The sequence below is a fragment of the Haliotis rubra genome, unplaced genomic scaffold (genome assembly GCF_003918875.1).
Source record: "Haliotis rubra isolate DU_JTF1 unplaced genomic scaffold, ASM391887v1 Scf841, whole genome shotgun sequence".
NCBI classification, from domain to species: Eukaryota; Metazoa; Mollusca; class Gastropoda; order Lepetellida; family Haliotidae; genus Haliotis; species Haliotis rubra.
Window position 1 is genome coordinate 156,975 of NW_025767570.1, and position 288,358 is coordinate 445,332.

Genomic DNA, 288,358 nt, shown 5'->3' on the forward strand with positions numbered 1-288,358 from the left:
GTGCTGCCCCATCGGTAACATCCTCTATTCACAAGTTGGTGTAAAGGGAAAACATGTGCTGCCCCATCCGTAACATCCTCTATTCACACGTTGGTGTAAAGGGAACACATGTGCTGCCCTATCGGTAACATCCTCTATTCACACGTTGATGTGAAGGGAAGGCATGTGCTGCCCCATCGGTAACACCCTCTATTTACACGTTGGCGAAAAGGAAAACGTGTGCTGCCCATATTCACGTTGTTGTGAAAGGAAGGCATGTGCTGCCGATTTGGTGGTGCCCCATCGGTAACACCCTCTATTTACATGTTGGCGAAAAGTGAAAACATGTGCTGCCCTATCGGTAACACCATCTATTTAGACAATGGTGGAAAGGGAAAGCATGTGTTGCCCTATCTGTAACACTCTCTATTCACACGTTTGTGTGAAGGGAAAGCATGTGCTGCCCTATCGGTAACACCCTCTATTCACACGTTGGTGAAAAGGGGAGGCATGTGCTGTCCCATCGGTAATATCTCTATTTAAACTTTGGTAAAAAGGAAAAGTATGTTCTGCCCCATCGGTAACACCCTCTATTTACTCGTTGGTGAAAAGGGAAAGTATGTGCTGCCCCATCGGTAATATCCTCTATGTACACGTTGGTAAAATGGGAAGCATGTGCTGCGCTATCGGTAACACCCTCTATTCACACGTTGGTGAAAAGTGAAGGCATCTGCTGTCCCATCGGTAACACTCTCAATTTACCCGTTGGTGAAAAGGGAAAACATGTGCTGCCCTATCGGTAACACCCTCTATTCACACGTTGGTGAAAAGGGAAAGCATGTGCTGCCCTATCTGTAACACCCTCTATTCACACGTTGGTGAAAAGGGAAAGTATGTGCTGCCCTATCTGTAACATCGTCTATTCACACATTGGTAAAAAGTGAAAGCATGTGCTGCCCTATCGGTAACACCCTCTATTCACACGTTGGTGAAAAGGGAAAGTATGTGCTGCCCTATCTGTAACATCGTCTATTCACACATTGGTAAAAAGTGAAAGCATGTGCTGCCCTATCGGTAACACCCTCTATTCACACGTTGGTGAAAAGGGAAGGAATGTGCTGTCCCATCGGTAATATCCTCTATTTAAAAGACGACTAACGGGATCGGGTGGTCAGGCTCGCTGACTTGGTTGACACATGTCATCGGTTCCCCATTGCGCAGATCGATGCTCATGCTGTTGATTACTGGATTGTCTGGTCCAGACTCGATTATTTACAGACCGACGCCATATAGCTGGAATATTGCTGAGTGCGGCGTAAAACTCAACTCACTCACTCACTCACTATTTAAACGTTGGTGAAAAGGGAAAGTATGTGCTGCCCTATCGGTAACACCCTCTATTCACACGTTGGTGTAAAGGGAAGGCATGTGCTGCCCCATCGGTAACATCCTCTATTCACACGTTGGTGTAAAGGGAAGGCATGTGCTGCCCTATCGGTAACACCCTCTATTTACACGTTGGTGTAAAGGGAAGGCATGTGCTGCCCTATCGGTAACACCCTCTATTCACACGTTGGAGTAAATGGAAGGCATGTGCTCCTCCATCGGTAACACCCTCTATTTACACATTGCTGAAAAGGAAAGGCATGTGCTGCCCTATCGGTTACACCCTCTATTTACACGTTCGTGTAAAGGGAAGGCATGTGCTGCCCCATCGGTAACACCCTCTATTTACACGTTGGCGAAAAGGGAAAGCATGTGCTGCCCTATCGGTAACACCCTCTATTTACACGTTGGTGAAAAGGGAAGGCATGTGCTGCCCTATCGGTAACACCCTCTATTCACACGTTGGTGAAAAGGGAAAGCATGTGCTGCCCTATCGGTAACATCCTCTATTTACACGTTGGTGGTGAAAGGGAAGGCATGTGCTGCCCTATCGGTAACACCTCTCTATTTACACGTTGGTGAAAAAGGAAGGCGTGTGCTGCCCTATCGGTAACACCCTCTATTCACACGTTGGTGTGAAGGGAATGTGCTGCATGTGCTGCCCGTATCGAAAAGGTAACACCCTCTATTTACACGTTGGTGAAAGGAAAGCATCTGCTGCATGTAACTGCCCCATCGGTAACACCCTCTATTTACACGTTGGCGAAAAGGGAAAACATGTGCTGCCCTATCTGTAACACTCTCTATTTACTCGTTGGTGAAAAGGGAAAGTATGTGCTGCCCAATCGGTAATATCCTCTATGTACACGTTGGTAAAAAGGGAAAGCATTTGCTGCCCTATCTGTAACACACTCTATTTACTCGGTTGGTGAAAAGGGAAAGTATGTGTTGCCCCATCGGTAATATCCTCTATGTACACGTTGGTGAAAAGTGAAGGAATCTGCTGCTCCATCGGTAACACTCTCTATTTACACGTTGGTGAAAAGGGAAAGTATGTGCTGCCCCATCGGTAACACGCTCTATTTAAACGTTGGTGAAAAGGGAAAGTATGTCCCGTCGGTAATATCCTCTATTTACACGTTGGTGAAGAGGGAAAGCATGTGCTGCCCTATCTGTAACACTCTCTATTTACACGTTGGTAAACAGGGAAAGCATGTGCTGCCCTATCGGTAACACCCTCTATTCACACGTTGGTGTAAAGGGAAGGCATGTGCTGCCCCATCGGTTACATCCTCTATTCACACGTTGGTGTGAAGGGAAGGCATGTGCTGCCCCATCGGTAACACCCTCTATTTACACATTGGTGAAAAGGGAATGCATGTGCTGCCCTATCGGTAACACCCTCTATTCACACGTTGGTGTAAAGGGAAGGCATCTGCTGCCCTATCGGTAACATCCTCTACTCACACGTTGATGTAAAGGGAAGGCATGTGCTGCCCTATCGGTAACACCCTCTATTTACACGTTGGTAAAAGGGAAAGCATGTGCTGCCCCATCGGTAACACCCTCTATTTACACGTTGCTGAAAAGGAAAGGCATGTGCTGCCCTATCGGTAACATCCTCTATTCACACGTTGGTGAAAAGGGAAGGCATGTGCTGCCCCATCGGTAACACCCTCTATTTACACGTTGGCGAAAAGGGAAAACATGTGCTGCCCTATCGGTAACACCCTCTATTTACACGTTGGTGAAAAGGGAAAGCATGTGCTGCCCTATCGGTAACATCCTCTATTTACACGTTGGTGAAAAGGGAAAGCATGTGCTGCCCTATCGGTAACACCTCTATTTACACGTTGGTGAAAAGGAAAGCATGTGCTGCCCTATCGGTAACATCCTCTATTTACACGTTGGTGAAAAGTGAAAGCATGTGCTGCCCTATCGGTAACATCCTCTATTTACACGTTGGTGAAAAGGGAAAGCATGTGCTGCCCTATCGGTAACACCCTCTATTTACACGTTGGTGAAAAGGGAAAGCATGTGCTGCCCTATCGGTAACATCCTCTATTTACACGTTGGTGAAAAGGGAAAGCATGTGCTGCCCTATCGGTAACACCCTCTATTTACACGTTGGTGAAAAGGAAAGCATGTGCTGGAAAGCATGTGCTGGCCCTATCGGTAACATCCTGCCCTATCGGTAACATCCTCTATTCACACGTTGGTGAAAAGGGAAAGCATGTGCTGCCCTATCGGTAACATCCTCTATTCACACGTTGGTGAAAAGGGAAAGCATGTGCTGCCCTATCGGTAACATCCTCTATTCACACGTTGGTGAAAAGGGAAAGCATGTGCTCTATTTATTTTAAATATAATTTTTTATATTATATGAAATGCTATGATATATAAAAATTATGCTGACGGAAATGGGGGTAGGGGCATTGTTTTGTACATGATATGCAGGGGAATCACCTACTTTGTGCATAAATTTCAGGGGGGGTCGTTCACGTTGTAGTTGCCCTTCTCCATTATCACTTCCGTGGCTATAAAATATGAACGGTCACGGCCCTGATTTGCCTCACAATGCCAACCATTTATCTCGTATTTGTCTTAATGGGCTTTTGAGAGAAACACACAATTCCATTGAAACATCACCTTCATTCGTAGCAGCGAACGTATTTGACCAAGGCATCTATGTTTAATGATGTTGGTGTCAATGTATACTTGCCAGGTATTTGATAAGATCATGACATAAGTGGTAAAGAGATGCAGCTGTAGTGATATGCAAGCTTCGCTGACAGAAATAGCTACAACAATGTCAATACATTCCTCCATGTGAGATAAATGAATCATAACTCAAGCTGAGTAAGGCCAGCACATTGATGACATGAGTTTGATAGCAATGTTGGAAATCGACTGAGCAGCAACAGGCCTTGATAAGGTTATATGTACACACCGTAGTCTGGAAATATTTAATTTTGACGGTGTACCACGACCGTGTATACAAATCCGTAGAATTAGTGAGTGAGTGAGTTAGTATAGTTTTACGCCACTTTTAGCAATATTCCAGCAATATCACAGCTGGGGACACCTGAAATGCGCTTCACACATTGTACCAATGTGGGAAATCGAACACTGACACACGACGTGACGAGCGAACGCATTAACCACTAAGCTACCGCACCGCTCCTGTGAAAGTAGTTAATATATAAAATAGTATTCAAGTATATTCACTATTATCCCATCTGCTTTGCCTGTTGAATGGGGGGGTGCGGTGGGGTGGGGAGGGGGGACTACAGGTTCATATCAGTCCCTGGTTTGTCTTGCCACGAGTAGGTTATAACGCTGGAGTAAAGTGGCGTCCATCATCAACTTTAAACGATGCTGAATTTGATCATACTGTTCATTGCAACCTTCACCAGCCACATTAAACTGTGTCCCAATCTCATGAAACCTTGTTTGTTTGTTGTAATCGGACCAGAAAATCCAATGACTGATACCAACCTGACCATCTGATCCCGTTCATCGCCTCTTACAACAAACATCGTAATGGTTATACCAAAGGTTATTCGAGTTCAAGAAACTTATGATTCTGTTCTGTGGATGCAAGGGAAAACAACGTGTTACAACTTTTATGTTGATTTGAAGTGATTGAGTAAGTTTTGATTTAACGCCTCTGTTTCCAGTTTTTCAGTTATCTCACGACAGAATATAAGAGGAAAATGATATTAACAGCACGTCTTCCCGCTTTGGTAAACACTACTAGACATGCAAGTATGTTTGTGTTTTATTAGAAATAGCACGGTTGCCTTCAAGTTGTATTCTGCCTTGCGTGGGGCTCCAGACGTATCGATCGTGTATGTAAATTGATGATTTAGATATTTAATTAACTGATTCACCTGACATAGTATTCAATATTTCTACATCCAGACAACTGTTTATATAGTCTCCTAGATGCTTCCCCAAGAAGATGGCTCTAGCACTTTTGCTTTCCATAGCCCTACTGGCGATGGCGGGCTACACCGGTGCCCAGTGCTTCATGGATAAAGGTCCGTTGATGAAGACGACTAATACTGGAATACTGATGTGCGAACAGTTATGTATTTCTACTGTAGGCTGTGAAAGCTTCACATACAACGTGGGCTACCTTGCCTGTGTGCTGTACGACCGACCGTCATTCCTCCTCGAAAAGAAGAAGAGGATGAAGATGTCTGGCCACACCACACTCCATGATGTAAAGGAACATTACTCTCTTGTACAACGGACCTATTGTACTAACTGTGATGGGTGAGTTCAGTCTTACGCCGCACTCAGCAATATTCAAGCTATATGGCGGCGGTCTGTAAATAATCGACTCGGGATCAGATAATCCAGTGACCAACAACATGAGCATCAATCTACGCAATTGGAAACCGATGACATGTGTCAACCAAGTCAGCGAGCCTGACCACCCGATCCCGTTAGTCGCCTCTTACGACAAGCATGGGTTACTGAAGATTACTTCTAACCCGGATCTTCACGGGCCGTACTAACTGTAGCGTAATCGGGGGTAATGGTAGCTGGTCACGATCACTGCAACGAACGTATCCAGACAGAAGGGGGGATGGGGAGGCAGAGAGGCAGGGGGGCAGGAGGTCTTCTGTCCCAGTCCCTTCACAACAATCCCAATTAACGCAAGTAGTATTTGATAATATACAGTATTCATTTTGTGGCATCTCTCGACAAGTAATCACTGGAACTATGACACTGTTAACGTCAAGTTCATACAATACAATCTAACCTGAAAAAAGCTGAGCTAAGAGTTGAATTTTGAGGAGAGACTCGAACACGTCTCTAGATTTAGGACCTAACCTTAGGAGGCAAAGCAGTCGTCAGAAGCTGGTTAAGAGGATCGGCGTGTACGTTCTTGAGAATACACACTCCCTTTTCGAAGCCTCCTAATAGTGTTAAACCCATTTATCCACAACTTTTTAAATATATATATATTATAATTTGGGTTATAATGAAAATAATTGAGTGTTGTTTTTAATGTATTTATATGTTTTTCTAGAAATTGCGAAATATGTTTCTGCAACCTAAATGGGCGTTTGTTTTTCGGGTACATTTTTCTAACAAAAGGGACATTTTCCTCGTCAATTCATATCAATTCCCTCTATTAAGATTTATACATTTTTATGAATTTAAGGTTAGTCAGTTCGTGGTAGATTTTATCAATTCATTTAAGCATTAAAAATCAACCTGTCACGTAGTCAACAGTTCACCATCATCCTCACCACTGTCACAGTCAGACTCTACGCCATTAAAATGTGGAGTGATAAATATAGAAGCATCACCACAATTGTCTTCCTCAATGATTCGCTTGAGAATCATGTCTAAATTATTCTTCACAATTGAAGTATTGTTCAAGTAAATTACACAAAAGAGCTTGTTGATATGGAAAATGTAGACATTTAAAGTGGATATTTTTAAAATTTTAACACTGATTTTGCTGCACGTCTCAAACCCGCCGCCATTTTGCTTTTGCAAACATGGCCACAGCTCCTGACACCGACTCAGGTGGAACAACTCCCAAACAACTACTCCATCCTTGCATACTACTAGCTCTCTAGCAGCTCAGCAATAAATGTCACCAGTATCTGTCAGGATAATACTGTATTTGTACGTGCATGGGGTTAATGGGTTTGTATAGTGCCACCCAACTGAGTCATTTCACTCATCCGTTTCAGTTACATTTATTCAGATGCCTTGTGCTCGGCTCTTAGAGGAGCCAAATCCAGTTACTGTACAAAGAAACTCTCTGACAATGTGAAAAATCCTTCCTTCTATCACAAATTCATGGGATCTCTACTTGGCGTAAAGAAGAATGATACCCCATTACCACCGTCCACTAATGCTCGTCTCGCCAAAGACCCGGGACAATGTGTGAAGCCTTAAGAAAGACAATTTGGATATCAATACTTTGCTGTTGTTACCCGCCGTCATATTGCTGGAATATTGCTGGAATATTGCTATAAGCGGCGTGAAACCATACTCACTCACCCATTTTAAACGTCATATTTAACACCAGTTACATTTATTCAGATGCCTTGTCCGACGAGAGGATGCGGAAGGTCTGACAGATGTCTCAGGACAAAACAGAGAGGTCCAGCATGCGTACCTTGTAGGTATTGCTTGGGAGTGCTACATTTCTCAACCACTATCTCTTGCTTGTACATGGTGATATTGACAATAACAGTCCGGTGAATAACGTAATAGCATCCTCGATAATCTCCAGGGTATACGTTACGATCACTCTCCACTATACTCTGGATACATCCAGGGCTTAGCCCGATGATTTTATTACCTCCCTTGGCTGGCTTTGCATTCGCACAGTGGCAAATCAACTAAGCCAAACAAAGATAGCGGTCACAGTCGCGAAGGTTTGTTCGCAGTGCCGCTCAGATTTTTGAGGAAATAATACAGACAAATTGACAGATCTGAAACTTTAAAAAAATATATAAAGAACTCCTTCTACCACTTTCAGAGTACCTCTGCTTCATTTGTGTTGCCAAGTTTAAACGGTTAAATAATTTAAGAAGCGAAAGTGAGTTGTGATTGGCTTGCTAATATGCTGGAAAATTTACAGAGATTGGGTGCAAAATAATGATGTCATTTGATTGACAACTGGTAATGGTTTTAAGGTCACGTTATGTTAGGACGATAAACCGATAGAATTTTGAAGGGTTTAAACCGATTCACGTCATGTCACTTATCCACGCACTGATTCACGTAATGTCACTTATCCGCGCACTGATTCACGTCATGTCACTTATCCACACACTGATTCACGTCATGTCACTTATCCACACACCAATTCACGCCATGTCACTCATTCACACATTTACTCACACAGTGCCTCTTTTCCAAACACTCGTTAACGTAACACCCAATGACCCATAAACTGATTCCCCTGACGCCTGCATTATCTAAAGAAGGAAGGATTTTATCGATCTCATTCTCATTCAACATACCCATGAGGATGCGGCAGATGTCTCCGTCCGGGCCGTAGCCCACGTTACACCTAGAGACTCCGTCGTTACAGTGGGAGTTAGGGAGGGACACACAGTCCACCTTCAGCTCACAGTCTGACCCTACCTTGGCCAACGCTGAATTTTAAGAAAACCACATTCTGAAACATAATGCTTCTGACACACTGTTCATTTCGATCAGTTTTGAAACTCAATCTAATAATAACTTTGTATACAAAACAATGATCTCGAAAACCTCCCACAAGACCAATGGAAAGAGGGCCAGGGTATATCCGAGAGCTTTCCGAGAACAGCATGAATACCTGTCGTTGTTTTTGGCAAGGGACACAAGCATAAATTTCAAGGAAGCTTCATTCAAATACTTAATCACGTCACTCATATATATTAGACATCAATATAAAGATTGGTTTGGTGTAACCAACTAACCACGTTCAGGTTAAACTCTATGATAATATATACGATTAAACAATCCAAAATGCACATGCATGAGAGTATCAAGCGTTTTTTTTTTTTATCTATCGATGTACAACATCCATACGACAAGCCTTATTGAAGTTATTGTTGATGTTTACATCAACCCTTTCATCAGTCTCATTTATTTCCCTTTCCTAAATAAGTTTCTTTCTTCTGACCACACAATAAAATATATTAAGCAAGTAGCATAATACTTGTTCTTCTGTTCTAGGGAAAAGGTTTCCACTGTTTATTGTTTAAACGGATGTGCCTAATAACTATATTATTTACTTTTAATCAATACCACTGCGAACATCCGGGTAAGAATTGATCTTCATTAACCCATGCTTGCCGTAAAAGGCGACTTACGGGATCGGTTGGTCATGCTCACTGACTTGGTTTACACATGTCATTTTATCCCAGTTGCGTAGATCGATACTCATGCTGTTTATCACTTGTTTGTCTGGTACGACCCGATTATTTACAGACCGCCGCCATATAGCTGGAATATTGCTGAGTGCAGCGTTAAACAACAAGCCACTGGTCCTGTAGAAACAGCATGGATTTTAGGGACATGTGATCACAGAATATGTTAGTTCCTCGTTTTTGCAACCACTGTTTATTTTCAAGCATATGTAATCGAGAGATTTTGTCACCTGCAACAGTTTGTACTCCAGAGATATGTCTACCTGTCAAACAGAACCAATACGATGGAGACAACCAGAACAGTTTGCGAAGAATACGCATGATAAGTACGTTTGGCGCTGTACCCTTGTTGATACTATACATAGTGGTAGTATTGTCCATGTAGACGACTATGTGCCGACCACTCCACGCAGATGTCCACTGCTCCGCCGCCACGCCCACTGCCGCTAGTTCTTTACATTTATGTGTGCTTCGCTAACTTCGCTCATATCCGCACTCCACGCAGTATAGAACCAACCGGCCTGAAATACGCCTCCGCCTACTTCGCACGCATCAGTGGTAAACTCATCATAAGATACTGGCTCACCCCAACTGCAAAGGTAGTACCATTAAACTACTACAGAAATCCGCCCACAACTGAATGTCTGCTCTGGCCTCTTTGTTTAAGGTCACGTAGTGTTGTTTATTTCTAACGGTAGTGCTTAAGTTGATCAGACGCCTGATGAACGTGCGACCGCCACGTGCTGCACGTGCAGCCCAGTTCAGCTTGCCTATCAGGCTCAGCAATTGACGCTGTGTTGTCTTCCGCTTACTGACAATGTTATGTAAACACTGATGCAATTCGGTTAGTTTCTCGTGAGACAGAGTTAGGGTACCCGTTATACTGTTGACCTGGATTCCTAGAAAAACCCTTACTTGTGTGGGAGGGACATACCTTTCGCAGTTAATTGTGAAGCCAAGGAGCTCAATGAGCTGTCTTAAACACTGTGCGGCTGTCTCCCACTCTGCCTCGGTTGCCGCTATCACTAAGAAGTCATCCAGATACACAATCGCCACGCTTGATCCCAGTTTCCTCGAACTTAGTCTTTGGAAGATTTCCGGACTTTTTGAAGCACCAAAATATAATCTTGTGTGTACCACATATGTTGCCTCGTTGTCATTTTGGAACTGCCACATTTAACCAAGAGCGTCATAACAGTCTGGATGTACAGGAACGCTACGATAAGCATGTTTGAGATCGATCTAAGCCATATACCCGTCTCTGGGTAGGAGCGAAACAGCTTTATCTATACTATGATAGGTCACATGATTCGTACACACGCAGTCGTTAACGCTCCCGCCCGCGGGCCTGCTGCAGTCGTGGATCACTCTGATGTCATTAGAGTCTGACTTGGGAACAGCACCGAGGCCACTGACGATTGTAGGCTTGTCTGCACACACTAGATAGTGAACAGTGTCGATCTCCTGCTGTACTTACTGTTGTACCTTTAGCACATTGTCGACATGGAGGGCAGATTTCACAAACGACATCAACAAGGTCTACATCCTCGTCTACTATACTAATGCCATTTCGAATACCACTTAGAATGAATTCTTCGTCAGGGTCACCCTCTAGCTCTTGTCCCAGACGTGGGCTGTGTTAGTTAGAGGGTTGGGCAGTAATTGCTACCGTCGGGTGAACTTGTTTGGTTGAGCAACAGCAGGGATGTTGTGAGTGAAGTCTGGGTGGGGACCCTGACACCGTATACACACATGAGTGAATTTACACTTGATGAATCGACACCCTGATTGATTCTGATAATTGAGCCAAATTTCTCTACCCTCGGCCGAGACTGGTTTTCTGTGGGTTTCACGCGATCGCCTATTCAAGTCTTTCTTTTCTAGATAGTAAAACATTGTGTGATAGTCTATATCCGACCACCATTTTGAAGACTCTGCCTGACTTCTTCTGTGCATGTGATCAAATAGCATAACTGAGGGGGTTGTGTGTTGCTGGAGGTAGTCGACGATGTAGGATGTGTAGGTCAGGTAGTCCAGAATATCAGACTGGCTCATGTTCTTCTCTTTAATCAGCTGCATTAGGATTCTAGAGTTTGCAGATACCCACTTCGCTACAGATACTTCGTATGGCTTTTGTCTAAACCCAGCAGAACGAATTGATAATTTCCTTCCAGAGTCTGGTAAATCTAGAAAATCCCCATTATCCTCCACTACACATTTTGGTTTTGTTAAAAGTCGTTAATATAGAGTGGTTTGCCATTGTCACCTGTCCGTTGTTCCCGGGCCGGGACTTTGTGTTCTGGGTTGGTTTGCAGGATGTCCGTCATAGTAGACGAGTCAATAGCGTCGAGGAGAGTGTTTACCTCTGTGTTGTTAGCCAGCTCACAGGGGGGTGACTGTCGTCCCGCTCTGGAGGTAGGGTGTTGAATTGGGTATCATCAGTGTCGCTATCGCCTTCTCCAGCAGCTTACGTTGAGCGCGCCTGATGTTAAGGTTTTCTGTGTCACTTTTATTTAACTCAGCCAATTCTTCAGGGTCAGAAAACTCTTCTTTAATCAGTTTATTAATGGAACCTTCATTAAATCCCTTATCTCTTAGCCATATGTCGAGTTCTTCGCTCTCTCTCTCGCTCACTCGCCATGCTGCTCATGCTCGTGCTATGCACTGACTGGGGGTCTCACGGGCCGTCTTGAGCGTGTATCTCTCCGCGCCCCAGGTCACACCACAGGCCACAGGTCACAGTCCATTAAAACAAAATAATCCCCACTTTGGCTGTTATATTTTACAGAAAATGAATGAAAGTGTGTTTGTAAGTATAATGGCACACAATTCAACTCATTTTCACTTTAATTCGGCCAATTTAGAGCAACATTACAATATCTCGCCCATGGGCCAAATATTTACTGTTGCTCAAGATCCATGTTTTTTTCATGTTTTGGAGTTTGTAAATGAATGAAAGTAAGTTCATTAGAATCATGACAGAAACTTTAAATGCTCTCGACTTAATTCGACTAATGTAGAGCGTTATTCACAAGTCTCGTCCATGTTACCTTGCATAATGCTGTTGCCAGGCTCTTCAGATAACAATATATTGCTGAGTGCGTCGTAACACTCAAATCACTCACTCAGATAATAAGATTAATGAGGTCACGCGAATGTTGATTTCAATCTTTTAAAATATGTGAAAATGTGTGAAATGTACAAAAAATATCCAACGTTAAAATAGGTGTATTTGTTACAAATTTTAGCAAAATGTCTGCTGCGGTCACAACCCCAACGAGGGAGAAAGAAATGAGATAGGTGCGATGCGCAAGGCTTCCTCCCTCGTGGGATTGCATCCAACTGTGTGCTCTCGACAAGAGCTTCCTCATTCTAAATAACCTTACTCGAACGTTTCGAGAGTTGCAAGGAAATCATAGAGGCCAGACGGGATACGAACTCACAAATTGCACAGTTGCGTGGCTGCACGACAGCAAGCTGACACCAGCAGCTAGCGAACTAAGCCGGCTATTATTCACCATGTGCAGTTCGCTGTGGAGCAGGCTGGCTGTTGACTACGTTATGTAATGTTAGTTTTGGACCGATTCCTAAATGTTTATGATCCATTGCTCCTGCATTAGTATCAATATGGTTAGAATGATGGTGTGTCGTGTCGTCTCTCTCTCTCTATCGACAGTGGTACAGCTTGGATCAATAAGTAGGTCTCAATCGCAATCTACTATCATCGTCCTCTGTGGTTTAATGGTAAAAGAGCTGGGCCTACATTCGTGAGGTCCAGCGTTCGAATCACGCTATCAGCAGAGACTTTTGCGACCTAGATGCCCTACTCAGACTGTATAGTCACCACAGCTCTGATGTTAAAATTAAAAGGGGGGTGTTTGTGAGAGACGAATTTAGGCTTTGAAATTGATGGCTGATAACATGAGAAAATACAACTCTGACATATTGTTGTATTAACTTTGTGTCTATAGCCACATAGCATACCACAACCTAATAACACACACACACAAAAATAATCATGAGAATTATCATACATTGGGCGATCAAAAAGGGACATTGTCGCGAGGTTTGGTGGCGCATTTTCTTCTGTCTCCCTCGTATTCTCCCGGCTGGTACATGTACCTAGCGCTGTTTTATTGCGACGTGCCGCTGTCCATGACGATTCGACAGATTTCATTTTGATGGCTTAGATGGGTCTCTTGCCAACGAGTCGTTGTTGATGGCAGCCACCACTCGAGGCAAACGTACGACCCATTCTTTGTTTCTGTTTCCGGGATCAATTAAATCCTGTGAGAACTGGTGAGAAAACAGGCGTTCGGCTAAGGTGTGATTGAATTTCTCGACTATGGCTTGGCTGCTGTGTGCTCCCATGAACTCGCGTCCACGATCGATTTGTAATACGGCAGGCCATTTGGTGGCGCATTTTCTTCTGTCTCCCTTGTATTCTCCCGGCTGGTACATGTACCTAGCGCTGTTTTATTGCGACGTGCCGCTGTCCATGACGATTCGACAGATTTCATTTTGATGGCTTAGATGGGTCTCTTGCCAACGAGTCGTTGTTGATGGCAGCCACCACTCGAGGCAAACGTACGACCCATTCTTTGTTTCTGTTTCCGGGATCGATTAAATCCTGTGAGAACTGGTGAGAAAACAGGCGTTCGGCTAAGGTGTGATTGAATTTCTCGACTATGGCTTGGCTGCTGTGTGCTCTGGCCATGCCTCGGCTCACCTGGACTTTGTGCTTGGCCAGCAGCTGCGACACGGCTCCCATGAACTCGCGTCCACGATCGATTTGTAATACGGCAGGCCATGTCAAGCGACTGCATTTGTATATGCGTTCTAAGGCTTTGGCGACTTCGTTCGAATCTTTCGTTGTCAACGGTTCGGCTTTCCTGTAGCGACTGGCGACGTCGACGATTGTCAGGGCGTACCTGTAGGTTTTGCACCTCACCCTGTCGTGAGGTAGAAACAGGATGTCGGCTTGGTGGACGCGATTCGGCGTTGAAATGTGAAATTTTCTTCTTGGGATGTACCGAGGCGCCGACAGGTAGACTTGCCAGATGGCTTGTTTTTTTAGCCAGGCTTTGGCTTTCTCTTCCGAGACTCTAGCGGCTTTGGCCAGTTTCAGGGGTGGCGTCCGCGCCTTTCCAGTACCCGCATGGGCTGTAATAAATTTTCTCCATGTATGTATTGTGTGCGTTTTACTATTAAATATGCGCGTGTCCATACGTTTAAGTGGTGACTCCGTCGATGGCGATCCATCGTTTCATGTCCATGGGAGACAGCGAAGTCTTGTTGATTGTCAGTCCGTATATCCTGTGTCCATCGTTTCTCAGCATGTTCATTTGGTGCTTGAACGTTTTATTCTTGAAGAGAGCTTCCTTGAATCTGGCATGCTTGATGTGGTTTTTCAACACGTGTTTTTTCACGCCTTTCGCCTTTCTGATTTCGTCGTCGTGTGCTTTCTTGATAGAGTACATCTTGGGTCTCAAGCCGACGTACTCGATCGGAGTGCCAGTGCATTCGTCCTACATCTTGCCGAGCACTTTTTTGTTGGTGGTGTCGTGCATAGGGTGATCTTTAGGGTAGTTGCTGGTGTCATACAGGTGCGTGTTTTTCTTCATGTCCTCGTACACGTCCTCTGTGCGAATTTCCATCAGCAAGGAATCCGTGTCAGTGTACAGCACTTCACACTGGTAGCCGTTCTGCTCTTTTAACTCGTTGTAGTTTAAGTCGTACATCAAGTGTTTGGATAAGTCGAGGATGCTCATCCCCATGTAAACAGGCCAGTTGAATTTCATGTGGTTTTTGTTCAGGTGCAGCGCTGCCAAGTCGTCATCGAATATTTTGCTTCGGTTGAACATCAGGCTGGCTATCAGTTTCCTGAGTTTTTCTTCCTCGGTGGATCTGACTAATTTCACGTTCACGCGTTTTCTCAAATTCTCCATCGCCTTGCCAAACACCAAGTTGTTCATGAGTTTGTACAAGTCTTTCTCGAAATCGCTGGAGGCCAGCTTTCTTAAGTCCGTGTTCATTCTGATGTAGGGCTCAATCCAGGGACTTTGATCGTACTGGAGCGCCCTGTGTATTTTCGTGAGTTTCATTCCCAGCGACAATGCAGCTGCAGGTTGCGATAGTGAACGACGTAATTTGTCTTGTTCATCAAGTTCGGCACGAGTTTTTCAATGTTAGCTGGCTTGTTGTTTCCCAGCAAGTTTTGTTGATATTCGGACATCCAGTCCGGGTTCACCGTCAATCGTTCAGGAGCTAGGGGATAGCTGTTGTGCAATTAGTGTAATTCTCGAGGGTAATCCATGTAACCTTTGTTCGAATCTGGTGCGATGCAATTCACGTCGATATCGGTTGGGTAGACCCATTCGAATCCCCCGGTGGGGAGATACTGACTCATGGCCTAGGCATACAGGTTCTTGGTGTCGAGATAGAGGATGTGTTTGGTCGGTTTGCTCGAGTCGTCACCTTTCATGTACTTGTTGTTGGCTTTGGCGTACCGTTTGGATGTCATGGAAATCCCGCCTCGCAGACCTGTTTCCACTAACAGGTGGATGATGTAATCCGTCAGTAGTTTCAGTTCCATGCCAGTCTTTTTCAACAAGGCGTCCCAAGAGAGACTGGGCGATGAGAAATACCACGCGGGGTCCAGGCCATACTGTTTCGAGCATGTTTTTCTGAATATCTCAAACAGGTCAGCCAGCAGCAGCACGTCTGTTTTCAAGTACAGGTCGTGATAATCACACAAATTCGTGCAGCCCAGTTTGTCACACACGTTGAGGGCATGATCGTCATTATCCTGTGAGATAGCTGTTAGTCTGTTGAGTTGCTGTAAAAGCAGTATATGGAGCCATTAGCGTCTCGTCGAACTTGAACCAGTCGTCCATGTATTCGTAGGGGTAGACGCCCTTCCTCAGCAGCAGAGGTCGAGTATCGTCGTCGTTGTTTCGATGGGTGATGTCGAAGTCGTTCGGGTCGTTGGCGTTCACTAGACCATCTAAGGAGAACGAGGGTTTGTGTTCCTCCAGCAGTTCGACGAGCTCGGCTTTCCTCATGCGCGAATAACCTCTGAACCCACGCTCCTTCGCTCGGAGCTTGAGTTGTTTCACACGATCCCATAAGTATAGGATATCTCAGCACGATGCTGCACATATGCCAATGACGAAATCTCAAGGTCCAAGCATTCTAAAATGTGCAAACATAGCGATCTCCGACTTTGGGGACACGCGCGGATTCAATGAACCCGCAGTCGATGGCAAACTCTATGGCTTACAACTGAAAAACAACATTAACAAGCACGCCAAACTACCCCCCTCTACTGCCGCTGGTGGTGGTGGCAAGAACAACGGCCTAGGCGATTTCATCGATACCGAAGGAGAGGTCAACAACACGCAGTACGACCTGATCCGCAACAACGAGGGCGAATGGATGATAACCCCAGCCTTCCCCCGGTAGGCTGTTCCACCAAAACGACGTTGAGACCACGGTTGTCTCCAGAAACACGCAGTACACTCTCATCTTCAACGACGACAAGAAATGGGTATAAGTGCCATCCCAAATCACACTCGGTTTGTGTTTACTAACGTCCTAAGGGGATACGTTGTGCGGCTATAAGAGACGCTAGAGGAGACCTCAGTCGAATTGTTCTCCACACTGTAAACTTAGTTTTTGGAGAGTATAAGCGAGATTTCTTTTGTATTTTTCCTTAGATGTCAAGATGTTCTGTGCACAGCATACAACTAAAATTATTGTCTTAAATCATCTAATGTTAAAAACCTAGTCCAAAATTCCCGAGTGTCACGTTTTCAGTTTTGTTCACTTTATTAGAACAGATGTTCAACCTGCACCTTGACAATCGATTGCTTTATATGTGCCATGATGAAATTCAGACAGTGAAAATGACGTGCAAAATTTTGACAACTTATTATGATCTTTTGAATAATAATCCATAGAATATACATCTGCAAACTAGTTTACCTGTTTTTAAGATTTGCAAAGTATGTATGAAATGATCATTCTGCCAAGGTGAGACTTCACGAATTATTTTAAGTTCAACCAAAATTCAATAATATCAGTACAGTTTAGATAAACATGCAAACTACTGCTGCTGTAAAGTTTTACAGAAGTTGTACATATCTCCGTTCACTCAGTTCAATCGTTTTAATTGTATCCACATGAAGACACTACGACACAAAGAGTTATACTAAAACTGACAACCTTGGTAAAACATTTGTTTTGAAGAAATGTTGTTGGAGTAATATTGGAATTCCATTTGTTCACCTACGAAGGGAAGAATGTCAGAAGATGCAACTGCACCATAGAAGCTTCTATATTCCTTACCATGTCTAATAGTATTAGAAGAAATTCGAAAGGTACATCGGTAAGGGTTATAGTGTATTTGATGCAATATTTAAAACAGGAAGTTATACAGCGAAGTAGATTGTGGTCGTCTGAAAAGGTGCCTCTAATATTGTAGGTACTTTTTGACGTTTGCAGAGTCACCATACCAGTCTCAATAAAAGCATGTATATCCTTTACCATAGAACATCCCCGAGGGTTAATAAAAGTTGTTTTATATTCTTTAAAGTGATGATTAAGCCAGAGAGGCTGGAACAGCATGTCTCATTGATCTTATTTTTACTGATTATTACAAGTGTTCGATATCATGATTTCCAAAGCTTTTTTATACAAATTCACATGAAGCAATTTCATAATGATACCCCACCGTTGATAGAGTGGACGTCCTGCAAGCCTCAATACAGTGTCACATAAACCTTCAGGCACTACGGGTTACGTGAGACATTGATAATTGAACAACTCCTGCCAAACTCAACATATTGACAATCTCTATGTTCAGATTAGGGAAATTCAAATATTAACAAAGCAAAGAGAACTTTGAACCGGATAAACACTGTGATGTCTATATAATATTTTGCTCAAAAACAGTACACTTTGATTATCCTAAAACATTCGAGGAATTTCAATTACTTACGTTTATTGGTTTGATAGAGCTGATACCAAAGGGCGTTCGCTGAATCCCTCAAACTGTTCCCGTAGAGCCACGCAAACTGGCCCAGGAGAACCGAAGTGGAAACTGACGCAATACTTGTCCTTCAGAAACTCGGACATACATTGAAGTTTGGTCAGACTGTTAACAATCCACATTTCCGACTGTGAAATTTTCTCGTCATTATAAGCATCAACTTTCTTTGCCGAAAAAGCATGATATGCTTCAGATACAGCAAGAGTTGGTAAAACCAGAAAGAGAAAAGTTCCTCTCATCATCGGTTGTTGTCTCAGCAGTTTCAACGGAAAGATCAAATTGAATTGAATCCTTCACTAAGCACCCTTAACACACACAGGCATTATCGATTATTGTTCCTGGAAACATTACTGTCGTCATCTCGACGACTTTCCTTCATAAAGATTCAGCTTTATAAATAAGAAAAAAGACGAAGCAAATAGTTCATGCTTGTGGGAATCCACAGAAAAACCATACATCATCCATAAGGGGTATTTCCAAATAACGGCATTTGGTGTCATTTACAGTTCTTTGGGTCTGTTATTTTAGGTTTAAGGAAATTAATTAACATGCGCCCTTTGGTATGTGTATAAGCATTGCCTCAAAGTTTATGTCCGCAGTCATGTGGGTATGTCTGAAAGGACACGTAGTACAGAGATAATTGCCACCCGTGTATTCAGTCTGCCGTGATCTGTAGGAACCGACACGTCTATCTTCTGTGAGGTATATAACTTCTTTGATGGTTAATGAGCATTGACGTACTTTGGCCAAACAATTACCTTTATTGTGTATGCATATTTTCCGGCTACCTTATTGGTCTAGAGGGCGGTCACGTGACCGTCGACAGAAAAGCATATTGACTCCAACCCAGGTCTGACCAAAGTCATATTGACCTGGGTTACTAAAAATACATCTTGAGAGACCCGGACGAGGACTTCGTAACTTCCTCTGATTCAACCAGTCAGATTGCCTTGCTTTACGGTATACCCGTTATGCTTCATTCTTTAACACCGAGATGACAGGTAGTAAACAAACTCGTTTTGTGGAACTTTCAGTAACTGAAGAAAATATAACTTTTGAAAATGTTGATGCAAAGCGTTTCCAGTGAGGACATATAAATCCAAAAATCATTACATTCTTGTAATCAAAATGCTTTTAGATGCACAACGTGCTTTCACAATGTAGATACTACATAATATGACAATTATAATGAGTATCAACATTGCCCATTGATTAGACATTTACGCTACTGTGTAGATTCAGTGCAGCTGCAGATGTATAAATCTATAAGGCCTAGGCCTACTGAATTATATCTACTTCAGGTATAATCCATGTTACAAACACGTGTTCCTTGATATAATGCTTCACTTTGGGAGGAGAGGGAGGGAGAACCTGGCAGCACTGAGGGTGACGGACCTAGCGGTTACCACGTACGCTGACGGAGACATGTTTGTTTACATGTGCACAGATGAACAGACTAAGAACCAGCAAGATGACGGAGACTGCGCTAGAGGGAGGATGTATGAGAAGAAAGGTATGCAATTTATTGAAAACAGCATTTTGAATATAAGCCAATATGGTTACATTGAAAGGATACATAACGCAGTTGCCACATAACGCTTGCAAGGCAACCGGAACTACATATCAAGGGACGTCACTCTCATTCAATTTCCTTCGACTGTGGTTTTTAGTCTAAGATAATACTTGTTCAAAGGTTCAAATCCACAACATGTTACATGTTTACGTATATTTATTCAACCAATTTACTAATTCTTTTAAAGATTATACAAGATGACTAGCCCGTTCTTATGTGTAGTACATAAGACTTCTGAACGAAAGCTACCCAAAGTTGTTCCAACAACCGAACTCGAGGGTGGAACATAACCAGCATTATTACCCCATTCCCCTTGGTCACAACCATCTCGGTTCAATGATGCCAAATCTGAGCATCAAGGCAGGGCTCTCCATGAAGAATACCAATCACTCACTGAGAGCGACAACAGTTCACGTCTTGGACGCAGCTCAGGTCCCTTCCCGTCATATTATGACAGTCACCGGACATAAGCCTGAATCTAGCCTAAAAACATATACTGGCTACACTGATGGGAAAGCCAAGAAGAAAGTTTCAGCATCCATAGCTGAGAAAACCTGTGATGCTGTCCCGCCTGTTGACGATATCAATAACTTTCTGAATGATGTCGACTTTGACAGACTTTTGCAAACAATTGATGTTCATGAAACTACTTACCCTGCACGTAGGCCTAATGTGCAGGTGCAGAGCAGCATGGTAAATAACTGCTTGATCCGAATGCCCGGACCTGTAATGCACGGCTGCAATGTTACCATTAACTACAATTTCTCATTGATTCTCAGATAAAGGTAGCAATTACCGTGTTCCACTTTCATAAAAATAATTGTGAATGATCAGCAAAATATTGGTTAATTATGACACCAACATACCTCTAGTTTGATTAATCGTTATTGGTGCACCCAAAAGAGCTTTGGTTAAAATTCCACATGTAGTTGAATATGACCTATCAATTCCCGTTATCGTCAGATACGTTATACAGGTTATCAAAACGTCTTGTCATATATTGATGTCGATCCTATGCTGAAACCAGCTTGTTAGATCAAATCCTTCAATACGCCGTGTTCATATTGACTGGTTATCAATGAAGAAAAGGAATATTTATGTTCTTGATTCAAATTTTATTTCAGCAAACAAAAATATCAAATGAACACTTTTCAGATCGAAGATGTATCAAATGTTTTCTCTCACATAAACACAATTTGAACCTATTAAAAGTAACTTGAAATGAATCCTAAGACATTTGCCATTCAACGCACAGTGTCTCAAAACGATTCCAACTTTATGCTTTTGCATTGCGTATCTAAATATAATCCACGTATCTGATGCCAATCCTTAACGTATCTGATTAACATAAAATAACTATTGAACACAAACGATTTAGTATAAAAACCCATATACTTCATATAATTTAGCAAAAAGCAGGCGAATTCAGTTGGCACAGTATATATTGATTCTTTAAATTTTGATTCTGATTCTTAAACTGTGATTTTTATTGCGGATGAGTTGAAATGCTCAATGTAGACTGTTTTACCAAATGAAACTGATCCGACAACCAAGTCAAATGTATTGTAACTTAGTGTAGAGGTTTGCCCTTTCTATAACACTATCTTTCTTAAATCAACTCTTCCAACGTATGTTGCAGTAAATGTCAAAATACATTTTACGTATCTGATGCTTATCAATAACATTTCAAATGATAAGGTGAGTGAGTGAGTTTAGTTTTACGCCGCACTCAGCAATATTCCAGCTATATGGCGGCGGTCTGTAAATAATCGAGTCTGGACCAGACAATCCAGTGATCAACAGCATGAGCATCGATCTGCGCAATTGGGAACCGATGACATGTGTCAACCAAGTCAGTGAAACTGACCACCCGATCCCGTTAGTCGCCTCTTACGACAAGATAGTCGCCTTTTTTATGGCAAGCCAAATGATAAGGCAAAACTCAACATCAAGTCAGTAAAACATGAACTTCTTAGTTGTCAAAGCAGGATAGGATGTGTTCCATGTCTGTAGCTGACACTGTGAACTGACGTTTTGTTTTCCCGACAGCAACCGGGTCATCAATTCAACATAGAATATCACTGAAACTGACCCACAGCTCATCAAGTCGCTGTGGCCATTTGAAGGTCGAGGTCACCCCTTTCCCATGTGTTTTCTCCATGAAGGATATCTTGGCATCAAGATCTGACTCATCTACTTCCATTACTTTTCCAATGAACCAGTTCTCATCATATCCAGCAGCCACAAATCGTCTTTCTTCTGGTACAAATGAAGCTTTTGGTAGAGAGACAGGTTGACCATTTTCGACAGCAGTTTGGTATACTACATCAGCAGTCAATTTTGGAGAAAGGTGTTTGCCAGTAAGGCACCCTTGGTAGTAGCATGATGTATGCCGTGTATGGAGAACGTCATCAATAGGGAAGACAGCATGCAGCTTCATCGTGCCTGGGATAGCCTTTGCTGAAGACGTTGCTATTTCAGCTGATGTTGTCTCCATATCAGCTGCTGAATGGAATCTGTAATTGATAGACTTCTGACTGGCCTTTGCCAATTTGAAGAAGTCGTGAGCGTCCTGGATGGTGACCTGTCCTTGTTTCACTGCATTTGCAGCCTGTCTCTTGGCTGATCCACCCAGACCATCACATGGCCCCTTGCCATGGCCACTCTCGAAGTAGTTCCAGCATGCTGTGACGTCATAAAGTGAATGGTGTTTGAGAACAGCATCAAAGATATACCTGTTCCGGTATTGAGACGAAGGGCTATCCGTCCAATAATGGATGCATTTCGTGTCAGGAATCACTTCCTTTATTTCCGGAACAAGTTTCTTCAGGATGGTGAGGACAGCCGTTGAATTGTGCTGAATGACATTAGAGATGTAACAAAGTTCTTGTGGCTTAGAACGTTCTCAACCTCTTCCTTGTAATAGACAACGGCAGGATGTAATTGTGACGTTTGTCGAATTCCAGTAGGCGCTCTGTATTTCATCCAGAGAAAGTTCTCTCCGAAGTCCATTTGGACAATGACATGATCTTTGGGAAGAGTGTTCTTTAGCTCAATCAGTGCTGAATATTGTGCTTTCACACGTGATACATGCCAGAAGAATTCTTGAGTTCCTGCTTCATAATTGTGATGAATTCGTTCTTTTCTTTGTTTATCTTTAACACCTTCATCCTTTTTTGCCGTCTATTTCCTCTCTTCCCCATTGCTCAAACTCGATCTCTTCATCTGTGATGTCAGCCAGCTGAGCAGCCATGTCTTCCTCTGACAGAGTGTTGGAGAGAGACTCTGGGGAGGAAGGCACGTGTTGACCAAGGGAGCGCAGACACTTTAGCTTCATTGCCATATTCTGGTGTTTACTACATACGCACGTGTTTCTGGATATAAAGGAAGTCAGCAAGATGTATCTAGGCCTAATTTTACAGAACGCTGAGAAAGATGTATTATTTTCGGGATACTCAGGTTTAAACTTCTCAAATATGTTTGCCAAATAATCATTGAGAATTCTTGTTTGACGTGTTTCACCATCATGCTTCTTGTGATCATTTTTGCCAGGCATGCATACACTGACATCATCTCTCTCTAGACAAGATACAACTTGCCTTTTCAGTTGCTCTCTCAAGACTGTGAGTCGGGCTCTACCTTTCAACTGTATCACTTTAGATCCAGATTTGTTCAGGTATTTCTTCGAAAACCTGTAGCTTTATTCATCTTTGATACCATTCTGTACTTTTTCACAGCTTTTCCGCAGATAACTGTAGACAGAACGTTCATAGTATTCTGTTTAAGATTAGATTGACGTGACGATTTTATTTCTTTCAGAAATGCATTAGCCATTGTGAGTTTCCTAATAACCTTCTGTGGTATTTGGCTTGGACTGAACGGTGAACACACTTGCTTTTCTCAATGCATTTGATCTTCTGACACCAGCGCTTCTCTGTTTGTTTGTTCTATTCATTAATATTGCAAGTCTCTGAATCACATATCTATCTTAGAATTACCATGACTGCCGGCAACGGGTTAACGTATCTGATGCAATTTAAACGTGACATAGGTGTTAAAATGTTGATGTATGACTTTACTTAACTTAAAGTGCGACTAATAATTGATATTATTGAATTCGTGTAAAATAATGGTTAAATAAGTTCTACAATCGCCTACACCATTGAAAATGTATGCGTCTTGGAAATTGTTTAACGTATCTGACGGTAGTTTTAGGGACAAGGAATTTTGTGAAATTTGTTTTAAATGAATGCAAATATTGGACTTAAGGCAATTTAATAGCGACTGGAAACTACTTATTTACATAACATTAGCTTACAATCTCACTTAAGCATTGAAGCAAATCAATGATGAAATGTGAAGTTATGAGAACAGTTAAAGGGACAGCGACAAAGGTCACTTTTTTGGGGGTATATAAACGCTGATGTATACGAACGTAATGATTAAATACGTCACGTAATAATATTATTTTGTTTGGCTGATGTCCACGGTAGTAAAGAAGTCGTTAAATAGTGCGTTGGGTTCATGCTTTTGCGACAAAATGTGCGGGACACTTGTAAAGTGGAATTGTGACCTTTATCTGAGAATCATTGTTCTACCAACACTCAATCTATATTCGTTTATTACATAAATAATTACATACTAATTGACAACCAACGTTACATCACAGCAAAAAACGCGGACGTCGTCAGCTCCACAGTGGCTGCACATGAAGTCAGGGCAATGTACATGACAGCCTTCATTGTTCCCATCTCTGGTTCAGATGCTGTTTGATGTTGTTAGCTTTTGTGACACTTCACGTTTTTCAAAAACAAATATCAATCGATAAAATGTTCTACTAGCACACTTCTGTTTCCTGATTGGCTGATATGTGCATGGTCGTGGCTGGCATTTACCAGTTGTACAGACCTTTGTCAGTGATTTCCAATCATATTCTACGTATTGTGTAAATGATTAGGTTATCACCTAGGAAAGTTAGTAGCGGTTTAAAATCCCATTTCTACATATCCTCATGCAGGTGTAAAAGCAGCCAATACCACCCCCTTGCTGCTTAGTGAAGTTCTAGCCAGCTATATGGTACACAATAACTTTATAGGAGAAAAGCCAGTGACTAATATCCCGATTCGTAACGCCGCCATGGAACATGTTGTCGTCAGAAAGGAAACAAAAGATCCAGAGACTCCAGCACGATATGGTGATGAGTAGTTATGGAATGACTGACTAGCGTATTGCAGGTTTATGAAGAACAGCAGAACAGAAACAGTGAGAATTCGTGGTTACTAATCATCTACTCAAATGCCAACAGCAGAGACCTGATGTAATTGCTTGTGACAATATAGCAACAAACCATAGATTCACCCAATACCAATATATGTCCAATACAATAAATATTCTAAATAAAAAAACCATTTGAGTGTGTTTCTTACAGAGTCACGTGTATGTTTCTATTCTCCATTCTCCATAGATTTTTTAACAAACTTCAACCAAGGGTAAATCTCCATAGGAAATTGAGGCAGGAATCATCACTTGCTGTTTGCACGTGCTCTCTTTGATTGACTAGAACCACATTTATCGCCAAATATAACCGATATAGCAGGCTGCTGTCTCGCGCTTACGTTGCTTGCACTCGAAACATAATATATGTATATTTTTAAATTGCTTAGTGATGTGACTCGTCCAGCAGTAAGAGAGTGGTCATCAGTCTAAAATGGAATATATTAGCACTGCAATTAAACTTTCACGATGTGATTCCAAGAAATTGTGTTTCAATTATGATATTATTGGTTTAGTAGAATATTGAAATATCTGTAAAACAAATAATGAAGTGAATGCAGTTTTAGTCTGCTTCTATTTTTAGAATTATATTAGTTTAACCAACTGCCGTGATTATAACGAGAGAACAGCTGCTATTGTTTTGATCAGAGAGACACTCTCATGACGAAGGTTTACATAAACTTTATCTTTCACCTTATTTTCATTCTAGCCTGGTATTTTACAGTGTTTTGTATACGTACACCTGAAACGTCGTCAGCAGTTATGGATAGGTGTAACATAAAAGGGCACATCGAATTTCTAGATAAAGTATTATTAGAATAACGGAAGATAAGAATTTGCTTGGGGAATTTCTTTATGCGAGGGTTAATGAGTACATTTAGAAGTTTTTGCCAGGTTGGTAATTTCAAAGAATTTTGGTCTTAAATTTGGTATTTTAGATCTGATAGATCTTCAATGAGGGCTTTGGTAGGTAGTAAGAAAGGGGCACTGACTTGAATATTCAGGATAAAGTTTTCAGCAGTGAATTCGTCGAGATTTGTCAAATAATTTAACAAAATAACTCCAACGGTTTTTCAATGACTGCTGGGTACCTCCTGGCCTGAAAGACAATCTCCATCTCCATGTGCTTAAAGCCAACCTCGTAAACATTTCTGATTAAACTATCACATCTATACGAACGGAAATTGGGGATACCATCCACATAACATTGACATTTGAGGCATCTAGTCCATGGATGAAAGTTTCAAATATTGCACAGGGCTGAGGCGTTCAGTATTTGTATATCTGCCAGTTTCTAAAGCAGTTCAAAAGATCATCTAAATCTAGAAAGAGTTGTCTTTAAGCAGATTGGAAAATGAATACACATATACTTTCATAACAAATATGTGTGCAGTTTGTACACAGAACACCTTTGGGAGAGCAGGGCTTTGTTGCTGTACCGATTGGCTGTCAAATTCCCCTGAACCACCACTAAATCAGATCTTTGTGTGCAATATCGCACCCCACTCCATGACAGAGCAGTCAGGGGCCTAACGTCCATTCTTCCGACGGTAAACACATTGTCTTGCATCTCGCCGGTGAAGAATAAATCGTGATTCATCACTGAATCAGAATCGACTCCAGTTTCTAAGGTTGGCAGGACGATGAGGTAAGTAGGAAACCCGGATGTAGCGGTCCTGGGCTTGGGTGGTAACTCTTGGACCGCCGCTTCTCGGTCGATCTTTGGCGGAATTTGTCTGCAGGAAACGATCAAAGAGGAGAGATATGGTGCTCGGGTGAACGTTGAAATGTTGAGCAGCTGCAGAGTGCGACTCCCCAGCTTCAAGGCAGCCCATGAAGATGTTTGGATTGGCGGCACTCAGTCGTGGCATGAGAGACAAAAACGAATGAAAAGATTAATCACAACGTTTGCTTTTTTATAGTGATCGATACAGCATGCTTTCCCCCTTACTTGCACGTGCATTTCCCTTTGCACATCTTCTTGGTGACGTTTTGGAGAATATTTCTTCAAACACTTCTAAAACAAGGCAAGAAGTTATAATAGTTGTATAAAAGTTATAAAATATATAGTTTGGGCGCTGAAGCTGTTCACAACAACACATAGGTGACGTTTTGGAAATAAATAGTATATCTGTATTGTTTTTGCCGCTGCAACATGAGTCCAATATTTTAAAAATCACCTATGCGTTCCTTTTTTTGAAGAGTGTTCTTACTGAACATGTATCTGATTCCCTTTGACCTGGGCTTTAACGATTTGTTTAGAATTGTTAATTTTTATGTTCAAGGTTCATTGTAAATGGAATATTTTCTGAATTTATTTTTTGGCTACATTCTCAAAACAGTATTTTTCACAAACAGGACGAACTTAACAATTGCTTTATTTCACACAAAAATATAATTATGGTTTCCGGTATTTCATCCAAGAAATATGTTTGGAAACAAGCAATACATGTGTGAAAGAAATGTAAAACATACGTTTAAACATTTTCCAATAATATCCTTTACAATATTTAATTGTTGGATAATAAACAAGAAAGAAACAGTACAAGCAAAAAACTCAGGCTTACATATATTGAACATATTGTTGTGCATACGTTTTGAACGAGTAGCTGATTCCCCTGCATCTCGGCTTTAATTAATAACTGTCATTGTCTTTCGCTCTGTGTAAGGTTCACTCAACAGAACACAGCCCAATCATTTAATATTCTTAGGAATTATGTTTCGGCTACCGACTCAAAACAGTAACAGTTCTCAAACAGGAGGAGCTGAACAATTGCATTTCATACAAAAACAAAAACAAAATATACTCATTTCAATGTTTCATACAAACAACACTTTTGTAATAAAGCAATAGATTTGTAAAACAAATTGTTAAAAACAAGTTACAACTTTTCTAAATGTTCCCCGTTTGAATATTACATTGTCAGTTCAGAATGAACTTTAGTTCAGTCACCAAAGGCACTCCCGCTGGAAGAAGTCATATGTTGGGTAGTTGGTAAGTTGTGCAGATGCGGGCGCTTTGAGCCAAGTGACTGAATTCAGGTAGCAGATTCCCAAATCAAAGTGAAAGTCCGCCGACTCACACCTGGTGTCGTTGATGCACAACTCAGGGCAGGATTCGTAAGTTGACGCTCCTTGGAAGTGTAAGTCGTAAAACCGGATGGCCAAGGACGTGTACAAGGTGAAGTTGGTGCTGAAGTTGGAACATTCTGAAAATAATTGAAACCACGATAAAGACGTGTTGCGTGACTTAATGTACGCGTGACACCCTTCTCACGCGTGTAACACTTTGGTGAAACAAGGCTGTGTACATACTTTCGATGTGTATATGAAAAAAAAATGTGCATGGTGTACTTACATGAGTGAGTGAGTGACTTTAGTTTTACGCCGCACTCGGCAATATTCTAGCTATATGACGGCGGTCTGTAAATATTCGAGTCTGGACCAGACAGTCCAGTGATCACGGACGCTGACGGAGAAACGGATGGACAGACTTCTTTTAAGAACCATCAAGATGACGGAGACTGCGCTAGAGGGAGGGTGTTTTAGAATGTATTGAAAAGAGTATTTTGAATGTAAGCCAATATGACTACATTGAAAGGATACATACCAAAGTTACCACATAACGCTGGCAAGGCAACCGGAACTACAAATATCAAGAGACGTCACTCTCATTCAATTTCCTTCGACTGTGGTTTTTAGTCTAAGATAAGAGCTTGTTCAAAGGTTCAAATCAACAACATGTTACATGTTTACGTATATTTATTCAACCAATTTACTAATTCTTTTAAAGATAATACAAGATGCCCAGTCCGTCCGTGAAGTACATAAGACTTCTGAACGAAAACTATCCAAAGTAGTTCCAACAACCGAACTCGAAGATGGAAAATAACCAGCATTATTATCCCATTCCCCTTGGCCACAACTGTCTTCGTTCAATGATGCCAAATCTGAGCATCAACACAGGGTTCTCCATGAAGAATACCAATCACTCACTGAGAGCGACAACAGTTTACGTCTTGGACGCAGCTCAGGTCCCTTCCAGTCATATTATGACAGCCACCGGACATAAGTCTGAATCTAGCCTAAAAACATATACTGGCTACACAGATGAGAAAGCCAAGAAGGAAAGTTTCAGCATCCATAGCTGAGAAAACCTGTGATGCTGTCCCGCCTGGTGACGATATCAAGACTTTCTGAATGATGTTGACTTTGACAGACTTTTTGCAAACAATTGATGTTCATGAAACTACTGACTCTGCACGTAGGCTTAATGTGCAGATGCAGTGCAGCATGGTAAATAACTGCTTGACCCGAATGCCCGGACCTGTAATGCACGCATGCAATGTGCATTGTGTACTTACATGAGTGAGTGAGTGACTTTAGTTTTACGCTGCAATATTCCAGCAATATGACGGCGGTCTGTAAATAATCGAGTGTGGACAAGACAGTCCAGTGATCAACAGCATGAGCATCGATCTACGCAATTGGGAACCGATGACATGTGTCAACAAAGTCATCGAGCCTAACCACCAGATCCCGTTAGTCGCCTCTTATGACAAGCACGGGTTACTGAAAATCAATATTCTAACCAGGATCTTCACGGGTACCACTGGAAAAAAAGTCCATGTTTACAAGCTTGGAAATGTCTTGGAAAGATGATGTTTCAAAAACATTTCCAATTTTGGAAAGATGATGTTTCCAAGACATTTCCAATTTTGGAAAGATGATGTTTCCAAGACATTTCCAATTTTGGAAATATCCACAAGGGGAGATAACTGGTGGGTGATGGTAAATTATTGTTATTTGCACGCCCCGGGGCCTAATCCCTTGTTGATTGATGAGTGAATCAAGGCAGTTAATAGTCACCAATTAACAAGGCCTACTGCCTTGTTAATTAAAAAGTTTTTATGCCTCTTAAAGAAGCCTCTGGAAGTGAGTTAAATCTTCGATGGGCATTAAGAAGTGGAATGCATTACTGTGACCTGATTTTCACCTGATGAAGGAGCAAGCATATGCTCCGAAACTTCGTGTTATTCACAATAAAGAAGTTGACATCCATAAATCTTGCTTTTCTTATTAAAAAGGTAAGTTATTAAAATCTGCTGACCTGTAGGCTTGTTAATCATTTCGCGATGTGATTATCACTCTAACACGCCTGAGAGATTCGTCAACAGTGTGGTATGCACAGGCGTTGAAACTAGTGTTGTATTACATTGGGTTGGTTGCATATTGTTTTGTGTTATGCTGTCAGTTTGTATGTATCTGTGAATGAGGAACCTCACATATTATGACATTGAAAACAGACTAAGCTTAACATTATTCCATGGTCAATATCGGAATGTTAGTGATGTGGTAGTATACGAAAGTTTGTTTCACATTTCTGATAATACCTTCTTTTATGCAGATAAAATTATAAAAAAAGTGAACGAATAATGCAATGCTTCTCTCATAGTAAGGGAAGATAATTTATATACTGATTCTGACCAAATTAAATATTTCTTTATCGTCCGAACAGAATTCACAAATTACGGATGTTTTGTGTGGGTGTGTGTGCATGCACGCGTGTATAACATCTAACTTGATAGGTATTAAGATCAGGTCGTTTATAACCATAATGACTATATTGGTTGGAACACTTGAGGAACAAAAATAATTTCACTCTTCAAAAGGAACTGGAACAGTAACATTTCTCATGTTTTCATATGAGCTTCAAAACATTGAATGAAATAAATGCTGTATGATGAAATGGATCAGAGAACATTATCATGGCATAAATGACGTGTGAATGACACATGTAATGGTCAAAAATATATAATCACTATGTTAGACACGTAAAACTGGTACCGATAGATGTATATCTAATACGTAAAAATTCAGTAGTAAATTTTCTTAGTACCTGAAATATAAAACACGAATTTGGGATGAGATGTTTTAATCTGAGATCAATCTGTTAGGTAGCAGTTTACTAAAGTAGAACTTCAAAAGTTTGATCATTCGCAAAGTGAAGCAGATCTCACTTATACTGCAGTATGGGGATACACAACGAAACATACCACTTACGTGATAACAACTCCCTGTTTATTGCATAGAGCTACAACGTTCAGGATAAACAAGCTGATTGAATGTTGATTGATTCCATCACTTGGACAATGGAGTGGATTTCGACTTGTTGATCTTACTCTCCTGTTGGCCCCAACGACGTGCTACTTGCTGAATTACCTGTTGTTAATTTGCTGCTTGTCACTATGCATATATACTTCTATTCACCTGGTTGTAGTAACTTTTATCTTGATAACGGCGTGAGAATATACATGGAAACTCCCCTCTATCGACCTTTGGTCCAAACGGTTGAATTAAGAGAAATGTTGATGCCCGTCTGTTAGCAAATTAACATTGGATTATAGAGACAATGATAGGCCTACGTGTTGATAGAAGAGGATATTCCGGATTATGCGAATGAGAGCACACCTAATGAGAAAACGAGCCAAAAATATGTATAAAGATAATGTTTTATTTCAGTCTCATTTCACTCATACATTGAAATATAAAACACATAAAAAACATAGAAGGCGTAAGCCACGAGTGGTAACGGGAGACTATATGGACATATTTTATTTCATCATGTTACTACATGCTAAATTTTACAGGAATTATTAATAGTTATACTACATCATATTAAGAAATGTTTCAAAATATTACAAAATTGTAAATATACATACACATTTATAAGTACATTATAAATATATTAAAGATGAGAAAGAAGAGACGCTGAATCAGCAAACTGTCTAACAGTTAAAATTCCATTTTGAAACTGGTGTCTCAGTTCTTGAAGACGACGTTCCAGGTATCGGTATTTCTTCTTTGTGGGTTGTCTTTGGCCTTCGGCATATTGCACCAACGAGGTGTAGGAATGAACTTCTGTTCAAGTTGAGCATTAGCCATTTCGAAGTCGAATGTACACTTTCATGCTTCTTCCTATTATATATCCCCATGTAAGTAGAGGGGAACTGACCCAGAGCGATTAATGTTTCTCGCCAACAGTCTAATTTCCAAACCAAAGTGCAAGCTTGTCGGTATCTGCTCCCTCGACCGTGACGGACACAGGGACTGGGCTTATGGCCACCTTGACAACATTTCTTCAACCCAAACAGCGGGACATTAGGAAGGGTGGATGGTCATCAGATGCTGTTATTTGAGAATACCCCCGGCAGTTCCTGTCTGATTGCAATAAAGTATACCAGCAGTGTATGCTTTTCGGATTTTTTAATGCGTAGATGGCATAGTGACTGATCCAATTTGATCTTATTTCTGTGTTTTTTTACCTCGATATTTAATCATGACACGTAAACATATGATGTCTATTACATATTATATTTATGACAAATGAAAATTTACTTAGGTATCTGCAATTTTAACTTCAGTACACATCAAATGCTTATATGTATTTCTTATGCAACAATGAAGTTCCGTTCGTATCCTCCAAACAGTGTCGGCCCATTAACATTGCATGCAATTCAGCGATTACTACCCCCTTTGCTGTAACCAGTATTTGGTGGTATAAACCTACACATGTTATATGTCATAATTGACTTGATGGTCAGTTAAACACTGAACATTTAAAATGTGTTCACCACCGCAATTTCGACTAGTCAAGTCGATAATCCTTTCGTTAATCCCTTAAACAATCATTACTAAAACAACACCAAACATCAAAGACTACCGCCAGTCGCCTGAACGCCCCCATGAAACACTCATGCCGCCCCCATGCCACTATTAGCCCATGCAGAACAATCATTTACCATCACCCACCAGTTGTCTCCCCTTGCGGATATTTCCAAAATTGGAAATCTCATCTTTCCAAAATTGGAAATGTCTTGGAAACATCATCTTTCCAAGAAATTTCAAAGCTTGTAACTGGTATGATGGTAAAACCACTCAGATTATCCGACAGAGGTTCCCATTTCGCATTTCTTGTGTAAATACTCAGCATTATGAATTAAGGTCTGATGTGCCAAATGTATTACATTTTATGTAATAGGCTCATAGAAGTGCAGCAAGACGAATTATCAGCTGAGATACAAAACAAACATTGATCAAAGGATTAACCGATAACACGCTGGTTGATTAATTACTTTTATCTTGCACAGCGGATTTGTCAAAAGGTAGTGTTTATGTATGTAGATTTACTAATCTATACTGATTACACCCTGTCGTAAAGTACCTGTGTAAAAACAACATCTTCCCTTTAATGTATTAACCGCCAGTAAGTTGATGGTACCAAGTTGATAGGGTAGTTCCTCTTTTGCTAGTCGGGCATGTTGCTTATTTAAAGGTCACATGCAACGTAAAACACAACTTTGCAGATTCTGATACCTTTCGGTATGGACTTACCGAAACAAATCATCAAAAATGCAAATTCAACTTATAAAGTTGAAAAATAACGCGATGAAAAATCCCGCGCGAAATCGGAGTTCAAACGATTCAATAATTTTCCCCCGGCGCTTTGGGGAAAAGTGGTACCAAGAGTTGGACTGTGAAATAGGTTAGCGCAGCTTGAAAGCGGGTTGTCCGGTGAATACTCGGTGAAGGCTTTGGTGTGAGCTATATTTCTAATGTGTTGTTGATATTTCACAGGTGCGAGCATTTTATAAGTTATGACAGTAGATTACCGATATAACTGTTTATATAATTTCATTTGTCTATTTCACCACACGTTCTTCTTACCGAGTCACTTTCTCAGTTTGATACTTAAAAGCAATGTGATTATTTAGCAAAAATGTCTAACTGTGATATAGATATGTCGTTGTCACAGACAGAACTCAATGTCTGTTTTATTGACACCTATGTGTCTGCCTGCCTGTCTGCTAATGACAATGTTCAATACACAACTTCGATCACTGACCACATGCAAATTGAACTTAACACCAATCAGGCTACACACCATAAGCAAAAAAGCATCGATTTATAGCCCGCGCTCGGTCTCTGTCACATTATGTAATTACACAGACAGGCAGGTGATACTTGTACACATGACATGTTATGATGTCTGTTGATTGCAAAATGTTATACACAAGAAAGGAGCATTTTTTTACAAAACCTAACATCTATATATATATATATATACACACGAGACGTGAGGCATCTGCAAATGAACCAGCCATTACACTTGAGTGCACACCCGACCGCTCTGACTGGGTTCGGTATCCCGGCTGTTTCGTTTCTTGGGAAATAAACCCAAGTACAAAATATTGCACTTTTGATTTGCGATTGTACGCTTATAATTTTGTTTATATCTTTTTTCATAATCAGCAATGTATATTATATGTCATGAATAAGTGATAATTGTGTTTTAATTATGTTTGATTTTTTGGTTGCATATGACCTTTAAGGCGCAAGAGGATCACCAGACCATGTTAATTAGCAAGACAATGGTACGGGTGGGTGGGGATTGTGGGGGAGGAGATGACCAAGAAAAACACAAGTGGATTGATTGCTCATTATTGGCCAATTAAATTACCTTTTTAAAGAAAGTTTCGCGAAGTTCGCTCTCAAACCTGGGATAACTAGCTGCACCAATTAAGGGTAGTTATGTACTAGTAAATGCAATCACCCGAGAGAAGTACAGAACAAGTAACATTCTTGAACACTAATATCACAATCAACTGAGGGAAAAGGATGCGAGAAGCAGCATTATCCGTTAAGATGTATGAATGCAATATTTAAAAAAGGTTACGTCATGAGCAGGATGGGAGAAGTAACTTTACCAATTACTTGCAAAGTATGTATGCCCACATATACATCACATTTCCTTATCATATTTCATCATGGCTGAGAAAGGTACAAAGTTAGATGGTAGGAGACCAGGTGGAGAATTGTTGCTGGATGGATAGAGGTATCTGAGACGAACTGCCAACAGGAATGGTACCATTATATGGAGATGACAGTGCCTGAAAACAGCCTCAGTCACTACAACAGCAGATGGGACTGTTGTCAGAAGAGGGGACAAACAGCATACACATCCAGACCAAAGCTCTATTGGTTCCTATATCCTTACCAGTAATGTAAAAAAACGGGCACGAGAAGAGCTGACAAGGGTACCAAAGTTCATTGTCAAAATTGGGATAACTGGCTAGATAAATTACAGAAGTGAGAAATTTCACTGTCAAATTTGAGGCTGTCAAAATCGGGACTAAACCTATGTGGATATTGATGGATACATTACTCGAACAAGGTAATAACCTGACATTGTTGCAGACTTTAGTCTGTTATAATTCTAATATTTGCATTTTGTTTTTATTCATTTGTGGTAGCATTCAACAGAATAATTTGTTTTCGCCGTGTAGCGTAATGCGACAGACAACATACACTAGGTCATACCTAGGGCGTGAGGGAAATATCATTCTTGTTGGCATTCTATAATATGTCTAGATATTACAGTCATGTTATAAATACGCTATAAGTATAAGTAGATCGTATGCTTTTTATTAAGTTTCTAAATGCATACAATATGGCAATAAAATAATTAGGATTTTAAGACAAAATACCAAGACATACATTGACTTCCTTATTTTTCAGTCATGATGTTTTACCACTGGCAGATGATTAAACTTCAAACTGTTTTCATTTGTTATAATAAAAATGAAGATGGAAATAATATCGAGTAAAAAAGATTTCATTTTGTTGATCAATCTATACCTATACGATCAATTGCGTATGCGGGTGGCGCAGCAAAGGTCACGAACCCATTGAAAATACTGGGATATCATCCGGGTGCTCAGGGGAGAAAAACAATAACAAAAGCAACAACCAGTGCGCGGAAATTGCTCTGGATCAGTGCCTTGTTAAATGTGTTCATCATATGATTGTTTTAATCATGTTTTTACACGGTCGGCTTCCGTGTGCGATGTGTTCACTTCCATCAACCACCAGCTTATAATAACACGTCACATGAGATTAGCCATGTGCTAAAATAACACACAAACTTCAAAGCCTACCCCTTGTCAACGTCCTGAGCCTTATAAAAATTGAAAGGTCGGCTTCCTGAGTCGACATCTCAAACTATTTTCATGTAAGTGGTAATAATTCCTGAGCATTAGAGAACAGATTGGCTTGTTTGGAATTTAATGCTTTTAATAAACTAGAATCTCATAAACTATTTGTCTCTGGAATCATCTGTGATATGAACTTATGTAGTAATTTCTCTAGAAATTAGTTAACGTTATCTAAAATTAAACATTTAGTCACCTTTTATTGTATATGACCAAATTAATAGTTACACTATAAAGATTTTAAGAAGGGATTTCATTTGGGTTCTTTTTGCCTCAGTCCGCCCGTGTGTGGACAATATAACCAATTATCTATTTTCAAGTTCATGATATTTCGTGAATACACCAACTGCATAACACCGTCTCTGACCACAAACCCAAATGGGTTGTTCTCTATTCGCCTACAGTCTTAAAACAACAGTCTTGACTGTTGATTTCGCAATGATAAACCACCCAAACGGTCCATCCCTTGTGACAGGTGTTAATTAGAGGGTACCATTAAAGAATGTATTCTACTACAATAAACCTATTATTCCCTGGCAAGGGTTCACTTTTATGACATGTAATAAACCCTGTGCAGTTAGTCAGTGGGTCCGGTAAACTTTTATTTAATCAATGATGTAACGTAGGTCTATGTAATTTATGTTTATGCAAACCGTGAAAGGTCAAAACTATTTGCGCTTCTGTGGATAATAAGTAAAACATACACTTAAAACGGTATTTTGGAAAATGCTAGCCATATCAGGGCAAATATGACAGTCAATATCAACTTTTAACACCTAGAACATCAAGGATGAAGACGAGTGAAGTTATACCAGGGACAATCTACAACGTCTTATAGTCTCCCTGGTTATACTAATATATAGAATTGGTTCCTAGTTGATCGCATAGGAGGACGAATGCACTCCTAGGAGGACGAATACACAGTCTATACACTCACGGGGATCCTTGGGAAAAGGAGAAACTGAAAGAAGTAGTGGTAAAATCCTCCCTTAATTTCCAAAAATTTCCAAGCCTTGGAAACATCATGTTTCCAATTTTGGAAATTTTTGGAAATATGATGTTTCCAAATTGGAAATTTTTGGAAATCACCATTTTTTTTCTTGTGTACGTACTTATATGTGTTTAGATTGTGAAAGATACGGCGTTATATGAAACACTACTTTCTTTTCTTCTGTAATTATAGTTTCATCAAAAGAGACCGTCATAAGAACTGCCGGACGTATGAGCACCGAAAATGGTGTAGTTCCTGTCATGAACAATGTAACTAGCAGCAACCAGACTAAAACAATAATCGTCGCCTGAAAACCAGAGTGTTCTAAGTCCACTTTTGACAAACTTAGAGTTAGATTATGCACTAAAACTACCCCGATCATACTATTACTCTAGCAACTTTTTACAGAGCAATCTCGCTTTAACAGTGGTTTTTCAACACAAACTTTGTTCTGTCTGCATGAAAAATCATATGTTGTTAGTTTTCGAGTGTTCTATGATGTAAATTGACCAATGAGCAAGCACAATTTGATCACGTGACATTGAGATTTACCAATTTTGAAGTGATTTTCTTCATGGAAATGGAACCATATAATTCTGTTCTTAATTCTGCTTTATTTAATTAAATATAGTCCGTTTGAAAGTAGAACAGGTTCAAACGACAAACATACAACCCGGTAAAGAACAAATAACAATCAAATATTCATATAATAATAATAAGGCTGAGATTTAGCTGTGTTTCTGACACTTAAAACACTTTGGTTTTGAGAAAAATGACGATTTTCTTTGGTCAAGTGTTCTATCTCCAATCATTTTTCCTGAATATCTTATGTATTTCAATAGATTGATACAATTAGATATTTTCTGATACTGTTTGACGTGTCACATGCATGTGCAAAATTTGAAAGAATTCAATTGAATAGCTCAGAAGATATTGCTGTCCTAAACTTAAAGATGGAATTTCTCGCAAATATTGTTTTGTGACTTAATACACTCTGGTTTTCAGGCGGCGCAGTGTATAGACCAGGTCACAGCTGAGTATTTTTTAAATGTTGGCAAGTATTGCGTATAACCACCACAAACAAAGATGTATGACGTATATTGTGTCACTGTACTTGGTCACCGTGCAGGACTCTGTGTTACGGGAAGTAAAACAGTTTATGGCAAACTTGCGTTTAAATATATATCCGAATTTATTATTTATTACTGCCTAAAAGTTCATTCCCCTTGAACGCACTGGGAACGCGTGTAACACGCATGTGACACGGGTGTGCGAAGCGTTTGAGTCCCGTGTCACATGGGTGCGCAACGGGTGTGCAACGCGTTTGAGCCCGTGTCACAAGCGTGTACCATGTGTGTGTAACACGAGACCAAGTTTCCCTTGAATTTGAGGAAAAGCGTTAGGGTTGCACACTTAGAATTGTATGAATTTTGAATTCGGAAATTTGCCAGAAGTGGTCGGGGATGAACTACTGGATGGTTTAGTTGGTAATGGTTTGATCTATTTTAATGTTTTGTTTTTGTATTTTTAAAGTTTATTTTTGTGTACTGATTTTATATTTCCTAAGTTAGCACTATCTGGTTATATGGGATTATATGCGAACTAGAAGGTCAGTGTTGATAAGAATTACACCAATGGCTTTGAAGTTGTAGTGTTATTTAGTGGCCTTAGAAGTGTTTGTAGTGTTAGGTGTGCTAGTGTCCAGTGAACCGGTCCGTGTTGTTGGTAGTGTATGCAGTGTAGTAGGATACACACGCGTCTACCATGCGCGCTACACAGGATCAAATTTCAATTCAATTTCATGAAAAGGTTGCATACTTAAAATTTTATGAATTTTGAATTCGGAAATTTGCAAGAAGTGGTCGGGAATGAATTACGGGTTTGTTTAGTTTGGTACTTTTGTTTGTTTTTTTTTTTTGCTTTTATATTTTCAGAGTTCCCATTATCTGGTTATATGGGATTATATGCGAAATAGAATGTCAGTGTTGATAAGAATTATACCTAAGGCTTTGAAGGATTGGGTGTTATTTAAAGAACTTAGAAGTGTTTGTAGTGTTAGGTGTGTGTTAGTGTCCAGTGAACTCTGGAGCACCTTTATGTGTTGTTGGTAGTGTATGCAGTGCAGTTGGACGTGCGCGGGCGTTTCTGTTTTGTTGCACTGTGAATTTCTCTGTTTATAATTTATTTTGTATGGACGGTTTGTAATTTGGCCATTGTCCTGTGAATATTTCTAGATTGATGGTATTTTTAAAATGATTTTTAAGGTGTTTTTATTTAATAGATTGTTTAGTTATGATTTTGAATTTTGGCATTTACTTTGCTACTTTGGGATTATTTTTTAGGATAATATTATTTTTCATATTAATTTTAAATAGATAATATTATCTAAAAACGAAATCAAAAGCCTTTACATCGAATAATTATGAAAGAACACAATCACCAAAATTAATGCCCTACCCTCACAGGAGGGGCGAATCATCAGAAACAACAAATTTGAAATATTCATTCATTTTCATTAATATCACATATAGATGGAACACATCCGTATTATTTATCATGATATCACATTGTCATGTCAATTCATGTTAAGGTCACATCGTTCATGTTCACTCTGTCGTTCACTGTTCCCAAACACCAAGTCCTGATAAGGAGGTAATCGGAGAATAGTATGCCCATGGGTTTTCAGAATTTCATCGACATGATATACTGGGCCGCGCGGACGTGATTTCACAAGCGCATGCAATTCAGCCTTCAACATTGAATGTTTAAAAGGTATATCATGCCTTTGTAGCCACGAATTGATTTCATCTTTCCGATTGGCAGTTGTTGGAGCTTTGTCTATTTGTTTGCTATGGTAAGGGGCATTGTCCATTATAACTACTGAGTTTTGGGGCAGATTAGGAATAAGTTTTTCTTGCAACCTCTTAGAGAAATTGTTGAAACTCATTTCGTCATGGTAATCGCCGCTCTTTTGTTTGGCTTTAAATATCAAAGAAGCATTAGGTATGAACCCCTCACATGTACCAGCGTTGACTATAATTAATCTTGGACCTGTCCCCGATGGTACCCGAATACTGCCTACTACTCCCTTATCAGTTTGCCAACATTTTGATACTGTGTGATGGGCGTGTACCCATGTTTCGTCGATGTACACGATTGGACGGTTTTCTTTACGGTACTGGCGAATCATTCTGAGATGAATTAGGACCTGTCTGTCTGAACGAGTTTTCCGCCATTTGAAACCAATTTTTCTTAAACATTTACGTTTGTTTCTTTACTCCCTGTATATCCCAAATCATCAGCAGCTATTTTCATAATGCTTGTCAGTGTTGGCATTGTCTTGGTTACTGTGTAACTGTGTTGAATGTACTGGCGAATTGTGCATTTATCAAAATCATCAAATTCAATTTTCCCTTCGGTACAGGTACATACTTTCCCTGGGCTTGTGAACTTGCTGGTACCCATCGCGGGAACGCATTTACCTTTGTCATTTATTTTGCGCAAGGTACTGACAGATATACCAGTAGCATTGCTGGCTTTTTTGAGTGGACTGTGTGTGCTGTCGGAAATAGTACACATGTACTGAATGACATTGTAGGCAACCTCACGTGTTTGAGAATGAATGACTTGACCCTGTTTGCCCAATTTAAAGTGCGACATGATAACTTTCAAATACCTGCAGAGTTTAATACTCTTTTAACAGTCCACTTTACAACGCGATACTAGTAAACAAATGCTCGAGCAGCAACACGACGCTTCCGAATCATTGCGTAGAAAGTGATTACTGCAAGGATTACAAACATCACGTTCCCGCAGTTTTCACACCTGTCCCCTTCGAGTGGGTAGTAGATCAGTTTACCGCACCCCCCCCTCTCCTTTCACAAACGCGTCTTTCACGCACCTCATTCTAATGTTGGTTGGACAGTAGGTGGGATACTGAGTCTGTGTGCACCAGTGAGGGCATGTTCTCATTTCGTCTACATCCCAATTCCCCTACAGTCTTAAAACAACATTTTATGTTCTGTTGACTGTTGATAACGCAATGGTAAACTAGTGGCACCCCTATGATCTGAAAGTTGACTCTTCTAGTTAAAGTAGTTGAAGGACAAAAAGACATTTTTAAAGAATTTACTTCTGTTATTTGTCTGTTATTTATTTACTCTGTTATTTGTCATTTTCCGATCACAATGATAAATTATTCACGTCATATCACATTAGTGGTAAGGACGTTTACTTGTGCGGATGTTTATTCTCACTTCATCATTAGCCTTTACATTTATCTATGATGCACTTCCAGTGTGTGGGTACTTGTCTCACAACATTCAGTCGATACTTGTGTCCAAAATGTAGTACTTGTCTGCCTCCTCTCTGAGACAAGATGAACTCTGCCCTCTGCAGGTTAGCCATTGTGACTGTCAGTGCTTGGCGAACGCTCCCTTATTTTATATGGTTAAGTTGGTTTAAAGCCAGAGAACTGAGTATTTTATTATAACCGTGTTTGAACTTCTTAGTTGGCTGCACCAATCATCTTTACTCAACTACATATCCTTATAACAACTGAGTATTTTACAGTGAGAAATAAACTACATATCATCATTGCTTTTACAATTTAGCTTGCTGTATATGCTGCAGACGAATTGTTATATGGGCAGACCATAATTAGGTTCTGTTGTTTTTCCAGGTGTGAATTTTAGGCCAAGTAGGCTGTAACCACATAAAGTTAACATTTATTTTTTATTAGTATAGGGAAAGATGTTACATATCCGATACATAAGTACATATATATAACGAGGCGTTACACTGCTACTATGTGAATACAAATATATCCATTTCTCATAGCGATGAAGATCTTATCCACGGATGTGAAAGTAACATCCTCAGAAATGTACAGCATTTGCTTTACAGGCTATATTGAAAAATTAGGGCAGATATAGGATAAGTACTAGAAGTGAAAGTGTGGGAGAAATAGGGAGAGGAAGACAGGAGAGGGGGAAAGAGTAGATGAGAATGGAGGAAAAAAGACAGGGAGGGGGGCGTGTTGGTGGCTACGTGTCTACGCTGTAAGTGTTATAAAGTTAACATAACATGACGCTGACACACACCTCCCCCACCCTTTGTTTTTGCCACGGAATGTATATTGCCAATGAGCTACATCCCACCATCCATGTGTCAACTACTGTACTACCACTCAGTATATTGCAACAGAAAACTGATTGCCATCTTATTGGACTATGTCATACATAGCTACTGTATTTGCTGTGTACATTTCCTAATAATGGAGGTGCTTGGCTGTCTCGGAAATTCATGACAATTTATATAATTTGTAGATGGACAATGCTTTTTAAGAAGATACAAATTGATATAGTATTTGGGTGGACCCCATGCCTTGATTTGGAACCAGACTCTCAATTGATCGCTAGCATTCAAGTATTCAAAGTCCGACAACTGGTAGTCTTAATTATCAAGGGGGTAAGTTTGTCAGTGGGGAATGTGAGTCATTTTGGGGTTGTAGTTGGGAGAGTGGTTGTGTAAAGGGTGTGAGTGTTTGTCTGTGTGTAGATGTTGCGTAAGCTAAGGCGTAAAGGGATGTTTGTTTCGGTTGAGTTTTATGAATGAGGTCTTTTGAACAAAAGTAGTATATACACTGGGGGTACGAGATCACTTTTGCCAAAGGCCTCTGTAAAGCTTTATTTCATAAATAAAGCCTTTATCAGGACCCGATCTCTTCCACTAGAGTATATACCACTTTTGAATCCCCAACCAACTTCCTGGTCACTATGCTCAGTTAAAAATCTTGGGTGGCAACATGGTGCCATCAGGTATGATGGCGCCATGAGGTATGATCAATAATTCCTCTCTGACCAACCCCCTCGGCGGCCCGTCTTTCAAGTAGTACAAGTTCGGATCGTCGGCCTTGGTGTCCACTTTATCTATGCTGTAAGTCTTGACCGACCATGTCGGGTCGGTGGCTCATTTCCGAGTGTCTCCTACATGTTCCCATGTAGAGGTACCTCACGAGGACCCTGTCGGGTATCTGTTTCTCCTTCCCATGTGATGGTGCAGCCGGTTCGGCCGTCACTGATTTGAGCTTGATGGCATTGGCCAGTTTCTTGCCGGTGAGACGAGTGGTTTCGTGGTTGATGGCCGACACCACTTGAGGTAACTGAGCTAACCATTGCGTTGATCGTCTCCCAGGGTTGACCATCTCTATAGCATACTGGTGCCCGAATAAGTGCTTGGCCAAAGTCCGATTGTATCTCTCGAATATGGCTTAGCTGCGATGAGCCCCAGCCATGCTGTGCCTGACTTGGACGCTGTGCTTGGTTAGCAGTTGTAACATGGAACCCATGAACTCCCATCCGGGGTCGACTTGCAGCTCTGTGGGCCATGTCAGCGGACTGCGCTTCTATATATGCTCGAATCCGGGGGCTACTTTGGCCGAATCTTTCGCGGTTAAGGGCCCCGCTTCTTTGTAGCGGCTGGCCACGTCAATGACAGTTAGGGCATACTTGTACCTCCTGTCGTGGGGTAAGAACAGGAGGACGGCCTGGTGGACGCTATTGGGCGTCGGCACACCGAACTTTCTTCTAGGCACATAGCGTGGTGCCGGTAGGTAGATCTGCCACAGGGCTTGTTTTTCCATCCATGCTTTGGCCTCGTCTGGGGATACCCTGGGCATTCTGGCAAGCTTATGTATGGCGCTAGCCCCTTTCCAGTACCCACGTGGGCTGTAGTAAATGGACTCAAGGCATCGTGACATTGTATACATACGTCTATTTTTAGTTCAATTTTTCATGCCCGTATGCGTACATGTTGATTCCGTCGATGGCTATCCAACACTTTGTGTCCATCAGCGACAGGGACGTCTTGTTTATCGTCAGTCCGGCACATTTGTCCTTCATCTTGCTGAGGACAGTTTTGTTGACTTGGCTGTGCATGGGGTGGCCCTTGGGGTAGTCGCTGGTGTCGTACAGGTGCATGTGTTTCTTCATGTCCTCGTACACATCCTCAGTTCGAATCTCCATCAGCAGGGACTCCGTGTCCATGTACAGCACTTCGCACCTGTCGCCATACTCCTTCTTGAGCTCATTGTAGTAAAAGTCGTACACCAGGTGCTTGGAGAGGTCGAGGATGTTCATCCCCACGTAGACGGGCCGGTTGAATTTGATGTGGCTTTTCCTCATGTGCAGGGCCACCAGATCGTTGATGAATATCTTGCACCGGTTGAATTCCGGGCTGGCTATCAGTCTCCTGAGCTTGTCTTCCTCTTTCGACCGGACAGTTCATGGTCACGCATTTCCTCAGGTTCTCAATCGTCTTACCAAACACTGAGTTGTTCATGAGATTGTAGAGGTTCTTCTCGAAGTCACTGGTGGCCATTTTGATGTAGGGCTCCATCCAGGGTCTTTGGTCGAGCTTGAGCACCCTATGAATTTTAGTCAGCCTCATACCCAGCGACAGGTACAGCTGCAGGTTGCGATAGTGAACGATGTACTTGGGTTTTGCCATCAAGTTGGGTACGAGATTTTTCAACGTTGGCTAGCTTATTACCCCCCAGCAAGTTCCGTTGGTAGTCGGACGTCCAGTCCAGGTCCACCATCAAATGTTCTGGAGCCAGGGGGTAGCCATTGTGTGACTTGTGTAATGCTGCTGGATACTCCAAGTCCACTTCGAGTACGTAACACTTCCCTGAATCCGGTGGTATGCTCATGACGTCTATCTCCGGCACCCACTCGAACCCGCCCATAGGTAGATACTGGCTCATGGCCCAGCCGTACAGGTTGTTGGCATCGAGGTAGAGGATATGAGTGGTGGGCTTGCTAGTGTCGTAGCCCTTCACATACTCGTTGTTGGCTTTTGTGTAGCGTTTGGAGGCCATGGAAATCCCGCCTCGCAACCCTTTCTCGATGAACAGGTGCATGTCGTAATCGGTGAGCAATTCCAGCTTAACTCTGGTCTTTTTCAGCAAGGCATCCCGAGAGAGACCGGGGCTGGTGTAGTACCATGCGGGATCGAGTTGATACTGCTTGAAACACGTCTTTCTGAACGTCTCGAACACGTCGGCCAGCAGGAGTACATCTGTTCTCAAGTACAGGTCGTGGTAATCACCCAGGTTCCTGCAGGCCTGTTTCTGTCCCTTCGGAACGACTCATAATCCTCCAAGGGGAAGATCAGGATGCCTTTCATCGCCAGCACGTTCAGGTTGATATTCCACAGCGTGTCGCTCTTGTTCCGTTCTATCGTGCAGTGCCGCAGGACCCGGTCGTACAAGATGGCCACCTTCCCCAAGTACTGGTTTCGAACCTGTCTGGCCAGCTCTGGGCTAGTGACCATGTCAAACTCCAGAGAGATGTTGTCGATGGTGTAACTGGCCCCATCGCCGTTCGGCGTACGCACGACTTTGCTGTAGTCGTTGAACATGAGCTCATATTCCAGCCCGGCCTGGTAAAACCGCGCATGCCCTGTGAGCAACTCGAAGTCGAGCGGCACGCAAAACCTGATCCCGTATGCTTCGGCGATGGCCTTTTCACCCACCGGGTCTTGTCTAGCTGGCCTTGGGTGAAGCCGTACCCAAAGCGCAAACAGGTCGATTTGCTGATGCCTTGGTACAGGTCGTTAACGTGTTCGCCCTTGCTTTTCCAGAGGTCCCCATAGCAGTGAAACACGTTGCTGTCGTCGATGCTCAGCACCTCGTTGCCACTGATCTTTGATGGTGGTCTTCTTGACGATATCACGGCCGACATTCCGGACCAGCTCGCGTTTGTCATTGTCGGAGGTCAACGTGAGGTTAAACTCCAATCGGACTGTGCCGGGTACGATTAAGTCATTCTCGCCCAGGTTAGGGAATCGAACTTGAAGCGTTTGATTCTGGTCCATCTTGCTAGGATTGTTGGTGATGGTCACCGACTGACGCACGGCTCTGACGCCTAGAGGCTCTCTTATTCTCCGGAAAGGGTCTTTCTTCCGTACATTGACATTGTTATATACATAAAATATAAAAGTTTAATATAATTAATATAATGGCCGAAGGTGGTGGTTACGATGATACCAGATGGATGACTTGGGGGCCCACTCGTTCAGGGATGACGAGGACTCCTCGTTCTCACAAGACAACAGACTCCTGAAGCAGACCGTCGACGAATACTACGACGAGTTGAGGCATAAACACGTCAAGCCATGGGGCCGAGACTATTCCAAGATTACCCTCGATGAGAATGTCACGCTGCGATTGAGGGCTACCAGGGGGTCGATCTCATGAACGCGCGCACGAGAAAACTGCTTGCCTTATCGACACTCATGAATCGCCATGGGGGCGACTTTATCAGCGGTAAACTAAACCTCACAGATTATTGGTCTAAGCTTCCAAGGAAGGTCGTCCAAGATCTGCAAGCTACCAGGGCCGAACTCAACGATGAAGGGGACGTGCCCAAACATGTCATTGAAAGACTGTTGGGCACGTACCGTAACAAACCCTTACCTGGGCTCGAATTTATCGTTCGGGAACTGCGAGGTCTGGACAAGGCAATGCAAACCATTCGTAGGTCACTCCTGGACAACACAGCCAAACTGGATGCGATCTATGAACCCATCACCCATGAAAAAAACAAACTCAGCGAGGTAGACGACGAGTCTCTGAAAACCATCATCAAGGAACGATTGCACAACCTGGAAGAGGAAAGATCAGCTCGACTGGGAGCGGCGTCCTCCTTCCCGAGAACACCTTCGATCCCAGATCAGCCGCATGCGGGAAATCATCGATCGAGTCCTGTACGAGGACACCATGTTGGTCGACAGGATCCGAATTTTTTTCCGAGAGCAAGGGATCACCATCGCCAGTGTTCTGACAGCATTGGGCTTCATCATATCAACCCTGGCCGTGTCGCTGACGGGAGGCAGTGGCATACCAACACCCCAAACCCCACCAAGTAGTGGCGACGCCAGAGACTTGGTGAGAAGACACCTGAAATCCCTCGGGGAGGCCCTGGCTAAACTCGCGTGTAAAGCCGCCAAAGCGTTTCCGGGAATCCTGGGTAGCATCGTCTCGTGGCTACTGAGTACGCTGGCTAAAACTGTCATGTGGCTCGGTCAAAACCTGTGGGCAGCCATCGTTGCGGTGGCAGGTCTGGTGTACGTCGCAGCTAAGGAATTTTTAACCAAACGAGGCAGACCCCAACCGCGATGGCCCCGACCACAAGCGCTGTTTTACTATCGAGGTGTTCCTTATTTTCACCCACCTTGTGTGGTGGAAAGGGCTATGGGGGTGCTGGTCGAACCCTGGGCTCCGGGGGTGGTGCCACTATGCTAGTATTCGTTGTAGATGTGATGGTTGAGATGTTGATATCTGGGTTGATACCCAACTTTTGATCGGCGGTGGCGATGACTATTTCGTTGTTGTAGCCCACCACTTTATTGACTCTCAGTTGCATGTCGCTCTGGGCCATGTACAGTCCCACGTCGAACACGTAGTCGACTTTAGACCGGGCGTATTCCAATACGTTTTGGTAGCGTTGGATTGCACTCTGTAGATCAACTGGAGCATTAATGGCATTCTCAACATTTGACACAAACTGTGCCTGCGCGTCGTAAGCAGTCCCGGCGCCCAATGCCGCCCACACGTACGTTCGAATCGAGTCGTTCAAGCGTTCGGTGCTGGCACGAGTAAACCCTTTCGGCATGTCCAGCATGAACATTTTCCAATCGTCCACGGAGTCTTTGGGCTACTCCACTTTCTGAACGGTGAAACCAACACCACCTTTAAAGTTCATACGATCATCTCGCCATTCATTACTCGACAAAGCAAAGTCCTGGTGTAGTAAATCTCGTTTCAGTAAATCATCACTTACTTCTAGTTCGAATTCGTTGCAAACGTGTTCGTAGGCCTGTCGGTCATACGGGTTGTACTGCGTCCATGCTTTGTCCTGTGGGAGCAAAGAGCTGATCTCTTTAAGGATACGCCTGGCCTGATAGTACCCGTGGAATGTGAACACAGACCGACCCAGCGAGCCCCACCGAGTGTCACTCAATGTCAAGCCGTAAATGAAGTCTTCGAACCCGTGGGAGTCGAACTCAAAATTAACGACTCGAACGGCACGGTCGTGTTAATAAACAACCGAGTCAGCAGTTGGCAAGAACACTCTGGTTGCCATCGAGCGAAATCCCCCCGACAAACACCGCCACAGGCATAGGATTTCCCGACCTAGTTCCATATCGCGAGCTGTGCATTCATCTTGACCAGCTGAGCACGACACCATTTTCACCGGTATGGCTTTGAGCAGCGTGGAAGGGTGGCCGCCTTTCCACGCTGCTGAGAGCCATACCGGTGAAAATGGAAAAGTACAAAGAAGGCAAAACTGAATCGTTCCCAAGCAGCAAGAAATTACCGCGAGGTACCATGAGTTCGTTATATATTTTAGATATAAAAGATAATCCTGTGAATATACACGAGGTAGCATAACGCTGCACATACGATAGTGACTAGAACAAGGAGCCAGGGCGGCTATGAAGGTTGAAAAATGCGTCAATGTAGGGATTTTGCGACCTCGGGGACACACGGGTTCGCGACCCCAGAGTAGAGGATAGACTATACGCCTTGCACCTTAAAACAGCGTTTACAAACGCGTCGAAGTCCCCTCAGCGGTATTAACCTAGGTGATATAGTTGATACCTCAGGAGCGGCCCTCAACAATCGGTTCGACCTAGTCCGCATCGGTGATAATAGATGGTCAGTATACCCATCGTTCAGCTGCAAACTAGCAAGATGTTGAGAGCCCGACCGTCACCCGAAGCAATCAGTATACCCTCGTCTTCGCTGACGATGACAAGTGGGTTTTGTTACCCTCTCAAGTCGACTGGTTTCTCAACATCACGCTCGGCTCCCCCTACGTATTCACGGAGAACAAAGACAACTACCTAAACAAAGTCTGGAACAACGGAACCCTGCTCATGGCTTACGTCCCGACGCAGAGGCATAGTGTAGTGATCAGCCAACTCTCGAGTAAACCTGGGGTGCAAAACGTTGGGTTGCAGTTGGTGTCTGAATTCGAAGGCGCTGTCAACATCCTGGAGAGTCTACCAGCGAATTCCTCGCTGGTCATCCAAGTCTACCTAGATGAACCATCACAGCACGATGTCGAAGTCATGAAAGGAATCAAACTCCGGTGGGTCAAACGACATCAGTATCATGTTTGCACTGTTTACGTGCGGGTGGGTGTCGACTCCCACACCAGCCTGCAGGGGGTCACTGTGACCGTGGAAGACACGATATCACTCACCAAGACATTCCTACCCGACAACATACACCTCATGGGGTGGAAGTGCACCCCTGAACTATTATCAGAAAGACAATTGGAAACTATTTTATAACATTTTATATAAGCGATGAACAGTCGTCACCCCAACGTCACGCTTAGCAACCTAGGCGAGACGGAGGGATACGATTTGCCCGACAGGGACGGCACCTTGTACGTCAGGCACTTAAAAAGCAACGTATACGTGCGGGTGCCTCAGGCAGACGACTTTAAAGAGCCCAAATGGTTGATCAACATGACCCTCACCGCACCTTATATGATGTTAAACAAAGATAGGTATGTCTCCGAAATTTGGAACAATGGTATCTTGCTCGGGGCTTTCATTTCGGATCCTAGTATAAATGCTCGACTAACACCAAATCACATGGGCAAAATGTTAGTTTCATACTCTGGTTCAGAGTAAAGGTTTGACGTACCCGATTCCCAATTGGATCTTATGACTTTGAAACCAGGCTCCACCATAGAAGTCTATCTCTGGGAATATCCTGATGGTACAGCAGAACTACAACTTTACCCGGGTTGACAATACACTGGGACTCCATATACAGTCACCGACGTTGCCGTTTCATCACACAACCGGACCCCTTAGCGGGTTCTATAGTCCCCTCAGTAAGCCCCTATGGGGTTCGGTGTGGACGCAGAGTTACCTATTAGCCTCTCACATATTTTCCTGTACAATGATCTAAGCCTTATAAGCCGCAAATACACTTTGCAAGAATTAAATATCACACAATTAAAAGATATCTCATAAAATATATTTTATACACAGGATGGGGCTGTACCCAGTCGTAGAAGAAGTAGCGAAGACGCTGGAAACTGTAGACGGGTTTCGTTTGAGGCAGTTATGTGACATAAAGCGCCAACTAGAACAAGATCGCTACACATGGAAAGCATTATGTAAGAAGTACCATAGGGCTTTCAATTTCATGGACGGGGCCAATACCGCCCTTATGGCAACCAGCATGGGATTAGGAGCTGTAGGTGTCAGGTTGTGAACCACCATCGTAGCCGCACCTATAGTGCTAGGCATTGAAATAACAGCAGGGGTGTCAGGGTTGGTGGGGTTGGTGTTTAAGTTTGCATCTCGCAAGTTACATCGTAAAGCGCTGAAACACGACAAGATCAGGGTTCTGTTCGAAGCAAAGTTGAACACGCTAAGTGAGCGTATTTCCACAGCACTCACTGACAGTAAAGTATCTGAGGAGGAGTTTCGTTTGGTCCTCTCTGAACTCACCAAGGACCACAAGATGAAACAAGAGATTCGGTCCAAGTCTCGTAAGAGCACTGTCATTAGCGAAGACAAGAAAAAAAAAGTACGTAGAACAAGGGGTACAACAAGCCTGGCAAGCCTTCATTACGAAAACCAATGAGATCATAGGAGATTCACATTAAATTGTTTCGTCGAGGTCAACATTATATAGGTTATACATAGCCAGTGGCCAGGAAGTGTTGGTTTGCGGTCATAGTTGCCAGGAATGTTGGTTGGGGATTCAAAAGTGGTATATACACTAGTGGAAGAGATCGCGGCCTGATAAAGGTTTTATTTATGAGTGAATGAGTGAGTGAGTTATTATTTAACGTCACATCGGCAATATTTCAGCCATATCGTGATGAGAACATATTTGATTTTGAAGTGGAATATATGTATAGTATAAAACCTGTCGACGAAGGACAGTAAAACAACTAGAATATCACAATTAGAATTAAAACTAGCGTGGAAAGTTTAAGACTAATAGCACTATAGGGACAATACAATATAAAACAGGCTATAGATCGCCAACAACAGAAGGTAGATCATCATACTAGGGACCATGGGGACTTACAGTACCTTTGCTTTGCTACCTGCATGGACCTTAGTTGGATTTACACCATACCTTCAGCCGTTGGCGATTATAAGAAATGTTAGCCAAAATTAAAATAACAAGAATGCTACGTTTAAAAATCCTGGTAAGTTTAAATTGACTTTCAAAGTTTTGGGAGCTTTATTTATGAAATAAAGCTTTACAGAGGCCTTTGGCAAAAGTGATCTCCTACCCCCAGTGTATATACTACAAACAAATGTTTGTAAATGTTGTTGTAATCTTATGCCAGGTGTCTTTTCGGCCAGTAATGGTCCGATGTTTTGGAAATGAGTATCTATATGCCCTCATAATAAACTGTATTATTTTATTAATATTGTTTACGTCTGCTACATGCATGGCTGATGGCAACTTCAAAGCACCGTCCATCATATCGATGGCCAACATTGTATTTTGCTTTGAGTCAACATCCGATCCAGCAAGTCTGAGTCAAGTAATCGCTGCCCAAATAACCGATAAGTTCTACCAAGAGGTTTATTACGGTATCAAAATATATCGTCATGAAAAATTCATTTGCAGAATTGATGTATATCGGGTTATTTTATTTATAGTCCTTTTAAAAATAAAACATACAACTTTGTCGGTGACAACTTCTTATTTATTGCATAAAGCGCCGTTTTGATGTAGATTCTTACATCGTTATCAAGCCAAAAGTGAATACAACCAGATGTAGAGGAGTATGTATACACAGTGTGTTTTGACAACAGCAGATTAACATTAACAACAACATGTAATTGAATAATAACTGGTACATAATTATGAGAGGTCAGTAGGAGACTACGAACAACAAATGAGACTGGGAACGAAGCCAATAAACAAAGGGGATTAAGTGGAATAAACAGCCTTTCAGTTGACACCGAAACACGTCTTGGATGGCGTTCTGGGCTGCAGGGTCAAAGTCAAAACAAATGCAGGGCGAAGATGGATATTCAGCTCTGATGACTTCTCTTTATTAATGCTGAAGAATCTATGGTAGGTGGCCTGTTTCTTGTCTGGAAGAAGTCCATAAGTCAGAGGGAACATCTTGTTGTTGACCAAGGCATGGCTCGTGTAGAGCTGATGGTAAATACTAGGGCTTACACTGAAGGTGCTGTCGCAACAGAAGGTGTTGGCTCTGGAAAGGTGTTGGAGGTTGGAGGTTGTGGTGAAGATGGTCATCTTGTCGTCAGCAACGGACGAGGTCTGAGCGTTGTTGTCGGGAATGTTGATGTCTGATCGCCGTCTGGGATTCTTATCAATATCCATATCCATGCAAATAAGCAAATGCCAATGTTGACCTTTTAATACAACTGAGTATGTTACTTTGTTTAAAGTAGTTATTTGTGATTAAGTAAAGGTTTGATTCAATTCTGTCTTCAAAATCTCGCTTGTATTCTTATCAACATCCATATCCATGCAAATAAGCAAATGCTTTAGATATAAAATTTGTCACTGACGTTGAAGACTGTCTTGGTACAGGGCAGGCATGGGTTTGGTATCAGACTTGATCATATGCTTCAAATTGACAAGGGATTTGTCCACTGTGACCTTGCTATGGTTTGCCGGATAGTTGTGGGTGTTTTGATATGTCGTAATAAGATCATTGGCAGCGTTGATGGTTGCGGGACAGCCTGTCTTGCAACATCTCCAATGCACACTGGTGTTGCGTTTGTTCTGTATTCTAAACTTATAACCTTGATAGACAAGGTTACGACCACCTTGCGTTTTCACAATGAACTCTACATTTACTTGAACATTAGCCATGGTGATAAATGATAGTGACTAAGCATTTTCCTGCGTAATATTTAGCTGTGAACAAGATGAATTTTATTCAGTGATATCAATTTTATTCAGTGAACATGGATAATTGGTGAGTTGATATCAGTTTGACAATCTATCAGCATGGAATCTGTCCCTTGGCCATGAGTTAAGTTTAGCTAAATCATGGGACGACCCTTTCCTTAAACAGCATCACTAATCCTAATCCTCTGCAGGCTGCCTGCACAGTTAGGATAAACTGTGTTAACACAGTCAGAAATTCGACCGATTAGCACAGAACCACTCCAGCATTCGACGGATTCACTGCTGGCTGTTCAAAATTCGACGGACTAGACTGTAATTGCTTGAACTCCTCGTCGGCCGATGTTACGTAATCACCTTGATCTCTTTTCCTGGCCATAAGGCAATTAAGGTCTGTGCAATAATTAAGAAGTTGCCACTCATAAAGTCGCATGCTTTGTTATGCATCTGCCATCAATATCAACCCAACAATATCAATTAATGTATACTATCCTTTAAAATCGAATTCGCGATATTGTAGATATCATTAGGTTAAATGTTTTTATATCACAAAGTGTGAGATGAACATTCACTTTTGTCAGCCAGTACAGTCATAATCATAGCTCGTTATGTGTAAAACTGCTGTATGCGGCGAAAGTTTCTAATCAAATCTTCAGTGAGTGTTTTTTCAGGGGATAGGTCTCGATAAAATGAAGCAATAGAGTAGTATATACAATGATAGTTCAGGATCACGTCCAGCCTAAGCTTCTTTTTATCAGTAAAGCCTTTGTCGGACCCTTCCCCACCCCTCAATAGTATGTGCACTTTTCGTTCGCACCCACACTTCATGGTCACTATGACCCTTCCTGACCACGTGACCCCATTGTTTCGTGAGGTAAAACTCAATATTGGCTTCCTCGGTCACTATTACCGCAGGCCAACACTCCATGATCACTTGACCCTATTGCACCGTGGGGTATGATCAATACCTCTGGCTTCCTCGGTTACTCAGTTATGATATCTGCAAAACAGTTTATCGCGAATCTCCTATGATTTGTTTGGTTTTCGTAAGGAAGGCTTGTCGGGCTTGTTGTAATCCTTGTTCCACAAACTTTTTTTCTCGGCCTCACTGATGCCGGCGGTCTTCCAAGACTTGGTTCGAATTTCTTGTTTCATTTTGTGATATTTTGCGAGTTCAGAGAGGACCAAACGAAACTCATCCTCCGAGATCTTGTTGTCTGTGAGTGCCATGGAGATATGGTCTCTTACCATGTTTAACTTTGCTTCAGCTAGAACTCTGATCTCATCATGCTTCAACGCTTTACGTTGCAGTTTGTGAGACATGTACTTGAGGGTCGAACCCACCAACCCTATCGATCCGGCCACTATTTTGATACACAGAACCTGCATGCGCGGCCACGATGGTGGTCAACAACCCGGCACCCGCCGCGCCTAACCCCATACCGGTTGCTACCAGGGCAGTGTCGACGCCGTCCACGTAATTGACGACCCTGTGATATTTTTTATACAATGCTCTACGCGCATCGCGGTCTTGTTCTAGCTGGCGCTTTATGTCATATAACTGTTTCAACCGAAACCCGTCTACGGTTTCTAGTGTCTTTGCTACTTCTTCCACGACTGGGTACAACCCCATTCTGAGTGTATAATATATATTACAAGATATATTTTAATTGGGTTTCTGTTAAAACTCGATCAACGTATTTCATACTTATAAGGTTTATATTACTGGCCAGGTGAACAGCTAGAATTGGACTATGGGGATTAAAATCTACACGGACCGCCACGAGGCTTACTAAGGGTGTCGATCCTATTTGTATGATAATACAGCAACGTTGGTATTTGTGTATGTCATCCCAACCTATTATAACACCAGATAAAAGTGGTAAATGACCGGGAGTTCCGAGATAGACATCTAAGATGAGTGTGGCATCTTTTATGGGAAGTGTAAAATCCTTTAGAACCCGGGTAAATGTAACTCTAATTGTGAAGACCCACCGTTTGGAGCTAGCATGATGCCCGAGCTACCCAGTATTCGTATAACTTGTACATCGTAATCCAGAATGAAAGACGTGAGAAGTAAACCATTGTTCTTAATTTCAGAGACGTAATCACTTTCTTTAAAGAAGATGTAAGGTGCGGGTCATGTTTATTAACCATTCAGGCTCCTTAAAGTCTGCTAGCGACACCCGCTCGTACATGTTGTCTTTCAAGTGTAGGACGTACAAGGTGTCTTCCTCACCAGGCAGATCGAACCCTCTGTGTCTCTAGATCGTTCAAGTGTGACGTTGGGAAGCATGAAGATCTTGGTGAGTGATGTCTTCCACAGTCAGACTGGTGTGGGAGTCGTCACCCACCCACCCACACGTAAACAGTGCAAACGTGATACTGGTGTTGTTTGGCCCACTGGAGTTTGATTCCTTCACAACTTTGACTTCGGTCTGATGACACCAGGTAGGCGATGACCAGCATGGAATTCGCTGGAAGACTTTCCAGGATGTTGACCACGCTGTCGAGTTCAGACACCACCTGGTTCAACGTTTGCTTCCCGGGTTTACTCGATGGCATGTTGGCTGTCATACTCGAGTAATGGCTCATCACTCCTTCGTCTCTGGAGTCAGGACGTAAGCCATGAGCAGGGTTCCATTGTTCACGACTTTGTTAGGGTAGTTGTCCTTGTTTTCCGTGAACACGTAGGGGGAGCCGAGCGTGATGTTGAGAAACCAGTCGACTCGAGATCGTACCAAAACCCCTTTGGCGTCGTCGGTGAAGACGAGGGTATACTGATTGTCTCGGTCGATGGCCGGCACGTTGTTCTCGACATCTTCTAAGTCGAACAGTTTACCGCCTAGTGATGGGTATTCCGACCATCTATTATCTCCGATGCGGACTAGGTCAAACCGAGTGTTGAGGGCAACTCCTGAGGTATCGACTATATCACCTAGGTTACTACTGCTTGAGGGGACTTCAACGTGTTTGTAAATGCTGTTTTTAAGCTGTTTACCCTCTACTCCGTGGTCGTCGAATCCGCGTGTGTCCCCGAGGTCGGAGATCCCTAAATTGACACATTTTTTCAACCTCATAGCCGTTCCGAGTCCTTGAGCGCTAGGCATTATCGTATGCGCAGCGTTCCCCTGAGGTATCCTATATTCACAGGATTATGTTCTACATGTAAAATTGATATTGCCAACTCCGGGGTGGTACCCCGCGTTAACCTCTTGTACTGCCGCGACGAAAACGACTCTTTCCTGCCGTCGTTGTACTTCTCCGTTTTCTCCGGTACGTCTCTCAGCAGCGTGGAAGGGCCTTGGCTTGAATGTTGTCCGTCGTGCTCAGCTTATCGAGATGAATGCACAGCTCGCAGTACGGGACTAGGTCGGTTAACTTCGTACCCATGACGGTGGTTGTGGGTTTTATCTCATTCGGCGGCAGCCCGAGTATCCTCGCCAATGGTTGAGCGAGCCTCAAGGTGTTTATTCCGTTGTTGGTTAACACCACTGTGCCATTTGAGTCGTTCATCTTGAGTTCGGCTCCCACGGGCTTGAAGACTTCGTCGGTTAGCGAGCACACACTGTAGTAGCCGTCTGTTATGTGGTTGCGGGCGCCACTAATGAAAGGCTTGTTGTTGCTGTCATTGATGTTGGTCCATAGCGGGAGGTAGGTGATATTGCAGAGTTGACCCGACGAGTTGACCCGACGTGTTATCAATCGCGTGCAGCAGCTGAACTGCCTCACCGATCATTATTCCCCCGGGATCATCACATACATATCCAAAAGTATACCAAACCGGTATGTACAAACCGGGAGTGTTTTATTCTAAAAGTGACAACGTAAGTGTCTCCGATTTTATGCAGATGAAGATCGTGGTCGACGTGGCTGGGTTGCATTTCGGTGCCCAGTTCATCCATGTGTTCGAAAATTATAGGTTTTCGGTGACGAACGTCAAGACAGTCCATGCTTGGTTCCGCAACCCTTTCCAGTTCTGGCAGAATCAACTCAACTTTGCCATCTGGTGCGCGATGACTGGGTGTGGCTTGGCGTTGACCAACACTTGGCGTGATGCCCTGAGTAGATCTGTGTTCACGTTTCACGTATACTACCAGGTCAGGCGTATCCTCAAAGAGATCAGCACCCCGCTTCCACAAGACAAAGTGTGGAACGCGGTCAACAACCGGTGTGAACGCCAGGGCTATGAACGAATTTGCAACGAATTCGAAATAGACCCGAAGACTGATTGACTCTACTCCCGGTTTGGTATCCCCATCGTTCACAACAGAAGTTGAAAGAATGGGGTGATAAAACGTATGCGAATGCTTACGTCACGAGGAACGAGTGGAACGATGATCTCATGGCTTTCGATGACAGCAAGGATAACCACGTTTGGAGGTTCGAGCAGGGACCCGCGGGTGACTGGAAAAAATTTATGCTGGACACTTCGAAAGGGTTCACTCGCGCCGGCACCGAACGCTTGAACGACTCGATTCGAACGTACGTGTGGGCGCTGGTGGATGTGCAGGCACAAACGCGTTCCGACATCCTCGGTAAGGGGACTGCTTATGATGTGCAGAAACAGTTCGTGGCCAATGTCGAGGATCCCATCACCAGACCGATCGATCTGTCGAGTGCCATCCAATGCTACCAAGACGTGTTGGAATATGCCCGGTCGAAAGTCGACTACGTGTTCGGAGGGGGATTGTACATGGCTCCTGATGTGCAACTGAGAGTCAATAAAGTGGTGGGCTACAACAACGAAATAGTCATCGCCCCGACCTACCAGAAGTCGGGTACTTACCTTGTCATCAACGTGAGTCACATCCCACCTCCGATGAATGGTGAAACAGGCATAGTCGTACCACCATCCCCGGGAGCCCAGGGTTCGGCTCGCACCCCAACAGCCCCGTCCACCACACAAAGTTGCTGAAAACAAAGAACACCTCGATCATAAAACAGCGCTGGTGGTGGAAGGGGCTGTGGGTGTGTGAGCCGAACCCTGTTGGCTTGGTTCTCATCTGGTTAAAATTTCCTTAGCGGCTACGTACACAAGCCCGGCCACGGAAACGATGAACGCCCACAGGTTTTGGCCGAGCCACGTGACAGTTTTCGAGCGAGAGAGTGCTAAGACGATGCTACCCAGGATGCCAGGCAGGGCGATGGTGATGGTGATCCCTTGCTCTCGGAACAAAATTCGGATCCTGTCGGCCAACGTGGTGTCCTGGTAGAGGACTCAATCGATGGTTTCTGATCTGAAATCTGGGATCGAAGCTGTTCTCGGAAGGAGGACGCCGCTTCCAGTCTGGTCGATCTTTCCTCTTCCAGGTTGCCCAATCATTCCTTGATCCGGTGTCGGCTGAACTAGTCCTCCGCTTTGCCGAGTTTGGTTTTCTCATGGGCGATGTGTTCATCGATCGCGTCCAGTTTGGGCGTGTTGTCCACGAGTGATCCGCAAATGGCTTGCATGGCCTTGTCCAGCCCTCGCAGTTCCCGAACGGTAAATTCGAACCCAGGTAAGGGTTTGTTCTGATACGTGTCAAACAGTTTTTCGATAGCACATTTGGCATGTCCCCTTCATCGTTGAGTTCGGCCCTGGTAGCTTGCAGATCTTGGACGACCTTCGGGGAAGCTTAGACCGATAATCTGTGAGGTTTAGTTCACCGCAGATCAGTTGCTCACGATGTTGACTGGCCAACGTAGCTAAAGCAAGCGGTTTTCTCATGCGCGCTCACGAAATTAACCTCCGGGTTAGCCTTCAATCGCAGCGTGCCATTCTTGTCGATGGTGAACCTGGAATTGTCTCGTCCTAACTGCTCAATGCTGTTTCTATCTGACTTCAATGCGTCGTAGTATTCGTTGACTGTCTGCTTCAGGAGTTTGTTGCCCAAGGTGGACAAGTTTTACTCCTCACCCATGAACGAGTGGGCACTATTATCCCACAAGTCACCCATCTGGATGTCATCGTAGCCACCACCTTTGGCCATTACTTAATTATATAAAAATTATATATTTTGTATATATAACAATGTCATACGGGAGGAAGCTAGACCCTTTCTAGAGATTAAGAGAACGTCTTGGCGTCAGAGCCATACATCAGTCTGTGACCGTCACCAACAATCCCAGCAAGATAGACCAGAACCAAACGCTGCTGGTTCGATTCCCCAACCTGGGTGAGAATGACCTCAACCTACCTGGCATGATTCGACTGGCGTTTAGCCTCACGTTGGCCTCCGACAACGACAAACACGAGCTCATGCGGAACGTAGGTCGTGCCATCATCAACAAAACCGCCATCAAGATCAGCGGCAAAGAGGTGTTGAGCCTCTGGAAAAGCAAGGGTGAACGCGTTAACGACCTGTACCAAGGCATCAGCAAACCGCATGGGGTACGGCTTCACGTCAGACCAGCTCGACAAGGTCCCGGCGGGTGAAAAGGCCATCGCCGAAGTGTATGGGAACCCGTTCTGCATGCTGCTCGACTTCGAGTTTCTCACGGGGCACCCGCCGTTTTACCAGGCCACGCTCGGTGATAGGTTGGAATACGAGCTCACATTCAACGACTACAGCAAAGTTGTGCATACACCGAACGGCGATGAGGCCAGTTACACCATCGACAACATCTCTCTGGAGTTCGACATGGTCACTAGCCCGGAGCTGGCCCGGCAGGTTCGAAACCAGTACTCAGGGAAGACGGCCATCCTGTACGACCGGGTCCTGTGACATCAGACGATGGGATTACGAGCCGTTCCGAAGGGACAGCGAAAAGGTTTTCAACCTCAAGATCACGAAGGTGGAAGAGGCCATCGAGGGCGTTCCCAACCAGCTGTTCAGCCATGGTATGATTGCACACCAGCAGTGGGACGAGATAAAGAAGCTACCGACCCGACACCCACAAGTCGCCAAAGAAATGGATCTATCCTCCATGCAGATCGGGGAATACCTGACCACCAAGTACGCGCTGTGGTTGGACATGCGGTCCATGGACGACGACAGGCTACACGGCAGCGGGCGCCTCATCGACAATGGCAGAGAGTGGATAACCATCCAGATCGCCAAGAAGGCTCAACCTGCAGGCAAGTTGAAATTATATCTGTACACGATTATGGACGTGCAGCTTAATATAGACAATGGAAGATTTGTGCAGGCAATCTGTTGATCTACCACGCGACCCACACTGCGCCATAGTGTGTAGGCACATGGGCTGTGGGAAGACCGTTTTCGTGCTGAATATGCTGGAGGGGTACTACCAGGATGTGTTCGATAACATCGTTATTATGTGCCCTACTCTGCACATAAACAGGACGTATACATTGAGATCTTGGGTGATGACGGACCCTGAAGTACAGAAGAGTCGACCCCGGAACACGCCTGCAGGACTGGCTGAAGGATTATCACAAGAAATTCAAGGGGGAGCCTATGCTGTTGATCCTGGACGACTGCAGCGCTAATCGCGAGATAACAAAAAAGAGAGACATGCTATCATACCTAGCGTTCTCTTGCCGGCACGCAAAGCACAGTGTCTGGGTGTTGATGCAGAAATTCAACTCAGTCCTGAAACACCTAGGGGAACAGACGTGATTGGTAGCCTTATTCCACTGCAAGGACAGGGATTCATTCGAGGATTGCTTGAGAGAGAACGACGTGATTCCTAGCAAACTAGAATGGGAACAGGTGAAGAGGCAGCTAGACGAAACGAAGCATGCTAAGCTCGTTCTGTAAAACCGACCAACCTATGGCTTACCAGGTGCTTAGCAATGCTTGACAATGCTTAGGAATGTTTTATTTTTTGGGTGGCAACATGGTGCCATGAGGTATGATCAGCAACTCCTCCCTGACAAACCCCTCTCGACGGCGTGTCTTTCAAGTAGTACAAGTTCGGCTCGTCGGTCTTGATGTCCACTTTATCTATGCTGTAAGTCTTGACCGACCATGTCGGGTCGGTGGGTCGTTTCCGAGTGTCTCCTTCATGTTTCCCCGGCTGGTAGAGGAACCTCACAAGAGCCCTGTTGGGTACCTGTTTCTCCTTCGATCACAATGGTGCAGCCTGTTCGACCACCACTGATTTCAGTTTGATAGCTTCGACCTGTTTCTTACCGGTGAGATGAGTGGTTTCGTGATTGATAGCTGACACCACTTCAGGTAGCCATGCTACCCATTCCGTCGATCGTTTTTCTTGGTTGACCATCTCTCTCGTATACTGGTGCCCGAATAAGCGCTTGGCCAAAGTCCGATTGAATCTCTCGACTATGGCATGGCTGCGAACACCGTGGTTGGTTAGCAGTTGTGACATGGAACCCATGAACTCCCATCTGGGGTCGACCTGCAGCTCTTTTGGCCATGCCAGCCGACTGCGTTTGTATATGCGCTTGAATCCGCGGGCTACTTGGGCCGAATCTTTCGTGGTTTAGGGCTGCTCGGCTTCTTTGTAGCAGCTAGCAACGTCAACGACGGTTAGGGCATACTTGTACCTCCTATTGTGGGGTAGAAACAGGAGGTCGGCCTGGTGGATGCTATTGGGTGTCGACACACCAAACTTTGTTCTAGGCACATAACGTGGTGCCGGTAGGTAGATCTGCCACAGGGCTTGTTTTTCCAGCCATGCTGGTGATACTCTCGCCATTTTGGCAAGCTTGTGTATGGCGCTAGCCCCTTTCCAGTAGCCACGCGGGCTGTAGTAAATGGTCTCAAGGCATCGTGACATTGTATACATACAACTATTTTTTGTTCAATTTTTCATGTCCGTACACGTACGTGTTGACCCCGTCGATGGCTATCCGACGCTTTGTGTCCATCGGCGACAGGGACGTCTTGTTTATCGTCAGTCCGTATATCCTGTGTCCATCGCTTCTCAGCGTGTTCATCTGATGTCTGAAGGTGCGGGGCCTGAACAGGGCTTCCTTGAACCTGGCTTGTTTGATGTGTTGTTTCATCACGTTTTTCTTGACCCCCTTCGCCTTTTGGATCTCGCAGTTGTCGACTTTCAGGATGGAGTACATCTTGGGCCTCTAGCCTATGTACTGGGCGATCAGCGTGCCGGCACACTCGTCCTTCATCTTACTGAGGACCTTTTTGTTGATTTGGCTGTGCATGGGATGGTCTTTGGGGAAGTCGCTGGTATCGTACAGGTGAATGTGTTTCTTCATGTCCTTGTACATGTCCTCGGTTCGAACCTCCATCAGCAGGGAGTCCGTGTCCATGTACAGCACTTCACACCTGTCGCCGTATTGTTTCTTGAGCTTGTTGTAGTAAAAGTCGTACATCAGGTGCTTGGAGAGGTCGGGGATGCTCACCCCCAGGCCGGTTGAATTTGATGATGCTTTTCCTCATCTGCAGGGCCACCAGATCGTTGGTGAATATCTTGCTCCGGTTGAATTCCAGGCTGGCTATCAGTTTCCTGAGTTTGTCTTCCTCTTTCGACCGGACTAGCTTCACGGTCACGCGTTTTCGCAAATTACCTAACACCGAGCTTGTAGAGGTTCTTCTCGAAGTCAGTGGTGGCCAGCTTTCGTAGGTCCATGTTCATTCTGATGTAGGGCTCCATCCAAGGGCTTTGGTCGACCTTGAGCAACCTATGAATCTTTGTCAGCCTTATACCCAGCGACAGGTAGAGCTGCAGGTTGCGATAGTGGAGGATGTACTTGATCTTGTTAATTAAGTTGGGTATGAGTTTTTCGACGTTGGCCGGTTTATTACCCCCAAGCAAGTTCTGTTGGTAATAGACATCCAGTCTCGATTGACCATGAACCGTTCGGGAGCCAGGGGGTAGCCGTTGTGTGCAACGTGCAATGCTGCTGGATACTCCAGGTCCACATATAATATGTAACCCTACCCTGAGTCCAACGGTATGCTCATGACATCTATCTCAGGCACCCACTCAAACCCGCACATAGGCAGAGATGGACTCATAGCCCAGCCATACATGTTGTCGGCGTTGAGATAGAGGAGATGATTGGTGGGCTTGCTAGGGTTGTAGCCCTTCACGTATCCATTGTTGGTTTTCGTGTAGCGTTTAGAGACCATGGAAATCCCACCTTGTAAGCCTTTATCAATGAACAGGTGGATGTCGTAATCAGTGAGGAGTTCTAGTTTGGCTCCGGTCTTTTTCAGAGAGACAGGGGCTGGTGTAGTGCCATGCGGGGTCGAGTTGATACTGCTTGAAGCACATCCTCCTGAACGTCTCGAACACGTCGGCCAGCAGGAGTACGTCCGTTCTCAAGTACAGGTCGTGGTAATCACCTAGGTTCCTGCAGCCCAGTTTCTCCCACACGTTCTGGGCGTGTTCGTAATCGTCTCGGTTGATGGTCGGTCAGGTTGCTGTAAAATCGGTCGATGGGGGGCAGTCGGGTCTCGGCGAACTTGGCCCAGCTATACATGTACTCGTAGGGGTACACAACCTTCCTCATCAGCAGGTGTTGAGTCTTTGCGTCGGTGTATCGGTTGGTGATGTGGAAGTTATTGTTGGTTTTGACGAAACTGTCAAGACACGACAGCAGAAACTGAACTGAGTCGATGAATCTCAGGCCATTCAGGGTGAAGGAGATGCATTTTTCCATGTTGTTGGGGATGCACGTCAGGTTGCCGTCGACCCTCGCGATGGCCTGCATGATCAAGTGAGAGTTGTACCCTTTCAAGTCGTGGAAGACCACGGGGATGTTGATTGTTTTGGGGTTGATTCTGAGGTTGAGGTTGCACCGAATCACCGTTCGGGGGTGAGTCGCACACATGGCAGTGAGTGCTAATGTCATGAGCTCGCAGGTCAGCTTGGGTCAGGTCGGTCAGTTCCTCGTTGACTTTGTCAGTGATCAGGGGTTTGACGCCGTCGATGTCTATGTTTGGTCTACATTCATCCGCCAGCACCTCAGGTAGTTACCTATAGTGTGTTCAGTCCGCACAAACCGTAGATCGACTACTCTGTTCTGATGCAGCAGTTCACCTAGCTCGGCTCTCTTCCGGTGGGAATAACTCGTCAGCCCCAGCTCTTTCGCTTGGTTTTTGAGTTGCTTCACAGTGGGAGGGATTGCACGTTGAGTAATCTCAACAGTAGGGGTTTCCTCAATCGAGAGTAACCGGCTACACATCGTTCTCTCACAATCTGTCTGAGCTCCAGGAAAGTAGACATTGTTATGCTTAGGTGTACACTCAGGTGTATACAATCTCTAAATGGGTCACTGTTTAGGGAAGGGAGGTAACTCCTCCAGCCTTATCTACCAGGTCAAAAAAATTAATGAGGCGCTCATAAAATCCTTAGTGGAATTTTGCCTTTAGCAGGTGGAGGGCTGGCACCAGTAGATCCACTTCAGCATCGTAATCGGTTATACTTAGGTAGACTGTTTTGATTCTGTACCCAGCCTGGGGTAAGCATTCCAGGTGTTCTTGTATGCTTCGTAATGAGGTGTTGAGGTACTTATCCAGGTCAGGTTGAGTTGTGATTTTTCGCCCACCTGTGATAGGGGAAATATATCTGACGCCCCCCTCTGCCCATGCCATTCTCAGTGTGAACCGAAATTGAAGTGCCCCAGGCCATTCAGTTCCTCTTCGAGTATACCTCTGATAAGAGGTTTGATGCCAGTGATGGGTATGCTTTCAGCTTTGTTCATCCACCAGCTTTTCAGGTAACCTTTCAGGCTTATAGTAGTTCGCATGAACGCAGGCTCTCGAGTGGTACTCATCATTATACCTTGATGTGCAAATTTCTAATTAGACCTCCGGGCTAGGGAAGGGAGGTAACTCCGCTCGTTTGAATCTCTGTAAATATATACAATGTCGACTTTTGAGATCCTCATCGTGTGTAACCTAACCTTCATCTCACTATGTTTCGCGTGTACTGGGTATTACATTATTAAAATTAAAAATCGCTTGATACATTATAGGATGGAGTGCAACGAAGTGCTTGACCAATTGATATCTGAGGGTGAAGATACATCCTCCCGGGTTGATGATAAGCGTGAAAGGCTAGTGGCCCTCGTCGTGGGTGGGAAAGGGAAACAATACTTTGGCGGGGATTATACCCCTGATAAAATCCAGAAACTACCCGTCAATGAGGTTGACAAGCTGTACATACGGCATAGCGTCGTACTTCTTTCCCATTCCCCCGGAACGTCAACTTTACTTGTGGGAGGACCTCGTCAAAGACCCGTTCATAGAACATGCTTTGGGTGCTGTCAGCTGTGTGTTGTACCACAAATACGGTATGTTTTTAGCCCCAGTAACCGCCGGTTATCACGGCAAAGCATTGCCGATTTAATGAGGTAAAAAATAATAGTAATGATATACAAGATGGAAACTGCCCAGCAAGAAATGACTCTGACTCTGACACAGGAGCAGGGGGAAGAAACACCGACACAAGTCACCAAGAAGAAGAATCCTAAAAGAGTCGCTGCCGCTCGAAAAGGTGGTTTAGCTAAGCACCACTACACAATTATACTCTGTGGATCGCTGCAGGCGCAGCTGCTGCTGCCGTGACAACATTATTCATGTTATATAATAAACCACAACCAGCACCAAAACCTAAACCGCAACCACAAGTAGAGGTCAATCCCCATATTATGCTATAATTAAAAATATATTTCTACATCATATACATCATGTCTGAGGGGAAAACGCTCCTTAACGAAGCATACCATGCCACCATGGTCGCCGGCCTAGCCGCAGCATGCGCTCGGTTGACCAAGATGGTCCTCAAACAACCGACTATCAAGCTCGACTTCGACCTGCAGGATATGGGTATTCTCATTATGAACCTGGGTATGACCGAGGAATCCAATATTGATTTTTACCTCACGATACAATGGGGTCATGTGGTCAGGAAGGGTCATAGTGACCATAAAGTGTGGGTGCGAACAAAACGTGCACATAATATTGAGGGGGATGGGAAGGGTCCGACATCAGCTTTACTGATAAAAGGAAGCTTATGCTGGACGTGACCCCAAACTATCATTGTATTTACTACTAAAAGTGACTTGATGGCGTGAAATATATAACGTTTGTCTCAGATTTTTTTATTCGTTCGCGCAGAGAATCTTAACAATTACATACCCAGTCATATTCAGAGGATGTTATGTAAGGGTCAAATTCTGATAATTAAATCAGTTTCTCATGCTGGTTCTGATGGGCTCGTGGGACATTAGCTTTAGGATCGAAGATACGCTTGATATCAGTGTATTTTAAAGTGATTACAATATCATTTACAATCTCACTAAGTTTTTATTATATCTGTTATATTTACATGTTACCATGTAGTGTCTTATGATTATATGCTAATTTTAAGTGTACATCTGTGTTGGACTACTTATTTTACTGTCCTTCACAGACAGGTAAATATATAAGTTTGTTTCTAATTCATGTATATATTTTCAAATTTAGAACTTTCATAGTCACGATATGGCGGAAATCCGGCCGATGTGACTTTCAATTTTAACTCAATCACTCACTGACATGTTACCATGAGTTACGGTGTTTGCTTGTAAGCGTCACACAAAATGACACATTATCAAAACACACTATTATTGTCTTCAAATTATTAATGTAAACTGAAACTGTACATATTGTAAATACCCAAATAATGTTGCATCCATTGATTTGGCATTATATTGACAGTGGCGTTGGCAGTGTATTCAATGGACCAGCGAAATCAACATAACTGTTCCGTTTTAACTTCGACAGTCAATGCTCAATTTCACCATCTCATTGCCGTCTTACACACGACTCCTCGCTCACGTGTAATGGTGTCTACCCCTTACCTGTGCTACAGCAATTATCAAAATCCTCATGTGTCCTACTGCTGTAACCGACTCTCATTAACTAAGTGCTGCTCTTCCCAGTGTCATGGCCATGGAGCTGACAAAAAATGACCGCAGTCATCATAAATAAATTAAGATCCAATAAAACATTACACCTGTAAACCTGATGCATAAACTCACTGGAAGTCATGCAGTTTAACGTGAATTTACACAAACCTTTCAGTGACAAGAACACCATATTAAAACACCACAAAATGTCAAATAAAGAAGGTGGGTTTGATTGATCACGCAGCTCATATTTTCCTACATTAAAGGACTTCATCAGATAATTCAAAATTGATATCTCTGTCACGACCTCCAGTTTTATGTTAAGATGGGTCCTCCTTTGGTCAAAAGTTAGTTCCTTCCGAGTAGTAAAGGGAATGATAGTAAGGGACCAGCCCCCTAAGAATTAAAAAAAATTTGAGCCCTTGGGGAGGACCTGATCCTGTACTATCATTCCCTATACTACTGTTTGATGTGCATGTCAGATAGGTGATACATGATAATGATTCAACAGTGGATGATCTATAAGGGACTTGGGGTTTGCTCGTTTTGGGGTTGATTTTGGTTGGTTTTGGGTTTTTATGTGATGTTTTTGTGGCCATAGGCGAGCGTTCGGATGCAGTCTGGAGTTATCCATCATTTGGTATCGAGTGGTAAGAGCAAGGTTTTGTTGACGGTGATGGAGAAGATGTCGTGGCCTTGACTCTGCAACATGTTCATCTTGTGTTAGGAGATTTGTTTGTCGAAGAGGGCTTGTTTGAAGTGTTCGTGTTTGATGTCTTGCTTGACGACTTGGTTTCCCCCCCCCCCCCTTTGGTTTTTCGTATGTCTTGGTGGTCAGCTTTCCATATGGAGTACATTTTGGGTCTCAAACCGACATACTTGATGATGGGGTGCCCGCGCATTCGTCTTTCATTTTGCCAAGCGCTTTCTTGTTAGTGGTGTGATGGAGAAAGTGATCTGGCAGATAATCGCTGGTGTCGTAGAGGTAGGGGTGACGTTGTATGTCGGCGTACACGTCGTCGGTTCGAACGTCGAGAAGCAGGGAGTCGGTATCAGTGTAGAGCAGCGAGCAGTTGTTCCCGTAGACGGTTTTGATGAGGGTTGTAGTAGAACTCGTACATCAAGTGTTTGGATAGGTCGATGATGCTCATTTCATTGACGATGGGCCTGTCAAGAAGGATGCGCGTTTTGCCGACGTGGACGCCCGCCAGATCGTGGTCGAAGAAGCGCGAGCATTTGTAGGCAGGACTGGCGATGAGTTTGTGGAGTTTTTCCTCTTCGTCAGCCCGCACGATTTTGACGTTTTCACGCTTTCTTTTCTTTTCCATCATTTTGCTGAAGACGGAGTTGTTCATGAGCTTGTAGAAGTTTTTCTAGAAGTTGGATTTGGATTTTTTCCGGAGTTCGATGTTCATGTGGATGTACGGTTCCATCCAGGTTGGGGACGAGTTTGGGGAGATTGGAGGGATAGGCTGAGTCGACGAGTTGGCGTTGGTAGGGCGACAGTCACTGGAAGTCGACGGCGAACCGTTCAGGCACGAGCGGGTAGTCGTTGTCATCGTCGTGGAGGTGGGGTGGGTACTCGAGATTGACTTCTAGGAGGTATCCCTTGCGAGCGTCTTCAGGGATGGCTGACATGGATTCCAAGGTGAAAGCGTTGGGATCGGCCCAGGTGAAGTCTTTGGTGGGTAGATACTGGCTCATGGCCCATCCATACAGATTGTTGGCATTGAGGTAGAGCAGGTAGTTGGATAGCAGGGACGGATTGTGACCTTCGACGTTGGGATTGTTGACTTTCGTGTAGCGTTTGGAGAAAATGGATATGCCCCATGCATGCCTTTCTCGACGAAGAGGTGCATGTCATAGTCGGTGAAGAGGTCAAGTTCGACCTTATAAGAATCTCATTTTCGCTAGGGCTACCCATTTTTTCAGCAACCACAAACCCCATATTCGACCTGATACCAAGACAGCTATGCAAAAAGACTGGCACCACACAGACTTTTTCTATAACCAACAGCAAATAGTCTAGTCTTGCCCCAATTGTATAGTTTTCTAGACAGACCCTCTGACAGCTTGCCTAGTATTTTTACAGATGCACAGTCACGGGCTTGGGGTTGCAAAGGAAGAATGGAGTCGTAGATTTTTCTAGGCCGTTTTCGTATTTCAACCGCTTTTCGTGGAATTCGTGGTACGGAAAGTAGGGCGCACGCCCGAATGAAAAAAACAAAAAACCAAATGCATGGTTCGTATACCCTACTAAAATACTTTCTTCCAAATAGGCTGCATTCCCCACATCAACGTCTCTACTCAATATAGTGGGGATCCCTTGGTTTGGGCGTGGAAACTGGTTTGGGCGTTTCTGTCTTCTTGTTGACAGGTATATGGGCCGGCGTGCTAGACGGTGTGCTGTGCTTCCAGGTCTTGTGGACAATATTCCCAACAAAAACGGCAACTAGCGAAATGTAGACCCATCTTTGGGTCGATTCCACCATCTGTCCCACCTTCTGGATATCGAAATTGGTCTCTTCTTCTTGTTCCTTCTCCATTTCCTCTCGGAGGAGTTTGGAATCTTCCTCGTTGCGTCGTCGTCGATGTCCAGCCTAGACAAGATGTCGACCAACATATTCGTGGTTTTCCTCGCACGAGTCTCGATCGTCCCCAGGCGGTTGTAGAAGTCCTGGATGGTTGGCAATGTACTACCAGGTATAGCTACTTTCGATCTATCTCGAGTCACTTTTTGTGACAATGGTTCGACGACCGGCAATGATACTTCTGGTGATGGTGGTGGTACTTCTTCTTCGACTGGCGGCATGGTTGTGGTTTCCTCGATCGGATCTCGCCATATGTTCGATCCAATACCGAAACGCTTTTTGGTCTCGGCTGCCGACAGCTCACCTCGAAGTGCACGTATTTCTTGGACTTGGTCTTGTGACAGTTCTTTTTTCGGAGGCATGTTGAAATTTTTCCTATATTTTTCATACTTCATATAAGTCTATAAGGAAATCCCAATCCTATCCCAATCCTCTCCCATTTTTTCCTGGGAAGGCTGGTTTTCCTCCATACCACTGCAAACCCAGGAAATCCAGTAGGAAAAAAAACTAGGAAAACACAATCCCAGGAAAATGCTAGTTTTTACGATTCTGGCTAACACGGTTTGCGTCACACGTTGCACACGCGTGTAAGGGGAATGAACTTTTAGGTAGTAGTGGACATATGCTTGTTTTCGCCGATACATAGCGAAAGCAAAACTGATTCAACGTTAAAGTTTAACCCACTCACTCACTCACTCTCATCACTAACTTATAGATGTAACCCTGTTGTATTTATGTGTCCTGTTTCTAAAGTTTTATTTGTAGGAAAAAATTACATTCAACAGAGTCCCTTTGCCCAGGAGTGAGTGAGTGCGTGAGTTTAGTTTTACGCCGCACTCGGCAATATTTCAGCTATTTGGTGGCGGTCTGTAAATAATCGAGTCTGGACCAGACAATCTAGTGATCAACAACATGAGCATCGATCTGCGTAACTGGGAACCGATGTCATGTGTCAACCAAGTCAGTGAGCCTGACCACCCGATCCCGTTAGTCGCCTATTACGACAAGCATAGTCGCCTTTTGTGGCAAGCATGGGTTGCTGAAGACCTATTCTACCCCTGGTCTTTGCCCAAGAGACTTGGTAAGATATTAAAACACAATCTGCTTAAACCACACTGCACATGTTGGCCAGATGATGGTTCCATTAGCCACAGATGCGCCGTTTAATCATAATCCTTTTGATGCATCTGTTCTGGACAGCTACCCAAGGATGTGATATAATACGTCCACTTCTTAAGGTTCAAACATGCATGTTGGAGGCACATGATGATACAACATGATGTTTGTATGGGTACTTTGGGTATACGAGTTAGAGTCGTATTTGCTTCAACGCATAAAAGAGGACAACATGCTTTAACTCATTAAGCCCGAGAGACACTTCACTACTCAACACCTGGAACCCCTCGCTGATTGCCCGGCTCGCTGTTGCGAGCTAATTAGTGCTATTCAGACCTGATTTCCCTGGCAGGTTTCGGGGATGACTGGAAACTGTCTAGTCGTACAAACAAGCTCTGATTGTTTAATTGTGTTGTGTCGTAACGATACAAGTTAAAAGAAAGCAGGTGTGAATACATATCATGTATTGCAACGTTTTATGTAATTTTATTGCAAGTTTCTCTTGTAGACCTTTGGCGGCTTGTACATTTATGTTTTAGCAACATATGTATGTATTCTTTGTATGTAAGAGATGAAACTTACATAAACAAATTCTTTCTCTTATATCAATGTGTGAGGTTTAATTTTACAAAATATCTATGACAATGACAAACTGTAATTTACATACATGCTTTATAATCTTCTACGATATAAGCGTTTTTGCCGATACATTTCTAGTGTAAACTGAATATTTCAAGGAAAGTACTATTACGCTAGACTGTGACTAACAAAGAGCACATTCATAACTTTGTTTCATCTAGATTTAATGCAAAAACATACGTTATCATACGAACATACATATAAAAATTGCATAATACAGATTCCTTGTATAGACATAAAACAAAGAGTCACGTGATAGGGCGTCATCAAATTTCCCCAATAGAACATGCGGTATCTTAATCGCTCAATATAGTGGCTGGTCATTTGTTGTCTATGACCAATCGTATCATGAGGTGATGGGGCCTGGGCGAAATTTCTGAAGACCACTTTTGGTCACTCAACAGCTGGATAGAGATTGATTATTGGCTATACCGTTGACCAGTCGATATGCTGGGTTTCGGCTTTAACAACTCAAGCTATCATGTAACAGTTTGTGTATTGTAAACATACATAATCGTAACGATCTATGAAATATACACATAAGACAAATAGGAGTAGATAGCTCTCAGAGATTGAAAACATATTTTAGTGTTTTTCCATAAGTAAAACAAAGTGATTGAAATCCAACAATTGAGTAGAGATAGTATTTATTTTCATATACATTTTACGCACACAGCCAGTACATGAAACATAATGGTTTGCTGTACATGTAAATATAATCTTCACCTTTATACGAATGAATATCCAAATTAAAGTACACGTATTATAGAATTCAAAAAGTGACACGATACTGAATGATTATAAAGTATAAACTTGCAGTTTAATCCCCCCAAATATTTATTAAGATGGGCGTGTGTTACGACGTAAATTATATTTATACTGAATGTAAACGAGGTTCATAAGATTACAGATGTGCATGCATGCATACACATTACGAAGAGGGGCGTGACTCCATAAAGCAGGTTGTCCAATGATATAACATTGCATCTGTTTATTTTACACTTGTCACGGGACAAACCTTTCAACAAGGGCGTAACTACACATGCATTCTGTTATTTCAAGGTCGAGAGAGGTCTTCAATTATCTCATTACTGTAATATGATTGATTATACGCATGTGTATCGATACCGTAGCTGATATACTATCCAGCTTTTATTGACGATGGATCAATAGAGACTGAGTTCATTCACACACGTGATAATTACACCGGATTTGATAGTTACAGAGATCAATTAGAAATGTTTTACACAATGCTCATGTAAATTGCATAGAAAACTGACAATTCAAATCAACATGAAACTTTTAACAGCTTGAACAAAAATACTTGAAATACCTTTGTATGGTTTACATGTAATCACTTATGATATTACTTCTGTCTATGTCTAAGAAGTGTTTTAATTACCAACTATCTGTGTTTTGTGACAAACGTAGTAAAAGATTTCATTGTTGTAATAATACTGACATGTATTATATTCGATGCAAAGGCGCGACTTATCACTTTATATTCGATTAGGTATTACGTTATACGTTATTTCTATAGCACACATATCCAGGCAACTTGTGCTTGCTCAAGTTAAATTATGTCTAATCTATTCGAGCTTGGATGTATAATTATTTGTACATTATGTTTCATTATATGAAACATGATAACCTAATAATACATAAGAAGTCAATTCAAACTATTCCAATGTGTTTGAATCCTTTGTTTCCTATTTATTAGGAAGTTGAAGAAAATATAATCTATAATCTAAGAAAATATAATCTAACCTCGAAACCATTACATCTAATTCAATCAATGTGCTCAAGAAGTATTTTATTATCCATTCCCAATTAAGAGTACCAGACACTTACCTCTGTAAAAACATCATAATCCCCTTTCTCGCCGACATGTGTTCATTTGCCAAACGCTGTATAAGTCTATGATAGTGATTAGCAATTGCTATCAAAACACTTCAAATACTTCTTCTGATTGACACTAAAGGTAGCATCTCTTGTAAGAAAAGCTAATATTTGCTCAGCCCTACTAAATTGCTTGAAATAATAGGTACATTGCGATTTTTAAAAGTACAACACACATGTGCGTCTCTCGCTGAATAAGAGGTGCTTTCTGTTGACGGATATATGTTGCTCTCGCTGTGAGAAACTGCCAATTACCTGCCCCATCAACACACTCGCTGTGAGGATCTGATTAATTTGCCCGATATATGCGTCTCTCGGCCTTAATGAGTTAACCTCGCTTCATTGTTGAGATGAGGAAACAATGTTTACAACATGTTCAGGATTGAATAGGTCAGAAGTACGAATTTACCTGAAGCTGTTGTGTGATCCACTTTGCAGTGTTTTGTCTCAAGGTAGGGGACTCCATATAATTCTTTATTTTGATACACAACATGTGAAATTTAAATATTTTTACAGCCTTTCATGTACCTTTTTGCGCATGTCCAAAAATTACGAGGCTTGCAAAATTGCGATGCTGGGATACCTTCACGATTAATGCTTCACGGGTAATGCTTCTATGTACAGTTTTATGTTCAAGATCTGCAGGGGTAGGAAGAGGAGAGAGTGGGTGAGGAGAGCCTAACATTCACCCATGTCGCCATTTCCTCACGCATACATTCAACCACGAACAAATTTACACACAAACTCACTCATTCAAGGAGAAGCTATAAACGTACATAACCCAAATTAATTCAACGTACCTGCGAGACTGCGACAGACGTCTCCGTAGATCCCGTAGCCCACGTCACACCTGCAGAACCTGACGTTACAATGGGAGTTAGGGAGAGACGCACAGTCCACGTCCATCTCACAGTCTGACCCTACCTTGGCCAAAGCTGAAATGTAAGAAAAAACATTTTCTCCAGCACATGGATTTGGCGCACAGCTATGAACATTTGATTACGTGTTCAACTCCGCCACAGTAGGCAACATTCCAAATGTCAGTGGCCGGTTAATCAGCGTGTTAAACAAACAAGTTGCAAGTCATCAGGGAAACATAAGACAAAATCATCCAAACTTTTAAAGAAAACACACACAAGTTATCAGACTGACTATTTGTTTAATTTAATGTTAGTGATTATGTAATCAACTCCGACAGAGTAATCAAGATAACAACTATATCACAGCGGCCAGTTAATAGGAGTGTTCGACAAAGAAGTTGCATGTGATTGGGGAAAATAACACAGACTCATCATAATACTATCTCCTTGGGAAATGGTTAAACACTAACTCACTCACTCTCCTTGGGAAATGAATGGTAATTGATGGATAACCTCCGAAAAATACTTTGATATGAGTGAAGATGAGACCAGTGTGGTTTATCAAGATGTAGTGCAGACAAAAGCACAGATGTTTCTAATGCGAAACATTGAAATGAATGTAATACACTGATTTGACCACAAATATGTCAGTTGAATTCAGTTTTCATGACCCGTAGACTTAATATGAAGACAAATTACACTTATTTCCCTGGTACTGCATGTGGGATGGTACGGTCCTATTGAATCTGTATTTCATGAGGCCAAAAAAAAATGAAAACTGGACATAAGATCCAGTACCACCAGCCTTTGGTGTGTTTTCCGGAACCGTTTTCATTCATTTCTCTCTTAGTTCAGCCGCGATGTGTGACACACATCGTTACCCCATGACTGATGTGGCAGGCGAACGTGACCGATCGATATTCGAAGGCAAGTAGTTGTTTTAGCTCACAAGCGCTATGTTATGAGGATTTCCTTATTTCAAACAGTAACACAGTTAAGGCTACGTCGTTACTGAATCTAGTAAATTTCTGAAAATAGATGGAAAGAATGAATGAATGTCTTTATTTCCTCCAGATAGGTCCGAAGATCCTCAAAACATCATGGTTATATAATTATATAATTAACAGAATACTCAACAAACATACACACACACGCACACACACACACACACACACACACATATATATATATATATATACATATACATGTACATACATAGAATATGGGAACATTTCCCCAAATATATACAGGTTATTTACAGTAAGCTATTTGGCTAGATTATTACCACGGGTAATTGAAGATATCTTTTAGTTTATACAAATACTTTGAGAATTCTATAATAGTGAAATGCCTTGTTATTTCATCAATATCATTGTTATTGGCCCCGAGAAAGAATGCAAGCATGTCATGCTCTTCCATCATCTCTATTTTGATATACATGTCAATATCAAGATTATCGATTAGAGTTGAGAAAAATACATCTCTCTCTGAAAGTAGAGATCCACAGTTTAGGATAACATGGTGATAGAAATCGTTAGCGAAGGTATTATATTTCTTACATTCTTTTGATAGTTTGCTTCCGGATCCAATCCTTATTACATATTGCAATTCTACTCTCAGTTCTGGATATAACAATGCCATGCTGTATAACACATGAGGTGAAAGTGCTGTATGGATTTTAGAATATCTGGACAAGTCAGCTCTGCGTGATAGTTTATATTTCCAAACTTCTTCCTCATGGTTACTTATTTCATTTACTACAATCTTTCTCCACTTATGTTTCGCCGGGAATTCTCCTGTGCAGATGTAGTCAAATACATAATGAAGTAAGTTATATTTCTTAGCTGTTGAAAGCAGTATTCCATATAAACTGTCTAAGTTCTTGGTATGAGAATAATAGAGTGAGGTAGATGCACAAAATATTGTTTTACAGATTGGGACACATGATAAGTTACAAATACGCCCAAGCAGTTGTAGTCTGCATTTATCTATATAGCCGGCCATGCTCCAGAGTCCAAGATCAGCAATGGTGGCGTCAGTAGGAGAGCGTTTATCAAAACCTTGCACAATCCTGGCAAAGTAGCGCTGAGTGCTTTCAGTTAGTTCAAGGTCTTTACCATGGAGAGTGGGTAGTAATTCACAGCCATAAAAAAACTCGTTGTTAATATCATTGTTTTTCATATATTAATACTTGAATACTGATGCAAGTCCCTACTGTTTAGACCAACAGAGAGGAGGGAATTAACAGTGCGCCTTGCTTTAGTGCAACTCTCCTCAATATATAGTTTAAAAGAAAGATCACTTTGGAGAAGAACACCCGCGTACTTTACACAGGGGTATGTCATGATCTCCAAGGTGATAAGCATGCATACGCATTAGTTGCTTCTTTTGTTGAAACACCACGATGTTACTTTTTGATGCATTATAGGTTAATCGCCATTTGGAGGCATAATTAACAAATGTGTCTAAAGCTGGTTGTAGACTTTTAGGGCTGTAACTAATAAGTGTAGTATCATCAGCAAGTAGTACGCATGGCAATCTAACGTTATATATACATATTCCAGTGTGTACCTGCCGGATCTCAGTTATGAGGTCATTTATGTACACGAGAAATAACCAAGCTGAGATAACTTGATTATGAGGACTTATTATTTCAAACAGTAACAAAGTTAAGGCTACATCGTTACTGAATCTAGTAACTTTCTGAAAATAGATGGCATTTCATCCACCAGTCATTGCAAGAAGTTACACATCCATAGCTTCAACTTACATCTGACGATACTGTGCGTCAAAGCAATAAAATCAGTGCAATGGTATGCATTATTATGGGAAGGAGCGGACACTTTAGTGCTGAGCATCGCAGTACTGATGCCACAGAAGATTTCTAACATGGTAACGTCTAATAAGAACTTAAGATTCTTCATGGATTACAACTTCTTTATTATATATCATGCGACGTTTCAGAAAGAATCAATACCGAAACGTCACATGATACATAATAAAGAAGTTGTTATCTATAAATAATTTTAATTTCTTATTACTCACCAACTTCTAAAATGCCAATCAAGCAGATGGTAGCATGTAGTTTCTGTGTCGTATGTAGATTACGTATAAGTACCCGAGTGATAACCCCCAACTGCCCCACTCGGTAAGATTCTTTACCTTCATGCTCATCTCAAGAAAAATCAAGTATCTACACAACACAGTGTTATTTACTTTCCTTGAACTGGATACACAAAATATATCAAGGTGATGTCGGCAGAGTCATTTTAAGAACTTGATAAAAAACTGTAAATACGTCGAAATCATAGTTCTAAAACATTTGAGTTATTACATTACTCACTTTTATTGGTTTGAAAGAGCTGATACCCAAGGGCGTTCGTTGCGGCAACGCTGGATCCCTCAAACCGTTCCCGTAGAGCCACGCAAACTGGTCCCGGGGAACTGAAGTGGAAACTGACGCAATATTTTTCCTGAAGACACGCCAACATACATTCTCCCTTGGTCAGGTTGTTTACAGTCCATATTTCAGACTGTGAAATTTTCTTGTCATTATAAGCATCAACTTTCTTAGCATGAAAAGGGAAACATGTTTCAGCTAAAGCAAGAGTTGTTAAAACAAGATGTAGCAATGCTCCTCTCATCTTTGGTTGTTGTCTAAGCAGTTTCAACGAATGATCAAAGTATATTGCTTCCTTAAGTAAGCACCTGTAACAAAAACGTGCATGATGAATTGATATTGGAGAAAGCCAATGTCGTACTGCCGTTGACGTTCTCTTTCAAATCAGTCCTGTTCAATGCACGTGACACTGTCACGTGACTCATGGGTTAATTACTTTTGGCCATTTGCATACTGAAGTGGTATGTCATGGATGATTGTAGCAGGTTACTGTATCACGCTTGGTGATCTCTGTGATTTACTAATCTGGGGGATAGAGAGTGTTGGGTGTCTGTTGGGATACTTCGTATTAAGATAACTGCCTGCGTCTTTTCAATCTGTTTGATGGTTAATGATCTTTGATATACTTGGCAACTAAATATAGTCATGTTATTAGTACTGATGATGATACGTGTTTATTCAGTATAGGGGCCGCCGGCGCATAAAACACATACATATCAGACGGTTTAACAATGGCATGAAGCGCCATTAAAGTGACGGAATGAATGCAGAGGTGTAGTTGCATACAGAGATATGAACACAAGATCAGCATGATGCAAAAGTATTTCGTACGTTTTTTCATAGCTAAAAATACATATTTAGCATGGTTGTTTATAACAATATTATTTTGAGAAGTAAACAGTAGGGCTAGCTTATTTTCAGAAGGATATACATAATACAAGCGTGGTGATGTCATGATATTAGTCTCATGCATGCCATTTGTACGTTATGGTACTGATATTTATATATATACCTATAATCATCATTGTGTGTGAACGTAGTGTAATGGTAGTTTGAACAATATCTATGTTATGTCGCGGTGATTCAAGACTGGAGATATGCCGATGCATTTCCCCAGTTGGAAATCTGAGGAGCAGCTGTAGGCATCCATGATGTCTGCCTCCCTGTGCTTATTGCTGATTTCCCGGATGCCTGCTTCTGTGATGGTGTTACCAGATTCAGTATACATCTTAGCTCTCCATGCCTGCCTCTATGTCCTATTCAAGGTTTCATATAGGATGTCGTCTCAAGGACCAAGTGTTCTGACCTGATTATTCCGGGGTATGTTTTGACACGACAGTAACCTATTAGGTGTCAAATGTTTCATAATAATTATTACACACACAACAACAAAATCAAATGATACAGGAATATGTTTAGATATTCATTGATGGAATTATGTCTTTGAAGGATAAATACTTATCATGGACGTATATTTATATGTAATGTAGAAGCTACCAGACCAGGCCTGTCTCCCAGTGTAAATACTGTAACCAGCACAGAAATGAAACTTATCAGAAACAAGGTAATACAATTAGAACAGCTTTCTAAAATACCACTGCCGGAAAACACTATTCAACAAAATCTGATGCATACCTTACCAACCTGACGATAAGGAGGGAGATTGTAACAGATGTTTAATTCAGCGTCTGCTGGACTGCATGACTTTGTTACTTGGGACTTTAACACATGGGAAACGGCGCAGGAGAGTCTTGAAAAAATGCGTGTGTTTGCACAAAATTCGTAACACGATAGTAAACGAATAATCACTTTTTAAAATAAATCCTACAACTTGATTTCCAAACAATATCACCCCATCATGGACTTTTAAAATTGTACATGTTCTGTTCCAAACTGCATACAAATGCATTATGCTTAGATTAGAGTTTCTCTTCCACTTGTCTGACCTCACTCATCCATGAGGTGTAAAAATCCATCATTCCTCTGACACAAATACACAACACGAAATGCAGAACTACATGTAAAGTAACCGTCCGTTTATTTGTTTGTTACTGTAATCAATACAAGTATGTTCTGTGTCATGTATTGTCCTGTGATACGTGTTAATTGTTCTGTGGAACATATACCAGTATTCGATGGAGATAGAATCCTGTATCTGCTGTCATATCAATTTGCAGATATGGTTAGTTTGCCATATATAAAGCTTGTCTAATCGTTAATTCGAACATAATCGATTTTGTAAAGTATCGTTATTCCAACTCAACGAGGCCGCGAACGTATTAGCGGACTCAGTATTGGTTAGTTCCCATGAAAGATGCCAAATGATTGATATGAAAACAAATTGTTCAAGTTATGGTGAACTTGGTCAATAGGCAGTGACGATTACAAGCTATAGATGAATGTTGAAAGTGTGGTGGTAAATTGGTAACTGAAGATTCCAGCAAAATGTAAAGGTTATGATGTGTCATTGTTTTGGTTGAATTATGCACAAGTTACAAAATTAACATTATGAGATGCCACATGAAGGTAAAATACCGCCTGCACAGTAGAGGCCAATGCTTCAAATCTTCTTCCTGAATGAGGGTGTTGGGGTATCCTAGTTGCTAAGGACTAGCCTAGTGGCTCGTCACCCGAACACACGGGTTCGATATCCCATACAAGTACAATATGTGAAACCCAGCCTTACTGTGATCATAGGGACTGGATGGAATAGACGAACACTAATTGGTCTTTAATAGATCAGTAACGTGATCACACGTCTCTCCCATAGCTAACTGAGTGTATTCAAACTATTTTTTACATGTGAGAGTTTTGTGAGTTTTTGGTAATGTGTTTCTTTTATTTAATTGATATGGTATCAAGCCAAATATATGTAGGAGAAACCTCGACTGTGAGAGGCACAGTTAGTACCTTCAAGGAATTTACTAGCCTGAGAACGATTTTGTTAATCAGAAAATCCAAACAGTTAAGTTCAAGTGATCTTCCTTTAACTTTGTTGTGTCATCTCTTGTAACTAGGGTGGTTTTACTGTCCTTTGTTGACAGGATTTTATATATTATATGTAGGTATTATGAATTAAGAACTAGTTTTAGTCACGATATGGCTGAAATATTGCCGATGTGACTCTAAATCTTAACTCACTCACTCACTCTTGTAACCAGGACCCGCGAAGGTCCGGGTTAGAATGTTGATCTTCAGTAACCCCTGCTTTTCGTAAGAGGCCACTAACGGGATCGGGTGGTCAGGCTCACTGACTTGGTTGACACATGTCATCGGTTCCCAGTTGCGTAGATCGATGCTCATGCTGTTGATCACTGACTTGTCTGGTCAAGACTTGATTATTTAGAGACCGCCCCCATATAGCTGGAATATTGCTGAGTGCGGCGTAAAACTTAACTCACTCACTCACTCTAGCATAGGCTATTTTAGGACTGCAATCAACACTTTCACATTTCAAGAAATTGTGTTCTAATTATGATATTATTGGTTTTGTAAAATCTTGAAATATATGTAAATAACAGGAATGAATGTTTACCACTATTTCCAGAATTATGTTTCCCCAACTGTCGCGATTACGTTGAGAGATGTAGAAATGTTGTTTTGATCAGAGAGACAGTCACACGACACTACACAGGTTTACACTAACTTTAGTGACTTTCTAATATAACATTCCAACTTCATTCAAGCCTGATATTTTAGCGGTCTCTGTTTAAGTTCATCCTGAACCATCGTCTACAGTTAAAGATAAGTGTAACATCAATGGTGATGCTGACGTTCTGTTCAGTGAAGAATTCATAATTCAAGAACAGGCAAGTTAGCTGTCTGCATTGTAACCGATCGGAAAGAATATATTTCAGTGATCCATAACATAGATACTATCACGGAAGAATTGAAGGGACAATGAAATCAATAAACTTAGTGAAAAATTGATAGATTGTAGGTCTCTGTGGTACTCAAATTCAAATTGGCAGATCGCCCCAGGAACCTAAACTCTCTCTTACGTGTTTCGCAAATGAGAATGCAAGTTTAATGGATTATTGTTTGAGTTCTTTTAATATTTATGATTTTTTTTTCTTTTAAAGTATTGATAAGAACATTGTGATCATTTCCATAGGACTTGTCATTTACCATGTGGGCTTGATAACAAATGGGAAATGGATGAAAGGTGTATATAAATTATGCAAAGAGTCCATAGCGCGAATCGTCTGTAAAACGATGTAATCGTCATTTGTAAAATATTGCTTTGTCTGTCCTCTTGAAGCAGTTCTCTCCGCGCAGCTCACTGCCTCGTTTCTATTATTCTGTCAACAGTTAGAAGCTGTTCTACGATGCCACATATGCAATGGTATATTGATTAATGGCATTGCCTTGACTAAAATTGAAGATATACTGGTAAAAATATTACTGCATCTGCAATACCTCGAATCCAAAAGTGGAAATCACCCGAAGCTACCAAACATTGGTTATGGGAGGGTAACACGAGATAGAACATACTGGGCGATCCAGATGAATACATTGCCATCTTCAAGGATAAGCTATTAACGAATAACGATGGCATTGCCAATCCATCTGTATGTCCCTCAGCTTCAACTGAGCAGTGGGGTAGCCTACTGATTAAAGCATTCGATCGTCATACCAAAGACCCGTGTTCGATTCCCAGCATGAGTACAATGTGTGAAGCCCATTTCTGGTGACCCGTTAACATTGCTTGAATATTGCTTAACACCATACTCACCCACTCGCTCGTTCACTCTCTCTGGAGTCATCCACTGCTATATTGCTCGGCGTAAAGCCATACTCATTCACTCACTGAGTTTTGTTTTACCTCTCAAAGTGAACGTCTATTATCACCCATTTCAAACGATGTTCTTCATAACGTCAGTGCTCAGTTATATATTTGATGTTTTAAATAAATTGAATTGCTTGATACGTTATACAATTTTTGAAATGTGTTTTAAATTACTGTGATTTTATAAGCATATGCGTGTACTGAATGAGGTGCCATCCAGGGAATTTAAGTACTGTGTTATTATTATCTCCGAGACAGTGGCACATGAGTATTAATACAGCCTTGTGCTTCGTGAGTTAAAGGTACAGTTAGGCGTCGCTGTGAGGACTTACATATTGGGAGCTAGTGTTGAAAGAAGAGAGAGAGAGGTGATACTTCCATGGCTTTATTCAAGCAAGTGTCTACGATATCATTCAACAATGCATTAATTCATAATATAAAGACGTACAATAATAAACAATGATATCCTAATGCAGTTTGAATGTAAGTCTGGTAATATAGGCAATGTGTGTTATAACAGTATGGACAGTAAATTGATACATGTTCCTGATACAAATAATGCAACATTGGCACGTGTAGCTATGGTACTGGTAAATAATATAATTATTTGCAGACAATTTAATCAATTGCAACAACGTCATATAACAAATACCGAAAAGTGTAGGGTGTGTCGTGAGTATTGCGTTAACTACGCTAAAGATTTATGACTTGTGACAAGATAAACTTTAAATTTTGAAAATACCCGAGTAGAGCATTTACGGTAGACTGCCCGAAGTAGTTGGATGAGAAACATGACATGTAACTCCAATTAAGACGTATGAATTCATACCTGCAAATTTAGCAATTATTTCTACAACTGAATAATATCGGTAATTACTGTGTGTGTGTGTGTGTGCTTGCGCGCGCGTGTGTTATGTATATTTATGTATGTATGCACGTATACATGCATATAAGTGCGTGCGTGCGCCCGAGGGTGCATGTGTGTGTATGTACAATACGTGTGTGTGAGAGCTAAGTAATACTATACAATAGAGACAATACGGTAATTCTAAACTTGAAGTTATACTCGTTTGCAGTGAAAAAGTACCGATGACTTTCACTTTAAACAAAAAAGTAAATCAAATAAGTGAAATTAAGATTGGGAATCCTCATACTTTTACCTTGAACATTTAAATCTCAGAATTTTATTCAACTTCAGATAAAGTTGTTTAACAAACGATTATAGTTTCAAATCGCTATTACTGGTTTGTATTACAAGGAGGCACGCGCAGTAGTTGGAACACCGAAACAAGTGCACGTGCGGTGCGTGATGAGCGTTAACTTAGACTACCGTAGAAACCAACCCTTCTTGTTCTGGGGGTTTCATTTAATGTGCATACCCCTCCGGTAATTGTACGGAACAGGTTGAGAGAGATTGGACTGAGGGCCAGGAGACCCGACGTCGGGACCGTGCTACGTCGTCAACATTGCGCTCAACGTCTCCGTTATCTAAAATTATCCACTTGGTTGTATAGACATTTCCTTCTTCTAAACTGAAGTAAAGGTTCATGTACTAAAGTCAATGTGTGGACGAGTTATACATGTTTGAAAATACAACATTTTCGCAACAGATTTCTTGGATATGCGCTTCTTTTTTTGGATAGTATACAATGATATGGATTGAATATCGTAATCGCGTGATTAAGCCATGCGGCTGTGAATGTCTGTTTCCGAGAAACATGCACGAAGAGTAGACATTATTTACATGACTACGGTAATGAAATGGCATATACGCAATGGTGTGTTATCTTGTGCTTAGTACCCAAGTCACAAATTCGTGGGAATTAAGCAACGTTTACCGCGGAGACTCCATGGATGGGAAGCCGTGTTTGGCAGATTGACTCCTCAGAGTTTCTAGGGTTTTTGCCCTACCCTACAACGAAGCTCACGTGACACATGTGGTCTCTGCTTAGGCAAGTGAGCTTGTTCACAAAATTAAATTGCCCTGTTGAGCCAGCAGTGAAAGGCTTCCTGATGGGATAAGTCATATGACTCTTAACCTGCTAGCGCCTCACAAGCAACTTAGATTATCAGGGGTAATAATGTACATTATATTGTAATCGCTTAGAGCATGCGGTATGGAGTTGAGCGCTATATTAGTGTCTTCATTATACTCTTTTCTGTAACTTATATAACTCCATTTGGAACGGAACATTTTCATTATTTTGATACTTATTCATAATGGTAAAAAATATCTGATACATAAAAATACAGAATGCGTGGCTGTCCTGTGAGGTAAATCTACTTGTACAAGATTTGATCACAGGACTGACCGAGAGTATTGAATAAGTGAGCTACATATAAATTGTGCAGGATCACACACCACCACAAAAATTCAATATTAAGAATACCTTTTGCAAGATATGCGAAGAATTAGATAATATATGCACTGAAATAATATATGACATCAACCTCTGTCTTAATTCCTTGATAATCATTTTTGTTTAAAAAATGGTCAGTATTGCACACAACTACTGGTCACCAAAATGATGATGTAAATCCAACTGAAAATCATGTAGGAAGCAGAAGGTCCCATGATACCCATTATAGCGATGGTTGCTTGTGACGAAGAACCTAGTTTTGATTTATAGCAACTAATCTGACAATAATAGATTTGGTTTAATATTTGCTGACCTTGCCGTTTTACTGCCCTTTGTCGACATGTATTCAATAATAACTCGACTTAAAAAATTAGGGAAATGTACCCACGTTTAGGCCTCTGATACTGTTGACCCCTGGTCACTAACAGAATGTGCATCCGTTGAATATCTTTATGACGTACAAACGTTGATTGGGTTTTTGCAAATACTTATAAGAGCATTACACTTCCAAACCACGTTCAGGTTCTGGCAGTCGGAACAGGAATAAAGGCCAATACTTTGAAGAACACTGGTTGGATGAAGTGGAACATTACTACACAGTTTTGACCAACAGACAAGCAGAAAACAACATTTGTAACAAACACGCTTAAAACAAACTGACAGATAAAACAAACAATTTTTGGATATACTTGTTAGGGTTGTAACTATGCATCGAACTATCGATGAATTGTAATTGTTGAGTCATCGATAGCAATTAATCGATGCAAGAAATGGAAACCTATAGATGCATCGATAGTATGTGTGACTTCCGTTGATAAATGCACAGCAGAAAATACAGGAAGAACAGTGGTCTTAGTTATCTGCCCGGCAGACTTGCAACTCCATTGAGTTTATGTTTTAACTGTTTTTTGTCAGTTTTTCAAAGAGACTGAAACCACTTGTTTTTATTCCATGTAAACTATACATTCATTTGGGAAATGACTTCAAATGAGACAATTCAGGGAGAGAAAAGACTAGTTGGTAGCAATAGACTATCGCTATCGCAATAGTTGTTTCCCCTTCAATAGTCACCCCTAATACTTGCAGTATGTTTGCATCGAAAAGCATACAACGCACTGCGGTTGTAACAAAATAGCGATCGCTTTGAGTTCCTTCCAACGTAATTTATTACATTTTTAATACCTTCAAACGAAGGTGAAAGCGAAAGTGGGAAGGTGATGACAACACGTTACTAAACACACGCGCCTAATCACAACCAGTGGTTTTGTCCATCCTCATACAATACATGGCAAGTGACAGTCAATGGGGTGCATAATGGTTCCCTGAAGACATAACTGAACTGAACCCTTGGAAGATGATGTGTGGCACCTTACTAATGAGTGTGTGTATAGACACAGGCGATAAATAACTGATGACTGACTTCCATGGGAAACTTTTCGTCATTGTCAGGGGACAGACACAGTCTTGATGAAAGGAATCAACTACTGAACCCAGGTACCACATAAAGTCTATCAGCTGATGGAGAATCAAATATTTTTAGTGAATTGATCCTTCAGTGGCTGCTACTTGGCTCATTCATGGGTCATTCATGCTGTCTCATAAATTTACAATCCGATCTGGGTATTGCTCCACTTGTCGCGTCAGGTGGTTTTGATACAACCTTATTTATTGATTTGCGGTATTTACGGATTCAAGGTTAATATATACTCAGTGCCATATTTGACGGGTCATCTAGGTATGTAGGGTTTCAATCACGAACTTATGTTAACACCCCATTTGGACCCGGGAAAAATGTGTCTTCATCTCCCCATTGCTGGTTTAAGTGTTAACCGAATTGTGCAGCCTGTTTGCCGTGGGTTGCGCCACTGTGTCGGCGGAGGAAGGGATTCTGGTGGTTGAGGTCACTGGTTCCAGGAATAGCGTTGCTTTGCCCAGCACACCACATGTGGTAGAATTGGCCCGATTCTATCAATCGTCTGGTCACGCCAATCCCTGTGCATGGTGAGCATTTATGCACATATTTGGAATTTTGAAATGTATTGTTTGGTCATGGTCATTCATTTTGACGATAGCACAAATTATTCATTTGTTAATTTGCCTAAGTCCTATTCCAGAAGGCGGTAGCTCACGGGCCAATCAGGTAGGATCTATCTTTTCAAGATCTTTTCCTGCATGAGTATACCCTCCTCGTACCCCTGGTGTCGTCTGTTGGAGACCCACAGACATGAGACACCATCCTTGTTGACACTCCATGGTGGGTCTGGAGCCAGGAGGATGAATCATGTATATTTCTACCATTGTACCCTCACTAACTAAATGCATTCGTTGTCTTCAGAGGATGAAGGACAAGCAACTTTTAACAATCCTGATAACTGGGCTCGTTTTCTTGTTATGTGTGCCCCTGACGGTGGCTCTCTGAACTTGAATCCATTTGCTATATCAAATGGCATTCAAGGTTTGGCCGGAGGTGTGAAGGAAATTAAAAAGATGAGTTTTAGTTACCTGCTAATCGAGAGCAGGAAAAACATACAGTCACAAAATCTGCTCAAAACAAAATCGTTAGCAAATGTTCCTGTGGAGGCATCCCCTCATAGGACGCTAAATAGCAGCAAGGGCATCGTCCGTGATACTGGACGTTGCCTTTCAGACATGAGCGAAATTGATATCATGACTGAATTGCACTCTCAAGGAGTAACTCAAGTCGAACGCCTTACAGTTGAAAAGAATAACGAGGTCTTCAAACCCAATACATATCTATTTTGTCTACCAGTACACCCACAATCGCTGAAAGCCAGGCCTTGCAACTTGAGCATGGATGCTTTTATCCCCAATCCCTTAAGGTGTTATACTTGCCAGAAGTATGGTCACGGCTCCACGTCTTGCAACAACCCAGCTGCATGTCAGCAATGTGCTGGACCATGCAAAGACAGTACCCATTGTGATAAAACACAACTTCGTGTCAACTGCTCAGTTTGTCATCCCTCTTCATCCAAGGAATGTCCGTCCTGGAAGTTACAATATCCTTTGAATGTTTCGGGACTTACATACGCTCTCAGGAGGACACCAATTTTACAATACTTCAACCCCATTTGAGGGTACAGCCACTAACAATTTTAGTTACTAATCTAACCTACCAATAATATAATAGTTATCTATTTACAAATCATTTAACAAGTCTTGTTCTTTTGAAAATGCATAGTTCGTTATTTGAAATAGTTATCCCTTGTGATGGAATATTCAACACAGTGAAGCAAGAAAATTCAATCAGAGAATCATCAGTGTTGATATCAGTCAAAGCGGATTTCATTGCAAATGCAAAATAGTGATGAAACAACAAGACATCGGGTAAATTAATCAAAATCAACCCCATGGTCTGATTACTGTTTTTCGTGTTTTGTGCATTTCATTGTAGCCAACCAACTGGGTCAGAAATGCAAACAAGTAATATCGCCTGTGAGATATTTTGCGTTTGTGATGGCATGACGTTGACATCATATGTATTTGTAATTCCCAAATCTTAGAATTCCATTCATTTTGTCAATAATTGAATCAACGTATTCATGGGTTGGCAAAGTCGTCTTTCAAAAAAGCAATAAACACTAAACCATTTAAAATATGGTTCATTTACTTTTCAATAAAATATGCTTCTTTGTTTGACATTAGAAAATGTTAGGTGTCGTGGTGTACCGTGAATATAAAAAATAAAGACGTTCTTCTTCAGGAACCTTTGCTGGTGACAAAAAGCTGGTGAGTAGAGCTCCCAGACAATCCTTGTGTCCCAGTCTAAATATAGTATCCAGCACACTGTCATCTACTGAATCTTATCCTGAACAAGGTCATGCAACAAGAACATTTTAAATGAATACCAGCACTGTTTTTACCACATAACAACCGCATAATCTGATGGATACCTTGCCAGTCAGACCAAAAGGAAAGATATATTACAGGTTTTAAGCTGAAAGGGAAGGGAAATGGAATAGAGTGTTACAGTCACTATTTACCTTGTCTAATATGCAATCAAACGGGGATGTCACTTGTAGAACATTTTGCAATGATTTGTCTCTTTTAAACCGTCATCTATAGATCAGTTACGTCACAGTTTGCAATTATTATCGGATTGACAAAAAGTAGCTACACCTTGTACAACTGCACGTTGAGCACAATTATGCAGCACAGTCGTTCTGGTGAAATGGTCTTGTCGTCCTTGGTCGACCAGATCGACATCTGTCAGGTTGTTTGTCTGTCAAGTCTGTCGATATCGTTATTGTTAATTACTCATCGGGAAACGATAAAAGATTGTGCCGCAATGCTCTGTCTTACCAGTGGTAACACCCACGGGAACCTGGGTTAGAAAAAACACGTGCGTCGGCACGTGCTCACGTGGCAGCAGATATATCTCCAAAAATTGTTATAGCTGTACTTTCCCGCTCATGTCTAATGTTCGGAACATATTATCATATGTACTTTGTCGGCAACATATTTTCATATGTACTTTGTCAGCAACATCCTTGATTTGCATGCCATATTGTTGGCTAGTTGCGGATGCATTATCCGAATATATGGCAAATAGTCCACTGAAGACAAGTGAAAGCAGTGATCAATGTCTGAAACCCCGACTTCGTGTTATTTGATGACATACAATGAAGCAGACACAAGACCTGACCTTTGGTCCATTCAGTCCGTTAGCATTATTGGTGACTGGTTACCCAACGTGATGCAGATCTTCCAATGGAGCAACATAAAACAGATTCACCCATGTACAATATATGTCCATATCATCTGTCTTGGACACATTTCAAATAACATATAACAGAGTAGTTATTTTGGAAACCATGCCAGTAACTTACTTTCAGTTTCATTTGACAGGTGAAGACACGGGCTGGAATATATCTTCAGCAACCCATAACGGGATCGGTAGGTCAGGCTCGCAGATGTGATCGCAGATGCTGTTGATCACTGGACTGTCTGGTCCACACTCGATTATTTACAGATTGCCGCCATAGAGTGCGGCGTAAAACTGAACTCACTCACTCAATTTCATGTATGCTAATTGTTTCAATATTTGGTAAGCTTGCATCAAAACTTCTATCCCCTCTGTTCAATGCATTCAGCAAACATTCGGTGTATTCTCTCCCGTTTAATCACCACTACAATGTATATGTACACGGATGTGGTTACAGTGTGTAATTCCTCTGCCTACAAGGCCTGATTGACATGTGGTCAATCAGGGAGAAGGGCTTTGGTCATACACAGAAGCGGACGATTTGTCCTGCTAGTCATGGCGTCACTGAAGGTATCCGCCTCACTGATGACTACGTCAACAATATATAATCCCCGTCCGAATTCCTGGATATATGTAAGTTAGACAGCGAGTCTCCCAATGGAAACACTGACGAATAGGTTTGGTGCACATTGAGTCGCGTGATTATAATCATCACCTACAATAAACATAGCTGCTGTCTACCAACCGTCACGCCTGACTTTTGTCTTCCGTCGACCACCCTGAACAACATTCTGAAACCTCAAGGGCAGTATACTGCTCAGGTTATCAGAAGGTTCAACATTGAGAACCAGCATCTGTATTGTATAATGGAAGACAGTGCTGTACGTTGATTGGAATCTGATTGATACGAAAGAAAAGAAGTATTTGCAACAATGGAAGGAACGAAGAGACCCATTTAATATATTTTCTGACATAAATAATTACATACCAATGGACAACCAACGTGAAAACAACAAAAGACGCAGACGTAGTCCGCTCCACAGTGGTTGCACATGCAGGCAGGGCATGCGCAGTGCACATGAAAGCCTCCATTTGTCTAATCTCTGTTTCAGATGCTGTTTGATGTTGTCAGCATTGTCACGCTTCACCTCTTACAAAAAACAAAAAAAAATCAATCGATTAAATGCTTCAAAAACCGAACATTAAATGTTCTACAAGCAAACTTCTGTTTTCTGATTGGCTAATAATAGAATATGCGTGGCTTGCATTTACTAGTTGTACAGTTGTACGGTACAATGTCATTAAATCGTTCCTACATATTGTGTAAATAATTAGTTCAGCATCCAGGAAAGGTTTTAGTAGTACATAAAAAACCATTTCTACACTCTTCAAAACAAAAAAGAAAGAAAAAAAGAAAGAGGAACACATAGGTGAAAGTGAGAATATTGCTGCGGCAAAAATAATACAAATATACTATTTCTTTCCAAGGCTTCATCTTTTTTTGTGATTGTAAACAGTTTCTGCACCAAAACGCTGCAATTTTAACTTTTCCTCTGGTTTTAGAAGCATTTGAATAAATATTCGCCAAAACGTCACAAAAAAAACATGCAAAACAAAATACTTTAGCGAGTAAGGGGAAACGCATGCGGTATCAATCATTAAAAAAACACGATTGATACCACATGCAAACTTTGTGTTCAATTTTGTAATTCATTTTTGTCGTTCATGCCACGACTGAATGCCGCCAGTCGAAACATCGCCATAGTCCAGCTTGAAGATGGAGAGTCACATCCTGAAGTTGCCCGACATGAAGTTCACCGGGGCACCACTTTTCGCCTCTGGGATAGTTTCTTGCAGGTCCATTCTTCCATGATCGTTCGAGAAGCGACCGTCCAAGCATTGGCGTCCAAGCCCAGGACCGCTACAACCGGGTTTCTCACTTGCCTCATCGTCTTGCCACAGCCGTGGACTGCACAATGCATCCCTGGTTTCAAAGATTTGATTTAGTGGTGGTTCGGGGGAATTTAACAGCAAATCGGTACATCAACAGAATATTTGCACGTCACTTGCTTCCGATTATGGTGAGAGAGTGAGTTAACATTTATCGTCACATCGGCAATATTTCAGCTATATCGTTACGAGAACAATTAATTGCTATACATAGTAATTATTGGGAAATTCTAAAAACCTGTCACGAAGGACAGTAAAATAACTAGATTATCACATATATGAATTAAAACTAGTAATTATATCTAAAACAGTTTAACTATAGATCACAATTCAATATGAACACAGGCTATAGATTGCCACCAACTGAAGGTAGATCACCATTGTTTCCATTCTGCAGGGCAAGAGTACAAATTTCAACCAAAGATCCAGGGGAACTTGGGGCAGGCCTTGGATGGACTAGCAGTACAATTATACTCTTGAAAATTAGGGTAACCTGAACGTTCAATTTTGGTTTGGCGAGTAAGTTAACATGTAACGTCACATCGGCAGTATTTCAGTCATACCGTGACGAGAACAATCTACAGTCCGTTCGATTCCATTTGAGACTGATGAACTGCTCACTAACACAAAATCTAATAATTGCAACAAACCCAAACTTCGCACAGTCACATGAAATCGACAGACCTACCCTGATGATTTGTCTAATAACTATGGACACCCGAAAAAATAAGGTTGTTTAACAAACAATCATTTTTTTTTCACCTTGCGCTATATTTCAGGGGGGGGGGCACTTGCTGGTAGAACAGCCAGGCCACAAAAGGGGGCGTGGCAAGTGGTCTGTCTTAGCCAAAGCTGAACTTTAACAACAAACTGTTCTCAGACACAAGGTCTCTAGCACATGGCTTTGGCACATTGTTATGTACATTTGACAAGCTAGTTTAATTCATGATCGTGATAACGTGTTTAGTTCCGCCACAGATGGCAAGATTCCAAATGTCAGTGGTAGTTAGACAAAGAAGTCGCCTGTCACCAGGGAAACATCATTATCATCCAAACTCTTAAACAAAAGACACAAAATTATCCAAAGACTATGACTTCGGAAAACAAATTGGTAACTGATCGATACCTCCCAAAATACGTTGTTATGACTAAATAATGCATCAGTTTTATTTTATCGATATACATGTATATCTAATATTTATTTTAGGCCAAGGGGGCGGTGGAGTAGTCTAGTGGTTAAGGCGTCGGCTCTTCACGCCGAAGACCCGGGTTCGAATCCCCTCATGGGTACAATGAGTGAAGCCCATTTCTGGTGTCCCCCACCGTGATATTGCTGGAATATTGCTAAAAGCGACGTAAAACCAAACTCACTCAGTCAGTCAGTCAGCATTTCAGTCCAAGAGAACATATGTATCAATTCTTATGCAAAACATTTAAATGAATGATCACTTATATATATATAGTTGTATGTTGTAGTAAGCTTTCATGGCCTTGAAGATAAGGTCAAGGTCACCCAAATCAACTGGTGTCTGCGTAATCCGAAATGTAGGTTGTCACCAAATTTGAAGACATTGGGTACAACAGTCCATGAGATTTCGCGTTAACAAGAGTTTGAAAAGTGGTCAAAGTGTCGTGGTGACCTTGAAGATAAGGTCAAGGTCACCCAAGTCAACTGGTGTCTGCGTAATCTCTCAATGAAGGCTGTCACCAAATTTGAAGACATTGGGTACAACAGACCATGATATTTCGCGTTATCAAGAGTTTCAAAAGAGGTCAAAGTGTCCGGGTGACCTTGAAGATAACGTCAAGGTCACCCAAATCAACTGGTGTCTAGGAAACCCCCCAATGAAGGCTGTCACCAAATTTGAAGACATTGGGTACAACAGTCCATGATATTTTGCGTTATCAAGAGTTTGAAAAGAGGTCAAAGTGTCGTGGTGACCTTGAAAATAAGGCCAAGGTCACTCAAATCAACTGGTGTCTGCGTAATCCCCAAATGTAGACTGTCACCTAAATTGAAGACATTGGGTATAACAGTTATGAGATAATTACTTTAACAAGAGTTACAAAAGTTGTCAAATCGTTGTGGCTACCTTGAAAATAAGGTCAAGGTCACCCAAATCGACTGATGTCTGGGTAATACCTTAATGTAGGCTGCGACAATATTTGAAGACATTGGGTATAACATGTCATGAGATATCGCGTTAACAAGAGTTGCAAAAGTGGTCAAAGTGTTGTGGTGACCTTGAAAATAAGGTTAAGTGTTTCTTCAATACACTTATTCAAACGCTGGATATTATTCATTTATAAATGCGTGGTTGCGTTGAATATTCGTATATCTGCCAGTTTCTCAGACAGCTCAAAAGAACATCTACACCAGGAAAGAATATGGCATTTGTTTTAAATTATCTTTAAGTATTTGGTTAAAAAGACATCACCAACTTCATGGATGAACCATGCATACATGTGTAGCCTATACGAAACTGGAATTGTTTTTGTCTTTGGTGGCCAATAATGTTCACCAACCAAATCATTTTTACCAAACATCGTATGATTGTAACATGACACAAGACAAGGATTATACTGGATGTCTCTTGAATCATGACATCAGTAAAGATAACCGGACTTTTTGTGCCACTAATGTGTTGACCTCTGACTTCCCTGGCCCAGGCGCACAGCGCGGTTTGTTCCATTCGTCACCTATGCGTCACGAACGTTGCATTAATGATCCTTGTAAACGGATGTGGATCAATGATTGTCTATTACAAAGCAAAGACTCATCAGATTTGTTTTATCTTGATTTGTTTATTGAGATGTTTTTAAAGCTCAATTTCAACAACAACAGCGATGACACCATACTTTACCATATATAAGGTGGGTTATACTTCAAAGTGACTGTAAAATAGCATTCTGCGTATTTAAGTGCTGAAAGTGAATATCTACAAAATAATCACACAAATAATCGGTAGCTTAAGTATGAAAAGTATCTGAAGCAATTGCTACTCGGAGGGGGTGGAAAGCCAGGACGGAGAGAGTGGATGTCTACGAAGATGTGAACCCTGTACAAGCGACAGCGCCTACGACAGCCTGGTATAAATACATGGGGAATAAATACAAACAGATGTGAAAGAATCAATAAAATAACTGGACACATTAACAATCTGGAAAGCGACCCTATCAGGCAAAGTGTGTAGGTGTTTGTATCCACACATCCAAAAGGATACTACTGCGCACGTGCAGCATCCAACAGCAGATATTTCGTAAATGCGAAATCTTTCATTTGTTGCGGTTATTAGACGGTGTCATACATGCATTAACTAGAGTCACTGGCTTCTCAGTCTCGAGTCGGAAAAATAAGTAGAGATGCGAAAAGCAGCTACCTTGAAGAACCGGTAATGAACGAGAACACCAATGCAACTGTGGGGATTGATGCCACTTTCTGTGCCATCAGATATTTCACTTTGGCAGGAAAGGCATTGACGACGTAACGCCGCCATGGAACCTGTCATCCAGCACGATATGGTGAAGAGTAATCAGCGAATGACCGACTAGCGCATTGCAAGTTTATGAAGAACAACATTCGGGAATCACAGAATTCCAAAACTCTGATCTCAAGAACAACAGTGTAGGATCAGTAAAAGTAATTCTAATCTGGCTCTGTTAAACGCTGAACAATAATTGTTCTTGCACCGATTGTTTCATCAACACCAAATAAGGTAATGACTTCCACTTCACCACAAAGGTTAGGATCTCATGCGCTCTGGATGTCATCATGGTAGATTATCTCTCAACCTATCTCTAAAAGTAAGTCTAAAATGAGATGAAGTGGGCTGTGTTTTCGTGACATTGGGTCATTGAAAACCAGTTATTGTCATTGCAAAGTCTTCTAAACAAACGGTATTACTTTGATTTCCGTTAGAAGCCTTATTCTCATGATCAGGCTCCGTTAGACTTGGGCGTCTTTAGACCAATAACAATAAAACTGTATACTAAGCAATTTATGTCTACGATGTCAAAGTAAACTGTGGCACCAGGGTTTGGTCCCGGCAAACAATGAACTGAATGTATCAAAGGCCGACTGTTTCGAGCTGGAAAAAAGAGATAAGAGTTAAAACGATGACCAAAGCAAAACAACAATCAAGACAAGAAAAACCTTAGACTTATGTATATTTGACCTATGATTGTAGATACTTTTGGAACATGTATCTGAAGGAGAACCTGGTTCCCCTGGGGCTCGACTGTAATTGATTATTATAATTTGTTCTGTTAAAGGTTCAATGTAAAACACAAAGCCCCATTACTTAATATTCTTAGGAATTATGTTTCGACTACAGACTTTAAAAAGTAATAATTCTTGAACAGGTGGTGCAGAACAATTGCATTTCACACACAAAAATCAAAACAACCTACGACTTCCAATGGTTAAGACAAGTAACACTTTTGTAAAGAAGCGACACATATGTAAAATAAATTGGTAAAGTTACAAATTGACCAAATATTCCCCTTTAGAATATTAAATTGCCCGTTCATAGTTAACTTCAGTTCAGTCACTAAAGGCACTCCCGCTGGAAGAAGTCCAATATTGGGCTGTTGGTATAAAGTGCAGATGGGCCCGATTCGAGCCAAGTGATGGTATTCAGGTAGCAGATTCTCCCAACGAAGTACAAGTCCGCCGACTGACACCTGGTGTCGCTGAGGCACAACTAAGGGCAGGATTCGTAAGTTGCCGCTTCTCGGCTTAGAACGATTCCGATGAAGGTGGAAACATACTGAAAATAATTGAAAATCACGATAAAGACTGTGCTGCGTGACACTGCATCTCGACTACCTCAAAGTATGAAGGACGCCCTTCCTAGGCATGTAACACTTAAATGAAACTTGCGGGTGTGGCGATCCAAAGAGCTACTGCCCAGGACTTTCAAGCACCGTAAATGATTGTCCGCTTGTAAGGCACAATTCCTATCCTAATCAATGTAACTATCATCAGCCAGTGTTTTGAACAAGGTCACTGCTGCTAGTAATGTGTACAACCACCACAAACGAAAGTGACGATGTAAATCCTGCTGGATTATTGTGCAGGACGTCAGGTTTCAAAAAGTACCGCGGTTGCCTTCATTTGGGTGTCGTGTTTTAAACCGTGTGAATGGTTTGGTACTGTCCAAAAGTGTATGACAAATTCGCGTTTAGATTGAATTTATTGTTTGTTTGTGTAGATAAACTTGCTGTCGACGTTAAACGTTTAATCCATTCACTAGCTCGTTCACTAACTCACTTTCTTTGGTAACTTATAACCTGCAAGCCCTCTGTACAGGAGCCATTTTGAAATCTAACTTGTGGGACCTAATCCAATTTGTCAAATTCGCCCAAAATTGATTCTATGGCATTGAAATCGGCGTGATAAGGTGATAATCGGAGAACAGTATGCCCATGGGTTTTCATAATTTTATCGACAAGATATACGGGACGTGATTTCACAAGTGCAAGCAATTCAGCCTTCAACATTGAATGTGTAAAAGGTATATCATGCCTTTATAGCCACGATTTGATTTCATCTTTCCGATTGGCAGTTGTTGGAGCTTTGTCTATTTGTTTGCTATGGTAAAGGTCATTGTCCATTATAACTACTGAGTTTTGGGGCCGATTAGGAATAAGTTTTTGATGAAATTCATTTCGTCAAGGTAATTGCAGCTCTTTTGTTTGGCTCTATATATCAAAGAAGCATTAGGAATGAACCCCTGACATGTACCAGCATGGACTATAATTAATCTTGGACCTGTCCCCGATGGTACCCGAATACCGCCAACTGCTCCCTTATCAGTTTGCCAACATTTTGATACGGTGTGATGGGCGTGTACCCATGTTTCGTCGATGTACACGATTGGACGGTTTTCTTTACGGTATTGTTGAATAATTCTGAGACGCCTCAAACGCCATGCAACAATGTCTTTTCGCTCCATTAGGACATGTCTGTCTGAACGACTTTTCCGCCTTTTGAAACCAATTTTTCTTAAACATTTACGGATTGTTTCTTTACTCCCTGTATATCCCAAATCATCAGTGGCCATTTTCATAATGCTTGTCAGTGTTGGCATAGTCTTGATCACTGTGTAACTATGTTGAATGTACTGGCGAATTGCGCATTTATCAAAATCATCAAATTCAATTTTCCCTTCGGTATGAGTACGCACTTTCCCTGGGCTTGTGAACTTACTGGTACCCATCGCAGGAACGCATTTACCCTCGTCATGTATTTTGCTCAAGGTACTGACAGATATACCAGTAGCATCGCTTGCTTTTTTTAGTGCACTGTGTGCTGTCGGAAATAGTACACATGTACTGAATGACATTGTAGGCAACCTCACGTGTTTGTGAATGAATGACTTGACCCCTTTTACCCAATTTTGAGTGCGACATGATAAGATTCAAATACCTGCAGAGTTTAATACCCTTTTAACAGTCAACTTTACAACACGATACTAGTATACAAATGCTCGAGCAGCAACACGACGCTTCCGAATCATTGAGTACAATTGGGGTTCTGCATCACATGCGGCTTAGCGGCTTATTCATGGGATTTAAGCCTCCCAGCCCCCCTTTAAAAAAGGTGAGGGTGTAGCGCGAGGCATCCTCCGATGAGCAAGTTCAAATTAAAAAAACTAGCAAAAGCCCTCTGTGGCCACAACCCACGGAGGGAGAAATTGGTGTTTTGACCCGCCAAGTCCCTGGTCTGATGGTGTTTGTGGTGCGCTGGTATTTCTCTCGTGGGGTTGTTGTCGACTGCGCTCTCCCCTGAGAGCTCCGTGTTGTTGATTTTTTCGAACGGCAGGCTTAGAGCCTTGGTGACAGAGATGCGCAACTCTGTACCTTGATCGTACCCAAGCAGTCGTTCGACTGAGCCACAGAGGACCTGGTAGCAGAGTGCTCGGTTTAACGGGTCTATCCTGAGATTGCAGCATCCTCTTAAACCGGGCTCCATCTATAGTAGCGCAAAGGATCTCAGAAACTCGTCATTCCACTTCCGCTTCAATACTTCGTGCACATTTGGTGGCTTTTTCACCTCGAATCCATGTCTCATAAATTACAAACATGATGTCCGTAGGTAGTTTGAAGAACGCTGAATACTATACATTAGTCAACGAACACTGAAAGAAAAATTGCAGAGGCCACAATCCATTATTTATCTTGAGCTGGCTTCCATCTATACTAGCTACAGTACTGCAGAACCTCGTGCACGTTTGGTGGCTTTTCACCTCGAATCAAGGTGTAATAAAATACAATCACGATGCTCTTAGGTAGTCTAGATCATGCTGATTATGATGCATGCGCCGATGGACGCTGAAAACATGTTTAGAAGCCACAATCGTCTAATTTAAAATCGGGTTACATAAACTCACAATGCATATGAGCTATATATAGCTTGAATGCACCATTCCCTGACCGAGTGAAATTGCTGGTCTAAATGGTACATGCTGGACTTCAGACCTAGAGTTTTAGCGTTCGAATCCCAGACAGAACATTTTTTATTTTTTTTTTACATCGAAGGGAACGTGCCGGACTTCGGACCTAGGATTTTAGCGTTTGAATCCCAGAGCATTTTTTTAATTTTTGTAGGCAATCGGTGACCGCGGTGGAAATGTGATCGTCGATCTTGTTTAGCTTGGCTTCGACCAGAACCCTGATCTCATCGTGTTTTAAGGCCTTCTGTTGCAGACAACGCGAAATGAACTTCAGGGTTACTCCAACCAACCCTGATACTCCGGCGGCTATTTCCATCCTGAGCACCATGGGTGCGACCACGATGGTGGATAATAAGCCGACGCCTGCTACGCCCAATTCCATGCCAGCTGCCAAGAGAGATGTGTCCACGTCGTCGATGACATTGACGGCTCGATGGTACTTTTGGTGCAATCTGAGTCGCACTTCGCGTTCTCGTTCCAGTTGGTGTTTAATTTCACCTATCTGTCGCAACCGAAACCCATCCACGGTTTCAAGCGTTTGAGCCACGTCGTCCATGGTGGATTACAATCCTATCTCAAGTATATGACGAGTTTAGGAAATTAACTTCAATTGGTCCGCTGTCAATATTCGATGAATGTACTTTAAGCTCATGAGGTGCATGTGCTCGGATAAATGAATGTAGTCGAGTAAAATGAGAGGCTGTAGGAAAACCATGACCCCCCGGGGCTTGTGGTGGGGGCTCTTCCTGGTTGTATATAAATACGACAATGTTTATAATGATGGCGATCATACCAGCGTAGTTTTACCCCATTTAGAATAGATACCTCTGTTGTGGGGTCATCTCTTAGATAAACTTCGATTAATAACTGTAGAACCTTGTATCACTCTGTTCCACGTTTCTGGGATTTGATAATTATGATTTTTTTTTCAATTGCATCAGTTTATGTTCAGGTTCCAGACGGGTGATTGACATATTACCCATTTGATCTGGTAACGTTGATACGTACACCATCTTTTCTTTGAATGGACTAAAACTATCCAGTAGAGCCCCATTATTTTTCAGTTCGATGACATCACCATCCTCATCCAGGACGAGATAAGAGTAGGTCAGGATGATATTGATTATCCTGTTCAATTCGAAGATCACTTGTAGACGTTGGTACGCATTGTTTTGCAAGTGCAGGATGTACAAGGTGTCTTCCGTCCCGGGTTCGTCGAATCCTCTCGTGTCCCCGAGATCGGAGAACGCGATGGTGGTGATTTGATTCGGGGTTGACATGTCGCCCATGGTTATGCTCGTATTATGGAAGAGCCTTCAACTGATTCTCCGACAATTTCTCTTGTGCGTAAACTTTAAGCTGATGAGATGGATTTTTGGATGTAGCAAATTCTTCGTGAGCAGAATTGTATTTTCCAAATTATTCGTGACTCCTTCGAGACTCGCGTAACCATTGACGTTTTTCAGTATGTAAATCGAGGACACGTGATTTTGATGTTTTTGAGGCCAATGGAGGTTTACTCTCGGTATCATTTCAACATCTCGGTTTGGTGATGCCGACCTGAGAAAGACTTCGATATAAAGCGTCGAATTGTGTGGAATCCTTTGTGTGAAATCGTCCGTGTATTCCGATTCAAGCACCAACTGTAAACTCGTACTTCGACTATCTGGTCGACTCGCTAGCAAATGACCCGCTTTATTCGGGATGAGGCTCAAGAGCACACTCCTTCATTGCGAAGGGATGTAAGTCCATTATTGAGGACTTTCGTTAAATAATGATCCTTCAACTCCGCAAACACATAGGGAGAAACGAGGATGATATCGAGAAACCAGATGATATGGGAGGAGATCAATGTCCACTGATTATCATCAGTGAGGACTAACTGGTACAACGTGTTTTTTAAGACACCTCTGGTCGCGACATTGTCTAAATCGCCTATATTGCCATCGAGTGCCGGGACCATCACCCATTGCCGATGAAGATGAGATTGTACTGGGTGTTTTTTCTTGAGCCCTCCGGTGACTACATCGTCTAAATGTCCTAGTTTACCACCGCAGACTTCCGCTAGCCTGTAAGTGTTGTTTCTTAATTCTAACCGTATAGTTTGCCTTCGTCCCCGGGGGCGTCGAAGCCGCGCGTGTCTCCGAGGTTGGAGATCGCTGTGGTAGGGCATTTTCTCCCTGGCATGACTGTTCCGGGACCTAATCTTGAGTCATGCTTGTTTGATGTGCAGCGTGGCGCTGAGATAGCCGATATGCATGGGTTTATGTTTTATATCTAAAACGATAGTATGAATTCCGTGATGTTGCCTTGCGTTAACTTTTTGTACTACAAGGTTGAAAACGATTCTGTTCTGCCGTCATTGCACTTTTTTCTTTTGACGGGCATGGATCTCAGCATCATGGAAGGACGTTCGCCTTGAATGTTGTCCGTCGTTCTTACCCATTCGAGATGAACGTACACCTCATGATAGACCACGAGGCTAGGTAATTTCAAACCCGGGACGTCTCTCAAGATTGTATGTTGCCCGACGGCAACCCGAGCATTCCTGCCAAGGCTTTACCGAGTCGGATGGGGTTTTCCCCATTCGTGAACGTCAGCGTGCCATTCGATTCATTGAGTTTGATATATGATCACATGGGTTTGAAAATTTCATCATTCGACATGCAAACACTGTAATAACCCTCGCACAAATCGTGGCGTTTGCCATCGATGAATAGCCTGGTGTTCAACATGCAAACACTGTAATAACCCTCGCACAAATCGTGGCGTTTGCCATCGATGAATAGCCTGGTGTTCCCTTGACGTTGACTGATGTTCGTCCATCGCGGGTAGTAGGTTAGATCACAGAGCGCGACTTCGAGGTCCCCCGACATGTTATCGATCGTGTGCTGCAGTAAAATGGGTTCGCCGTTCGTGATTCCTGGGAGCCTGACGTACATATTACACATACACGAGATACTACCATATACTTTCAATATGGCTACACCCAAGTACAAGCTGGGAGTGAGTTATCCTAAAAGCGATAAGATAAGCGCTACTGATCTCACACACATGAAGATCGTGGTGGTGCCAAGGAGGGTTCCCACTTTCGAGCTCGATTTATCAATGTCTTTGAAAAGTATAGGCTGACGGTCAGTAACGTCAAGGCAGTCCACGAATGGTTCCACAACCTGATGCAATTCTGGCAGAATCAATTCAATTTTGCTGTGTGGTGTGCAACGACGGGGTGCGGCGTGACCTTGAACGACACGCGTCATGATGCGCTGAGTCGGTCCGAGTGCTATTTCCACTTGTACTACCAGATCAGACGCATCCTCAATGAAATCAGCGTCCCGCTTCTGCAGGACAAGGCGTGGGATGCATTGAAAAATCCGAACAATCGGCGAGCTTACAAACGGATCTGCAACGAATTCGAAATTGATCCAAACACATTGGTACAAACCACGGGTTGGGCATTCCGTACAGTAGAGTGAGATCCATGAAAGAAATCAGAGAAGATTTATTGAATAACGCCATAGTTCACCATCAGTTTGCTCTTCCGAGTCGTGAAATTATATTGCCAGGAGTTAGAGCTGTTCCGGAAATGCAAAGTGGGGCACTGTGAAAGAAAGCAGCGATGAATTACTGAAATGAGGTTTATTACTTCAGGACTTTGCTCTGTCGAGTAATGAATGGCGAGATGATTGTAAGAATTTTAAAGGCGGTGTTGCTTTCACCATTCTAAAGGTGGAGCAGCCTCAATACGCTGAAGATGATTGGAAAGTTTATACGTTGGATACGTCGAAGACGTTTACTCATCACGGTGTTGTCAGACTGAACAATTCGATTTGAACGTACGTGTGGGCCTTGCTGGGCTCGCAAGCGCAGACGCGTTCTGGCATTCACGTTGAAGGAATGGCCTACGACGCGCAGAAACTGTTCGTGGTGAACGTCGAGGACGCTATCGCCAGCCCAGTGGATTTACCCACGGCCATCAAGCGATACCAGGACACGTTGTAATACGGCCGGTCGAAAGTCGACTATGTGTTCGACGTTGGACTGTACATGGCTCCGAGCGACATGCGACTGAGGATCCACAAAGTGGTGAGCTACAACAACGAAATCGTCATCGCCGATCGTCGCCGATCAAACGTTGGGTATCAATCCCGATGTTAACGTCTCCCACATCCCACCGCCCACACAAACAGGTGAACGGGGATTGTCACGGCGCCACCATCACCAGAGCCCAGCGTTCGACCCACACCACCATGCCTATCACCATGCGAGGAGGTAGAACATCAGCAACACATTGATCGTAAGGGATCGCGTTCGGGGGTATGCCTCATTTGGTTAAAAATTCTTTAGCGGTGACGTATACCAGACCAGCCACACCGACGATGACGCCCACACGTTCTGGACGAGCCACGTGTCCGCTTTTGACAACAAGCCCAGCAACCAGGTCACGATGATGCCCAAGATGATGGGCAGGGCCACGGTGGCTATGCCCGCCAATCTCCAAAATGCATCCCTAAGCTATTAAATGTGTTATAATCCAGTCTCTAATGTCGCCGCCTTTTTTGGGTGTTGATGGTGCCGTACCTCAGCCGCCTCCACTGCTACCTATTAGCGCTAAGACCATGGTCGATACAATGAAGCCCAAAGCCGTCAGACCGCTAGCGATGGTGATCCCTTGTTCCCGGAACAACGTTCGCATCTGGTCGGCCAAGTGGTGTCCTCATGGACGATTCAGTCGATGGTTACGCGCACGCGGCTGTTCTGGGATCGAAGCTGATCTCAGAAAGAGGACGCCACTTCCAGTCTGGTTGATCTTTCCTCTTCCAGGTTGCGTATTCGTTTCCGATCCGACGTCGGCTGAACTCGTCCTCCACACGTCCTGTCCACGAACGATCCACAAATGGTTTGCATGGCCTTGTCCAGTCCTTGCAGTTCCCGAAGCATCAAATCCGGGCAAGCTTTCATTCCGGTACGTGGTCCATAGTTTTTTGACGTCGTTTGATGCGTCTTGAGCGCGTTGGGGTACGTCTCTCAAACCATCTCGACCGACTGCACCCTCCAAGGCATCAAGCTCGGCATTCGCCTCTCGTAAAGCCTTGTCGAAGTTCCCGCCTATTTTTGTTGATAGCCGGTTATATTTAATTTGTGACGGATAAAGTCGGCAAAATGGCGACTGGCCAGTGTGGACAAAGTGAGAGGTTTCCCGAACTTGGAAGGATCACGTCAAAGAGGAGCTATATTTTCTTTTTGATCCAGGGTATCGTAATAATCATCGACGGTCGCTTTTAGCAGATCGTCGCCCATGTTGCCCTACGTGATCGTGGTCTCCTCATTGTCGAGCAATTGGGCTCCATCACCACACAAATCGTCCATAGGAATATCGTTGTCACCTTCAGCCATGTTTCTATTGAAGTTATGAAAACATACATTCAATATGAACAATGTTGTCGCAATACGGGCATAAACTAAACCGTTTCTGAAGATTGAGAGAACACCTCGGGGTCAAAGCTGTACGTCAGTCAGTGACGACATCATCGTTCCCGGTGATGGCTTGCCTGTCCTTCCAGATCAGTTTGGAATCCGATGATAAATGCGAAGTCGTGGGGAACCTGTGTCGCGCCAAACAACCATAAAAATCAGTGGAAACAAAATTTTGAGCATCAACGACAGCGACGTGTTCTTCAGCTACACGGACGTCTGGAGAACCACGAGTGAACATCAAAACATGATGTGCCAGGGGATTTGTCCAGCCGAGTGTCTGTCGACTCGGTTGCACATGGAGAATGCTTTCGAGCAAGCCCAACTCGTCCATCACCGAGGCGTTCGGGAACCGATTTTGCATCCCGCTCAACTTCCAGTTGCTGGAATGTCATATGCCATTTTATCAATCCGTGGTGGGTGATAGGCTGGAATACGAAGTCACCTTTAACGATTGCAGCCACGTGATCGTGACGGAGAACTGTGATGAGGGTCACTACACCGTCGATAATATTTTGCTGGAGTTCGACAAGGTAACAAATCCGGAATTGGCTCGACACATTCGCCACCAGTATTCGGGCACGTTAGCCATCCTGTACGATCGTTTGCTGCATCACCGGAATATTGTCGCGAACAAGAGCGACACACTGTGGAACATCAATCTGAATGTACCCGCGTGATCAATGAAGGGCATTTTGATCCTGCCAGTGGAAGAATTTCAGCCTTTTCAAAGGGTCAACGAAAAGTATTGGAACCCCAAGATCACGAAAGTCGAGGTGACCGTCGAGGGCATGCCCAACCAGCTCTTCAGCCAAGACATGCGCGCTTACCATCAGTGGGATGAGATCCAAAAATTACTGGCGATCAAGTGCCCGCCTGAAATCAACGCGACTGTCAGGGACCTGGGCCTCGCCTACGTGACGCTAGGAAAGTACCCGATGATCAAGTACACGCTGTGGTTGGACATGCGATCCACAGACGACGAGCAACCACACAGCAGCGGGCGTCGCATCAATAACGGCAGCCAAGAATGCTCAAACCGACGATAAATTAATTTATTTGTACGTGATCATGGATGCGCTGCTTAATGTACAAAATGGAAGATTCGTGCAAGCCATCTATTGATTTGCCTCACGATTCGCATTGCACCATTGTGTGCGATCATATGGGATGCGGGAAGACCGTTGTCGTCTTGGATCTGATGGAAGGGTGCTATCGGAATGTGTTTGATCATATCGTGATTCTTTGCCCTACGATACGCGTCAATAAATCGTACGCGGAGAGAGCGTGGGTGATGAACAACGCGGAGGTGTATAAAATCGACCCAGGATTACGTTTACAGGACGGTTTGCAACCCTTGCAAAAGTTCGAGGGAGAATCAACGCTGTTTGTCCTAGACGATTGCAGCGCCAGCAAGGAGATCACCAAACAGAGAGACATGTTATCGTGACGGAGAACTGTGATGAGGGTCACTACACCGTCGATAATATTTTGCTGGTGTTCGACAAGGTAACAAATCCGGAATTGGCTCAACACATTCGCCACCAGTATTCGGGCACGTTAGCCATCTTGTACGATCGTTTGCTGCATCACCGGAATATTGTCGCGATCAAGTGCCCGCCTGAAATCAACGCGACTGTCAGGGACCTGGGCCTCGCCTACGTGACGCTAGGAAAGTACCCGATGATCAAGTACACGCTGTGGTTGGACATGCGATCCACAGCAAGGAGATCACCAAACAGAGAGACATGTTATCGTACTTAGCGTTTTCGGGAAGCCACATGAACCACAGCGTTTGGGTCCTCACACAAAAATTCAACTCGATCCTGAAAGACATGAGTGAACAGACGCGATTGGTCGCCCTTTTCACTGCAAGGATAGGGATTCGTTCGAGGAATGTTTGAGAGAAAACGACGTTATTCCCACCAAACCCGGGCGACAACGCGTGAAAACCTTGACTATGTTTGAAATTGCCATGTTGTTTTATTTGACATTCATCTCGTTCTGTTTAGGCTATGCCGTATTTCATCATATTAGATTTAAAACCCGATTGATGTATTATAAGATGGAGTCGGACCACATGCTTGAACAAATGATATCTGAGTAGGAGAAGGAAGGTGAAGATGCGTCCTCCCGGGTCGGTGATAAGCGTGAAAGACTCGTGGCCCTCGTCGTGGGTGGGAAGGGGAAACAACACTTGGGCGAAAACATGACCACCGATAAAATTTATAAAATGTCTGAGGGAGACAGCGATAAACTGTATGCGAGTTAGGAAGCACGAATCGGGGCCGAAATGATGAAAACCATAGGGTCGACGCCAACGCAATATTACACTGTGATCGCTTCACCTCTGCTTCCCATTCCAACGGCACGTCGACCTTATTTGTGTGAAGATCTTGACAAAGATCCGTTTATTGGTCACGCCTTAAACACCCTCAGTTGCGAGTTGTATCACTGATATGGCGTGTTCTTAGCTCCCATCACTGCGGCGATCATTACAATGAAGCACTGCCAATTTAAACACAAATGCCCGATTAATGATATGCAAGATGACGGAGCCGAACATCAAAACGACACCAGTGGCGGAAGAGGAGACTATCCCCCACCAAGTGATTGATACCATCACGAAGAAGCCCAAGAATCCGAAAAAAGTAGCCGTTGATAAATAAGGAGGGTAAGCTAAGCATCGTAAACCGACCCCGCTGTGGATTCTGTACACCATGGTAGCCATTGTTGTGGGTGTCACCACGGCCGTATGGCTCCATCAACAAAAGACGACGCCACCGCCACCGCCACCACCACTGGTGATGATGCCACCACCAGTGAAGCCACTATCAGAGGTAAGCCCACACGTTATGTAATAATCATGTCTAATCCCGACGGAAAAACGTTCATCAACGACGCATATCAAAATTAAATAATGTATGAGGAAAACAGCGATAAACTGTAGATGCGTCCTCCCGGGTTGGCGATAAGCGTGAAAGACTCGTGGCCCTCGTCGTGGGTGGGAAGGGAAAACAACACTTGGAGGAAAACATGACCACCGATAAAATTTATAAAATGTCTGAGGGAGACAGCGATAAACTGTACGCGAGTTAGGAAGCACGAATCGGGGCCGAAATGATGAAAACCATAGGGTCGACGCCAACGCAATGCTACACTGTGATCGCTTCATCTCTGCTTCCCATTCCAACGTCACGTCGACCTTATTTGTGTGAAGATCTTGACAAAGATCCGTTTATCGGCACACCTTAAACACCCTCAGTTGCGAGTTGTATCAATGATACGGTGTGTTCTTAGCTCCCATCACTGCAGCGATCATTACAATGAAGCACTGCCAATTTAAACACAAATGCCCGATTAATGATATGCAAGATGACGGAGCCGAACATCAAAACGACACCAGTGGCGGAAGAGGAGACGATCCCCCACCAAGTGATTGATACCGTCACAAAGAAGCCCAAGAATCCGAAAAAAGTAGCCGTTGATAAATAAGGAGGGTAAGCTAAGCATCGTAAACCGACCCCGCTGTGGATTCTGCACACCGTGGTAGCCGTTGTTGTGGGTGTCACCACGGCCGTATGGCCCCATCAACAAAAGACGATGCCACCGCCACCGCCACTGGTGATGACGCCACAATTAGAAGTAAGCCCACACGTTATGCAATAATCATGTCTAATCCCGATGGAAAAACGTTCATCAGCGAGGCGTATCACGCCGCCATGGTCAGTGGACTGGCAATAGGTTACGTTCGATTGAGCAAAATGATCACCAAACAACCGACACCCAAACTCGACATGAGCATGCTCGTGCTAGACGTGGGACTGTCGATGACCACCAAAGCGATGCTCGTCAAGCAAGGCATCATTCAGGAAAACATATTAAAGTAAGAAAGTATAAAATATATAAATAATGGACACAGTCACGATCATGCTCGGCGGGGCTTTAGTCAACGCCCTGGCCTTCTCCTGCAGCAATTACCTTTTTGCCCGATTACGAACGACCAATGCCGCCGAAGTCGAAGCAGAACGGAAACGTCACGAATTGGCCGTGGAGCAGCTGCAGGCCGCACAAGTTGAGTACGCAAAAAAACGCATTGAAAGAATCAATTTCATCAACGCCCAAGTCCAACGCGAAAACTACACCCTTCGAACATTCAAGGACATCGACGACGCCATGCAACAATACTACCTGCTCACCGGTAAACGGCTCGACCCCGTCGGCGGCGAACACACCCTCTCTCAGTATTACACCCCTTCCAAGTCACAACAAGAAGGAGAGCTGATTTTTGTGACCTTAGGATTAGCCGGCACCGTAATGATTGCCAATTAGACTAAAATGTATCTAAGTGCATTAAGCGAAGATGAAATCTGCTCCGTATTGTTGTCAATACGTGCTTCTGGGAAAAACCGACACTTGCGACAAAAAATACAGGACCGAAGAGTACTGTGGCATACACATTATGTCCACCCGAAAGGGTTTCGAGAACTACATGTGCGAAGTGTGCGTGATTGGTGTGAAATGTCATTATCTCAACGAACGTAACTGACTCCTCAGAATAATACAAATAAAAAAATAAACAAAAAAAATATTTTATGAGGGCTTCAGTTCAAAAGAGAGAAGGCTTATGGAGTTTTCTCCCTTTGAAAACGTCAACCTATTAGACATTTGACTTTGCATGTGGATATAGCAATCAATTAGACATTTGACTTGCATGAGGATATAGCAAACCCATTAGACATTTGACTTTGTATGTGGATATGGCAATCATGATTACCGTCGGCGAACTCAAAGCTCTCTTGGTGGGTTATTCTCGCATGAGGAAACCCCAACTGCTCACCTTGCCTGACATGTAATATGTCAAGCCCCCTACCGTGCGAGACCTCAAACGCCAAGCTAAAGAACGGGGATTCTCGCATGAGGAAAGCCCAACTGCTCACCTTGTTGGAAGACACCGAGCTAGTCGAGTTGAGATTCGTGCCGACAAACCATGTCATGGGTAAGTATCTGAGAGGCTCGAAAATGATCGTCTTGTCTAACATCGACGTCAACAGCGTCAAAACCCTGATCGTCAACAAAGTCGTAGAAGAGTTGAATGATTTAAAACGTATCAAATACCAGTTGACCATCCACATGTCGCTCAACAAACAGCAGACGGATGGCAGTACCGAGTCCATTGAACCTTATTTCAGAGGCAAGCAGGAAGTCGTACTTCAATTCGACCCTTAATACCTCGCTACAAAAAATACAAGAATCGCTGGAACGATGGACGCACAGGAGCTCCGGGTGGGCAGTGTCAACACCATCTATTTGGACGTAGCGAACTATGTACTGTTCAAACGTGGATCGTACCTAGACTTCCCACCTTACTACAGAAATAAAAAAAGCCATTAATAACATTGAAAATAAAGACGATGCTTGTGCAGTATATTCGGTGAGAGCTGGCTTATTTCCAGTAGCTATTAATAGGAAAACACCTTCGAGCTACCCCGAAGACGATAGGTTTAACTGGGATGGCTTAGTGCTCGGGAAAAATAAGCTGGCCAACATTGAAAAACTCGTTCTGAACTTGATGCACAAGACCAAGAACGTAGTGCACTATCGGAATCTGCAACTGTACCTGTCGCTGGAAATAAAGCTGACCAAAATACATCCGGTGCTGCAATTCGATCAAAGTCCCTGGATGGAACCTTACATTTGGTTGAACCCCGATCTGCGAAAACAGGCCACCAGCAACTTCGAGAAAAAAGCTCTACAAACTGATGAACAATTTGGTGTTTGGCAAAACCATGGAAAACTTGAGAAAACGGGTAACGGTCAAACTCGTGCGATCTCACGAGGAAGCAAAACTCAGTAAACTGATCGCCAGTCAGGCATTCAACCAGAGCAAGCTATTCGATAACAACTTGGCAGCATTGCACATGAACAAAAACCACATCAAACTCAACCGACCTATCTACGTGGGGATGAGCATTCTCGACTTATCCAAACATCTCATGTACGATTTCTACTACAACCGACTCAAACCACAGTACGGCGATCGATGCGAGCTGCTGTACACGGACACCGATTCATTGTTGTTGAATGTACGCACTGAGGACATGTACGAGGACATGGCGAAACACAGCCACTTGTATGACACCAGCGATTACCCCCAGACCACGCCCTACATAGCACGACCAATAAAAAATGTCCTCGGCAAGATGAAGGACGAATGCGCGGGAACACCCATCGCCGAATACGTCGGATTGAGACCCAAGATGTATTCCATCCTGAAAGCCGACAACGACGGGATCCGAAAGTCGAAAGGGGTGAAGAAATACGTGGTTAAACAACTCATCAAACACACCCTCTTCAAACAGGCTCTCTTCGATAAGCGCATGCTCAAACACACCATCTACAGCATCACTCTAAACAAGATGTTGCTGTCGCCCATGGATACCAAACGGTGGATTGTGAACGATGGTATCCACACTTATGGCTATCTATACCAACAGTAGACCACGACGCGTTGGGAGTTTCCGAGACCCCCACAAAAAGGAAACTCCACTCGATGTGTCGATGTCTAGACAGACTATTGAATGGATAATAGCGTGTATACATCATGGACAAGGTTTACTACAGCCCCTGGGGTTACTGGAAAGGTGTGGGCGCCATCCCGAAGCTAGCTAGAGCCACTCGTGTCTCCGAGAATACCGCCAAAGCTTGGCTTAAAAAACAAGCCATGTGGCAAGTGTACCTGCCGGCTCCCCGATACATCCTGAGAAGAAAGTTTGACATTTCCGACTCAATCGTACCCATCAAGCCGACCTCCTGTTTCTCTCGCACGACAGGGTGAGAAACAAAACGTACAAGTACGCCCTTACCGTCGTGGACGTTGCCAGTCGCTACAAGGAAGGCGAGCCGTTAACGACAAAAGATTTGAGTCAAGTCGCTAAAGCCTTAGAATGTATCAACAAACGCAGTCGCTTCACCTTGCCGACCCAACTACAAGTCGATCCCGGACGCGAGTTTATGGGAGCCATGTCGCAGCTGTTATCGAAGTATCATGCTCACCATCACCACTTGTTTTAAGTTGCCTGTAGAAATGCTTTTCATTATTTCTAAAAAGTTTATTTTGTTTGATGTATTTGTTTTTCTTTTCCCATTTTTTGGTCCAAATTTATATTATTGCCTTAAGGGGATCGACAATTTGGAGAAATACCTTTTCTTTTGTTGTCTTGTACTGTAATTTTAATTTTCTCCAAATTGACTTTTGCCGTTTTGAAATTGGACTTCCTGATGATCTTATTTTCAGGCACAACTCTATCCAGGAAATGTTTTATGTAGTTTCTTCTTCTTATTATTATTATTGTTATTTTTATTTACTAATCCGCCGTATTTTGTACCAGCCCTACAAAGAGCACCGCTTGACAGAATCGCTTGAGAAAAATCACCCAGATGCCCACCGAGGTGTAGATATTCCGAATAAAAATCTCAAGGCTCTAGGCCAAATAGCAAAGGGGAGATAATTCAAAATTAATTCAAAAATTTAAATTTCCAAAGCAATAATATCCAAAACTACAGATCCAATGACTACCAAATTTCTGGAGCAGCTCTGGAATCCGATAACCTTCAGTTTCAACTGGTGGAACCATGGGGCTATGAGGCACCGTTTGGCCGCCATATTGGATTGCACGTTTTTGACGGGTAGGCATTTCCGCTGGTCCGTATGTTGTGTGTGTGCATCTGAAAGCTGAATTCCTTGCAATTCCAGAACACTATTTGTTTTGAGACTAGACCCAAAGACAACGGAGTCTGTTAAAGAGAAACTGTTTCTTCTCCAGAACATCTTCAAGGTACATCACCCCCGCGACCACGGCTGTATTTGGAAGATCCGCTCGTGTGTCACAAACGTGTTCTTGCTCCGTTTTCAACGGTTTCTAGCCTTTAAATACAATTCAAACACCCGTAACTATGAGACAAACCGTCCGATTTTGACAAAAATATACCTGTGTATGTTGGCTGTTATGGCCGATTATATCATATAATGTATCTCCAAATACAACAGAAGGACAAGTGAAATTCTATTTCCCTCGCTGTAGTTGCTATGTTCATCGGTTCTCTAGAGAGCACACATGGAATAAATGTGCACATGTTTAAACCTTTATCTCGGTTAAATGTGCGTTTAGCAATAATAAATCCTAAAATATCGCCCCGAGCAGCGATATAGGGCTCCTTGGCTTTAATACAATCTAGCCATTTGTACCTGTCACGTAGATATCGAAAGTAGTAATGGCTACAGTAATGACTGTCACTGTCAGTAATGGGAAGTGCATCATTCATTAGCTTTGAATTCGTATGGTCCTGGGTTAGATACCAAGGATTGTGTCGTATGGTTTGGATAATGACACTTGTGGCTTTGGAAAGTCCTAGCGGACATTTTGGTCGGCCATTTTGTTTTATGGCGTCACATATGTGTGACCTTTGTCTGACCTTATCGTCTGTTCACCCCTTAAGCCCCACCCTCCTTTGGAAGTCTCTTTCCGACCCAAGTGTGTTTGTGACCTTCAGGTTGACCTTGGTGGTCTGTGATTATTATTCAATTATTTTATGAGTTTGCCAACTCGAGTGTTCACTCAGCACAATATCTTTTCAACATGGAATTAATATCACACTATGCATATGAGGGGAATTTAGCTGCTATTTATTAGGTCAACAGTTGTGAAAATATCAGAGCCCATTTTGTTACATCAACGGTATCACTAGCCAGTTTAAAATACCCTGTCATTGGTGATTTGGTACACAGGGAACAACACCGAATGATTCCATATCTGTGAACAATAAACGATTGTAGCTGTTATCAAATAAAATTCATGCGCCATGTGGTCCTGTATATTGTTATTGCGTGAGTGAATGGGGCGCAGTCTATGCACTACTACTACTAAGATAAGAATCGCTTGCTCGCTGAGTCGGGCCGTAACTGACGAGACATGTGACAGCTGTGATTGGGTGAAATAGTGTAAGGTGTTAAAAGCACCTCCATCCGGTCATTAAAACTGATCACTATTTTAAGTATTTAATGCTGTCATTTGTATCACCATGACTTATGCTTATGGGTGTACATATATGTTCAAGTAGGTGACAGTTGGTGTGGACCTGAGGGGTGGATGTGTTTAGCTTCCTGTGTGTGGCTTCCTGTGCTCGCAAAGTTAACCGGTTCAAGTTGACCAGAAATTGTTTTATTGTAATTTAAAGGTCAGACTGTAATCATGCGTACATGGCATGGCTGTCGATAATTGTCAATGTGATGTTGAATGTATAGTCACAAATGGTCAGCTTCCGTTACATAGGGAGAGAAGTGTCTGACCGGAATTTAATACAGGAAATAGTAAGCAGTTGAGGACTGATAGTCACTGATTATTTCAAGTAGGGTGTCAAGTGGTTGTACAGTGATGAAATAATTTAGCATTTGTCCTATATATTCCTCTATAAGAAACCAAACCTACATGTGTTCTCCTGTAAAACTTTCCAATGCTTTTACTCAAAATTTTAAAGTTGAACTTTACTCTCAAACTGCAAACATAAAAAAAAACATCTTATGTCCATGAATGCTATATATGACACTTTGTTTACATCATGTGACACGTAGGTTACTCATATGCCATTAGCCACTCTTATTCCACAGACAGTACAATGAAATACTGGTGTAAGCTTCTTGTGACTATATTGTGTGGGGTATGAAGAGGTTGGGACCTCCTGGTGTTAAGAATTGCATTGTAGGTTAAATGTATTCAGTGACATAGGGAGGATTATTTATCAGTTGTAAAACAAAGATTTGTACAACAAACAGTTGTCTCATGTCAATCCTCTAGCAATGCATTAAGTGAGTGAGTGAGTTTAGTTTTATCTTGCACTCAGTAAGATCCCAGCTATATGGTCTGTAAATAATCGAGTCTGGACCAGACAATCCAGTGATCAACAGCATGAGCATCGATCTACCCAATAGGGATATGATGATGAGATGTGTCAACCATGCCAGCGAGCCTGACAACCCGATCCCGTTAGTCGCCTCTTACGACAAGCATGGGTTACTGAAGGTTCATTCTAACCTGGGCCTTCACAGGTACAATACATTATGAATACAAATTCTGGTTCAAGGCTATCACTTAGAGATTACGATGATGACTTCCTTCAGTAAAAAGATCTGTAATGCGTGGATCTTTGCTGGCAGTAGACATTAAGTCATCGAGCACAACAACGTTCACAACACTGGGGTCCAGAAACGCATCCTTTTCGAGGTGAGAAGGAATGCCTTGATGAAATTCCACATAGGGATAAACACAGTCTTGAGTGGTGTTATACAAAGGCTGCCATCGTTTGTAGAACCATATAATACGCTCAGGATACGGTTTAATGTTCATTCGCTCTAGAATCTGTTTAACTAAGTAGATTTTCCCACAGGAGGTGGGCCCTGAGACGATCATGGTAAATGAATGAATTGATCTAAATTCTTCCAATGACTGGGTAGTACTTTCTGATGAATGTGGTTGCACTGGTTACATCAAAGGTGATGGTACTTGTGGTGATGGAGGAGGAGAGGAAGGAGGAGGAGGAGGAGGAGGAGAGGGCTGTTGATGTTTCTGTCTTCTATGTCTCAACATATTGTCTGTCCTGGAAAAAGTATGATAGCACACGGGACACGTTCTTGACTGCATGGTGGTCCGAGTCTAAATTGCAGGGAACCTGTCTACTGGCTGCTTTTATCTAAAAAGTCGTCTTCCGTTTCTTCATGGGTCTCTGGGAGGAACTGTTTTTTCCAGCTTTAGATCCCCCTTTCTTCTGCATCTGAATAAGAGCCTTGGCCTGCTCGACCATTTGTTGAGAAGGAGTAACGAAATTAATCTTAGGCTCTTCTGAGGTTTCTGTATTTTGTTTGCCTTTCTTCCACTCTGGATCGTACAGTTCCAAATATCAATCCACAGACATCATGGCAGATTTTTTCTCCTCCACATATTGTAGAATGATAAGGATCTCCTTTCCCTTTAGCCCTTAGCATATAAAAGCGGGTCCATTTATCGGCATCGGGTACGAAGAGTTTGTATTGTGGATTATTCATGATGAAAACGGGAGTGACTTGAGGTGATGTGTCACTGTCACTGGTCCGCTGCTAAATGAACCTAGATTGCTCTCGTGGCCTGTTATATTGATATGCATGGTTTGAATTGACCTTTCATGGCTTGGTATAGCTTTCAACATCACTAACAGTTTGTTTTGGATCATCATACATGCTCTTCCCCCGGAATGACAAACTAAACCTAAGACGGGTGTACCAGATGTACTAAGCCAATGCTCTATCTAGCAACCAGGCATTTTGAATGACCTCATCTGGTGCATTGACAAACTGTGGTTTCAAAGCAAATGCTAAGATTGACATGTAACTGGCAAAAAGACTCTTCCACATACTGTCTGTCGTCCACAGGAGGTGAACTAATCTTCGTAGCACAGCTAGATAGTTATTTCTATATTTTTTCCCCAGGAAACGACACCTTTCATATCGAGTCACTGGTAATCTCCCCTTTAATAACCTATTGATAATACCATTGACGGCAAGAATCTGTTCTCTGTTTATTTCTAAGATGTCTTGTCGAATCTCGTCAATGCCTTGAAACATTAACATGAGCCTTAAAAATTCGAAATGTTTCAACACATACTTAGCCATAGAAATTCTAGAAAACAAGCTCTTATCGTGGTTGGGATCTCATTGAGATTAGTATTCGAGTAAATCTCAAAAAAGAAACTTCACATTCTTTCTTCAGGGCACTATAAAAGAACAAGAGATGGTAAGATGGTTAAAATATCATTATTTCATTGCTGAGATCTGTGTGATGTACTCGATACACTGACAGTTCCATAATCAGTTCCACTAGGCTACACCGCCGTTCCAAAACATGGGTATACAGAATGTCAAGTCACAAGAAGAAAAATGCGAAATCTCTCAGTTCAATATCGTGTATGGCCGCCCCGCGCATTCACCACCGCCAAACACCGTCTCCTCATCGACTGCCTGATGCTTGTTAACACGTGGTTGGGGATTCTGTGCCATTGCTCTTGCAAGGCAGCGCCAAGTTCCTGCAAATTCTGAGGTTGGTTCCTGAGACCACGAAGCCTTCTCCCAAGTGCTTCCCAAACGTGCTCTATTGGATTCAGGTCAGGGGACCTCGATGGCTAGTCCATGACGTTGATTCCAGCGATTTTGAAGGAAATTTCGTGTCAACATCGCGGTATGCGGCCGAGCATTATCATGCTGGAATTGTAGACCTGGGCCATGAGCCACCATGAAAAGAACAAGTTCAGGGGTGAGCACCTGGTCGCGGTAAGCAGCAGCTGGGAGGTTTCCACGGATGACCAGAAGTCGGGAACGGTTGTTCCAACAGAAATCACCCTACACCATACAACTTTCGCCCCCGAATCTGTCGACTTCCTGTACACAACATTGGGCATACCTCTCACGACGTCGTCTCCAGACTCTATGCCTGCCGTCCGCGAATCTGAGGGTCAATCTGGATTCATCGCTAAAGACGACTCCATTCCAGTCTCTCTGGGTCCATCGGAGGCGACGTTGGGCCCACATCAGACGTTGACGTTGATGAAACGGCGTCAATATTGGCCCACGATATGGACGTCGAGAATGGAGATTCGCAGCCCGCAACCGATTTCAAATGGTCTTTGAGTACAGTCGACCTCTAAACATCTCAGCCCTGGTTCGTGTAGCAGGCAGAAATCTGTCACGTAGGTCATGTAGGACGATTTGACGGTCTTCTGCTCGTGACGTCACTAGTGGACGACCCGACCTTTGGCGATCAGAAGTGGTGCCAGTTTGTTGTAGACTACCTCGCAAGTCATAAACAGTACGACGGCTACATCCCATTGCTCTTGCGACGTCAATAACTGATTTTCCCGCTTGCAACATGCCAACATTTGACAATCGTGGCATTTCAAGTACCGTTAGAACTGTGTTTTAAAAGTGTTTTTTTCAATTCTTGAGGCCAATGCAAACACGTGCATATGAAGAAAACTTCGATGCGAAGATCACGTGATCGACTGCACGTGCAAAACCTGATTTGGCACTAACGTCATTTGCACGACGAATGGATGGGTTTGAGTGGGTTTTGCTAACGTTTTTCTAGAGTCGAAAGATAGGGATCCGATTTCGGATACATAGATGTATCATCAGTGAAAAAATATTCATTATTTTTCAAATATCGTTTTGTGAAGTTTCTTTTTTGACTCAGTATCTATACTTTTAACTTTGATTTATTTCTATATTCACAAATATACAGTATTTTACATCACCTTACAAATCCGCATGACTACCTCAGCGGGCCATAATTTTTCTGAGGTACTCCCACCATGGACAAATATGGACAGTGTGGTGACCACTTTTCATGTTGGACCCAAGGATCACCATCTACTTCCCAGTTCTTGATAAAGACACCACATTGAAAACAGTTGCAAGTATCCCCTCTGATTAAGTATACAAAATCCTGCCTGGGCCATGTGACAAGGAGTCTCTTTCATCTGCACAGGCCAAGACTGAAATGAATCGAGTCTTTTCTGGAATGAAGTCCATTCAGTATTGATTGAACAGCATTCGGCAACGACAGTCTTGTCGACTGGGTAATGTTCACACACATCCATGATATTCCAGATCGGAGAGCAGCGGTAACACGTCCGCATAGTACATTGCCTAAACCAAGAATGGCTTTACACTCGTGACTTATAGTCTAAATATAGGCTATGGGAAGTCTAAAAATGGTCATCATCAACATGGAGCCTGTTACTAGGGGCCTTTTCTAAAAATAGACTCAAACCAATGACCAGGGCGTCATAAAAACCTCAATGACGTCAAAAACAATGTTCGCAATTGTGAGGTGGATGTTCTTACCAAATTGTCAGTACTGTTTCACCTTTTATAGCATAAGCAGTACTGTGTTTCGACTGATCATAATCTTGCTCATTGGGCCCACATTCAAATGCATATTGACCTTAATTCCGGTCATCGTTAGTGCTAAAACACAATACGTTCACTCGTCCCGTGGTGCTGACATCTTCTTCATCACATATTTTGGGGCAAAATCGATTGTTCCACAGTAAATCCTGAAAACATTGAAAACAAATATAAACATGTGTCACATAGATATGCCATTCATAAACAGATATTTCTATTTCAATCTGCAGATATCTCTAGCATCAAATTAAAAAATTAAAACATACAACTGAAAAGACCAAAAAAGGTCTATTTGTAAAACCAATGACTTTCTTAAAATGTGTTCCTTGCACATGTCAGGTGTATCGTAAAGGTCTTCTAACTTCAAACTACCGTAGTCATCACCCTGGACATGGACACTGAACAGCATACGTGAGGCAGTGTCAGAGAGCAGCTCCCCTTTTATGTTTTTTCTCTAAGATGTGAATTATATCCTTTCTGTTTTCTTGAATATGAGTCATGTTCATTTTCTATGTTTACACAACCAACAGCCAGTAGAGTAAAGAGCATAGAACGGTTTTCATGGAGAAGAGACGTTGTCTCTGGCGATTGAGATGAGAATGACATGTGGACTGTTCGGGAGCCTTATATTGCCCACACACGAGTCTAAAAATACCTCTGGGAAAGTTGTTTATCCCAAGGTCAGCTCGGTACAAGATCATTGCCCCGCTGTCAAGTGAGGTCAACCTGAAGGTCACACACACACCTAGGTCGGAAGGAAACTCCCAAAGGAGGGTGGGGCTTATGGGTTCAGCAGTCGATTAGGTCACACATAGGTCACACATATGTGACGTCATAAAAACAAAATGGCGGATACGGGCCACAACCCCCCTGTGTACAATATACAAAAGGAAAAAGGTCCAGCAAACAGGCTGCTTCAGCCTATGTAAATGCGTTTATAAATACATTTGTGGAAATAAATAATTCAATAATTTCAAACAAAGTACAGCATATTGTACCACACTTTATGGAAAATGGTTGGAGTCATTTAAGAAATTATACACCGATTTTATCATCAGTTCGTTTTCATACTGGGACAAAGATTCATCACCGCTTAGAATAGCATGTAAACTTATATTATTTTGAAAGAAGTATTTATTAAATCTAAACCTATCATATAGAGGACACTGAAGGAAATATCGAAAGGATCCTCTCGAGTGTTTCCACAGGAGCAGGTTCTGACAAACATCTATCAAACAAGTGAGAATTAAGATCAATGCAGCCCAGGCGCAAACGACAGAGAAGAATTTGACCTCGCCTGGGACCAAATGATATATAAGTTTTAAATATTGGGCATAATGTCATGTGACAAGATATACATTTCTTAAATTTTGATAATGACTCAACATTTCTAATAATGATGTCTAGCGAATTCCATACCTTAACAGTAGATGGGAGGAAAGAATTATTAAAGTAAGACACACGCCCTGCATTACATTGGAGATTATCGGAGTTTCGCAAATTATGGCTGCTTTGATTAGAAATATTTGGTGGTACCCATATTGAGAGATATTGTGGGGTTAACCCATTTACCAGTTTGTAGAACATACATAATTTATGATAGTGGCGCCTTTCGACTAAAGAACTATATCCTGTCTCAGCATGGAGTTTTTCGTGACTTGTGCCTCTCACTGCACCTGAGATAGTCCTAAAGGCATCTAAATGTAGCTTCTCTATCAGATGAGCCTGCTCTTTGGTACAATTATCCCAGATTGTATCACAGTAGTCAAAGATAGGCAAAATAAATGATTTATACATAGTTTCAAGCGATATTCTGTTCAGCCTGTATTTCAAACTTCTCTGACAATTTATTAGCGGAGTTGCTTTGGCTAGTATATAATCAATATGTTTCTGGCATTTTCCATCAACTTGTAAAATAAAACCAAGGTGTTTATGTTCACAAACTTCAGAAATCGGAGTATTATTAAGTGTTAGTTGAAGTTTCGGACTTGCATTAGTCTTATTAGAGAATAACATAGCTTCTGTCTTTTCAGGATTGTAATTAACCTGCCACTTGCTAGCCCAGTCTGAAATACGTTCTAGGTCATTATTAAGCAATGTCTGAGTCTGAAACGGATCTTCAAGTACTAGGTACAGGGAAGTATCATCAGCGAAGAGTTTAATTTTACTTACTATTCCATTTGTTAAATCGTTTATATATACGAGAAATAATAGTGTCCCCAAGACAGAACCTTGAGGAATACCAGCTAATACAGATTTTGGACTTGGTTTGTGGCCATTAATAACACCTCACTGTTTTCTATCAGTAAGATAATTTTTTCAAACCAAAGCAATAGTTTTCCAGTTATTCCTATGGATTCAAGTTTTGATACCATCCCTGAGTGCTAAACACGATCGAAGGCCTTGCTGATATCACAAAAGACAGCTCGGACTTCTTAATAAGATCATGTTTGTACTGCTAAACATCCTTGTTAAATTATCTTAATTAATGATATATATATGTTGTATAAAAGTCATTATCCATAACTTTGGATCAATCCATTACTTAATAACGTACAGTTTAGCCTTCTCGGGACATCTGAAAATACATTTTAGCCTTCCCGGCATGACACCGGTAACAGTGCAGTGTACCTGAGTGCAACCAACCATAACTTTTGTTGTTTAAACGTGCCTGACAAATGGGACGTCTAACTGATCGGAGGACACCAGAGAGTAAGTTGCATGCAATATTTTTAATATTGCCCTTGTAGATATCCATTATGATTTGCACACATTATGTTTTGCACACAGTGTACATCACTATCTATGTAATTGTATTATTGTTATGGAGCGGCATTGATATGCATGTTTATGCTTGTTTGCCAATCCCGTCATGTTTACTTGAAGAAAACATGTTTAAACTATGCATTAAAATATCCATAGTATTAATATTAAATATTTATAGTAGGCAATGAGGAATACACAATATATTCAAGATTGATTTTACTTTTTTATCTTTTTAAAAATTGTCAATATTGCTTGCTACAGCCGAAAATATTTACCTTGACTTCGTTGTGTACAGGTCCGTGGTTGTGGTCTCTATGTATTTTAGAAATTTTATCGTTAAGACAGTTGAAAGTGTTGATCTGTATGCAGTCTTTCTGTAGTCATTTTCACGAGATCCATTCTCCCCTTTTCCTCTTTTTCACTATGAACATATAACCATTTACACAAAGGTATCTTCAACCACGAAAAGTAGGGAAAACTTTGAAGTCTAATTGTACATTTGCCATAACAGGCAAATTCACTCACATTCTGGTACACGTGTCTTATTTCGTTTCCTGAGGGAGCTGAGTTAACACATTTTACATTTTGTAGAAAACTAGTGTCTTATTCCCTTAAAACAACACCGTCGTCACAACATCAAACATCCAAGGATTTTTACCTCGACCCAAAAGTCTAACTTACGGGACTACCCAGTAGACATCACTTGATTGATAACTGTTTTAGCAGCTACACCGAAACGGGGTGTCCCCAGTTTGCAAGCAGGTATTGTTTAAAGGTTCCAGGTCACTGGACCGTGCTAATCTTTTGAAACAACAGGTGATAAACTTTTGCGTTACCCATAAGCTGGTGAACCCAGTTCACCTTACCACTGAGCTGAGCTAGCGAACACAGCTCACCTGAACTGACACTAATACGAGTGAGTGATTAAATTAATGATTGATGTTATGGTTAAACTGAACACATCACTTATCTCGTTGACATATCAGCCTGATAAAGTCAGAACAGAACTACACAGAAATAACATTGATGCAGTTGCAGGGTGGTGGTTGTGTGAGACCTAAGAAGGTCTGAAGAACGGCTAGACCGCGAGGATAGACTGCTGCAAGATGATGTCAAGACTCCACATCATCGGTGTATCTTACCTTGTGGGACTATGAATAATGATGTATGCATGTGATATTGTGTATTATGTGATATTTTGTAATAATGTATGTTTGTATCATGATGGCAGTGCTAATATTGCCTAATGGTTGTATTTCAGAATACTGTTTATGAGATTCATGATGATGATTATTATGATGATGATGATTATGATAATATGTATGTTGAAATATATGAATGAATGAAGTCACAGTGTCAAATTTATGGGCACCCTAAATACCCTGGACCATATTACACAGGGAACAACCTGCCCTGCACGCTCATTCATGTGTGTCTTCTAATCCCAGTTAACCCTCTGCTGCTGCCTGCTGGGGGTACACCACCGAAACGCCGCTTACATTATAATAAAGAAGTTGTATATCCATATAACTGTCTCCGTTGTTCAAATTATCATAGTCTCAACAGATATTGCATTGTCATAGGAACTCATGAGAGATTTTTAAGTTATTGTGTTGTCATCCACATGTTGATTTAGCTGGTTTCTTCCTCATTTCCAGTTTCACCCCAGTTGAGTGGTTCAGTGTAGCTCGCAAAGACGAGGCCACGGAGCGGAACGATGACGTTTAGTGTATGTCCGCGTTCAATTACGTAATTTCCGCAAAGCGCCTGCGACAATTTGCGCCGAAAAAGTCGTTGTGTCTCATCGGTTATATCCCAAAACTTCCACATCCAAAAACGTCCAGATCCCAATACTACCACACATTGTTAAAACAACAACTCCTCATCACCCCTTTTTATCTAACAGGAAAGCCCGGGAAGTGCACTGAACTGAAACTAAGGATAATGATACATCACCTGACTTAGCAGAGTAGAGATTTTAGTAGAGAAGAAAGCAATTAGTTAATATATCTTAAATATATATATAATATAAAATCGTGCATATTTCATGTAGGCAAAACATGTACATTTTGTTTTCTTGTTTTAACTTGAAATATTGTTGATTACGAATTCTGAATATACAAAACATAAATTATGCAAGCTTAAAGTACATTTAATGTACATTTATATTAAAATATGTAGTTTTACTATATAACATGGCTAATGAGTTTTGAAGTTTTATAGTTATTGCTTAAAAGGGGCCAACAGGCCAAATATTTCCTGTCAGTTCTTATTTGCAAATATCAAGATGAGAATATGAATTGTATTATGCTTACTTGAAGTTCTAGTCCCAAACATACTTGCATTACCAAATCCAAACATAAACACATAAATCAATTTTAATCAAATATGGAAATTGATAATGTTATGGTATGGACATTGGCATTAATTGTTATGGTAGTGACACAATAACGGTAGTTACATTTTTAATAATAGCCATTTTAATATGTTTACTTAAAGAAAAGACTGCATGTTACGGCAGTGACACTGTGGCGGTATATGGTGTCACTACCGTAACGGCTCTATCACAGCCGTGTTTTGCGCCAGACTCTCCAGGTTCATCAAGACAGAAGTACAGCAGAGACGGAACCGTCCACTTGCTCCAACAACAGTACAGAGTGACAGGGTTAAGACTGTCAAATGTACGGGTGAAATCTTGGACACTTTAGGACATGAGTTCTATATAAATGTTCGACATAGACTGTTATATGTAACTAGAAAACATATGTACTTTTTTTAAGAACTCTGCCTTATAAAATAAAATATATAATTTATTACTAAGTGATGGTTTGTGTTCATTACTGATTAATGGAAAACCCCATTAGACTGAGGTAGTCAGTATGCTAAGGCGTGTGGAAGTTTTGGGATGTTAAAGTTTTGGGAGGATACCGTCCCATCCGTTGGTCTTGTGTATTGGAGTTAAACAGCAGCGACTTTCATGTGTATTTTGCTTTCCATATATACAATCCATTGATCACACTGGGCTAGGTGTGAGATGTACAGGTGCTCGTGAGGGTATTTTGTTGAAAAAGACTGACTGCGCATAACGCGGAGCCAAATATCGCACATTCTAAGGAAATCTCGAATTGATTGTTTTATAAGGTGTCAAGCTGACCAATTGGAATTCTGTTTGGGGTACTCACTCTATCAGGACCAGGATTTTTGTTATGTGTATAGTGAGTGAGGGAGTTCAAATTTAACGTCAGATCGGCAATATTGCGCCATTACAAATTATATGTATAAACGTCCTTTGAGATGTGAAATTAGGGTGTAAATATATTGTTGTTTACATTGGTAATGCATTGCAAAACCTTATATACCAAGATATGCACATGAATAATCTTGAATTTCAAGCTTTGGAAAATGATCTTTTGTGCATTAACTTATTTGTCATGCAAAACTGGTGTGTATATATGTGTGATTGAACAACCCTGTTTACTGAGATAGGAATAGGAACTTTGACCTTTCTCAAGACGTGCACATATTAGTCTGTAAAAGACATTGACATTTATGTGTATATGCTCTTGAACACCTTGTTTGGCACGATGTGCCTTATAATTTAGCTATTGTGTGCATGTTCATATTGTGTTTCAATTTTGACCATATGGTTTAAACATGTTTATGTGCTCAGAGAATCTGGTTTGGTAAACAAACAAAACATTGCTTTTATTAATACCTCACCAGTACATATATAATATAACAGAATACACAATAACTGGAAAAACGTCAAATTAATTCCTATCATAAATAGTAGCACACTGTCACTGATGCCTTCTGCTAGGTGGATAAAACGTGACTCATATATCCCCGTATACCCCGCATCACAATAGTACACATAATTTATCTTAACGAATGTTTAAAGACTGACAGACAGAAATAGTTTATTAAAGTGTCCCATGTATGTACACAAGATATAAGATACATATAAAATAAACACATAATGTTTTACATGCATCCAGCCTTGACAGGTTTATGAGATACTGTTATCTAGGGGGTAAAAAAATACGTCATAGAAAGATGTTTATAAAACCATATATACTCATGCCAATAATGGTTGTCAGCCCCCTTCCCACCCTAACCCCACACACACACCAAACCCACACACCCTCTCCAATTAAAACAAATTAAGGGGGTGACAACCATTATTGGCATGAGTATATATACATAATCCTAGGTAAAAATATCTTAAATCTCTTTTCATGTAAATATAGCATCAAAACAAGCTGAAATTCAGTCAAATATTTTACTAACATGGTATTGACTAGTCGATTTGAACTACTGCTTCACGGTTCACTGACTGCCGTGGATGCATGTTTTTTTCAACGGGGCGGGATATAAATGATTTATTCTGCCTGATGATTTGTACTACACCACCCAAGCAGTGTACGACCGTGCACCCAGCATATGTGGTAATTTGTTCAAGGTCACGTGAATCAATAAGAGACAGACATTCTTACATGAGGTAGGATAAATGTGCATTGTACGTGCTTAGGAACCTTGAATTTGCAGTTACATTTCATTATTTGTGTACAAATATTGGTCTAGAATAATTTGTCAATTCGTTTAGTCTTGAAGATGTATCGATGCAGGGGAGTCCATTATGTTCTTGTTGACATTGTTGGTAGCTGGAGGTCTTCCAGTTTTCAGTTTGGAGTGAGTGAGCGAGTGAGTTTAATTGTACGTCGCACTCAGCAATATTCCAGCTATATGGCGGCGGTCTGTAAATAATCGAGTGTGGACAAGACAATCCTGTGATCAACTGCATGAGCATCGATCTGCGCAATTGGGAACCGATGACATGTGTTAACCAAGTAAGCGAGCCTGACCATCCGATCCCGTTAGTCGCCTCTTACGATAAGCATGGGTTACTGAAGGCCAATTCTAGCCCGGACCTTCATGGGTTTCACAGTTTGGAGGCTGAACAGACTGTGTAAAGGTATTGTCTTCTTGAGAGGGTACGTAAATCTCAAAACATTTGAAGTAAATTAGATATACCAGGTTTATAATAGTAGGATACTTGTGTTTTTAAGTGATGGCTAAATGTGTGCACAATCGCCAATGTATGAAGTGACCATGTAAGTCCTTCTTGGGTTATCGCATGTAGCAAAAGTACCGTAGGTCGCCATGGTGATCTACATTCAGTTGCTGGCTGTCTATAACCTGTTTTCATTTTGTGTATTGTCCAAATAGTGATATTATATATATTGAGTGGTGTATTACAAATCATCATGCAGAATAAATCATTTATATCCCGCCCCGTTTGGTCTCGGGTTAATTCCGGTGTGTTTACAATATATTAAATGCTAGGTTTAAATCTGATTGATATTCTGGATATTATACTGTCCCTTGACGACAGGTTAGATACAATACATTTATTCCTCATCAATGTTTAATTGCTTCAATTCAAAATATGGTTAAAATATTGCCGATTTGACGATATATATTAACTCACTCACACTCAAATCGTGTCCATCAGTGATTTGTTTTCATTACATTTATTTTCAACCAACCCTGATCAAAAGGATAAAATGAGGCAATTCGCATTCTCTTTTCATAAATCGTAGAAATAATTTTGTCAAGTGTTTTTCCGCAAACCAAACCAAATTAATTGTGAAATTAAGTTAGCTTGCCAGTGGGTCAAACTGTTTGACCATTGTGGACTGACATGTATTGCTGAGGTTTGAATAAAAGTAAATATTTTAGCCCATGGCCGATATATATTTTATAGAGCTCTAAATTAGCCGAATTAAGTCAAAAAATTGTATCATGATACTTACAAACGTACTTTCATTCATTTGCTACCTAAAAAACATGAAAGCTGAATTAAGTCAAAATGAGTTGATTTTTGTTTCCTGATACTCATTAGTATACACTCACTCATGTACAACCTTCAAAACAAGGAAAAACATGTATTTTGAGTAAAGGTGAGGCGAGATGTTTTAATACCGCTCTAAATTAGCCGAATTAAGTCAAACTGAGTTGAAATTTGTGTCATGATGCTTATAAACATACACTCATTCATTTACAACCTCCAAAACATGAATTCTGAGCTAAGTTAAACATTCTCGCCCATGGGGGAGCGAGTTTAAATTTTAAGTTTTCGAAGAAAAAAAAAATCATTTTTTTCATCCTAGGCATATATTCATAACAGCTGCATGTTTAATTGGTCAAATCCCTTGTCATAAAGTGCCCACAGTGCGGAGAGATTTGGGACTTTTGTGAGTCCAGAATTAAATTGTGACGTGTTAATTGCAAGTTTGAATGTGATGGGGGAAATGCTACCCAAGGCCAACGTCTGAACACCACCACCTTCCAGGAATATACCCAATTTGGTTACACATCCTTCATTCCAGAAGGAACTGAATGGTATCTTTGGACGTTGAAGGTGCAAGGTGTGAGTCACACCTTACTACTGAGTACAATTGTGTAACAAAACTACAACATTTCTGACAGCCAGAGGTGTTGTATCAACAAACACAAACACGAAAATGTGTCATCAAAATGAAGTTAAAGTTCATCTCGAGTCTCGCGTTGAATGAATTACGTAAAGAAGGGAATATTTGGCCGTGCACATTACATGTAATGCCATACCATAGAAGTTTAGCCACAGCAGCCTGAGTAAATTGAGCAAATTGTTTCACTTGTTACCAGTCCGCTAAATAATGATGGGTCTGTCACATATTGGTAATAGACAGACGTGTGGACTGTGCAGTTTTCAAGTACTAAAGCAAAAACCATCCATGAAAATACGAGAACAAATATCCTGCTAAACATGCCCCCATACGATCAGGCGTGGCAGGAAGAGACAAGCTTTGTTCTGGATGTCATCGTCAGATGTTGTTCCGATAATCCACAATAGAGTGATAAATGAGCTTGTTCGGTAGTCACTGCTAATGGGAGAGTACCATATATAATCACATAAACCTTGGAAACAAAGTAAGCACCAGCGCTTTGGTCGATTGAACACGGCCCAGACACCTGACCACGGGCTCTCCTCTTACTCGATTGACACACATTTGTATGCTTATAATCCACGCGTACGGCTTTTAATTGCTTGAACATCCATCTATTCTCCAAAACAGATATGTCGAATTTCAATCCCTATGTCAAAAGTGAATAGAAAGCCGAAGTCAAAACAACACTGCCTTAAGATGCATATATATATATATATATATATATATGATATGTTTGTCTGTCTCTTATTCTATGAATGTTGTTGCCTGATGACTAGATGTCAGTCAGATGTGTAGTAACTGGTAAGTCAAAGTGTATATGTAATTCTCAACGGACTGGACTGTTTTTGTCTTTCTTATTCATATAATATATGTTTCTATTTGTAGTAATACTATTTATATGAGAACAAAGCACCGACGTGAAGCTTTTCCCCTCTAATATTTGTTTCATATAACTTGTTCAGGCAATGCTTCAAAACAATTCATGTCGATTATTTTCTTTTTTTATATTACACTGTCTCCAAGGCTTGCAAATTACAAACGAACAATAATTTTGTGGAAGATTTGTTATGTCTTTAAACATTATTTAAAATGATCAAAACTCTTCAATTTAGAATGATAAATTGCCAGATGTTAATAAACTTCTAGTCGGTCACCAAAGGCATTCCCGTTGAAAGAAGACATATGCTAAAATGTCGTGATGCTTGTTGACAGGCACTCCTAGCCAAGTGTGGCTGTTCGTGTAGCAGACCTTCCCTTTTAAATCCATGTCAGCACACTTACACCCGTTAGTTGTAATACAGTCATCGGTACAGGATTCGCCGTTAGATAACGCACGGTTCGAAATACCGTGGCCCCCGAGGATAAAGTTTTGGTACAGGGTAAAGGTATTGCTGAAGGTGGAACATTCTGAATAAGAAAGGAACATATGTAGGTGATTCACGATAATATAACGATCCTTTGAATGGAGTTTCCGTGCTGTGATTGTGTATGAATTCCGAAGATATAAATAAAACTTGTGTATGTGTTTTTGTGGTTTTGCATGTCACTCATCCATCCATTGATTTACGTCATGTCACTTATCCCCTCATTGATTCACGTCATGTAACTCATTCACACATAGATTTCCGTCATGCCCCTTATCCACACATTGATTCACGTCATGTAACTCATCCACACATTGCTTCACGTCATGCCACTCAAGAAGACATTGATTCACGTCATGTCACTCATCCACACATTTACTCACTCCATGTCTCTTATCCAAACACTCATTGACGTAACACCCGACCGATCACCGATAAACTGATTCGCCAAGGAAGGATTTCATCGATCTCAGTCATTTAACATACCGGTGAGGATGCGGCAGATGCCTCCGTCCGGCCCATAGCCCACATCACACCTGCAGACTCCGTCGTTACAATGGGAGTTAGGGAGGGACACACAGTCCAAATTTAGCTCACAGTCGGATCCTACCTTGGCCAACGCTGAATTTTAAGAAAAACACATTCTGAAGCATAATGTTTCTGACACACTATTCATTTCGATCATCATTCAAAGTCAACACAATTACAAATTTCCATAATAACAATGATTGGGAAAACCAGAGGGCCTGGATATTGAGAGCAGCATGAATAATTGTCGTTGTTTGTGGCAAGGGACACAAGAATAAATTTCAAGGACGCTTCATTCAACTGCTTAAACTCGTCACTCATATATACTTAGCAGCAAAAAAAACAACGTCGGTACGAATTCAAATTTAGATAGACACTGTAATCAAATCATTACAGAAATGAGCATAATAAGCGGATCAAAAACAGTTTTTGTGTACAATATTTGGACACATCAATGAATAACTCAGCACAATTTCAAGACATTACGTGACCGTTTGCGGTCCATTCAGACTCTTGACTTCAGTATCTAGTGTGACCACCACGAGCGGCAATAACTGCAGCACAGCGTCTATGCATGGAGAGCACCAATGGATTGATGAAGGCCATTCGCACCTGGAACCACACTCTGAGAAAGGCCTGGCGCTATAAATCAGCAGTGTTCGGCCTTGGTATGACATTATTCAGTCTCCTCTGAATTTCATCTCTAAGATGTTCAATTTGGGTTTAAATCAGGACTAAGGGCTGGCCACAGCATAATGCTGACATCGTTCTGCTGTGGGAAGTCCTGTGTAGCTCTGGCAGTATGGGCCCGGGCGTTATCATGCTGGAAAATGTTATTCCGGTGATGTACGAAATGTGGTATGACGTGGGGTCTGAGAGCTTGGTCGATGTAGCGCACCGCTGTAATGCCGCCTCCTCTCCCTGGACCAAGGTCCTGGAACACCACAGGACACACTCTCTGGTTCAGGCCTATTCCACCCCATACCATGATGCTTGCACCTCCCCATGAGTCTCTTTCCATAACACATTGGTCTGAGTAACGCTGGCCACGTCGTCGCCATATTCTTGTTCTGCCATTTGCAGTTGATACGCAGTACCAACTCTCATCAGTGAACAGAACAGTTCTCCCTTGCCTGTATCGCCAGTTTTGGTGTTGTAGGGCAAACTGTTGACGTTCACGCCGATGACGAGGGGTGAGGATAGGTCCACGGTAAAGTCTACGGCAATGGAGGTTCCCGCTGTTAAGACGTCGGCGTACTATGTCAGTACTGATTGTGTGTTCCCACTGTCCGGCGCGCTGTTTCGGATGCCAGCATGAAGGGATTCTGTACATGCTGTCGCACAACATGGCGGTCTTGTCGTCTTGTGGTCACCCTTGTTCTGCCAGTACGGGGCGATCATTTGTGGTGTTGTTGGCCCGGGAACGTTGCTGCATCCTGTAGATGGTCCGAACGTCGACCTGGAAGTGATTGGCAACGGCTTGTGCAGTGTGGCCGGCTTCAAGTCTTCCTAGCGCCTGGTTCCTCTCAGATGTCGTGAGTCGCGGCATCCTGCTGACGTTGTAATGTGAATGTTGCAACCAGGTTTAGGGGTGCATTTTATACGGCTGGTCCCTGTGAAAAGCACGTGCAGCATGAGTTGCATGAAAAACATGGAAAACACCGTACCATCTCCGAGATCAGGTTGCGTTTTTGAGACCTTTTCCTGGGTTCAATTCTGAGTTTGGGAAGGAATGTCTTTGCTCTGGTAAAGTTGAAGATGTTGTCAAAAATATTACAATCAATACATTAAATGAGTTTACAGTTTTCCTTTTCTGCGAAGTAAAATTCCAAACTGACGTTTCTTTTGCTGCTTAGTATATATTAGACATCAATATAAAGATTGGTTTGATGTAACCAACTAACCACATTCAGGATAAACTCCACGGTAAAACATACAATTAAATAACCAACATGCACATGCATGAGAGTATCAAGCGTTGCTTTTTATATACTAGTACTCATGTACAACATTTATATATTGGTGTACAACATCGATACCGCAAGCCTTATTGTTGATGTTTACATCATCCCTTTCACCAGTCTCATTTATTCCCTTTCCTGGATAAGTTCCTTTCTTCTGACAACATAAGTAAGCATAATACTTGTTCTTCTGTTCAACAGAAAACGTTTCCATTGTTTATTGTTTAAACTTGATGTGCCTACTAACTATATTGTTTACTTTTAATCAATACCACCTGCGAAGATCCGGGTGAGAATTGATCGTCAATAACCCATGCTTGTCATAAAAGGCAACTAACGGGTTTGGTTGTTCAGGCTCGCTGGCTTGGTTTACACGTGTCATTGTATTCCAGTTGCGTAGATCGCTGCTCGTGCTGTGTATCACTGAATTGTCTGGATTATCACTCCATTATTTACAGACTGCCGCCATATAGCTGGAATATTGCTGAGTGCAGCGTTAAGCGACAAACCAACCAACACTAGTTACAGCAGGACGGGATCGTGTAGGGTTTCAGGAAAGATGACGAGGAACCATATAGGCGCCGCATGTATAGGTCCGAGTCGACGAGTCGTTTCATCCGGCGCCCATATGAACAATGTTTGAAATCTATCTGTCAGATTTACACCCGTATTAAAATAGACAAACACTCAGCTGTGTATTTACATGTGTTTCACAGGTGTGCATATCTGGCCAGTGGTTTCATATGGCTTCCAGCATGTGCAACATACAACACGTCACAAATTAATTTCTGGAAATCCTAAAGTACAGAAACTCTCCGCACCGTGGCCACTTGCTGACAAGGGATTTGACAAATTTGAACGTGCTAATGTCATAAATATATGATAAGGATGAAACAGTGAAAAATATTTTTTCGAAAACTCAACATTTAAACTTGCTTACCCATGGACAGGCCCATGGGCGAGAGTGTTTAGTTTCGCCCAGAATTAATGTTTTGGGGGTTGAAAATGAATACAGGTGTGTTTGTAAGTACCATGACACAAAAGTCAACTCATTTTGACTTAATTCGGATAATAAAGAGCGATATCAAAATATCTCGCCCATTGGCCAAATATTTACTGTTACCCAAGATACATGCTTTTTTTCATGTTTTGGAGTTTGCAAATTAATGAAAGTAAGTTTATTAGTATCATTAAATGCTCTCGACTTAATTCGACTAATGTAGAGCGTTGTTAAGAAATCTCACATATGTAACCTTGCATAATGCTGTTGCCAGGCTCTTCAGATAATAAAATTAATGATGTCACATGAATGATGATTTCAAACCTTTTAAAATGTGTGGAAATAAAGTTACGTGAACCAAGTATTTCACATGATGGAAACATATCATCATCTTGTTTGAACACCAGTAAAATGAACATTTAAAACCCGTTCATATACACTAAACACCAAAAGAAACGTTACCCTCTGACATTTGTGAATTACTTAAAAACTATCAAAGATATGTTAGAAAGTATTAGTTGACAAGAAAGCTTAACAACACAGCTTTATGCAAATCACGAAAAACAAATCTCAAATGCATTCATATTTACGTGAAATGCATCTTTTACAGAAATGTTGAATTGTCCCATTTTCGTCCATGCCAAAATAAACCAATAACAATGACTTAGATGTCCAAGAGAAAGGTTGAAACAAAATTCTGCTTTGAGACAAAGATAAACCATTTATAGTCACCATTTTTCAACTATTAACCCGGGAAACAACATGATACATAAATATCCAAGTTGCGTTTGTAAACATGTGAAACTTTAAAAGTGTACATGATTTTCCCCATTGTAGAATGAAATTTCTATGTTCCACGATTAACAGCTGAAGAGAGAGAGAAAGAGCCATTGTAATGGTGCAAAATACAATACTGGAATGGGAAATTTGAGCGCCCATTGCAATTAAACGAAAAGCGTTGGAAGTACTCTGCGATCATGTATTTGCTGGGGTTCCTGTTTTTTAATTCATGCATGGAAATACCTGAAAATCCGGTCATAGCATACATGAAAGATTTGCTTGTGCATACCAAAATATACGATGAGCGTATGTCTCAAAGGTATGAAATGTATGCCAGAAGTTAGGAAATATCTGCAAACATGCGCAAATCCAGTTATACATGTATCATGTATTTCCTTCAGTGTCAGCGTATATTTCAGTGCAGTACTATGCGGCCTTTGGTCCTGTGGTCCAAGGCAATTTCACGACACAAGGTCAACCTGATAAAGTTTTATCCTTGCGACACTACATCGTCTAATCGCACACGGCAGGATCCACGACATCCATGTACCGCTATGGCCCTCAAGATCTGAACATCATCCGACATTTACTGAATGCTCTGAATCAACGTCTTTGATCACGTTAGCAGCAGCCACAGAACCTCCAACAGCTGGCACAATCACGTAAGAAGAGTGGATGAACATTCCCAAGGCCACAATACATACTATAAATTATTCAATGGGGTGACAATGCTTGGCAATGCAAAACATATGCTCCGGAAAATTTAAAACTTGACACTGATAAATTTTGACATATTTCTTTGACCGTTTAATCCAAAAAAATTGTATATAAAACAGGAGTTAACAGTGTGAATGCTTTAATTTCGTGAAATTGTACGTACAAACCTTAACTTTGCAGCCTATAAAGATGAAAGAACGAAATGCACGTTTGAAAAGCAAATTAATGAGGCCATTCGGTGCATGTTTGTTTCAACTGAACACGCACATTGAATGTGAACTGGAAAAAGAAATGAAACTTTCACTTTAAACTTTGTTTGGAAATGCCACGCCTTGCAAAACAAGAACGTCAACGTGCTATGGGGAGGCTTTATGCTGGTCAGTCTGTGGTCGCTTCCATGACGTGGACAGATTTGGTGGAGTAATGGTATGGGGTTCGTTTTTCGCGTTTTTGGACATTCTCCCCTTGTTGCCGTTCGAGGGAACTTAAATGCTGCTCAGTGCAGGGATCAAATTTTTAAATCTGTCCTGCTTCCATTTATGCAGAGACATGGCCCTGGATTGACGTTCCAACAAGACACTGATTGACCACATTCGTACACAGAGTGTTCTATGAAATTCAAGTTCTGGATTGGTCGTCGCGTAGCCCCGACCTCAATCCTATTGAACACGACGCGCTGGGTCCTTACTGAAGACCTCAATCGAATTGTTATCCACTCTGTGAACTTAATTTTTGGAGAGTACCGGCGAGATTGTTTTTCCCCTCTGTCAAGATGTTCTGTGCACAGCATACAACTAAAAGAATTGTCTTATACCTAATGTTAAAAATTTAGTCCAAAAATCCCGAGAGTCAAGTTTTCAGTTTTGCTCAGTATATTAGAACAGATGACCAATCAGCAACTTGTCATTCGATTACTTCATGTGTGCCGTGGTGAATCTCGGTCAGTGAAAATGACGTGCAATATTTTGACAATTTATTATGATCTTTTGAATAATAATCCAGAGAATATACATCTGAAAACTAGTTTCCCATTTTCAGAGTTGCAAAGTATATGTACATTGACCATTCTGCCAAGGTGAGACTTCAAGAATTATTCGAAGTTCAGCTAAAATTCTATAATATCAGTGCAGTTTAGATAAACATATAAAATACTGTTGCTTTAAAGTTTTGCAGAAAGTGTACATATCTCCATTCACTCATTTCATTTGTTTTCATTGCATCCAAGTAAAGACAATACGACACACAGATTTATACTGAAATTCTCAAAGTTTGACATCTTTGGTAAAACATCTCTATTGAAGAAATATTGTTGGAGTAATAATGGAACTTCACCTACTGAGGGAAGAATGTCAGCAGATGCAGCTGCACCATTAAGGCGTCCCCAGCATATTTAAGTACATTAGAAGACATTCGAAAGGTAGACATCAGTATAGGTGATACTTTATTGATTAAATATCCAAAACAGGAATACATACAGCGAAGTAGAAGGTGCCTCTAATATTGTAGGTGCTTTTTGAAGTTTGCAAGGTCACTTTGCCAGTCTCATTAAACAAAGAACATCCCCCAGGGTTAATAACAGGGTTATATTCTATAAAGTGATGGTTAAGCTAGAGGGACTGGAACAAAATGTCTCAAAGCCAGAGAGGCTTAAACAGAATGTCTCGTTGATCTTATTTCTTACTGATTATTACAAGTGTTAGATATCATGATTTTCAAAGCTTTTTTCTATACAAATTCACATAAAGCAATATGTTATAGGAATATCCCACTGTTGAAAGAGTCGACGCCCTGTAAGCATCAGTTCAGTGTCACATAACCCTTAAGGCACTACGCGTTAAGCAAGAGATTAATGATTGAACGACTCCCAAAAAACTCCAAAATATATTTTTAAACAGGCCATAAAATGAAACTTCATAATGAATTGGGATAGACAAGACAAAAACCATACTGATTTCTGAACTTAGATGTACATAAACATTGATAGGAGGACAATAAAGGAATGTGAATCTGTTGCTTTCAGTTCTCGCCGACTTGGACATCATCAAAGTTCTTTGGGGGAGATTGTAAAGTCGTAAAGAGGTAATTGATATCCCACCAGTAACAGTGTGGACACTACATCCTTGAGCGTGTTTCACAAAGACAGCAAGCAACTAACATAATTTTGGTACAACCAATACATTCGTCAACGAAACATTAACACAGAAAGGTGTTCTTTGGATACCAAGAACAATACTGAACTCGACATGTAATGTGTATATGTGCTCGATGTGTCGATGAACAGTGCAATGGGCCCGTATTAGTTTATTTGTTTACCATGGTATTTAGGTGCATCAATAGAAAATTACGCTTTGAGCCTCTACCAGGTTAGCGACGGACCCGAACAGGGTGATACCTCCCAGTTACCTCACTCGATATATTGACAACCTTTATTTTCAGATCAAGGAAATTCAAATATTAACAAGTGTTTGCCGCTGATATTGCAATGTACCCCGCCGCTAAAGAATGGAATATCTATATTTACTGCTTTTTATTTTTGGTCACATACAAGATGCCTGAACTGACTGGTGTCTGCATAATCACCAAAGGTAGGCTGTCAACATAATTGAAAACATTGGGTGCAATGTTTTATGAGATATAGCGCTTAAATAAGTTTGAAAAGCGGTCAAAGTGTCGTGGTGACCTTGAAGATAAGGTCAAGGTAACCCAAATGAACTGGTGAATGCGTAATCTCCCAATGTAGGCTGTCACCAAATTTGAAGACATTGGGTACAACAGTCAATGAGATGTCACGTTAACAAGAGTTTGAAAAGTGTTCAAAGTGTCATGGTGACCTTGAAGATAAGGTCAAGTTCACCCAAATAAACTGGTGTCTGCTTAATCCCCAATGTAGGCTGTCACCAATTTGAAGACACTGGGTACAACAGTTCATGAGATATCGCGTTAAAAAGAATCGGGACGTTGTACGGACGTACGGACGGACGGACAGACGCCGCTGACTACATAGTTCCCCGTTCCGCGTTGCGGCGGGGGACAACAAAGCAAAGATAATCTTGAACTGGATAAACAATGTGATGCCTACAGAATCATTTCCTCAAACACAGTACATTTTGATTGTCCTAAAACATTGAGCAATTTCAATAACTTACGTTTATTGGTTTGATAGAGCTGATACCCAAGGGCGTTCGTGGAGGCAACGCTGGATCCCTCAAACCGTTCCCGTAGAGCCACGCAAACTGGTCCGGAAGGACTGAAGTGGAAGCTGACGCAATATTTGGCCTTCAGGCACTCGGACATACATTGAAGTTTGGTCAGGTTGTTAACAGTCCACATTTCCGACTGGGAAATCCTTTTGTCTTTATAAGCATCAACTTTTTTGCCGAAAAAGCATGAAAGCATGTTTCAGATACAGCAAGAGTTGGCAAAACCAGAAATAGAAATGTTCCTCTCATCATCGGTTGTTCTCTGAACAGTTTCAACAGAAAGATTCAATTGTATTGAATCCTTCACTAAGCACCCTTAACTCACACATTCACTATCGATTATCGATGCTGGAAACTTACTGTCGTCTTCTAGATGACTTTCCTGTTATAAAGATGCAGCTTTATAAATAAGAAAAACGACGAAGCACAATGTCCATGCTTGCGGGAGTGAGTGAGTGAGTTTGGTTTTACGCCGCTTTTAGCAATATTCCAGCAATATCACGGCGCGGAACACCAGAAATAGGCTTAACACATTCTACCCATGTGGGGAATCGAACGCGGGTCTTCAGCGTGACGAGCGAACGCCTTAACCACTAGTCTACCCCACCGCCGCCATGCTTGCGGGAGTCAACAAACGATTTGTATTTCAACCATGAGGGGTATTTCCAAATAACGGCATTTGGTGGTCATTTACAGTTCCTGGTGTCTGCTCCTTTAGGTTGAAGAAATTAATTAACACGCGCCATTTTGTATGTGTATAACATTGTCTCAACGTTTCTGTCAGCAGTCATAATTATAAGAAATGAAACTATATGACAAAGTATGAGAATCTTTCTCAACAGTCAGATAATCCCCTTGAATGTAATGTTAGACTGCGATTTCAGTGATTTTCTCATTATGCTAAATTTGTTGTGCGACAAACGATCTTTCTCGCCGCGAAAACCTGCAAACTTGCTACCGCGGCGTTGGGCAATTTGCACTCACTCACTTTGTCAGCTATGCTCTCAGACAGAAGAGCAGTCTCATGTCCCGCTCAGCTGCTTCGCCCAGCAAATCGTTTCACGGCAGCTGAGTCCTCCGTGGCAGTGTCAGACTGCTGGCTTGGAGCTTGTGATGAGTGCCTCTTTTTATCCTGCATGTTGTTTCTGCGTCTCCCCTATGGGATTCAGGCAAAGCATATATCCATGGTGCTGCTTTCATAGTTTATGTGACAAATCTGTTTAAATTTTCATCATCTCGTAATGAAGTGTCTGGCTGATTGTATGCTCATCCGAAGACCCTGATACTTTTTTCCTCCGCCAACTAGTAATTTGTCTGTCAAAGTTTGAAATAGCTGAACTAAACTCAAGTGCATAATGTACCTTCCTTTTTCCGAGACTGATTAACTTCCTTTATGTGTCAAGCCCTTGGCTAGGATAGTTCAAAGTCCAAAGTCCAAAGAGAACTAAGTCGTCCCTTGGGCTCACCAAATATTCCATTTGATGTCATTGATGTGATGAATGAAGTTTCGTAATAGGAATGGTTGTACCTGAGACGGATCTGGCACACAGCTTTCCTTCCAATCGTGAAAGTTACCAGCAAATAACGACACATCTAAACAGGCAGAATTGATTGCGTGTAAAGACAACCGAACTCGAAGTATAACGTCATATCATGACGAAGGTTAGCTGCATTATTACCTATGCCATTGTTGTTGTTGTTAACACCCTTTGATGTATTCTCTCATGGTGTCTTATTTAATCCCTCTTACATGTATATAAGTCGGTTCTGTGCTGTATTACTTTACTCTTGCTGGACAACGGTAAAAGAAGCTATACCGAAACGTCGCCTCATAATGAATAAAGAAGCTGTTACCAATAAAGTATTGTACTTTTTCATGTACTCTGTGTTGGCGTTGACTCGCGTTAATATAGGTTATCATGCGAGTGTGTTTTGGGGTGGTGAATATCCTGCATTAGGAATACACATTGTATTTTGCGAGCCATGGTAAGCTAAATACATAGTGTCAGACACCAAGAAAAATGGCGATGCGTCCCACCTACCGTCATCAGACGACTGACCTTTTCCTTATGCTTTAGAGTTTGTGGCCTCTCTTGCAGATGTCTCGTCTTGTCTTCAAACACGTGTAACTGTTCTTTTTTTTTAGTCACACCACTTCAATTTGGGCAACTGTCATGATATTATCGGTTGTTGTGTGACTGTGAGCTTTAACGTTCATTTCGTTAAGGTTTTTCATCTTTTCAATTTATCATACATGAATCTATCGTTTGTGATACTTAAATGAAACTGATGTAAAGCTATGGTAAAGTGTCTTTTGGGAGCTAGTTTACGTTCTTCACGTTTAGACGCAAATGGAAATGTGTGTAAACGATGCCGTCTCAATTGCTTACAAAGCTAATGCAACAGATTCGAAAAAAGACATTTTTGTTCATTTCCTATGTGAGCAATGTAGGCGTAGACGTTAGTTTGTCAAAGTTGAAAAGTCAAAGAAAAGTAGCAGCTATCCACAATTTTAAAACAAAACATTAAGATTCTTCACATTCATAGCTATTCCAGTCAACCAGTCAAACACAAGGGGGACAAGTGCTTGCAATTGATAACAGTATAAGCATCTATACCAAAACATCGCAACCATTTGCAATAAAGAAGTTGTCTATCCATAAATGGTGTAATGAACGTTATGTCTCTACACGTCGACAGATTCGATGAAGACAGTGTCATGGTGTGGGTAGGATCTCCAACACTACTTCACATAAAGCATGGGTCACCGTCACGGTCCGCTACCTAGCTAATTCTAACGTCAATATCTTGCCATGGCCTTCCCGATCACCAGATCTAAATCCGATTGAACACCTATTGGTGACCTCGATCGACGTGTACGTCAACGTCAAATCACGCCTCAGACACCTACAGAACTGGCCATCGCATTGCTGGAAGCGTGGGGAGGAATTTCCCAAGAGCGATTTGGTTTATTTAACTACGCTATTCACGATGCTCGTGTGACACCCCGACTTCGTAGTGCCTACTTAGCACAGGTCTGTTCGTGCAATTACCCGCTACCTTTCATCTGCCCTTGTCCATTCCCAATAATATAATCCCGGCTACCAGCTGTCCACTGTTCATCACCTAAGTGTTTGCTTCCATTCAACGCTAATGAACTGTTACGTATTGGCGTCCATTCAGTTCTCATTACCTGATTAAGTGCTGGCTTCGTTTCGTCCTTTCCCAATCACCCATCAACGCAAGTTAACTGTTGGCTTCCATTGTTTTGCCTTACTCTTGTTGTTTTTACATGTACATTTGTGTGCTCTCTGCCTCATACCATCCATTCACGTGGTGAAGGAGTAAGGATATACTCTGAAACGTTATTAAGAAGTTGACATCCATAAAAACTCTCATCCTAATGTATATCACTTCTAAATGTCATTCAAAGACCTGATACACGGCCTTCATAGCTGGAACATTGCTGAAATTCGAGTGCAGTAGCGATTTGAAGTAGGAACCATAAGTTTGTCGGTCAAAGACACTGACTCACTCCTTTTCGCATGTCGATTATTTAGCAGAAATTTTTCATAGAATGATTATGTTATTATTATCCATAGTACAACAACTTGTTCAAACCAAAGTTTAACTTACTATATGGATACTTTGATCCCCAAGAAAGAATTAAATTCCAGTTGTAAACAACAAAACAAAAGAACAAACAAATGCAGTTTGTTCACAGAAGCGAGCATGGAACATAGTAGTGATACCCAAGGTCATACAACGTTAACAAGCGCGGTTATTTGACAATTCTGGCATACAATCCTTCATAAATCACATCACTTTCAATAACCGAGCAAAATGTCAATATCTAGGGTAAACTGCAATAACAGCATTAACCCTCCTCCTCCTCACTCGCTCACCATCCTGCTGAGATACTTTTTCTATGCATATATCAACCAGCAGCCCTATAAACAGAATACAAACGGCTGACTGACAAGGTTTTGATCGCGTATGAAATCCTCTATGACAGATTTTGTATTACATTCACACCTCATTGCATAAGCATATATGGAATACCGGAAGGAAATTGCGCTAAGTCTTTCTTTAATGTTTTATTACTAACAATAAAACATGTGATGTGATGAAAAATGTAGGTATTGCTTAGTATCTGTAGGTTTATAGTATATATTCGTATATACCCATCGAGCTCTAGAAACACAAGTGAGAGAACAGTTAAGACACGAAGTCGGAAAATATTGTTTTTCAAATGGCGACGTTTTATTAACGATTGACAATCTTGTAGAAGGAAGAAATGAAACAACAGCCATAATCAGAAAGACGTTGAGGAAAGTGCAAGATAAGTAAAAAAAACTAACACTATCAATCCAGCCTATGTATGTACACACAATCCCAAGAATATGGAACCTTCCCACGGCCCATGTAGCTATGATGAAAAGTAAAGGACAGTGTTAAACTCGGTTCATGCATGCCTGCAAACTTAAACACACAGGTCGATATTGCGTGTCGACATGTCTACGTGTGTACATTGTTGTACGAGGAGGGGCATGGGGCATGGATTGAAGTACCCTCTATATTTGTTTATGTTCCCTGAGCGCAAAGGGCTCGAAGGGAAGGGGAACATAAAACAAACATAGAGGGTACATCAACTCGTGGGGCCCCAGGGACTAGTGAACAACGGATTTATCTAACCGAACACATCACTGTTAATTTTGAACTGTTTGAAGCACGAGTATCGGAATCACACTAAGGACTACCAGAGTTAGGCAATTAGATAACACCGACAATCGATAGATTTTCAGATGACATAGTATCTAGTAGACGAAAAAAAAAAAAATTTAGAGTTATCTCCCTTCCATCGACTGGCATTCGCAAAACGTTGGTAATTTCCGTACGGCATACGTGACTCAATTTTTCGAGATAAACAATTACTAACATGAAGTTCCAAATGAATTCCCACAGTTTTGCCTTTTCCAGCGGGGTACATTGAAATTAATAAAAGAGTGCCCAGCCAATCAGAAAACAGCATTTATGTGCGAGGTAAGATAAAAAAATATGGTGACGCTAAACCACTGCATAGCTAGAAGGTAATGACACTGCATACTTCATCACTTGACACTGGGGCCTGACCCAGCGGTACCTCAAGCAAATATTCTAAGGCCAGAGAAGAAAGGTTTAACTCAGTGTTCTACTGTGTCAACAGAAGAAAACAGACTGGTGGCTCAGGTTCTGGCTCCATAGTCCAGAATATACCAACTCTGGCGAGAAAACAAAGAAATACAAAGAACAGCAGGAAGAGAAAACCATTTTAATTCAGATAATGGAGGAGTTAAAATAAATCTTTCCTCCACACTCCTCTCGAACAAGCTCACGATAACGTTACCAACTCCTGAAAATGTTGCCAAACATGTTCAGAAACCATGTTAAGTATATTTGATGAAATTTGGTAATGTTACATGTCCTTCATATTGGTGGTGATGGCATAGTTGTAAGCTGGACGTAATCCATCAGAATAGGTCTATTTCGTTCGCAAGACCATGGAACACAGGGTCAACAATCAATAAATATGGTACCTAAAATCCAATAATTCAATCAAAAATATTGAAAGTGCTCTTATTTAAAATTGCAATGCTTTTGATAATTTAGTTTCATTAGGGCCCTTTACTAAAATGCCATTATAAACAAGAGGCATGCAGTGTCTATCTTTTCTATCTCTAGATAGGAGGCATATGATAATACATGAAAACACGGAATTCTAAACGAGTTACATGAAGTCTGCCTAAAATCATATCTGAGTTTCAACTTATAGAGAAGCCCAAGTTCGCGTTTGATCAACAAAATGTTGATAGTTTGTATGTCGAGACTGATGAACTGTCCTTTAAGCAATGTCGTAATAGGTAGCCCCTGCAAAATGTTATCTTCTTCATATATGGTAGATAGTAAAGCCAGAGGTGGATCTCCCATAAACACAACAAAAGAACTGTAAAACAAATGAATTTATTTTTGAAGAGGAAAATTAGACAGAAAATGAACCAAAGAAATCTATGCACAGATGGATCCAATCCTGCTGACGCAATTGCCAGTTCCACCGCCATTGGATCCAGGACTATATGATCCTGAATACCAGAATTCTCTTCTATTTTACAGTTAAATCAAATGTCATAATTTACAGCACTGGTGTATGTTACTACACAAGCAATATATATGCACAATTATGATATTTTCACACTCCCGTTTGGTGCAGGAAATGAAAAACAATCAGTCAAGCATCGCTTAATCACGCATTAGACCCAGGTTTCATTCCCCACCTGGGTATAATGTGTGAAGCCCATTTCTGGCGTTTCCCGCTGTGATATTGCTGGAATATTTCTAAAATCGGCGTAAAATGAAATTCACTCACTCACTTTTAAAATCGAATTCCTTAATTATATAGAGATCTGGCTTGAGTTCATTGCGTCATCGTTTTCTGTTGGGCACCCACCCATGCTAGAATCACTGGAAACACAATATCTCACGCTCCTGCAAAGGGAGGTCTCATCATATCTGATACATGGTTATGTATTCTGACATAGTCTTTTAGTAACAGACAGGCTTTAAATAGGGAAACGATGGGGGAAATGCTACCCAAAGCCAACGTCTGAACACCACGAGGTGTTAGGTCCAGGAATATGCCCAATTTGGTTACACGTCCTTCATTCCAGATGGAACTGAATGTTGGTCTTGGACCTTGAAGGTGCAAGGTCTACTACCTGTAGAAGCTTGCATTTGTGCTCATGGTCTTCATACCCGTTACTGAACACTGCTTCACTGTCCAAAACTGACTTGAACCTTAATGGTTAACATTTTGCTCCATCAATGAAGCACATTTTGCACGACTGCTTCACGGGTACATGCTTGTGGTAATTTGTAAGTCTATTTTTGCTCAATACCATTTCATTTCATTTTGTTAAGCATGTGTACATATGTTTCACCTTTCTGTTGCATCATTCCATGATTTGCAATTTCAATAAATCAAAATGTAATGAGACTAAAAATTTGCTTTGCTTAACTTTTTATGATGAGTATAGTTAGCCGTTCACATTACATGTAATGCCATATCATAGAAGTTTACCCACAGGAACCTAAGTAAACTGAGCAAGTTGTTTCACTTGTAACAAGACCATTAAATAATGTCTGTGACATATGGGAAATGTGCAGTTTTCAAGTACTAAAGCAAAACAATATATGGAATATATATTGCCTTTGTGTTCCGTGATAACGGGTGTGGTCATCATTATGGATTATCTTCTAAAAGGAAAGACAATAAACACAACATATCATGCAGCACGTTTGAGGTAATTACATGAGACTATGGGTTCGGTCTATTTTCAGAACAATACGCACGGACCAATCATTTTCATGATTGCAGGGTTTTAACCTACTTCAACATCCACCTATTCTCCTGAGCAGATCCGTCGGATTTCAATATTTATGCCAAGCGTAAAAAAGAAAACAGTATTCAGAACAACACTCCCAAACGTGTTGGACAGCCAAAACTCGCAGTCCGGCGACAGAAGTCATTCAACCATGATGTCTACATGAATATATAATATGTTTGTTTGTCTTTTATTCTTTGAATGTTGCTGCCTGTTCACTAGATGTGAGTCAGATGTGTAGTAACTGGGTAAGTCAAAGTGTGTATGAAATCCTCAACGGTCTTTCTTTTTTTCAGTATTTATTTAAGAAACAAAGCACCGACCTCAACCTTTTTACTATTTTTTGTCCATAGAATTTGTTCAGCTACTGCTTCAAAACAAGTTATGTACTTCTTTTCTTTCTCTTTTTGTACATAGAACAGTCTCCAGGGCTTGCGAAAATTCAAACGAACAATATTTTTGTAGAAATTAGTTATGTTTTGGAACATATCTTTAAGATGATTAAACCCTACCCATGTAGAATAATAAATCGTCAGATGTTAATAAACGCCTTGTCGGTTACCAAAGGCATTCCCGCTGGAAGAAGTCAAATGTTAAGCTGTCGTGATTCGCGGTGACAGGCACTCCCAGCCAGGTGTGGGTGTTCATGTAGCAGACGTTATATTGGAAATCCAAGTCAGCCGACTTACACCCGGCCGTGGTGATACAGGCTTCGGGACAGGATTCGTAGTTAGATGACGGACGGTTCAAAATGTCGTGATCCCCGATGGCCAGCTTCTTGTAGAGTGTGAAGTTATTGCTGAAGGTGGAACATTCTGAATAACAAAAGACAGGTGTAGGTGATTCAAGATAAAATAACGATCCTTTGAGTGATGATTCAGTGCTGTAGTTGTGTATGACATCTGAAGAATTGTAAGAGGATTTTCGTGTGTTTTTTAAAATTATTTTTGCATTGGAACACTATCCACAAAATACATATTACAATGCTAAGGTACTGGGCCCCGTTCCTCAAAGCGATCGTAGCGCTAAGATGATCGTAACTCCCATACTTTAACATAGACTTACGACAGTCGTAGCGCTACGATCGCTTTCAGGAACGGGGCCCTGGACTTCTTGAATTATCTTGCTTCAAGTCCTTTATAGGAAAATGTTGTCTCTTCTCCCTTCTATAAATAATGCACTTTGGCGATTTAAAATGCAGTAGCCAAGAATGTCACCCTGTTTGTCAGATGAGCAAAACAGATTTTACAGATGTGTACAGATTTGATTGGGTCATAAATACTAGCATCTCAACCGAATCTATAGTGTGGTCTGTACAAGTTGTTGTTGAGTTGTGTCAGAAGAGTAACAATCAGAATGCATGGGCTCAATCATGTTACTTGTTCTTTCACTCATTAACAACTTCACTCACTCACGTACTCACTTTTCCACACATTGATTTCTCGCCATGTCAGCCATCAACACACTGAGTCACGTCATATCACCCGTGTACACATTGATTCACGCTATGCCACTCATTGATTCACGTCCTGTCACAATTTGTCACATTGATTCACGTCGTGCAACTCATCACATCCACACACTGATTCACGTCATGCCACTAATCTTCACATTGATTCACGTCATGTCACTGATCTTCACATTGATTCACGTCATGTCACTGATCCCCACATTGATTCACGTTATGTCACTCATCCCCACATTGATGCACGTTATGTCACTCATCCACACATTGATTCACGTCATGTCACTCATCCCCACATTGATGCACGTTATGTCACTCATCCACACATTGATGCACGTTATGTCACTCATCCACACATTGATGCACGTCATGTCACTCATCCACACATTGATTGACGTCATGTCACTCATCCCCACATTGATGACGTTATGTCACTCATCCACACATTGATGCACGTTATGTCACTCATCCACACATTGATTCACGTCATGTCACTCATCCACACATTGATTCACGTCATGTCACTCATCCACACATTGATTCACGTCATGTCACTCATCCACACATTGATTCACGTCATGTCACTCATCCCCACATTGATTCACGTCATGTCACTCATCCCCACATTGATTCACGTCATGTCACTCACACCCCACATTGATTCTCGTCATGTCACTCATCCCCACATTGATTCACGTCATGTCACTCATCCCCACATTGATTTCATGTCACTCATCCCCACATTGATTCACGTTATGTCACTCATCCACACATTGATTCACGTTATGTCACTCATCCACACATTGATTCACGTCATGTCACTCATCCACACATTGATTCACGTCATGTCACTCATCCCCACATTGATTCACGTCATGTCACTCATCCACACATTGATTCACGTCATGTCACTCATCCACACATTGATTCACGTCATGTCACTCATCCACATCCACATTGATTCACGTCATGTCACTCATCCACACATTGATTCACGTCATCACTCATCAACACATTGATTCACGTCATGTCACTCATCCCCACATTGATTCACGTCATGTCACTCATCCACACATTGATTCACGTCATGTCACTCATCCACATTGATTCACGTCATGTCACTCATCCACACATTGATTCACGTCATGTCACTCATCAACACATTGATTCACGTTATGTCACTCATCCACACATTGATTCACGTCATGTCACTCATCCCCACATTGATTCACGTCATGTCACTCATCCCACATTGATTCACGTCATGTCACTCATCCCACATTGATTCACGTCATGTCACTCATCCACACATTGATTCACGTCATGTCACTCATCCACACATTGATTCACGTCATGTCACTCATCCACACATTGATTCACGTCATGTCACTCATCCACACATTGATTCACGTCATGTCACTCATCCCCACATTGATTCACGTCATGTCACTCATCCACACATTGATTCACGTCATGTCACTCATCCCCACATTGATGCACGTTATGTCACTCATCCATACATTGATTCACGTCATGTCACTCATCCCCACATTGATGCACATTATGTCACTCATCCATACATTGATTCACGTCATGTCACTCATCCCCACATTGATGCACGTTATGTCACTCATCCCCACATTGATTCACGTTATGTCACTCATCCCACATTGATTCACGTCATGTCACTCATCCACACATTGATTCACGTCATGTCACTCATCCCCACATTGATTCACGTCATGTCACTCATCCCCACATTGATTCACGTCATGTCACTCATCCCCACATTGATTCACGTCATGTCACTCATCCACACATTGATTGATCATCACGTCATGTCACTCATCCCCACATTGATTCACGTCATGTCACTCATCCCACATTGATTTTACGTCATGATTCACGTCTCACTCATCCACATTGATTCACGTCATGTCACTCATCCACACATTGATTCACGTCATGTCACTCATCCACACATTGATTCACGTCATGTCACTCATCCACACATTGATTCACGTTATGTCACTCATCCCACATTGATTCACGTCATGTCACTCATCCCCACATTGATTCACGTCATGTCACTCATCCACACATTGATTCACGTCATGTCACTCATCCCACATTGATTCACGTCATGTCACTCATCCACACATTGATTCACGTCATGTCGCTCATCCACACATTGATTCACGTCATGTCGCTCATCCACACATTGATTCACATCATGTCACTTTTCGAAACACGTATTGACTCAACACCCTATCACCCATAAATCGAATCCTCTAGCGCATGCATTTGCTAACGAAGGAAGAGTTTTATCGTTCTTACTCTCATTTAACCTACCCGTGAGGATGCGGCACATGTCTCCGTCCGGTCCGTAGCCCACGTCACACCTGCAGACTCCGTCGTTGCAGTGGGAGTTAGGGAGAGACGCACAGTCCACTTTCAGCTCACAGTCGGACCCTACCTTGGTCAACGCTGAATTTTAAGAAAAAACACATTCTGAAACATAATTCGTCTGACACTCTGTTCATTTCGATCGTTATTCAAACTCAATACAATTACAAATTTGCATATAACAATGATTGGGAAAACCTCCCGCACGACAGTGATGAAAAGAGGGCCAGAGTATATCAGAGAGCTTCCCGAGAGCAGGATAATTGTAGTTGTTTGTGGCAAGGGACATAGGCATAAATTTCAAGGACGCTTCATTCAAATACTCAAACACATCACTCATATATATTAGACATCAATATAGTGATTGGTTTGATGTAATCTACTAAACACGTTCAGGTTGATATAAACAAACACCCCAACATACACACGCATGAGAATATCAAGCGGTGTATATATATTGTACACCATCGATACCACACGCCATATTGTTGACGTTAACATTACCGGTGTCTTAAGTCTCAATCATACCTTGAAACTGATTATAAAGCTTACCCAACTCAACAACACTGTCTTTTGTAAGCCCGCTTAAGAGCACTCTTGTATTGGTTGGTTAATTTAACAATTCCCCATGCCATTAAAATCTATTATATGTTGACACCTTTATATTTGAAATTGAAAACAAAAGACAACATTCACGATTTCAACCTGATTAAACTTACTTCAATGCATCACATGTCAAACCAGAGCGATATTAATGTTAGGGGGCGCGCGTGCGTGTGTGCGGGCGGGCGTGCGTGTGTGTGTGTGTGTGTGTGTGTGTGTGTGTGTGTGAAGGGTTGCGAGTGTGAATGTGTGTGAGTGTGAATCTGAGTGTGCAATGAGAGAGATTGTGTGTGTGTGAGTGTTTGGTGTTTGTAGGATATCAATAAGACATTCTCATAAGTGTGTAAAATGTTTTTATTTGTCTTTTGTTATGGAAGTTACATTGCATTTTAAATAATTGTACATACACGACATACACTACCTTTTACAATAAAAGCACAGGCAAGTGTATACACATGGACATGAACCGTTAGGTCCCTAATTTTACCACACAACTGCATAAGTTATCTGACTGATCATTGCTACATCTATTTCATTAATAATATATTTTCAAAGAAAATAAATACAATGTATTAATGACTGCCGATGTAAAATACTGTAGAAGTGTAAATATGCAAATATTTGGTATAACCTATTTTTGAGTCAGAATCCAGACATTATTCATACAGACGTTGTCTGAAATTTAAGTTACCACCCGGAATATACCCACACCTATTTTGATTCATGTCTGGGGTAGAAAATAGAAAATGCTAGTGACTGCAAATATTTCAAAGGCCTAGATAATTAAGCGGGTTCCATACCGCGTATCGTTAAAAGGAGGACCACTATTCAAATTCAAGTTGAAGGTCAAGTAGATATTATCGACGTATGTGGTACAAGACTTCGTATCTATGGAAACTTATTATGAAAAATAGTTTACATTCGGAAAAAGAGGTTTCTTAATTGAGTTCATGAAGTCTTACAAAGTCGACCGTCTCCGTGGTGTAGTGGTTAGAGCGTCCGCCCGGAGAGCGGAAGGTCGCGGGTTTGATCCCCGACGCGTCATACCAAAAGACGCTAAAATATGGTACTTGTTGGTCCCTGCCTGGCGCTCGGCATTAATGGGTACAACTTGGACTGGTTGGCTCGGAGTCAGTATAATGTATCTGAGTGGGGTATCCATGTTTCATTGCGGCATGGTATCTCAGTGGGCTAGCACTATAAAACCAGCTTCGGTCTGGGCTAGTACAAGCAGCCGTACAAACACACACACACGCATGCACGTCGTCATATGAGCGAAATATTCTCAAGCACGACGTAAAACCCAATTTCACCTCACCTCAGCTTAATCATTGTCACAATGAAGCATAAGTTGCCATGTGTTTTCGAATAAGTTAAGACCCCAGTCATACTGTGACTGAAGCAGTGAAAAACTAATACTTACTAAAAGAAATCATGAAGGAATCTTTCTCCAAGCACTTACTTAAAGCTACATTAGATAGAGATGCTTACATTATAGACTGCATACAAGACATCATACATATGCTACAGGACGTCTAGCCTCACTAACTTATTGCGAATTAAGAGTTGGAAGATGCAAATATTACCAATATGTTGGTCCCGCCCACTACAGGAGTTTAGTATGTTTACTCTGTAACCGAACCCTCGAGAGAGTTTTCTTGCAGATGATAACAAGCCCTGAACCTGGGAAAATCTAGACATGCTTCATTTAAGGCGTAAGCATTGCAGTACTGGCTGGACGGAAGGGAAAATAATATAGTTCTGAGACTGATACAGAATCGCTTGGATATGGAAAACATAAAGATTGGACAACAGGCCAATACTTGCTTCCGACAAAATCACCTTATAGGTACATATATAGATTCGTAAGAAAGTCAGACTACATACATCAAAAACGTATCTAGGGGATTCCCGATGTTTATTCAGTGTGTACACTGACGATGGAATTCTGTTTGACAATAGGACCAAGTCGACCGCAAATAGTTAAAAGTTTCAGGTTAATGTCTGAAGGATAGCGATACAGTTATCGCTAGCGTTGTAGACACTCCACGTGCTTCGGAAAACATTAAACCACTGAGACATTGCATTCACAACGGAATCAATATTTACTTGAACATGCGACGTCGTTGTAGTCTTTGTCGATGTCAACTGCGTCAACTGTCAGGTCAGAGGTCTACAATATTGCTCCAAACAACGGATCATATATCCAGTGACGAAAAATTCTCCGGAGGAGAAAATGACAGCGATGCAACATCGCATTTATGGGTGACCCTTTGCCTTGACGTTATGCGTTCGTGATCGTCAATTTAAACGGCTTGATTGGCAGTGAAGGCGAATTTGCAAAGGCAAGGATGTCAAACATTTCTATGCATGCCCAATGAGTGAGTGAGTTAAGATTTAAAGTCACATCGGCAATATTTCAGCCATACTATGCATGCCCAAAGTACGCACCCGCCCTATATGCCATCCGGACATAATCCTTACACGGTATAAAAGAAACTCTTTTTCATTTAATGTCTCAAAGAATAAGCTAAGCAGAAAAGGAAACTTTACATGTGTGACTTTCTGTCCCCAACATAAATATATGGCAGGAAGTGTGTTACTTGTGGATAACGGCATCCTGGGCCAGTACTGTAGCAACATGGCGCCTAGCTCTTGAACATTTTCTGGGAGTTGACGTCTCAAGCATGATGAAGTCTTCCAAGAGCGTCCCGCGCGTGTTCTGTGGAATTGAGTTCAGATTATTTCCATGACCTTGACGTCAATACTCGCATTTTGTAGGATATTTCATATAAAAAACAGCTGTATGTGGTACTGCATAGTCATGTTGGAATTGGAGGCCTGGACCATGAGCAACCATGGACGGCCTCAGCTCCTGCACAAGGACCTGTCATGACATCACGTTGTATTGATCTTCCCACGAATGACGAGAAGTCATGAGAGCAGAGAAAGCTCTCCAAACCATTACACTAATGCCACGGAATCGATCCTCTACGCACCAGTGGACATACCGTTCATCACTCTGACGCCATGCTTGCACTCTTCTACCGAATCGCAGCGTAAAATGTTAACTTCCTTGTTATACCCACATAAACCATTTCTCCAAGAGTTCCATTTTTTTGTTCAGATATTGTTCAGATTGTTCAGGCAATCATCAGACAAACTAAAATCAAGTTGCTTGGAACTATTCTTTTTCTCACTCGGCTTGTGTACAATCACTGACTTAGGAAAAACCTCATCAACATCTTCCAGGCATGTGGCCTAAAAATCACAATCGAGACCAACCTGAAAACTGTCAACTTCTTAGATGTGACCCTTGACCTCAAAACAGGAACGCACAAACCATACAGAAAACCAAATGACGAGACAGGCTACATCAACTCTCACTCAAACCACCCACCTAACATCATCAAAAATATACAACAACAACTGGTTACAGACCAGACACACAGTTCATGCCAAAACCTGCAGGTGGGAAAACAGCGAAAAGGCGCCCAAGAAAAATCACATGGTACAACCCGCCATTCAGTAAAAAGTCAAAACAAATATTGGCAAACATTTCCTACAACTGGTAGACAAACACTTCCCCCACGAAAGCAAGCTTCACAAGATCATCAACAGATCAATGGTTAGAGTAAGCTACATCTGCATGAAAAACCCAGAAAGTTAATCCCTTGAAACAACATGCACAGTCAGCCCCCCCCAACATTAAAGGATTGTTACGGTAATAACAAATATCTACTTCCAGGTAAGACACCTGAGAAACATCCAACAGAAAATCAAGGCATATAACAAGACAGTATTGAAAACAGCAAGCCAAACGCCTCGCGAGAAGAACTGCAACTGCAGGCTGAACAGAACAGTACAGAACATTTTATTCTCTAAAGACCCACCCACGGTGGTACATGAGAATATAATGATATACAATTTAACATAAATATACAATCAAGATGGCGGATAATAGAATAGTTAGATAAATTATTATTATCACAATTCGTTTACCATTTCAGTGCATTTGACAAGGCATTTAAAAACTTAGCGAGGTTTTTCAAATGTTTTGTTTTCTTTATTGAAAATATCCGTTTAAGTTTAAACAGATTAGGCCATTCATACAAATAATTTGGGATATACATTATCTGGAAAAGAGCTTCACAGTTAAAAAGGTAATGGAATTCGTCCCCAACAGACGGAGAATCGCAAAGTTTACAGAGTCTATTTTCTCTAAGAGTGCTGTACCAGCGTCCTGTTTCTATCGGTAAATTGTGATTTGATAACTTAAATCTACGAATTGGATTATGTATAGATTTGGCAAGGAAGAGGTAGTTTTCAAAGCAAAGATTGTCTTTAACATTTTGATAAAATTGTCCTTTCGAACTAGACGCTAGATCACATCGCCATTGTTGTAAATATTGGTCTTTCAGGATTGTTTCTACTGTTGAAACCAAACATTCTGATGAACATATATAGGAACGGGTAATCATACATTTCTGATGAACATAGGAACGGGTAATCATACATTCTGATGAACATAGGAACGGGTAATCATACATTTTTGGTGGACATAGGAACGGGTAATCACACATGCTGATGAACATATGAACGGGTGATCATACATTCTGATGAACATAGGAACGGGTAATCATACATTTCTGGTGGACATAGGAACGGGTAATCATACATGCTGATGAACATATGAACGGGTGATCATACATTCTGATGAACATAAGAACGGGTGATCATACATTATGATAAACATAGGAACGGGTAATCATACATTCTGATGAGCATAGGAACGGGTAATCATACATGCTGATGAACATATGAACGGGTGATCATACATTCTGATGAACATATGAACGGGCAGTCATACATTCTGATAAACATAGGAACGGGTAATCATACATTCTGATGAACACAGGAACGGGTAATCATACATTCCGATGAACATAGGAACGGGTAATCATACATTCTGATGAACAAAGGAACGGGTAATCATACATTCTGATGAAAATAGGAACGGGTAATCATACATTCTGATGAACATATGAACGGGTAATCATACATTCTGATGAACATAGGAACGGATAATCATACATTTATGTTGGACATAGGAACGGGTAATCATACATGCTGATGAACATATGAACGGGTGATCATACATGCTGATGAACATAGGAACGGGTGATCATACATGCTGATGAACATAAGAACGGGTGATCATACATTCTGATGAACATAGGAACGGGTAATCATACATTCTGATGAACATAGGAACGGGTAATCATACATTCTGATGATCATAGGAACGGGTAATCATACATTCTGATGAACATAGGAACGGGTAATCATACATTCTGATGAACATAGGAACGGGTAATCATACATTTCTGATGAACATAGGAACGGGTAATCATACATTCTGATGAACATATGAACGGGTAATCATACATTGCTGATGAACATAGGAACGGGTAATCATACATTCTGATGAACATATATAGGAACGGGTAATCATACATTTCTGATGAACATAGGAACGGGTAATCATACATGCTGATGAACATATGAACGGGTGATCATACATTCTGATGAACATATGAACGGGTGATCATACATTTCTGATGAACATAGGAACGGGTAATCATACATTCTGATGAACATAGGAACGGTAATAATCATATGAACGGGTGATCATCTTCTGATGAACATAGGAACGGGTAATCATACATGCTGATGAACACAGGAACGGGTGATCATACATTCTGATGAACATAGGAACGGGTAATCATACATTCTGATGAACAAAGGAACGGGTAATCATACATGCTGATGAACATAGGAACGGGTAATCATACATTCTGATGAACAAAGGAACGGGTAATCATACATGCTGATGAACATAGGAACGGGTAATCATACATTTCTGATGAACATAGGAACGGGTAATCATACATTCTGATGAACATAGGGACGGGTAATCATACATTCTGATGAACATAGGAACGGCTCATCATACATTTCTGAGAGTCCACAATTATATAAGATCTGTTTGACAAGTTTAAACTTTTCAATTTAGGTAAAGTGTTTGGAGGAGAAGATATAATGAAATTGAATAAAAGGGTCGATAATTTCGTTTTAAGAGTGTTTGTAGCTAGTTTATGCCAGAATGATATTATTCTTTTATATATCTTAATATATAGCGGATATCTTCCTATTTCCCCATAAAGCATGACATTCTTCCTAGTTTGTCTGATGATTGCAGCACTAAACAATTGTGTTTGTGTGTGCATGAAACTCCGAGTAACAAACATGAAATCACCCAGTGTATTAAACAGACATAGATATATATATATATATATATATATATATATATGTGTGTGTGTGTGTGTGTGTGTGTGTGTGTGTGTGTGTGTGTGTGTGTGTGTGTTACCCACGTGGTAGTTCGTAAAGGGCTTTCATAACACCTTCGGATGATTTGATTGGCTAATACGTGAACATTGACATTACCGGTTCTACTTTCATGACTCGTTCCATTAATGATCTTCATTAAGAGGTTTTCACACCTTCTGAGAGCATGTAAAACGAGAACACTTCTATGAAATTACACAATAGGCTTGAAATCCTTCGAGGTTGTAGGCAGTGTTTGCAGGGCCAATTTACGGTGGAGTCTTCAACATAAACATCGACATGAGCAGGCGTCACTGGCGTCTTCCGACAAGCGTCGCCGTATTATTTACAGTGACTCGTCCTCCGATGAAGAACATTAACCACAACTACAGTATCCCCAAAGAAACAAAGAAACGCATAGGCGTTATGTATGAGCAGTCACCACAGTCACCACTGTAGCCCAAGATTGGTACATCCAGGTACTACATTTGCGTGATCGTACTGCCATGGGTGAGAGCACAGCAGCCAGGGTGCCTGGACTTCGGAGGATATCCAGTCAAACTATACGCAACAGGTTGAGAGAGATTGGACTGAGAGCCAGGAGATCCGACGTCGGGCCCGTGCTACGTCGTCACCATCGCGCTCAACGGCTCCGTTTTATAAAATTATCCACTTGGTTGTATAGACATTTCCTTCTTCTAAACTGATGCAAAAAATCATGTACTAAGGTCTGTTTGTGGACGAGTCATACATGTTTCAAAATACATTTTCGGAACAGATTCATGGGTTATGCGTTTCTTTTTCTCGAATAGTATATTTGAGACATACAGTTCCCTGTTATTCTGCTGTTGTGTGTGCCGCTCCTAATGCTTCGTTTTATCTGCTTGTTTGTGAACAGTTCTCAACATGACGACTAGGCCGACAGTGACGTCCGACAGACGTTCAGGCGAGATTTAGGTCACGTAGTTAAGTGACACTAAGCAAGCAACCAGTTTGTAAGAATCCGTCGGATGCGAACCCGCGACCTTCGGACAGCTAACCGACTGAGCTACGTCCACACTGTTACATAACGTGCAAATTTATCTAGGCATTGCTCTGACGTTACGGAAATGAACGGAACGAGTCGAATAGGTCACGGACAATACCGAAGGTTTTGGGTAGACTTGGTGTCTCGTGATTTTAATCTACGGACGATTGCCAAATGGCTCCAATGCCATTTGGCACACTCGTCCCATTCCGTAATCTCAAAGATTCCGTGTGGTGTGGAATGAGCAGATATGAAAACGAGTGTTGACGTCAGGCATCAGACGCGGACTTCTCGGTGCATGCATGAATGACGTGCTTTTATAAAACAATAAAATAAAATAAACAGACAAAAAAAACATCGGATGATTTTGTGACAGAAAGGTGTTGTAGGGAACACTGTAAGGACACTGATAAGGGATAAATGATCGCACTGAGGAATGAATGGTGTCATGAGCATGTTTAGTGACGGCACGAGGGTGAGTTAGCCTTCGAATCATTACTGAACAAATGTAGCGTATGTAAGTGGCGGGAGTGCAAGTTCCAGGCCAATTTCCATTAGCCTACAATTTCTACATTAAACCATTTCATCATGTACTTTCGACGTTTATTGGCTCCCGTGTTTGTGTGAAAAAAATATTAAAAATGCAATAGGAAAAACAACAAATGGTATGATACTCATGCATTACACGGGACATCTACCTACTATATTGGATTTGGTCCCTAACCCTAAACATACCCCTAGACCCTAAACCCTAACCCCTCGAAATAATATTTATGAATAGAATACATTCACCGAACCGGCACGAAAATGGCTGACGTGTAATGCATTCTTACCGCTTCGAAAAAAAATACTAATAAACTCCATTTCTGTGTAATGATGCAAATTAATGAATGAAAACAAAATATATATGTAAACTAGTTCACATCTATAATTCATTTAGTCCTAATATTTACGTTGAAACCGAAATATAAAATATATTTAAATAATTTAATTGACCAAAACTGCAAAAAGTAGAATATGGCAGAATGTGACCGGTATAACGCATTCCTATTAAATTAAAAAATACAAAATGCAAAAATACACAAAACATGACACCTCAGCACCCCGTTATACAATTATATATGACTATGAGCGTATTAGTGAAAAACGATTTTTTTTAAACTGGTGCCAGCAAAAAATTGCGCATCCACCGATAAACAACTACTGGAAATTCTCAACATCTTTGGGCTTATGCAATGACAAAGCTAGTAGAGATGAAACATCAGTGAGCGGAGATTAGACGCATTCGCTGAGCTGGACAACCTTGTTGCTATGTAGGCGTCATTGGGCGTTGTTTGGAGAACGTGCTTTGGAACAAAATCATATAAAATTACGTAAAAGGGTATTATGACGTATTTTCAAAGTTTGTGGTGCTGTATTCTAAACGAAGGCCACCAAATCATCAATTGTAAATAATTACATTTTGATTCCGACTTCATTCGGTCTCAATTTGCTTATTTTCTTGACTAGTTAAAGGAACTACATCGCCTATACGCAGCGTACATTTTCCTGGAGTGAAGCGGTTGACATTCTAATCACCAATGATGTGTTAATCCGCGTTGTGCGGTTCTATATAGGAAGGCAAAATATTGCTTTATTTTAACGATGGTTTCACTTTTTAGAACGTGGGTAATAAAGAGGATACAAAAGTCTTTCCCTTTCATGTCAAGTTTGATATGCTATAAATATCCTCAGTATGGATGATATTTTATTGGTGCAATGTTAAAGACAAGAAGATACACAGCGATATAGATTGTAATGGTCTTTAAAGGTGCCTCTAATTTTTCAGGTTCTCTTTGAAGTTTGCAATGACACTATACCAGTCTCATCCAGTATGTATTTACCATAGAACATTCCCCGGTGTTAATAAAAGTATGTTTTTCTTAAAGCTGAATGTTAGGCCACAGTGGCTGGAACAGAATGTCATTGATGTTATTTTTTACTTATTGTTAGAAGTGTTAGATATCATGATATTCAAAGTTTTTTATACAAGCTCGCATAAAGCAACATGCTATCAATATCCCACTGTTGAAAGAATCGACGTCTGCAAACCTCAATACAGTGTCACATATTCCTTCAGGCACTACGAGTTAAGCGAGTTAAGCGATATTCTGATAGTCGAACGACTCCCAGAAAAGATTACAATGGAAACTTCATTATGGACTACGACAGACAAGCTAACGACAATAGGGATTACTGTACTCAAATGTACACAAACATTGGTAGGATGACAAAATATGATTATGAATGTTGGTTTCATTTCTCAGCAACTTGGATTTCATCACAGTTTTTTTTGGGAGAATGTAAATCCGTAAAGAGGACATGGATATCTCAACGGCGTGGATACTGCGTCCTTGAGCGTGTTTAACGAAGACAACGAGCACTTAGCAGAATTTCAATCCATGCTGCCTCTTTGGGTACAACCAATACATTCGTCAACACAGGAAAGTGTTCTTTGGATACCAAGAACAATACTGAACTCGACATATGTGTATCCATTATTGTCGTGCAATAATTACATTCAAACTGATGCAACGATGCTTTAATGAATCGGGCAATGGTACCGTATTAGTTCCAATGTGATGCCTCCAAAAGCGCTTGCACAAAAACAGTACAGTTTATTTTTTTTAAAACATTGGAGCATTACTTACGTTTATCAGTTTGATAGAGGTGATAACCAAGGGCGTTCGTGGAGGCAACGCTGGATCCCTCAAACCGTTCCCGTAGAGCCACGCAAATTGGTCCCAAAGGACTGAAGTGGAAGCTGACACAATATTTGTCCTTCAGACACTCGAACATACATTCAGCCTTGGTCAGATTGTTCACAGTCCACATTTCCGATTGGGAATTTTTTTGTCGTTATAAGCATCAGCTTTTGTTGCCGAAAAGGGGTCACATGTTTCAGCTACTGCAAGAGTTGGTAAAAGTAGAAGTAGAAACGTTCCTCTCATCGTCGGTTGTTTTCTGAGCAGTCTCAACAGAAAGATCAAGTTGTATTGGATCATTCAGTAAGTATTCTCACTAAGCACCCTTAACACACACATGCATTATACATTTTCAATGCTGGAGACTTTCTGTCGTCTTCTCGATGATTTGTTTTTAATAAAGATGCAGCAGTTTATATTGATCGGTCGAACAAAAGACGAAGCATATGGTCAATACTGAGATGTGTGCGAGCTTGCGGTAGTCAACAGATGAAGTCGCGAGTTTGTATCATACTTTCAATGGAATAAGAATGGACGCCTGTATCTAACTACATGAAGCAGTCAGCGTCGCTGTGTGCATTGGTCGCAAGGTTTATGTGATATGCATTAGATAACGGAAATAGAATACTTCTCTCTATTCAGGCCTTTATTCGGAACCATGTCCCATGTGCACAAGAACATAAAATGACAATCAGCACCACCACACTCCTTGTTCAGGCGCCTACCTTATTATTAGTCCTGACGGCATGCTGGAACACAGAGACGGACTGTGTACAGGTCTGATGTCACAGTGGCACCTACCTGATTTTTGTAAAAACATTGCCCAAAAGAAGTAACATATTTAAGCATTATTTATACTCAATTAGTTGGGTCAAGCAACTATTGATTAGGGGTGAAACAACCCCAAATATGGGATGAATTGACGACAGGATATGGGTGTATTCCGTCTTAAAAAAGGGTAAAACTACATACACAATACTAACTATTGACAAATCCATTGTTCAGAATAGCATTAATTAATTAATTAAATTGAATGGGTCGGGGTAAAATAGTGACAACCCACATATCGTGGTTTTTCGAGATAATTATATTTAGTGGTTTCCAAGGTTCAGTATTACTATGTGATCATGAGTTATCTCCCCCAACTTGGCAAGGTGCAGAGTTGCATCATGCCTATATGTAGGATAAGGCACATGCATGTGGTGCCCATTTGGCAAGACCATGACAAGCCACAAAATCATGGCAGGACACATGCTATCTGATGAATATGTTTTGAGAGAAATATCCTACCAGAGCGAAGGTGATGACTGGACCCATGGTCCCAACTATGAAGAAACTTCACAGGATCTGATTCTGACATTTTCTTGACATTTAAATGTTAAAAAATATTACTTTTTCACTCTTTATTTCGAGTGGGTTATCATGCACTTGCCAAACTGATTAGTTTATGAATTGTGATATTCCACTATCCACCCAATTTGGAAAGCCTTTCATGTAAATTCTTCTATTATGACTAAACAGATCATATGCACTTAGAAACACTTTACTTAAAACTTTGTGTGCTCTGGTTATCACTAAAGCTGAAATACACAACAAAAGATGGGTTTTCACATTTTTGGTACAAATAAAATTCCACATGTTTAGGGATGTCATTGTAAACCAACATCCATCTGTGACAGTGATCTCAGTATTTCTTTGTATTTTTTTTTACTTACCCAAAATAAACATGTAGCAATGCACTTTGCAGGAAATTTGATCTCACGCATCGCGTGTGGCAAACGTGATAAACGTTTTCACTTTTTGCATGCTTTTTGACACCTGATGTTGAAAATTGGAGATCGGTTGATTATTCTCTAGCCTCTGAATGTTGAGGAAAACACGTTAATTTCAACCTAAATTGCGCGTATGTCATCAGCGTCGCCACGCCGTGGCTATGCTGGAGGCTGGAATGGGCCAAAATGAAGTGGCCAGACATTTTGGTGTCCATCGAAACACGATCTCATCTCTATGGAGACGTTTTCAACATAATGGGAACATGGGAGGAACGGTGTGACAAAATGTCAGAAAGACAAACACATTCGACTGACCCATCTAAGGAATCGATTCCAGACTGCCAGTTGATTGCTCGGACCATTCCGGCCGTACGTCCAATCAGTTCCGACTGAGGGAGCACAACACTCTGACAGGTCAGCGATACAGGGATGAGATCATTGGACCTCATGTGCAGCCGTTCATTGAAGGACATAGGCGTAACTTCAAGCTTCAGCAAGAAAACGCCCGTCCACATGTCGCTCGTGTTGAGACAGCTGAACATTCCGGTACTTCTCTGGCCAGCTGTTTCTCCGGACATGTCCCCTATCGAGGAATGAAATGGAGCGACGTTTACGTCAAGCACAGAATCAGCCAATAACGTTTGCTGAATTGGGACAAGCGTTGGTTCAGTCATGGAACATTCCCCAAGCTTTCTTCAATCGCTTAGTGTCGTCTATGAATCGTCGTTGTCCAGCCTGCACCAACGCCAATGGTAGACACACACGATACTGAATTTGTGAACTGACATTATTTTGACACCACATCTCTTCAAGGGCGTGTCACGATGCCTAGTGTCAAATCATACAGATTTCGGTCTTATCCTGTCAACAGTTAAACATTAATTTAGGAAAGCATCAAAAATCATGTTATTATCCTGTTGCATTAAAAAACAGCATAACATCAAATAATGCACAGTTATTAACTTCCACTAGTATATTTATATTTCTTTATAACGACAGAGTCGTCCATTTCCTTATTAATGTGAATCTGATGTGGGTTAACACAAATACAAATACCGATCTTTGAGAAAGAGTATGATAAACTCGTTTTGGCATGAAAGTGATAACCAACACAAAATGTTTACAGTAGGTATCTTCGAGCACATAAAAACATAATTTCCTGTAAAAAAACATACTGTGTCTTTTTTTGCTCACCACCAGAAGTATAAATGATTACAAAATAGTTTTAGTTTATTTCAAAAGTCACACTAATATTTTTCACGAATGACCAAGCTTTCAAAAGCGATTATCTCGAAAGTAGGTTTGTGTGATTTATCACTATCTTCTCCCGACATGTTATTATTATCGGTTAGTTCTTCGATGGATGTTTTGAGGAACTCAACTGTATATTACATAACATGTAAAGCATTGCTACGTCAGACCTGAATAAACAAGATTGAGTAATTAACCCGGACACAAGAAATGTCAAATGGGAACCTTTGTCAGGAACACTGAGTTGTGTTACCACTATTTATGCATGTTATAAATTCATTAAATGAGCATCAAATGAATGGTGATGAATATAAGGTTTAGGTTTATAACACCAAACATAGATGACAACAAAGGAGCAATAATCTTTGTATTGTATGTACTGTACATAGGCGGATGCAGCTGTGTGTGTGTGTGGGGGTTGCAGGGGTGCGCACACCCCCCTTTTGTGCTGAAAATTTGTTAAGTGACCATTGAATATGGGTGAAAATGAAGTGTGCACCCCTCCTTTTCTCAATAGTGTGCACCCCCCTTTCTCAAAATGCTGTATCCGCCCCTGCTTTAGTTGCCTAAAAACCAGAATAGTCGTTGGTGTCTCGGGGATGCGAACGGAACGTCAAAATAACGGCATATGGTGGACATTTGCCTCTTTCTGTCTGCTCGTTTAGGTTGAAGAAATTGATTAACAGTTTAACACACTCCCTTTGGTATGTGTATAAACATTGTCTCAAAGTTTATGTCCGCTGTAATAATGAAAATAAAATAAACTATATGACAGAATATGAAATTTCATCTCAACAGTCAGATTTTCCCCTTGAATGTGATATTGGAGTGGAATTTTAGTGATTTTCTGAACATCACTCTTAGTATGCTATATGTGTTGTTAGACATACGATATTAGCAATTTTCACTAACTCACTATGTCCGCTGGCCTAGATAGAAGGGGAGTCTCATGTCCCGCTCAGTTGCTTCCCCTGGTAAATGGTTTTACAGCAGCTGAGTCCTTGGTGGCAGTGGCAGACTGCTGGCGTGGAGCTACTCATCAGTGCACCAATTTTCTGCATGTCTCCCTATGGGATTCAGGCAAGGGCTATTTACATAGTGTTGCTTCGTTTCAAAGTTTTTTGTTACAAATCTGTTTAAATTTTGGTCATCTCGTAATGAAGTGTCTGACAGATTGTATGCTGCTCTGAGGACGCTAATTCTCTCCCCCCCCCCCCAGTAGTAAATTGTCTGTCAATGCTGACTTGAACTCAAGTGCGTAATGTACCTTCTGTTTCGCGTGATTGAACAACTTCATTTGTGTGGAAAGCCCATGGCTTGAATATTTCATAGTCCAAGCAGAACCATGTAGTTCCTTGGGCCGAATCAATATTCCAACATTGATTGTATTGATGCCATTGTGGTGATGAATGGCGTTTTGTTACGGGAATTGTTATACTTGCTGTGTATCGTGCACACGACTTTCTCTCCATCGTCAAAGTAACCATTAGATAACAACATCTAAACAGGCAGAATTGATTGCGTGTCAAGACAACCCATGCTGGAAGGGTAACGTCAAATCATGGTGACGGTTTGTTGTGTGACGTCACATATTTACTGAGGCAATATCAAGTAACCTTGCTGTGTTAAGTCACAGGTATATATTTAATTTTGTTATGAGAGGTCACATATTCAGTGGGTAGTTATCAAGAAATCGCGCTGTGTTTAATTACATGGTGATGTTAGTTCTTGAAAGTATTCACACAAAATTCCGCAGAAGAGAAAGTAGCTATCCTTTTTGTCAGGTTTACAGTTAATTGTGGGTGGGTAAAGGAACAAAGTTGTCTTTCAAGGGTAAACACTTGAACCATGCACTCTGTGCTGGGGTTGACTCGCTTACACGTTAAGAGTGAATATGGAGCGAATTTCAAACTCCAGAGACATGATGTATACAATCTTGATACAATGGTTTGTTCTTGTCGAAACACATAGTCCAAGTACATCTACAATACATGTAGACATAAAACATGTGAAAAACAAGTGAAATACACTCGCTACTTGGGCAGCTGAAACTACACGTGCAGTCAGGGTATATAAATGATACGGATGGCATGCGAGACACCCACACCGATAGAGAAAGGAAAACACAGCACCACAGAAGACAGTGCAAGAACAGGCAGACAAGTGTGACTACGGCAAATATATGCATATGTTGCATTTCCACAATTGATTACTATTAGTTGCATCATCAGTGACAAATGCTTTGGAGGCTATGGCTAATCAACTCAGGGCTCAAGGAAGAGTTTACAGGTATTACAGAAAACAGTTATTGACAGCCCAACATCGTCATCAGAGATTTCGATGGACATTGACTGAGTGTCAAAGTGCAGCAGATGGTCGTCTTTACTGATGAAAGCCGTTCTGTCTGAACATTCCAAGCTGATGGAAACAGCATGACTACCAGCGAAATTGAGAAGGAACAGGGACATGTTGCAGTCAAGAGGGTGTGGTGGTCATGTTATGGTGTGGAGATGGCTTTCTGGGCAGGAGGGAACAGTACTGGTCATCGTTATCGAAACAATACTGGACATCCTTATCGGAAATTTGTTATCTAAACATTCTACGGTCTTTCTACAATAGCAGCTTTGTTGTGTCCTTTATCAGCTTGGCAAAACCAGGCGCAGATACGAACAAGTACAGAACTTCCTTGCAAACAACAGTTGTCAGCATGGTCTGCTCCCCAGACATGTCTCCATGGAACACGTCTTGTCTTGTCTTCAGATACATGTAACTTGGTTTTGTTTGTCATCCCCTTTTCGGTTGTTATATGACTGTCAGTTTTAATGTTGATTTCGTTAAGGTTTTGATCTTTTCAATATATCTCACATGAATATATCGTTTGTGATACGTAATCAAAACTGATTTAAAATTACAGTAAAGTTTCGTTTGGTCGCCAGCTAAAGTTGTTCACTTTTGGACAGAATTCAGAATTCAATAGACCAGGTTTAGAAAATGAATATAACGCAGAAATGAAAATGTGTGTAAACGATGCCGTTTCAATTATTTACAAAGCTAACATAATAGAGGCGAAAAAGACATTTCTGTTCATTTCCTATGTAAACAATGTTAACGTGCACTTTAGATCGTCAAAGTTGAAAACAAACAATGAAAAGTAGCCGATATCTACAATTTTAAAATAATACATTGAGATTCTTCACATTCATAGATATTAGAGTCGAAACGCACACACAACAGGACCAAGTCCTTCCGATTGATAACGATATAAGCATCTATACTGAAGCATCCCTTGCATTGCAATAAAGACGTTGATTATCCATTAAAAAAAGTTCCTCTTTGCCATAGCAGCTTCTAAAAGCCACTTAAAAAACAAATATACTATTTCTTTCCAAAACGTCATCTTCGAGTGATTTTAAACAATTTCAACTTTTTTCCCTTGTTTTAGAAGCGTTTTGAAATGCATTGTCACATCGGCAATATTTCAGCCATATCGTGACTAAAACAGGTAACACGTTAATAATAAATAAGAATAAAATGTGTCGACAAAGGATAATATAACATTAGCATATGACAATTTGAGAGATTAAAACTGAGATAAGATAAGATAGAATAATGCTTTATTGCCCGAAAGGGAACTTTTTGTGTACATCAGAGTTAAGAACATAAGAATGCAACATTAAGACGTGAGCAAACAACAATGACATTATGTGCATAGTTAAAAATAAAAAAATAAAATTTATAAGACAAACTTCTAACCATAAAAGACAGTTTACTTCTCTTTGACTTAACATTTGGTAAAAGGTATTTACGGACAGAAGGTAACATGGGTTAGGTGTTAGGTTGAATTTTAAAGATATATGACTATTTTGGGACAATACAATATATATAACTGGGCTATAGATCGCCAACAAGTGAAGGTAGATCACCATACTACTGGCAAACAAGGACAAGTTGGGCACCGACCTGACAATTGACCCGTATTAGCATGTATGAGTGCCGCCAACTGGCGCTTGCCATTGTGAGCTAAGGGGCCCCAGGTTGTCCGCGATCAAGTGTAGAGCTACACCGACCACGTGAGAGTCTTATAAGCAATTTCATCGTCATGCACTGCACGTGAATTAGCCTACATCTGCTCTACCTTTCACAAACCAAACGGGTTTGCTCATTGCCGTGCACCGCCTACTTCTCGTAAACCCGTTATCTGCGCCGGTCCAACTCATCTTTGTTTGCCAGTAGGAACCATGAGAGCTAACAGCACGTTTGCTACCTGCACGGACCCAAGCTGGATTTACACCATCCTTCAGCCTTTGGCGATTCTGCTCAGATTTAGCCAAACAGTAAAAGGACACACAAATAATTATAAATATACTGAACTGCAAAAAAACCGTCACTCCCATTTTGAAATTGGTACTCAGTTGAATTCATACACATGTACATGTCAAAATAATTGTCGGAAAGATTTCAAAATTGACATGTTTGATAATTAATACTTAAAGACGAATTTGAGACAATGACAAGTCAAAATGACGACAGGTGGCATGTCAATGACGTGTATGGCCTTCTTGAGCGTTGACAACAGCGTTGCATCGTCTGTACATGGAGTGGATGAGACGGTTGATGAAGTCCATAGGTACTGAAGGCTATACTCGGTGATACGCCTGAGAGAGTTCAGCTGCAGTTGTCGGCCTTGGTCGCACATCATTGAGCCTCATCTGAAGTGTTCTATCGGGTTTAAGTATGGACTGAGGGCAGGCCATTGAAGAGTTTGTATGCCGTGTTGACGGAGAAAGTCTGTGGTCGTTCTGGTAATATGGGACCAATATTCTGGAACAACATAGCGAAACGATTTTGCAGGTGATGACGGACAATCTGTCGATTTTGCCTCAACGTTGTCACAGGCGGTCTTCCACTACGAGGACGGTCGGCTGTGCTTCTAGTGGCTTGGACTCGTTGCTGCAGGCGGTATATTGTTTGAACATGAACAGAAAAATAACTTGTTACATGTCTTGCAGTCTGGCCATCATTCAGTCTTCCTAAAGCTTGGTCCCTCTGTTCCCATTATAATCGTTGCATGTCGCTACTGTAGAACAGTGATTGATTCGGTGCATGTTCGGTGGCTCTTCTTATAGGGATGACACCTCTGGATGCACGTGCATTGTCAGTTTCATGAAATACGCACAAAAACCTCGTCCCATCATTACATTAGTAACTGCACTTTGACGACATGTTTTTTGTATCAAATACAGCATCTGAAACCAAATTTTTGTGAACATTGGCTACGAACCAGGTCTAGCTAAAATATAAATAGTGAAAATTAATTAACATTCAGAAGAAACATATCTGGCAAAATGTCTGGTAGGGTGACGTTTCTTTTGCGATTCAGTATATATATAATATTTTTTTAATTTTTTATATATACTAATTAAATATAATTGTATTATAATAAATACTTGAATGAAATTAGATACACATACCTTCTAGGGGGGACAACCATTTTATGCTACTTCAACCACCTTTCAAGGTATTGCCACTAACAGTCAAAAGTTATACATTCAGTCTAACAGGTTAAAACGCAATCACTAATAACAATACAAAATCAAAATTTATGAATTAACATATAATATAAATACATTTCTTTAAAAAAGTGCAATAATGAAATGAAACCTGGCATTATCGAAAAGGTCCTTCATGAATAAAGCTTTGAAATATTGATCCCTTGTGATTGAAAAATCAGTACAGTCAAGAAGGACATACTTCACCATGATTTTTATATCACACGGGATACAGAATGGAGGATCCTCACTAGGGCTGGGACGGGTAGAAAAATATGAAATCGAGTACCCGCATGTACTTACCCGAATCGGAATCGAGTACCCGCAAATGTAAGGAATACAGCGCTTCTGTCAACGTTTTGAATATTCAGTCACGATTTGACAGAAATTATTATAGAAAACCTATAATGGTGGCAATAAGACATTAAAAATGATCTCAGGCTATATAATTTACGTCTGTTTAACCAATATCAAGAGTAACACCATTACTTACGTTGCTCGTTAAAAGCTTTTCGTTCCTACTGTTACTGTAAATTAACTACTTACAGCTCTTGCGCGGATAAATTACAGTTATCAACAATAAGTTCCATTAACCGGACAATACCAAGATGTAAATGTGTGTTACGTCAATAATGAAAAAGACAAGTTATTATCTGCCCTTGTCATTACAGAGTTCTCTCCCTTTCCGGGTGCTCGATTCCTATAAATATTCCTATAAATTTCACGTAATGTATTTATTCCTACTTGGGTGTCCCACGTCTTCTGCCTTTATAGCAGCATCAGCCATAGTGTTACCAATGATTCCAACATGGCTGGACAACCAACAAAAGACGATTTCGTACTGGCCAGTGGCAAGAATGTTATGTAGTTCAATTATGCCAAGTAAAAAGTGAATGCTTACGCGACAGCGAGTCCGAACAAATGATGAATTCCTTTGATAATGTTTGGATCCAATGACAGTGGCGCTGGTAAGTGCGCCATCATCATTGTCTCTATCTGTAAATATACATATGAAGGTATTACATGTACATCGTAACTGAATATATTCTTGTTAATACTGTAACTTATTTCTTTCTGATTTCTTTAGTTTGCTTAATGCTAGGTCAACTGTTAGCTTTACTAATTGCCAAGGTGGAGAACAGAGCAACCGGAAAGGAGACATATGATTGAGTTAAATAGTAGAAGGTGAAATGTGATATTCAAACAGAGGATTAAACATACAATACTTTTTGTAGACAGGGTCGAACTTATTTGAATGTAATTGACGGGTCATCTAGGTATGTAGTGTCTCAAACTTGAACTTATTTTAGCAAGCGTTGAAAGATCCATTACCAGTTGACGAACATGTTATTTATGTCAGGGTCAAACTGATTGGAAGGTTTTATAAAACTGGAAAAGAGGACAACGACAGCGAAGAACGGTTGATAGGCAAGTTTGAATGTGGAGGGGGAAATGCTACCCAAAGTCTAACGTCTGATCACCACCAGTTGTTCCGTCCAGTGATATGCCCGATTTGGTTACACGTCCTTCATTCCAGAAGGAACTGAATGTCTAGGACGTTGAAGGTGCAAGGTTTGACCCCTTATAGTCTGAGTGGATCTTTACGGTGGGTCAATGATGCAGACGACCTCGGCCCGATGTTGTGCTTATGATTGCATCCTGCCTGGGTAACTGGGTAAGTCAAAGTGTGTATGTAATCCTCAACAGACTAGACGTAGTTTGTTTTTCTTATTCATATAATATATGTTTTCTATGTTGAGTATTTATATGAGAACAAATCACCGACATCAACCTTGTTTCTATATATTTTTTTCATAGAATTTGTTCAGCAACTGTTTCAAAACAATTCATGACGCTTGTTTATATCTTTTTACATAACACTGTCTCCAAGGCTTGCACAGTTTCAACGGGACAATAATTTTGTAGAATTATAGTTATGTTTTGGACCTTCCATTTTGAAATAATAAATTGTCAGATGTTAATGAACTTCTTGGCGGTTACCAAAGGCATTCCCGCTGGAAGAAGTCAAATCTTAAGCTGTCGTGATTCGCGGTGACAGGCACTCCCAGCCAGGTGTGGGTGTTCATGTAGCAGACGTTATATTGGAAATCCAAGTCAGCCGACTTACACCCGGCCGTGGTGATACAGGCTTCGGGACAGGATTCGTAGTTAGATGACGGACGGTTCAAAATGTCGTGATCCCCGATGACCAGGTTCTTGTACAGTGTGAAGTTACTGCTGAAGGTGGAACATTCTGAATAAGAAAGACACACATGAATGATGTTTCAGTGCTCTAATTGTGTATGAAACCCGAAACAGTATAAGAGGATTTTTGTGTATGTGTTTTTGTTGTTGCTTTTTTGCATTTGAACAAAATATTCAAAATGCAGGTTACAATGCTAACGAAGGGAAGTTGTTGAATTATCTTGTTTCAAATCTGTCATGATAAAGCAAGTGTTGTCTCCCCTTCCCTTCTATTTAAAATGCAGTACCCAAGAACATCGCTCTTTCCCTTTCAGAAGGTCTTTCTTAGGGTACTCCAGCATTTTATTTCACCAAATACATGTCTAATGGCCGTGCAAAGAGTTTTAAAACTACTTTTCAAAACATTAAACTTTTGTTGTTGTGGTATACAGTGGTGAACGGATTACCTCCCTTTCCTGAAACCATATGGCTGGGGTTTACCTACTACCCAGCAACTTCCTCTTTTGCTCAGCCATCGCTGACGTCAGACGTGTTTCGTTTCTGACAGCTTCGCTTCGCATGTATGATTTCCCTTAGCCATCAAGTAACAATAACCATCTGCATGCATTCCTTTATAATTTTTGGAGAGCGTTTTACTTTCGCCGTCGTGGAATTGCATTCAACATTCATATTTTCCGTGCTTTTTCCATTTCTGACATCAGTAGACCTATAACTGTTTGCTGGTTTGGTGCTTTTTTTATTCAAACTGGTTTCATGCACGTTTTGCCTCTCTACACTTACATTAGGTATTATATACATTCTCTACATTTTTATAATATACTTTCGAGTAAATGGTGAGATTTCACGAGATGTCGGCCATCTTTATTCCGCCATCTTCGTTTGTTTACATCCCTTACACTACATGTTTACTCCCTTCGGGAGTTTTCTATCACGTGTAAATTATATCTCTATGATTATAGTACTTATGTACAATCTATGCTTTACAATTTGTATTGCACCTATCGTTTCTTATTCAATTTGGGATGAATTTCACGATAATCAGTAACTAGCTTCCCCCTGCCTGCGTCGAGTCTAGGTCTCGTTTCGGCTGCCGGGGTTCTATGCATCCTTCTTTGAAGTTGCACCCTGATATGTATGTGTACATTATCTTCTTAATTGCCTAGACTTACATGCACTTTCTCTCTATCTCCCGAGGCCTTTTCACAATGTGTCAATTGCGGCTCGTCCCTCTCACAACAGAGCAAACACCGCCTCTGTATTAGCAGCCAGGATGCGGAGGGACACATCCTGAACGTCTAACTTGTGTCAGGCGTTCACCCCTAAGACCCAAAAGCGTCAGACGGCTGACCTCACGTTTCTGAAAAAAGCGAGGGAGGGTGGGACCAACCCAACCTCCGCCGAGTAAATCCAAGCGTAAAACGTTCGCTGAACATGCCAAGGGGTGGTAAAGATATGCTATGCGGGTCATGGTTGATGAGTCGGCCAAAGGTCTCCACAAGGAGCTCCGCGGCCATGGAGACTGTGACCAATCATCTGGGGACGAGCAGCCCTTGGCTTCGGCTGATGGTCTGCAGGGTCAAGCAGTACACTCACACATCGGGTCACAACGTCATCGAGGTAGAGACAGGTTTTGGCCTGTCTTCGGACCAGCCACTGGTACTCGCCCCCATGGTCGGGACAGGGGACCCGGACCTGTGCCCATCGACCAGCTGGATTCGGGACCTCGATACCTGACATGGCTTCGAGGGTAATGAATGGCATGCCCCTCGCTATGGCACGTCCCAATTCGCCTGGCCCCGGGTCGAGACCTCGGGCCCGATCTCCATCGGTGGCTTTGGTACAGGTGAGAGGGTCTCCCTTGGTGCCCATGGCTCCCATATCTTCTACCCCTCCTATATGAGTGGTCTCTGACTCCGCTAGTTCCCCCGGGGGCACTTTAGTGGAGTAAGACCTTGACGTGGTGTCGGGGAGGAGGAAGGGGTCGGGGAATCAGGGGAGCCTTTTCATTTTGCGACAGCGCTGAGGAAGACCCTTGCGCCCCGAGGCCCCGAGGCCCCGAGGCCCTGGTAGAAGCTACCGGGGGGAGGCGCTTGCTCCTTACCAGCCTTACCAGGTGCAGCTCTGCGTGGGACCTAGCAGCCTTTTCAGAAGAAAGGGAGGTTTGCTCCAACCTTCTTTAGCCTCTGCAGCCCGCACCCGAGGGGAATGGAGTGGACATTCTGCCCCTGACCCAGCTTGCCTTCTCCCAAAAATCCCTGTTGATAGTCCTTCTGCGTGGTCACAGTCATGGTTGCTACAGTAGATATGGTACGGAGAGGACGACTAAGAATGTATCCAATCCAGCAGCCTCTTACCCAAGCATGGGCTCACACACAGGACATCGAAACTCTGATAGAGGTTCTTCAGTGACTCTTTGCACATCTCAAGTGGTGGATCAAATTTGGCTCCCTCTTAGGGCCTAGACCTGCCACCTTATCTCTCTCAGTACAGACAGATGCGATTTTTCCGGATGGCCGGATAGGGAAGTGTGCGTGCGTGTGTGCGTGCCTGTATGTGGTGTCATGGGCAGTCTCACAGCTTCTGGCCTCTAGTGACCCGTGAAGGTCCGGGTTAGAATATTGGCCTTCAGTAACCCATGCTTGTCATAAGAGGCGACTAACGGGATCGGTTGGTCAGGCTTGCTGACTTGGTTGACACATGCCATTGGTTCCCAATTGCGCAGATCGATGCTCATGCTGTTGATCACTGGATTGTCTAGTCCAGACTCCATTATTTACAGACCGTCGCAATATAGATGGAATATTGCGGCTCACTCACTCACTCTTTCCTCTAGTCCATGAAGGAGACTTGCTTGTACATCTATGGGTTGGAACTGAGAGACAGGTTTTCATGAGCCTCAAGGACCATGTTGAGAACCTGACGGTTCGTTTCCAAATGGACAACTTACATCCCGAAGCAAGGCGGCACCGTGTCTAGCCCGCTCCTCTCAGGGGCACATAAATACTAACATCTCAACCGAATATATAGTGTGGTCTGTACAAGTTGCTGTTGAGTTGTGTCCCAAGAGTAACAATCAGAATGCATGGGCTCACTCATGTTACTCGTTCTTGCACTCATTAACAACCTCACTCACTCACGTACTCACTCTTCCACACATTGATTCACGTCATGTCAACCGTGCACGCATTGATTCACGTCATGTCAGCCGTGCAAACATTGATCCACGTCATGTCACACATTGATTCACGTCATATCACACATTGATTCACATCATGTCAGCCGTGCACACATTGATTCACGTCATATCACACATTTAGTCACGTCATGTCAGTCGTGCACACATTGATTCACGTCATGTCAGCCATAAACACATTGATTCACGTCATATAACACATTAATTCACGTCATGTCACACATTGATTCACGTCATTTCACACATTCATCCACTTCATATCACACATTGATTCACGTCATGTCACACATTGATTCGCGTCATGTCACACATTGATTCACGTCAAGTCTCATATTGATTCACGTCATATCACACATTCATTCACGTCGTGTCACACATTGATCCACGTCATATCACACATTGATTCACGTCATATCACACGTTGATTCACATCATGTCAGCAGTGCACACATTGATTCATGTCATGTCAGTCGTGCACACATTGATTCACGCCATGTCACCCATGGATTCACGTCATATCACACATTGATTCACACGATATCACACATTCTTCCACGTCATATCACACATTGATTCACGTCATGCCACACATTGATGCACGTCATGTCACAGATTCATCCACGTCATATCACACATTCATCGACGTGATATCACACATTTGTCCACGTCATATCACACATTGATTGACGTCATATCAAACATTAATCCACGTCATATCACACATTGATTCATGTCATATGACACATTGATTCACGTCATATGACACATTGATTCACGTCATATGACACATTCACCCCGGCCATATCAAACATTGATTCACGTCATGTCACACATTGATGGACGTCATGTCACAGATTCATCCACGTCATATCTCACATTCATCGACGTGATATCACACATTGATTGACGTCATATCAAACATTCAACCACGTCATATCATACATTGATTCATGTCATATGACACATTGATTCACGTCATATGACACATTGATTCACGCCATATGACACATTCACCCCGGCCATATCAAACATTGATTCACGTCATGTCACACATTGATGCACGTCATGTCACAGATTCATCCACGTCATATCACACATTCATCGACGTGATAGCACACATTCATCCACGTCATATCACACATTGATTGACGTCATATCAAACATTCAACCACGTCATATGACACATTGATTCATGTCATATGACACATTGATTCACGCCATATGACACATTGATTCACGTCATATGACACATTCACCCCGGCCATATCAAACATTGATTCACGTCATGTCACACATTGATTCACGTCACGTCACACATTGATTCATGTGATGTCACACATTGATTCACGTCATGTCACTCATCCACACATTGATTCACGTCATGTCACTCATCCACACATTGATTCACGTCATGGCATTCATCCACACATTGATTCACGTCATTTCTTTCATCCACTCATTGATTCACGTTATGTGACTCATCCACACATTGATTCACGTCATGTCATTCATCCACAGACAATGATTCACGTCATGTCACTCATCCACACATTGATTGATGTCACTCATCCAGACACTGATTCACACCATGTGTCTGATCCAAACACCTAATTACCCATAAACTGATTCCCCTAACGCATGCATTATCTAAACAAGGACAGATTTTATCGATCTCTTTCTCATTCAACATACCAGTGAGGATGCGGCAGATGTCTCCGTCCGGGCCGTAGCCAACGTCACATCTGCAGACTCCGTCGTTACAGTGGGAGTTAGGGAGGGATACACAATCCACCTTTAGCTCACAGTCTGACCGCACCTTGGCCAACGCTGAATTTTAAGAAACAACACATTCTGAAACATAATGCTTCTGACACAGTTAGGCTTTTTTTTTCATTTCGATCGTGAAAGTTTTTATTCAAGCTCAATCCAATTACAACTTTACATACAAAACAATGGAGAAAATCTCAGACAGTGATGAAAAGAGAATATCCGAGAGCTTCCCGAGAGCAGCATTAATACTGGCAAGGGACACAAGCAAAACATGCAAGGTCGCTTCATTTAAATAATAGAACACATCACTAGATTTTATTTTGGGGACAAGAGTATTTTTCTGCACACTGCCTTTAGCCGGCCCGCTTAATAGCTCTCTTATATTGGTTGGTTGGTTTGTTGTTGAACGCCGCAATATTCCAGCTATATGGCGGCAGTCTGTAAATAATCGAGTCTGGACCAAACAATCCAGTGATCACAGTTGGGATTAGATGACCTTTCTTATTCAAGTGAGCGAGTCTGACCACCCGATCCCCTTAGTTGCATGGGTTACTGAAGATCAATTCTAACCCGGGTCTTAACGGGAAAGCTCTCTTATAAATTTTACGGGCCGTAATAAACATTGTGTGGTTTCTATCAGATGTATTTTAGCCAAAAATACGCTTATGTGTATGATATTGCTTTTTGCCGTTATACAAGTTTGACCAAAGTCTAGATTACTTTTACAACCGTTACTTTAACAGCAGATGGTAATTTTCCATACAGTGACAAGAGATATGCTTGCACATGTTCAAGTTGTACATTGCAATTTGATATCATAAGAGTTCGATGGAATCAGAATGAATGGAAAATTCAGAGTCTTTGTCAATGTTGCACTTATTGGTTTTAGTGTGAAAATGTACATATTCCATGTTACTATCATTTTCTAAACGCGTTCAGTCCTTTTCAAAAGTAAAGTAAATGTAAACTCTACAGTACAGCGATCTTCAGATAATACGTTACCACTTTTAGCTGTTTACAAAGTATCAAGTACTGTATAGAAGCCTTTTCCCTAAAAAGAAGAACAATTCTAAGACGATTTCCTAAAAGATCAAAGGCGCCGACGGTTTCGCCATTCTATCAGTTGATGAAGAACACTTTTTCTTTCATTACGTCACACTGTATTGACACCTCGCCATTCTCGTCTGCCCCCTCGTAATGAAACGTACCCTTGGTAACCGACGTCACGATGCATGTCAGTTGTCATCGTCTCGTACAGTCTCCTATAGTAAACTACTCCATACCACCCTGTTTCTTGGTTTGCAGTTGCTTCACTCGGCTAACATCACTGGTGGAAACAGTACGTTTAACTTTTTTGACGTTGTTTTAAGATCTTAATTAGTGGGAATACCAATTAATATGGTAACGCTCGCAGACTAAGCCTATGTAAACAGTCCCACAATGCTTCCGTGGAATGTCGCGTGACGAGTCAACTTTGTCTGGATTTACTGTTCTAAATGTACGTCGGTAGTAGAGTTCACACTGCCAAATGTGGTTTACGATAATCACAGACGTAACTAAAATAATGTAGAGAAGATATTGAGCGGAACGTCAACCGTCTTCAAACTGTTTATCGTAGGTGTTCACAGCAAGTTACGTCTGGGAGGGCGGGGCGGCGTAGACACGTCACTGGAAGATACCGTCGCTTTTCTGCTTGCTTTCTGCCTAGATTAATTCCTGTGTGAGTGAGTGAGTGAGTGAGTGAGTGTTTGTGTGTGAGTGAGTGAGTGTGTGTGTGTGTGTGTGTGTGTGTGTGTGTGTGTGTGTGTGTGTGAGAGAGAGAGTGTGTCTTCTTTACTACACCGTACATGAAGGTAGAGCGAACTCTATATCTTAAGTATTATGCTTAAATGCAAAATTTTATAAACACCATTAATTGCATTGTGAGACGAGAGGGGCGTATCCATTAAACTACCAAGGGAAGTATGTCTACAATTTAACAGGTTATATGGTTTTGTTATGCTATACCTATACAATATCTATACCCTGCAAAAATATGAATTTTTCATGTTCGCATGCATCAAGGGTGACATAGAACGGCCAAACAATTCGGAAGAGTGTTGGAAATGCAAAAACGCAATCACGTGGGAACAAACCAACATGGATTGACCGTACAACATTGACTATTAGGAAATGAAAACGATGGGGTTTCATTTATCTTTTATCACCTTTGTACATCACGTGAAAATTGATATCATGCCCAGACTGGCAGAAGCTCAACGCAATAGCACCATCGGCGGACTGCAGACAGGTGACTCGGGTTCGGCCATATCCAGGTTTCGCCGCGTACCGTCAAGCACCTTTACAGGACACTGTAAACGTTATCAGACGTTGTGAACAACACCGAACCCACCCGGATCCGGTCGACCAAGTGTCACTACAGCGCAGGAAAGTTTTTTTTGACTTACGACCGCCTATATAGTTACAACAATGCCGGGATCGTGTAGGGTGTCAGTAAATATAGCCAGGAACCATCTAGGCCCCACAGGTTTTAGCCCGAGTCGACGAGTTCGAGCATGGCCACAACAGCGATGGAGACATGATAGGTTTAGTAACGAATCTTTTGTTGCGTCACCGTACAGACAGAAGACGTCGTGTTTACAAGCATGGTGGAGAACGTTATGCTCGAAACTGCATACAGGATGCGGTCACGTGTAATGATGTGGGCTGCTATTTCCAATCCCGGCAGACCAAAGTTCGTACATGTCCACGAAACGAAGGAACAGTATTTACCAAATGTACTTTACGTTAGAAAATAAACGTTTAATCCGGCGGCCATATGAACAAGGTATCATCTGGCTGTCAGATTTATACACGTTTAAAGGGGTGCTAAAATAGACGGACACTTATCTGTGTAGTCACATGTGTTTCACAGGTATGCAAATGTGTACCATATCATGATTTTCAATCGTAGAATATTTGTTGTTTTTAATGATCGCTGAAACCCGGCACAATCGCCAGCGGCTGAAGGGATGGTGTAAATCCAGCTGGGGTCCATGCAGGGACCGTAGTGTGGTGATCTACCTTCAGTTGTTAGTGATCTATAGCCCGTTTTTATTTTGTATCGTCTATTGTGATTTCATTTTACGATAGCGTACTAGTTTTAAATTTATATCTGTGATGCTCTAGTATTTTTACTGTCCTTCGGTGACAGGTTTTTTACGTTCTAAATTTATTGATTCTAATATTGATGTAAATTAAATTATTCTCGTCATGATATGGCTGAAATAATGCCGATGTGACGCTAAATATTAACTCACTCACTCACTCACTCATGATTTTCAAAGTTGTTTTATACAAATTCACATTAAGAACAACATTCAAAACAATAACCCACCGTTGAAAGAGTCGACGCCCTGCAAGACTCACTACAGAGTCACATAATCCTTAGGACACTACGGGTTAAGCGAGAGCTTGATGATTGAACGACTCCCCAAAGCTCAAAATATTTTGTAACACACCCAAAATAAAACTTAAACATGGATTACGAGGCAGACAAGCCAACGACCATTGGGATTTCTGAACATGAATGAAAATAAATGAACCTGAATGTGTTGGGATGTGAAGAAATGGATATCCCAACAGTGTGGATAATGCGTCCTTGAGCGTGTTAAACGAAGAAAACGAGCAACTAACTGTATTTCAATACATGCGGTATAATTTGGTACCAGCCAATGCATTTTTCAACGAAACATTAAAACAGGATGGTGTACTTTGGATACCAAGAAGAATACTGAACTTAACATATGTGTATCCATTTTTGTCGTGCAAGAATTACATTCACACTGATGGCACGATGCGTCTATGAATAGTACAATGGCCCGTATTAGTTTATTTGTTTACCGTGACATTTAGGTGCAGTCAAAAGAAAATCACATTTTGAATCTCTACCATCTTAGCGGCGGACACCGACCAGGGTGAACTTCCCAGTTGTTTCACTCGATATATTGAAAACGTTTATGTTCAGTCTGAGGAAATTCAATTATTAACACAGCAAAGTGAACCTTGAACTGGATAACCCTCGTTAGGATGAGAAAGCCACAATAACTCGGTGCGCCTAGTGGCAGCAAGAGTTGTATACTCCCCAGGGAGTTGAGACTGATAATACGATGTGCTGCCGTTGAGATTGACATCCAATGATCGAGAAAAACATACCAGAGCCTTAAGCATGCACTAGTTGCAATAAATAATGATAAATGATAGAAAAATAATGAGATGCCTACAGAATCGTTTGCTCAAAATCAGTACATGTTCATTGTCCTTAAACATACGAACAATTTCAATTACTTACGCTTATTGGTTTGAAAGAGCTGATACCCATGGGCGTTCGTTGACACAACGCTGGATCCCTCAAACCGTTCCCGTAGAGCCACGCAAACTGGTCCCGAAAGACTGAAGTGGAAGCTGACGCAATACTTTTCCTTCAGACACTCAAACATACATTCAGGCTTGGTCAGATTGTTTACAGTCCACATTTCCGACTGGGAAATTTTCTTGTCATTATAAGTATCAAGTTTCTTTGCAGAAAAAGGGTCGCATGTTTCAGTTACAGCAAGAGTTGGCAAAACCAGAAATAGAAATGTTCCTCTCATCATCGGTCGATCTCTGAAAAGTTTCAACAGAAAGATCAAATTGTATTGGATTCTTCAGTAAGCACCCTTAACACACACATGCATTATCGATTGTCGATGTTTGAAACGTAATGTCGTCTCCTCGCTGACTTTCCTTCTTTTAAGATGCAGCAGCTTTATAAATATCGGCCGAACAAAAGACGAAGCAAATGGTGCATACTGAGATGTGTGTGCTTGTGGGAGTCAACAGATGAAGTGTCAAGGGTTTGCCGTCGTCTTTTTTCTTTGTTCAATCGAATAAGAATCACGTCTCCTGTGAACGCCTGCATTTAATTACTTGGAGCAGTCAGCCTCGCTGTGTGCGTTGGTCCCAAGGTTTATGTGATATACATTAGATAATGCATAGAGAATACTTCCCGCTATTCAGCCCAACTTTTCAAACCGAAACATGAGTCTCATTAACCCATACAGACAATGACCTACTTTTCAGCCGATCCGAATTTTCCAGTGTGAAAGTCACAAACAACCATGGTTACATTGAATTACAATTCCTTGTGTCATACGAAAATGGCATTAACAAGTGACTTTTAATTTTAAACTTTAATAACATCGTATTTCTTATTTTATGGCGAGGTGTAGGCAGCATGACCTTAACTTAGACATCACAGATTGCCCCAGTTTGATGAGGTCGTGAAATGATTCACAATACATCTGGCTTACTGGTTACACCTGTTATGTGTTTTTTTGCGCTTATCCAGTGTAGTTCTGTAACGCACAATGTGATTGACATAATATCAAGTCCGTACCTGACCGCAACATTTTTCTAGCGACAGGGCCTCGTTTTCAGATTTCCACGATTTCCAGGTTTCTGTTTGTCAGTGCTCGCTGAACGACAGAGCACGCTGCACGACATGTTTGCAAGGATTGTAGTGTTGCAATATACAAGTGCTTAGATGTACCAAATAATACTGATTAATATTTATGTGTCGAGTTAAATGAATCGGTCTCAAAATTACTGACTGGTTATTGTACTAATATGAGCTATAGGAAGGAACCCAGTCAACAGGAAACGAGCCTGTTGTGTAATCAATGTTTTGACTTGTTCTGAACCAACATTATCTCATGTGCAATCTGAACCACTCATCCTCAGTCATGTTTGGTAAGTTATGGATAATGTGCATGATAGTGCTTGTATGATTAAAAGGGCAATTCCACGGGACAGGTTGTTGGTTTTGTTATCGTTTGTTCCCGTGGGTAGTTGGGTGACATCCCATTATTCTTGACTTGTTCGCCACCTCTGCCACGCCACCAGAAAGCGCAACTGATAGTATTACTGCGTATACTCACGTTGATCAACAAAGAGATAAAAACAGCTTCGTCTTGAATTATTAGGGAAACGTAGTAATCTTAGAGACCCCTGATATTTCAGGCATTTTACAAAATGGCTTCAGGTTGAAGCCTTCATCATGTGCCCACCTAGTTTATTATTATAACAGCTCCAAACACACTGAAGACTACTTTTATCACTGACAGTGTACAAGAAGTTAATGTATTTTTATTTGGACACATAATCCTGGCATTATTTGTATATTATTACGTTTTATTCAATTTGGAACTTCATAAAAAGATGAAAGCCGATCTGGGTCTTTTGTGAATTTATAAATAATTGTAATATATAGGCATTTTATACATTGCCTAAGCGAATCATAGTTTATGCAGAGAGGTCATCTATCGTGAAATCAACGACTTATAGTCGTTTATCTGGCACCAAAGTAATTCGCGAAGACAACGTACATGAGGTGGACGTATTCTATTCAATGATATAACAGCTGAATGCAAATACAAATTATATCAATGAAATCCGACAGTTACCGATTTCGAGGATTGTATCCATCGATATACAGATTAAGAAACACAATACATCTGCAGCTGACAAAGAAGCGTGTCTTTTAACAATCAAATATTGTAAAATATAAACAACGTTTTGGGAATATTATATCTAGTCATTGTTTCTCAACCGGTTACTATCCGTGAAGGCCCGGGTTACAGTATTGATCTTCAGTAACCTATGCTTGTCGTAAGAGGCCACTAACGGGATCGGGTGGTCAGGCTCGCTGACTTGGTTGATACATGTCATCGGTTCCCAATTGCACAGATCGATGCTCTTGCGGTTGATGACTGAATTGTCTGGTCCAGATTCGATTATTTACAGACCGCCGCCATATACCTGGAATATTGCTGAGTACGGCGAAAAACTCAACTCACTCTCTCACTCAACCGGTTTCGTAACTTTGTTTCATGTCTTTCACATTGGTCAGCCGAGATAACACATGTGACAACCACTTTCATAATGTCCACGGTTCATTTAGTTTGACAACAATGAGCAATCAGTCAACGTATTGTCGGTTAATCCTTTGAACAAAGGACGATATTTTTTTACACATGAGGTTTCCTATCGACTACGGTGCTGCAATATGGGGAACGTATCATATCCCAGCCATAAAGGCTGTTCACAACGGAGCTATGAGCTACTTTAAGGGCGTGAAGACGTTTACACCGAATAATGCTGTATCGGGTGATATGTGGTGGGTGCCACCGGTTGTCCGGCAAAGGAAGAATGTTGCTCGTTTTTACAAGCGATCATGCGATCAGAATCCGAACAGGTTATCTCCTAATGTGTTCAAGTGGGCCCATTCTGTGTCTAGTAAGCGGAATTGACATCAACGTGTACACAGGAATTTTAGAACTTTGTATCTTGAACATTTTATCCCTATTACATACGCTTTTTAATATTAGAGGTTGAACAGAAAGTGATGCAAAACTATTTACGTGAGTGGAGTGTTGCAGTCAATCAGGAGAATAGTAAGCGGGGAGATGGGAAAAACAAGTTGAGACTCTACCGTAAATTCAAACAGTCCTATGGAGTTGAGCCGTATCTACAGAGTAGCCTCCCTTGGTCGTATCGCCGAGCCCTAGCCATGTTCCGATCTGGAGTCGCCCGATACGTGTTGAGACGGGCCGATACACCAACATGCCCCTGAATCAACGTGTGTGTTTTAATTGTAATGAGTGCGTTGAGGATGAATGTTTTATTCCAATGTCCACTTTATTTTGATTTTACAGACAGTCTTCTAGTCAAATGTGAAGAAATATGTTATGATTTTAAATGTTTGAGTCATAGTTACAAGTTTATGTTTATCATGTCCGTGGCCGAGGTGTTCTTCTTAGCAGCCAAAACCTGCAAACTTTTATTGGAAAAACGGCAACGTATTTTATATCATGATGGGAAGCCTTTTTTAAGAATATATTTAACCATTATTGCTTTTTAGTACCAAGAATTAATTAATCTGTATTTTACATTGTACATATAGTCTGTCGTAACCCTTAGTCGGTGGCTCGTAAAGGATATTGTTTTAATGACTTGTCTATTGTTTTATATTGTAAATACGAGGTGAGACTTTTATAAAATATCTGGCACACAAAACACTAACGGTTGTTAAAATCATTGTTCAGGATGTTTTGGGGAACTCAACTGTGTTTCCGCGTGCATATTGCATATCATGTAACACATTTGCCACATCAGACCTGAATTAATAAGATTGAGCAATTACCCCAGACACAAGAAATGTCAAATGGGAACCTTTGTCGGGAGCACTGAGTGGTGTTACCACTTTTTATGCATGTTATAAGTTCATTAACTGAGCATCAAATGAATGGTGATGAATGAACAATGACTATCTCCAAACTTAAAACATTTCTTTTCTCATCTACTGACTGAGCTGTAATAAAGTGACTTCTAACGTGTAAAGCACCACTGAGCAGCTGCATTTAGCTGGAAATAGGGGTTATACAAAACAATTATTATTATGTTTTACAGATTAAGATGAAAATGCAGCGGAGAGGGTTCGGGTGATCCTTGCACAATCAGGCTGGTAAGGTTCATCATCAACCCAGACAGCGAATTGGACTTCTCCCAGGAAACGCTGCATAGTCGAACCCACCAAGAACTTTCCGGAAAATATGTAGACTCCCCAACACTGCAGCCTTCTGCATTACCCAGAGTGTCAGAAGGGTTGTGCTACCGGTGGAGAACCCGGGCACTCTCCTGATCTACGCTAAGAGATCAGGAGGTACCAAACCAAGGGCCCCGAGAACAATGGGGAGTCTAACGAGAGTGTACTTGGGATACAAGCGAGACGTTTCAAAGGCGATGTCCGCATATTTAGCATGTTTTTCCTGAATCTTGCCAATCACGTTGCTTTTAAAAGGGACAGAAAATTCAATTATATAAATAAATTCATTGGCCTTATCAAAAAGGACAAGATCAGGTTTGTTGGCTGGAATTCATCTGAGGCTGTATACGGGCATATTTCAAAGAAGTTTGAAAGCATCATTTTCAATGACGCCCTGGACATGTTCAGACTGCTGGCTTGGAGCTGTTGATCATTACACCGATCGTTCATACATGTCTCTCCCATGGCATTCAGGCAAAGATACTGTTGCTTCTTTTCAAAGTTATGTGAGATTTCTGTTTAAATTTTGATCATCTCGTACCGAAGTGTCTGACTGATTGTATCTGAAGAACGCCAATGCTTATTCCCCCACCAACGAGTACTTTGTCTGTCAAGGTATGTGGAAGGATGAAGTAAATTCCAGTGAGTAATGTCGTGATTGAACAACTTCGAATTCCTTTGTGTGTCAACCCCTTGACTTGAATATTTCATAGTCCAAGCAGAACCATGTCGTCCCTTGGGCCGAATTAATATTCCAACGTTGATTGCATTGATGCCATTGAGGTGATGAATGGCGTTTTGTTATGGGAATTGTTATACTTGCTGTGTATCGGGCACACAGCTTTCCTTCTATCGTCAAAGTAACCATCAGATAACAACACATCTAAACAGGCAGAATGTATTGCGTGTCAAGACAACCCATGCTGGAAGGGTAACGTCAAATCATAGTGACGGTTTGTTGTGTGACGTCACATATTTACTGAGGCATTATCAAGTAACCTTGCTGTGTTTAGTCACAGGTATATATTTAATTTTGGGTGGATAAAGGATAAAAATTGTATTTTCAAGGGTAAACACTTGAACCATGTACTCTGTGTTGGAGTTGACTCGCATACACGTTAAGTGTGAATATGGAACGAATTTCCAACTCAAGAGAAAATCATGTATACAATCTTGATACAATGGTTTGTGCTTGTCGAAACACATAGTCCAAGTACATCTGCAATACATGAAGACATGAAACATGTGGAAAACAAGTGAAAAACACGAGCTACTTGGGCAGCCGAAACTAGACGTGCAGCCAGGGTATATAAATGATACGGACGGCTTGCGAGACACCCACACCCATAGAGAAAGGAAAACACAGCACCACAGAAATGCCACGGTTGACACCCGAACAATGCGATCAGGTCCTGAGTAGGATACAGATAGGAGCCTCCGATGCCTACACTGCGAAGTTTTTGACACACCAAGAAAAATGCCGATGTATTCCACCTACCGTCATCAGAAGACTGCCCTTCAATTAAAGCCACTGTCATGCTATTATCGCTTGTTGTGAAGCCCATTTCTGGTGTCCCCCGCCGTGATGTTCTTGGAATATTGCTAAAAGCGGCGTAAAACCAAACTCAGTCAGTATTATCGCTTGTTATATGACTGTCAGTTTTAATGTTGATTTCGTTAAGGTTTTGAATGTTTTCAATATACCTTAAACGAATCTATCGTTTGCATTTCTCGAACAAACTGGTTTTCAACTACGAAAAATTCGTTTGGTCGCCAGTTTAAGTTTTTCACCTTCGGACAGAATTCCTAATATTCAATAGATCAGATTCTTGAGAGGCATTTAGAGGTTGGTGAATGTATAAGACAAGAATATGGATGGCAACTTATTGTTCATTGTTTAACACAACGTTTCTGGACTACTTCTTGCCCTTTCTTCAGTTGATCAAAGACAGATGTTGAAAGCATACCATTTATACCAGCTTTACAGGAAGCCAGAGTTGTGCATGTATATACAATCAATCACAGAGGACAAGACAAAAAGCAGTTATAAAAACAATGATAATAGAGATGAGGAAAATCCAGTTGACAAAAACAATGAGGATAAGGAGATATGAACACAGCAGAATGATATACAGCTAATTAGTGACAATTAGAAATAGGGATTCGGTAAAGCCAGTTGACACAAACAATGAGGATAGATCAGGTTTACAAAATGAACATTACACAGAAATGGAAATGTGTGTAAACGATGCCAATTAAAGTATTTTACAAAGATAACGCAATCGAGGCGAAAAATACACTTCTGCCTATTTCCTATGTAAACAATGTTGACGTAGACGTACGAATCAAAGTTGAAAAACCCCCAAAACAATGAAAAGTAGCAGCTATCCACAATTTTAAAAAGAATACATTAAGATTCTTCACATTCATAGTTATTGGAGTCAAAACGTATGATGTGTGTGAAATTGGGTTTAACGTCGCGCTGGAGAATATTTTGCTCATATGACGACGTGCATGCGTGTGTATGTGTATGTGCGGCTGCTTGTACTAGCCCAGACTGAAGCTGGTTTTATAGTGCTAGCCGACTGAGATACTATGCCGCAGTGAAGCATGAATATCTCACTCAGACACATTATACTGACTTTGAGCCGACCAGTCCTTGATGTACCCATTAATGCCGAGCGCCAGGCAGGGACCAACAAGTACCATATTTTAACGTTTTTGGTATGACGCGGCCGGGGATCGAACCCGCGACCTTCAAAACGTATGAACACACAAGATGGACAAGTGGTTGCAACTGATAACGGTATAAGCATCTATACCGAAACATCGCACCCATTAAAAGTGTTCCTCTTCACCATACCAGTTTCTAAAAGCCACTTAAAGAAGAAAAGCGTATAGTCGTCGATGATCCTATGTGTCTTCATGTATGCGCGGACCAGCAAGTAATAAGTAAAAAGAAAGGGCAAACGAAAGACAAGATACTTATCGTCATGTTGAATATTTGTAAAGAAATACCAAGTTGAATAGTGTGGACCATTAAGAAATGTGCATTGCATGAAACATAAAGCAACTGCTCAAGCTATAGAGGCTACCACCATGTGATCACATTGAATATCAAGAGTCTACATGCAAAATGTAATACGATGTCAATGATTTAGGAGAGCTGGATACACGCCGGTTTTATGCCATATTTACCAATCCTGGTATTCCAGCAAAATCACTGAATTATATAACCCAGGCTTACGTAGATCCTACTCCACAGTTGTACATGGGTGCCTCACCAAGGACAGAATACTGAGCACAGTCAGGCCAGGTCTTGTTTATGCAGAGAGTCTGGCGGAGCAACAAGAGTGAGCGAGTGAGTTCAGATGTATACTCACAACGGCAATATTCCAGCCATATCGTGACTTTAAAAATCAGAAATTGATAATAAAAGCATTTAGATTATAAACTACCCGTCAACGACGGACAGTAAAATAACAAGGTCATCACAGATAGAGAATTAAAACTAGCATGTAACTGTAAAATTAAACATATTTTATGATCAAGACAATGTATAAAAACGGGCTAGAGATCAACAGCAACTGAAGGTATGGGTGGTGCCACACGAAGTAGCATCTCTTAGCGCATCTTGAAAACAATATCAGTTTACATTTGTATGAATGCATGCCTGTATGTTAAATATATTGAATTTAACAAACATCCTTCACTTACAATTTGCATTTTTCACCAACAACGGATTGACGAAATAGGGGAAAAATATGCACTTTTTTATTGGTTGTTTTTGTTACGTGTTGTTTTTATTTTCCAAATAATCCAAAGAAGCCACCACAATACGTCGTATATTAAATATAAATGTGAGATAGTTGCTGACAACTTTTCCATTTATAATAATTATGCTGTTCACAATGCTCATTTGACACCTACTGACATTGCCGACATAACATCACACATCTACCACTAATCGATTGTCATATGACGTTGATCAATCAGGTATGTTATAAATAGCAGTCTAGTCTCTTGGAAAACTATTTACAGACTGGTGTGCCCAATTATTAAGATACTACTACAACTGTCAAGCAGAAGTATGATAACATATCGATTTAGTCAATGCGTGTATCACTAGTTTACCTGACGGCTTCGATGTGAGCACGTGGAACTATACAACCGAGTTCGACAAAGGAGGCCAATGAACATTTTTTTCATCTTCGAGAAGATATTATCATTGAACCACTTCATCGCCTATGTTTCCTTAGATGTATACATTCATTCTATAATAAAAAAAATGATGAAAACCATATACACTTTCTGGACTGGGCTAAGATGTGCCGGTAAAAGGTCGACCGCAAAGAGGCCTGCATGGGAACTCTTTACTTCCTAAATGAGAAAATACATGACAAAATTACGTCATACATCGTTCGTGACGTCACGCATTGATTACGTCATGTCATCCAAACAACCGTCAGCTTGTAGTGAATATGCTATCATCCCAGGGTCCCGATCCACAAATCGTTTGTAGCACTACGACATTCGTAAGCCTATGAAAAACTACAGAGTTACGATATGTCGTAACGTTACGAATGCTAGTGGATCGGAACCCAGGGCTTCATTCATTCGCTTCTATCTGTACATACATAGAATAACCTACACGAATCTTTAAATTTTGTTGTGAATGAATGCTAAATCTCTCGTGAAATTCTCGGGATTAACACCGTTCATCCGGCCATACCAGATAGTCTCCAATCCCCAGTTGTTTGTTTTTTGTTCTTTTCCAAAACATTCAGGATGAATAAGCGGACTTATCTTGTTCCAATGTAAAGTTTGACTGTGCACTTCAATACATGCGGTACCATCACAAACATACCTAGTGCATACCTCAAGTGCTTTTCCGGTGAGGCCTCAGTACGTGACAGAGCATAAGGACCATTAATTTGTGGCAATGACTTGCTGAAAACCATTAACTATGGTTTTGATTGAACGGTTGGCACGTCTATGTATGCCAGTGTTTTGCGAATGTTTGATCAGAATTTCATGGAAAGAGGGGCAGCGAGGTAGCCTAATGGTTAAAGCGTCGGCTCGGGTTCGAATCCCCACATGGGCACAATGTGTGAAGCCCATTTCTGGTGTCCCCCGCCGTGATATTGCTGGAATATTGCTAAAAGCGGCGTTAAACCCAACTCACTCACTCACTCATGGAAAGAAGTTCTGTGTTCTCCGTCAGCAGTAAGGAGGCAGTAGCTGGACATGCTTGATATAACATGGAATACAAGAATAATCATTCAATACCCACGTCAACGGTTTCCATTATACTGATATTCATTGTTCTATGGTCGATTTGTGTAAATGGAAAAGTCCCCGACCACCGAGGGCGTCGATGTCGGTGGATGCATCTGTTGTTGACTCTATACAGATCCTCCAACACAACCTGGTCCATTCGGATGGCGTCAGTTTTTTGCCTTTACCTTCACAATAACTAGTACTGCATATTGGATGATAGAGACCCATAGTTAGCTCCACGCATCCCCCGGGTATATCCGTTGCTATGTATAAGTCTGTAGTTGTCATGAGAGCCGGCTCCATTGATCCGGTGTTCAGGTTGATTTCAAGCTTAGTATAGTACACTAATGTCCAAAAGAAAGGATACAAATTTAAAAATATAAATATTCTGAATAAAAATGTATATTTTTTATTAGATATGACATGGAAACAATCGTCTCAATTCAACAGTCAAGAATAATGTGAAATAGTTGTGTTTTGGCGCAACGTTTTCGTGCTAACAGTCTTAAAGCATGAAAATTGCTCCCGCGTGCAGCGTGGATCACGTGCATGGTATTCATATAAACTGAGTGTAGAGGTGTGCACTGACATTATCCCATCAAAAATATACTAACGACCGTGCCGCGATTAACACAGGAAGAAAGAGAGAGGGCCATTGCAATGATGCAAATGGGAGCCACCCCCCAGCACGTTGCTACAACCTTGGGCTGCGCTCGTATTACTATCACGAGACTCCTACAAAGTAACAGGCAGACAGGTGTGACTTCAGACAGGCCCAGAAGTGGGAGACCTCCCGTTACCACGCCGAATGAGGACCGGTATTTACGGATGCTTCATCTCAGAAAGCGTCTCCTGCCTGTGACGTCATCAGCAGCAACTGGTCTTGGACATCATGTCAGTCGACAGACACTTGAACGACGACTCCGACGGCATGGTATTCGTGCTCACAGACCCTTTCGAGGCGTAGTTTTAACGCATCAACATCGACGTCGACGTCTGCAGTGGGCACGCACCGTTCGACAATGGCAGAACAGGCATTGGCAAAGGGTCATGTTTTCTGACGAGAGCAAGTTCCTCATATTCCATAATGATGGCAGGGCTGGAGACTATTGAAGACGAGGCGAACGTTACCAACGTAACTGTGTCCAGGAGGTGGTTCCATTTGGCGGAGGCGGTGTCATGGTTTGGGGTGGGATCTGTGGTGGTGTGAAGACAGATCTAATTGTGGTGAATGGTAATTTGAACGCTCGAGGGTACATCGACCAGATACTGCGCCCAGTTGTCCTGCCTTTCTTGCAACAACACCAAAACCGAATCATCTTTCAACAGGACAACGCCCCTCCACATACAGCTCGTGTTACCACATATTTCCTCCAAAGAAATAACGTCAACGTGTTGCCTTTGCCTGCTCGGTCACCTGACATGTCACCCATTGAGCATATCTGGGACCATTTGGGTCGACAAGTGCGTGCAAGACCTGTGCTTCAAGGAAACAGACAGCAGCTTGCTCAGGCTATCCAAGAGGAGTGGAGGAGGATACCCGTGCATGTAATCCGGCGTTTGGTTTACTCAGTACGACGTCGAGTTGCCGCATGTATTGATGCACGAGGTGGACACACCAGATACTGATCGCTCTGATAAAATTCACAGTATCATGATGTGTATGTACATTGTGACCTGATCGAATACTGGACAAATTACACGCTCTCGTTTCAAGACTTTTTCCAAGTTTGTTGTAATCGATAATTAGATTAATCTCTGACAATTATGGTGATTATCATCTGTTTATCACATACAAATGTCTTTTCAAACATTATGTGTTGTTTCTTTATGTTATAGTCAAAATATTCTTTGTATCGTTTCTTTTGGACGTTAGTGTATGTTTGGAGCGTAACAACCTGTGTGGGTATCATATTGTGTGGTGCGGCGTTAGTCAACCAACCAGCCAAGGAATACATGTTCATTCCTGGCCATAGGAATTCCTTCATATTCATGAAGTTTCGCTTGGATTGTGAGAAACTATGGTCCAGTAAAAAACGGATACAATTTTTATGAGCGACAAACAAAGATGGAATAGCTTACAGCCTTTATGTCACACCACACTTCTCTAAAAATAAACAATGCATTTCTCTCAATAATACTAAATATCAGCCCTCAGGGAAGCTACTATACAATTTATTCAAAACAAAAGTTCGAATGAATTAATGCAACGTTGCCTTAAACACCACGTGCGACAGTTTTCGATGTACGAATCAATTGTTTACGTTCCAGATACGGCAAGTGTTCTCTGTTTTGAAGTTGTTCGCCTCGAAGATTCAATCATCGATTTTAGGCAAGTCGTAAGGGATAATTAGTCTTTTATTGCATCAATGAGATGCGAAAGTGAGTGCATATGCCCCAATATACATAATATAGGCAAATATATTGTCAAAAATGTGTGACATTGTGTCTTTACGTCTTATCATGCTGAAAGCAGGCTACTGATCAACAGTAACCATCGGACGTACCTAGATATTGATATAAAAGGCAAGCACTCATTGAAAATGTTTAAAGAAATAAAGAGACGACACGTCTCTTCTATAAGCCATGGAGTGTATTAACATTATTTTTAGACAAACATTGTGATGACGGTTTTTTTCAAAAACGATGCATGGTGTAACAAGCTGAAGTTCGTCTATGTTGCACCATAACTATTTTCGTGTCTCAAGGGGTATATTTTACATGAGAATAGCTTTCTGGCCACGTGAATTGTCTCTATGTGGCATGTGCATCTTGTAGTTAATACCATCATGTATTCATACAGATGAGGTAACGTGGATAGGATCCGGTTTTAATATATACCCATGTAAACTTAGGTTAGTAATACAGGGGGACAATACGTATGACGTGGTCAAATGCCGCATTGCACTCCTGCTGGTTACTTATATCCATGACATCTTCGAGTTCAATACGAAACGTCCAAATGCACTAGTATGACGTTCTATATATGTATCATGCTTTGATGATGCATTAATGTGTCATTAATTAAACATTCATTAACTTGTCAATAAGAGCCGTTGGCGATATATACTAATACTATATGAACTTCAGTCGCACTAACGCCTTTTTGACGTCGCGCTGTCAGTAGCGCAAAAATAGCTTAATGAAGGTTTTGTTGTATTCGTAAGCTTTATAGAAAACAAAAATATCATTTTATGCTAAAGATGCAGGAAGGAGATTGGTTTTAAACAACGAACTCAGCATCTCGAATCCGTGAGCGATAAAGTGGTTCGGGCACGATGACGTTTTGGGAAAGCCTATTAATAGAGGCAGTCTCTACACACCCATCTGTACACATCTAACTGTACGCACACACTTCTACACACCCAACTGCACACACACATATGTACAACCAAACGGTACACACACATTTGTACACACCCATCTGTACACACCCATCTGCACATACCCAAATGTACACACTCATTTGTAAATACCGATCTGTACACACCTAACTGTACACACCCATCTGTAAACTTCTAAATGTACACACCCATCTGTACACACTGATCTGTACATACCAAAATGTACACACCCAACTGTACACACCCATCTGTACACACCCAACTGTACACACCCTTCTGTACACACCAATCTGTACATACCCAACTGTAAATACCCATCTGTACACACACATCTGTTCACACCAAACAACACACACCCATGTGTACACACCCAACTGTACACCCCAACGGCACACATCCATCTGTAAACACCCAACTGTACACCCCAACGGCACACACCCATCTGTACACACCCATCTGTAAACACCCAACTGTACACACCCATCTGTACACATCCGTCTGTGCAAGCCCATCTGTACACATGCAGCTGTACACACCCCTCTGTTTACACCAAAAGGCACACACGAAACTGTACACACCCATCTGTACACACCTATCTGCACATACCCAACTGTACACACCCATCTGTACACACCCATCTGTACATACCCAACTGTATACACCCATCTGTACACACACATCTGAACACTCGCAACTGCACACACACACATCTGTACACACACATCTGTACACACCCATCTGTACATACTCAACTGTACACACCCAACTGTACACACCCATCTGCACACACCAATCTGTACACCCATGTGAATTTCACAATAATGCACACCCATGTACACACCCATCTGTACACACCCAGTCTGTACACACCATCTGTACACACCAATCTACACACCAATCTGTACACACCCATCTGTGCCACACCCATCTGTACACACCCAACTGTACACACCCAACTGTACACACCCATCTGTACACACCCATCTGTACATACCCAACTGTACACACCATGTACACACTCTTACAATTTCATTCTCAATGTCCAGCACTCTGCCCAATCTATCTCTAGTATTCAATATATCTACTAATCCATTCCTAGTATCTACAGTCTCCTACCTATCGATCACAGTATCTCAGTATCTCACACTATACTTCCATTTATTCTAGTATCCACCACTCTACCTATCCATTCTAAAATCCACCACAAACCCATATCTAGTAGTTTCCAACATTTCCACCCACCCATCTCTCAGTATCCACTACCTACACATCATTCTCTAGTATCCACTTCCTACCCATCATCTCTAGTATCCACCACCTACCTATCTTTCTAAGTATCCACCTCACTCTTACCTATCTTTCTCAGTATCCACCACCTTACTCCATCCTTATAGTATCCACCATTTACCCACCTATCTCAGTATCCACCACTTTTCCTATCAATCTCAGTATCCACCACTTACTATTCATCTCAGTATCAATTTCACTCTTACCCATCTTTCTCAGTATCCACTACTCTACCCAGTCAATCTCAGTATCCACCACTCTACCTATCTATTCTAGTATCCACCACTCTGCCTTTAATCTCAGTATCTTACTACTCTACCTATCTATCTCTAGTATCCACCACTTACCTATCTTATCAGTATCCATTACTTACTTACCTAATCTTGTGTATCCACCACTCTACCATTCACTTCTAGTATCCACCATCTGCTCCACCCATCTCTAGTATCCACTACTTACCTATCAATTCTCAGTATCCACTATCTACCTATCCATCTCCAGTATCCGCTACTCTACCCATTTCTCAGTATCCATTTCACTCTGGCTATTCATTCTCAGTATCCACCACCTACCAATCCATTCTAGTATCCACTACTCTACCTATCCATCTCTAGTATCCTACCACTCTGCCCATATCTTCCTCAGTATCCACTACTCTACCTATCATCTCTCAGTATCCACCACTCTACCTATCAATCTCTAGTATCCACTACTCACTTCCTACCTATTCATATTCAGTATCCACCACTTACCTATCATCTCAGTATCCACCACTCTACCTATCTTTCTCAGTATCCACCTCTACCTATCACTCTCAGTATCCATATAATTCTTACCTATCAATCTCAGTATCCACCACCTACCCATCTCTCTAAGTATTCACCACTCTACCTATCATCTCAGTATCCAAGCTACTATTCCATCTCAGTATCCACTTACTTACCTATTCATCTCTGTATCCACCACTTACTATCTTTCTCAGTATCCACTCACCTACCCATCAATCTCAGTATCCACCACCTACTCTTATCCATCTCTCAGTATCCACCACCTACCCATCATCTCAGTATCCACCTCAACTACTCATTCATCTCAGTATCCACCTACTTTCACTAATGTCCTCAGTATCCACCACACTCTACCCATCAATCTCAGTATCCACCATCTACCCATCATCTCTAGTATCCACCACTCTACCCATCCATCTCTCAGTATCCACCACCTACCAATTTATCTCAGTATCCATCACTTACACCTATCATCATTCTGTATCCGCAACTCTACTCCATCTTTCTCAGTATCCACCACCTACCTATCATCTCAGTATCCACCACTCTACCTATCAATCTTGTATCTACTATCTGCCCACCATCCATCTGTGTATCCATCACTCTTACCTATCAATCTTCTAGTATCGTACCTTACCTACCTATCTAAGTATCCATCACTTGCCCAACCATTCTAGTATCAACCAACTACTAATCCATCTCTAGTATCCACATCCTTACCTATCCATCTCCAGTATTCACCGTATACCCATCTATTCTCTCAGTATCCACCACCTTTCCCATCAATCTCCAGTATCCACCACTCTTACCCACCTATCTCAGTATCCAACCACCTACCTATCTATTCTCTCAGTATTCAACCACCTACTATTCATCTCTTAGTATCCACCCTACCTACCTATCATCTCTCAGTATCCACTACCTACTCACCTATATTCAGTATCTCAATACCATCTTCAGCATTCTACTATTCGTCTCAGTATCTCCGCACCTACTCTATTCATCTCTAGTATCCATCTTACGGTGTCTCAGTATCCACTCTACCTATTCATCTCTAGTATCCACCACTCTCACTTCACCAATCCATCTCTAGTATCCACCACCTACTATTCTCTCAGTATCTCCACTATCATCTTTCTCAGTATCTACCATCAATCTCAGTATCCAATTACTCCACCATTCCTCTAGTACCTATCCTTAGTATCACTTACTCTCATCTTCTCAGTATCCACCACTCTACCTATCAATCTCTGTGTATCAATCATCTGCCCACCATCTCTAGTATCCACCACTCTCGTGTTCCATCAATCTCCAGTATCCAACACCCTTCCCATCATCTCAGTATCCAACCTACCTTTATTCATCTCTAGTACCTACCACTCCTTTCTATCTTTCTCAGTATCCACTCACCTACCTATCAATCTCAGTATCCACCACCTACCCATCCATCTCAGTATCCACAACCTTACCCATATCTCAGTATCCACCACCCACCTATCACTCTCAGTATCCACTACCTACCATCAATCTCTCAGTATCCACTATCTGCCCACCCTTCTCAGTATCCACCACCTACCCATTCATCTCTAGTATCCACCACCTACCCATCTTCTCAGTATCCACCACCTACCTATCACTCTCAGTATCCACCACCTACCATTCTTCTCTCAGTATCCACCACCCACCTACCCATCTCCATCTCAGTATCCACCACCTACCCATCATCTCTCAGTATCCACCACCTACCACTCAGTATCCAGTATCCACCTAAGTATCCACCTACGTATCACCACTCTAGTATCCACCACCTACCCCTCTTCTCAGTTGTATCCACCTTCACCTACCTATCTCAGTATCCACCACCTACCCATTCATCTCAGTATCCACCACCTACTCATCCATCTCAGTATCCACCACCTACCCATCAATCTCAGTATCAACCATCTGCCCACCCATCTCAGTATCCACCACCTACCCATCCATCTCAGTATCCACCACCTACCCATCATCTCAGTATCCACCACCTACCCATTCATCTCAGTATCCACCACCTACTCCATACATCTCCGTATCCACCACCTACCCATCATCTCAGTATCCACCACCTACCCATCCATCTCAGTATCCACCACCTACCCATTCATCTCAGTATCCACCACCTACCCATCTTCTCAGTATCCACCACCTACCCACCCATCTCAGTATCCACCACCTACTCATCCATCTCAGTATCCACCACCTACACACATACATCTCAGTATCCACCACCTACCCATCCATCTCAGTATCCACCACCTACTCATCCATCTCAGTATCCACCACATGCCCATTTATCTCAGTATCCACCACTCTACACATTCATCTCAGTATCCACCACCTACCTATCTATCTCAGTATCCACCACCTGCCCATTCATCTCAGTATCCACCACCTACACATTCATCTCAGTATCCACCACCTACCCATCTATCTCAGTATCCACCACCTACCCATCCATCTCAGTATCCACCACCTACCCATCCATCTCAGTATCCACCACCTACCCACCATCTCAGTATCCACCACCTACCCATCATCATCTCAGTATCCACCACCTACTAATCCATCTCAGTATCCACCACCTACACACACACTCATAGCTCAGTATCCACTACCTACCCATCCATCTCAGTATCCACCACCTACTAATCCATCTCAGTATCCACCACCTGCCCATTCATCTCAGTATCCACCACTCTACACATTCATCTCAGTATCCACCACCTACCCATCCATCTCAGTATCCACCACTCTACACATTCATTACAGTATCCACAACCTACCCATCTATCTCATCATCCACCAGGTACCCACCCTATCTCAGTATCAACTATCTTCCGATCCATCTCAGTATCCACCGATCTACAAATTCATTACAGTATCCACCACCTACCCACCCATCTCAGTATCCACCACGTACCCACCCCTCTCAGTATCAACCATCTTCCGATCCATCTCAGTATCCACCACTCTACCCATCAATCTCAGTATCAACCATCTACCCATTCATCTCAGCATCCACCACCTACTCATCCATCTCAGTATCCACTGCCTACCCATCAATCTCAGTATCCACCACCTACCCACCGATCTCTGTATCCACCACCTAACCATCCATCTCAGTATCCACTACCTACTCATCCATCTCAGTATCCACCACCTGCCTACCCATCCACCTCAGTATCCACCACCTACCCATCCATCTCAGTATCCACCACCTACCCATCAATCTCTGTATCCACCACCTAACCATCCATCTCAGCATCCACCACCTACCCATCATCTCAGTATCCACTACCTACCGATGTTTCTCAGCATCCACCACCTACCCATCCATCACAGTGTCCATCACTCTACACATTCATGACACTATCACTTTTATACACGGCCTTGACGATATATCGTATGTTGTAGTGGAGCGTGGACTGAGCAGTGTTACACTCATATAACAAGAATAGGTTTATTGTGAGAGATGTCAGATTTTATTTCGTGAATACATTACGTTTACAGCAAAAGTATCCTCTCCAGTCTGTGTTCCAAGAAGCAGCATATTCAAAAAATAGTGATGAAAGGAAACAAAAATATTTAAGAATACACAAAGTACAATGTCCTTGTGATTCTCCTAAAACTCAGTGAATACTTGTTTCCACAATGGATGTTCTCTCAAGTGCTGAGACAGATAGCTCGAAAAAAAGGTCGGCACAAACAGTATCACATGAATTGGCATAGATCAGCATAAGCTGAAAATATCCTGCAGTAGGACTGACAGGTTTGAAAATATACTACACACACTTTGCTAAGGATCGCAAAAATACACAACTTTACTTAACGTAGATTCATTATCTGAAATTGTATCCACTAAAACTAGATAAATAATAACATGGTAACCCCTCTTTAGGCAAACAGTCACTTTAATCTAGCCTTATGCACTTGATACATGAGTAACCATCAAAATGGTTTCCATGGCACCAATCAGCCAATTCAATGTATCCCGCTTACATGCAAATACATACATACATACGTACGTACGCACGTACGCACGCACGCACGCACGCACGCACGCACACACACACATACATACATACATTTTTAAAATTAGTTTAGCTATATTGATATCCATATTCTGCATTAAATAGATTAATATGCCATTGGGATCCAAATGATCAAATTCAGGCACTTCTTTGGATATTGGGAGAGAAGTTCATACATACATACATACATACACACACACACACACACACAAACACAAACACATACATATATACTTAATGTTATTACGTTCTGCTATCTTATTGTACATGTAACCGCGGTATGATCAGTAATGACGAATATTCGTGATGTATTGTCTGTTACGTGATGATCCCTCACAGTGGACCTGGTGATAAAACCCTTACAAGCAAAATATAAACACATCTCAAATTACAATTTCATATTTCAAGACTGTTTACAACCAGTTTAAGGCTTTCTCTTTGTTTTGTCTCAGTGTGTCGGAAAGTAGCAATGTCATTTTCACTGATGGAAATAGAAATTGAACTAAAATCATTACACCTTAAATTTTAATATCATTGCATAATCAACAGTCAACAGACCATGAAATGTTGTTTTAAGACTGTAGGCGAATTGGGACGTAGGCGAAATGAGAACATGCCTTCATACCCAAAGGATCTTTTTAACGTACGTCCTCATTTCTTGAGAGAAATTGAATTAATTGATTTAGACAGTGTAATTAGTAATTTAGTAATTAGTCAGTCATTTCAATTTGGTTGAATAATAAAACAACTATAATTGTTAGTGGCCGTACCTTCAAATGGGTTTGAAATAACGTAAAATAATTGTTCTTTTAATGTATGGTTAGTTTGCTGAACAATGGCCAACACCTGAAGGTGTGATGTAAATCCAGTTACGGTGCATGCAGGTAGCAAAAGTAATGTGAGTCCCCTTGGATCTTAGTGTACAAATCGTTACAAGACATGTATTTTTGCTATGTTTTATTCTACATTTGAATAACCAGTTTCGATGGGAAGTGACATACAATAAAACGGTATTTTACTGCTTTAGACACTGTCTTCTACAACTGACACCAGTGACATCATACTGTAAATAAATTGGATTAATCATCATTGGTTAAATCAATAATGTGATAGCTTGTGGTTTCTATGTAGGTGGTGTTTACAGTATTGTGGTAGCATATTCACTTAAAGTACAGACCAGAGAGGAGTGGTGATTACAACGACTGTGCCCTAACAAAAGGTATGCACGATGCAATAATAAATAAATAATAAATGCAAACACCTTCCAGGATGAAAATACTGAAATAAAAAAATGTTTTCATTCAAATCAGGGTTTGCTTTGCTCCTATGATCCAATGACACCAGACACCACATTACCAATGTTTGCTTATCTAAAGGAATAGATGCATTGTCATCAGATGTTTATGTCATTGCTTTTTCATCAGTTTTTTTTCAGACGCCAATGCACAAGGGCAGATTTGTTTTTTCAGATGAAGATCTGAAAATAATTATTTGAGGACTGAAAATATGAGACTCACCTGCCACTGAGCCCAAGTTCTTACATGTACCTTTAAGAAATAGATAATTGTCACCTTAACCAGAATTATCTATGTTCCTTGCTGTCATAATCAAATGTTTCACAGATCCAGAAAATGGATTGTGGCATCCGATGGATCTATCGGATGCATAGACTATTTTGCAGGGCCTGGATACAAATTTGAAAATCAATTATAATATTGTTTTGAATCATTTGTGATAAATATAGGCTTGGGAATTGTTTTGAAATATGTGTACATGTAATATAGTAACTAGTATCCAGAGGTGTTTCATGGATAGAGCCAAACGTGAATTCAATTTGAAGAATGTGTTGGTGCAGATACGCCAGAATGCTATCTGTGGTATTACAATGTCAGGCCAAACGCTGCATAAATAGGAGAGAACAGAGATACGTTCTATGGACGTGCTATCATTAGGTGGGCGGTAGGGTAGCGTAATGGTTAAAGTGTTCGCTCGTCACGACCCGGGTTCAATTCCCCACATGGGTACAATGTGTGACGCCCATTTCTGGTGTTCGGCTTCGTGACATTGCTGGAATATTGCTAAAAGCGGCGTCAAACTAAAACTCACTCGCTCCAACAACGTAACCCGTGAAGGTGCGGGTTAGAATCAATCTTCAATAACCCATGGTTGTCATAATAGGCGACTAACGGGATCAGGTGGTCAGGCTCGATGACTTGGTTGACACATGTAATCATATCCCAATTGCGAAGGTCGATGTTCATGCTGTTGATCACTGGATTGTCTGGTCTTCCTCGATTATTTACATACCGCCGCCATATAGCTGAATATTGCTGAGTGCAGCGTAAAACTAATACTCACTCACTCACTCCAACAAAGTAAGATACAACGTTATCACAACGTACTTATAACGTTCTCATAACATTGTGACGACATGAAAATGACGCATCACAATAACACGTCACAACGTTGTGACAACGTAAACTGCAGTCCACAGAATACCGTTGTACGGACGTAATATCATAACGTCTACCATAACGTTGTAACAACGTTGTGACAAATTGTTAGATGGATTATTCTGTCTCCACAATATACTATTTTAGTAAATATTAAATGATTATATTAAGAAAACACGAAAACAATATTGAGTGTATGCATGCTACGAATAGACAAATGTATGTCTGAAAACTTGAGAAAATACTATACAGTGTAAATAATTGCCATGGTTAACATTTCCAACAAGTGCAGTCTTACGAGCATAGCGTTCGTTTTCTATCTCAATATGTTTCGTTTGATTTCATCAAGACATTTCGTTTTGGTGCAGCGTTCGAAATTAACGTCGGTCCTTAGGCCCGAAGCCGACTGAAAACCAATCGGACCCTCAGCTTTTGTTTTCTGCAGGTCCTTATGGCCAAAAGCTTCCAGTATTATTTCCATGCTAAAATATAGGAACTACACATTCTGATCAGGACCTACAACTTGTTTGTGGACCTGGGTCTCCTTTCACGAAGCAACCTTTACTAAGGTTAACTTTAACTCCGATTCTTTAACACTGCACTAAGGTTACATTATTGCTTTGTGAAAGGAGGCCCAGGATCCTTAGGGCCTGTTGCTTTTCAGGGTTAAGCGCAAACACGGTTTTGGTGACAAAGACCACTTGTTATTTGATTCTAAATGAGCTCTTGAACATTCTCGGGTTGACGTATTAACGCACGAAGAACTCTTACAACAGCCTCCCCATACGTGTTCTATTTGATTGTGATCTGGTGATCTCGAGGACAACTCAATGACACTACATTTTGCAGGAAGTTTCAGCCATCTGCAGGTGCAGTTGTGTCCAGCGTAGACGTTCATTACGGTCTACCCGTGCCAGAATTGTCCAAAATTAAAGGGGCACTGATCAGAGCGATTAATGTTTCTGGCCAAGAGTCTAATTACGAAGCCAAGCTGCAGGCTGGTCACTACCTGCTCCCTCGACAGTGACATACACGGGGACTGGGCTACTGACCACCATGGCAGACTTTCTTCATCCTAAACAGTGGGACATTAGGAAGGGTGGATGCCCAGATGCTGTTATTTGAAAATATCCCCTACAGTTCTTGTCTGACTGTAGCATCCTCGCAGTGTAAGCTTTGTTCAGATTTTCTAATGCCTAGATGGTATGACTGGTGCAATTTGATTTTATGTCTGTTCTTTTTACCTCGATATTTATATGTCATGTAAAAATGTGATGTCTATTACCTATGCTATGATATGAAAAACACACATTTGATGTATTTGAATCCGTAAACTTTGCCATTGCTAGAAAAATCTGCAAATTTACTCACGTAAATAGGAATAGAGTTTTTAACTAAGTACCCAGCAAATGATTATATGTATTTCTTATGCAACAATGAAGTTATATTCGCATCCTCAAAACAGTGTCGGCCATAAGTTGTTTTTTCAGGCAATCAACCTTGCATGCAATACAGTAATTACTATACTCTCTTGCTGTAACCCTTGTTTGGTGGTAAACCTAAACTTGTTATTTGTCATCATTCACTTGATGGTCAGTTAATAAATTTATAACAGGTATAATTAGTGGTAACACCACTCCGATTACACGACAAAGGTTTCCATTTGGCATTTCTCGTGTCTGGAGTAAATATTCATCGTTATAAATGAAGGTCTGATGTGGCAAATGCATTACATCTTATGTACCATGCGCATGGAAGTGCAGCAAGAAGAAATTATATCAGCTGAGTTACAAAATCAAACGTCGATCAAGGGATTAACCGATAACACGCTCATTGATTAATTGCTTTTATCTTGCACAGCGGATTTGTCAAAAGGTACTGTTTATGTATGTAGATTTATACTGAATATACCTTGTCTTAAAGTGTCTGTGCAAAAATAACGTCCTTCCTTCAAAGGATTAACCGCCAATACGCTGATTGATTGCTCATTATTGGCTAACTAAATTACTTTTTTAAAGAATGGCGCACATCATGCAATTAGTTGGCAGGTGTGCTATCTTGGGTGACCATTGGGACTATACACCAATGTCAAAAACCTGAAACGATATATCACTTTTTCGCATATTAGACTGTTAAAAGACATGACATGGAACAGGATTGTTTGTCAGCTGCAGATAAATGGCATATCGTTCCTATATGTGGATATTGATGGACACATTCTTCGAACAAGGTAATAGCCTGATATTGTTGCTATAACTTTAGTTTTTATTGCATTTTGTTTTTATTCATCTGTTACAGCATTCAACAGAATAATTATTTTCGCCGTGAAGTGCAATGAGACAGCTAACACACTAAGTCGCACTTAGGGCATGTGTGTGGGAAATATGATTCACGTTGGCAATCTATAAAATGTCTAGATAGTACAGTCATGTTATAAAATCGCTATATTTATTTACAAGCAAGTCGTGTGCATTTTATTAAGTTTCAAAATGCATACACATATGATAATAAACTAACTAGGATTATAATACACAAAATATATAGACACACATTGACTTCGTTATTATTCATTCCTAACATTTTTTTACCACTGGCAGATGGTTAAATTTCAAAATGTTTTCATTTGTTATCAAAATAATGAAGATGGAAATATTATCGAGTAAAAAAAGATTTCATCTTTGCTGATCAGTCTATACTTATACTATCAATTTCGCATGCGGGTGGCGCAGCAAAGGCAACGAACCAGTCAAGACTTCTGGGATATCATCCGGGTACTCACGGGAGAAAACCAATAACAAGGGCAACAACCAGTAAACGCGGCTCAAAGATGGGCAGCAAGCAAGCGCTTTCGTATGGTCAGGACAGTTACGCGACCGATACACGTGTCCTCAGGTTATGTATTGTCTGTCTACTAAGTAGTTTGCTTATATGACAACGTGTGTATGTGTCACTGCTTGCACCAGCCCAGATATAAGCAGGTTTTATAGTGCTAGCCCACTGAGATACCATGCTGTAGTTAAGAAAGAATACCCCATTCAGACACATTATACTGACTCCAAGACGATCCGTCCTTGTACCTATTAAAACCGAGCGCCAGGCAGGGACCAACAAGTACCATATTTTAACGTCATTTGGTATGACGCGGCCAGGGATCGAACCCGCGACCTTCTGCTCTCCGGGCAGACGCTCTAACCACTACACCACGGAGGCGGTGTCTCCTAATGTGAAGTGTCTTGTGTTTCATTATGCTGACTAACATTTTGAGGGGTTTTATCACGTTAGCTGGGCCCGTTAAGTTTTGTTTGCATGTACTTAAGTCGCATTGTTCTTATTAAGAAGTAACAGTTCCAAATTCAGTTGAGGGAAACCTGTGGACAACAGTTTCTGACAAATTAATTGACAAAGTTCAAAATGCAATTGTCATGGATAAATGCTGAGGAAGAAAAAAAGAAGAAATAAATATCAAACGCACAAACTGTAACCAACCTCCCTCATGGGCGCGAATATTTTACTTCTGCTAAAACATGTTATGGGGTTGCCAAAATATGTTTACACGCACCATGACACAAAAGTTTGTCCGTGGGCGAGAATATTTACTTTTTCTCAAAACTCATGTTTTGGGGGTTGCAAAATTATGAATGAGTGTCTGTATCGTGACACAAAATTCAAATTACTTTATCTTAATGGGGCTATTTTATAGCGTTATCGAACTCGACCATTGTCATAATCTGGTATTCACGATGAGACAATTTCCGCTGCATTGGGCGTTGCTTTTGTTGTTGTTCATTTCACGAAGAATTGCCAGTTGCACCGAGTGAGTGAGTAAGTGAGTGAGTTTAGTTTTACGCCGCAATCAGCAATATTCCAGCTATATGACGGCGGTCTGTAAATAATCGAGTCTGGACCAGACAATCCAGTGATCAACAGCATGCGCATCGATCTGCACAATTGGGAACCGATGACATGTGTCAACCAAGTCAGCGAGCCTGACCATCCGATCCCGTTAGTCGCCTCTTACGGCAAGCATAGTCGCTTTTTGTGGTAAGAATGGGTGGCTGAAGACCTATTTTACCCCGGATCTTCACGGGTCCAGTTGCATCGAAATCAAAGTACGACCAAGGTAGATTTCAAACTGCTGGAAAGCTAACAATAATGCTAGCATTTCATTTTCAATGCTGGAATGACTAAACATGACACGATCTGTTATTCATTATACGATTCGCTACGGCAATAGATCGTCTCCAAGCTGTCGGATGGTAAAATCGTGTACGTGCAGTGAAACAAAGTCCCTTGTTATACGAGGTGTTAGCAAAAACGCTAAATAGGAAGCCGCGACGCTAATACGTTTCTACAATGGCCCATCTCAATGGCAGCTTTGTGAAGAAAGCCTCCCTTGCGGAAACTATTACGTGAAGTGATTTATTACGAAGATGAATTTGACTATAAACCTTGCGTTTCATGCTAATGCATGTCTACAATGCCTAACCTCAGTGACAATTATGTGACGAAATCTGCTTAAGTGGGATATTGTGATGTGAGTTATTACATTATGTTTTTAATGAATCGTCTTTATACCTAATGAATGTCATAGAAAAATCGTGACCTGTTTGAATGAAACATATTATTTCTTTACAGGCAATGGATACGTGCACAACCATTTTACGAAATTTTATACCATCCATATTTATAATCATTCAATCTCATAAACATGTCATGCAATATTTTTTATTCACACAAAATCTCTAATCTCGAATATGAAGTGTGCTGACTGCTGTTCCCTTGAATATATTCGGGCATCTCCATATATAACGCCAATGGTCATGAAAGTATCTATAGACATGAACGTGAAAGGAACAACGAACATACATCATTTGGGATTTATTATTATAGTTTACTATACATGTATCTAAGTTGCAAATATGATTGGAAATGGAAACCAAATTAACGCTCAAAATAAGAATTGTTAAAACGCGAGTTTTGGGGGATTAGCTCGCTTGGCAAGAGGTATGACTATACCAACCAACACACAACACAACACCTGAGTAAAATAAACAAGGAGTTTATTACACAGCTGTCACAGGATGATTCCACATAATCAATCAATAATGGTATGGTTTATAATTAATTATTAGAACATGTTAACACTGTAATCATCTATCAAAGTGCATAAACATCACACTTGGATTCGTTACACATACTACATTAATCATGATACACATTCAGAAGTATATAAGGTATTGTGATTGTTCAATACTCTACACACCAACCCAGTGGGCGTTCATACCGCACAAAACAGCATATTGCTCATAACGCAATGTACTAGTTAGGATACACATTCTACACAATCTAGACATCACCCCAGTGGATGTTCATACAATGTACATTCTATAACAGTCACTAAACAACATCGTGTTTGCACGTAATGCAATAGTTAGGATACCCGACACACTCTATATAATCTAGACATCACCCCAGTGGGTGTTCATACAATGTGCATTCTACAACAGCCAATAAACAACATCGTGTTTGCACGTAATGCAATATTTAGGATACCCGACACACTCTATACAATCTACAATAGCCACAAAACAACGCAGAGTTAATCATTATCAAATATACAATCCTAAACAGTAATACAGAGTAATTGTGAGATACACTGTATATTAAACGACGCCACGTTCCACATAGGCCTAACGGTTGCGCCAAGGGTGGTAACTTATAGTTAAGGTATTTACAATAGATTAAAGTTAACATAGAATAGCAATGGTATGTCAAAGTAGAAGAAAGTAAACTTTCTTACCTGAGTGAATTTACTAGACAGCCACCCCCCGATTTGTGACTGTCATCCGTAATATATATCTATTCTAGCGATCGCAAATAATCGCGCTTACAGATAAAACTTACGATAACGTTGTTATTGTGAACTTGAGATAATGTCATTTAGTTGGACCGAAGCATCGATGGCCAGTCGCGAGTATGCCACGCAGGTATATGTGGCACGCACGTGATTTTTGACCAACGTGGAATACAAACAGTCGTAAAGACAGATAAACGTAATGCACCTTGGTTCTGTTAGCTTTAGAGATACTAGTCCCGTATTAAGTCCGATGCTCGATATCAATGTGACCCTTGGCAGGTTTAAGGTTGAGGAGCGTAGTCGGTTAGTATGTAATATTTCCAGTTTTCAATAACGCATATCGTTATAAAATATTGGTAAAAATGTGTCTAGTTTTACAGTGTTAATAGAATGATGTATGTGTAAGTAGTGTTTTCGGTTTCTATTCATCATCAGTCGTCTTCATATGACATGGTGCAGCTCAGTGCTTGTACATGCCTCCTCACATCAATATACTCTTACCACTGGAGGGTGTAGTACAACTGGAACTTTTACATTCAGACACAGGTGCTTCCTCTGTGTATACGGCTACTCAAGTTTATATAGCCATTGTGATACCTTCGCAGCGGTCTGTAAACTTGGCCAATGTTAGAATACAATTGCTTATTACATCACGTTTCATTATTTGTTGGTTTGACATAGATTTTTCATGAAATGATTTGAGTTAAGCTTAAAGGTTCGACTTGGGAAGCAATACGTAACAATGTCTATTCACACAAGTGGCGGATTGCACACACACCAACGCATGTCCTTTGTTTGTCCTCACAATAAAGCTTGACACATACATTGTGTAATACTTTCGTTACTTGTATATGTTATAATGTGTTAATCTGATTGCTTGTAAATGAATGTGTTTTATATGGATATTATGTATTTTTTTATTACCTTATATATCATCATATCTATCATTTAATGTATACGTTGTTTTATCGTTTCTCATAACCCACTTTGGGTGGTTTTTTTTACACCGTCTTTCACATATTTGTTGCTATTTCTACTCTGTACAAATGGTGAGACGCAAATAAAATATTGTGTATTGTATGTAATAATTTCGTTACTTGTACAATTCTAAAATTCCGAATGCCACAATGTTCCCATTGCGACTGCCCGACTGGCCCGAACCCAAGGAAGACAGCTGTTAAATCATAAAATCCATCATCAGCTGGAAATAATTTACAATATTATCATGTTATATGAAGTTTTTCACAAACAACGTTTATTGAATATACCCCAAATATATCATCAGTGATCGAATATACTTCACTTTTGAAATACTTAACACCCACGTCTAATTAATCACAAACGACAGCAGTTTCCTGAATAAGCATTCAACCATACTAACCATATGATATATAATAATAGTAATGAGAATATTTATAACACGCCTTTCCCAGGCTAGATATCCTGCTCAAAGCGCACAATCTGTTCATTATTACTCCCGATAACCCAAGATGCCTGTTAGGCGCTAGAATGTTAATAGTCTCACGACTTATTTCACCGTGTACTCATTTTCTGCTGGATGAACAGAGGCAATTTTGAACAATCTCACTTGCCTAAGGTGAGACCACATGTATCACATGTGCTTCGTTGTGGGTCAGGACTGAAGTCCTAGAACCTCTCAGGAGTCAAGCTGCCAAACACGGTCACTCATCCAAGAACTTTCCGCGCCAAAAAAGCTGCTTAACTTCAACTGATTGTGACCTGAACGCTACAGTACCACGTGTGATATAAAGACGGTTTATATATTTGCTTTGCCATTGAATACAGCTGTTTATGTATCAATGTCGGTAGGATTGTTGAATAAGAAAACTGGATCTTGAATTTTAAAACTTTTAACTTATCCTCCAAGCACATTCTCACAGTTGTTCAACTGATCACACTGAACACTTAACTACTAGAAGCAAAAACACATGAAGTATTGAAAACGCATGGACTTTTTTCAATTTCGAAATATCCTGAATGGACAATTAGTGATAAGTCAATGCCTAACCCAGGTTATATTGGTGAAAGAAGCACGATGTTTCAACTGGACTTCGATGGATATGTCAGCAACGTGTAATTCATTGGGCGAGACTACAGAGTAACTCGAGGAGTCGGCGGGAAGAATATGCATCACAAGTGCAAGAAATAGTTTTCATAACACCGCAGGCCGACTGCACACCATTGAGGCATTCAAAAGGTCAGGTGTTCTACAGTCTACCCAAGTTTTGCGAAATGTTCCCTTCACTATGGTATCATATCATGTGGCATATGTGGGTCATACCATTGACCAATTCAGATGAATTTACTTTATTTCAACAGCGGTGAAGATATGGGTTATAACTGGTCTTCAGTAACCCGTGTTTGTCGTGAGAGACGACTAAATATATGGGTTGGTCAGGCTCGCTGACTTGGTTAACAATGCATCCCAATTGCGTACATCGATGCTAATGCTGTTGATCACGGGACTGTCTGGTCAAGACTTGATTATTTAAAGACCGCCGCCATAGAGTTTGAAATGGTAGAATATTGCTAAAAGCGACGTTAAACAACAACCAAAACAAAAATACTTCAATTCAAGAAACCAGTGCATATTTTCATAACTCTTGCTGTATGAAAACAAACAAAACCAAGAAATGATGGTCAATCTGTATACGTAATAATCACTCAAGATGAAACGTGGTGGTCATTTATCTAGCGAAATTAACAATGTTTTGATGGTCGGAATTGTGTGATTGCAAGCAAAAGTAGTTCCAGTATAATGTGCACAAGATGTTATATCACACATGAAAATACTTAGAGAAATATTTCAGTTTAAATCTATTAGATGATGGTATTTTCAGTTATAATATTCTTTTCAGTCCTTTCTATGATAGGCCTTCACACCCAAAGGACACGCTTGCCTGAATTCGATCATACATGCAGCAAACAACATGTAGTTTGGCAGTGTAGCTAGAAGTCGCATTTATGTTTATTGAGGTCCTTAAATGCGGTTCTCAAGTGACAGTGAATATTGTGACATCTAGCAAGACGCGTGACAAGTCATAAATTCAATGCAGTGCATCTTATTTTTATACTTTTGCACTGGTATATATATTTTTATATTTTATAGCATATATATCGGTGCAATATCTCTACAAGCATCATTTGGGAGTTTGTGACAATTCATAAGGTAAGGTTTTCTACACTTACTAAGAATGTGACACTACTTTCGCGATATAACCCCGTCAACATTGGATCATGTAGCATGATTCAGCTCAGTAGACCTCAATTCTACTGATTCTTAGCGTTATTAAAATACATACTGTATGGGTCATGGGCGAATGTGTTTTCTTTTGCTCAAAACATATTCTTTGAGCAAAATAATTCTGTGTCATGACACTCGTAAACGTGATACCTGTACTTCCAAAACAATATCATGACGTTTTGACTAACGCATACCGGCCATGGTTAGGCCTTTTATGAGGATGACAATTATTTTACGCTACTTCAACCCCCTTTGAAGGTACAGCCACTAACAGTCACAGTTATTCATTCAATCTTCCAAACTATGTTTTACCTGCATTTACAATAGAAATACGTTTAAAAATCCGTTACAGATGATGATTTTGAACACTGATCCCCCGTGATGGAAAAATCAATATATTCAAGCAGGCCATGCTTAACCCCAATTGGTACTCCCGCTAGGTATTAATGTGTATGTCTAGAATGGCCAATGCGACAGCGTATTAACATGCCCTCATTGAATCTGGAATGACAACACAAGTAGCTGTTACCGATAGTTGGTCATATTTCATGTAGTTCATTGATACCCACTTGGGTGTCTCACTTCTTTTGCATAAGATCACGGATGTAAGATCTAATCCCGGGTTGATAATCATCGTATGGGATGGGGGTGGTGTTGAGTGCTGCCTTTGCAGCAGCATCCGCAATTGTGTTACCGATGATTCCCGCGTGGCTGGGCAACCGATGACAATGTCGGATTGGCCAGGAGCAAGATCATCATTTAAGTCAATTATTTATATCTATAGTGGGTGTTTACATGACACACTTGTTATAGCCAAATGGCATGAAAGTGAGTCTTAAAATAGATGTTAATATAGCAGTTGCTTGTGCTGTGACAATAGCTTGTAATGAAGAAGATCATGTTATGGCTCCAATGACAGTGGCACTTCGCCACTATATTTATCCCCATCTGTTAACTAAGATTAGTATGTATTATATGTATTTCTTGACTGATTCAATTCGTGTTTAACTAATTTGTTTCTGATTTCTTGAATGTGGCCAATGGGAGGTCGGCTTCACCAATTGCTAAGGTGTAGAACAAAGCTGGCGAAAAGGAGCTCCGTGTAAGAGGCAGAAATGAAGTGTTTATTTCTTACCCTAAGGGGTGGAGCAAGATAATTTTCTTTCAGAATACACGTCCCCATGAAAGGGGGTTAAACACGTAGGTGCAGTTTTGTAACATATTGCAAAGATAGTTTAGTGCGGCGTTTACAGTCAATAAGACTGACTGACTGAGTTTGGTTTTACGCCGCTTTTAGCAATATTCCAGCAACATCACGGCGAGGGATACCAGAAATGGGCTTCACACATTGTACCCATGTGGGGATTGGAACCCGGGTCTTCGGCGTGACGAGCCAACGCTTTAACCATTAGGCTACCCCACCGCCCCACTGTCAATAAGAGAGGTTCTGAAAGATCCTAGACAAAGTCTTCTATCTTGATGGTGGACATAATCAAGTAGTTTAGGGTTGCCCGTGCAGGCTACACCACCTATGATGGAGTCGTGATGTCAGCGGACAGTTGATCTATCTGAGTGTATTTTATACCATGCATAGGGTAGAGCATGACGGGATATAAACATAGGAGTATACCTCTACCCACTTTGAATAAGAAACAACTTTCAGCACATCGAGTGCCTTCAGGCATATTTAAATGTGGCACGAAAAAAAAAATGAGAGTCAATAATAAGACTTAAGAACTCGGCCCCCTTGACAACGTTGATGGGGTGCATTTGACAACAGTTCCGAGTCTATCTGCAGTTTATAGTTCCTGCAGAATGTTTCACCTTTTTAGGTCATATGTATGTAAACCAGTTTTCATGGGACCATTTGTGAATTTCTTAGAGACGAATTTGTCAGTGCCTCTCCACTGAAGACATATAACAAGTAATTATACTCAAATCATAAATGAAAGCTGAACCATAATCTCTGCATGTAAGAAAGACTATATTTTAAAGCTAAGAAATGACGGACAAAACCTTCCCTTGTGGACCATCCTGATGATGAAGGAATGATCTGAAGAATTGAATTGAGTAAGTGAGTGAGTGAATTCATATTTTGAGTGACATCGACAATATTTTAGCCATAACGTGACGAGAACAATTTATATAGTAATATTAAAATAAATAAATTTAGAGCGTAAAAACCTGTCATCGAAGGACAGTAAAACTACCAAAGTATCACAGTTCTTAACTTAAACTTGTATGATATCATAGCAATATATCAATATAGACAATATAAACGGGTTATAGATCAAAAGCAACAGAAGGCTGATCACCATACTAGGGACCATGGCGACTTACAGTACATTTGCTATCTGCATGAAGCCTGCATGAGGATGTATATCAACCCTTCAGCAGCTGGCGATTGTGGTCAAATTTAGCCAATATTAACATGGCAAAAATACAACGTATTAAATAACAGGTTCGTTTAAATTTCTTTTGAATGTTTCGGGACTTACGTACCCTCTCAGGAGGACAATTATTTTACAATACGTTAAAAAAATATTGCACGGTTTTAAAGTTCTGCTCCAGAAAAGAGCACCAACACCAATTTTAGTTGAAGTCAGACTTGTTGCCATGGAAACGCAATTTTTTTATATTTTATTCAGAAAACCCAAACTACCGAAAAGCACCAGTGCACCACCAGACCTATCTTTGTGCCAAGTTCGTGGAAGAAATATTGAACGGTTTTTATGTTCTGCTCCGGAAAAGACGAATGTGCATGGACGGACGGACGAGTTTCAGACAATTCCCTACACGGATTTGTCCACGGAGGCCAGGAATATGTCGAAACAATATGATGGCCCGATAAATTCCATAAGAAAATTAGAAATCAGTGCCCAAAGTCACATAGCTGAACAGGTTTTTACTGACAACAAATGGTCATGGTCATGGTCTCATGGTGTTAATTTTAAACAAAGATAGATGGTTTTGCAGCCGTTGTTAGAAAGAAAAATATCGAAACAGGAACTCCAAACAGTGACCAAAGGCCCATCCACCATCAGCTTGTTGTTCGTTATGTGGTAAATCTTGTAAAAATCACTTTCGAAAAGGGGGCGGTAGGGAAGTCCTGTGTTTAAGGCATTCGCCCGTGACACCGAAGACACGAGCTGGATTCCCCACATGGGTACAATCTGTGAAGTCCAATTCTGGTGTCCCCCGCCGTGTTATTGCTAGAATATTGCTAAAAGCGGCAAAAAATAAAGCCACTCACTCATTCATTCCCTTTTGAACTAGTGTCCTGAAAACAAATAGAAAGTGAAATGTCGTACATACAGTGGTGACGTCTCCGGTGCGGAGTGTTCCTGGGGAACGTGATAATGGTGCAATACCTCGGGACCTCTTTTTTATCACAAGTCTGGAGGAATGATCTAGCGTCTATAACCATTATGTTTTCTCCTTAATATCTCAATTGAAAAGAGGTACATATTACACTAAATGCCTATCTGGATTCGCGTATATGTCCATTACCTTTGTCCTAATATAATGGTAGTATACACTATAATGATGTCGACCAATCAAACCCTGGAACTCGAATAGTGTCTTCATAATTTGGAATGAGAGATGTTATTACACATTACCAAGAAATCTCCGTAACACACACCCACACCCGACACCACCCACCTATATAACACAAAACACTGTGATACTCGCTGGTTAGTTCCATAAGTTCAAGTTCGCGATGGAATTGTGATTTGATGAAAGGTTTCAGATGTTTTCGCAGTCAGTTAAAATTGTGTCATATGTACAATCTCTTCAGGTACACCAGCTGAATTGATCTTTTGACTTTCAGGGATGCTAACTATGCAAGAGACGGAGTCCGGCCGCCTTCAAAACCATACACATGGTCCATCTGTACATGTCAACTGTTGCGTGTGTGGCATGAGAGGGACGGGCGTCCACTACGGGGTTGTAACCTGTGATGCATGCAAGGTCATCTATTACTTTTACTTAGCAGCCGGTTTTGTAATCATGTCTTCAATAATATTCCTTACGCAAACAAATCACGTTTTAGTACCATATAAACTATACCAGTGCCTCGAGGATAATCACATTTGCTAAATTAGGCAATGCATGACGCAACACGAACACCACCTTACGAGACATATACAACACATGGTGCGAAACGTACAACGCTTGACGCAACATGTAAAACATGTGACTCAACAGTCGAATCCTTGTCATAGAATATTATAAGCGTGAAAGTACTCCAGTTTTGTCGTCAAAAACTGTTGATGAGACTGTATAAGACTGTATAAGACTGTATTAAGATGTGCTTCAAGCCTGATAATTCTCATATCGCAAAGAAGGTCGTGTACATCTTTTGACTTTCGACAAAACTCCACCAGTTTTAATGAAGCTTGTTTGTTTGTCAAGAGAATCAGAGATTTTGGATTGGTACAAATGGGAAAAAAATCACCCAAAATTTTGTAAATTTGTGATTGGGGTTGAAAGATGTGATGGGGGTTGATTTAGGTGAGTGTGGACGTTTTAATATTTCTTGCGAAAATTCTACGTTATGTCAGATATTGGTGTAAACTTGTATACATTCCCAAGAAAAGGTACCCCAAACAATGTTACAGAATGGTAAAGAGATTAGATAAACACAGTAGTATTACATGGACTTCACATATTAAATACTTTACTCGCTTGGGTTTTGTTTTGTCTAGGAAAATCAAGGTGTAGGAGATAAGGATTTGTTTATTAGTTACTTTTCAAAAATACGATTGCTTCATCCAAACATGGTTTTCTAAGATCAGTGAACACTCGACTGTATATGCAAAGTCTACCGTCACCATGTAACCACATCAACAGGATCTTCGGCGCATGTTAACAATGTTTATACACTCAATTCTGAAATTTCATTGAGCTTAATCCAGTGTCAATATGTCAAATACATTTTATCTATACGCTCCACGTTAAACTGATGTCATACCCTTCGTCTATACAGCTTTCGAACCACCTTACGCTGTATTTTTTTATTGTTTGTGATATAATGTACATGGGCCTGTGGCCTTTATACTGAATAAACTTCTTCTTCAAAATGTCAGACATTCGGACACGGGCAGAATTCATGCAAAGGTAAGGCTACTTGCTTCTTCTGATGCGGTGAAGTAGACCATTGTGGTACCACCAAGTAAACGTAAATTGCTCCAGCTCTCAAGGTGATGATATGTCATCTTCAACTAAAAGTGAGATGTAGTATCAGTCATATGTACAAGGAAATTATATGAGGGCACAAGATCAACCATATCTTTGCCAAGAGACCAACACAATGTGTCCCATCTGCAAAGTCAACAGAACATTCTTAAGCTTTATTAAGTAAACGTATTTCATAACTGTCTGAGAAATTACCTAATTTTGTAACTATTGTAACAGGCATTTTATCACCGAAACTACGGCAAAAGAGGCATGCCCATTTGTGCCAAGAATGGTACGTGTGACGTCACAGGGACTGCGCGATCTCTCTGCCAGAGGTGTCGAATGACGAAATGCCAAGATGTGGGAATGTCAAAAACGTCATTAATTCCCAAACACATGACAGTTGAGAGATCATCAGCGCATGCGCTTCCCCTGCAAGACCCACATAATTATCTTCAGGAAGACGACATATTATCGGCACATGAACACAAACTGACCTCTATCCATTATGTCAGTCGTTCCGTGATATCAGCTATTCAACACCAATATGAGGTACGTGTTTTCTGTTTGTCATTTCATTCAACAGACATTGAATTAGTAAAGTAACTAACCTTTTAACATTATCCCTTTCCTTATGTCGTTATTGAATGGACATTTTAAAAGAACACATGTAGAATACAATTAGAATGCAATAGAAAAGACAACAATACAAATAAAAATAATAAACCAGTCCATCAAAGAACTTGATGTGAAACCAACCTCTACCGTGACAGTACAACACTAAAACATGCAAATAAACAGTACGGATTAAAAAGCTGCATAACACACAAAAAGGCGGTGACGGTAATACTCACCTCACTGCTGTAGTGGTAACGGTTAAAACCAGGCTGAGTATTTGGTGTAAGAATGATATCCACCAAATTGCTTGTCTCCTTCTTACTTTCAAGAGATGTACTGTGGGGTGAAAGGCAGGCGTTAGATCTCCTTGTATACTTAAGAAAATGAGTGCAAAATATGCTACACTATTTTCTGAAGCAGTAGACTTTGGAAACATCACGCAGTAGTACTTTCCAAATCTCCTGTATCTATCTAATACTCTAAATATAACCCACCACTGACCTCTACTGAATTCACAGGAACAAAATGTAACATTTGAACCATTGTAACACAATGTATAAATAGACTGAAACATATATCAGCCATTGGAGAAAGAAAGTCTGAACATGGTAACGACACTCAAAATAAAGCACAAAATTGCTATTCATAGTTAATAATAATAAAAACATAATGACAATTTTGAGATACGTTTACACAAAATTCAAATTATGTCAGCAGTTAAAACTGATTACCCTTAATCAGCATTAGCGATAATGTTGCCATGTTGATGTTTAGTATCTTTAATGTTAAAATCAAATTCCTGCAAGGACAAGCTTCCGCCATTTGGCGTTGTTTCTTAATGAAACAAAATTAGTGGATTATCAGTGTAACTTAAAATGGACACAAAGTAGTATCCATGCACGTTTTAAATTGTTGCAGAGCTAGCAACAAATCAGGGGTTCATTGTCAGTGATGTCAACCTTTCTTGAAATAGAAACAGTTGGTGAAAGTCTGATACATCTTCCTGTCACAGTCCAGCACCAATGTCACTTGCGTATGTTACCAGTTTGAATGGTTTATCAAATTTGATGCTTTCAGAACAGGAGAATTCCTGGAAATGACTATAATTTTCTCATGACAATTACCTTATACCAAGAATCATTGTCAGAATGGGTCAACCTAAGTACATCAGCAAGTTTCAGTTAGTGAAGGGGAATTGGCAGATTCCACTTACAGAGACTGCCAAGTTGGTTATGTGACTCCAGATGGACTTTATCAATTCAAAGGTATGCCATTTGGGCTCAACGACGCTCCAGCCACCTTTCAGCATCTCATCACCAACATTAATAATCTAGTTGGTGCCTTCTTCAATGATACCATCGTTCATTCACTGGAAGGGGATGGAAATCTAAAGAGGATCGTAGCCTTCTTTAAAACATTCACTGCAGCCAAGCTGTCTGTGAATTTAGCGAAGTGTGAATTTGCACATGTAGCTCATGTCCGAAGTCAATGTCGGGCAAAGCTGCCTCATGCCAATATTTTAATCTATTTCAAAATTCTGACTTCCAAAAAGCGAAAAGGTACCTACTGTGAATTCTAGGATGGCTGGATTCTGTGTCAAGACCAAAACTAATCGGTCGCTTTGCGATTACAGAAGCCATTCTCGTGGGCCCCCCTTTACTCACCAAAGTGTCAGGGACATTGCTGCTTGGAAGAAGAAACTGAAGAATCAGGCTTTGATTATCACGTTTCTTATTATTCAAGAAAAATATCCTTCTTCTGCAGGAATATACAGTGTACTTGGGCAGTCCTTCGTTTCCTGTACTAATGCACACTGATTTCAGTGTCGACATGAGTAGTATACACAATGGGGCTAATCCCGTAGCCCTATTGTGTATACTACTACTGAGGAGCATGCAACATTTGACTAAAATCGGTCAAATAGTTTCTAAAATATTTGACTTTAAAGTGAGCATGGGGTCGGTTGGGAAAAAGGCTCGATGTACGGGTGGCTGGCGGGCTGGCTACATTAAGCCAAAAAATATGCATGCAAGACTGATATAAAATCATGACTAGAAACTATCATCACACGGTGGGTGATGTGTAAGGTACTGTGTCGTGAGGTACGATCATCATCTCCTCTCTGACGAATGCTCTCGGCGGTCCGTCTTTCAAGTAGTACATGTTCGGTTCGCCGTCTTTGACAAGGTCTATGTTGTACGTTTTCATGGACCAAATCGGATCGATGGTGCGTTTTCTGCTGTCTCCCTCGTATTATCCCGGCTAGTACAAGTACTAGTACCTAACGCTGACTCTGTCTGGTAATGTTTTCTCTGTTTTATCGCGACGTGCTGCTGCCGACGGTTCGACGGATTTCATTTTGATGGCTTCGACGGGTCTCTTGCCCACGAGTCTGGTGACTTCGTTGTTGATGACATCCACCACTCGCGGTAAGCGTACGACCCATTCCGTGTTTCTGTTTCTGGTATCCATTACATCCTGCGAGTATTGGTGTGAGAACAGGCGTTCCGCTAAGGTGCGATTGAATCTCTCGACTATGGCTTGGCTACGATGAGCTCCCGCTATACTTCGTCTCACCTGGACTTTGTGCTTGGCCAGCAGTTGCGACACGGCTCCCATGAACTTGCGATCAACTTGCAATACGGCAGGCCAGGACAAGCGACTGCATTTGTATATGCGTTCAAAGGATTTGGCGACTTCTTTCGAATCTTTGGTCATCAACGGTTCGGCTTCCTTATAGCGACTGGCAACATCGACGACTGTCAGAGCATACTTGTAGGTTTTACGCCTCAACCTGTCGTGAGGGAGAAACAGGAGGTCGGCTTGAAATGTCAAATTTTCTTCTCGGGATGTATCGAGGCGCCGGCAGGTAGACTTGCCAGATGGCTTGTTTTTTTAGCCAGGCTTTGGCTTTCTCTTCTGAAACTCGAGCTGCTTTCGCGAGTTTCGGGATGGCGTCCGCGCCTTTCCAGTACTCGTGTGGGCTGTAATAAATTTTCTCCATGATACAAATATACGCATGTGTGTGTAAGCATTCAATTATTCGATACGCGTTTGTGTCCGTACGCGTAAGTGGTGACTTCGTTTTGGCGATCCATCGTTTCGTGTCCATGGGAGACAGCGACGTCTTGTTGATTCTCAGTCCATATATCCTGTGTCTGGCGCTTCTCAGCATGTTCATTTGGTGTTTGAACGTTTTATTCTTGAACAGGGCTTCCTTGAATCTGACGTGCTTGATGTGTTTTTTTCACCACGGTTTTTTTCACGCCTTTCGCTTTTTTGATTCCGTCGTCGTCTGCTTTCTTGATGGAATACATCTTTGGTCCCAAGCCAACACACATTCGTCCTTCATCTTGCCGAGTACTTTTTTGTTGACTTGGCTGTGCATAGGGTGATCTTAAGGGTAGTCGCTGGTGTCGTACAGGTGCATGTTTGTCTTCATGTCCTCGTACACGTCCTCCTTGCGAATTTCCATCAGCAGGGAATCTGTGTCCGTGTACAGCACTTTGCACTTGCCGCCGTACTGTTTTTTTCAGCTTGTTGTAGTAGAAGTCATACATCAAGTGTTTGGATAAGTCGAGGTAGCACATCCCCACGTAAACGGGTCAGCTGAATCTGATGTGGGTTTTGTTCATGTGCAGTGCTGCCAAGTCGTCGTCGAATATTTTGCTTTAGTTGAACGCCGGGCTGGCTATGAGTTTCCTGAGTTTTTCTTCCTCGCTGGATCTGACTAGTTTCACGTTCACACGTTTTCTCAAATTTTCTATGGTTGTGCTGAACACCGAGTTGTTCATGAGCTTGTAGAGGTTGTTTTTTAAGTCGCTGGTGGCGTTTTTTCTCAAGTCCGTGTTCAGTCAGATGTATGGTTCCATCCAGGGACGGAATCTGAGCATGTGATGGATGTTTTTCAATTTCATGCCCAGCGACAAGTACAGCTGCCGGTTGCGATAGTGAACGACATATTTTGACTTGTTCATCAAGTTTGGTACGACCTTTTCCACATTAGCCGGTTTGTTGTCTCCCAGCAAGTTTCGTTGATATTTGGACATCCAGTCCGGGTTCACCATCAAGCGTTCAGGAGCCAGCGGATAGCTGTTGTGCAATTCGTGTAATTCCGCTGGATATTCCAAGTCCACTTCGAATATGTATCCTAACTCAAAGTCTTCGGGGAGAGCCAAGATGGTCCTCGAGGTGAAATATTTTGGGTTCACCCATGCGAACCTACCGGTGGGGAGATACTGACTCATGGCCCAGCCGTACAGGTTGTTGACGTCGAGATAGAGGATGTGTTTAGTCAGTTTGCTCGAGTTGTAGCCTTTCACGTATTGGTTGTTGGCATTCGCATATCGTTTGGATGCCATCGGAATCCCGGGTATTAGTATTAGTACCATTAGACTGGAATCTCAACATCACGCTCGACTCTCCCCACGTTTTCACGGACAACAAAGATCACTACCTGATGAAAGTTGTGAACAACGAAACGCTGTTTGTGGCTCACATCCCTACGCAAAGACGCAGCGTGATCGTTAGCACGAAATCGTGAAAGGGATCAAACTCCACTGGGCCAAACACCAACAATACCAAGTTTGCTCCGTTTACGTGCAGGTGAACGCTAACGCCTACACCAGTCTGCAGGGAGTCACCATGACTGTGGAAGACATGATATCGCTCGCCAAAATTTTCCTACTCGACAACATACATCTCATGGGTTTAAAGTGCATGTCCGAGGAATTATACGATAACCAATTGAAAACCATTTCGTATTTTTGTATAAATACAACCGATGAACAACCATCATCCCATTGTAATGCTAGCCAGTCTCGGGGACACCCAGGGATTCGATCTGCCCGGCGAGGAAAACACCTTGTACGTCCTGCACTTAAAAGACAACGTGCATAGGTTGCCAGCCAGCCAGCCACACAGTCAGCTGTACAAGCCGAGCCGAGCCACACACTGCGACTCGCCCACAGCGCTCGCTCGGTGATACCGAGACGGCGACCCGGGAAGGAAACTGCAAAGAGATGTGTTTCATTCACTTTCAGAAATCTGTAGCCTCGCTAGTCAGCCGGCCGTGCATCATGGACGAGCCGAGAGATACACACACTTATACTCGTCCACAGGGTTCGCTCAAAGCAGCCCCCGAGACGGTAGCGAGGTGATGACTTCCGATACCTGCGTTTCATTCAGCTAAAAACACAGCGATACGACAATTCGTTGGATTCGCCTTTCGCAAGACTGACCCCATGCTCACTAAAAAAGTGATTATTTCCTAAACTATTAGACCGATTTTCGTGAAATTTTCCATGCATCTCGACAGATGGTTACGCTATAGCAAAACATCATTGGGAACACACTCGATTACTTCATTAGATTAATTAAGACTTAATTACGACAAAAAATTTGACATTTTTCCTTTTCCCTACCGACCCCATGCTCACTTAAAAGTCAAATATTTCAGAAACTATTCAACCGATTTTTGTCAAATTATGCATGCACCTCAGTAGTAGTATACACAATGGGGCTACGGGATTAGGGACTCCTCCTTGGGAGGACCTGGTCCAGTAGCCCCATTGTGTATACTACTACATGTTGTTTTCGTATGTAACGCCAGAAAGGTGAGCTAGAGTATGGATGTACAGAAGAATGTGTGTTCTAGTGGATCGGTTTCAAAAGACAAATAGCGTGAAACACAGTCTCTTGCATGCGTTGGTAGATTTCATGTCATGCATTCACATTTTCTGACTTTTCTTGTACTATCAGAATATGGGTTGTCTGGTACAAAGGGCGACTAATTACAGGTCTTCATCACATTTTTAAATCTAGAGAAGAGTAAAATACATTGCAGTGACAACTTATTAGTCCGTGTTGGATATTCCAGAAACAACAAGTGTTGGACAGAAAACTAATCAGATGCGTGCCGCAATCCTGTCATGAGCCAGTCAACACAAATCGGGGCAGTGCCCAAGCTGATCTCACAAACTTACTGTGTCTAGTGCAAGGTGACATCGCAGCTACAGACTTGGAAAAGAATATTTTGCGCTATATTTCCTATCTGAAAGCAATCCCTGGGTTTGGGAAAATGTCAACCGATGACAAATGTCAACTTCTGAAATGTGAGTTTTTTATGCTTCTGTTACACCGAGCATACTTAGCATTGAATAGTCGGATGAAATTGCAAAATCGTTCAATGTTGCTTTAAGGATAATTTGCTCTTACCAATGATGAAGCTTTTTCGATGCCCGGGAGAATCATGTTTACATCAGAATGAAAGATACATGAACCTTAATTGAAAACAAAACACAATGGCATGATCTTACCCAAAAAAATATGACCAAACTGTTTGCTACCACACTGGCTTGCCAAAATTCGATACTAAATGAGGTATATTTAAATAATTTTATATTATTTTCTATTCTTAATATTTGCTTCTTTGTAATATACTGAACCGCAAAAAAATTTGCCAGATATGTTTGTTCTGAATGTTTATTAATTTTTCACTATTTATATTTTAGCTAGACCTGGTTCGTAGCCAATGTTCAAGAATATTTGGTTTCAGATGCTGTATTTGATACAAAAAACATGTCGTCAAAACGCAGTTACTAATGTAATGATGGGACAAGGCTTTTGTGCGTATTTCATGAAAATGACAATGTACGTGCATCCCGAGGTGTCATCCCTATAAGAAGAGCCACCGAACATGCACCAAATCATTCACTGTTCAACAGTAGCGACGTGACACGATTATCAAGGGAACAGTGAGTGAGTGAGTGAGTGAGTGAGTTAAAATTTAAAGTCACATCGGCAATTCAAGGGAACAGAGGTACCAAGCTTTAGGAAGAATGAATGCTGGCCAGACTGCAAGACATGATGCAAAAAATTTTTCTGTTCATGTTCGAACAATATACCGCCTGCAGCAATCAGTGTCTCTCTTTTTTCTGTTCATGTTCGAACAATATACCGCCTGCAGCAACGAGTCCAAGCCACTGGAAGCACAGCCGACCGTCCTCGCATTGGAAGACCGCTTGTGACAACGTTGAGGCAAAATCGGCAGATTGTCCGTCATCACCTGCAAAATCGTTTCGCTAGGGCTACGGAACCTGCACAGACAACCATTGGCAATAACCAGAGACTAAACAGCCCCGACACAGTGCGGAGACGTATGAGGCAGAGAAACGTCAGATGATCTTACCATGAACACCTTTGCAAGCCTTTACCGGGGTCCGATCCTCACTGTTCGACATCGTCGTGCTCGTCGCCAGTGGGCCACACATCATCGGAATTGGCGTCAGCGGGAGTGGAGCTCTGAACTGTAGTCTTCTCCGACTAAAGCCGATATTGCGTCTCGACGGCTGATGGCTCGACGGCTGATGGCAGAGTGGGAGTGTGGCGACAACGCGGGGAGTGTTTTGTAAATGATTGTGTCCTGGAAAGAGACTCTTGGGGAGGTCCGAGCATAATGGTGTGGGGTGCTATTGCTCTCAATCACAAACTTGGCCCTATGGTGTTCCAGAATATTGGTCCTGGTAGAGGAAATGGTGTAACATCTGCCCGCTACATTGATCAAGCGTTGAGACCCTTCGTCGTGCCACATTTTGGTCGTCATGGAAACCACGACTTCCAGCATGACAACGTGCGTGCCCATACTGCCAGAGCAACTACAGACTTTCTCCGTCAACACGGCATACAAACTCTTCAATGGCCTGCCCTCAGTCCATACTTAAACCCGATAGAACACTTGTGGGACGAGATTCAGATGAGGCTCAATGATGTGCGACCAAGGCCGACAACTGCAGCTGAACTCTCTCAGGTGTATTACCGAGTATGGGCACACGTTCCTATGGCCTTCATCAACCGTCTCATCCACTCCATGTACAGACGATGCAACGCTGTTGTCAACGCTCAAGAAGGCCATACACGTTATTGATTTTCGGATTGCACTGTCGCGCCACCTGTCTTCATTTTGACTTGTCATTGTCTGAAATTCGTCTTTAAGTATTGATTATCAAACTTGTCAATTTTGAAATCTTCCGGCAATTATTATGTTATTAACATGTGTTTAAATTCAACTGATTACCAATTTCAAAAAGGGAGTGACGGTTTTTTTTGCGGTTCAGTAAATATATTTTGGTTACAAATGTGATCATCAAAGGCTTTAGTTTATTTCAACAGATGGCCACTTTGACTTCTTCATACTAGAAGACTACCCCGGCTTCAACACTGCCTTGAGCGTTTACTGCACATCATCATTGTCGTGTAGACCTCTCCAGGAACTGAACGATCTCTGGGGAAGGGAATTCGTCAGTGAAGTCGTCCGTTTTACTCAGCGTCTAAAACACTTGAACATGTCACTGAAGGAAATTGTCTTCGCTGAACTTATCTGCATCTTAGCTACAGGTACACGTATCTTACCTCACACATAAATGTCGTTTTCTGATTGGCTGAGCGCTCTTCTATTATTTTCAATGTACCCCGCTTACAAGCGAGTAACATTTCAATGTACCCCGCTGTCAATGGCAACTCATTTGGTCCTTCGTGGTAGTAATTCTTTATCTTGAATAACATTGAATCACGTATGGTGTACGGAAATTACCGATGTTTTGCGAATGCAAATCGATGGAAGGGAGATTACTCTAAATCTGTTTTTCTTGTCAGCAAAATCTAGCAATGGCTACAAAAAGATTTGTACCCGTGCTTCAAACAATTCAAAATTAACATAAATGTGTTCAGTGAGATAAATACGCTGTTCACTGGTCACTCGGGGCCCATGGGTTGATGTAGCCTCGATGTTTGTTTATGTTCCCTGAGCCCGAAGGTGAGTGCCAGACTGACAGCAGGATATGTTCCAGTGCCTCGATGTAAATACGTCGTTGAATCGTCATTAAATCGTCAATAAAAATGCATACTCAGGGAACATAAACAAACATCGAGGGTACATAAACCCATGCCCCCCTAGTGACCAGTAAACAACTTATAATGTATTTGCCTTTTGCATCAAAAGCCGTGGAATGACATGGAAATCCATATAGTGTACCCCACTTAAGTGGATGCTCACGCCGTTGAACTCCGATTTGTTAGGTGAAAACTAACCTGGCATTTAACAAAGGTATGTCTATCATTAAACAGGAGTATATCTATCATGACGATGAAGCATTATGTCCTTTTCTTAATCTGCTTAAATATTTTTTGCTGCATGGGGCGATCTGTTAACGTAGTGGTACGCCGAAGACACCGGTTCGATTTCTCAAACGTGCACAATGTGTTCAACCTATTTCTGGTGTTCCCTGTCAGATATTGCTAAGAATATCGCTGCAAGCGGTGTAAAATCTTATCACTGTTTACTACCTATTTTATTAATGATATTCCTGTGAAAGAGTGCACATGACATATGTAACTCAACGGAAGTCTTCACAGAAAATAAATAATTTTGATTATATGTATGTATCAACATCTAAAGTTATTTTGTAGACCGCTGCACTCTGAGTGAACCTGACAACGTCGATGCCGTCCAGTGGCAGATGGTAAATATACTAATCACGCACCTGCAGGCAACGTACACGGAACCAATGAGGAGGTTTGCTAAACTCATGGACATGATCGCAGACATGAGGCGACTTTCAGAATGGTACAGTGACATCACAAAGCGACTTTGCCAGACCTCGGTGGCAGTGCAAAAGAGTACACTGCTGATGGAAATGTTTAACTTATGATTCGTTTATGGTATGTAAGGATGACCATTTCTGTATGTGACATACTTTAATTGTACTTATAGTTAAAGGTGTGGAACATATTTTTTTAACTATCTGCCAAATGGGTAAGCAAATATATTTAGACTCTATCTCAAATGGGTAAGCAAAAATACTCTATCTTAACGATAAAAATACCATGAGAAACACATAAGAAGGCAAAGGAAACTACTATAGAGACGGCCATTCTTCCATTTGCTCGTACCGACATAACAGCAGGGACGGTGGGGTGGCCTGGTTAAAGCGTTCGCTCGTCAAGTCTGAGACTCGGGTTCGATTCCCCACATGGGTACAATGTGTGAAGCCCATTTCTGGTGTTCCCCGCCGTGATATTGCTGCAACCTTACTCACTTACTCACATGAGCAAATATTCCACTTTTGCATACGATGAAAAAAGGTTCATTTGAAAGTACATTTATACGTATACGTTATCCTTTGTCCATCTAAATATTTACAAGATACAAAAACGGTCAGTGTAACCAACTTTGTGACGAAGTTTTGCAATATATGTTATCTTCTCCATGTTATTCGAATATTGCACACATTTTCATTCATCCATTTGCTAATTTGGAATATAACATTTCACCTATAGAACCCATTACTAGAGTAGCTGTTTGTTGTTCCCGTGGCTGTTGCGTTTACTTGCATAAATAAATTCTTGTTGAAATAAAAGTTATTGATCTCGAGTATACATTTCGACGATTCTATGACGAACGATTTTTTTGTTGTTGTGAAATTGCAGTCAATTACATATGGATACCTGTCTAACCTCTTCAAATGCTGGATCATGAGGTAAATTCGTGTATAATGTTTCACTTCAGAGGACACTAGAACAGCATTCATGGGTATGACTTCCGGTAGTCTAGTATCTCGAAGAAAAGTTGGAACTGGTTTCAATATATGAAGTTGCTTAAACGTTGGGTAGGTCTGCCAGTACCTCCATCAGTTGGTCCAAATGATAGGTCGTAAGGTTCTATATTTGAACATATTCACAATTATATTCCATCAGAATAATATGTTACGCGCTTTCTATATTTTCTGCACTGCAGCATTTTTCTGGACATAAGAATTCCCCGCCATGTATTAATTCAATCACTTGGTTTCATAGAGTTCAGAATCAACAATAACCAGTGCTCCTTCTTCACCAGTCTCGTTGATTACAATAGGATGATTTATGTTAGTTCTTCTCAAACGATAAATTGTGTATTATTCTGGTGGAATTATTTCCTGTAAAAAATGTCAGTAGCATCAATATGCTTGTCTCTACCTTTTGCGCATTATTTCAGAAATCAATGGATTGGAAATCAAACAAATGCAACAGAGAACAACACATGTACAAACAGATCGAAGCAGATGTTACTACCACAATGTTAGGCACATCGATCATTAAATTAATATTAAATATTTAATTTGGCTTTAATATTATGATAGTGTCAAGAAACAAAATATCAACACCTGTTCACCTCTGTCAATCCCAGAGAGAGAGAGAGAGAGAGAGAGAGAGGGGAGAGAGGTTGAAGAAATTGTGTCTGTGTCGAGGATCTTCAGACTTTTATAAAAATTCAACATACCTATTGTATATTCTAAAACACGATACTCAATGGTCACTGTTACAAACGATACGATAAGTATCCAGGGTAAGATTGATCTCAACACTATCGATGGTATTCTTGTAACTTGAGAGAGGAAAAATGTAGATTTGATGGAAAGGCGCACGGAATTGTAGTACCCTGTAGTTCCTTCAAGAGCTTTTTAGAAATATAGCACACGACTGCCCCCTGCTGTACAATGTCGTTTAGAGCGTTGTGACATAATGACTAACACTGCCTAATAACAATACTAATACTCGTAAAAACAGATGTCTCCCCCTTCCCCAATTCAACGTTGGGACCTCAAACAATTCATTGATTCCTTCAATTTCAATATCTCTAAATATGATAGTATGTTATTATGTTTGTAAAGTCTTCATTTAATATTTTTATATTCAATTGAACTTAGTTGTTTATCAACAAATCAACAACTCCACGGTTACATTTTACAAAACAGTCAGAATTCTAAATAAATGATTCTATTTCGAAATGCATGAATGAATATGTTGTTTGTCAGTCATAGAGTTGTCTCTCGTGAAATCAAAATCAAACTTTATCACATTCTGACTGACTGACTGAGTTTGGTTTTACGCCGCTTTTAGCAATATTCCAGCAACATCACGGCGGGGAACACCACAAATGGGCTTCACGCAATGTATCCATGTGGGTGTTCGAACTCGGGTCTTCGGCGTGACGAGCCAGCGCTTTAACCACTAGGCTACCCCACCGCTCCTTATCACATTCAGTTATGGATGCAACCTTTTCACTGGAATCTAATAAAAAAAAGATAGGTGATACCATGGAAACTGTAGTAGCATGGAACAACACCAGATCTTCGGTATGCTGTATCTCTCTCATAAATATGATCAATAAGTGTTCCTTTCCTTGTTGTTGGATGATCAATAAGCTGTAAAAAGGGCTCACAAAGCAGAGATGACGAGGTTGCTTAAATTAACATTGAAATCACCCATAACAACAGTCTTTCTTGATGGTGCAAGGGCTAGTAGTCTGTTGAGTTCAGATTTGGAATGTTGCAGTGAAAGAGTGGGTGGTCTGTAGACTGTAAAAACAGATACTGATTTCAAATGGATGCCAAGGCATTCAAGCTTAATGCATCATGTATCTATCATATCATAAGCAAGATATTGATGCATGAACATTCCTACTCCACCTTTCCCAGGCCTTTTCAGAGAACCAGGTGCACGACCTGTGGAATGGTACTGCTGGTCTCTGCAGCTCACAAGAAGGTTGTGGTGTGGTAGTGGTGTCACAACCGACTGATCTGGAAGAAGCCACAATTCTTGTAGACCAATGATATATGTAGCCGGAAAGAAGCGGTTGCTGTTTAAGTCATTCAAATGGGGCAGGAGTCTTGACTTGCTATTACTATTACAACCTGGATAGTCTGAAGGATTTGGAGGGGTTATAACATTCCATCTTGTCAGGTTTGCTGCTGATGGAATCCTGGAAAGAACTATTTTCTCAGGAATGTAGTCTTCTTTAATTAGAAACAGACCCTTCAGTGATGTCACCCTGCTGAGGCCTACCCTTCAAAAAGACCAAGTCCAAATTGTTGCCATGAAAACAGAAAAAAATAAAATTGAAAAACACCTCAAATCGCAGAAAGGCTCATCTACATGATAATTAGGGGCAGTATAGCAAATTTGGTGAAGATGGGTCAATTAGTTTCAGAAATTTGCTCGGAAACGAACTTTACCCTTCAAAAAGACAAACTCCAAATTGTTGCCATGCAAACAAAAAAATAAAATTGCAAAAATACCTCAAACCCCCAAAAGGCACATCTACATGATATGGGTAGGCAGTGTAGCAAATTTGGTGAAGATTGTTCAAGCAGTTTTAGAGTTATGTTCCGGAAACAATTGGAACGCCGACGCCGACGACGACGCCAACGGAAACTCAACCAAAAACAATAGGACTCCCGACCCTTCGATACATCAGAGAGGAGACAACCATTAGCACATAGAGGGAGTAGACAGGCCCACATCGGCAGTATATCAGGCACATCGTGATTATGAAAGGTGAACATTAATAAAACCCACACAAAGAATACTGCACGGGACAGTAAAATAAGTAGACTATCACGGATTGTCACTTAAAACTTCAATGTGACCATAAGACGATGTTTCTGTTTGCATCAACATAACATACAAAATTGGAAAATGATCGCCAAGACCTGAAGGTAGATCACACCATACTATGGACCGTGGGGACTTAAAGTGATCTTGCTACCTGTATGGAACCTAGCTGGATTTACACCATCACTTCAGATGGTAGAGATTTTGACACATTTAGCCATTGATTATAGGAACACATATTCTACAATGAAAATCATTATACGAATAATAAATATACTTTGAATGGTGTGGTCTTACGTAACCTCTCAGAGGGACACTCACTTCATACCACTTTGACCTCCTTTGAGAGTAGAGTCATCTCAGCTGACAAATGTATTCTACCAATCATAAAAAAGCATATTTCATAATATACACAAAATATTGATCAAGGCATTTGTTTCCTTCAAAATATTTTAAATAAATGAGAATTTAGATTACATATATTCATGGTTGAAACTGTGAAACATCTTACAATCAAGCAGGGCGTGATTTAAGTGAGGGCTGTCAAGACAATGTGTGGACAGGAAAATTGCATGTCTCGGCAGAATCGATGATGAGTGAGTGAGTTAAGATTTTTATGTCGCAATATTTCAGCCATATCGTGACTAACAACCAATTATAATTTATTAACAGATAAAGGCAAATCATAAAACCTGTCAGCGAAGGACAGTGAAACAACTAGAATATCAGAGATATAAATGTAAAACAAGTAATTGCATCCAAAACATTTTTGACTGTAGATGACAAGGCAATTTAAAAACAGGCTATAGAATGGCAACAACTGAAGGTAAATCGGCATACTAGGGACCATGGGGACATACAGTACAGTCGCTTCCTGCAGGGACCCAAGCTGGATTTATACCATCCCTTCTGATGTCAGCAATTGTAGACGGTTCTTCTAAGTTAAAATAACATTGACACTGCGATTAAGAACTAGTAGATATAAAAATACCTCGAGAGACATGAACTTACATATGCTCTCGGGTGGGTGTGGGGGCACAAACAATCTCGGTTGATAAACATATCCTACCGATTAATAAAATATTAGCCATATATATATATACATCAAAATTCATCAATGTACTCAATTCCCTTTAAAGAGCCATTAATACTATTAAAATGATGATAATGTAAAATAAGGACATGCTTGACAGTGACTCTTTAATCACACGGGATGCAAGATGGAGTAGACGATATTCACCTTTCAACAGGCATTGACGAGTATATCTTGAATGGCCAATAAGGCGTCGCCTTAAAATTACGTCTTCAAATCTGTTGTACAGATCTTCATAATGAGGATTAAAAACACAGTTAAAGACAGGGTTAGACTCGTTAGAATATAGTTTTGTGATATACTGTGAAGGTAATTTTGTACAGCTTTTTCTAAGAGATGGCTCATCGGCCTCGACGTAGAGATTGTCAACAGGAGAAATTCTAAATGATCAAAAATAAAGTCTTAGAACTTGGTGGTGGACAGAATCTAATAGTTTTAGGTTGCTTTTGCAGGCTCCACCATTTACGGTGGAGTCATAATCAAGTTTCGAGCGGATCTGTGATCTATATAGTGTTACAATTTAGAAATTACCGTGACAAAAGACTTCTGAGTTCCCTTTAAACCAGCCAAATAGAACACGTCTATAATATTCAATTATATACTGAATAAACAATGTTACAATAAATGACGATGTTAGCAGACAGACGAGCGCAAAATCCAAGGCAGTAGTCCCCTATCTCAGCAACCATCCTTTATATACCAATTATACAGTTCTGGAGAATTCTAGCAAAAACCAAGCCACAACACAATCATTTAGAAATTACTGGAATCCCCTCATAGCTTACAGCATCCTACCGAAAACACTGGAATAATCCACCGTCTTCCACCGAACCGTAAGCAACAAACAATAGGAGGTAACTCTAACTCCTCAGCTTACTCTCTTAGCAGGTGAAATTACAAAGCCTTAGTTCAAGATGCGGGTTCAAATCAAAAGTGACCCCTAATGACTAAAAGTTAATTAATGTGACATTTTGATTTAACAACACATCATCATAGCAATAGGTGTGGAAGGGCAGCTTGATCTCCTCCAAACTTTGAATTAGAAACCACTTTCAATAAATCAAGTGCCTTCAGACATTTAGCTATAAGCTTTGTAATGTGCGGTAAATCAGTTAAAAAAAACAAAACTTGGCCTCCTTTACAACTTTGATAGGGATGTCATTTGAAAATAGTTTTGGGCTTTTATACGTTTTATATTTACGGCAGAAATGTATACAATCAGTTTTTGATTTAGACAATTTAAAACCGTTTTCAATTGAACATTTATAAGTTGCAACTGCCTCTCCATTGTATGCATACTTTTACCACGACACGAAACATTAAAATCATGCACGAAAAGTTATCCTCTCCCTTAGTCAGTTTAAACCGTGATGTTTTTTAAAGGCATTTAGACGTTGGACGAACATGAATACATGATACGTTTTATGGATAACAACTTCTTTTTCTCTTTTTATTTCTAATTGGCTTCGTAATTATATTGTTATATTTTTACATTCTCCCACCTTGCATTGCGTAAACATGTCTTATCTATATATATTTACTATGTACACTGACTCAGCATTCACATGATGAAGGTGCAAGAATTAGCTCTGAAACGTCGTGAGAAAAGAATAAAAAAGAAGTTGTTATCCATAAAACGAGTCATGTATTCTTAAAACCTTGATAATCAGACAAGATTGAACTCACTCGGAAATTCCCTGTCTGTTCATAACTGTGATATAAAAAGAAGTAAGCGACCTCTCAAACCAAACTCATGTGAATCCTTCGAAATGCCAGCTTCCAAGTTGCACCGTAGACTTTCTCTCGATCAATATGAGACCACGTGTTGTTTAGATACAATGGCATTTTGACAATGGATTCCAAGCGTACCAGATGATCATCAGTACTTCGATGTTTCCGGAAACCACAGTGTATATTTGTAATCGAGATTTTGGTTTCCAGATACCATATTTATCTATAGTTTGCCAATCTGTCCATGGTTTTACAGACGACACAACTCGTTACAGATATGGGTCGGTAATTAGAAGGATAGATATGATCCCGGCCAGGCTTTGGTATAGGGACTACAATGGCATTTTACCATGAAGTTGGGAAATTCCCTGAAGTCCATAGTGTATCAAATATATTAAGCAGTGTTTCCAGACATGATTCGGGCAAATGTTTAATGATCTGACAATGGATATCACCAGCTTCTGTTGCTGTATCATGAGCTTGCTCAAATGCGGTATGGAGCTCATGTAACGAAAATAGTTCGTTGTAATCTTCACCATTGTCCGAGTGGAAATTAATTATTTTCTTTTCCTGTTGTTTCTGGTATTTCTGAAACTCAGGGACATAATTAGATGAAGATGAATGCTTGGCGAGAGTTTCACCAACCTTCTTGGCAATGTCAGCCTTTTCTGTCAATAAATTGTCACCATCCTTCAGATGGTGTACAGAGGATTTGGAACCTTTGCCTTATATTCTTTGAACTATGTTCGATAACTTTGAAATCGGTGTGCGCGAATTTATTTTGGAAACATAGCTCATCCAAGACTTTCGAAAATATTTGTCTGCTTTCCACCTACTCTTTCTGGCCTGTTTATAGTCATTATTAAACCATGGTTTACGAATATGTGGAATTGCAGAGGACTTTGGAAAAGATTGGTCAGCAATATCGTTCAGTATATCTGAAAATAATTGTATAGGATCTTCGCTGTTCGCAAAATCCGTCATGTTTTAAGTGATCAGTACATGGTGTCTTATGTAATGGCCAGTCAGCCTTGGCGAAGTTCCTTTATGATACAGGTGGATCATCCCCAGTGTTGATTGTTTTGAGAATGGTGATCACTCCCACATAGGTCATCATGGACCATCCACTCAAATTCATTATATGTTGGAACGTTGGAATCGGCTAGTGAGAGTTCCAGGGAAAAATATGTTCCCGGTTGCTAGATGTTAATGAGTGGCTGCATCGTCATTGAAAATATATAACTACTGAATTTGTGAACTGACTTTTGACACCACATCTCTTAAATGCGTAGTGTCAAACCATACAGATATCGATATTATCCTGTCGACATTTAACAGTGATGAAAACAACACAGATCATATTATTATGTGTTTGCATTATAAAATGGCACAACATCAAATGATGCACAGTTACTCTTTTCCAGGGTTATATATGCTCGTCTTATCATTATTAACATTCAAATGTATTGTGCGTTCAGGTGCATACAGAAATGCTGTCTACGTCTAACCAGTGAGTAACGGTCAACCTGACCATATTATTAGGAAGGATGTTTTCCCCGAAATTATCATGATAAGTTTTCTTCGAAACCACCACGTTTGCTCTAGTACTTTGTACAAGTCGTGTATGTGGCTTACAGAAAGTGAAATCGCTGCTATTGATATTTTTTTCAAACAGGCAAAATACAGGTGGCACGTTAGAGCAATAATAGACACGGAGGAAATGAATGATAAAAGAAGAATCATTCACGTGTAAAGTGAAATGTGTCATCGAGGGTGCCTAAGAGCATTTCTTCGTTATTTCCTTTATTTTCTCGATGCTTTAACTATATTACTTATTTTTTGGAAATTTTAGTTTTTGAAAGAAATGTAACGAAAAAAGATACCGAAAAGCAAAATTAGATAACTTAAACAACAATAACATACTCTCAAGCATGTAAGCTACGAGACATTTCGCTTAAAAATATGTTAATCTACAAATGTTGCAGCATTAGGCTTTATAATTGTACTTGGAATGTAAAGTTGAAAATTGACCATTGGATACAGCCTTGGAGGCCGTTTTTGTGTGGTCCCATTGAATGCATAGATTATAATATGAAACACACCAGGTGGTCTCCCTTGTCTCCTTGGTTTCATGTACAGCGAAAGGATCAGCCTTCAGGTTACACAACACCAAATGTTTTCCCATAGACTTCTATAGTAACCTTAGATTTTAAAAGATTATCCAGGCTATCAACAGCCATTCCATGTACACATGGGTACACTCTGGCCTTTCAACTACAATAAAACACAATATCTGGCAAACTTGTCCGGCTTATATCGCGAGCATAGGAAGCGGAACACATCAACCCCAGTTCCGCACCAAATGCCACCTACTGGAAAATATCTGTACAGACAATAAGCATAAGTTATGGTGACAAAAATGACAGCACTAGATGCTTAAAATTGTGGTCAGTTTTAATTACTGGTTGGATGTGCTTAAAAAACAAACATCTTACACTATTTCATCCAGTTACAGCTGTCACATGTCTCTGTCTCTTCAGTTGTTTACCTACGGTGCTCGCTCAGAGAGCATGTGATTCTGATTTAGTGTAGTTAAACCTATTCAGAGTGAAAAGTGTTCTCCAAACAACTGTTAATCTTTACTATCAGATGGCCAAGGCAAGTGTTTTCCCACTACACTGGAATATACAGAAACATGTCAAGGCGAGTCTTGTCGCCCATTTTAAATATAGTAACTACGGTTATAACGAACTTAAAGGGAAGATACATTTCGTTATATCCATAGTTCGTTTTAACAATTTCAATTAAAATGCACAGTGAGTACCCGAGATAAAAACACTCCAGATCGTTATACACGTTATATAGAGGAAAGTGTTTGTTATAAACGTACACTTTTGTATATTAACTTGCACGCACCTACCCTCTACTGCAGCCGCGGTCCAACATTGAATAACACTGTCACAAACAATACGGGAAATTGAATGGTGAACTGATGATGCTTTTTCTTTAAACATTTGCAGTTTATGATGAGACGAAGCTCCGTTTTAAATATTGCGCTGTTCACAGATCATGTCACTGCCATCAACTGCCCGAGAGGATGAAACAGCAACAAAGTTGATAGCTTGATATTGCAGTGTAGACTGTGACGCTAATGTGTTTCTACTATGGCCTACTTCGATGACAGGTATGTGAAGAAAACATGCCTGTTATTACATGTAGATGTGATTTATTACAAAGATGAACTTAATGCTAACTGTGGATTGTGATGCCTATTCGTTTATGCAGTGGTGACAGTTATGTGAAATAAGTTTGCCTTGCATCGTAATGTACGAAAACGCCGAAGGGACCTGATGAAATTAAATGTATCTTGAGCGAACGAGTTAGTATGTTGAGTGCACAAGTTAACATCTTGAGCGCACAAGCTTCCATATTCATCACCATTCTATCATACACTTTGTCAAGCTGACGGTCATCTTTATACAACGCTAATGTTCACAAAGATATCTCGACACGAACATCAAAGGAATAAACGTACACACAAATTTTGACATTCATTATATCTACCGTATGATTGTCAAGACAAAACGGTTTGTGAATAGTGTCAGCAGGCATGGCGAATAACATATGCATACCCCTTTGCATAGTATACATCTGGTCTCTGAAATTGCATTTTACAGATTAAAGCAGTTGCCCAATTATACACATAACATATAATACAAAGGTTGTTGGTTGGTTTGATGTTTAACGCCGCACACAACAATATATGGCGAGTGATCAACAACACGAGCATCGATCTACGCAATTGGGATACGATGACATGTGTCAACCAAGTCAGCGAGCCTGACCACCCGATCACGTTAGTCGCCTCTTACGACAAGCATGGGTTACTGAAGATAAATTCTAACCCCGGATCATCACGGGTCGCTGACACAAGCCAGCTGACTTGACAAGAATACGTTATTGAAGGTGAATATCGCCAGATTAGAACATATTATGGCATACGACTACAGACAAATTTCACACATAAGGATAAATGACTTGAAAACATTCACTTACGGCCATATCAATTGTTACCTTTGCGCAAATGTGTAAACATTCTTTTGTGCATCGGGCGCGGCATGACCAGCCGATGGATAGAACCGGATCCATACCACCATCCGTCTAGGTTACGTTAGGGTTGAAGTGATGTATTGGGCAAAATGAACAGGCTTGCTGGCTCCTGTGCCGGGTTCTTCGTGAAGACCAATTCTAACCCGGATCCTCACGGGTTTAATACAAAGGATATCAGCAGGTAATGACAAACAATACCATTTGATCAGGTCAGAGTGTTGTGACCAGAAACCCGTCTATAATAACTGGACGCAGTCGACATCAGGTACGTATTACGTCAGTGTGCCAGAAATTAAAACAGGATATTCAAAAGACGTTATCTTGATTATGTCATTTTGAGAGGTAATCACATAAACTATACATGAAAATGCTTTTCACAATGGCGAGCCAAATCGAAAAACCAGTATTTGCATGTCGTCCTGTACTATGGTCAAGCAGTTTTCGATATATTTTGACAGCAATCATCACTGAGACAATTCCTGTGTTTGAATCCCGTTAAGCATGTCGTGGTTGTGTATAACGCATCCAAAAATGTGTTTGTAAACGTTTGTTATAAACAATGAGAACGATACATGAAAAGTGCATGCAGAAAAAGTTTGCCCACGTAATGCACATGCAATGTGTCGGAAACATAAATACAGACATTGATTATAAAAGGCCAAACCAAATTCATCATTTAATCACAAAATTAACTACGTAAACGAAGATAAAATATGCCAAGATTGAATACTACTGACCAAAATATCGCCATTGGACGTTTAGAAGCAGGGAAGTTCCAGTTGCCGTTGCAAGACACTTCAATGTCCACCACGAAACCATCTCTCGTTCATGGCATCAATATACCCACTTCAATTCGACCCAAGATCGTCACAGAAGTGGAAAACAAAGAGTGATCAGCTCAGGACCGTTACATGTACATCCGGGTGTTTCACCTACGTCACCGATTTGCTACAGCAACGGACACTGCAGGACAGGTGCCTCGATTTCGAAAAATTTCCGACCAAACCATCAGAAATCTTCTGAGAGAAGTGGAAATTCGAGCATATCGACTACATCGACAACAATTTGTCCAATGGTGCAACAGGGTACAGGCATGGAACATGGATAACTGGCGACGCGTTTGGTTCAATAATGAATCTTGTTTCCTCCTATAACAACGTGGTGGGAGACAACGTGTCTATCGGAGTCGACACGAACGGTTTGGGCCGCACTACGTTCGACAGCTGGACGGATTGGTTTGGGGAGCCATGTCCTACACGTGTAGATCAGAGCTAGTGGTGGTTCAAGGAAATCTTACAGCAAATCGCAACATCGACCAAATCCTGCGACCTGACCTCCTCCCACTTTTTAACCGACAGAGGGAGCTGTTTCAAAACGACAACTCTCGACCCCACACAGCTCGTGTAACGGGTGCCTATCTCGCCAATGCACACGCTAATGTCCTTACCAGGCCTCCCAAATCCAGGCTTCTTGGGTCTAACTTGATCAACGCGTCCGTAAACGTCACCATCGTCCTCAGACACGTGCAGTACTTGCAAACATGTTGAATGAGGATACCCGTGAAGGTCCGGGTTAGAATGAACCTTCAGTAACCTATGCTTGTCGTAAAAGGCGACCAACGGGATCGGGTGGTCAGGGTCGCTTACTTGGTTGACACATGTCATCGCTTTCCAATTGCGCAGATCGATGCTCATGTTGTTGATCACTGGATTATCTGATCTAGACTCGATTATTTACTGACCGCCGCTGGAATACTGCTGAGTGCGTGTAAAACTAAACTCACTCACACTCTCTCAATGTTGCAGGAGGAATGGCGAAGAATTCCACAAGGAAAAATCCGACGACACATGGAATTCGATCCAAAGCAGTGTTGAGCAGTGACGGCTGCAAGGGGTGGTGTCACCAGGTACTGACCTGAACGCCCCCTTGTGTCCATACTCAAGCAGAGAGTGAACTGAGTTAATGCTTACAATGACAACGGTACATATGTCGAATTTCCTTCATCTGTGTTCAAGCATAATGGACTTATGTACACTTAAATACGTTTAATACATTTCCATATTTTTGGCCTGTGCGTTTTTAGTTTGAAGAGTATATTTATATGTGAAGGAAGACTCTGGATCGATCAACAAGACAATGCTTATTGCAGTAATTCGTCCTGTATAATACAACAAACAAAAGAAGGTTTGAGGTGAATACACACTTTTAATACAAGATAAAACTTGGTGGTCAGTTATCAAGAGCAATGGAATGATCCGATTTTGATAGACAGACTGACTATTACACAAGATATATATGTATATTACACATGTGAGAACCTTAGAGTATTATTTCAGTTTTTTAGTGTTTTTATGATAGGTCTCCGCAACCGTAAAAAAGGGTATATTAATTCCATGCCTTTTTTGTGATATATAGTACATTGTGTCAGTTTGATCACAGTTGCCACGAACAAAATGTAGTATAGCAGTAGTTACCTCAAAGACAAACTGGGATTATAAGTACGTTGAATTTAAATGCATTACATCTACATCTTTAAATACATTACATCTTGGTGGTTGTGCGGTGGCAGTGGATAATTTGATATGGTCCGGTGGCAAACATGTTGTACATGTAGAAACAAATTCGTCATTTTCCATAACAATTTAGTGGTGACAGTATTGGTGGTGGTGTATTATTGTGACGTCTGCTGACAGCAATGCACCGCATCAAAATTACTTTACATTTTTGCACTTGAATATGTTTTATATTTTTGCACTTTCAGGACACTCTGAACTGGAGTTGTAGTGCCAACGAACTCAGTCTTGGCTTTTGACACACTTCATAAGGTCACATTTTCTTGATGGGATTAAGGAACATCATGCCGATCTCAATCCGACGGATTTTAAGCTCTGTTAAAATGGCTTCCTCAAAGGCAAATATGGATTTTGGCCATGAGCGAGAATGTTTTGCTTTGACTTAATTAAACTCTATTTGACTCAAGGTTACAAGACATGTTGAGGGTTAACCAGAGATCAGTATATACACATGCATGGCGGATGTATGTACAACGGTCACTAAAAAGCGTTTATGACACATTTACAGAATATTCACAATTTCTTCTTGGTAAGTTTATCTCACGACAGTTGCACCTGTTAAACCATTGTTTGAGTTTTTGTATAATAAGAATACATATATTTTTCAGCGGTAGGCAACACACTGTTCACACATTAAGATATAATGATGCTCTCGACAATGCTCTTACATGTACGAAATGGACATTTCCATTCAACTGGTGGCCAGCCACCGTTTCCAGGGGGGAAGCCTTTGGCAAGATAGTCTGAACTCTAATAGAGACCTAAGTACTCCCGTTGACAAACGACGTTTCATACGTGTTCGAATGGTCTCGTGATTGTCAGTTGACAGTACGGTACCGATAATGCTTGTAGGAATAACAAATTTCCGACCTAAACATCCCCAATATTACCAAACTATAACGACTGTCAACAACAATGACAGCCAAGCACGCTGTACACTTGGTCCGGCCTAGTGAAGTCATATTTGGTGGGGCGGTGGGGTAACCTAATGGTTAAAGCGCTGGCTCGTCACGCCGAGGACCCGGGTTCGAATCCCCACATGGGCACAATGTGTGAAGCCCATTTCTGGTGTCCCCCCGCCGTGATGTTGCTGGAATATTGCTAAAAAGCGGCGTAAAACCAAACTCAGTCAGTCATATTTGGTGGTCGCGCAATTCGGATCCAGAACTGGTTATTGAATATACGCTTGTCACTGGAAATCTGGTACCGGAAGTAAGCTGGACACCGTGTCGCATAGCGCGACACCTCCAATGGACTCAGAGAGACTGGAATCGCGTTGTCGTCAGTGATGAATCATGATTTCCCCACATATTCGCTGATGGGAGGATGAGAGTGTGGAGGCAACGCCATGAACGTTATGCTCAGTGTTGCGTACAGGAAGTTGACGAATTTGGGGGCGGAAATGTCATTGTTTGGGGTGCTTTCTGTGGGATTGTCCGTTCCAGCCTTCTGGTTATCCGTCGGAATCTTAATCCTGCCCCCGAAATTATTCCATTCCAGGTCCGCACTTTCAACACCTTATAGCCGTCTTGGACAGGAATTACCTGCAGAATGCACGAATCAACATTCTTGACTGGCCGTCTGGGTCACCTGATCTCAATCCAATCCAGCACATCTGGGATGCTCTTGGTAGACGTCTGCGCACTCCAACCCTAGAATTTGCAGGATCTTTGTGCTGCTTTGCAGGAACGGTGGCGCCGAATCCCCAATAATGTGTTTACACACATTAGACAGTCCATGAGGAGGCTTTGCTTGGCAGTTGTGAACACACGAGGTGGCCATATACGTTACTGAACGTTTGAAACATCAGATTTAATGCCTTGGGACTTGACAGTTTGTTTACACATTTTTTCAATAAATTCTGTAACCACGTGTAACCGATTTTTTTGGCAGTGTGATCATTCTCAATTCATCGTATCGACTTTAACAAATAAATGATAACCTCTATACCACATTCTAGTGTCCTTCAAATTATATATCATGTAATATATGATTGTGAAAATTTCTAGTTTGACTCATTATATTTCACCGTCAAGAAAAGCAGTGTAATAAAACCCAAAACCTTTATGTTGACTTATGTAGTCAATCAAAGCCGGTTATTTTAATATCAGAGTGGAATGGGTTTGTCCCCAGTTCACGAAGATGTTACACATGCAACAATTTTGGCATGGTTCAAAATCGTTTCGCAACGATAGTTTGCCGTCATTGTGGAGACTGTGGATACTGTGAGAATCATCCTAAATGCACGAACTGTTGGGGCCCAAACCCTACTTCATCCAGGTCATGTGTGGCATAGGGAATAAAGCAATAATGAACATCAACTGGTAGAACAAATCATATGTTGTCGTCACAAAAATATTCCCAAATCAGTCCTCAACTCTGTTGAATATAACATATTCCGCTGCACTCACCCACTCTGTCTTTTACTGTTTGTCAGTCTTACTATGTTCAAGTCAGTAAAAATCATGTTACATAATCTACTCTGTCTACATCCGCAGTAACTCAGTCTACATCAGGGTGTTCAGCCCGAGGCACTGCTTCTGCTTCACAAACAGACATTGATCATTCAAATAAGAAGAAAGGAAAATATATGAAAAGGGACAAAAGACCAACTTCAGAGGTTTCTCAAAAAAACTATTTTCGACCTTCAGATTTGGAGGTGACTCTGTCCTCTCAGTACAGGCTTAAGAGCTTATCCTCATCACATTTACAAGAGAGATACCAAATTGAGCCCAAGTGTCCCATGTAATACAGAATCATTGCAGTGGACAATCAAATAACTTTAGTGAGATACAATTATTGATACGGTATTTTGAACAGTGAGCATTATGTCTCCAAGACACAATGTCATATCTAAAGGAAGACTGGTATCTTTAATTTAAGACAGTGCAGTGATTGCCCTCCGTGAGATAAAGCAACCGGAGGTGTTTCAGTACGTCTGACCCTGAATATTCCACTGGCATTGGGCAGCTTGTATTTTCCTCCATCTTCGGATATGTGACAGTCGGATAATCGACATCTGTCTGATCAGCCTCCAAAGCCATGTCCCTCATTCACTCATCTATTTAGTCACGATATGGCTAAAATGTTGCCAAAAAGGCTACAAATTTTAAGTCACTCACTCATTTACCATAAAATTTGTATCATGGGCCTTCTCAATGAACACAAAGCTCTTTAGGGAAGTGTCAATAGTAATACTAAAGCTAATACTGGAATTTATTTCAGAAAATAACATGCATTTGTAGTGACGATTTAATGACGATTCAACGACGTATTTACATCCAGGCACTGGAACATATCCTGCTGTCAGTCTGGCACTCAGCTTCGGGCTCAGGGAACATAAACAAACATCGAGGGTACATCAACCCATGGGCCCCGAGGGACCAGTAAACAACGTATTTATCTTACCGAACACCTTAATGTTAATATTGAATTGTTTGAAGCACGGGTAAAAATCTTTTTGTAGCCATGGGTAGATTTTGCAGACAAGAAAAACAGATTTAGAGTTATCTCCCTTCCATCGATTTGCATTCGCAAAACATCGGTAATTTCCGTACATCATATGTGATTCAATGTTATTCGAGATAAAGAATTACTACCACGAAGTACCAAATGAGTTGTCATTGACAGCGGGGTACACTGAAATTACTCGCTTGTAAGGTAAGATGTGTGAGGTAAGATAATACCACATGTCCACATGTTCAGCACAATGCCTGAATAATGATTTATCTGTAATATCAGACTGGGCTTAAGAATGGCAAGTTCATTTTAATCCAAATAAAAGGAATCTATTCAATTTTCCCGTAAACATACTCAGAATATCAAACCAGTCTTATAACATAAACGACGTCTCAACTCACAAACATTTGGGTATAGATCTTCAACAAGATTGTTTGTGGCATAGCCAAATCGAAAGTGTCATAAAAAATGTCAGTCCAACGATAAAGTGCCTAAGAACTTTTAAATATCGCTTCAACAGGAAAACGCTGCAGACAATGTACAAATCATTATTTTACCAATGATCGACTACGTGTGTCATGTATGGGATAACTGCACTAAAAAGCAAACGCTTCTTCTCGAAAAATTAAACCTAGACGCAGTCAGAAGTAGAACTATCTGTGGAGCTGTTCACGGCCCAAGTCATAGTCAAGTCACTAGAACATAGAATGCCCCGTCAAAACTCACACATATATTACAAAATGGTTAACAAATTAGTTCCAGATTATTTGTCTAGTTTAGTTCCAGAAAATGTATCATCTGTCAGTGGATATAATTTGAGAAATAATTCTGACCTACAAAATATTAAATGCAATATTTGTTTATACTCGAAATCTTTTATCCCTGACACGGTAAACTCTCTCCCTCTAGATATCCTAAATGCCAATACTCTTGGGGAATTCAAAAGTAAACTAAAAGAACACAACACCAGTGAAATATACTTTAATCTTTCCCATGGTTCAAGATTTTGCCAGATTATCCACTCCCGACTTCGGCTTGGGTGTAGCGATCTAGACGGAGATAAGTTTACCAGATACAGATCTGATAGTCCTGAATGTAACTGCGGGCATCAGACCGAAGATGCGCTTCATTTCTTCCTCATCTGTCGCACATTTAAAGACGTAAGATCAAACGCATACTTCTTTAGTAGAGGATCCAATTTGTCCTCAATCTTATATGGTCATTATGGCTCATCAAAACAGGTAAATCTGGAACTATTAAAATATGTACATAACTATACCATATCTTCCCAGAGATTCTCGCAATTTACCTAATCTAGTTTTATTGTACATGGCGTGCCTTGATATCTTGACTCAGCTACTAAATTATAAAGCGAGTTTATTTGCCTTCAACGATTCTTTTGTAAATTGTCACACATCATATCGTCAGTATTATTCTGTAGATCTCCATTATATTTGCACCCAGTTCATGTGTGCGTCACTATCATTATTGTTAATACTATCGTATCGTTGTTATGGAGCGGCATTGATATATACATGTTTTATGCTTGTTTGCCAATCCCGTCATAATTAAAGGAATAAATATGTTTAACACATGTCCAAATAACATTCAAGTCAATAAAATCCATACGAATTTGTATGTATAGATGGACCCAAGGATGGTTGATTTGCTGGTGCCACTGCCAATGGATCAAAACGCTCTCTTCTAGATTACCAGATAACAGCTCCACTTTCACAGTCAAAGCTAACACCAGCTTAACTGATCACAGGCGAATTAATAAACAGACTAGACATATGCGCTTCAATTCCCTTTCATGCCTTCAGTTTATAACAACTATGTCAAATATGCATATAAATTCATGAATTGTATAATGATAGTGCTACTGACCAATATGACATCGTCTTTCGTTGTAATCACCCGCAACTCAAGGGCCTGTTCTGCTGCTAAGGCAGCACTCATAAAATATCTTTGACGCCACTTCGGTTACCTCACAATAATTATAAACCTGTTATAGTCCGTTTGACTTCATCTTAGACCGATGGATCGCTCACTATCACAGAATCTAATAATTGCACGAAACCCAAAGTTGGCACAGTCACATGAAATCGACAGACCAATTCGGATGATTTGTGTCATGATGTTGGACACCCGAATAAAAAAATAAAATTTTGTTTAACAACCGGTCAGTATATTGTTATCACTTTTCGCTATTGCTATTTCTTACGAGGGGGGGGCACTTGCTGGTAGGTCAGCCAGGTGTGCGGAGTTGTACGAAACTTAACTGCACACGCTTGTTGATTACCTGGCTGTTCTACCAGCAAGTGGTCCCCCATCGTAATAATGATCGTTTGTTAAACAACTGTTTTTATTCGGGTGTCCATTGTCAGTCCAGGTTTGAAGAGGTAAATTTGTCAGAAACATTGATGAATGTTTATTAAAAGATAATGATCCACCATTCTGTATACCTTGTGGTGAAGGATTCACAGACAAGCATAGCAGTATTCACACTTCCATCACAAGGGATTTCAGAGGTTCGACAATGAAGAGTATTTTTAACCATATCAGCCATCATTTAATTATTGAATTGATTTATATGTTTTTATGTACATATCAATATTCTATAAATTGGTAGTGCCATGATAAATAAGTTAGACTGAGGGTTTGTAACTTCCATACAACTTGACGTATATGTGTGCATGCCAGTCTGTGTGACTTTAAAACGCGTAAAATCGTCATTATAAAGTTTGGTTAAACGTGACAGTTATTGCCATAGGGTCGGATGACGTAAACCCAGCAGGTAGCCAAATTATTGTAAGTCCCCATGGTGTCTAGTATTGCGATTTGTCTTTAGTGGCTGGAGATCTGTAGCCCCATTTATATTGTGTAGCTGATTATGCATATAAATGATTAATAATTTACCACTCTTCGTTGGTCCGTAAACACCAAATATAGAATGAAAAGGCAACCTTTCTCTTTCTCGTGCCATGATACTTTGAGATATTGAGCTCCGTGTAGCAGAAACAAATCACAACAGTGACTAACGCCACCTGAACATTTGTGACTTGTGTAACTTTAAATAATATCCACGGCCTAATCATTAGCAACTTTCGCTGCAAAGAATGTCAGGACCTGGTTCATTTAGAACCATATGAACACATTTCGTCCAATAACGGCGGGGAAGCCTGGTGGCTAATGAGTTCGCTCCTCACGCCGAAGACCCAAATTCGATTCCCCACATGGGTACAAGGCGTGAAGCCCATTTCTGTTGTTCCGCGCCGTGATATTGCTGGAGTATCGCTAAAAGCAGCCTAAAACCTAATTCACTCACTCACTCTTCCAATAACAAGGTATCACGTAAATCCCAATTAATTATGTATAAGTACTTCGTACTTAAATGTGTATTGCCAAACGTAATGACAAAAGAGCAAAAGTAAGCAATCTAACGAACATGATAATATGCTGTACACCACGGATGTAGATTTCTGTGGCTACCAAGTTTATTTCACTTGTTTAATTCCTTTATTTTAACTGAAAAAAAAGAAGAGATCATTGTCAGGTAATTCTAAACAATATCGATCAAAATATAAAAAAGCAGACATGATTTAATTTGGAGATGAGCAAATGTCATTTAAAGTTTACTAAGAAAACGATATGTTAATGAATCCACGTCCACACTGAAAACATCCATGTTAGCTGGATCAGTTGTCATTTGGAGGATTTGATTTATCCGTGACCAGATTGGTGACCGGTGCAACTACCTGTTTTGACCTCTAATGAATGTTTGTCCATCCATGAACATCTGACTCGAACCTGCATGCATTTGATACGTGTGCCTCCGGTGGAACGGAACATGTTCTTTTTCTTCACGAGATCCTTACATTCATCAACATCTGACAGTGATTCATAACACTTGTTCATGGTCGGTAGTGTGCCTTGCTTTGATCAGAGATTTCTAATGTAAGCGTCCTTTGAGATGTGTCAGAGAAAATAACAAACCTGTGGAAGGTTAATGTCAGAATAAATCATCCATGTAAAATGTTTATGTAGATGCAACATCGGCGGTTGAAATGGCCTTGTCCTGGTTTCGGGCTTTCCTCAGAATCACTGAAAAGATCCAGTAAAACCAGGACCTTGGTTATTACCACACAACATTTGTTTTTGATATAAAATGTCAAACTGTTTACCACACAACATTTGTTTTTGATATAAAATGTCAAACTGTCTATTTTCGTCATGTTACATCTTATGTTATCCATTAATACACGTCCTGTTACGTTTCGTAGCCTGCTTGACAAACGACCCTTTGTTATGTGGCAGTACAAGTCATGTGTACTGGGGGTGGAGGTTCAAGTCAGTACTCAAGTAGCCTATCCATTGCCGTCAGGGGGATCCAATATCATCGTCAGCTGACTTTATTGATTGAGTGAGAGGGTATTGGTTTACGCCGCTTTAAGCAATATTGCAGCGATATCACAACACCAGAAATGGTCTTCACACATTGTACCCACCTAGGGAATCGAACCCGGGCATTCGGCGTGATACTCACTCACTAACGAGACGTAACTTACATAAAACATACTACGTGGCAGTATTTTTCATGATGTAATAATCCTGCAAGTGTAATACATATAGTAGCGGGACAGTGGTGAGACACCTTTAGATTGGCACGATATTTATTTATATTATATACTAAGCAGCAAAAGAAACGTCAGTTTGGAATTTTTCGTCGCAGAAACGGATAACTGTAAACTTATTTAATGTTTTGATTGTATATTTTTTGACAACATCTCAAACTTTACCTGAGCAAAGACATTCCTTCCCAAACTCAGGAAATTGTCTCAAAAACGCAACTTGATCTCGGAGATGGTACCGTGTTCTCCATGTTCTTCATGAAACGTGCTGCACACGTGCTGTTCACAGGGACAAGCCCTATACAATGCACCCCCAAACCAGAGGAACCAGGCGCCAGGAAGACTTGAAGTTGGCCACACTGCACAAGCCGTTGCCAATCACTTCTAGGTCAACGTTCAGACTATCTACAGGCTGCAGCAACGTTTCCGGGCCACCAACACCACAAATGATCGCCCCCGTACTAACAAGGCAAGGGTGACCACAAGGCGACAAGACTGCCATGTTGTATCCGACAGCATGTACAGAATCCCTTCATGCAGGCATCCGAAACAGCACGCCAGACAGTGGGAACACACGGAAGACCAATCAGTACTGATGCAGTACGCCGACGTCTTAACAGCGGGAACCTCCATTGCCGTAGACCTTACCGTGGACTTATCTTTACACCTCGTCATCGGCGTGAACGTATTCAGTTTGCCCTACAACACCAGAACTGGCGATACAGGCAATGGGGAACTGTTCTGTTCACAGATGAGAGTCGGTAGTGCGTATCAACTGCAGATGGCAGAACAAGAATATGGCGACGACGTGGCCAGCGTTACCCAGACCAATGTGTTATGGAAAGGGACTCATAGGGAGGTGCAAGCATCATGGTATGGGGTGGAATAGGTCTGAACCAGAGAGTGGAACCTGTGGTGTTCTAGAACCTTGGTCCAGGGAGAGGAGGCGGCATCACAGCGGTGCGGTACATCGACCAAGCTCTCAGACCCCAGGTCTTACCACATTTCGCACGTCACCGGAACAACATTTTCCAGCATGATAACGCTCGGGACCATACTGCCAGAGCTACAGCAGAACGGTGTCAACAGCATGCAGTGACCAGCCCTTAGTAATGATTTAAACCCAATTGAACATCTTTGGGATGAAATTAAGAGGAGACTGAATAATGTCATACCAAGGACGAACACAGCCGATTTATTGCGCCAGGCCTTTCTCAGAGTGTGGTTCCAGGTGCCACTGGCCTTCATCAATATATTGGTGCACTCTATGCATAGACGCTGTTCTGCAGTTATTGCCGCTCGTGGTGGTCACACTAGATACTGAAGTCAAGAGTCCGTATGGACTGCAAACGTTAACGTAATGTCTTGAAATTGTGCTGAGTTATTCATTGATATATTTGTCAAGATATTGTACACAAAAAATGTTTTTTGATCCGCTTATTATGTCCATTTCTGTAGTGATTTGATTACAGTGCCAATCTAATTTTGAATTCGTACTGACGATGGGTTTTTTGGCTGCTGAGTATATATTATTCACATTGTTGTTGTTTGTTTCACTTACGACTGATTCAACAAGGCGATAGACATATAACACTTTGTACAGCCATGTGCCAAAAGAGTCAAAATGCCACTTCTTGACATAAATGAGCAACGAATGCATTAACCGCCAGTTTAGCTATGATATGTTTTGTGACATGAAGATAAATGTAATGGGAATGTTTTGACATATATTTAATCTTAGTTTGTTAGTTTAAATTCACTCTCTCATTGCGACTTAAAGCAATAAAGCTATCAGGCCAGTGAGGAAATGTTGAATTGCTTGAAGCAAAAGAGTGGCGTATATTTCCGGCCAAATCATATTACGAGCATCGATCTATGCAATTGGGATACGTTGACATGTGTGAGTTAGTGAGTTAATATTTAACGTCACATCGGCAATATGTCAGCCATATCGTGACGAAAACAAATTATACAATATAAAGTGAAAACATTTTGAAGATCAAAACCTGTCGACGATGGACAGTAAACATACTAGAGAATCATGGATATAAAGATAAAACTAACATGGAAAACTAAAACATTTTAATTAAAGCAGACAATACAATATAAAACACAGGCTATGGATCGCCATACTAGGAACCATGGGGACGTACATTACTTTTGCTACCTGCATGGACCCTAGTTGGATTTACACCATCCCTTCAGCCGCTGGCGATGGTAGGAAGGTTTAGCCGAAATTTAAAATAACAAAAACACTACGATTAAAAAGTATGATTGAGCAAAATTGACTTGGAAAGTTTTGAGGACGTACGTACCCGATCACATGTGTCAACCAAGTCAGCGAGCCTGAACACCCGATCCCTTCAGCCACCTCTTACGACAAGCATGGGTTACTGAAGATTAGTTCTAACCCGGATCTTCACGGGTCTCACCATTGAGATCAGGACTTGTTCTTAACTGGGCAGGTAGCGTCCTCAAAACTTATTTGCATGCCAGGCTGTTTATCACTGTTCGTATAAAATCTGATTGGTTTGTTTCCTGTTGAACGCAGCACTCAGCAATACTCCATCTGAATATGGCTGCGGACTATAAATAATTGAGTCTGGACCAGACAGTCCGGTGATAAACTTATAGAACATCCGTGTTAGTCAAGTCAGCAAGTCTGACAACAAGCAAGGGTTATTGAAGACCATTTCTAACTCGGATCTTACGTTTATGTTGCAACGATAGCTGAATCACGATTCCAGTTTTCACAGAAAAGTAAAACGCTTCAAGACTGAATTCTTTGTTCGTTAGTACTTTGTTCTGTTACATTCCTAATTGTACTTTTAGTAAAATATGTAATTCCGCAATTGCTTTATATGTGTAAAACTGTGAAAAACGCATCAAAATGCATTCATATGTGTCTTAAACTAAACAAAAAGTATTACCACTTATCCTTTAATGAAAGGTTAATGAAACACGCGTAAGTCACGTGCTTTCAAAGTGGGTCAATAACAGTTCGGAAAGGCGATATCAGTAAACTTATTAACTGAAATATATCAGCACCCTTATCAAGGAATTATCGACACAGAAGAGCCACTGTTGACAGGGTATATTTCGAGTCTGGGTACAACGTGCTCTAACGGGATCTCATTATCGATAGAATTATCTATTTATCACACGTGAATAGCAGGAAGCGATGGAACTTAAAGATACCAACAGTGAAACACTGCAGTATCGACAGACGCGACAAAACGTGTATAAGTACATCTGCTTGATCTAACACATCCATTCAAACACCATTCACAATGTCACAGTGTGGACCTTTATAGATATCATATTATTTGTCCTTTATACACGACAGTAGTTGATTGCGTAGTAAATGACGGGAATGATTGCCACACCAGCAAATAGTGTGTGTACTATATACCCTGCTGTTCTTGTGTGTCTTTTTACAAACGCATCAATTGATTAATTATCCATCTAATTATGATTCTGAAAGAACAACAGATTCGTTTCGTATTGCCGATCGGGAGTATTGGTAAACATTTGGTTATCGATAGTAGACAGACTGGGTGTCACCCAGACGTTGTAACAAAGGGCTTTAATCACATCACGCACGGACAAACAACGTGAACCTTGTCAATCCAAATCAGTATCGGATGCATGATACGGCGCTAATCAACGACAATACACGTGCCTATAATGTCCACCAAACAAAGAAACCTAAGTAGGCAAATAAAGAAAGTACAACAAAATGCCATTCTTCTCCCAGTGCTATTCATGGATGACATTAGGCGTGGTATTTCTAGTTGTTCACCACCAACCCCTGCACTTTAATGCAGAGTACTTCACACGGTCGTTACTTACCCAACGAGCGGCATACTTTCAGTTTCCTGCCAACTCTTTACCATGTCATTGCTTCACCTTTTCTTGTTACTTTCCCTTCTTGAAGCATCCAAAGCAACCGAGTGTTCCACCTTAAGTTATGCCACGCTAATCCCCACGTACAACGACAAGATGGTGGTTGACATCGAACTTCAAACGTACAATAACATCACCAAGTCAGCTTGTCACTGGGAGTGCACCAAGGCGCAGTTCTGCCACAGTTTTCATTATGGTCAATCCAACAACATCTGTATCCTGTTTCGAAGACGGCTTCTGGGTTCCCAAATTTCAGAAGTCGTAAACAGCGAAGGTTATGTACTGTTTCAAGTTCAAAAACGTGAGTAACTTCTGTTTCCATTTATGCAATGCTCAAACACTTACTTACATTCAAATTCCCAAGGTGGCGGTTGCTATCAACTGCTAATGTTATTGTTATGCATTTTTTTAAGAGAATGGAACGATAATTGTGGCGTCTTATTAATATCGCTACTCCCAGTTATGAAACTAAAAACATGTCGACATAATATTATATTCGATAGTTTCTAAATAACGGGTTTGCTTAATCCGTCTATGATCTCAACACAATATATATACCCCTCGACTTATCCATTGAGTATACAAATATCTAAATAGCACCTGGTAATATCGAGCCACCGTACTGAACAGAAGTATAACAAGGACAGGATTACTTGTTAGTCCTGATAAACAGTAATAGTAAATTTGCCACTCTTTACTCCACATGTTTTCTTTTATGAAGATGTCTTTTTTTTTATGTCGACATTCATTATACCTCAGTGTGAATTTCGATGGGGTGATAACTTGTTTCGTGAAATTGTGCACAAGGTTAAAAACTGTGCAATGGGAAATTTCGTCTCAGCCAAGTGGTAACTAGAAGTTCATGGTTCAAGTGTAGATAACTGATGAAATACCGGATCCGGATAGGATCAAATAGATTTTGTTCATCACCTCACTCGGTTATGTTCCTGTTTCAATACGGACTTTAGATAACCGAGTCTCGTCCTGAGTATCCAGTGACTGTTCTTGTCAGTAACGAGCCCCACCTTCTGGGTACGATGACACACTTGGGATTTGCTGACTTTGATGTGAACCAACATTCCCTCACTCAGTCGGTAGCTTTCCCTAATCCAGAGTTACTCACTTGTGGTGGTATTACAGTTTTCCCAGAAATTGTTGAGAAAATCTTTCTTTCCTTATACTGATAATAGGAAACTAGGCGTTTCTTTATATAGTAAGGAAGTCAATGTTGGAGGCCACTCTTGTAGGAAATTCTTCAATGGCATGTAGAAGTTGGTGTTGTAACAAGACAAATCTTGTGAATAACAACTTCTTGATTTATTTTACACAACGTTTCTTGGGTAGTTCTTGTCCCTTCTTCAGGTGGTTAATGATCATAGTGAACAGTACAGTGTGTGTGTGTGTGTGTGTGTGTGTGCGTGCGTGCGTGCGTGCGTGCGTGCGTGCGTGCGTGCGTGCGTGCGTGCCTGCCTGCCTGCCTGCCTGCCTGCTAATGACAATATGCAATACACAACCTCGATCACTGACCACATGCAATTTGAACTTAACAACTATCAGGCTATACACAATAAACAAAACTCATGCACCCGAGTTCTGTCTCTGTCACATTATGTAATTACACAAACAGGCAGGTGTGATACGTGTACACATGACATGTTATGATGCCTGTTGATTGCAAAATGTTATACACAAAAAGGACATGTATTTACAAAACCCAACAAAAAGAGCCATGAGTGTATCGGCAAATGAACCAGCCAATGAAAGACTTCGTTATACTTAAGTGCACGCCAACCCGCTCTGACTGGATTCGGTATCCCGGGTGCTTCGTTTTGGGGTAAGTAAACCCAAGTACAAAATATTGCACTTATGATTTGCGATTGTACGCTTATAATTTTGTTTATTTGTTTTTCATAATCATCAATGTATATTATATCTCATGAATAATGATAATTTTGTTTTAATTATGTTTATTTGGTTGGCTGCATCTAAGCTTTAACCTAATAGATGTGCTGACATTTTCAACGCAGAACACATTCTGGACAATATTATATTAGAGGAAATCTGTCAAATAGTGATGGACTGAACTGGAGAACTGAAGTAAATAATCTACCTAAGTTATGGACATACAGGTTGTTTAAACATGATTTGTGTACGGAATCGTACGTCACACTCCCGTGACCACTAAGATCAGTTGTAGCATCTGTGAAGTGTGGATCCCTTAACTAGCCTTAGAAACGGGCAGATTTAGCTCCCCTCCAATCCCAGTGGATGAACGTTACTGTAAGCTATGCGACACTCAGTGTGTAGAGGACGAGAAACATTTTGTCACATGCTGTCCGTTCTATAGTGACATTAGATATGATCTTTTCTCCCTAGTATCCAAAGAAGTGCCTGGATTTGATCATTTGGACCCCAATGGCATATTGATCTATTTAATGCAGAATATGTTTATCAATATAGCTAAACTAATTGTAATAATGTATGTATGTATGTATGTATGTATGTATGTATGTATGTATGTATGTATGTATGTATGTATGTATGTATGTATGTATGTATGGTTGTATGGTTGTATGTATGGTTGTATGTATGTATGGTTGTATGTATGGTTGTATGTAGCTATGTATGTATGTGTGTGTGTGTGTGCATATATGTGTGTGTGGACGGTTGTGTGTGTGAGTATGTAAGTGTGTATGATTGTAAATGTATGTATATGTAGGCATGTATGATTGTTTGTGTATATATATATGTATGGATATATGTATGGTTGTAGGTGTGGTTGTCGATATGGTTATATGTGTGGTTTTATCTATGATGTGTATGGTATTTATACGCGTGTATGTTGTGTTTGGTTGTATGTATATTCATATGTTATTACTGATATGACGTGTATGTGTTATGGAACTTACAGTGTCCCATAGGTCGAAGTTGGCCGCATGTTATACTATGGGTGGGTTATGGATCGTTGCATATCATGGTATCCAGATTGCGTGTATCGATGCTTATGGCTGCTGAGATCCGAGTATACACGGATAGCTGTCACTTACAGTCACACCGTATCTGCCACGTGTTTGCAGCTCTGTCGGTGCCCGGGTCCGTCTGTGAAGTCCACGTCGACTGTGAATCCCTGGTCAACTCACACTGCCACCAAGGATCCTGTCGGTGCGACATCGGATTCGACAACTACGGCAGTGTGTGTCGCAACCTCACAGGTAATAAGTCACTCATTGTTTGTATGCAACATGATGTATCTGTGGAAGTTTGTTGTTTAACGTCGCACTCAGTCATATTTCTGGCATATGGCGGCGGGCTGTAAATCATCGAGAAGGTCCAAGGATCAACACCACTAGCATCGTCCTATGCATTAGGGATACGATCACATGTGTTTTATAATAAACTCGGGTGTCGTACAAATGACTGCACTGTCCAAACGTGGTATTCTGATGTTTCAAGCTTTAAAACTTCGATTCATATTCTCTTTGAACCGTATATGTTGAATGTAGTGTGAAAGACAAATAGAAGAATAAGCAGATACAAATTGACGAATTAGACATTTTCGATTCAACAGCATGAGCATCGATCCATGCAACTGGGATACGAGGACATGTGTCCACCAAATCAGCGACCCTGACCACCCGCTCCCGTTAGTCGCCTCTTGCGACAACTATGGGTAGCTGAAGACTAATTCAAACACTGATCTTCACTTTTACTGCGATGAAAGACATGAATACGCTGAGTGTAAACGACCAAGTCACAATAATCGTTATCGTCGTTAGAAATGTCGTAAATACACGACATATGACATTGAATCCACTTGAATTGTGAATATTGTACCAAAATGAATTGAGCAAGTCTGTGAATGAGAAGCTTCGCGGCAAATTTCGCCGTGGTGTTGTCTTCTGTCAGGACAATCCTCCAGTTCAGCTGCAAGGGCTCCTAATATGGATTTATCCCACCCATCTTGTCCCCCAGTAACAACCAACTATTTCGTGACAAGTAACAAAAACAAAACAAAAATGTGGCGAGGTTGCGGACGACAACGTGACCGTTGCTGTAGGTGGTATGGTTGACAGGCCATGATTTAAGAAAAAGGTAATGAAACAAGACATATTTTTCATAGCATCAAAATGTTACCATTAACCATAGCACAGATACCTATCCAAACCTCAATTTAACATACCTCTTGGATACCTTGACCTTCAAGAAATACTAATATGTCAAATCTAAAAGTAAAAACAACACACTTAAACTTGTGTGACCCACAATAATGAAATGTTAATCAATGTTACATCATCATTATCAAAAACACATTCTCCTAACAACATACAATCCTCGTGGTATCACACAAGTGTCAATAACCGAGCATAATGTCAATATCTGGTGTAACCTCCGCCAACCTGCTTCTCACTGGCGACATCAGACGTTTTATTTGACGTTGAAGTATTGTGTTCCATTCATGATTGGGAGCCTGTTCCAAGACATTTAGAGTTTGAACTAAAGAATTGCTTTGGCTTATTCTGCCATCCATAATGTTCCAAACGAGCTTTATTGGATTTACATCTGGAGTCCTGGTGGGTCCAGGTAGATATGCTTCCTCGAGAAAATGATGCTTCCGACCCATAACGTTCCAAAGCAGCTTTATTGGATTTGGATACTGGTGGGTCATGGTAGAGATGTTTACGTAAGATTTAACCAAGGACACGTGGACAATGTGGCATAGCGTTGTCGTACTCGAAGACTGGCCTTGTGATCAGTGGATGGTCATTAAAGTGTGGTACAACAACCAGTGACGTAGGGTTTAGTTTTACGCCGGTTTTAGCAATATTCCAGCAATATCACGACAGGGGCCACCAGAAATTGGCTTCCCACATTGTACCCATGTGCGGAATCGAACGCGGATCTTCAGCGTGACGAGCGGACACTTTAACCTTTAGACTACCCCTATCGTCCCCAAGAACGAAAACAATTGATTTCCCAAGTTATCGATCTGGAAGTGCCGTTTACTGAAACTTGATATTTGCTTAAAGAAGAATACACGTATTGCTCGCATTTGATCGCAACACATGCATGTCTAATATCAATGTGCGTACACTATACAAGAACAAACAGACCCAGATATGGTATGAATATAATAGTTTTATGGGGTTTAAAAATCAGTTGTTGCGATACCTTTTTGCCCATGTGTATATTTAACTAAAAGAGGGTTATGCTGAAAAAGAAATAGCTCAGGAAACTATTTCAGTACGCATGAAAGGCTAAATATTTCCTCAATTTTCTGGAAAGATGTACTTTTCATGTATTGCACCAATTGTAGCATCAGCCAGTTTGGCTCCTGGTGTTAAACTCGCACGTCATTCCGAAAATCCGAGATCGAAATCTTTCATGTATACGGTATACAAATGTCATCAACCCAGTAGTATTACTGGAATAGTTCAAACATCGGTGTAAAGTCGATGTAATGAATCTCGTCTGTGCCAGTGACTTGGATTATTGTTGCCCATCCTATTTCAGTGCGTTTTTCGGACGCGTTTGTGGGAGCAATATTTAGAGTGACTCACATGTTTCCATTTACACCAACCGTGAAGATCTGGGTTAGAATTGGTCTTCAGCAACCTATGCTTGTCGTCAAAGGCGACTAACGGGATCGGGTGGTCTGGCTCGCTAAATTGGTTGACACATGTCATCGTATCCCACTTGCACAGATCAATGCTCCTGATGTTGATTACTGCATTGTCAGATCCGGACTCGATTATTTACAGATTTCCGCCATATAGCTGAGTTCAGCATTAAACACCAAAGAAAACTACAAATGACCCCATCAAAAGGCTGGAGCATTGGTGGGTGCGATGTTAAGCAATAAATACAATAACAAACAAATCAGTCTACACTTGCACTGGTCTGAAGGCTAAGATGGTTTTTCTCTTGATATAAAACATGCAGGCAGCCGTGGAATGGGTGGAATATTGCTGCGGTGTTCATCATTCATTCACTTACTCTAACATATCATCTGTTTTTCAGAATGCATGGTCTTTGGCAACACTTTTGTTACGTATGAACATCGAGCGATCAATGGGGATTACCTCGACGAACTATGGGATCTTTCTCCAGAACTCTGCCAAGATTCTTGTATCAACCACTCTCAGTGCCGCTCTGCCGACATGGACGTCTTCGAAGAGAGCTGCTTCATCCAGGAGATCACGTGGCTGGATGTCCCGGAATCTGACCGAAGCAACTGGACAGATTATGATTTCTACCAGCGGGGTTGTATCTGGTAGTCAGTTACATGGCATCCCAATATGTTGACTCTGAATATAAATATACTGTTATCACGAAAGAGGATCCTCAACAATATGTAGTTTCATTTTAGTAATGTATGTTGTATGGAAAAATATCACGCAGGGGGGTCAAGTTTGTGTTCGCAAACTTCACTTGCTTAAAGTTGATAAACGTTGGTTGCAAAACAGACCACTTTAACAAAAAAAAAATTAAAACAGTGTGTTTTGTGGGATAAGTTGCCGTTGTGTGTTTCACGTTAGTTATGAATTCTTCTGATAATGAAGGGGCAGCAGTTCCCTACTTACTGGACTTCTTTGTTGAGTGGACCAGTGAACATCTGGGGTAGAATAGGTCTTCAACAACCCATGCTTGCCACAAATGGCGACTATGCTTGTCGTACGAGGCGACTAACGCGTTCGGGTGGTCAGGCTCGCTGACTTGGTTGACATGTCATCGGTTCCCGATTGCGCTGACCGACGCTCATGCTGTTGATCACTGGATTGTCTGGTTCATACTCGATTATTTACAGACTGCCGCCATATCGCTGGAATATTGCTGAGTGCGGCGTAAAACTAAACTCACTCACTCACTTTGTTGAGTGTATACATAATACAGAACTTTGAAGAAGACTTCCTCTGTTCAGTCCGAAGAATATGATCACACAGTTACCATCAGTTTGAGAAGATCGAAATATAAATGGAATAGTTGTGTGTCACATCAGTGATTCGTAAATACACACCTATCATATAATCAGAATCGACAAATGGACAGTGTCCTTAGTGGATATTTCTAGTGAAAATGGAACGTGTTTAATGTACATATTAAGTTACCGCGTTTTTTTGTGATAAATAACTCAAAACAACAAAAGCAACACAGCAAGAAAGTTTAATTTCTATCTGCCATTACGTCACTTCTCTTGCGAAAAACATCCTTTCACATCCAGAAAAAAATCTATGTTAAAAATCGATTGTACAATTCTGAATATGTCATGAGCACGTACTTGTGTCTGGACCAGACAATCCAGTGAATGTCACCATGTGACACGATGAAAGAGCAAGTTGTCTCTATCAAATTGTGACGATACCAGGTGTTCTCGATAAGGTGAACGTATGCTGCCCGGTCGGTAGTACCCGTCTTAAACATACAGAAGTCAAGCAGGTAAAAAGGGCGTGCTCGATTGTACCTGAAACTTGTGAAATAACGCCACAGGCTGGAGCATAATTTGTTACCGGGATAGTGGTCGGATGTTAATAAATCCAGGACACTGGTTATGGGGGTGAGAACTTTTGTTCCCAAATGATAACAACAACACACTGGTGTATGTCACTAGGGTGCAAAGTACAGCGCCGGCAAGCCGCCAAGCCTGTCAAACGTACGTATAATCTGTGGTGATGTTATAATATGGATACATTCTAACACAGGATAAGCGTCTTGCAAGTGCAGACAGTGACAGTGAAGTGAAGATTTGAATTAGTAAAAGAGGGTAAGAGTTTGAATGATGCAATCAGATTGGATCAACTGAGGGCACATAATACTGTAATGGCCCTACCTAACCACCCTTAATTAAACTAGAATAACACTGACTGCATAGCTATTAATAGGCATGTGTCAAGATGAGTGTAGTCAGTTTCAAAATGACCTGTTGATTAGAAAAGTATTCATTTTACTATAAATAACAAATAACATACCTGCCATGCTAAGTGACTGTTAATATACACATATCCATTAATATCCAAATATGAAATGTCATCCCCGAAACTGCAAAGTAACTGTTAATATACAAACATTCATAACATTGTTAAATGACTTAAAACTAATATGTACATGCCTGTAAAATTACAATATCATATATCTGCCACACAGCGTTCGAAATTAACGTCAGTCCTTAGGCCCGCAGCTTTTCAGGTTTAAGGGCAAACAGTGGGCTGGAGCTGTTGAAAGATTGCTCGAATCAAAGTAAAGTTGACTATTGGAAAGTAGAAATCATCCATTGTGCCATACCGCCCTGTGGAGAGATTTTTGTCACTCCGCTTTACTCAAATACTTTCTGCGAATATCGAGAAAGTCCTTCCTTGGTAGTCTTGAGGATTGTAGTTGATCTCTGAGTGAGTGAGTGAGTTAAGGTTTTAAGTCACTTTGGCAGTATTGCAGCCATATAGTGACTATCAAGTCATATAGATTTATAGTAATTAAATGTTATTTTTTTATTAAAAAAAACTGTCATCGAAGAACAACAAAACAACCAGATTATCGTAGATATAAATTTAAAACTAGTAACTAAATCTAAAACATATAACCATAAATGACAATACAATATAAAAACAGGCTATAGATTGCCAACAACCGAAGGTAGAACACCATACTACGGACCATGGGGACTAACATTACCTTTGCTTTCCAGTTAATCTCTGACAGAAGAAGTTTGTGCTATATATATCTCTCTTTGTGCGGAAGAATTGATTGAAACTAGTTTTACAGTAGCATGATTCTCTTTACTCCTGTTCGAGAAGAATGTATTTCTGCAGTGAGGTCTGCGTCAAGGCACAATCCACTTCCTAATTTGTTGCATTTGCAGGATAGCCTAGTCACAGCCACCTTCCAGCAGTAGTTGGCGCACATGGTTCCTTGGATTTAAGTCAAGTGTTTAATGTTGTATTACCAACATTTGAAACACACTTTTCTCTTCACTTAACAAATTCGGTTTAAAAAGTCACAATTGGTTAAAAAATGACGAATCTTTAAGTTCTAATTCTAAATACGTTACTGTTATACTTGATGGATTTCTCCTAATGATATTTACACATTATGTCTGACAAAATTCTTTATCAAAACAGTACTCAACACTAAGGTGACCACATCAACCGACCTGCAGGTCCATTGTCTATGGCATTTTTGAAATGTTGGTTCAATAACGTACTGGTATTATGTTTCACTAGCTGTCCTTGATACGTCATTATTGATTCGTACAAAGACCCACATAAGAGTGTGTAAGAGAAGAAGCTTTACAACAGTAAACAACAGAGATGATAATGATGAGATTGGAAATTTGTTATTGATTGGATTATAGACTGGGTTTCTTGAAAGCTTTCACAATGTCTACATCGGTTCTCTACATATTTGGAAACCTAAGAACAGTATCATCTAAAAGATACCGTTTTCGTGTAGAATGAATGTAACGTTCGTAAACATAATCTCTAAAACGTCAATGCATCATACAGAACTTGGTGAAGAATGGATACATGGTCAGGCACCTCCATCAAACACATCAATAGGAACACATGACCACATTGGAGTACGATTCGTAAACATGAAACAAAATGGCACGATGTGCAATTTCCACTTTTACTATGGGATTTGATGTACGTTTCCAGTTGTCACTACATGCTCAAATATATTACTTACTCCTATTACGTGCTGATGGTTATTTTCCCATGACAATCAGATGAACTCTCTTTAGCATGTGTTTTGTGACGTGTGAAATGGTATGTCAAGATATACGTGCTATTCGTCTTTTGTGAGTATATATATAATCACCTCCATCTGATCTTTCTTATTTAAGAACGCATATTGTCGACAAATAAAATCACAGTAGAGGACATTTTAACACGTATGTGTATGTATTATGCTGTGTCTTTGACAAATTGGTTCACCCTTGTTTGCCACAACATTGTCATTTGTCCAATTAGCAAGGGAATCTGAGACTGAACCTTCAGCATGTGGCAAGTGTCAGGTGGATTGTGAGCCATCTGATACTTCACAAGACACTTGTATCCCCAGTATCCTTGTCTCTACTCAAAAAGGTCATTTTGTACAATTTTTAAGACAGACATATCGTTCAGTATAGAGTCCTTACATCTGCTTTAGCTTATATCAGTTTTGCGCTTTCTAGATACTTGATCTTAATTTAGACTAAGATACCCAAACTAACTTCATCAGACTTACCATCCAATGGAGAAAAAAAACAACCACCCAACGCACCTAATGTCAAAATTCACTACTAAACTAGTATTCTCACTTTCATAAAGATGACGTGTTGTCTAGCTGTTGTGATTACATATTTGAAAATGAAACGTACCTGTCCGACCAGTTTAGCGTAAGACGGCGTTATCCGGCACATACGTGTTCGATATCTCTGTGTAACAAGACTAAGGACTTTAAAGGTCACATGCAACGTAAAACACAACTTTGCAGATTCTGAATGGACTTTAAAAGTTCGGTATCCCGGCTGCTTCGTTTCTTGGGAAGTAAACCGAAGTACACAATTTTGCACTTTTGATTTGCGATTGTACACTTATAATTTTGTTTATATGTTTTTTCATTACCAGCAATGTATATTATATGTCATGAATAAGTGATAATTGTGTTTTAATTATGTTTGATTTTTTGGTTGCATGTGACCTTTAAACAAATTACGTTTTTGAGAGGCATTTAGAAGTTGGAGCAGTCGGTATGAAAGAGGTATATTAATAGGAAACATCTATATTACAAACAGGAGCGAATTGTATGAAGGTTTTACAAATCTTTAAATCACAATACCACCCCATCTCTAGAAATAGATCTTACACGAACAGTATGTGAATATATGGACACACACGATGAAACTTACATGAAATTTCCAAACCTCATGTGAAACCTGACAGGCAGTGGGTTGTATGCCCATGTTATGTACATGGCATGGCGTATGTAAACTATCAGGTGCCAAACGTTAGCACTTCAACATCCGTCGATGGCTCAACCAGAAGAAAAAACAAACATAAAGGTGAATATATAGAATAAGTCCAAGTTATCAGTGTGAATAGTACTTATGGGCACAGATGTGCAAATACATGGTCAGAATATACCGATCACTGAGTGAGAGATTGCAACTGGTCTTTCAAAGTCGACTAGTTGAAATTAAAATTATATCGACTACAAAGTTTAGTAGAATGCCGGCTGCAATAACATCCCGTGTCAGGGGCGGTGTGGTTGCCTGATGGGTAAAGCATTCACCGACCAGCGAAGACCCCGGGTTCGATTCCCCACGTGAGTGCAACACATTTCTGGTGTCCCCCGCCGTGATCTTGCTGGGATATTGCTATGCAGCCTAAAACAAAACTCACACACCTCATTGGCTGTACAATACGTGAATTTGACATTGATGTATTGCGTTCCATTTTTTGAATCTTGGATTATTTTGCAATAGTTCAAGATTTTGTACTGGGCAATCTCTCTGCCATAATGTCCCAAACATGCTCCATGCTTTGTGCTCTTCGGACAACAACGGACACCTGGTAGGTTGGGCCCTATACGCGACTGATTTTAGGTCCGTTCTAATGGAATTGCGACGATATGAAAACCATTTCTGTTTTTAACAAGCCACTTGACATTAAAGAATGAAGTCTTGTGCTTCTGCCAAAGGGCGTATCCTTCCTTGGAAAGGTCTCGTGTTTTCAGGTCCTTTCTGAATTTCCACCAATGTAGTATCGTGTATTGATGTTGAACTCGGTTATGTTTACTTAATGCGGAGTTTATACACTCTGTGTTTGGTATCAGTCCATGTTGATCTTTATGTTTTAAGAGAAATATTTAGTGAATGATGGAAAACGAGCATTAAAATCGTAACCAATAGAACACTACTATTTGTAATTTCAAATAAGAAGAAGATGTTGGTTTTTTTAACAGGAAAGGACCGATGTCCTATATAGAGTGGGTTGCGTCATAACACATGGACGTTCATCTGAGTAAGACTCATTTGAGTAATTTACACATGAAATAAAATAAATGTTTCTGAACTTTCAGTATTTTCATGCACAACAGTTCTCAAACAGAAACCATACTCTGGAAACTATGGAATCTAGTAATCTAAAACCCATTATACAGTCACTAATGGACCAAAGGAACATTGATCGGTTGGGAAGTCTCTTCCAGACACTTTAGTGATTTAAAACCTCTTAAGGGCAAACACAGAGTGTTGTTGTTAAACATGCATCCATTACACACGCCAAAAAGGCATGTTTACTTCAATATTGAGTTGCTGGAAATGTAAACACAACCAACTACCCTTAATAAACATTATTGACCGCTCTGAAAGTTTTCTCAAATCCAACGTATTACAAAGACCAAAGTGAAGCTTCACTCTGCCATTAGCCTCTACTGAGAGCATGACGGTTTTTGTGATGTGGTGCATGGTTCCCAGCCTGGTATTCCTGGTTGATGTCTATGCTGCGGATAAACAACCGCAATGTGAAGCTCATGAATATCGCCGGATCAAATTGTTCAAAGATCACATTGCCAAAGACCCGCCTATATGGGAAAGAGAGGAATTCTTTGCTGCCAAATGCGCGAAGCTGTGCTCAAACGACGAGCACTGCGTGTCCTTCTTCCACAACGAGTTTACTGGATCATGTCAAGCACATGCTTTCGCATACATGAATCCGAACAGGTTGACCCGAAACGATGGATTCCAGTACTTCAGGTTCTACCCATGGGGATTTCGTGAGTATTGTATTTATATCAGTTAATACATCATTGTACGGACAGCATAATAATAGTTCAAAGGGTTTTGTCGGTTTGAACCAGTGCTGATATCAAGTTATGGGATTTAATATATCATTACGAAACCAGTAAAGATCCCGTTTAGAACTGGTTTTCAGCCACCCATGCTTGTCGTAAGAGGTGACTAACTGGATAGAGTGGTCAGGCTCGCTGGCTTGGCTGGTACATGTCATCGGTTCCCCATTGCGCAGATCGATGATCATGCTGTTGATCACTGGAATTTCTGGTCCAGACTTGGTTATTTACAGACCGCCGCTATATAGCTGGAATATTGCTGAGTGCGGCGTTAAACCAAACTCACTCACTCTTCATTATCGCATGTCCCGTACATGATGGGATTAATTTTTTCCTTCAATTTTCAAGTGGGATAGTGGTGTACAATATACAACCTATAAATTGAAATTGGATCTGACAAGAGAGCTAAGCAAGAGAGTTTTCTAATTAGTGTTGTACTCTTTCACAACACTTCCGTGAAACGCTGTAGTAGAAGAGCTAAGTACTCGTGAGCAATCGTGCAGGAGATTTAATAGATCGTATGTATCGAAAGTGCAGTGGAGATTGTCACTGGACGAGAAATAGAAGTTGTCTAAGTAATTAGTACAGCAACCTATGAATGTATTAAGACGTGCGTTAAGACCAGTTTACACTGTGGGTGGATATATTTTCGTTTTCTTATGTATTGCAAACACATTTTCTTGTTTTTAAATTTCACAAACCAAGAGTGGCCAGTGTCTGTAAATGTGTATTTTCATTTCGGTTTTCTTTTCGAAATTATTTCATTTCCAGGTTTAGCCAACTGCGCAGAAATCGGAGCCTACTACAACTATGAACCATCACATAACGGAATCTACACTATCAGCCATCCGCAAGGACCATTTCAGGTCTTCTGTACCTTTCCTCACGACACCAGCAACCACGCTTGGACGGTACGGACCCTTTGACTTTTCACTTCGACAGAGTTCCGCATTGATCACTCCCTAACAAAATGAATATTATATTTGTGTCCCTTACGATTCATCTGAGTTGGCTATTTCAATGAGTTCTGTATGGCATTTTATTAAGAATTGTGTGTAATTATGCCATGGAGTATTATGGATAAGTAGTATTTACTCATGTATTCTATATTACGGAATTAAGCTTGTAAACATAATTACCTACTATCTCCTCTTCTAAATCAGCAGCAATGTCCAGCACCTCACAATTTATGTTATCTTACCTCACGCGTAAATGCCGTTTTTTGAATGGCTGAGCACTCTTCCATTATTTCTAATGCACCCCACTTACAAGCGAGTAACATTTTCTATGTTACCCGCTACGAATGCCGTACTGTGGGAATTCATTTGGTACTTCGTATTAGTAATTCTGAATCTCGAATAATTGAGTCACATATAATGAACGGAAATTACCGATGTTTTGCGAATGCAAATCGATGGGAGGGAGATAACTCTTTATTTTTTTGTCTGATAGATTCTATATCATTAGAAAATATAGCATTGGCTAAATGCCTAACTCTGTTACTCGTTAATATGATCCGATACCCAGTTCAAAATTTACATTGAGGTGTTGGATAAGATAGGTGCGTTAGCCCTCAAGGAACATGAACAACCATAGAGGGTATATTAACCCATGGTCCCCGAGGGACCAGTGAACGACTTATCATGTTACTTTTGATTCCCTAGTTGGGACTGAAATCTGACCACGAATTAGTCCGTACATGAAGCCAGGGTGACACCAAGAGACAACAACGTAATGTAGTATAAGTAACAGCTGTCTACTAAAATTAGCTTTATACATTTAAAGTTTATAAATTAATAAGAATCACAACAGAGGTATTACAATTGTGTAATGCAGACACAGTGATTATAACGATAAATACCATGATTGTAATTGTCACCTAACTGCACTTCCAAGTATCCAGGGGTACCGAGGGCAAGATTGATATCCACACAATTGCTGGTCTTCTTGTCACTGAACTTCATGTGAGATGAGGAGCGGCAACCTTTAGCACCCCTTACATATCAAAGAAAAAGACTCGAGACGTTTCTCAGATTCCCTAAGCAGAATATAGTGGATATGCCTTTTGGGTTCCACAACTCTGTAGTAGCTTCCATTGCACACTATAGCACACTATAGCACACTACTTTACCCTGGGCCCCATATCACAAGTGAGTTTAGTTTTACGCCGCACTCAGTAATAGTCCAGCTATATGGCGGTCCCCCATATCACACAGCGATCGTAGCACTAAATGATCGTAACTCCAATTCTTTAACACAGACTTACGACAGTTGTAGCGCTACGGACGCTTAGGGAAACGGGCCCCAGGTTCCCGATCGCATGTTCTTCGTGGAAGATACAATGAAGCGGGTGGTGTTATGAAGAATAATATTATTCAGCTGATTAAACTGCTGGACAGTCAATATATATTCAATCGTATATATTTATCGGCAGGTGATTCAAAACCGGTACGGTGGGTCGGAAGGATTCGATCGCACCTGGGACGAGTACAAAGAAGGATTCGGCGACCTTAAGAGGGAGTTCTGGTTAGGTAAGAAGCAGCTGGAATCAATATCTAAGTAGTAAATTCGACAACCATGTACATAATTTGGCCGGTGTATTGTATTTTTACTAACAATGTATGTTTATACCGAATGCGCACGGTCTGACTTAGGCAGACATACCTCATACCCCTCAGTGGTGTTGTCGATGACGAAATACGTAAATGATGACGTATAATAATAACCACGATAACCAGTAAACATGATCAAATATTGGTCTTGACATTTTGTTTTCGGGATGGTAGATCACATTAGCACATTGCAACATGCATATTAGCATAAGTCGTCAACATTTATTGGACGGCAAAAACGTTAGCGGTCTCTGCTTGTTGTTACTAGCACCCCCAATGTCATATCCATATCAGTTATACTTCAGGCGGTTTTGCACATTGTCACTGATTTGGTTTAAATTGAATGTGATGTTCATACTCGATGTGGTGAGGGTGTTGTTGACAAAGTTGTCTTCGTCGTTGATGGTTCTTTTATGTTCCGACATTTGTTGTTCTAGACACTGTAAATGCGTGTTGACCTATTCACGTTTCGACAACAGTGCAGCGTGCACCGCAACCTTCTTTCACATATAGCTGCAATCCGTGGCGGCCAGGGGTAGAACAGGTTCTCAGCACAAGGCCACCAAACGGGGAAGCCTGTATGCCTGGTTTCTCTATCAATATGCCAAAGACAGAACCAGCCTAACTTATAGCTTTCATTTGAAGACTGGAAATATACGGATCCCCTGAGGGATCTGACTTATTTAAGAAATAAAGGTCAATTATTAACTGATCCAGAAAATGGACTGTGGGACATCAGAAGCATGTATTATTTTGCAGCTCTCACTCCTGCCTCTTGTGTTAAATTCTGGGGTAAGGTCAGGCACACAGCATTGTGTTGGACATTTTTTGTAGGTCCTGTTGTCTGATTGGTATACATTTGAAAATCAATTATTTCTTTAGTATTGTTTTGAATCATTTGTGACAAATATAGCCTTGAAATTGTCTTGAAATATGCTTAATAAATTAACTATTTGCTTTCATTTTTCTTGAGCCAACATCAAGCTATCCAGGTGTGCCTAGCCAAGACACTTAGAGCGCATTTAGTTGTGTGGCTGTTTCATGGATAGAGCCCAAAGTAAATTCGAATTCAAGTTGAAGAATGTATCTCTTGCTATGTGATAGCATTGTTGGATTTGTACAAACAGACGCCCATCCAACATTAGATCAACGAGTTCTGTGGATTCCTATTTATGCTGTCACAACGGTTTTGCCTGATCTTGTGTTACCCCAGATACCACTGGCTAAACATCGTTGGTCAACGTCAGAATGGTATCTGGGGTATCACAACGTCAGGCGTCAATGATGTGACAACATAAATAGAAGTCCACAGAATAACGCTGTATGGACGTGCTATCATTACGTCTTCACGACGTAAAATGTAACGTTATCATAATGTACTAATAATCTTCCCATAAGATTATGAAGACGTGAAAATGGCTTATCACAACGTCACGCCATAACGTTGTGACAAAATAAATGGGAGTCCATTTCTTTGTACAGACGTAATATCGTGTTTTAACAATGAGAACATAACGTTGTGACAACGTGAAATTGTTAGCTGGGTACCTGTGTCAATCTTGCTGGAGTAAAGCATCCCTGTAACGCTGGTGTTTATGGTTGGTTTCCACTACAACACCGTCTCCCCACCCACTCAATGGTGGGTGGGGAGAAGGTCTGTTCTCTCAATATGGTTACCCCACAATTCACCGCTTCTCGATCTAAACCTAAGAGAAGGTATGTGGATACAGATACTGCTAATTCTTGGGATGAAGTATCTGTACACAAATCTGATCATGACTACGATTTCTGTTGGTAGAAGGTGACCACATGTTCTTTTCAAGCTCATGCCCCTGATATGTGAAACAAAATAAAATTCTTACAGCCAGGTACTTCAATTTTAGAGGCAACGAAAGTAATAGAAGAGAACTCTTCCATTCTACTGCAGTTTCGTCTTCCCTTTCAAAGGTTGATCATGGATGCCCAAGGGCAATCAACTGGAACAGTGATGTCCAGACCATTCTAAATGACATTGAAGCTGAACCCCGGTCTATATTTAGAGGACAGTTGTTTTATAATCTGAATTATGTATACTTAACGAGTACAGTTGTTACTATTGTCACAATCTAGCTGATATATTGAATCAAAATATTAACTTGCTCACCCACCAAACCAAAATGTACGTCATTACAATTCAAAGCAGCATTTATTAATACAAATGCCCACTGAAGGATAACATGTTCACAAGGCACAAGACCCGTGAAGATCCGGGGTGGAATAGGTCTTCAGCAACCCATGCTTGCCACAAAAGGCGACTATGCTTGTCGTAAGAGGCGACTAACGGGAGCGGGTGGTCACGCTCGCTGACTTGGTTGATACATGACATTGGTTCCCAATTGCGCAGATGAATGCTCATGCTGTTGATCACTGGATTGTCTGATCCAGACTCGATTATTTACAGACCGCCGCCGTATGGCTGTGATATTGCTGAGTGCGGCGTAAAACTAAACTCACTCACTCACTCGGCACGATCTTAGAAATATGATTTCATGTTGCAGGGGAATGAGAAGATATGGCGTTTGACCGAAGAAGGAAGGACTGCGTTACTCATACAGATATGGGACTCTCAAAACACTAAATGGAAGGCGTTTTACCAGGATTTCTCCATAGGGAACTCGTCCATGAACTACGCTTTGCAGTCAGGGGGGTACACAGGTACTGCAGGTAGCTAACATGGAACATTAAAGCTTGTCTTGTTTACAGTTTGCAGAGTAAAATAGGCAGTAGTATTCTCTTGTGTTATAGTTGACCCAGGAACTAAGGGGTAAAAAAGGCCAGAGTGCGGATTCAAAGTATTTTACCCGCATTGGAAGGCTGAACCCGCCGAAGTCCAGGATGGAAATGGTCTTTAGCAACACATGCGTATCGTAAGAGACGACTAACGGGATTGGGTGGTCAGGCTGGCTGACTTGGTTGACACATGTCATCGTTTCCCAAATTGTGTAGATCGATGCTTATGATGTTGAACACTGGATTGTCTGGTCCAGACTCGGTTAGTTACAGACGGCTACTGGAATATTGCTCACTGCAGCGATAACTATCATAAACTTGATACTTGTCGGCATTCTTAAACCAGTGACTACATCTGAAGGTAGCGAAGTATGATTGGTTGATAAACTCAACACTATTCCGTTGTTTACTAATGTTTACGGTTGTATTTGGATAATGTATATATTTTCTTGGTTGATTTAAGGGAATGGATTGGAATGTCTCCAGGGTTGCGCCTTCTCGGTCTGTGACCCTGACCTCGATGCAAACTCCTCACACTGTACGGATCTTAGCGGAGGCGGCTGGTGGTTCGGATCTTGCAACAATGTTAACCTGCACGGCCTACACTAACGCAGGGGGCAATCTATCCTGGATGTCACTTCATACACTAACGAAGACCAGAATGAGAATAACTCCACACGTATGACATACTTTCCGGTACGCTCATAAGCTGATGCATGTGGCTGTGCACTGCAAAAAAAAAATTCTTTCTATTCCCCCCGATGAAGATGGAACACTCATCTTCCTCGTATGAGCTGGATGTTATCATCATCCTAACGACCTATCGTTCATATTTTGAGCACTGTGCATCACTTTGATATAATGTACTACATAGGAATAAAAACGATAAAACGATAAAACATCATAATGGTCATGTCTGTGTGGTCGGTTTGTAGCAAGTGGATAAATAGTGGTCAGTCACACAATACTGCCACTTTACTGACTGACTGACTGAGTTTAGTTTTACGCCGCTTTTAGCAATATTCCAGCAATATCACGGCGGGGGACACCAGAAATGGGCTTAACACATTGTGCCCATGTGGGGAATCGAACCCGGGCCTTGGGCGTGACGAGCGAACGCTTTAACCACCAGGCTACCCCACCGCCCACTGCCACTTTAGGTTTATTTACATCGGTCTAGTTTTGTAGCAAATAATAATAATAATAATAATGGATATTTTTAGCGCGCCATTTTCCACCCACTGATACATGCTCAAGGCGCCAAATCATTTTATCTTTGGTAAGAGGCGACTAACGGGATCGGGTGGTCAGGCTTGCTGACTTGGTTGACACATGTCATCGTGTCCCAATTGCGTGGATAGAGGCTCCTGATGTTGATCACTGGACTGTCTGGTCCAGATTCGATTATTTACAGACCGCCTCCATATGGTTGGAATATTGCTGCGTGAACTAAATTCGCTTACTCACTTTTTATCTGTGTTTCGATTATATTTTATCGTTACTAACTTTCCCTTTCAAAAATAAACGAAACATTCAGGAATTTTCAAGTTTTATTAAAGGAACACGAAGTTTCGAGAAAATTACCAAAGGAATGAAACAATAATTAAACCAACGTGACATCTTTGCTGAAAGAACTATTTTATGCTAGAGAATTCGCAACATTAAGCTTTCGTGCATGATCTAAACATATGCTATTTTCTTGACGTCTAAACTTGCTTTTATGACCATAGTGCTTGGCAACATTGCTTCACAATCGAGGTAGCCTGGATTTATATACCGCTTGGAAGGAGTACTGATGATGCGCTGTTGAAACCAAGTCACATCCACTGAATTTACACTGCTTAAGAATCTGTGAAACAATGTTCGTATGTTTTCTTTCTGTATCAAAATCCTACAGTTATTCGAACGTTTCAATACATACTCAGTACAATCGCCAGTGGCTGAATGGACGTTAATACCGTGAGTCTCCGTGGTCCCTATTATGGTGATCTACCTTTAGTTGTTGGCAATCTCTAGCGTGTTTCTATATTGTATTGTCATTTATAGTTAAACTAGGCACCCGTGAAGAGCCATCTCCTCGTGGTTGGTGCTGGGTAAGGCTAAGAGCTCTTCAAATCCACCGTGTGGACATAGGGGCATATTTGGCCCACAGCACCCCACTGCTGGTAGTAAGACCGAATTGGGCAACCTGTTTGCCGTGGGTTGCGCCCCTGTGTCGGTGGAGGACGGTGGTCAGGTGGTTGATGGCACTGGTTCCAGGAATTATTATGTATTGTTAAAATATATACGGTGTTTATTGATATATTTAAGAGCTGTTAATATGGCGTTAGCTTCTGCTGTGAAAATAGAGCTATTATCCGGCAATCGATAAGATATTGTTCTGGATCCAATGACAGTGGCACAAGCCACCGCTCCACTATCCTTGGACCCCTCAGGAGATAAGGATGTGTATGTGTTATTTTTACTTTTGAATTGATTATATTCTTGTTTATACTGTAATTCATTAGTCTCAGCTTTTTTAACCGATGTTAATGTTAGGTCAACTTCAGGCCTAACCAATTGCCAAGGAGGAGAAGAAAGAAGACGGAAAGGAGCTATATTTTCCAGCACAATGCCGGCAGCAGAAATGAATGGTTTAATTCTTATACCAAGAGGTGGCACAAGAGAAGGGTTTTTGTTGTACAAATCATCATAAAGAGGATTAGAGACACAGTTATATGCAGGGTTAGACTCGTTAGAATAATGTTTTGTTATATACTGAAAGGACAATTGTATACGGCGTTGTGTAAGAGATCTGCCTCGACGTAGAGACTGTCAACAGGAAAAGTTCTGAAGGACCCAAGACAAAGTCTTGGTGATGGACAGAATGTAATAGTTTTAAGTTGATTTTGCAGGCTCCGCCATATACGATGGAGCCATAATCATGTCCGCACCAATGATCTATATAAGTGAAGAAGGAGGGTAGTTTGATCCCCTCACCACTTTGAATTGGATACAACCTGTAAGAAATCGAGTGCCTTCAGGCATTTAGCTTTAAGGGATTTACTATGTGGCAGGAATGTTAAATGGGAATCGAAAACTAGGCCCAATAATTTGGCCTCCTTTACAACTTTGATGGGAGTGCCATTTAAAGATAGTTCTGGGTCCATATGAGGTTTATATTTTCTACAAAAATGTATACAATTAGTTTTCGATTTAGAAAATTTAAAGCCGTTTTCAAGACACCATTTATTTATTTTGTTTAAACATAACAAGAAATATTAAAATCATCCACAAAAAGTGATCCATCAATTGAATCGTTTAATACCTTGGATAAACTGTTGATCTTGATGCTAAATAAAGTGACATACAAAATACTGCCTTGAGGGACACCCTGATCCTGATTATAATGATCAGACAGGGTTGAACCCACTCGGACTTGAAATTGCATGTCTTTTAAAACTGTGATATAAAAAGAGACAAACGGCCTCTCAAACCAAAGTCATGTAAATCCTTCAAAATGCCATGCTTCCAGGTCGTATCATAAGCTTTCTCAAGATCAAAGAAAATTGATACAGCATGTTGTTTACTTACTATAGCATTTTTAACAAAGGACCCTAAACGTACCAAATGGTACTAAGATTGTTCCCGAAACCACATTGAATATTTGTTATAAGGTTGTTGGTTTCAAGATACCAAGTTAATCTGTTATTCACCATACGTTCCATGGTTTTACAGACACAGCTAGTTAGAGAGATCGGTCTGTAATTCGACGGATCTGTATGATCCTTGCCAGGTTTTGGTATTGGGACTACAATGGCAATACGCCACGAAGGAGGAAATTCTCCAGACGTCCATATTTGGTCAATATATATCTAAAAGTGTCATCAGACAGGGTTCAGGTAAGTGTTTCAGTAGCTGGTAATGTATATTATCATCACCCGCTGCAGTGTCATGAGCTTGCTCAAGAGCTGTATGTAGCTCATGTAATGAAAACACTTCATTATTATGTAATGAAAACACTTCATTATTATCTTAACCGTTATTTGAGTCGACATTACGTTTTATCTTTTCCTGTTGTTTCTGATATCTCTGAAACTGAATTAATTTTGGAGACATAATTTCTCCAAGATTGTCGTTTGTTTTGTTTAAAGGTACGACGCGCCTTTGTATTGAGTATTTTATATTTATTTAAGTTATAGTCAGTTGGATGATGGCGGAAATAACGCTCTACCTTTTCTGGCTTGTCTACAATCAGTATTAAACAATGGTTTTCGTACATGTGGAGTCGTAGAGGACTTTGGTATACACTCATCAGCTATTTCATGTAAAACGTCTGCAAAAGTGTGAATGGGATCAGTTATATCACTGAAACATTCAGATCGCAGTTTCGATTTACATATAGTTTGATATAAAGACCAGTAAGGTCTTGGTGTAGAGTTGCCGTCCTTGAGAGCGCCTACTCTATGTGCACGTGCAGCATCATTTGAAAGCCATTCCTTAACGGTGACGTTTTCATTCAGTATCTCAGACATTTGCTTGCCTAATTTGCCAACATCAGAGCTTAGGTCGTTTATTTTGCTATTCAGTTAATTTTTTTACGTTGTGTAGTTCCTTTTGGACAACATCCTTTTCAATCAATTCCTTTATGTCATTTAGTGATGTTGGCCCGGTGTTCATTTCAAGATCATTTGAACATAAAATCTTGTGTGTAGTCACCTAAGCGTAAACTTGCCTGATCCCTTGTTGGCAAATATTAGCCCCACGTGCAGATCGGGCTTGGTGAGACAACCATGTACATTTCAGTGTAGTGACGTCATTTGTGTAATAGGCACCAAGCGTGTGAGTGGTGTCAATTAGACGCCCAGTGACAGCAGAACGTTGCAGATGTGTGACAAGTGTTTGTTGGCTACTGAAGTAAAATGCTTTGCGTTGTGTTTTATAATTGGTCTCTTTGCGTGGTCAGTACATCTTGTCTGCAAGTTCTGTATGAATGGTTCCTGGCGGGTTTTCCCAATTTTACTCAATCAAGGTCACAACGATACGAGTATTACGTTTCCATTCTTGTTTATGGAAAAGAAAAATGTATAAGAAAGTGAGATCCAAACAAACCAGTCAAATGTTCAGAAACTAATAATCCTACATATTTCTCCCCCTTCACTGCCTACCTAAATCCTACTTAAAAACACTTAACTTCTGATTAGTCCACCCCTTTCACCTACTCCCGAAAATAACAAGATAAAACCTTCTTATTCTTACTCTATTTCTCCACCTCCCCAAACTACCACTAAATCAATATGATATCCCCAAAACAATAAACAATAAGTGGAAACTTATAAGTTCGTCTTGTTTCAAGACACGGTGCCGTAGATAACTCACCCGATTCGGGTATCGGACGTCTGACGATTCCCTACCTAGGTAGGCTTATATTGCCGACATCGGGCCACGTGACTGGGGAAATCCCGAATTCGGCCAATGCGCGTAGCTCCTTGCATCTCTGCCCCTCAAGATGGCGGAGCACATGCAAGAAGCGCGACATCGTAGTGTCTCCCCAGCCACGAGGTCCGCATTCGTGAAAGCTGCTACTTGTGAGAACTACAAAGGAAGGCACTACGTATGCCGCCCACCCAAATGCCTAAACTACCCCACCCACTATGAAATTACTATATTTATTATAGTTTTATACCTCGAGACGCCCACAATTATTAACAATGCGTTGAAATCATTTTCTTTCGGGATATATGAGTAAAACTTGTGATTTGTACACAATCAGGTTTGTTGCCCAGATATGTAGGCTAAACAAGATGTAACATGCCTGGAGTCTGAAGTGTAGATCTGCTCCCGGGTGAACAGTGGGTGAATACTCTCCATGGCGGTCAAGTGATGACTGCTTCGTCCCGATCGGTTGTGAAAATCTTCCTATTCTTGCTCTTTATTGGTCGACACTGACCATCTTTGCAGTCAAAATATAGTTAGAAGATATAGCAGGCAGTGTACCAATAATCACCGCGAAATGACATGTAGATTGTCTGAAATAATAAGTATGTCACTGCGTTGAATACTCATTAACCCACCAAGGGGCCGTAACTCTGTACATATATGTACATATATATATGTACATCTCAATTGCTCAACCTCGATAATGGCAACACAAAAATTCAGACACCAAATAATAGAAATGTGAACATATGTAGAGTTTATTACACTTGCAAGTATGTAGCAGTGACGTTTTCGCGTATTTTATACATTGTAGTTTGTTTTATTTAAAAGTCAATAAAAAATTAAACAAAAACATTTCCTTTTATTTTGTGTTATACAGTTTTGCGGGTAATATTATTCTCTTTGCCCGTTGTCTGGTTAGGCCAGGTTGATAAATATGCATATCACATGCATTGCATGTTAGTGGGAATCTTTGTGATAATATTGAGGATTTTGTCTGGCTGATTGGATCATCTGTTTCAATAAGAAGATACCTCGTGGTGTTTGGTGGTTGTCATTGCGTTCTGAGTGCCGAACATGTGAGGGCAAGCCAGAGTTGTCACAAGGTTAGTTTATATTTGGTTGTACAAATGCTTTATAAAGTTGTCACGTTATAAAGTATTTAACCTGCTGTTCTAGGCTAAAAAACGTTTGTTTAAACATTCTTTAATATGAGAATTTAGAAATGTAAACGTTATGCTTAGCTACACCGGTTCAGGCTGTAAAATATTCACACCTAATGTTGTATTGTATTACTTAATTCTCTCAAATACTTTCCAAGTTATCTAGCGTGTAAAATGTATGCGCTGTGATGATGGCATGTGCTAGTTGTGGATGCGTGTTGTATATGTACAATTGACCATTATTGTGTTACTAATGTTTTCATCACGTTGCCGTCGGGCAGGGAGATAACGGAGTTGCTTTGTCTTAGAGACGGGTGAGCTAATTTTGAATCTAATATGTTAAACACGTACCTTTCATTCTCATATGGAGAACATACACATTATATTGAATTCCTATTACAAACCAAGTATCGTTATTGAAGTGACATAATTCAAAGGGAAAAATGTTCATTATCAATGTATTTGTTTATTGTTCAAATGTGATCATGCGTTAAAAGCTTGTTTAGTTGTCTCCCTTCTTTTCTCACATATTTGCTTATGAATCTGTGATACCAATGTGATTCAATGCACTGTGATTTATATTTATAATACAATGTTACAGGGTATTTGTCTTCTGCTCAATAATAAACGGATTCACACCCCACAGCGAGTCGTGTTGTCTCGGCGTGAGCTGTTACAAATGGAGCCCCCAGTGAAGACCTAAAGTGGTGAGGAACGACATGTCAACGTTGGACCTATATTGATCTTAACCAGGGACCCTTCAGGACTAGAAGAGGCGTCGCTGTTCTTTGTTGGAAACGAGCCTCGGCAAGACTGTGACATCGTTCAGTATTCGTTCATCGGACATCGGGTCAAGGTCGTATTCTTCATTGACATTTCGATATGATTTGTGGGACCTAACTCTGCTTACATGATTACATTCCATGACCACATTATTGCGTTATCATAATGATTCACAAGTACGCTACTCATGGCAATTGGCCTCAGAATGCAAATATTTTATATAATTGACTTTTAATATTTACTTGTGACTTTGCACGTTGATCATCGGCAATATATACCTTTATTACCCACGTGGTCAACGTGTGGGTAGTTGCATATTAATCTCGTACGTCCCACGAGCGTCGTATAGCGTTAACCTGTGTCGTAACGACGTGACCTGAGATTCTAACTGTTTGATTGGATAACCGATGACCTCTAAGTTAGGTCACATTGTGACGGAACTACACTTCTTCTTTCCTAACAAACACGTGAATTCATTCATTCTACAACTTATATGCATTGTGGGAATTTATATATTGCGAACGTTGCCGTATCGCTTTTTAATTGTGAGTCGAACTGAGACACTATATCTTTAGAAACACATAAACGCAATGTTTCCACCAGTGATGTTAGCCGAGTGACTCAGTTGCAAACAAAGAAACGGGGTGCTACGGAGTACTTTACTGTAGGAGGCTGTACGAGTGGCGATGACAACTGACATGCATCGTGACGTCGGTTACCATGGGGACAGACGCGAATGGCGTAGTGATGTCATTACAGTGTGACGTCATGCAAAAGTATGGAAGGGATTGAACAAGTTGTCTGAATTTTGCGGGGGGAATTCTCGCTATTCCTCTTGCAACGCGTTGGCACGTTCTGCAAGTGTCTAAAGACGATGGTGACGTTTACAATATCAATAATCATTTCGTCCCATAGAGTGAGTGAGTGAGTTGTGTTTTACGCCGCCTTTAGCAATATTCCAGCAATATCTCGGCGGGGGACATCAGAAATGGGCTTCACATATTGTTCTATCAGGCTACCCCACCGCCCCTCGTCCCAATGATGCTCCATTGGGTTTGCAAAGGCACTGTAAGTCCCCATGGGCCCTAGTATGGCGATCTACCTTCAGTTGTTGGCGATCTATAGCCCGTGTTTATATTGTTTGTCCTCTTTGATTAAAATGTGTTTAGGTTTACATGCTAGTTTTAAATTTGTATGTGTGATACTCTAGTATTTACTGTCCTTCAATGACAGGTTTTTAGGTTCTAGATTTATTGATTTTAATACTGATATAAATAAAATTGCACTCGTCACGATATGGCTGAAATATTGCTAAATATGAACTCACTCACTCACTCGATTCGGTTCAGATCAGGCGATTAGGAATGCCAGGAAAGGACATTGGGGTTTGATTTGGTGATATACGCGCCTGTGACACGAGCTATGCTGGGTTGTGAAACAGCTCCATCTGTGTTGACGTCGATAGACGTTGTCTCCCTCCCCGGCGTTGCAGGAGGGATCGCGATTAATCGATGAACCGAACGCCCATGCGTTCCCCATGTTCCATGCCTGTACCCTCGTCCACCATTGGACACGTCGTTGTCGATGTAGTCGTGTCAGGGGTGGTGGGGTAGCCTAGTGGTTAATGCGTTGGCTCGTCACGCCGAAGTCCCGGGTTCTGATCCCCACATGGGTACATTGTGTAAAACCCATTGCTGGTGTCCCCCGCCGTGATGTTGCTGGAATATTGCGAAAAGCGGCGTAAAACTAAACTCATTCAGTCAGTACTAGTTCTCAGGCGATTTCTGATGGTGTGATCGAAAAAATTCTTCATAGACCAGGCATCTGTCCTGCAGTGTCCGTTGCTGTAGAAAATCGATGACGTAAGTGAAACACCCGGATGAATCGATCCTGAGCAAGAGTGGTCATTCTTGATCTTGAACTTTTGGGACAATCTTGGGCCGAATTGAAGCGGCCATATCGATAGAAATATGGTCGTTGAAATGTCTTGCAATGTCAGACTGGGACTCCCCTGCTTCCAAACGTCCAGTGACGATATTTCTGTCAGTAGTATTCAATTTTGGCATATTTTAATCTTCGTTTACGTCGCAAATTTCGTTATGGCTTGGCCTTTTATAATCGATGTCTGTACTCACGTGTCCGACTCATTGCGCGTTCAAAAAGTGGAAAACATTTTTGTGTATGCACATTCCATGCATCGTTTTCATTTATTTATTTTTTACGATAAATGTTCACAAACGCATTTTAGGATGCGTTTGCACGCAATACATAACATCCACGACACGAATAACGGAATTCCAATATGATAATTGTCTTAATGACATTTGCTGTCAAAATGTATCGAAATGAATGCGTTTCTTTTTTTGAAGAGTGTATTCAATCACAGGCCCTTGTAAATGTGTCTTAGACTGAATGGCGGAAGCTGAAGTAACAGGTTGATCTGTCTTGAGTTAAGATTTACGCCGCACTCAGCAATATTACAGCCATATGGCGGCAGTCTCTTAAATAATCGAGTCTGGACCAGACAATCGATTATCAGCAGCATTAGCATCGATCTACGCAATTGGGATACGACGACATGTGACAACCAAATCAGCGAGCCTGATCCCGTTAGTCGCCTCTTACGAGCAGCATGGGTTACTGAAAATCTACCTGGATCTTCACGGGTCTGACATATTTCTGACGAGGGATTCGGGGGTTTATACCGTGTACACAAACAGATATGTCAGGAGTCGCCGAATCCTGCTACAATACTTAATGACAGAGTTTTTCGGAAACTTATACAGTGTATACAGTTTTCAAAGAGAAACATCCCCAGATCCGACCGTGGGCTTCTACCTTCTAACATAGAAATCTAAACAATCCATTGATTCAATATTCATGGATACGGAATTCGGGAAACCCAAAAGGGCGAAGGTCAGGCGTTATTTGGGTCAAAGCAAATGTGTGGACAATAATAAGTTTAATGCTCAGTGGTCAGCGTTGCCCAACCGAATAAACGTTGCCCATTCTAATATCCGTCCACCTTAAGTTGAGTGAAAGTGGTCTGTAAGGCAACGCTCATTCTGGCTCCAGTCACCTCAACCACCAACATTTCTACCTTCGACAAGACAGCAGTGACAAGACAGCCACGCTGCCTATTCAGTCGCCTTTATGACAACAAACAGAGGCCCCAAAAGGGCCCCAGGATGTCTTTGTTTTGCGTGTTTGTGTGTATGTGTGTGTGCTGTGTGTGTGTGTGAATATGAGTAATATGTGTGTGCCTTGCTGGATAGGTGTGAGAGAGAGAGAGAGAGAGAGAGAGAGAGAGAGAGAGTGAGAGAGATTGTGTACCTGTCTGGAATTATTCATAGGCGTTACCTTTATTTATTTTCATGAGAATTATCATTAACTTCCAACAGACAAATGTGTGCATTCAGATTACACACTAGCAAGAAATGGAATATGTCCAAGTTGATCATATACACACACTTCATCGACCATCTGAATGAGCCAATATTTCGGCAATCTTAGATGAAACTAGATCTGGGTCATATCATTTTCGATGAAATATGAATAGTGGTTGAATAATGAGTAAATAAGATAAAAATCCTTCGAAGATCCGGGTTAGAAATGGTCTTCAAGAGCCCATCCTAAGAGGCGAGTAATCGGGTAGTATTGCTCGGTTATTTGGCTGATGCATGGCGTTGTATAACAGCTGACATCGCCGAGAAAACACGACTTGCTGTGGGATGTGAATCCGTATATTTCAGAGACGTGGAGGAAAAGCATAAGAATACCCTGTAAACATTATCATAATACATATGAATACCACAGTATAGTTACGGTGGTATCAAAGATTCATTAATAGCAATAAGAAAAGAGAAAAAGGGAGACAACTGAAACACATATAACACACATCACATTGCACAATAAATAAACATATTGATAACAAACAATTATCCATTTCAATTGTTTCACTTAGATAATAAACTGGGTTTGTAGTAGGGAGTGAATATAATAGACATATTCACCACATGAGGATGCAAAGTGCATGGCATATAGCTGGAATAGCATGAAACAAAATCACTTCAAAAGGAAGTCCTGGTTCGTCTGTCCAAATGGACCTGGATCCAATGCTTGGTGTCGGCAGTCATGGTGGTGTTCCTCACTGGCTGCTGAGGCTGCAGCCCATCATTACTGAAATTAATCACCTCGTGATGCAGTGTATGAATAAAGGCCCGTCCAACCGCCGGATACGGGCTAGATATCTGGCGGACAGTCCAAAATTACACCTAGATAGTCTGGTGAAAAGTTTATTTGTTCCAGACATCTCAGTAATTCACCATATCTTGGTGTCTGGTCTGGTTAAATCCATTCTGGGCTGGTCACATTTTTAAGTTACCAGCCCTGATGTCTGGCTTGGTTTTTGGCTTATTTCACCTACTGCGTGATGAGACCAGTTTTAACTTTCATGTCCAGTTACCACATAACATATATAAAGCTACATTTTGAAAAAATCATAACTGAATACCTCTCCGTTTTGCTTTCTTGACAGGTTTAGCATACAGACCGTCGTCAATATGAAATGGTTCCATTCCAGCGTCAGCGTCCTTCGCTCTTAAAGCCTGTCCCATGTTGTGTGCATCTGAAATAATACATGCGTTGCATATATGGCAAGGTATCTGGAAGACCCCTGAAGGTCCGGGTTAGAATTGATCTTCAGTATCCCATGCTTATCGTAAGAGGCCACTAATGGGATCGGTCGTCAGGCTCGCTGACTTGGTTGACTCATGTCATCGTATCCCAATTACGTAAATCGATGCTCATGCTGTTGGTCACTGGATTGTCTGGTCCATACTTAAATTCTAACAGACCGTCGCCATATAGCTGGGATATTGCTGAGTGCGGCGTCAAACAACAAACTCCCAACTATGTAAAACTAAACTCACTCACTCAAGATATCGGGATGTCACCTTCGCTAGTACATTATAATGCGACGTTACTGCATATATTATTGTACCGTTATCAAGCAGATTTTACCCCTGTCGCCAAAACAACTGTTCCTGATAGATCAGAGTCCCTACCTGATACACAGCCTTTTGGTAGATCAGTGTTCCTACCTGATACACAGCCTTGTGATAGAACAGCGTCCCTACCTGATACACAGCCTTTTGGTAGATCAGATTTCCTACCTGATACACAGCCTTGTGGTAGATCAATGTTCCTGCCTGATACACAGCCTTGTGGTAGATCAGAGTTCCTACCTGATACACAGCCTTGTGTTAGATCAGAGTTCCTGTCTGATACACAGCCTTGTGGTAGATCAGAGTTCCTACCTGATACACAGCCTTGTGGTAGATCAGAGTTCCTGCCTGATACACAGCCTTGTGGTAGATCAGAGTTCCTACCTGATACACAACCTTTTGGTAAATCAGAGCTCCATCCTGATACACAGCCGTGTGGTAGATCAGAAATCCTACCTGATACAAAGCCTTGTGGTAGATCAGAGTCCCTACCTGATAGACAGCCTTGTGGTAGATCAGATTTCCTACCTGATAGAAAGCCTTGTGGTAGATCAGAGTTCCTACCTGATACACGGCCTTGTGGTAGATCAGAGTTCCTACCTGTTACACAGCCTTGTGGTAGATCAGAGCTCCTACCTGATACACAGCCTTGTGGTAGATCAGATTTCCTACCGGTTACACAGCCGTGTGGTAGATCAGAGTTCCTACCTGATACACAGCCTTGTCGTAGATCAGATTTCCTACCTGATACAAAGCCTTGTGGTAGATCAGAGTCCCTACCTGACGGACAATCTTGTGTTAGATCAGAGACCCTACCCGATACACAGCCTTCTGGTAGATCAGAGCTCCTACCTGATACACAGCCTTGTGTTAGATCAGAGTTCCTACCTGATACACAGCCTTGTGGTAGATCAGAGCTCCTACCTGATACACAGCCTTGTGGTAGATCAGAGTACCTACCTGATACACAGCCTTGTGGTAGATCAGAGTACCTACCTGATACACAGCCTTGTGGTAGATCAGAGTACCTACCTGATACACAGCCTTGTGGTGCCTCCTCTGTTGTTGTGTCCCCGCCCACCTCCACAAAACCAACGTAGCAAACGTTGTCCACCATCGCTGAAGGTGACAAGCGTTTGCAACAGGCACAAGTCAATAAGCTCTGAGGAAGTCTGTGAGCTTAGGTCAATCATATCTTGTTAATGTGCTTTCTCATCAATATCGCAAATATACAGTAAGTCCCCATGGTCCCTAATATTGTGATCAACCTTCAGTTGTTGGCAATCCATAGCCTGTTTTTATCTTGCATGTCTTGTGTAGTTAATGTCTTCTAGATTTACATACTACTTTTATATTGATGACTGTGATATTCTAGTTTTTTGTTACTGTCCTTCGTTGACAGGCTTTTTCTATTGTACATGTATCTATGATGAAACTTGTTTTAGTCTCCATATAGATGAAATATTGCCGATGTGACTAAAAGTCTTAACTCACTCTCATCATTATCACCCGGTTGTATTAAAGAATAAACGGCTAAAATACGTTGATGGTAAGCATTGCCTATTTCTGAATTTATCCTAACATGAGTATCCTTTGAAGTTTTAGAAATGTAATTAACAAAATACCGTTGTCGTTCACCGATTCTTCTTCTTTATGATCATCATTTACCCTGGAAGGAATCATTGTAAAATATACATTAAACTATTAATCTTATCATCAAACATAACAGTATGAAACGACAACTATTTTTAAGAATCCACGATCAAAGATTTCTACTCACACCTCTGGCTCTTCATCTCTTGCCACTGAAACAATACATATAAGCTGGTAACATATATTGCTCTACTGATGATGTCAAGCAGGGTAAGAATGTCATTAAGATTAATAAAGACAACCCGATGAATATTCCAAAAGCGGCTGAACGCAAACATTACATGTGGCTATGAGTGAGTGAGTTAATATTTAAGATCACATCGGCAATATTTCAGCCATATTGTGACGAAAGCAATTTATACAATACAAAAATGAAAATATTGTGAAGATTAAAACCTGTCGACGATGGACAGTAAAAATACTAGATAATCACAGCTATGAATATAAAACTAGCGAGCAAAGCGAAAACATTCCAATTAAAGAGGACAATACAATATAAAACACGGGCTATAGATCGCCAGCATGGGGACTTACATTACTTTCGCTACCTGCATGGAGCCTAGCTGGATTTACACCATCCCTCAGCCGCTGGCGATTGTAGGATAATTTAGCCGAAATTTAAAAGAACACAAATACTACGTTTTACACATCTGGTACGTGAAAAATTTTACGTACCCTCCCAGGAGGACAATAATTTTACGATACTTCAACACCTTTTTTAGGATACAGCCACTAACAATCTAAAGTTGATAATCTGAACTGCCCATTATAAAACTTTATCTAGTTGCAAAACATATATCAAAATTCATTTAACAAATCTTTCTCTTTTAAAAATTCAATGCTTAAATGATAATTAACTTTATTAAAAACGTCCTCTACTGTTTCGATATTGAAATATGTATCCCTTAAGATGGAGAATTCAACATAGTCAAGCCATGTGACTATGAGAGAGAGAGAGAGAGAGCGAATGAGAGAGAGAGAATGAGAGAGAGAGAGAGAGTGTGTGTGAGTGAGTTAATATTTAACGAGTTAAAATTTAAAGTCACATCGGCAATATTGCAGCCATATCGTGACGAGAACAGCTTATATCAATATTCAAATAAATAAGTGTACAACATAAAAATCTGTCATCGAAGGACAGTAAACTACTAAAATATCACAGCTCTTCGTTTAAAACAAGTACGCTATCATAAAAATATATCACGAGAGATAACAGTAATATAAGAACGGGCTATAGATCACCAGCAACTTGTGTGGGTAAGAGAGAACGTGGGAGTGGCAGCTTTTACATTATATCCAGGTGTATCGAATTTCTAAAAACACAGTATATTTCAAGTCTTTACCGTTTTGTTGACGCACAGGCAAACTGTATCGGAAATAGAGTTGCGCAGCAGAGAGAAAAATGACCAGCCTTTCTATTGAGCGAATTTAGCAAAGGTTGGCAACGTACTTCCCTCGCTTAGGTTCGAAACATATTTTTAATATCAAAACAAAATATCGCCACCATTACAAGTAGGCACCCATTTCCTCACAGGGTTGTGCTCTCCGATTTCCAACCTCATATTTGATAATTACTCACGTAAAATATGATTAATTCAACAATTTAAGCGCATGTCAACTCGTTCTTCGCCTCAATCAGCTTCCGATTCAGCGGAGCGAAGGAACAGGCGAGTTAAATCTAATTCTACCATGGCTACGTGAAATGCTCGATTTCGATTGGTCAATCAATAAAATTAGACGCTATCAAGTTTGGATTGAAAATTCGTCTGATTTCATGACCGCATCAGCGTGACCACCAACATGGCTAATATCAACACAACAGACGTGATGGAAATGTGGATAAAACATTTATTAAAACTCGAAAAAATACAATTATTATATGATTTTTCTCCACAATTATTAGGGAACCTCACTATCATATAACCTTCTATAATAAAAATATTCAAACTCAATTACAATACTCAGCCCCAAACATAAACAAACAATATGTAACATGTAAATCAGAAAGCCTTGTAAATTTCATCCCTGGCTATACAAAATATGCAGCAAATCCTTACTAAACATTTACCTACTTGGTAAATGGTATATTTGTTTCCGTTTAGAATCATAAGAATGGGAAATTCGCAAGATAACGGTTAGGCGAAACACAAAAATTATACCACTCACACTCCATCATACGGAAGCGTAGTAGGGCCACGGTGAAAATCTTTTTTGGTCTTACTATCTCCTACGTAGTACTTAATACCTCCTACGTAGGACATAGTATCTCCTACGTAGTACTTAATATTTCCTGTAGGAGATGATCGATACACGTTTATATAGATTAATCTGAAACGGTCGACTTAAATCCCCATACACGCACAAAATCTCCTGTTTCACTGTCTCAGTCACTGTGAGATTCTACAGTCATTCGTTTCATTCACTGTTAGAGCCTACAGTTATGTGTTTCATTTACTGTTAGAGTCTACTATCATGTGTTTCAATTTACTATTAAAGTCTACTGTTTCCTTCACTATTAGAGTCATCTGTTCAACTAATTGTTGCACATTACTGTGTTGGACCGACTGTTATACTTGAGTGCCTTGCGTTCAGCTTACTATTACGTGTTGCAGTTAGTTCACTGTTATATGTTGCACTTTGTAACACTTTACTATTATGCGTTGAATATTTCAGAGGTCGTTGCACATGAATCATAATCTGCGTGTACATACGTGTCTTAGACTATCGGTGGCAATCTATGTGTACGTATCCCCTTATATTTATACAAATAAATATAATGACAATTATTTGCCTTTTTGAATTTCGTATTGTTTTACGCCGCACTCAACACTTGTCCACCCCAGTCAAGTCAACCTGTAAACAATTACGAAAAAAGCCGCAAACGAGCGTTGCATCCGATCGAACCTAGCCCCATCAAGACAAGCAACAACTTGCGGAGGTCGTGTTATAACCCGAGTTTCATATCACAACCTCAGCCCAACCATCCCACCCACCTCTGTGTGTGTGTGTGTGTTTGTGTGTGTGTGTGTGTGTGTTTGTGTGTGTGAATAGATGTATGTATGATAGATTAAACATAACCATACCCAAACCTCCACAACTGCAATTAGAACAGGGCTCACGTCACCCTAACGTAATACACACACAATAACACTGAAAAGTAACACTGCGTTAGTGTCATGAATATTCACTGACTCACATTTCTACTATCGAACGTCCTGCATAGCCAAACATTTCTCAACTTAATAACCATCCTTAAAAAGGATATATTAAGTACTACATAGGAGATAGTATGCCCTACGTAGGAGATACTAAGTCCTACGTAGGAGATAGTATGTCCTACGTAGGAGATACTAAGTCCTACGTAGGAGATATTAAGTACTACGTAGGAGATAGTATGTCCTACGTAGGAGATAATATGTCCTACGTAGGTGATACTAAAGTCCTACATAGGAGATACTAAGTCCTACATAGGAGATAGTATGTCCTACGTAGGAGATACTAAGTCCTACGTAGGAGATATTAAGTACTACGTAGGAGATAGCATGTCCTACGTAGGAGATAATATGTCCTACGTAGGTGATACTAAAGTCCTACATAGGATATACTAAGTCCTACGTAGGAGAAAGTATGTCCTACGTAGGAGATACTAAGTCCTACGTAGGAGATATTAAGTCCTATGTATTGCTATTAATCGACAGTTACACAACGTGATGCTGAGATCCAGATATATTTTCGAGGTTGTACAACCAAGCACATAGACGTGATATCCAAGATAAAACGTGCAATTCAATTCTTCACGGGTTTTTTCGCCGCAGGTAGTCCAGTTGTTTAAAGCGTCGTAATTGTCGTGTTGGAGTTTATCGAGTGCCGGTGATGTCTGATTTCAAATGTCAGATACACCATGATTACACTTGTAGGTTGCTTCGCCTGCATTAGTTCAAGGGCACCCGTGAAGAGCCACCTCCTCGTGGTGGTGCTGGGTAACGCTAAGCGCTCTTCAACCCCCCGTTGTGGACCCGGGGGTATATTTGGTCCACCAACCCGTTTGCCGCGGGTTGCGCCGCTGTGTCGGTGGAGGAAGGGATTCTGGTGGTTGAGGGCACTGGTCCCAGGAACAGCGTTCCTTTGCCCAACACACCACTTCGCCCGTTACTTCACCTCGTGGTAGGTGCTGGGTAACGCTAAGCGCTCTTCAAGCCCCCGTTGTGGACCCGGGGATATATTTGGTCCACCAACCCGTTTGCCGTGGGTTGCGCCCCTGTGTCGGGGGAGGAAGGGAGGAAGGGAGTCTGGTGGTTGAGGGCACTGGTCCCAGGCACAACGTTCCTTTGCCCAACACACGACTTCGCCCCTTACTTCACCTAGACGAATGGTAGAATGGCCCCGGTTCTACCAATCGGCTGGTCATGTCGAGCCCTGGGCAATATTTTGTTACACAAATTGTTAAAACTTCTAAAATATATTCTCCATGGTCTTGGCCAAGTAATATTTCTCTTGAATTGTGAACATCTTTTCCCTTCTCAGGTTTGACCTCAGCAACAGCTTCATTCTTCATTCAATAAAATTCATTTCATCACCATTGCCTTGTGTCGTCTTGAGTGGCAGCCCAGAGCCGAACAACACAAACACAGCTACACATATGTAGAGTAGCTGAGGTCAAGCTAAACAACCTGTATCATAATGGGTGTATCGACAGTCGAGATGTACATAAAGATATAAGTCAACACAATCATCACAGCATCCTTCCTGACGGAAGACCCCTCGCGAAGAAACAATAGCCTTGTCCTGGTAAACATCTAGCCATGCATGTGACGGTACATCGGTAACAGTCTTCTGCAATACATGCTTGCGCGAGAGGCGATAAACAAAATAGGGTGGTCAGACTGGCTTACCTGGTTGACACATGTCATCGTCTCTCATTTGCGTAGGTCGATGCTAATGATGTTGGTCACTGGATTGTCTGGTCCAGATTCGATTATGTACAGTCCGCCGTCATATTGCTGGGATATCGCTGAGCACGGCGTTAAGCAACAAACAAACGTACGCCAACAACTAGTTAATTATTATTAATTCTTCAACACTGCGAAAGGAGCAATCAAATATCACGCTTTGTATCTAGAAAATATGAAAACAATTGCACATTTACAGTTTTATTGCTATCACACCTGCTATTGTCACTAACTCAGCGAATAGCAGCATGATTGTAAATGCATAAACGACAGCCTTAACTCATAAACTTGAACAAAACAACATTGGCTATATAACGTCTATCATGTTTTGACTGAGCATCTTAAAAAACGCCAGCGCCTTGAGCATGCGCCAGTTGCGTGGATATATGCGCTATATAAATATACTATAATAAATAATAATAATGTCAGTGAACTTCTGGGTACTCATTAGCAACAATCCTGTCTGTTTTATCAGGTCATGTCAAACTCCAGTATAATCGCCAGCTGCGGAAGGGATGGTGTAAATTCAGCTAGAGTCCATGCAGGTAGCATCTGAAAATAGATCACCATACTAGGGACCATGGGGACTTACAGTGGCTTTGCTACCTTAATGGACCCTAGTTGGATTTACACCATCCCCTCAGCCGCTGGCGATTGTATGACAAATTTAACTGAATGTTAAAAGAACAGAAAAACTACGTTTTAAA

At 41.1% G+C, this 288,358-nt stretch overlaps 3 protein-coding genes and 1 long non-coding RNA gene across 4 annotated transcripts; 1 reads left to right on the forward strand and 3 right to left on the reverse strand.

Moving 5' to 3' along the window:
- Positions 1-4,780: 4,780 nt before the first annotated feature.
- LOC124262509 lies at positions 4,781-10,722 on the reverse strand. The gene is made up of 3 exons (XR_006894615.1): positions 10,463-10,722; positions 8,116-8,118; positions 4,781-4,791 (listed from the first exon to the last, which is right to left on the reverse strand). It is a non-coding gene; the product is annotated as an uncharacterized LOC124262509 (long non-coding RNA).
- A 16,100-nt stretch (positions 10,723-26,822) lies between these two features.
- LOC124262511 lies at positions 26,823-137,116 on the reverse strand. Its single transcript, XM_046697020.1, has 3 exons — positions 136,933-137,116; positions 73,973-74,107; positions 26,823-28,374 (listed from the first exon to the last, which is right to left on the reverse strand). The coding sequence occupies exons 1-3, from the start codon at positions 137,114-137,116 to the stop codon at positions 28,115-28,117; spliced, it is 579 nt and encodes a 192-aa protein (XP_046552976.1). The 3' UTR covers positions 26,823-28,114.
- A 7,672-nt stretch (positions 137,117-144,788) lies between these two features.
- On the reverse strand, positions 144,789-159,589 carry LOC124262510. The gene is made up of 3 exons (XM_046697019.1): positions 158,983-159,589; positions 148,222-148,356; positions 144,789-145,219 (listed from the first exon to the last, which is right to left on the reverse strand). Exons 1-3 carry the CDS (start codon positions 159,164-159,166, stop codon positions 144,963-144,965), a joined length of 576 nt encoding a protein of 191 aa, XP_046552975.1. The 5' UTR covers positions 159,167-159,589; the 3' UTR covers positions 144,789-144,962.
- A 103,300-nt stretch (positions 159,590-262,889) lies between these two features.
- Positions 262,890-265,829, forward strand: LOC124262512 (fibrinogen-like protein 1; the record flags this gene model as incomplete). The annotated part of the gene is made up of 3 exons (XM_046697021.1): positions 262,890-263,223; positions 264,070-264,209; positions 265,733-265,829. Coding segments are annotated over exons 1-3 (571 nt in total), but the record flags the coding sequence as incomplete, so codon positions are not given.
- Between the last annotated feature and the right edge of the window lie 22,529 nt (positions 265,830-288,358).

What these genes read in the sequence shown, in the direction of transcription:
- LOC124262511 (XM_046697020.1), bottom strand. Translation starts at nt 137,116, where the DNA reads ATGTGGACTGTTAACAACCTGACCAAACTTCAATGTATGTCCGAGTGC. An exon ending in GCTCTATCAAACCAATAAAC is followed by an intron (nt 74,108 to 136,932) that starts GTAAGTTATTGA and finishes CTTACATTTCAG; the next exon opens with CTTTGGCCAAGGTAGGGTCA. An exon ending in CGTCTGTCGCAGTCTCGCAG is followed by an intron (nt 28,375 to 73,972) that starts GTACGTTGAATT and finishes AATTATTTTCAG; the next exon opens with AATGTTCCAACTTCAGCACC.
- LOC124262510 (XM_046697019.1), bottom strand. Translation starts at nt 159,166, where the DNA reads ATGTGGACTGTGAACAATCTGACCAAGGCTGAATGTATGTTCGAGTGT. An exon ending in CCTCTATCAAACTGATAAAC is followed by an intron (nt 148,357 to 158,982) that starts GTAAGTAATGCT and finishes CTTAAAATTCAG; the next exon opens with CGTTGACCAAGGTAGGGTCC. An exon ending in CATGTGCCGCATCCTCACGG is followed by an intron (nt 145,220 to 148,221) that starts GTAGGTTAAATG and finishes TTTGTTATTCAG; the next exon opens with AATGTTCCACCTTCAGCAAT.